General features: G+C 35.9%; 5 protein-coding genes across 7 annotated transcripts in view; 4 read left to right on the forward strand and 1 right to left on the reverse strand.

Annotated features, from left to right (window-relative positions):
* LOC6054100 (protein NLRC5) overlaps positions 1-4,326 on the forward strand; it is a 7,225-nt gene extending 2,899 nt beyond the window's left edge. The window contains exons 2-3 of the mRNA XM_001870036.2: positions 3,702-3,837; positions 3,908-4,326. Of these exons, the coding sequence (XP_001870071.2) occupies positions 3,702-3,837; positions 3,908-4,175 (404 nt within the window). The 3' untranslated portion in view covers positions 4,176-4,326. The remainder of the gene's footprint in view (positions 1-3,701; positions 3,838-3,907) is intronic.
* Positions 4,327-8,815: 4,489 nt separating this feature from the next.
* LOC6054099 (dnaJ homolog subfamily C member 3) lies at positions 8,816-16,156 on the forward strand. Its single transcript, XM_038263829.1, has 3 exons — positions 8,816-9,094; positions 14,289-14,402; positions 14,475-16,156. The coding sequence occupies exons 1-3, from the start codon at positions 9,001-9,003 to the stop codon at positions 15,758-15,760; spliced, it is 1,494 nt and encodes a 497-aa protein (XP_038119757.1). The 5' UTR covers positions 8,816-9,000; the 3' UTR covers positions 15,761-16,156.
* A 16,419-nt stretch (positions 16,157-32,575) lies between these two features.
* Positions 32,576-33,837, forward strand: LOC6040426 (60S ribosomal protein L35a). Of its 2 annotated transcripts, none has more exons than XM_038265006.1 (3): positions 32,576-32,683; positions 33,161-33,667; positions 33,737-33,837. In XM_038265006.1, exons 1-3 carry the CDS (start codon positions 32,591-32,593, stop codon positions 33,758-33,760), a joined length of 624 nt encoding a protein of 207 aa, XP_038120934.1. In that variant the 5' UTR covers positions 32,576-32,590; the 3' UTR covers positions 33,761-33,837. The 2 variants fall into 2 exon arrangements, with proteins under 2 accessions (XP_038120934.1, XP_038120935.1); XM_038265007.1 differs by having other exon boundaries at positions 32,586-32,683; positions 33,157-33,667.
* Positions 33,838-43,903: 10,066 nt separating this feature from the next.
* Positions 43,904-186,474, forward strand: LOC6053341. The gene is made up of 5 exons (XM_038259851.1): positions 43,904-44,369; positions 56,851-57,858; positions 132,511-134,011; positions 183,918-184,219; positions 184,316-186,474. Exons 3-5 carry the CDS (start codon positions 133,381-133,383, stop codon positions 185,822-185,824), a joined length of 2,442 nt encoding a protein of 813 aa, XP_038115779.1. The 5' UTR covers positions 43,904-44,369; positions 56,851-57,858; positions 132,511-133,380; the 3' UTR covers positions 185,825-186,474.
* Positions 186,475-211,020: 24,546 nt separating this feature from the next.
* Positions 211,021-212,132, reverse strand: LOC6052404 (carbonic anhydrase 2). Of its 2 annotated transcripts, none has more exons than XM_038264109.1 (3): positions 212,069-212,132; positions 211,817-212,005; positions 211,021-211,715 (listed from the first exon to the last, which is right to left on the reverse strand). In XM_038264109.1, the coding sequence occupies exons 1-3, from the start codon at positions 212,127-212,129 to the stop codon at positions 211,192-211,194; spliced, it is 774 nt and encodes a 257-aa protein (XP_038120037.1). In that variant the 5' UTR covers positions 212,130-212,132; the 3' UTR covers positions 211,021-211,191. The 2 variants fall into 2 exon arrangements, with proteins under 2 accessions (XP_038120037.1, XP_001868681.2); XM_001868646.2 differs by having other exon boundaries at positions 211,021-211,754.
* Between the last annotated feature and the right edge of the window lie 76,226 nt (positions 212,133-288,358).

Raw genomic sequence — 288,358 nt, forward strand, 5'->3', positions numbered from 1 at the left:
CAACTGTACCTGGTTCATTTCGAGAAAGGATCAACAACGCCGTCTGAGCTGAAAGCAGTTCGGGCAATTTTCAACATCATCGTGTCTTGGGAACGTTATCGTCCAGTGCACCGTGACGTGACGCAATGTTCGAACTGCTTGCAGTTTGGACATGGTGGAAGGAACTGATTCATCAAGAGTCGTTGTGCAACCTGCGGAGGTGAGCACAAAACTCAAGCTTGCGAAACAATCAACGAGAACATCGAAGCGAAATGCTTCAATTGCGGCGGCGACCATTCGACCAAGAATCGAAGCTGCCCAAAACGTGCTGAGTTTGTAAAAATTCGGCAGCAAGCGACGACGAGGCACCAACCAAATCGTCGCAGAACACCACCAACTTTCACGGACGTGGATTTTCCTGCTTTGGCGTCGCCAGGAGCGGGATCTGTTCGAGTGGTTCCAAATCTGCAGCCATTGCCGTTGAATCAGCGGCAAAAAGTTGCAGAGAATACAACACCTCCAGGCTTCAGTCAGCAACCGAGGGAAAACCAACCAACATCAACGGGTGAAGGCAGCAGTGACCTGTTTTCACCACAGGAACTTTTGAACATTTTCATCGAGATGACAACAACACTGCGTGGTTGCAAAACTCGTGCGGAACAAGTAAGAACGCTTGGAGGATTTATCTTAAAATACAGTTCGTAGTTTACTCGTTCTAATGATTTTGAATATTTCAATGAATTTTCTTTTTTAGTTTTAAGTTAGGATTTGTTGTTAAAGTGATTTTTTTTTCTTTTTTACCCAAATGTATTCGATTCAATGCAATAATGTAAAACAATTTGAAGTAAATAAAATAAATTTGATCAGTTAATAATAAAACGAAAAATACCACAAAGATGAAGAGCATTAGGCCATACCACTTAGCATGTAAAACAAATGTAATTATTATAAGAATATTCAATAAAGACATATATAATTTCAAAATTTCAAACATCAATTTTCCTGTTTTTAAACCTTTGCATGGCAATTTCTCAGCAAGTAAGGGTCGTATCAACAAAGTTCAAAAAGCAAAATATAGAGAATTTTCTCAGCTTTTCAAAAATATGAAGTGGGCAAATATGGGCACTGATTTAAAAAATCAATAACTGCAACTATTTTCAAAACAAGTTACCTAAAAATGGCTATAACTTGAAAACGGTGCACTTTATAAAAATTTCCCTAGAGTACTTTTTGATTGCAAAATCTATTTTACATCGAAAAATGAAGTTAAAAAAATTTTGCGATCAATATTTCGATTTTTCAAAAAAATCAGTATTGATTTATAAAATCATAACTCGGTCAAAGATTTTTTGCCCGCTCTGAAAATTTCTGAAAAGTTGGCATCTGATGTCCCCTAAAACATATCAGAAAAAACAGTGTTTTTTGCAAATCAAGTTTTAGTGGCAAAAAGTGAAATTAAAAATCACCAAAAATTTGTTTAGCGTGTATCATTTTTTTCAGTGTAGTCTTTATCCGTACCTACAACTTTGCCGAAGACACCAAACTGATAAAAAAAATCCTTTGAAAGAAACAGATTTCATTTTTGTATGGACAGCTGCCAAATTTGTTTGGAAAATTATATGGACAAACTAATGATGCAAAATGGCTTCTTTGGGCATACCGAAGGCACCAAAAAAGTGTACAAGGGATTAAAAAATAAAAAAAAATCGAATGACCGAAATATCAGAGAATTGCTCTTCTGCGACCCTATATTGTTAAATTTGAAAAGTTGCAATTTTTCAATATTTTATAACCACCGATATTTTGCATATAAAAATTCTAAATCACTCTAGAATAGTGTTGGGATCATAATCGAGCTGGACAATAAAAAATATGACAACAATAAAAAATCCTGATTTGATAATCTGCAGATTCGATTATCCAAAGTGAAATTTTCCCAAGGCCTTTGGATAATCGAGTCTGGACTAGACTAGTTTTCCAATATTTTGATAGCGTTTGCTAAATTTTAGGAGAATTGCTCAAAATCCGTACATTTTGCCAGCGTTTAAGCTGTAGCGTGTGAGAGACAGTTCGACTCCATTTTTTTAAGTATAGATGTCAGTAAACGTTTCAGTTTTTAGTCAAGGTATGATAGATTTGAGTTCCTGAACACGATTTAATTGAATTTTGATCAGTCGTGTGGTGTCCGTCGGATTGATCAGTGTGAATCGTTTTGGGAATTCATGGAAGAAAGGATTCGCTTCGTCGTGTTTTTAAGTTGTATTTTTGATGACGAGTCGGTTGTTCGCCGTCCGGTTTTAGCAAATTCTTTGCTAAATTTGTTATAAAAAAAGTCGTGCGCTGTGTAGCAGCACTATTTGAGATTGTCGTGATATTAATGTATGAATTACACGTCGCCGAATAAAACTTCAATAAAATATAATTACATTTCGTTTTGAAAGTCCTTCTCATAGCAACTTGCTCCGGCACGCCGGCGGTATGAAGTTAAAAATACGCGATTAAATAAGTCCTTCTCATAACGTCGCAGCTCGTGAGTTGACATTATAATCAGTCAAAAAAAAACAAGAACAAGATATTTATTTTAAACCTAATCTAATCTAATCTAATCTAATCAGACCCTAGCGCAGCCAATCTTTCGAAGGGATCCTGGAGAGTGCCTTAGGTTAGATGACGCCTAGCACTCTTCTTGTCATTTATTGACATTTGTAGTGCGCCATTGCATCGAAATGCATTGAAACATCACAAGCGTTGAAGCGGCCAGGCCTACTGCGTAAAGCCGTATCGCAGAGATGACTCGTAATTGGGTTGAGTTTGAGCACAGAGTGTTCGAACAACAACACAATTCTGAATCGACAGGGGAGGAAGAAGCGTGGGGACACACCACCATACGCTCCGAGATTTTGGTTGTATTCGTTGGGAGCACCATGCTAAGAAGGTTTGGTACTCCGGGACCCTCTGGGATGGGACATTGTATTTCCACGAATGCCCTGGACATTATTTGCCGTGGTTATAGCGCCACAACTCGCTCTCTGTAACAGTATTCCTAATTCCAGTCCACGCTCACCAAGTCGTCACGGACGGAGGATCGAACCCCGCCACGAGCGACTTAGATTTTTCGTTCATATTCATCATTTCACGGCCGCTCCCCAAGATATTTATTTTAAACCTAAAGTGAAAAAAAAATATGTGAAAATGTGTTGTAGTAAAAATGCTAGTGATCATCGTGGATTTATTTAAACACAGCATTTCGTGAAAAGGGGAAGTAAATATGTTCTGTAAGCAGATAAACTAGAAATTGTGATTTTATAATCCAATAAAAAGCCTGAAAAGAGGGTCCACTATTGAAAAGGGGTCCACTAATGTTATCAAGTTCAATTCGTTTTTTTTCTAGTCTGGAAAATTATTTTTTACTTATTTTTGACCGAATTTTGGTCTTTGCAAAAGATGAACATTATGAAAAATGAGTTAAATTTATAAAATTTTTGTAAAATTTTATGATCTCCAAAAAAAATTCCAACATTTTTTTAAGAAGCGTAATTGGGATTTCTGTAGTGGTTCGCAGGAAGTTATACTTCTTTTTAAAAATATAAATCCCTGAATTAAAAAGAAATAAGGCAGTTCGGATATTTTTTCAGCAGATTTATCAAAAATCTAGAATATCTAAATTAAAAAGGGGAATATCGCACAATACTAAAAGTTTGACATTTTTTGTTTAATTTCAGCTGCCGAAAGCATCCTCTTTCTGGTCCACCTGGTTCGTCGACGGCCTATCGAACGGTTAGACCTACGCCTCAATCCCATCGGCAATCCTGGCGCAATAATTATACTCACGATGATGTTCTATCTGCCACTGAAAGAGTTAGTTGTTTGATTAAATTCAAACATCTCATAAAGCGTTTTTAAGAGATTTTTTCTAATTTTCCCCTAGACTGAACCTCAGCTGCTGTTCGATCGACGAGGAAATCGAAGAGTACCTGCTGATGATGCTGCGGTTCAACAAGAGTGTAAAGTTCCTGGACTTGTCCTCGAACAAGCTCGGTCCAGCGATGGGTGCCGGCCTGGTGGAACGGATCAAGGAGAACAAAACGCTGCAACGCTTCGACCTGCGCAACACCGAAATTTCGGCGGACTTTCGCGCACTCATCGATGAAACGGTGATGGAAAATCGCGAAAAACACAGCCTGAGTGATTGGTGAGGGTGATCTGGGACGGTTTCTAGCGTGATGGACAGGTGCGGTGGATAAGTGTGTTTAAATGTTGTCAACTGTCGCAAGGGAAATATACAGTATGTAAAAAAAGTATTTACACCCCTTGGGCACTATGCACATATTGTGATGAAACATCTAAACAATTTAATGTTGACAGAAACCTAGTACTACGTTTTGTTCAGAAACTCATGCCAGACATTTTACTACAAAAAGCTCATGAAAATATGATTTCTATAAAAAGTTATATAACAAATACTATTACGAAAATAAAAAAGGTGCAAAAAAAGTTTGTACACCTTTCGAAAAATTAACATAAATAATGTTATTTGTTGACAAATCACCATAAATCCAGTCTCCCAACTCCAAATAGGCATCCTTGACTGATTAAAAAGTAATTTGGATTGAATATAAAGTTTACTAACTACTTAGTATAAAAGTTTATATAACTCTGGAAATTCTATATAAAACTTATCTAAACTTAATTTTGCAAACTTTTAATTCAACTAAATGTCAATATATTACCATAGAATTGCTAAATAAACATTTTGGAGTGGGTATAACACCGTTTTGGGGATATTTGTATCGATAGAATAGATTTTTCGTTGGAATTTCCTACCAACCCGGAATTACGTCGTAGGAAAATCCGCCGGCATCCGAACCGGTCCACGATTCACAAGTCAACCTATGTGGAATCGGAAAGGGCATAAAATTTCCGATCTTTTGATACCCATACATCTAGGTTTTCTTTAAAACCTACGTTTTTAAATACCAGGGCAAAAAGTAAGTTTGATCCACGAGAACAAAAATTACGAAATTCCATACATTTTTGGCAAATTGCTCAATCGAAACCATAACAACGTTTTTGCCTAGGTATTTAAAAACGTGGGTTTTATAGAAAACCTAGATGTATGGGTATCAAAAGATCGGAAATTTTATGCCCTTTCTGATGCCTCATAGGTTGACTTGTGAATTGTGGACCGGTTCAGATGCCGGCGGATTTTCCGACGACGTAATTCCGGGTTGGTAGGAAATTCCTACGAAAAATCTATTCTATCGATACAAATATCCCCAAAACGGTGTTATACCCACTCCAAAATGTTTATTTAGCAATTCTATGGTAATATATTGACATTTAGTTGAATTAAAAGTTTGCAAAATTAAGTTTAGATAAGTTTTATATAGAATTTCCAGAGTTATATAAACTTTTATACTAAGTAGTTAGTAAACTTTATATTCAATCCAAATTACTTTTTAATCAGTCAAGGATGCCTATTTGGAGTTGGGAGACTGGATTTATGGTGATTTGTCAACAAATAACATTATTTATGTTAATTTTTCGAAAGGTGTACAAACTTTTCTGCACCTTTTTTATTTTCGTAATAGTATTTGTTATATAACTTTTTATAGAAATCATATTTTCATGAGCTTTTTGTAGCAAAATGTCTGGCATGAGTTTCTGAACAAAACGTAGTACTAGGTTTCTGTCAACATTAAATTGTTTAGATGTTTCATCACAATATGTGCATAGTGCCCAAGGGGTGTAAATACTTTTTTTACATACTGTACTAGTTTTTTTGTTCTACTGGTGTGTCGAGGTTAAATACCAACTAAAAAAGTGTACAAAATCTGAATAAAATGAATTTTTACATTGATGATATTTCAGTTTAGTAATTTTATTTTTTATTTATGTTACACAGTACCTTTTAAAAAGAACATCTTTTTCAATATCTTAATTATTTTCTTTCCCATGTTCGGGTGTGTAAAATTTATTTCATATTATGAGTTTTATTTTAAAAAAAATCATAATTAACACATAACACATACCGATTTTTTGCATGTTTGAGATTGATAAGGGTATTACTAGATTTTTATGAAAAAATATTATATTTCCTTAACCAAACATTAAACAGTTGCATGAAAACAAAACATGTTTTAAACTCAAAATTGAAATTGAGAAACACTTTTTATGAGTTTGAAACGATATTATAATATAATTAAAATAATTTTATAATTTTTATTTTGTATGAAATGATCAAGGAATCACCAATATTATAGATGTCTTATCCAATATTTTTAAAACATTTTACAAATACTTTGATTTTTGTTTAAATAGTTTGGAATGGAAGCTTCTGTTTTATTTGTGCTGTTTAATAATATTTTATTTCTGTGTAAACCAAAAAAAAAGTCTGTGACGGTGTTTTCAAAATTCAGAGTTTAAACACACGAATTTTACTCCTACATTTAAATACATTTTCAACAGCTAAACTTTTTTTTCGTTATTTCATAAAAATTTCATACTCATGAGAGTATGACTTTTGATGCTTGGAACAGTAATTTGTAGTACATTTTTGATTTTAAATCATCTTTTGGATCCATGTTCCCGGTTCATTTTTGCTTACAAAAATATAAAATTTATTCATAAAAATCCGATAATAAAATTAAAAATCAAACCTTCAAAAAATCGATTGTATCAGCTAAATCAGAGCAGACACGTGATATTTTTACACAAAAATTATGTAATTATCTTTTAATTCTTGTAAAAAAATTTTTTATACGGTATTATGGTTTTCATTTCAGAATAAATCCCATATATTCAAAAACATGGTTAAACTTAATTCCAAAAATGTTCAGCCTTCTACAAAGTTGTTTCTAGCCTTATTTTGCATATTTTTATGAGTAAATGACACATAAAAAACATTATTTGACAAGTTTCCAGAATAGTTATTATAAAGTTTACAATAAATAATACAGGAATTTAGAACAAAAAACTTAAAAATTTGATATCTCAGAAATTTCCCGATGAAACATTTCGTTCTTAGAAGCATTGGTAAGCTGAGAAAATTTCCTATAAGACACATTTGACAGTAGCTATGACAATTTTTCTTGAAATGTTTGTTCTAGAAAACACGCCGTGTGTCATTTTAGGACCCAATTTTCCACTAGGAGAAGATGATAAAAGTCTCAAAAAATAAATATTTATGTTTATGAAACACAAGAAACAAAAACTTCAAATTTCAGCAGAACAATTTTCATATAAATGTGAAAACTTTTGATTCGTGTTATGTGTTCAGTTTAAAATGCAAAATAGATCGATTTTTTTATTAACAATGGTAGTGTTACAGAATTTTAACCAAAATTTAAATTTTTTATCAATTTTACCTAAAATTTATATGCATTTGTTGGCCTACCAGTTGGAAAATATTCTTAAAAATAAATTGAGATCCTATCAATGTCAACACGTTAGGGCGTTTGTGATTTCAAGAAGAGTTATAGTTGTGTAGTTCCTTTTACGATCAATTTGATAAAATTTAATGGAAATCCTTTCAAAGCTCTATTTTATATTCATGACAGATATCGTATATTTGCCAGGTTAAGAATTTGATCATATTTCCATCCAATTTCAATTCAATTGGTGTTTATTAGAATTTAACAGTTCTGCTCCAGGATGATACATTTGCAATTCAGAGATTTGGAGAACCTTTCAACTGAGATCAATTCATAAGCCTTTACAGGGAGGGTACATGTTTCTAAGTTTAGATGTTGCTAGCTGCGTGCTCTTTTAGGGAAAATAAATTTTGAGAAAAAACCCTAGATCAACAACAAATTACAAATTAAACAACAAATTACAAATTAAAAATTAGATCTATGTTCCATCCAATTTATTGTTTCGCACAACGTTATAAATTTATTTTTCAAATTTGTTGATTTTGTTCAATTATTTATAACTTTTTATTGCAGTTGTAAGTCCAAATGTTTACGTTACGTAACAACAAATTACTTACCGTGTAATCAAATCTGGAAGAGTCTGTTTGGCGGATTTTCGGATATTCATTTTCCACTAACATTTCGTTACGACTGCATTGAGATTTCACTGCAACCAACACCGATATTTCACAACATTACAACTATGAATTTGCTTTTCCTAATTTTTTACGAAATTGGTTTGATTTTTTGAGTTGTCCTAAAATAAAAATAAACTAGGTGCTCTAGATTTTTTTCATTCGTTTATACACGCGATGCAAGAGAAAAAAATAATCTTGAAAGAAAAAACACCTAACTAAAATTTAATTGGGTCCTAAAATGAAGCTTATTTTGCTGATATTATTGTTTAAAGCGATAAAGCTTATTTTTCTGAGTACAATGACCCTTTGTACGACCACAAATAGTTTAAAATGGATTTTTAAATCAATTTTGAAAAATTAACCTCGCGGTCCTTCTTGACAGAAAAGCTCCTACTTGACAGCTCGTTCCAAGGGGACCATAGTTGATCCATCGAAAAAAATGTTGTCTTGTCAAAAAAATTTTTGCATTAAAATGAAAAAAAGTGATCAGAAATGGTTTTTAATCGTGTTTTTTACCGTTGTACATAAAAATTGACATAGGGCTTTAGTACCCAATTGAAAACAAAACAAGTTAAAATTCACACTCTGAATACCGTCCTTGCCGCCAAAAAGTGTGTCCACCAATCTACTACTTCCCCAAAACAGAGCCGCGACGTCCTCGGGCCCATGCAGCAAAGCCTCTCCAGCTGTCAAACGCGCCAACCAATCAGCGTCGACCACATCTGGGAGGTTGTCAAAACTGCTCGAACGCAAGAACAACACGTCAGTTTGGGTTTTGCATTGCAGCTTCAGAAGTAAATTTTGGTGCAGAACAGCCCAACAACTCAAACTCGGAACGACGGAACAGGACAGGTCTCCGGAGTATGTCGGTGTAGAATCTGTTCTATTCGAAGTGAAGCGAAGAAGAAATAGGTGCTGTGTTGCTTGACGTGAAGAAAAGCAAACCACGACGGGTGGAAAATCTCGCGAAAATGCTGCTGAATCTGTACGAAATGTCGCAGCTCAGCGACAGCCGCAAATTGACCACGGTCCTGCTGTTTCTATTATTAGACCTGTGCTTCAAACGTAAGTCCCGCTGCAGGAAGAAAACTAATATCTAAGTCTATACTAGTGTGAAGGATTAGCCATCAAATCATTTCCCCTTAAAGAGAAAGAGGTTTCGCAATTTTAATTGAAATTTCCTCAATCATCCCAAAAAGATAAGCGCGTCCAAAAATCACAAAGACCATCATAAGTTTACCGCAACAACATCCAAACTCTGACGTGTCCCCTCTTGGTCGGTCGGCCGAATAGCGGGTCAGGTCTCTGTTTTGTTATCTCTCACTTTCGTGGAGGAATATGTGCGAAAGATTGGTGCATTTGGAACGATTTTTTGCAGTATATCTATAAAAATGATGATTGATTTCTTATAAAACTAAACAAAATCGTCTAAAATTTCAAAAAATGTGACCATTCGTAATGAATTTGTGTTTAACGCGTCGAAAGTTGCTTGTTTTTGCGTTTCTTACAAGTGTCCTTACAAAGTGTGTACAAAGTACACGTACGCGACTGGGTTAAAACATCAATGAAACTGAAATGATATATTTCTTCAGAACTTCTTACCAGTTATAATTGGTAAAAGTGTTTTGAGTGAAAGAGCCAAATAATTTGTAAGAAATTAATTTATATTTTGAGACGATGCTTTTTAACACAAAATTACAAAAGAAATCGAAAAACATAAATTAACTTTTAAGTTTATTTTTTTTCGTATTTTTTGATTGAATGAAACTTTTTCCATATGATTGTCCAAAGAAGCCATTTTGCATCAGTATTTTTTTCCATACTAGATTCCATACAATTTTGCTTGTTGCATACAAAATGACGATTCTATGACAATTTCCGGAATTCCATTTCCCGGAATGGACGTTTTCGGAATGGACATTATCCGGAATGGACGTTAAAAGTATAAACAAATCAGAAATTCCAAAATTCAAAAAATCAAAAGGATTCAAAATTTAAAAATTCTAAATTAAAAAAAAAAAATCATTTTTTTTTTAGATTTTTAAAGATTTTTTAATTTGCTTTAATTTGTTGCTTCTTTTAAATTTTGGTTTTTTCTTTCTGATTTTTTTTTGTTTTCTTAATTTATTGATTGTTAGACTTTTATTGATTAGGTCTTATGAACAAATGTTAACATTTAGTGTGTCTCTCTCATCTTATGTCAGTGTCCATCGGAGTTAGCGGGATACACGAAATGTTTACATTTGATTATAGGACGTTTTAAAAAGCCTAGATGTTGATTTGTAAATTTATATTTTCTTCAATTTTATGAACTATTTCAAGCTCTTAAATAATTTTTAATATTTTTGATTTTATCTTTTTTATTTTTTCATGTATTTTTAATTTTTGTAATTATTTAGCTTGTTAAATCCTTTTTTTTATTTTAAAAACAATAACTTTTTATCATTTTTTTGTAGTTTTTTTTTTAATTTTTGAAAATTCTGAAATTTATGAAATTTCAATTTTTCTAAATTTTTAAAATTCATGAAATTTTATGCAGGCCAAGGGTGAAATGATACCTTTTCGGTTGACACCCGGTGAGGAATATCCTGGAAGGAGCGGAACTACACCCGTAGTGCTGTTAGCTGACCTAGACCTTGGTCAAAACAGCTGCTCTGGTTCCTTGCAAGTTACCCATTTTCTTACCTCCACGTTGGCTTGGTTTCGTCATCATGATGACAACACGTGACCTTGCTGGTGGCCTGTGGAAACGAACTCGTAAACCTTTGACCAGCGAGGGTCAGAGTAGAGACGGCCAAAAGAAAGGGATGCGCAATGTGGGAAGGGAAGATTGTAGACGGTATTGTTTTGATTCACAGCATGTTGAGTTAACTGTTGTGGATGTACCTGATACATCGCAATACGGGGTTTCTCTTCTTTCCACTTTCAGCTACTATCTATCTTCTATTTCTTTATTATGTATAACTGATTTTCTAATTCTGCTTCTGTTTACTATCCACCATTTTATTTTGATTGCATGATCTTTCGTTTCTCTTATTTTCTTATACTAATGCATCTTTTTGTTTTGTTTTGTTTTTGTTTGTTTCCATTTTCATGTCGTGTCTGGGCCTGCGGTTGGAGAACGATTGCACCACGACAACCACTTTGGAGTGATATTATCACACTGGAGACAACAGCAACAACATAAGAAACCCTGATGTCACTCAGGTTCACGAAAGTAACTGTATCGATATTTTATAGTGTTTATATTTTACTAACATCCCTTTCTTTGCAGAGCATGGACTACATCATAAAGCGGCAATGTGGGAAAGGGAAGTAATTTGTGATTGTAGAAGGTATTGTTTTGATCCACAGCATGTTGAACGAACTGTTGTGGATGTACCTAGAACATCGCAACTCGGAGTATCTCTTCTTCTTATCTCCAACTACTTTAGTCCTGTTTCACTTATCTGTCAAGTCTCCTCTACTTTATTTGCCAGTTTTAACTGCTATGTTTTCCCTAACATCCCCAATCGGCTCCTGAAGTTGTCATTAATGCTATCTAAGCTTATATGATATTATTTATCCTTTATCAGATAGCTTTTTTCATAAATTATTGCCTATATTTTTAATCTACTTCATACAGCTTTTACTCTTCTTTCCTTCAACATACACTTATTCTTTCAGTATCGAACTTTATGTAGTTTGCTTTCCTTTATTGTCTATTGTTTTAATCTACGCCCTTTTCTTCAAACAAGTAAGGTTTGAGTCCTTACTCAATATATTGAATGATCAAAGTCACACACGTAACATTATTGTACTTTTGGTAAACTTTTTAATAACATGCTTAGGTTCAAAACATTGTAACAAAACACCGCGACAGAAGAAATAGCAACAGATAAACACGACTCAACACTAGGAAAGATTTCAGGAGAAAACAGTACACAGTAAATAACAATTAGTTTTTGAATTCAAACTAAAATAAAACAGTTTTTGCTTTAATGAAAGTTGATAGGCACACTATAAATGGTTAGGCGCTTATACTTACATCAAACCCTACGTAATGTACCATCCCCGGCCGAGTTAAAATGCGTAACCGGAAAAGAAGGTGTGCATGCCTGGCACGAACACTCAAAGCGTGTTCTAGCGTGCTGCTCGTACTGACTCAGAGCAAGGGTGAGATGTAGGTGTAAGGGCAGTGCGTGTTCGTCGGGAACCTGGTGCATAAGATCGGTCAAGGCCCGTTCTTACACTGAAAATTGCGAATTGCGAATTTTTAAAATTCATGAAATTTTATAAATATTTATTCATTGATTTTTTTTTAAATTTGGAGCTTTTAAAATTGAAAAATAAATTTATTAAATTTCTATTTTTTTTCTGATGTTGCATAATTCCTTTTGTAGCGGTAGCATACAGGCTGAATACCGGGTAGCAAAGTGAAATTCCGAAGATCTGAGAGCATATTTGCAAATTGGTTGACGTCGGGCGAAATTATATTTGATTCGATGTTTGCCCCCAGCGCTGGAGATGCACTTAGACCCGTATTTTTTGGTTTGGTGACTGCGGTGATCCTATCCGAAATAGGGTGGTAAAAAAAGTGTTTTTTTTTTAAATCATATCGGTTGAAACAAAATTAGCTTACCACGTTTAAAAAGAATGATGAGAAATACTATGACATTTTCAAACATCATAGCTGAGTACACTTACAGATCGAATAGAAAATTTGAAAATATACTTTTTGCTTTTTATGATTTTCCAATATTTCGAGGATTTTGTTCGATCTATTAATATGACACATTTCATAATTTTTTTTCCAATTCTTCTACAAAACTTTTCATGTTTGTAAACAAACGAGGCCCCGAATTTATCAATTAAAAAAAATTTCAAGTCATTTTCGTTTGCAAATTTGAAATTGGATTTTGCATCTATGGGAGCGTTCTTTTATTCCGTAACGCAAAATTTTGGATTTATAACCCCCCTCCCCCTCCTTCGTAACAAATCTTAACAGATGAGCGATCCCCCCTACCCCCTAGTAATGCGTAACACAAGGACTTTTTGCAAATTTTTATGGATGCTTATATGAAAATTTTGCGTTACGTAACATAATTTTTCATCACTCCCCCTCCCCAAATTTTCGTAACAGACGCCGACACCCCTCTCTCCCCTAACTGCGTTACGTAGTAAAAGAACGCTCCCTATGATTTTTAAAGTTTGGCTTAAATACAATATTTTCTTTTTTTTCAAAAATCTCAATTAAAAAAATATTTTTCGTTACCAGATTTTGCAACATCCTAATCTCTTGGGCAAAAAAACAACTTTGCCGAAGACACCAAATCGATCAGAAAATCTATTTTCAAGATACTGATTTTCGAATATTCACATACCCATTCTATATGATTAGGAACCTTGTATGGAAAAAGTAACAAGCCTTTGGTTTAAGTCTAATTGTATTTTTGCCTTCCTCACCTTACTGAGGAAAGGCTATAAAATCACTCGAAAACTGAACTTCTCAAATAGACCTCCTAGACCCACCTTCATGTATACTTATCGACTCAGAATCAAATTCTGAGCAAATGTCTGTGTGAGTGGTGGGATGTTGATCAAAATTTTTTCGATTATCTTGACATTGGCTGAACCGATTTTGTCCGTTTTGGCGTCATTCGATCCGTCTTGGGGTCCCATAAGTCGCTATTAAAAACTATGCGGTTTAGTTAAGTACTTCAAAAGTTATGCTAAAAAAACGATTTTAACAAAAGTCCGGAAGATTGTAAAAAGGGTGGTTTTTGTAAGTTATACATTTTTAGAAAGGTATTCGAAAGACCTTTCCAACGCGACCAATACATTGAAGATCTGACAATCCTATCAAAAGTTATTAGCACTCAAGTGTTATTTATGTACTTTTTGGAAGCCGGATCTCAGATATCATTATGAAAGCGTTGGATCTATTATGCGACCTGTCGTTGGATGGGTAATCAAAAGATCTTTCCAACGCGCTCGAAACATTGTAAATCTGACAACCCTATGAAAAGTTATAAGTACTTAAGTGTTATTTATACACTTTTTGGAGGCCAGATCTCAGATAATTTGATGAAAACGTTGTCTAAATATATCATGCGACTTATCTTTGGATGTGTGATTAAATGACCTTTCCAACGAATGTAAGGAAGGCACCAACCACCTAAGGGTGGATTAAGTAACGGTTTTTAATATATATTTATTGAATTATACTTTAAATCGTACTAATATTGTTTCTAATTGCGATTCTTCTTTATCCTTACAGGGGCAGAATCGGCCACCTCTCAGGCGGATATCGACCGCCATCTGGAGATGGGACGGGATCTGCTGGCACGGGGACAGCTCTCGGATGCCCTGACACATTACCATGCCGCCGTGGGTAAGTTTAATAATCTGCGAACAACTGATAATCGAGTTCTAACGTTCGCGTAACCACTTCCTTCCACAACAGAGGGCGACCCGAACAACTACCTGACGTACTTTAAGCGCGGAACGGTGTACCTGGCCCTCGGCAAGTCCAAGTTCGCCATCAACGACTTTTCCCGCGTGCTCGAGCTGAAGCCGGACTTTATTGCGGCCCGAGCGCAACGAGGTCAGGTTTACCTCAAGATGGGTGACTTCGATAACGCCGAGGTGGACCTGGTGAACGTGCTGCGGATGGATCCGAACAATCACGACGTGAACTTCCAGTACGCCCGGATCGACCCGGCCCGGGATCAGTGGGCGCTCTGCTTGGACGTGATGCAACGGGGTGACTTTGGCACGGCAATTGCGCTGTTGACCCAGCTGTTGGAGATTTGTCCGTGGTCGGTGGAGATTCGGGAAGCGAGGGCACAATCGTACATTCGGATTGGCGATCGGTTGGCCGCTGTCAATGACTTCCGGTCGGTGAATCGCCTTTCGCACGATAGCACGGATGGTTATTACACGCTGTCGAAGATCCTGTACGACCTGGGAGATTCGGGATCGGCGCTGAAGGAGATTCGCGAGTGCTTAAAGTTGGACCCAGAGCACAAAGATTGCTTCCCGTTCTACAAAAAGATCAAGAAGGTCGACAAGGTGCTGATGGATGCGGAATCATCGCTGGAAGAGCAACGGTACGCCGATTGTACGCAATATGCCGAAAAGCTCATCAAGCTGGAACCGGACGTTCCGATGATGGTGTACAACGGCAAACAGGTGCTCTGCTCTTGCCTCGTCAAGGACGAACAGTACACGGCGGCCGTCGGACGGTGTCGAGAAGCGTTGGACCTTTACCAGGATCCGGAAGTGATGTGTGACCGGGCGGAAGCCCTGATCGGGGCCGAGATGTACGACGACGCCATCCACCAGTACCGCGAGGCGTTGGAAATCAACGACAGCCTTCAGCGGGCCAAGGATGGCATCGAACGGGCCCAGCGAATGCAGAAGCAAGCCGAACGGAGAGATTACTACAAAATTCTCAACGTGAAGCGATCCGCGACCAAGCAGGAAGTGGTGAAAGCCTATCGGAAGGCCGCCCAAAAATGGCACCCGGATAACTTCCAGGGCGACGAAAAGAAGATGGCCGAAAAGAAGTTCATCGACATTGCCGCCGCCAAGGAAGTCCTCACCGACCCGGAGAAGAGGCGGCAGTTTGACGCCGGCGAGGATCCGCTCGATCCGGAAGGCGGCCGCAACAACGGCTTCGGCGGTGGCAATCCCTTCCATCACTTCCAGCACGGGTCACCGTTCCAGTTCAAGTTTCACTTCACGTAGATCCTCATCATCTTTACGTTGCTCTCCCCTTTGGGACGGACCGTGCAGTGCCAGCTTTAATTTATTTCCCCCCAACTTTTTTTTGCGTCTGAACTTTCGTTCTTTCCTGTTGAATTTAGCAATCAAACCAATTCCTTTTTTATAAAAAAAAAATAATATAAAAAAATACCTCGGTATAGGTTAGCAATGGATGGAGTGAAATTTGAGACACGCGGGAAACGCAAAAACACCACGCCTTTTGGAGCAAAAATTTCAAATTCGAAACAAAAAACGAACCGATTGTTTCCTTACTTTCTCGTTTTGCCCCACCATCAGGTTTGAAGAACTGATTAAGTAGGAGTAAAGTAAACTAGTGTAAATAAACGCTTGATCACAATTAATGATTAGTAAAAAAAACTGCTTTGCTTCTTTTTTACCATATCCGAATTCATAACCGATAAAAAGTTTGAAATCAGTAAGTTAGGACTTGTTTTAAGAAGGTACAAAAATTTTTATTTAATGTTTAACAATAAAAACAACGAGGCCAAAAATATGAAAACAAAAAAGAAATAAGTTAACAATGGTGGAAAATACTGTTAGAAATAACAAATAAAGTTTCAATCAAATTTATTTATTAAAACATGCCCGTACAGAATACATTTTCAATGAACTGAAATATGTCTATCCTAAACAAATTTTAATATCGTCCTATAAAAGATTTGACTTAGAATCATAGCTTTCGAAAAGTGTTTAAAGTTTAAAACATGGTGTGCTAAAAATCAGTAAGACTTTTCGTAATAAAAATCTCAAGTTTAAAATCACTCCTGTAAATTCAACTCAATATTGAGTATTCATCACGTTATGCATTTTTTCGTGTCAAGTACCGGACATTTTTAGAGTGTGTAAAACTGCTCGTTTTTTGCTCGATTTTTTGCTTCAAGCCATACACAGTGGGTTTGATTGGGATAAATTCGAATAAAAAAACAGGAACAAAAACTGCGCCCCGGACATGATCAACGGTCGTGAAAGCCTGGAAAATGAGGGAATATGGCAAAATCCGCAAAATATCGCCAAAATCCGCAAAAGTCGAAAATGTGTGATTTTTTGTTTTCAAGCATGTAGGGAATGAGGGTTGCAGGATTGAATATATTGTGGTTTCGGAAATAAATCGAAATATCAGCGCGAGTCTCTTTCATCTTGCGAAACTATTTTATGTTGTTTCTTTTCTGAGTGTATCTCAAATGTCACTCTCGAAACCAAATCAAAATTTCGCCGCGGCACCAAACTGAAATGTCGCGAGTAGAGTAGCGAAGCGACTAGCGCCAAGACCATCATGGATCACAGAACCGACCACAAGATCTGCCAGAATTTGCTTTATGGATTTGGATTAGATGGTCCATGCCATGAAATCCAGTCTGAAAAAGGATTATGACGGCACTTTCGGGATTCACAAGGGACCAAATTGACGGTGAATTTTGAGGCCAGATAGCAACCTATTCCAAGATCCAGACAAAGACTTTTGATATTCTGCGTCTCCTTTCGAGTCTGGGAATCAACTGAAAATCATTACATAACCCTACTAAAACGGTTCGTGTGGAAGTTTGAGCTCCTAATTCATCGGAACAGAGATTCTAATCAGTAATTTAAATTGTTTTGTCTCATTTATCCGCAAGTCAGCGTAGAATCCCCAATTTATATTTCAACAACCCAAACAATGCCAAGCAATCAAACAAAACAAGTTAACACACTGTTTCAAAAACGCCTAAACATGTTTGACAGATATTTCGCGACAGAAAATCGTCGCGAGAGTTGAATTCGCTCAATTCGGTTTAGTGCCGCGGCGACAATATGACACATTCTCCAGCAATGTACACCTGAGGATGAAATTTTGAAAAGCGTGTATGAGCTATTTGGATATTTTTCCTCGATTCTAGACTACTTGAAGCTTCAAAAATCATGGTTTTCATTAATTGATCATTTGAATATCATTTTGTACAAGTTGGTTAAGTTATGCATCAATTCGTGATAAAATCATCGTTTTAAAACATTTTTCTAGAAACTCCTGGTTTTCAGCGAAATAAAATCCAAAAATTAGTCTTTTGATTGCATTTTGTTGGTTTATAGATGTACTAAATGGAAATTTCATGGATTTGCATTTTATCTTAAGTTATGTATTTTTTCGAACTAGTGTAAGTTTACCATTTTATTGCGTTGCAACGTCACGAAAAAGGTACAGTTGTTTATGCCAACAAAAAACTAAATATTCAATCATTTTGATATTTCGGATGCTCTTTGTATTTGGAAAGAGCTTTCAAATGCAACCTAGAGCGACTAAATTGGTTGTCTAGATCCAAAGTTACAACAGGTTTAAGTTTGCGTTGCAACGTCACGAAATTTTAAATCATGTTGGTCACATGGCAAAAAAAGTGTATGCGTAGTTGATTGTTGAAGATAAAGGGCTACTAAATATTATATATTTTTTATATAATGTTTCTGAGCTTATTTACAGAAGAATTGTACATGGGTCATTCACAAATTCCGTCACTTAAGTTTGTATGCAACTCGAAAAAAGAAGGTATTTTATGAAACTTGTTGAACAAATCAAAATAGACCGATGTTCACAAGGGGGAAAAATTCTAAAACTTTCAAAAAAGTAATCACGTGGTTACTGGATGGCCCTTTTATGATAAACTGATTTACGTGAGGGTTCATTCTAATACAACGCAACCGATTTTTTTTTATTCCAAACCCTTATGTTGGCCAAATTACAGTGAAATTCACTAAATAATAAAAATCAAGTGATTCTATTGTTTTTTTTTACAAATTTTTGTCACTTTGTTGTTGGACGATCCCTTACATAAATAAGTTGTATGCAAAGTTTAGTTTTTCGAAATTAAAAATGTTATGTTGCGCAGATAAACACTGTTACTATTTCCTCAAATTTTATTTAAAAAGCATAAAAGTCAACAAAATAAGTTACGTTGTTTGCAGATCACCCCTTAGGGGCCATCAACAAACGATATGGGCACTTTATTTATAAATTTCAGCCCTCCTGAAAACTTGAAGCTCCTTACTGTCGTGATCGGAGCTCTTGATTTCGCAACTTTCGTTGGGTTTCGGATGGAAATAAAACGCGTCTTTCCGTGCCGAAACAAACTACAAGACTGATTTATTTCTCTCACACAAACGTTTAACAACTCTCTCTTTCTCTCACTACACGCTACTCGTATTTAGAACAAATTTCTTAAAATTTATCCTTTCTAGCATACGAGCCTCTACTGTTACCCACTCTCAATCCCTACATTCTCCTCCTCATCTACTCTTAAATTAATACCGTAATCTGGGGTGGATCGGGACTACAGTCTGAATAGGGACAGCAGTTTTAGAGCACTTAAAGCTTTCAAATTTGGAAATGGGTGTACACATTTTGTTGGCCTGAGTCTGTTCTAATCGAAACCATCCAGAAAAATCAAAACATTGTGCTCCAACATGGTTAAAACTGATGTCCCAATTCGCCCCAAGTGTCCCGATTGACCCCAGTTTACGGTAGTTACTAATACACAAACAACCAAATAATTATAATCTCTCCTGTAAATTACGGCACTGAATATGCTTGAAATGATATTTTCATTATTTTTTTTTTTGGCAGGAAAGCCCGTCCGCATAAAACCTGCATCTTTTCAAAATCGTTATAATCCTTACATCATTTATACGCACTCATCAACAATATTTATAATACGTTATCCTCCAGCGCCAAATGTTGAGCTTTCATCCACACCGTGATCCTTGTTGTGTCAGTTTGTTGAAGAACCATCATCTTTTGATATCATTTGTCTCCTTTCATGTAAGTTTCCGGTCCTGAGGGCTAGCTGTAAAATAAACTATTTTTTTGTATTATCTGAGTTTAATCCATGTTTTTCATCAAAATTCATAATGTTTTCATCAAAATTCAAACTAAAATTTATAAATTCAACTACTAAAATTTCTATTTTGACTAACATAACTCAAACTTATGAAATATCGTTTAACTAGCACAACAAATCAAAAGCGTATCGTTCTTTCAAAAATAAAATCAGAATTTTCCAACCTTGTTCCCATTACCCACATTTTAAATCTCACATTTAATTCTGCAATCAAAACCTAAACATAATTCTACTTCAATATTCAGATTCCAACTTTCTCCTTTTATCTATGCTTCTTACTTAAATAACATTGTTCATGTCTGCAATACTATTTGTCCGGATTGTCTCTACGACAATTATAATTATTTTCACTTGATCTAAGTTTTTTTCACATTACCTCTATTTCAAACAAGTCATGCAAAACCTCAAATCTTATATTACAAACTAAACTTCTAACATAAAACCTTGTTCAGATTACCCATATTTAAAAACCCACAATAAATTGATCAATTATAAATTTTACTTCAATAAAAAATACTAAAACATTCCATATTCAGTTTATCTAAGCTTAATCCATGTTTTTTCATGTTTAAAAAATTCATCAAAATTCAAACTAAATTTTATGAATTCAACTAATAAAATTTCTATTTCGACTAACATAACTCAAACTTATGAAATTTTGTTTAACTAGCACAACAAATTAAAAGATTAGAAATCAAGTTAGTGCTGGCAAGCATATTATTCTTTCAAAAAAATCAGAATTTTTCAACCTTATCCACATTTTAAATCTCACATTTAATTCTGCATTCAAAACCTAAACAAAATTCTACTTAAACATTCAGATTCCAACTTTCTCCACTTAATCCAAGCTTCTCACTTAAATAACATTGTTCATGTCTGCAGTACAATTTGTCTGTATTTTCTGCACGACAATAATAAATCTTTTAATTGATCTAAGTTTTCACATTACTTCTGTTTCAAACAAGTCATGTAAATCACAAGTTATATATTACAAACTAAACTTCTAAACTTTCAACATTCAATTAAAGTAATCAAAGTAAACCGTGTTCAGATTACCCATTATTAAAATCTTACAATAAATTGTGCAATTAAAATTTTACTTCAATAAAAAATACTAAAACATTCCACATTCAGATTCCAACTTTCTCCTCTTAATCCAAGCTTCTCACTTAAATATAATTGTTCATGTCTGCAGTAAAATTTGTCTGGATTGTCTGTACGACAATTATGATTATATTCACTTGATATAAATTTTTTCATATTACCTCTATTTTAAACAAGTGAAGCAAATACTCAAATCATCTATTACAAACTAAACTTCTAAACTTTCAACATTCAATCAAAGTGAACATTATTTTATTATCAGAACAAAATGAAAATTCATTGACAATTTCAAAATTTTCCCACCTTGTCACAGTAACCATATTTAAAATCTCACATTGAATTGTACAATCAAAACATCAAAAATTCTACTTCAATAAAAACATTCTAAAACATTAAGTATTCAGATTCCAACTTTCTCCTCGTTAATCTAAGTTTCTCACTTTAATAGCATTGTTCATGTCTGCAGACCTACAATCGTAGGTTCAAATTATATCCAACATATCAAAGTTAAAAAATATTTTACATAATGTACGACAATAATAAATCTCTTTACTTAATTTAATTTGTGTTTCACGTTATTTCTGTTTCCAACAAATCATGCAAAATTTCAAATTATATATTACAATCCAAGTTTCAAAACTTTCAACTTTCAATAAAAATTAAAATTATTTTGTTATCAGAAAAAAATAAAATTCGTTAACAATATTCCTACATTTTTCACATTACTCATATTTTAAATCTCACATTAAATTGTGCAATTTAAACTTCAAAAATTCTGCTTCAATTATAAAAAATGATAAAACATCCAAGATTCAGAATATGCTCCAGTTTTCATAATGTTTTTCGAAATTTAACCAATATCTTTTATTATATTAAACCTAAATACCAAGTTCTTAAAAAACAAACTAGCAAAATAACTAACAATTTTCTTATATACTTCAAATTATATTTAATGAAATAAAGTTCTAGGCTTCTTTTTCAATCATCAAAGGTTATTCAAACTTACTTTTTTTGTTTTCTCTACTTTATTCATGTTTTCCCATTATTAAAATTAAAAAATCTCTCATTATATTTTACAAGCCTATCTTTTTTAGTCAATCACCAATGGAGCACTTCCATTCGAGCATTTTTTTTTTGCTTTTTTTTACAAAGTATTCCTTATGGGAGAACTGTCATTTCTACCTGTCTAAAATATAATACAGCAACTGGTATTATATTTTAACAGTCGATTAGTTCTTCCCTTAAAAAAAACCTACAAAAAAGAATAGCTTTTTCCATGATAATAAAATGTTGACCCTTTTTGAACCTATTCAATCATAGAAAATGAACTCCCCAAACACACCGATGAAGAGTCTACAAATGAGAAAATCAAGGTCACCAATTCCGGTTTAAAATATGAATTCCACTTGAGAACTAATTTTCATTAACGTGAAGCATAATTTTAATTCCTCTTTGGAAACCACCATAATCATCATCCTCTCGGGAAAACATTTGTCCTCTCAGGAAATCATCGTTCTCTCGGGAAGTCATCATCATCCTCTCAGGAAGCATCATCATAATCATCCTCTCGGGGAAAACATTTGTCCTCTCAGGGAAATCATCATCCTCTCAGGGAAGTATCATCCTCTCAGGAAATCATCATCATAATCATATTCATTATCCTCTCGTGGAAAACATTTGTCCTCCCAGGGAAATCATCATCCTCTCGGGGAATTATCATCCTCTCAGGGAAATCATCATCCTCTCGGGAAATCATTATCCTCTCAGGGAAGTTTCATCCTCTCAGGGAAATCATCATCATAATCATATTCATTATCCTCTCGGGAAAACATTTGTCCTCCCAGGAAATCATCATCCTCTCGGGAAATTATCATCCTCTCAGGAAATCATCATCCTCTCGGGGAAATCATCATCCTCTCAGGAAGTTTCATCCTCCTTTCATTCTTATAAGAAACCCACTGACAGGAGTTAGGAACCAGACGGCAAGGTTTCATAAAATGTTCAAGATGGTGGCCTTGTTGCTTCTCTCGGAGAATACTTCTTCACACCCGCTCCAATCAACAAACATATGCTCAGTCCCGGGATGCCTCCCTCGGGGAGGACACCTTGACAAAAGAAGCACACCATTCGATAATGGGAACAAACGCTGGAAGTCACTGTGAAAGTTACAAGATGGCGGCCTCGATGCTTTTCTCGGGAAGAACGCCTTCGCACTCACACCCACCATCACACACATGCTGGTCAACAAATATTAAATATTTTCAGGAAGATGGCCGCTGTCACGTCGAGTGTCACGTGCCATTCCGAAAACCTGCCAAAGCACATCAAAAGTACGCAGCTGGATCTTCACTGCAAAACATCAACCCAACTCGGAAAAAAAGGGCCAACCGGCAACGAACGGACAAAAGACAACGATCTAGCTGCAACCGCCACACACACACGTCCAAAATTTCTGCCAGTAGAAATCAAAGCCAGTGATGGCGTCTTTTTCCGCAGCAGAACTTCCACTAAAAATGTCCATTTTCATCTGCAGTCTCGCCGAACAATTAAACTAAAATCACTTTTTCTTCCGAATTCGCGTAGGTGATACCAATCCGCGCCATTGTCGTGATCGGAGCTCTTGATTTCGCAACTTTCGTTGGGTTTCGGATGGAAATAAAACGCGTCTTTCCGTGCCGAAACAAACTACAAGACTAATTTATTTCTCTCACACAAACGTTTAACAACTCTCTCTTTCTCTCACTACACGCTACTCGTATTTAGAACAAATTTCTTAAAATTTATCCTTTCTAGCATACGAGCCTCTACTGTTACCCACTCTCAATCCCTACACTTACCTCCCTTCTAAAACTTCCACGTGTTTTGTGAATTGCTCAAAACTATTAAAATATTAAGGGAGCGTTCTTGCATTACGTAACAAAACATTTATATTTTTAGACCCCCTCCACCCCCTGGTAATACATTTCCGATGCATTTTTTTGGTTTAAATCATCGAATCCCTCCTCCCCCTTGATATAACGCCGTCACGTAATGCATGGACGTCCCATTACATGGATAGAGGAGGGGAGGGAGGGTGTCCTTCGTGATAATGGAATAATACAAATATTTATTTTTACTTTGAAAGCCCTTTGAAAAACATCGTAAATCGTACTACTACTGTGTGGTATAGAAAGAGGGGGGGGGGGGGTCTAACATGGGCGGGCCAATCAATTCACATGTCCTTGTACTGTCTAACAATGTCTTATAATAAAATTTTAACCTACAGTTGCTCAAACTAACAAAAACTATGATTTATTTTGAAACTAAAATTTCGTGACGTTGCAACGCAACGAAAAACCCTGTTTTCAAAAACAGAGCGTTGCAACGTCACGAAATGTAAGTGGTCTTTAAAAATCGGGATTTGATTTTTTCGAAAAACTTATGATTGCATTCGATTTGTTGGCCAATTTTACATTAAAAATGGAAGAAGAACTCAAAATTTGCCGTTTAACAGAGCAGAGTTAATGGCGAAACATGAATTGGGTCAGGATTGTGAAAAAGTCACGCGTTGCAACGTCACGCTACATATTCCTCTGTCAAAAACAGAATATTTGCTTAAAATAATGTTTCAACACTGTTTCTTATAGTAAATTTAATGCCCTTTCCGAATCTGTAATCACATATATACCTTTTTTATGTATTTTTTGAGTTACAGCCGAAATACTGAAAAAAGAAAAGTCAAACCGTTGCAACGTCACGGCGGAATGTGTCATATATATCCCTATAGGGGAAATATGCCTAATAAGCGGTCGTGTTTGAATAATGCTGGATAATCTGGATTGTTCCCTGAAATTCACTAAAACCAAGTGCATCAACGAGTAGAGCAACTTTTTGTGAACATTTCTGTTTATTTTCACTTTTATTAAAAGTTATGCTATTCCTTTTACAAGCATTTAAAAAAAATATTTTAAAAATGCATTCTAATCAGTCGAGTGCATTGGGCCACCAAAATGATGAGAAATGGTCTCGCAAAATAGAAATTATGATCAAAAGTGCATTAAATTTCTTGAGTTTTTTTTGATAAGGTCCTATAAACAAATGTAAACATTGAGTGTATCCCGCTTACTCCGATGGACTTTGACATAAGGTGTGAAAGGGATACACTCAATGTTTACATTTGCTTATAGGACCTTATCAAAAAAAAGTCAAGATTTGATCTTTTTGGCCAGTAAGTGGCATACATTTGCGTGCATACTCGAGGCGGTGCTGTTGCTGGTAATTTTATAGCCTAAATAGTATTTTTGGAGCTTTAATCGAGCATCAAACTCTCAATATGACGAAGATAGGTGTTTGACTAGAAAGAGTATTGTTCCGAATCGAGCCCTTCAAAATTAGTGGACTGTATTTTGGGGGGGATTTTCACAGCTCGTCCAGAGCGCACTTGGGGAGGTCAACGGCCTCAGTTCTTCAAGTCACGGATCGAAAAAGAACACGGCTTGTTACGCGCACAGAACGTTTATTCGCGAAGATCGGGCGGAGTACAAATCACGCGGGGGGGTTCCACGAAACGAGCCGTTTGGGTGTTGGCTGAATACTTAATGTTTATTTACTTTTGATCATACATCAGACCTATCTTCCACCGTCGGGCTCTCCGGTACGGCTCTCTTCTCTCTACTTTCCTCTCACGGTTCATCTTGCTATAAAATAGCATCTTAGGGTAAAAGGCGCACTGTTACACTTAGCTTCATTTCCAAACAAGTATATTTCCCCTAATACATTATTGAGGCGGTGCTGTTGCTGGTAAGTTTATAGCCTAAATAGTATTTTTGGAGCTTTAATCGAGCATCAAACTCTCAATATGACGAAGATAGGTGTTTGACCAGAAAGGGTATATTTCCCCTAATACATTATTGACCGAGCCTTTATTAGAATTGCCTAATCATTAATATATTAGAGCAAAGAGTGCAAAAATATGTTGTTGTTTATTTTATTAACGTGACTTTAACCTAAACAAAAATATGAGCGCTTCATTATTATTGCCAAGATTTTGACAGATAGCGGCACGTGTGAATAGCAATTAATTTAATTTAATTTAATTCGAAAAACACAGTAAAGTTGATTCATTTCTAAACATTTCTAAAAGAGATTGACAAAATACACAGAGTAAATCTCGGAGTAAATTCAACTCTAAATTTTGAGTTATTTCAATGGAGCATTTCCATTCGAGCAGTTTTTGCTTTTTTCTACAATGTATTTCTTATGGAGCGAACTGTCAAAAACTGCTCGACTGCGGGTGCTCCATTGGGCCCTAAAATGAAGCTAAGATTGCTGATATTATTGTTTACGGTGATAAAGTTTATTTTTCTGAGTACAATGACCCATTGTACGACCACAAAGAGTTTAAAATGGATTTTTAAATTTATTTTGAAAAATTGCCCTCGCAGTCCTTCTTGACAGAAAAGGTCCTACTTGACAGCTCGTTCCAAGGGGACTTTAGTTGCTCCATCGGAAAAATGTTGTCTTGTCCATTTTTGACAAAGAACTTTGTCCTAAGGGCTCTATTCTGGTGAGGTGTCAATCCAGAAAACCGAAAAATGTCGCGCGTTACGAAAATGTTGCATGCTTGGTACTGGGGAAGAGGTCTGCGATGCAACAAGGCACTGTTGCGTGGAATTTTCCACACGGTTGAAACAAAAAGCGAATGATGAGGTTTGGGATAACCGGCACAAAAAGGCGGGGCATCCGTCACCATTTCGAGCCAATATAAACCCCGCTCGATCAGCCCAAGAAAATCATTCTATCGCTGGACGCCGAGAAGTGAACAACAACCTGGACCTGGAAGCAGATGGCCTGGAGGCCCAGAAGCAGTTGGCCTAAAAGCAGCTGGCCTGGAGCAAGGAGCAGCCCAAGCGGAGGCAGGCCAGCCGGAATATTCTGGCCACAAGACACGGAGTGGCCAGAACCCTCAGGGGTGTTCCGATGGAAGGCCATACGAGACGGGACAATATGGGTATCAAACTTCTTGGATTTTGATACTGGTGATGAACATGACCATTTTGACAGTGTTGGCCACAACCTGGAGTGGCCGGTGCCCTCAGGGAGGTTCTCCCGGGAGGACATTAACAGAACCATACGATTTTGGGCAATATGGGTATCAAAATTCATGTTTTTCAATACTGGTAATGAAAATGGTCATTTTGACAGTATTGGCCACAACCTGGAGTGGCCGGTGTCCTCAGGGAGGTTCTCCCGGGAGGACATTTACCGAACCATACGATTTTGGGCAATATTGGTATCAAAATTCATGTTTTTCAATACTGGTAATGAAAAATACCATTTTATAACAAAACAGCGATCGATTGACCGTTGACACTTGCAAGCGAAAATTGTTAATATTCGTTAATTTTTTTTAATTGAAAATTTTGGGGGAAATATTTAAATTAATTTAAATGCCAAGCGTCAAAAGCTTTAAAAATGCACAAAAAGCAGTGCATGAATCATTTGAAACCATAACTCTTTCGTGAATTTTTCGTTGGCGCTGAAAAGCGCCATTTTGTTAAATTGCAGCAGAAGTTGATTTTTGTGGCCATCTTCTCGAGCGTCCATCCAAGTAGGCCTTGTTTTCTCCTTCGACGTCGTTTTGGCAGCAATTTCACGCACACGCTGGCGTGTTTCTTCTTCTCGGAGCTCGCTTTTGATTTCCTCCAGTCGTTGATTTTTTTTCCGCTGCTGCTGCTGCTGCTGCTACGATGTTGTCGGTTCGAACGATGACGATGGAATGAAAATCGTTGGCAAAAATGCTGCCTTCACGACTCCACGGCAAAACAAAACAGCCAATCAGAGAGCGGAAAGATTTTTTGCGTGGGTCAAAGCACGCGCTTGCTTGTTCAAGGCTTACTGCGATCGATTGACCGTTTACACTTGCAAGCGAAAATTGTTAATATTTGTTAATTTTTTTTTTAAATGAAAATTTTGGGGGAAATATTTAAATTAATTTAAACGCCAAGCGTCAAAAGCTTTAAAAATGCACAAAAAGCAGTGCATGAATCATTTGAAACCATAACTCTTTCGTGAATTTTTCGTTGGCGCTGAAAAGCGCCATTTTGTTAAATTGCAGCAGAAGTTGATTTTTGTGGCCATCTTCTCGAGCGTCCATCCAAGTAGGCCTTGTTTTTCTCCTTCGACGTCGTTTTGGCAGCAATTTCACGCACACGCTGGCGTGTTTCTTCTTCTCGGAGCTCGCTTTTGATTTCCTCCAGTCGTTGATTTTTTTTCCGCTGCTGCTGCTGCTGCTGCTACGATGTTGTCGGTTCGAACGATGACGATGGAATGAAAATCGTTGGCAAAAATGCTGCCTTCACGACTCCACGGCAAAACAAAACAGCCAATCAGAGAGCGGAAAGATTTTTTGCGTGGGTCAAAGCACGCGCTTGCTTGTTCAAGGCCAACTGCGATCGATTGACCGTTGACACTTGCAAGCGAAAATTGTTAATATTCGTTAATTTTTTTTAAATGAAAATTTTGGGGGAAATATTTAAATTAATTTAAACGCCAGGGGTCAAAAGCTTTAAAAATGCACAAAAAGCAGTGCATGAATCATTTGAAACCATAACTCTTTCGTGAATTTTTCGTTGGCGCTGAAAAGCGCCATTTTGTTAAATTGCAGCAGAAGTTGATTTGTGTGGCCATCTTCTCGAGCGTCCATCCAAGTAGGCCTTGTTTTTCTCCTTCGACGTCGTTTTGGCAGCAATTTCACGCACACGCTGGCGTGTTTCTTCTTCTCGGAGCTCGCTTTTGATTTCCTCCAGTCGTTGATTTTTTTTCCGCTGCTGCTGCTGCTGCTGCTACGATGTTGTCGGTTCGAACGATGACGATGGAATGAAAATCGTTGGCAAAAATGCTGCCTTCACGACTCCACGGCAAAACAAAACAGCCAATCAGAGAACGGAAAGATTTTTTGCGTGGGTCAAAGCACGCGCTTGCTTGTTCAAGGCCAACTGCGTGTTAATATTCGTTAATTTTTTTTTAAATGAAAATTTTGGGGGAAATATTTAAATTAATTTAAACGCCAAGCGTCAAAAGCTTTAAAAATGCACAAAAAGCAGTGCATGAATCATTTGAAACCATAACTCTTTCGTGAATTTTTCGTTGGCGCTGAAAAGCGCCATTTTGTTAAATTGCAGCAGAAGTTGATTTTTGTGGCCATCTTCTCGAGCGTCCATCCAAGTAGGCCTTGTTTTCTCCTTCGACGTCGTTTTGGCAGCAATTTCACGCACACGCTGGCGTGTTTCTTCTTCTCGGAGCTCGCTTTTGATTTCCTCCAGTCGTTGATTTTTTTTCCGCTGCTGCTGCTGCTGCTGCTACGATGTTGTCGGTTCGAACGATGACGATGGAATGAAAATCGTTGGCAAAAATGCTGCCTTCACGACTCCACGGCAAAACAAAACAGCCAATCAGAGAGCGGAAAGATTTTTTGCGTGGGTCAAAGCACGCGCTTGCTTGTTCAAGGCCAACTGCGATCGATTGACCGTTGACACTTGCAAGCGAAAATTGTTAATATTCGTTAATTTTTTTTAAATGAAAATTTTGGGGGAAATATTTAAATTAATTTAAACGCCAGGGGTCAAAAGCTTTAAAAATGCACAAAAAGCAGTGCATGAATCATTTGAAACCATAACTCTTTCGTGAATTTTTCGTTGGCGCTGAAAAGCGCCATTTTGTTAAATTGCAGCAGAAGTTGATTTTGTGGCCATCTTCTCGAGCGTCCATCCAAGTAGGCCTTGTTTTTCTCCTTCGACGTCGTTTTGGCAGCAATTTCACGCACACGCTGGCGTGTTTCTTCTTCTCGGAGCTCGCTTTTGATTTCCTCCAGTCGTTGATTTTTTTTCCGCTGCTGCTGCTGCTGCTGCTACGATGTTGTCGGTTCGAACGATGACGATGGAATGAAAATCGTTGGCAAAAATGCTGCCTTCACGACTCCACGGCAAAACAAAACAGCCAATCAGAGAGCGGAAAGATTTTTTGCGTGGGTCAAAGCACGCGCTTGCTTGTTCAAGGCTTACTGCGATCGATTGACCGTTTACACTTGCAAGCGAAAATTGTTAATATTTGTTAATTTTTTTTTTAAATGAAAATTTTGGGGGAAATATTTAAATTAATTTAAACGCCAAGCGTCAAAAGCTTTAAAATGCACAAAAAGCAGTGCATGAATCATTTGAAACCATAACTCTTTCGTGAATTTTTCGTTGGCGCTGAAAAGCGCCATTTTGTTAAATTGCAGCAGAAGTTGATTTTTGTGGCCATCTTCTCGAGCGTCCATCCAAGTAGGCCTTGTTTTTCTCCTTCGACGTCGTTTTGGCAGCAATTTCACGCACATGCTGGCGTGTTTCTTCTTCTCGGAGCTCGCTTTTGATTTCCTCCAGTCGTTGATTTTTTTTCCGCTGCTGCTGCTGCTGCTACGATGTTGTCGGTTCGAACGATGACGATGGAATGAAAATCGTTGGCAAAATGCTGCCTTCACGACTCCACGGCAAAACAAAACAGCCAATCAGAGAGCGGAAAGATTTTTTGCGTGGGTCAAAGCACGCGCTTGCTTGTTCAAGGCCAACTGCGATCGATTGACCGTTGACACTTGCAAGCGAAAATTGTTAATATTCGTTAATTTTTTTAAATGAAAATTTTGGGGAAATATTTAAATTAATTTAAACGCCAGGGGTCAAAGCTTTAAAAATGCACAAAAAGCAGTGCATGAATCATTTGAAACCATAACTCTTTCGTGAATTTTTCGTTGGCGCTGAAAAGCGCCATTTTGTTAAATTGCAGCAGAAGTTGATTTTTGTGGCCATCTTCTCGAGCGTCCATCCAAGTAGGCCTTGTTTTTCTCCTTCGACGTCGTTTTGGCAGCAATTTCACGCACACGCTGGCGTGTTTCTTCTTCTCGGAGCTCGCTCTTGATTTCCTCCAGTCGTTGATTTTTTTCCGCTGCTGCTGCTGCTGCTACGATGTTGTCGGTTCGAACGATGACGATGGAATGAAAATCGTTGGCAAAAATGCTGCCTTAACGACTTCCCATTCCCACCAGTGCATCAAAAAGCGAATGACGTAGGAATGGGATAACCGGCGCAAAGGGGCGGGACATCCGTCTCCATTCTAAGCCAATATAAGCCCGCTTGGTCAACCCTGGGAAATCATTCTATCGTTGGACGCCGAGGAGTAAACAACAACCTGGACCTGGAAGCAGATGGCCTGGAGGCCCAGAAGCAGTTGGCCGAATATTATGGCCACAAGACCCGGAGTGGCCAGATTCCTCAGGGGTGTTCCGATGGAAGGCCATACGAGACTTCTTGGATTTTGATACTGGTGATGAAAATGGCCAATTTGACAGTATTGGCCACAACCTGGAGTGGCCGGTGCCCTCAGGGAGGTTCTCCCGGTAGGACATTTACCGAACCATACGATTTTGGGCAATATTGGTATCAAATTTCATGGTTTTTGATATTGGTAATGAAAATGGCAATTTAGAAAAAGTTGGCCAAAAGCTGCAGTGGGCGGTGCCCTAAAGGAAAGTTTTCCCGGGAAGACATCTTTTGAACCAACGAGTTTTGGCAATATGGGTATCACAACTCATGGTTTACAATACTGGCCATTTCGTAAAAGGTGGCAACAATCTGGAGAGCCCGCTACCTCACGATTGTTCCGATTGGGGGACAAACATCGAATTATAGAGATATCATGGTTTTTTTAATACGGAGCTTAAAGAGAAATTAAACGAAAATATAAATCCAATAATGTTTTGATTTTATCTGACGCATAATTCAACAAAATTGCTTAATTTTAAAAGCTTTTCTGCTAAGTTCTTTGTCATACTGGTCATGTGTAACATAACCACCTGCACCTTTTTTTGCATTAAAATGAAAAAAGTGATCAGAAATTGTTTTTAACCGTGTTTTTTACCGTTGTACATAAAAATTGACATAGGGCTTTAGTACCCAATTTTTATGTACAACGGTAAAAAACACGATTAAAAACCATTTCTGATCACTTTTTTTCATTTTAATGCAAAAAAAAATGGACAAGACAACATTTTTTCGATGGATCAACTATGGTCCCCTTGAAACAAGCTGTCAAATAGGAGCTTTTCTGTCAAGAAGGATCGCGAGGTTAATTATTCAAAATTGATTTAAAAATCCATTTTAAACCGAGTTTTAAACTCTTTGTGGTCGTACAAAGGGTCATTGTACTCAGAAAAAAAGCTTTATCGCTGTAAACAATAATATCAGCAATCTAAGCTTAATTTTAGGACCTAATTCAACAGCAACAGCATAAACATATATTTTGTCAGGTAAAACTACCAAATCTTAACTGCCAGTAAAATGGGAAAAAAATGGAGCAGTGTTGCTAGTACCTGCACGAAATCAGCTGCATTTCAGCTAATGCTAGAGCAGTTGATTTAGAGCTGATTTGCTCTCACATTAGCTGTTTTACAGCAGATTAGCTGTGGAATGCTGGTTTACAGCCTATTAATGATTTCTTTTAGTGCTGGATTGGGTTATTTAAAAAAAAATGTTAACTTAAAACAACAAAATATTTTGTTTAAAAATAAAACATGCCTCATTTTTCTGCGTGGGTGAAGCCAACCAAGGCTTTTCAAAAAGTTTAACTCAATGTTTCACGCACACACTCTCACATTTAATTTCTTGATTTTTGGATTAAACAAAAAATACGAAAAAAGATATTTCCCCGAAACCACTGAAAAAATCATCACCGTTTACTGTCGCCCATGCAGCAAAATTAACATGTTCAAACAACGCAGTACTAGAATATCAATCGCTCGCGCGCGGCGGAAATGCCCGTGACAGTTCGTACTCCTTTGCCGTCTCTTTCGTGTGATCTCTCTTTTTCCGGCATCGTGTATGCTAGTGGACACATTTCATCCAAGGTACTGCGGGAAAAATCGCTAAAATGGCTCTAAATTGGTGCAATTTCGCGGTGCAAGTTGTTTTCGATTGTGCGGAATGGTGACGCGTGTGGCTGGAAATAAATTTGTTGCCGGTTTCGGCGGAAATTAGTGAAACTTTGCCTGAAAACTGATCGTTGTTGACGGTCGACTTGTAAACTGGAACGGTGCTTCTGAGGAGAACTGTCAAAATCTGTTGTCGGTCGGAAGTTGGACAAGTTTTTGAGGGTGAAACTGTGGGACTTGGAATGTGATTTGTGAGCTAAATTAGTTAGTTTTGTTGAGAAATTAATGCGTTTAAAACATATTTCTTCAAAAAGTTTAAAATGAGTACAAAAATGCGATTGTTGACATTTTCCAGCTGCATAACCTCCAAACATCGAAAACAACTTCCAAAGTGCTTGCCTGAAATTCGTCGGAATGTTCCTAACATTTTTCGTTCCCCCCCTTTCCAGCTAGAACGCAATGGCCGATACAGCGAAGAAGGCTGCCCCTAAGAAGGCTGGTGGCAAGGCCGCCGCCAAGAGCGCCGCTGCTCCGGTGGTCGCCAAGGGCGTCAAGAAGTCCCAAACCAAGGAGGCCATCCTGGCCCGTACCCACAAGCCGAAGGGACAGCGCACGGCCAAGGCCGCCCTGCCCTACCAGAAGAAGAGCTACGGCCGTCTCTGGGCTAAGGCCGTCTTCACCGGGTACAAGCGTGGCCTGCGGAACCAGCACGAGAACCACGCCATCCTGAAGGTCGAGGGTTGCCGCAACCGCAAGAACGCCCTGTTCTACATCGGCAAGCGGTGCGTGTACGTGTACCGTGGCAAGGCCAAGCTGAGCGCGCCCGGCCTCGCTGAGAAGAAGACCAACATCCGCGCCATCTGGGGCAAGATCACCCGCTCGCACGGTAACAGCGGCAGCGTGAGGGCTCGCTTCCGCACCAACCTGCCCGGCCACGCCATGGGACACCGCATCCGGATTGTGAGTTTTGTTGTTGATGAGACTTGATCGATTTATAACGATTTTTGTTTTCTCTCTTAATTTTTTCAGATGCTGTACCCATCCCGTGTTTAAGCCTAAGCTAAACTTACTGTGTAAATTTACAACAAACCACAATAAAAAGCGAGGATATTCCTACTAAAAACAGCAACTTGTTCATGTGTGTGTGTACTGAAATGTAATTAATGTGGAATTTGAGAAAAACCTTACGGCTGCAAATGTGGAACTCATTTCGTGAGTATTACTTTCGAAGGAGAGTTATTCAGAAGTTTTAGAAGAAACAGTACCGTGACTTAATCTAGCTTAAATTAGTGAAATAATCTATGTTCCGGTACTGTAACATTCTCTCGATAGTGATAGTGGGAATTATTTAACAACGATTCCCGTGCTCTCTCTTGTTCTAACTAGATACGAAACCCAGCAAGCTTAGTACAAGAAATTACACCGGCCTCGATAAGTTACTCAGTTTAGTCTGATAAAATAGGTGTGTTCCCCCTAAATGTTATGATAAAAGGTTTTGGGGTTTTCACCAAGGTTGTTAATAGATGAAATTATCGTCGATGATATCTTGCTTACTTTTTAAAAATGTCTCATCATCATAGGAAACCCATGGCGCATTGGTTGCTTTGAAAAAGTAATCTAGTTATAAGCGTCTAACGATAACGATAATGGCTATCGTTAACGTCGGAACGATAATGATACAGTCCAGACTCGATTATCCGAAGCCTCGATTATCCAAAGTTCGATTTCCAAGGTTTGTATTAAATTTCGGATAACCAAATCACGACCAAAACAAAAAAAAAATGCGAATTTTTAATTTTCTTGCGTTTAACATAAAATTCGAGTTCTGCCACTCCATTTTAATCGATTCTTAATATTTGACATTGGAAATAACAATTAACTCATTTTTAGTATTTTTTTAAAGCTTAAGCTTTGCAATGAAAAATAAGACAAGTCATTCGATTATCGAGTCTGGACTGTAATCTATCGTTATCGTTATTTTGATGATTCTATCAGCAATAATCATATCGACGATAACGGACGATGGCATTTTTTTTTAAATTGACTTAATCTAGCCTATCATGTTAAATTTTCAATGCAGTCACTAAGAATATATATTGTTATAATGTAGTAAGTCTCAAAGTATAAATCTAGCTTTTTTTTCAAATCGCGCATTGGTTGTTTTGAAAAAGTAATCTTGAAATACTATAAAAAAATCAAAAAGTACCGTATCTAACTTTGAAAATACTGAATATTTCATAAATTCTAATATGGGTATCAAATGAAGCGAAATGTTGTATGCATTTCCACTTTAGGCCGATGCAAATATTTTTCAAAGCTTTTGTCTCACGGCTCTGGCCGGTGTCGAGGGGGGGAATAAAAAATATAAATATTGAAATAACAAGCCATAATTTCTACATTTGCATGGAAAAAGTGTTTCAAAATGCATTTTACACTAGTTCAGTTGACAGAACAATATGTTTTCAAAAAATTTCAAAATTTTAATTTAAGTGCAATCAGCTGAAATCAATTCAATTTAATTTTTTGTTTTCGTCAAATTTTACTTTTTTTTTAAATTAATGATTGCAAAACAGCTGAACTAGTGTAAAATACAGTTTAAAAAACTTTTTCCATGCAAATGTTGAAACTATGGCAATATATATATTTTGTTGCTTCCCCTCGACCCCGGCCAGAGCCGAGGGACAAAAGTTTTGAAAAATATTTGCATCGGCCTTATTGGTCATACTTAAATTTTCACCAAATACCGTTTTTTTTAAATACTTGAATTCGCAATTTATTCAAGTATTTTTGCAAAATTTGTTTCTACAAATTATTGTTTTTTTTCGAAAACACTAAAGTTTTTATAATTTGCAATATTAGTATCAAACGAAGCAAAATTTTGCATGTTTTTCCACTTAATTATAGTTTAATTTTAAAAAATACCTAAATTTTCACAAAATTAGAGTTGAAAAAGAGTCGCACGATTGAAAAGTTGTTTTTTTTTGTCAGCTTCGTTTCGGGCGCGTTTTCTTTTCGTTTATATTCATTGATCGTAATAATTATTAGTATTAAATCATCAAACTATCGGTTTTATGAAGAGTAAAGCGTCTTTTATTTACTATTTTAGAAATTTGCTCGCGTTATCTAAATTGTACAACCCCCTCAAATCTCACGTGATACTTTGTCGGAGAAGCAGTCGATTGGGCGGTCTCTATCACTGAAGTATCGGACTAACATTCCCATCCACTTCCCCGTGACCCTACCACTGGTCGTGGCCGGGGCCGGTATTGATCAGCATCATATGGGCCTTTGAGAAGTTGCGAAGCGAGGAAAGATAGCGCCCACTCATTTTCCACGGCTCGTGGATGTAACTTCAGGAGGTCCTGGTAAATAACGGAGTAGCAACTGCGGGTGGGCACCTATGCTTATGCTTAATACCTAAATTTTCACAAAATTTCATACATTTAAAATACCGTGTTTTCATTAAAACATGACAATTTTTGAAAATAAGCTGTATTTTGATATAATTTGAGTATTATACAAAATAAATACATAATTAAACCGGCTCCGTGGCTTAATGGTTACGGCTTCTGTCTCACAAGCAGAAGGTTCAGGGATCAAATCCCGGTCGGTACCTTTGAAATTTGGAATCAGGAATTTGAACTTTGAATATGAACAAAAACGAAAATGAATCAGGCGGGATTCGAACTCACGCCTTAGGATTGGTGGTTCTATGTTTAGGCGGGGCCGAACAATGCCCAGCGACCTCGGAATTGGACCACAAGGAGCTCTGTCATTGTGAAACGCGAGGGCTATCACCACCTAATACCCGGGACTGAGATAAGTTGTATCAGCATTCAGCATATACAAAGTCTGATACAAATTATACTTTCCCATAATATCGCTACCGGCTAGCGGGTATTGGATTGGACCACACACACACATATATAAAATAAATACATAATTTCGCTTTGTTTAATATCCATAAAGCAAATTTTGAAAATTTGATATTTTCGAAAAATCTGGTATCTTGGGAAAATTTTAGTATTGTACAAAAAAAATCTATAATAAAGGGACCATCCATAAACCTACTTTAATTTTTTGTTCGTTTTTATCTCAGCAACTGATTGATTTTGAAAGTCAAGTCCAAAAACAACAAATATAGAGAATTCTATCAGCTTTTAGAAAAAGAATTTTCAGAAAAGAACAAAATCAAAATATTAGAGGTCGTGATGGTTGTAACGACCTATTGCAAACTAACACGAGAAATGATGGATTTTATTAAATAAATTGTAAAGTACTTTTCGATTGCAAATTCGACTTAACATTAAAAACTAAAAAAAGAGTTAATTTTTTATCAAAAAACTCATTCAAAAAATGACTTGGTAGAAGAATTGTTGTCCATACTTTTCTATGGCTCAAAAGTTTTAGAACAAAAAAATCTTTTTCAAAAATATTTTTTTTCTAAGGAAAATAAATAGTATGTATTCATAAAAAATATCATGAAATTGATAACAAGCAACAAGACATGTACCGTTTTGAAAATAGGCGTTTAAGGGTAATTTCAAGTTAGACATATATTTTTTTTTGATTTAATAGATAATTTCTATGTATTTCTCCTTCTAAACTCTTTAAGACCTCTGAAATGTTGCAGACCTGTTCAAATGTTAGGGTTGATTTATTTTCTTTTTTTTAATTATTTGAAAGATTGGGAAATCTCATAAACGTTTTATCTGGAACATTATTAAACATATTTCTATGGCAAAATTGATTTCACCGGATTTCACTTTAACATTACTTTTACACTACGCATTGACTTTTTTAAATTAAATTTTCTTTAAAAATCCCGGGTCAAAAAATAATGATAATTTTCAAGGAGAAAAACTAGAAGAAGCGATCGGTTACTTTAATCAAGTTGGGCACTTCTAGTTATTTTTTACAAATGTTCAGTTTTGAGACCACACATCGGAAAAAAGTAAAATCTTAGGGAAAAAATAAATAAAAACAGTTCTATGTTTAAATTATATGCCACGACTTAAACATCGAAAAATATTTAAAATGGTCATAACAAACTTGATAAAAAGTCAATTGGCTTGTGTTGGATATATGTTTTAATTTTAACTACATTTTAAAATTCTATGAAATTAGTTTTTTTTTTAAATAGACAAACATCAAACTCGTCTCCATCGATTCCTTAACAAGCCCCTTCAAATTGCATATACTCTCTGTTTGGAATGTGCCACTTTTTTTAACGTGCTCAGAATCTGATTAAATTTCACGTGCATGGGCCAAACGTCGCCTCCAGAGTCGTCAGCTGATGGTGCACTATCGTACAGCTAATGAGAGTCCTAAACAATAGGACAATTTGCTTATTTTTAGCTCCACTCTAGTGCGATTGGGGCGCTTGCAAATGTGGGGAATAATTTTTCTCCCCCTCCATCTGCGAACTCTCGATGACCTCTCTCTGTGGCCGCTGATTTGATTGATGGTTCCATTAGGGGGCACTTGTGACTTAAACTCACAAATGATTTGAGGTAGTTGATTTGTTGAGTTATTTAGCTTTGATGAACTTTTTTTGACTTTGATTTTGAAAATCTTTAAATTTAGATATTTTGTGTAGCTCTTGACTTAATGTGACCTCCAATTTCTCTATTTTATACAATTGGGTCCTAAAATGAAGCTCAGATTGCTGATATTATTGTTTACAGTGATAAAGCTTATTTTTCTGAGTACAATGACCCTTTGTACGACCATAAAGAGTTTAAAATGGATTTTTAAATCAATTTTGAAAAATTAACCTCGCGGTCCTTCTTGACAGAAAAGCTCCTACTTGACAGCTCGTTCCAAGGGGACCATAGTTGATCCATCGAAAAAATGCTGTCTTGTAAATTTTTTTTTTGCATTAAAATGAAAAAAAAAGTGATCAGAAATGGTTTTTAATCGTGTTTTTTACCATTGTACATAAATATTGACATAGGGCTTTAGTACCCAAATTGGGGGGTTTCAAATGTAGCTAAATTTGCAGGGGTTTTTCGCAATGCTGAAGTTGTATTTTTTTTGCAAAATTCTTATATTTTCACAAAACACTTGAAATATTACAATATACCATATTGCTATGAAAAGCTTTTTATTAAATTTAACTGCATCAAGGTCAGATCGTATTACGCCATTCAAAATAAGTAAATTTAAAAACTTGAAACCAGAAAAAAGTTCTCAGAATGTCATTTGGTAATTTCATAATTTCAAATCATTGTCACTTGGTTTCAATTTCTTCCAAATGTTGAAATTTCGTCACCATAGGTAATCAAGGAAGCAATAGAGGGATGGCTCACGTTGCCACTAGACCACGTGACTTAACTTTGTATCGAATTGCTCTCAGATAGCCATCAACCAACGACGGCGATTTCGCGACGGTTCAAGCAATAAGTCGGATCACTTAATTGACCGTTCAAGTCGTTACAGGAATGAACAATACATCGTCTCTAATGCACATTGCAAGCAACAAAAAAGCTTTGCAGGTAATGTTTGAAAATGAAAGATTTGCTCTTAAAAATGGCACAGTACATTTTTGACGAATGTCCAGGACAGGAAAATTGAAATTTTCCGCAAGGTTTTCCCACTGAAATGGAATGTTTGCGGAAAATGACAAATCTGCTGCAAGACAGAATGCGATAAAACGTGTCACAGAGGAAAGTTAAAGGTCCATCCCCCACCCTACAACGAGGTGTTGCAACGAGACACGGTAGAGATCGTCGTAAATCACCCAGAACAATGCAAGATTCGGTAAGTTATCATCAGAGAAGTAAAAAAACAGAACAAGAAAAGTGCAAAAGGCAATAGGGGAATGGAAATAATTGGTTTTTTTTCTGCAAAGAGTGTGTTATTATCGTGTCTCCTGGATATACAAACACAGCTGGCTTTGCACCTACTACTGCTGCACCCACCCTCTCTAAGATATCAGCTGAGAAGAGAAAAAAAAGAGATTCATATACTTCACTGTACGCCAACGGTATTCAGTTCATAAATTATTGATTGGATGACCGTCGAGGAATGGCGCTAAGTAAACGCCGCAAAGTGAGGATGCTGGAATGTTGCCTTTTTACTATTTTTAACTGTATAAAATATGCGGATTTTCTGTGTTCTTGTTCTTAGTTAATATTGCAACAGGTTTTCCATTGACACCTGTTGCAAAGTTTTCAAGCTTTTTTAAAGCATAATTTGCAAAATTTAATTTAGATTGAAAAAACTAATCGTTCATTGTTTTGATCTAATACATCCCTGTTTTTTCAAGTGATAACGCTCTTTATCACTCCTATCGCATCTCGTCTGAGCAGTATTACCACAGACAAACGAGAAACTCTTTCAAATCGCTCATCAACAATTTAACTGCCACTTTGAATGAATAGAAACTCACTATGGCGATTTTAAAATCACCACAGCTCATTTAGAAAGCCTTTGATGTGCCTGAAACTGTATGCACGCACAATATCACAAAATTTTCTGTTACGACAATTTTCCATTAAAGCTGTACGGGTTTGTCTAATGTTACATGTTTATTAGGAAAAAAAATGTAAACACTTTATAGATTCATATTAAGACCAAAGTTGAGGTCAAATTGCAGTAAGTCATCTTCAACTGAGGTAAAGGAATCAAAAAAAAAAAGGATTCATCTTTATTCTGTAAAAAGCTGCAAACTTATTCTGGACATTTGTAAAATATTTTTCTAATTTTTTTTTATTTAAAACGACAAAAAAAAATCAAAATAGTTTTATTTTTTAAACATTAAAATTCCAACACATCGTTAGTTAAAAAATTGGGGCTAATTAGATGGAACATTTTCTACAAAACTTAAACCTTACATTCAAACCTTTTAGGCTGTAACTCGACAACTAGCCCGATCAAAAAAGGCCAAATTGATTTATTTTTTGATAATTTTAACCAAAAACTTGAAAACGGTGCACTTAAGCAATAATTTTGAGTCATTTTCGATTGCAACTTGCATGTAAAAATGCATGACCACGAATTTGATTTTTTTTCCGATATCTTCAGAACTTTCAAAATATCATCTCTCTGGTATCAGATTCTACATAATCTTAAATTCAAACGCATAAGATGCTTCTAAAATTCTCCTAAAACACTTCAATGTTTAGAAATAACAAAATATGTATTTCGGGAATTTATTTTTTAGTAATTTAGGCTGGTACAAATTTTATTTCTCCCCCCTCTTCAAAATTGGCCCGAAAAAGCAGGGGTCAAAAACAATATTTTTTCATGAAACTTCAAAATTTCAATGAAAATTTAAGTGGAATCAGTTGAAATTTATTTAAAATGCGTTTAGAATCACTTTTAGTACGTTTGGGTTTATTTAAAAATCATTTGAATTTTTGAAAATTGTCGATGTTTATTATGGCATTTTTTTTTGTTTTCGTAAATTCTTACATTTGTTGAAAACTAATGATTGCAAAACAACTGAACTAGTGTAAAATGCACTTAAGACACATTTTCCATGCAAATGTTGAAACCATGGCTTTTTATTTCAATATTTATATTTTTTTATTTTTTTGTCCCCCTCGACCCCGGCCCTGGCCGATGGACAAAAAACTCAGCCTTAGGCCACTGCAAATATTTTTTGATATTTTGGTCCTTTGAGTCAAGGGCTGATTCAGAGAACTTTTGGTTTTGGAAGAAACACCCTAGTAGAGCCGCCGAGCATTTTTCACAAGTTTAAAAAAATTAAGCACTACATATTTCATAACCCTTCTAACAGAGCAATGAAATCTGATGTATTTTGACCAATTCTGACTATAGTTTTCATCAATTAGGGGAAATATACCCATTTTTATCACTCTAAGCCGTTCGACCAATTCTCATCACTTTTGCCGTTTTTCGCTATTAAATATTTAGACTGAGAATAGTTTCCAAACTTTAAAAATAATTTTATTTCAAGTCAAGCAAAAGAAATTCTTTATTTTGTTTTTAATGATGTTGTAGCGAATAGAGATAAATTGTTTAATTGTTGGGTGCAATACATCGAAAACGCACTATGTGAAATATGTGGAAAGAGAGATACAAATCTTCATAGGATTAAGGATTGTGAAAAATCAGACATAATCTGGAATTGGGTAGGAGATGCAGTTAAAAACAAATTGAAATTCAAATTACAACCGACAAAAATTTTCTTAACGAAAATTTTAGAAAAGGATTACAAAAGTAAGACAGCACTTTTTGTAGTAGCAGAAGCAATCCATTATCAGATGAGACACTATGAAAATCCATCCCTTTTTTGCTTTCAACAAAGGTTAAGAGTTCTTAGATGGAATAATAGGACAGCTTTTAAAAATACTTTTCAAAATTGTATTAACTTTTTCTAAATTGGTAGTTTAGTTAGTAGAAAACATTATTATATACACAACTTGTTAATTGTATTCTCTATTAAAAGCAAAAACCGTAAATAAAGAAAAGCTTAAAACATAAAAAAATCAACATTTTCAGATGTATCAACAATGGAGAGTCGCTAGCTCACTTTCATTTGAGCTATTTATTATTTTGGAACAGTCCAAAACACTTTATGAAAGCTGTTATTCATGATCAAAGTGCTGATAGGCCGATAATAGAAATAGGCTGAAAAAGGGTATAGTTCCACTAATTGCTAAACAATAAAAAATAAAAAATATAAAAACTGAAATTACCTGTCATAACTTCAACATTTAAATGAAAAAAAGTGTTTTAAAATGCATTATTCACCTGTCCATTCGATTTGCAATCATTAGTTTTCATAATAGCTAGGTAGGAGAAATTCTCGTAAGTTTGGCAGGTTAAGCGCTCACTCCTAACTCCATCCAATTTTCTGATATTCACTATTTAAACAACTTATTTTGTAAATCTATTTATAGAAACTTGCTTGCTCACTTCCTATTGAATTATTTATCACTCGATTCAGTTGAAAACGCGTTTTGCGAAAATAAAGTTTTTTGCTGTGTTTGCTGGAATTTAATAAAATTTTTAAACGAGCCCAAACATGTTATACAGTCCAGACTCGTTTATCCGAAGTTTCGATTGTCCAAAGTTTGATTATCCGAAGGTTTTGTGTGGGGGAATTGGGGGACTGCGGATAATCGAATCACGAACAAAAATTTTTTTCGCATTTTTTCTTGTTCTTGTTTTAAACATCAATTCGAGTTCTTCGACTCAATTTTAATCAAATTTGAATAGTTGATTGGCTATTGAATAATTAAATGCATTTTTTCAATATTTCGTAACTGCCATATTGGCCGTCATCTCGGATTTAAAATTTTAAATCACTTTAGCGTTTACCCCCTTATTTGGACCAATTTTTAAGGGGATTTTTCATAGCGGCGAGTTGGCCGTGCGGGTTGGGGCGCGGACCTAGTAAACTGGATATGATATTTTTTGGGATTGCGTGTTTTTTTTGCATTGCGTCTGCCAGAGGAAAATTTACAAAATATCAGTAGTAAAATTTATTATTTTTTCCGATATAAAAGATGTATCCGTATCCAGATGTTAACATGTTTTTTTACTGTGAAATATAGGGCAATTTTCGGATAGATATAAACTTAACAAATTTCGGGTAAGAAACCAGGCGCTCCATGCATTAATTTTGGGTTACCCAGCGCTTCCATTAAATGTCATGATTCAAAATAAGATCAAAAATTCATCATTTAATGGAGACGCTTGGTTTCTTTGAATTAATCCATGGAGGCTTGGTGTCTAAAACTTTAGTAATATTACCGAAAATTTGTTGTGTTAATTTCTGACCAAAAATTACCATAAAATCATTTTCGTCGAGATTGTGTTTAATTACTATCAATGAGTCACTCTATCAGCCCATCTTGTCTCTCCGGCGACCATCATCGTAGTCATCACCATCATCGTCAACGCTTCACTGCACACATAAAACACCTGGAAAGTATTATACTGCGCGTGTGTGTTTGTGTGTCCGTGGCCCCGTCCAGCACCGACACCGACTGAGAGAGGAGAGACAACGGCGACGAGAGCGCGAGAGGGATCGTCAAGCCGGTGGGTCGGTGGGGCAGGCAGGAGGAAGAGACCTCCCAGCAAAGCAAAGCAATCATTCAAATTCCGAAACGGCATCTCAGCTCAGTGCCTGCTGCGTGCTGCTGGTGTTTGTTTTGTTGCAAGTGTGCGTGTTAGTGGCGGTGCTGGTGGCGTTCGTCGTCGTCGCAGTTGTCCGTTGTTTTTGACTCGGTGTGCTTTCAGTCTCATTCGAACTTTCCTACCGAGCGGACGTGTGACGGCGGAACGAAAACGACCGCGGGCTTTTTTCTCCTCATCTCTTGTTTTATTCATTGTTGATAGTGTGTATGTACGTTGAATTAGTGCATTATCGTTACTGTTTATTATTCTTTATTAATCCGGTTCTAATCTACACGGTGTGTGGCTGCGTTTAAAATTCAGTGGATTAAGCCAGAAACTTATTCTTTCTTACGAAATCTCACCTGTGTGTACGGGATACCTGTGTGCACATCTTGCGTACACGCACAAGTGTGTGTGTGTGGCGGGGGAACGAAGACACGAAGAAATTCGTCGGCTCTCTCCGACCGTCTCTGAAAGTCGCTCGGAGGGGAGCCTGAAAACATAAACATAAGCCAGCATAAAGGCTGAGCCGAAAATACGTGCGCGCTGAAGCAGAAGGAAAGCATAAGTAAGTGTATTTGTATGTGTGTTGGTGTTTAATAGCTCAGCTTAGCGCGCAATGTGATGGGCGGGCAGTGTTGTGAAGAGTTTTGAAGTTGATCGATGCGGAATGTCAACCGATTAAGGTCCGATGGTGATTGATTTAGGAATGATTGATTTATAATTCAAAAAGCATTATTCTTAGTTTGTTTTTTCGAAGAAACTGTGCTAAAAGGTAAACTTTATACAGAAAACCTATTGTTGAAATCCAACCCCGACAACTTTGTTTACTAGACGGACTACCACCTTAATATGCAGCTGACAGAGCTTTGATCGCTTTATTTGAACAAGATTAGAAAAAGTGGGGAATTTGGTTATGGCATGAAAAAGTTTGTCAAGATAGAACTCATTTAAATATTTTATTTTTTAAATTTTATGAAAACTATTTTGTTTCTTAAACAAATATTAACATATTTACGATCAGTTATAAGAAAAATTATCCATCCATAAATTTTACTAAATTGAAGTTATTAAGGGATGGTATCATATCTTGGGTCAACGACTGTAAATAAAGTTTTGGCTATATAGTCCAGAAACAGTCAATCGTAATGAAAAAAAAAACCCAAAAACCTTTTTTTGATAGATGCATTCTAAATCAAGAATGTAATGTTTTTTTTCTCTGATACAATCATGGTTGATAAACGGCTGACTGTCTATGAAACCTTCTACAGCCTTTATAAATGTAAATAATTGAAAGTTTTGCAGCCTTTTTGATGCTTCTTACTCTTATAAATATTCACACTTTTCAATAGTTCGAATGGATAAAGGTTGGACACATTTAAATCATTATAGAAGTTTGTTAAATTTAAATTGTGGCAAGTTTTGAACTTGTGCTTTTATGATGTAATATTACGCCAATTAGGGTGGCGCCAATTAAAGTGTCATTAATCAAAAAAGTTAAACTAACAACTTTTTTTTTGTGATTTTTTTTTGTTTTGAAAAAGTTAATAGATCTTTACTGCCCATGATCGCATAAATGTCCCATATGCATTTTCATCTTTTTTGAGTTATTGATGCAGTTTGGTTCAAAATCGTGTGCTCTTTCAGAAGAGCCTATAACATCCAGTACTTTGTTCTAGAAATCAGGAGGAAATCCAGATTTTTCGTGAAAACTTAACACGTAGCCTTATGTGTGGGACAAACTTCCCTTGCGTTTTTCTCAGTTTGCTGTTGTTGCATATGGGACATATATGTGAACATGGGCAGTTTACAAGATTTAAGACCACGAAGCAAACGTTTTTTCGTTTTTTATCAGTTGAAAAGCTGAAAGCTTCATTATGCAACTTATTTTAGTTCTTTTATTACTTAAGGGGTTACATACATGTAGAAAATCTCAAAATGTCATATTAAGGAAAAATGTTAATTCCACTAAAAAGATGATTTCCAATCACTCCTGAAAGTTTCATGAAGTTATTTCGTGACTGAACTGAGTAACAAACGATTTAACTTTGAAAATTTGGCATGCGCAAAGCGAACTGTCAAACCTTTTGAGCGTTTTTCTCTAAACACAGAGTTGATTTACGGGTGCCACAATATTTCAAGATGGGATGGACCGAATTAGCTGAAATTTGTGATGAAGACTCTCAAGACATATTCCGTGTGTATGACGAAGCCCGATTTTTGAATTTTGCTTTTTAAAAAAATACAACAATCAAAAACTGACGATTTTTAATATGAAAAACTTAAAAATATTTTTAAATTTTTATTTAATAAACTTTTTGAAAATCGGCCTTCGTCATGCACACGGAACCGGTTTAGCGAGTCTTCAACAAAATTTTGAGCCGATTTGGTCGAAGCAGTGTTGAGATATCGTGGCACCGGTTTTTTGAAACTGCTTACTTCAAATAGTTATCGGAGGCGTGTTACGCTCCACACAATTTTTTTAACCTCCTTCTCGTGAAAAACTGTCATTCAAAAAAAAAAAAAAGAAAAACTTTTTTGTATGGAGCGTGGTAATTTTTTTGTATTTCATTTCTCATCAACAAAAAAAAAACAAATTCGGCAACTCGTTGTGTGTAAATTTAGTTTCTTTGTCCTGATTCTCTATTTTTTTTGGGAAATTTTGAAAGGGGAAAGTATTCAGAAAAAGATCGAGATCGAAGTTTTTTTTCTCAAAAATAAGTCGAAGTAGATAGAAGACTGTAATATTTGATAAAGCAGCACTTTGACTTCTGACCATAAGTGATATCAACGACGAGCAACTAATGCCCAACTACTTCTTAGTTAGTAAACTGGTATTGCCACAAATTAGCTGCAGCGCAGTTGTTCTTCCCTATTCGATCGAGCGGTAGATACCATAAAAATCACCCAACCACAAGAAACCAGTGAAACCTGATCGTCACTGACTTAATGTTGCTTTGATAGTATGTGTGCGCCGCAGCATACTCATGTGGGTGTGGGGGAGGCCAGACCCAACCAGCCCAGCTTTAAAAAGAGCGGAAGTCTCTCGCCCTCTGCTCTCTCTCTGTTTCTTTGTCTTTTCCAACTAAGGTTGCTTGTGTTTGTTACCGAATCAGTGTAGAATGAAGGAACACGATCCATGTTGAAATGCGCCGGTATTGGTTTTGGTTTATGTTGCGCCTAGCTGGCTCGCGAGAGCAGGTTTTGGAGTTGTTATTTTATGTTTTTTTCTTGTTTCTTGCGCTTTTTTTTTCAATGAACCTAAATTCCACAGTGGTTCTCTCTGTCCAACGGCACACCGTCGCATCGCTCAGCTGTATTCGTGTGCAACGGCCTAATGGTATGCGAAAGGTGCACGCAAAGAGAGAAAGAGATCTCGATTCCAACTAGTTTGGAAACGCGACTTAAGAAATAAAGAAAGAAGAAAAAAAAAAAACAACAGAATCAACTTGTATGGAAGGAAAGAAAGAAAAAAGCAGAAAGATTCGATTTGCTACGCGACCAAATGGTGGAAATTTGAGAGTTTTGTATGTTTTGAAAAAAAAAGAAGCTTGGAATTTAAACCGGACAGTTTGCACTTTCGCACAGTCTCGGAAGTAGACACAGGTGACTTTGGCTTGGATGGATATTAACTTGTTGAAGACCATCGGGTTGTTGCTGGTGGTGACAGCAGGTTAATGTGTCAATGAACTTTAAGTTGGCTAAGCAGAGCCCGGACCAGTTGCTGGAAATGGGTTAAGTCGTGATAAATGCGTGATTGGCAAGGACCAGAACAAGGTCAGGTTCGTCGCTTGTTTAGTATAATGTCAAATTTAAAGTTATTAAAAAAAAACAACTTAAAAAGGAAATTACAGTCCAGACTCGATAATTCGAAGCCTCGATTATCCGAAGGTTTGAAGATTCGATTATCCAAAGTCAAATTTGCCAAGGCAATCGGATAATCGAGTCTGGACTGTACTGCTATTTTGCAAATCGATGGTCGAGGAGGGGTAAAAAATAGAAAATTAACAAATGTAAATAACAAGCCAGAGTTTTCTAGTTCAGAGTTTTTTTTTGAAAAGGTCCTAAAAACATATGAAACACAATAGCCTATAGGAACTTTTTCTTTTTATCATATTCGAGTTCAGTTCACCAAAATAATCAATATTCAGTAGTATATTGCTTGTTACATAACTAAAGGCATTTTCTCAATATTTCATCAACAAAACAACTAGAGTTTCTTCATCGCTGGGAATTCAATCGAAATAATCAGAATAGGAGTGCAGGCCATCCCAGATATTTTTGGTTTTTTTGACGCCCCAAAACGTAAAACTAGATTATTTAGTAAAAAAAGGTGCAGGTGGTTATGTTACACATGACCAGTATGACAAAGAACTTAGCAGAAAAGCTTTTAAAATTAAGCAATTTTGTTGAATTATGCGTCAGATAAAATCAAAACATTATTGGATTTATATTTTCGTTTAATTTCTCTTTAAGCTCCGTATTAAAAAAACCATGATATCTCTATAATTCGATGTTTGTCCCCCAATCGGAACAATCGTGAGGTAGCGGGCTCTCCAGATTGTTGCCACCTTTTTACGAAATGGCCAGTATTGTAAACCATGAGTTGTGATACCCATATTGCCAAAACTCGTTGGTTCAAAAGATGTCTTCCCGGGAAAACTTTCCTTTAGGGCACCGCCCACTGCAGCTTTTGGCCAACTTTTTCTAAATTGCCATTTTCATTACCAATATCAAAAACCATGAAATTTGATACCAATATTGCCCAAAATCGTATGGTTCGGTAAATGTCCTACCGGGAGAACCTCCCTGAGGGCACCGGCCACTCCAGGTTGTGGCCAATACTGTCAAATTGGCCATTTTCATCACCAGTATCAAAATCCAAGAAGTCTCGTATGGCCTTCCATCGGAACACCCCTGAGGAATCTGGCCACTCCGGGTCTTGTGGCCATAATATTCGGCCAACTGCTTCTGGGCCTCCAGGCCATCTGCTTCCAGGTCCAGGTTGTTGTTTACTCCTCGGCGTCCAACGATAGAATGATTTCCCAGGGTTGACCAAGCGGGCTTATATTGGCTTAGAATGGAGACGGATGTCCCGCCCCTTTGCGCCGGTTATCCCATTCCTACGTCATTCGCTTTTTGATGCACTGGTGGGAATGGGAAGTCGTTAAGGCAGCATTTTTGCCAACGATTTTCATTCCATCGTCATCGTTCGAACCGACAACATCGTAGCAGCAGCAGCAGCAGCGGAAAAAAATCAACGACTGGAGGAAATCAAGAGCGAGCTCCGAGAAGAAGAAACACGCCAGCGTGTGCGTGAAATTGCTGCCAAAACGACGTCGAAGGAGAAAAACAAGGCCTACTTGGATGGACGCTCGAGAAGATGGCCACAAAAATCAACTTCTGCTGCAATTTAACAAAATGGCGCTTTTCAGCGCCAACGAAAAATTCACGAAAGAGTTATGGTTTCAAATGATTCATGCACTGCTTTTTGTGCATTTTTAAAGCTTTTGACCCCTGGCGTTTAAATTAATTTAAATATTTCCCCCAAAATTTTCATTTAAAAAAAAAATTAACAAATATTAACAATTTTCGCTTGCAAGTGTAAACGGTCAATCGATCGCAGTAAGCCTTGAACAAGCAAGCGCGTGCTTTGACCCACGCAAAAAATCTTTCCGCTCTCTGATTGGCTGTTTTGTTTTGCCGTGGAGTCGTGAAGGCAGCATTTTTGCCAACGATTTTCATTCCATCGTCATCGTTCGAACCGACAACATCGTAGCAGCAGCAGCAGCAGCAGCGGAAAAAAAATCAACGACTGGAGGAAATCAAAAGCGAGCTCCGAGAAGAAGAAACACGCCAGCGTGTGCGTGAAATTGCTGCCAAAACGACGTCGAAGGAGAAAAACAAGGCCTACTTGGATGGACGCTCGAGAAGATGGCCACAAAAATCAACTTCTGCTGCAATTTAACAAAATGGCGCTTTTCAGCGCCAACGAAAAATTCACGAAAGAGTTATGGTTTCAAATGATTCATGCACTGCTTTTTGTGCATTTTTAAAGCTTTTGACCCCTGGCGTTTAAATTAATTTAAATATTTCCCCCAAAATTTTCATTTAAAAAAAATTAACGAATATTAACAATTTTCGCTTGCAAGTGTCAACGGTCAATCGATCGCAGTTGGCCTTGAACAAGCAAGCGCGTGCTTTGACCCACGCAAAAAATCTTTCCGCTCTCTGATTGGCTGTTTTGTTTTGCCGTGGAGTCGTGAAGGCAGCATTTTTGCCAACGATTTTCATTCCATCGTCATCGTTCGAACCGACAACATCGTAGCAGCAGCAGCAGCAGCAGCGGAAAAAAAATCAACGACTGGAGGAAATCAAAAGCGAGCTCCGAGAAGAAGAAACACGCCAGCGTGTGCGTGAAATTGCTGCCAAAACGACGTCGAAGGAGAAAACAAGGCCTACTTGGATGGACGCTCGAGAAGATGGCCACAAAATCAACTTCTGCTGCAATTTAACAAAATGGCGCTTTTCAGCGCCAACGAAAAATTCACGAAAGAGTTATGGTTTCAAATGATTCATGCACTGCTTTTTGTGCATTTTTAAAGCTTTTGACGCTTGGCGTTTAAATTAATTTAAATATTTCCCCCAAAATTTACATTTAAAAAAAAATTAACGAATATTAACACGCAGTTGGCCTTGAACAAGCAAGCGCGTGCTTTGACCCACGCAAAAAATCTTTCCGTTCTCTGATTGGCTGTTTTGTTTTGCCGTGGAGTCGTGAAGGCAGCATTTTTGCCAACGATTTTCATTCCATCGTCATCGTTCGAACCGACAACATCGTAGCAGCAGCAGCAGCAGCGGAAAAAAAATCAACGACTGGAGGAAATCAAAAGCGAGCTCCGAGAAGAAGAAACACGCCAGCGTGTGCGTGAAATTGCTGCCAAAACGACGTCGAAGGAGAAAAACAAGGCCTACTTGGATGGACGCTCGAGAAGATGGCCACAAAAATCAACTTCTGCTGCAATTTAACAAAATGGCGCTTTTCAGCGCCAACGAAAAATTCACGAAAGAGTTATGGTTTCAAATGATTCATGCACTGCTTTTTGTGCATTTTTAAAGCTTTTGACCCCTGGCGTTTAAATTAATTTAAATATTTCCCCCAAAATTTTCATTTAAAAAAAATTAACGAATATTAACAATTTTCGCTTGCAAGTGTCAACGGTCAATCGATCGCAGTTGGCCTTGAACAAGCAAGCGCGTGCTTTGACCCACGCAAAAAATCTTTCCGCTCTCTGATTGGCTGTTTTGTTTTGCCGTGGAGTCGTGAAGGCAGCATTTTGCCAACGATTTTCATTCCATCGTCATCGTTCGAACCGACAACATCGTAGCAGCAGCAGCAGCAGCGGAAAAAAAATCAACGACTGGAGGAAATCAAAAGCGAGCTCCGAGAAGAAGAAACACGCCAGCGTGTGCGTGAAATTGCTGCCAAAACGACGTCGAAGGAGAAAAACAAGGCCTACTTGGATGGACGCTCGAGAAGATGGCCACAAAAATCAACTTCTGCTGCAATTTAACAAAATGGCGCTTTTCAGCGCCAACGAAAAATTCACGAAAGAGTTATGGTTTCAAATGATTCATGCACTGCTTTTTGTGCATTTTTAAAGCTTTTGACGCTTGGCGTTTAAATTAATTTAAATATTTCCCCCAAAATTTTCATTTAAAAAAAAAATTAACAAATATTAACAATTTTCGCTTGCAAGTGTAAACGGTCAATCGATCGCAGTAAGCCTTGAACAAGCAAGCGCGTGCTTTGACCCACGCAAAAAATCTTTCCGCTCTCTGATTGGCTGTTTTGTTTTGCCGTGGAGTCGTGAAGGCAGCATTTTTGCCAACGATTTTCATTCCATCGTCATCGTTCGAACCGACAACATCGTAGCAGCAGCAGCAGCAGCAGCGGAAAAAAAATCAACGACTGGAGGAAATCAAAAGCGAGCTCCGAGAAGAAGAAACACGCCAGCGTGTGCGTGAAATTGCTGCCAAAACGACGTCGAAGGAGAAAACAAGGCCTACTTGGATGGACGCTCGAGAAGATGGCCACAAAAATCAACTTCTGCTGCAATTTAACAAAATGGCGCTTTTCAGCGCCAACGAAAAATTCACGAAAGAGTTATGGTTTCAAATGATTCATGCACTGCTTTTTGTGCATTTTTAAAGCTTTTGACGCTTGGCATTTAAATTAATTTAAATATTTCCCCCAAAATTTTCAATTAAAAAAAATTAACGAATATTAACAATTTTCGCTTGCAAGTGTCAACGGTCAATCGATCGCTGTTTTGTTATAAAATGGTATTTTTCATTACCAGTATTTAAAACATGAATTTTGATACCCATATTGCCAAAAATCGTATGGTTCGGTAAATGTCCTCCCGGTAGAACTTCCCTGAGGGCACCGGCCACTCCAGGTTGTGGCCAATACTGTCAAAATGGCCATTTTCATTACCAGTATTGAAAAACATGAATTTTGATACCAATATTGCCCAAAATCGTATGGTTCGGTAAATGTCCTCCCGGGAGAACCTCCCTGAGGACACCGGCCACTCCAGGTTGTGGCCAATACTGTCAAAATGACCATTTTCATTACCAGTATTGAAAAACATGAATTTTGATACCCATATTGCCCAAAATCGTATGGTTCTGTTAATGTCCTCCCGGGAGAACCTCCCTGAGGGCACCGGCCACTCCAGGTTGTGGCCAACACTGTCAAAATGGTCATGTTCATCACCAGTATCAAAATCCAAGAAGTTTGATACCCATATTGTCCCGTCTCGTATGGCCTTCCATCGGAACACCCCTGAGGGTTCTGGCCACTCCGTGTCTTGTGGCCAGAATATTCCGGCTGGCCTGCCTCCGCTTGGGCTGCTCCTTGCTCCAGGCCAGCTGCTTTTAGGCCAACTGCTTCTGGGCCTCCAGGCCATCTGCTTCCAGGTCCAGGTTGTTGTTCACTTCTCGGCGTCCAGCGATAGAATGATTTTCTTGGGCTGATCGAGCGGGGTTTATATTGGCTCGAAATGGTGACGGATGCCCCGCCTTTTTGTGCCGGTTATCCCAAACCTCATCATTCGCTTTTTGTTTCAACCGTGTGGAAAATTCCACGCAACAGTGCCTTGTTGCATCGCAGACCTCTTCCCCAGTACCAAGCATGCAACATTTTCGTAACGCGCGACATTTTTCGGTTTTCTGGATTGACACCTCACCAGAATAGAGCCCTTAGGACAAAGTTCTTTGTCAAAATAAGCCTGTTACAAATTTTATGTGAAATGATTGGTCGTTTAAATAGGAGACACACTCGTTGAAAAATTTCGTAATATATTTTTCAATGCATTTATTTTTTTTTAAACTTGTAAAAGTATAAGAGTCCGATTTGGTTGAAAATGTCAAATCAAATAGTGAGTAATTGATTGGTCTAGTTTATTAAATGAACTAAGAAATATTTACTAATTTATATGTTACATTCAGTTATTTATATTTTGCCCGCTTATGCTTTGGAAACTTTAGATTTTTATTGGCTTGATCAGAAAATGTTGAAATTTCTATGTAAATTTATGTTTATAATCAAAGTTATTTTACAAAACATGTCTTCAAAATTCAAATTCAAATGCCAAGTCTGTTAGCAAGGTACCATCCATAAACCACGTGGACATTTTTTTTTAAATCGCAGACCCCCCCCGTCTTCCCTCTCTCCTCAATCGTCCAAGGAACAGGATGGTGAAAAAAGATATAAATTAACAAGCCTTACCCGGCAAACTTCGTCTTGCCCTTTTTTTGGTTTCCTGACGTTTCTTGTTTGTTTGCTTAGTCAGCCTCCTGTGATTGAAATTTGATTTTACGCAACTTTTCCCATACAATCTGCAGATTTACCGGAATCGGTTCCAGAGTGGCCAAAGTTGTAACTTTTTGGCGTAAGAACCTTCCTTGGACTTATACGAACCCAACGCTACAAAGAGCACCTCGATCCGACGTTCCGTGTTGAATTGATTCGCGTTCGAACAAAACCATCGAAATTTTTTATATATATAGAATTTTTTATATATATAGAAGATGAATGGGTAAAAATCACGTTTTAAATTTTAAACTGCAAAGAAAAAATATCGGAAGGTATTTCTGCCGTTTTACGGCGATATGATGTATGCGCCATTTTGGACATTTTCAATTTTATTGTACAGTCTGATAAAGAATCTTAAAAGCTACCTCCTGACGAAAGAATTTTTCAAAAAACTGTTTTGGGGCCCATTTTATTAAGCAAACAAACAATGATGTATACGCCAATTTTACTCATCATGATGTATGTATACATTGAGAATTGATAGAAGTCAAATTCAATACTGTTCGAATGTTGATTTGAGGTTTTTGGGACCAAATCAAGACTGGCCAATATTTTAATACATTATTTCGATTTAATTCTTGAGGGGACGTCCATTAGGCGTCATCCATAAAGTACGTCACGTTCTGAGGGAAGAGAGGGGTTTTGAGCAAGCGTGACATTGCGTGTTAAAAGCATAGGGAAATCGTGACAAAGGGGGGTGGAGTAAATTTTGGCTGATTTTAATGTGACGTATTTAATGGATGACACCTTATCCACATCCACGTAGACACTTTTTTGAAAATTCTAGACCCACCCACCTCCCTTGCGGACAATTGTTCATGCAAAAAATGTGTTTATGGAGCGTAGACAATCGCTAAGGGAGCGTTCTTTTATTACGTAACGCAAAAAATCGGATTTAAGACCCCCTCCCCCCTCGTAACAAAATTTCCATACAAATTTTAAAAATTTTGTATGGAGCGTAACACGGCCTCCGACCCCCCTCCCCCAACTGCGTTACGTAATAAAAGAACGCTCCCTAATACCCTCCCCCCCTTAAAGTATCCACGTGGACAATGCATTACGGGATCCGCTCAGCTGTCAAAATAGCTGGCACAAAAAATAAAGCCCGCTTTGATCGAGCAATGTATACATACATCATTGGGAAGTAAAATTAGTGATTTTTTATTGCTATTTTTTCGGCCAAATGATGTTTGTGGTTTAAAATCGTAGAGAATAGGAAAAAACAAGAAATTTTGTAGGGGCCACATTTTTATTGTACTTTTTAACAGTTTCTACAGAGCAGACCTTAAATTAGTCATTTTAAATTGAAAAAATTAACAAAAACAGAAAATCGTGTCACAGCGAAATCACCCCAATGGCGTATACATCATATCGCCGTAAAACGGCAGTTTGAGGGTTGTTATTTTTTTTTAAATGAATTCCTTGGACAACTTCGGATAAAATGCAACCACAAAAAAGTCTCTAATAGTTGAAAAGTTACGAGAAAAAGAATAAAAAGTTTTGAGAAAATCGTCAAAAAGAGGGCGGTGCCAAAGAAAGAGGGATGGTCCAAACGGCACCAAACTTGAGATTTCTGTTAATTATCGATAGATCGGTGAAATCGGTGAAGGTCGAGTCCAAAAGTGTACTCAGTTGACCTGGGATGACCCGAATACAAAAGGACAACTTTTGGCTTGGTTGAAAATAAGGGTGGTTCACGATTAGGGTGATTCATTTTATTTTGCAAAAAGTGTTGTTAGAAGTACTTTTAAAGCTCAACAAACATTTTCGTATTTGAAGAAATGACTTTGGACTTGTTGGTCAAAAGTTACAGCCATTTTAAGTTAAATATATGCAGTTTTAAATCTCAAATATTTCCAAAAAGCGCAAACCATTTTAAATGCAACAGTTTGTGAATATCGAAAGGTGAAAAATGCCAGTACATTTAGGGGTGTATTTATTGATTTTTTTTATTATTTAACTATTGATCATTGAACAATATACCAAAACGTCTATTTTTTAAGTATAAAAAAATGCCTTGATTGTCGAAACCTTTTCTCAAGAAACCTTAATCCGTAAATTCAATTGAGATTTATCAGTGAATAAACATGTTACATTTTTTCATTTTGCGTGTTTGTTTCACATTAAAGTTGATGTTGAAACTGATACAACTAATACATTTGGGTAATTCTCTGCCAACTCAGACAGCCGTTTTACCGACTCCTCTTCGATTTGTTTTTTGTCCCTTACAAATCCGAGGTCCATTTTTTGAAAATAAAAAGAAAAACACAAATAGTTTCAAAAGTTCTGTAATTTTTCGTTACTCAACAGTAGAAATGTTTAGGTCATGTCATTTTATGGAAAATTTAATGTACCTTTCGAATCTGCAATAACCAAGAAGGGTCATATTTTCATTTTGAACATTTTTTTTTTCATTTTACAATATCGTAGGGTAGACAATTTCAAAAAAAATATATAAACATAAGGGCGCTTTGCACAAGATTTTTAAATTGTTTTAATTTAACCCTCTACTGCCCAATTTTTTTTCGAATTTTCAAGTTTTCCCGTTTTAGGAGGTCATTTTGAGCAACTTTTGTTCTACGAAAAATTCTACTTCTCTTGTTTTATGGTTTTCTTGTTTTATTTTTAGTATTTTAATTTGCAATTATCTTGTTTAGTTAATGTTTGTTTTTGGTAGTAGTTGGCCTATTCTACTATTTCCTATCATTACATTTTTTTCATATTTTTTAAGTCAATTTTTCATTTTTTTGCTTGTTTTTCACATTTTCTGCTATAGAATGGCACCATTATAATTTAAATTGTAAAAAAATGCATAGAAGCATAGTCTGGGACACTAAAAAAAAATACTAACAATATCTAGAATGTTAGTAAAAAACACAGGCAAAGTTGACCCCTAAAAATATGACTTTTTTTTAAACATTGGCAAAGTCACATAAAACAAGTGAAACTTCCAACCCTTAAAATTTTCAATGCATTTTTTAGGTCAAAACTAGGCTGAAAATTGATTTTTGCGATTTTTTAGATCGAAGCCCGTCTAGGCGCGGTTGGGTTGTAGAGGGTTAAGTCACTTTGTCCAATTTTCTGAAAAGATTCACGAATTCAAAACAAGAGTATTGACAAAATCGACACTTTAACTTATGAAATCTTTTGATTTTTCCACTTCCAGATGCTGCCGAAACTACACCCACTACAAAACTTGACAGAAATATAAACCTGACCACCGCGGCTTCGCCTTGACCTTTCTTCGGACGCATCCGAAGAAATTGCACCCTTCAAGTGAGAGAAGAGAATATCCCGCACCGAACACCCAAAAAAAAAAAAAAAAAACCAAGACTTGTCGACGCACTTTGCCCTGCTGGCAACAGCGAATCCAGTGGTGGTGTACAAGTGACTTATGACTCCTGGCTCCGAAGCTCGAAACTTCTGCTGATCGTTCACGCTCGGGCGATTCCCCGCAGGCCAACAACTTTCATTTTGAACCTTCCAAGTCGGTTCTAGGTAGTGATTACCGTTCCGGTTGGACCGCGCACAGTAAAAGTGAAAATCGATTGCTCCTCCCTCCTATTCCATCAAGAGTTGATCGACTCCTCTAATTACAGCACCCCCGCGTGTGAGCACTTTAGGCACTCAGCAAATACATATTGAATATTTGATTGTGGCGGATTTCGAGTGAAGCGCCGAATCACGCGAATGAAAAGTGAGTGATAAAAATTTTGCAACTAATTGATCGTTTTCCCCGCGTGCGCGCATTTGTGTACCAAGCTAAAAAAAAGGGAAAATTTTCGACGGTGAATTCGCGTAAAAAAAGGCCCGCAATTAAACTCGCGAGTAACGGGCGAAGAAAGAGCCATCACAACAGAAAAGAGAGGAATAATTGAAGAAAAAAACAAGTGAAATAAAGAAAAAAAAAAACAAAAAATAAGAAAAAAAAAACACGAAAGTGAAATAAGTGCAAAAAGAAGAGAAAAAAGTCGAAACATTTGGCTTGCCAATGTGAGTGAGAAGAATTCAAAGCTGTGGAAGCTCAACCTCGGTTATCACTGTTATCTCGGACTGTATTTTTTTGTTGCTCTGTGGATTGTAGTCGAATCAGCGCACACGCACGCGAGAGACAGAGACAGCACCGGAGACGATCAACGAGACGTGAACTTTTACGTGAACTCATTGCAAACAGGTAATTAATTATATATACTCTTTTTGTTTTTAAAAGCAGAAATCGCTTTTGCGATGTTGCATCCGAAAAGAAGCCTATTATTAGCATGACTAATAATACTCCCCCTCGCCAGCTTATTGAATGTTACCCCGGTTTGGGGGGAGGGGTAGGAAGCCGTCTTCTTCAACTTTAACTCTTCTTTTTACGTTGTTGTCGGGGGTGGAAGAGCCAAGCCTAGTGAAATGCCGCCGTCGTCGACGTCGTTTCCCGAGCTCTAATGAATGCGAAGAGGTTCGAACTTGTGCGCATCGCGGGGTTAATGTTTTGCTTTGAGAAATACGCAGAAAACGAGAGAAAGAGAGAGGGTAATGCAATTTGAACGGTGGTTTAAGGGTTGAGATAAGTGCGAGTTTGCGTAACGTGTCAAAATATAATGGGATAATGGGAGCGTAATGCGTTGCTGAGCAAAAAGGTGCGATTTTTTGTGGCATTCGGGGCACTTTTAGAGCGCTAAAAAACAAACATTTTTATTATCTGACAAGTCAATTTGGACTTAAGGGTCAAAAGTTACAGCAATTTTAAGGTAAAAAAGATGCAAATTTAAAACTTAAATATCTCGAAAAGGCGCAAGCCAAATTTTAAGCGCCAGGTTGCATTTGAAAGAGGAGATCCAGCACTACAAACGCTGAAAAAATCTCAAGGGTGTTTTTCTTTAAACTCGAGATATCTTCATTTGAAAAAGTCCAATTTTCAAGGGAAAACCTTATGGGACCACCCTAACGAATTTCGAAAATTGTCCAAATATATGTTTTTCCATGTAATTTTGCCCGCTGAATCTGAATCTGCCCTCAGAATTGACCCAAAGTGTCGAAAAATCGATTTTTGGTCATATTTTGGGTTTCCATGTAAAATTATCATTTACCTGAAGTTAGTATGGAACTTCCAAAAAATTACTATGGGGTATTTTCACTATTTAACACTTCTAAGAGAAAGTTTCTCAAAACCCTATAATTTTTTCCTAATTAATTAATTCTAGTGCTTTGCGATGTTCTACAAAGTTGTTCCCCGGATCAAAACCCATAAGAAATCTCTAATTTGAGAAAATTTCATCGGGTATAGGAAAACTTTCTCGGAGAAGAATTAAAAAGTGAAAAATAAATAAGCCACTCTAATGTACACTTACAAAGCCAACTCGATAAAATAGTAAAATAAATCTTCACAACCACGATCTGTCAAAATTATACATGTTCAAAAACTTTTATGTACTTACTTATTATTAACACAATATCACAAATGTGACACAATTTGTAAAATTTGTACTGGCCTTACTTATTTATTCTATTTTTATGACAATAATATATATTCTGGGAAAACTTGGACCAAAGCCAGCGTTTAAGTGAATACACTTTTTTTTTCAAACAAATATTTCTGTAGGGTTTTTACGCTTTTTTTTCAGAAATACCAGTTCTTTAAAAAAGAATTTTCGTTTTCAAAATTTGTAATTTTTGCATTCTTTTCAACATGACATGAACATTCCATTTTTTTTTTGGTTTTTTGCATTCTTTCATGTAAATATAATTAGCATAACTTTAAAAACAAAAAGGTTTTTAAAAATAACTTCTATGAGTTTCTGCATTCTTTGAAGCATGCGTAGTTTAAGAAATGTTTTTTTTTAATTTGTTTTTGAGTGTTTTTGAGCAAGAGTAATTCCTTAAAAATAAGCAGCTTAAAGAATGTTTCGTTTATTTTTATTGAGTTTTTGCTTATTTTTGAACAAGTGCAGTTCTTGAACAATGCTTAAAATAGATTTCTTTCTTAAAACTCACGGTTTTTGCATTCATTTGAACATAGCATTTCTACATGTTTTAAAGAGTAATTTTTCTTACATATTGGCAGTATCAGCAGTTCTTTGCAAAATAATTAGAATTTCAAAATAAAACTGCAGTTTTTGCATTCAATTCAACATGAACATTTCTTAGAATTAGTTTGATGTAAAAAAACTAACTTAATCCACCTATGTGGTTGGTGCCTTCCTCACTCTTTTCCAACAATGGGTGATATGTGATATGATGGGTTTGCACACAAATTTCGTCTAATTTCGTTAAGTTCCGGAAACCCAAAAACGCACATATCACTCAAGGGCTCATAAGTGGTATCATAAGTGGTCATAGCTTGAGACAGGGTTGCCAGATCTTCAATGTTTTAGACTCGTTGGAAAGGTCTTTCGATTACCTTCCCAAGTAACATTTTTTCCAGGAGTTCTACAAAAGCTCTTCAAGATAGCTACAGCATAGCAGTTTGGACCGCGGTAGGATAGAATTCTCTTCAAAACTTCTTCAGGAGTTTGGAAGAGTACTTGAAGAGAGTTTTATCCTACCGCGGTCCAAACTGCTATGCTGTAGCTATCTTGAAGAGCTCTTGTAGAACTCCTGGAAAAAAATGTTACTTGGGCTTACCAACGATGGGTCGGATGATGGATCCGGACATTGTTTACATACATTTAAGTGAGATCCGGCTACAAAAAAAGTACATAAATATCACTTAAGTGGTTATAACTCAAGACAGGGTTGCCAGATCTTCAATGTTTTGCACTCGTTGAAAAGGTCTTTCAATTACCTAACTAACGATGTATAGCATGATGATGTTTGGTTCAGTTTACTGCCATTTATTTAACTTCCAAAAATATGCGAAAACACATTTTTATACATAACTTTTGAACTACTTATCGAAACTTCAAACAATTCAATAGCACCGTATGGGACCCTAAACCAAGTCGAATGCGACTGGTTTGGTCAAAATCGGTTCAGCCAGTGCTGAGAAAACTGAGTGACATTATTGGTCACATACACACACACATACACACACACATACCCACACACATACACACACACATACACACAGACATTTGTTCAGTTTTCGATTTTGAGTCGATATGTATACATCAAGGTGGGTTTTCGAGCTTTAAATAAAAAGTTCAATTTTAGAGCAGGATTATAGCCTTACCTCAGTGAGGAAGGCAAAAGGTTCTTCGAGAAGTTTTTTTTTATTTGAGTTCTGATTTCTTTAAAACATGACTAGCATTTTCGAAAATACTTTTGTGAGTTTTTAGAGAAAAGCAGTTAACATTTCTTGCAAAAAAAAGTGATGTTAGTCAAAAATAAATCCATAGCTTTTCCAATATTTTTTTTTAAAGCAAAAATGCAACTTTCGGTTAATGTCTTTTTGGCGAAAACGCCCATCGTCTCCGATTTTCAAAAACTTCATAAAATATGTTTTAATCGAAAAAAATTACCTTTTTTGAAAATGATGCATTTTTTGAACAAATTGTAAAGTCACTTTAATTTTTATTTGAAATTTTTTTTCGATTTTTTTTCCATGGATCATTTATATCAAATATTTCACATTTCCGATACCTGATATTGCACTATCCTAAAACCTTGAGCAAAAGATGCCTTAAAAATATTGAAAAATGGCGAAAATAATAAAACAAATTTTGGAAATTCAAGTTAAGTGATTAAAAACAAAGAAATAAAAAAATCGGGAAATTTTATCTTGTGTTTTTAAAGTCCTAATCATAACCTAAAATTTTGCTGAAGACACTAAATCTATTAGAAAATTCCTTCTCAAGATACACCTATTTTAACATGCCAATTTCTTATGGCCAAAGGGTGGTCAAAATTTTTTTTTTAAAAACCATCCTGGCTCAATTTCATAGGCAAAATTAAATATCTGTGCCAATTTTGAGCAAAATCGGTTAAGGTTTAGGGGACGCTATAGAACGTTTAGCTTGGTGAAAAAACTTTTCATACAAAAATCTCAAACGTCATCTCTAATAACTTTTCAGGATCAACTCGGATCGCTGCACTCTTGAACAAAATTGTAAAGCGCTAAATTCCACATCAGAAACACACACACACCGAAAAAAAATCATGGTAATATTACATCTGGGAAGGGGTACATCTTTTCTGTCAGAAAAAATGTGTAATTTTACCTCTGAAAATGTGTAATTTTACCACTTTTCTGTTGTAATGTCGCTTTTTCAGTCTAAATTGAGGTAAAATTACATCATAAAAGTGGAAATATTCAATCTTCCAAAATTACACTATCCAAATTTACACAATTTTTACTGTGACATTATCACCACCTTCGAAGGCCTTCCAAGAAAAAATCTTTAATTGTGATTTTTTCTATACATTTTTCCAAAATTCCCATACAAGCTTCAACTCTCAGTAGCGACCCCTACACCTTAACCGATTGGGCTCAAAATTGGCTAAGATGCTTAATTTGCCCACGGAATCGAACCATGGAGTGTGCCCTACACAGCAAAAAAAAAGGGTAAATTTGGAAGGTGTAATTTTAGAAGGTTGAATATTACCTCTTTTATGATGTAATTTTACCTCAATTTAGACTGAAAATGCGACATTACACCAGAATTAGTGGTAAAAAACATTTGCAGAGGTAAAATTACACACTTTTTCTGACATAAAAGATGTACCCCTTTCCAGATGTAATATTACTATGAATTTTTTTTCTATTTGGGTAATTCTCTACCAACTCACACGAAATCGGGAAAAGTTGCCCCGACCCCTCTTCAATTTGCGTGAAACTTTGTCCTAAGGGGTAACTTTTGTCCCGATCCATTTAGTCGTGACGGAGGGGCGGTACGACCCCTTCCATTTTGAACATGCGAAAAAGAGGTGTTTTTCAATAATTTGCAGTCTGAAACGGTGATGAGATAGAAATTTGGTGTCAAAGGGACTTTTGTGTAAAATTAGACGCCCGATTTGATGGCGTACTCAGAATTCCAAAAAAACGTATTTTTCATCGAAAAAAACACTAAAAAAGTTTTAAAAATTCTCCCATTTTCCGTTACTCGACTGTAAAAATTTTTGGAACATGTCATTTTATGGGAAATTTAATGTACTTTTCGAATCTACATCGACCCAGAAGGGTCATTTTTTCATCTAGAACAAAATTTTTCTTTTTAAAATTTCGTGTTTTTTCTAACTTTGCAGGGTTATTTTTAAGAGTGTAACAATGTTCTACAAAGTTGTAGAGCAGACAATTACAAAAATTTTTATATATAGACATAAGGGGTTTGCTTATAAACATCACGAGTTATCGCGATTTTACGAAATTTTTTTTTGAAAAAGTTACTTTTTGCGTTTCTCTTTGTTTCGTGGTCCGTGTCTGTCGCGGGTGACCATGAACGGCCATGATCGATGACGACCAACTTTTTCAAAACTTTTTTTTCGTAAAATCGCGATAACTCGTGATGTTTATAAGCAAACCCCTTATGTCTATATATCAAAATTTTTGTAATTGTCTGCTCTACAACTTTGTAGAACATTGTTACACTCTAAAAAATACCCCGGCAAAGTTAGAAAAAACACGAAATTTTAAAATGAAAAATTTTGTTCGAAATGAAAAAATGACCCTTCTGGGTCAATGTAGATTCGAAAAGTACATTAAATTTCCCATAATATGACATGTTCCAAAAATTTTTACAGTCGAGTAACGGAAAATCGGATAATTTTTAAAACTTTTTTAAGTGTTTTTTTCGATGAAAAATACGTTTTTTCGGAAATCTGAGTACACCATCAAATCGGGCGTCTAATTTTACATAAAAGTCCCTTTGACACCAAATTTCTATCTCATCACCGTTTCAGGCTGCAAATTATTGAAAAACACCTCTTTTTTCGCATGTTCAAATATGGAAGGGGTCGTACCGCCCCTCCGTCACGAGATATCAAAAAACGGACCTCGGATTCGTGATCAGGGACAAAAGTTACCCCTTAGGACAAAGTTTCACGCAAATCGAAGAGGGGTCGGGGCAACTGCTGTGTGAGTTGGCGGAGAATTACCCATTTAGGATTTTCTAAAATGTCCCATTTTTATTGTCACCCTAATGACAAACCCTCAAAATTTTAAAGAGACTTGTAATAAAAAATCAATTATGTAATGACATCATTTGACAAAGGGAATGTATGGACAATGTTTCGCTCAAAAATAATGATCCAATGACCCATTTCAGAATGACCTAACTTCTCTCGGTCTTTTTTCGAAGTCATAGAGTAGTGTCCGGTTTCCGATCCCGTCAGGCACAGAGGGATCGGTGATTATTTAGTTAAAGGTTTAGTTAATTTACATAAAATTTGCCAAATATATGCTCGAAACTGTTCTTTGAAGATAAAAAGCGGTTCATTTTCCAAATAGCTTCCCTTACCTTTCAAGATAAGTGCACCATTTACCGCAACCGCTAAATTTACACTTAAATAAGGCATTCAAAGCTCGTCGTCCCCGCAATTTTGCACGCTTTTTCATGAGCCAGAACAATCGCCACGTAACACAAATCTTGGCAAATTAGCAGCTCCGAAGTGTGCGCTGATGTGGCTGTGGTCCAACTAACTGACCCAACTCCATTACCATAAATCCAAATTGCCCGATGGCCATCAGGCGGGCTTCATGTGTGCAACCCGACCTGTTTTAGCACTCCGATGATAACGGACCAGCCCGGCCCGGTACAATATGCCTCGGCCATCACACACCTGTCTTGTGGTGCTATGGTTATGACTCTTTTTCAATTATCATAAATTTTCAATAAATTCATTCTCGGCGAGTGGTTCGCAAAACAAAAACAAAAACGAAAAAAACCGAGCTCAGGTTGATGCGCAATAGCTGTGTTATGTTTATCGCATAGACACAGCGCAGTTCTGTATGCAATACAGGGTAGATTAACAGTTGTTTCGATGTTCAGCAGACCGAAGAGGGAGTTGAAAGCGTTCTGCACAGACTTTGTTTACCTCCTAGCAATGTTAAGTGTGTGGTCTCTTCGCTGGGCGAAGAGGTGTACTTAGGTGCAGCTTAAAGGTGTAGACATTCAATAAGCCTTGTTCCAATTAATTTGAAGAAGAAAAGAACAAGAGCGCTATGTAGATTATCAAAATAAAAGCTTAAAATGTGTACACCCAAAACAGGTTGTCATTGCTAGTTTTTTGACTGCCATCATTCCCCTTTACCACTGTTCTACAGTCACATGGTCAGTGAGTAGTAGTTACAGCAAATGCTACATGTCATAGTTTGCCATAAATTCTTTGTTTGGGTGTACCCACGACGCGCAGTCCACAGTCCAGCTGTTTTCACTATTCGCGAAGAATTAATAGCGTGCACGAAGATTCCAGCTTTTGACGTCGAGGCCGCGAAGACCTGGAAGCACCATGCAACGATTACCGCGGTGTACCGCTACGGTGTGGTCTATGGAGAGTTCCCGTCCAGACGATTCGTAGCTTGAATTATACCGTTTCATGGGGGGCCTGGTTTTGCCAGTTATTCTTTTTGGGTTTTGACTAGAGAAAACTCCATTTTCTTGACAAAAATGGCATGTTTCTTTGAGTTAGTTTTCGATTTTTGGCCTGGTAAAATCCAACCATCGCGGCCAGACACCCCAAAACGATCACAGTTTCACAGTCGTTAATTTCTATGTCATGTGCCACTTGTTACGCTCTGCCTAACCACTCTCGATTGACGAATTTCGTTTTCATCGTCATCGTCGTCATTTTCTGTTCTCTTTTCTCTAACCACACCTGGGCCGAGGTAGGTTTCAATGTTGTGCATTTTTGCACGGAATGCCGCTAATTGTGTGTACACTAGGGTGACAAAAAAAATGATTTAAGTGAATCCCTCTGGCTCGATTCCTTAGGCAAAATTTAGCATTTTGAGCCAAATCGGTTAAGGTTTAGGTGTCGCTGTAAAACGATGATGAAAAAAAATCTTTTCATCCAAAATCAACTCCGATCGCCTTGCACTCTTTGACAAAATTGCAGAGCTTTAAATTTTACATTAGAATCTCACACTTGACGAAATTTCGAAATAAATAACACCGGAAAAATTAGATTTTTTTGCTTTTTCCATATTTTTTTTCAAAAATTTCCATACAGACTTCAACGGTGTATAGCGTCAAATTTGGCACAGATGATCAGTTTTGCCTAAGGAATCGAGCCAAGGAGTATCTCCGAGGATTTCGTTGTCACCCAAAACTGAAAGGATTTCAAAACCGAGGTACTGCATGAACATTTGATGTTTGAACTTAATGAACATTTCGCGATTTAAAAATAAAAACAAAATATTAAAAAGCGCAAGATGGTTTTCCAGTTTTTACGTTAGGAGCCATCCATAATCTACGGAATATTTATTTTTAGGTTTGTCAGACCCCATCTTATCATTTGTAGAACATTGTCCATATAAACCCGGGCAGACGGTAATAACAAAATTCATGCCATTTCCATAACAAATACTGTTAAAATAACAGAAAATGTTTTGGAATCTTCTTGAAAATTCCATTTTTGAATTAGAGTTTAAGAACAGTTTATTTTATTATAACAAAAAAATTTATTGGTCTGATATTGGTTGAAAGCCAAAACAACTTTGTAAAAACATTTTTTGTTATGGAAGAATACCTCCAACTGTTATTGGGATGATCGGATTAGTTGTTAAAATAATAAAAAATAATAACAAAGATTTGTTCGAAGAATAACTAAAAATGTGACTAGTCTGTTATTACAATAACAATCAAATAACAAAAAATTGATAACGACAAATAACAAATCTTGTTATAAATAACATAAAATGTTATTGGCCTAGTATTTTCAGAAATAAAAAAATGTTTTTCCCAAGTTATTGCCGTCTGCTCGAGAAGGGCTTGGATAGTCTGATGATTTTCCTCAAACAAATTTGGAAAAATTTGTGTGGGCATTTTCATCCGCGAAAAAAAAAGAAGACGTCAATTACGGGATTAAATGTTGGTGTCTTCGATAAATTTGTAAAGATTGGCATGTCAAACAATTGTCTTGAAGAAATCATGAACCATCCTATTTTTCAAACAAGCTAAAAGTTGCTCCTAACAATTTGCAAAAAAAAAATCAAGAACCATTTTTAAGATGCAAAATCAAATTTGCAATCGAAAATAACTTTACATCTCTTTTTGATAAAGTTAACAGTTTTCAAGTTTTTTTTTCAGGATTTTTTTAAATGTTTAGTTTTTTACTTTAAAAAAAATCTTAATAAAGGAAAAACATCGTCGCAAAAAATAAAAATAAAAAAAAATCTTAAAAAGGCTGAGACAATTTCGTACCATTTATCATTTTTTTGGCATTCTTACAATTCCAAACAAATTCCCCCTTTTTCTCGAGCTTGGGAGTTTAGGTGTTGAATGGACTGCTGGATATATGGAGCTAATTGAGCAATTTTCAGCTCAATTCTTAAAATTAATTTCGAACTTTTAGAATGAAGAGTAATATTTTGAAGTGGCTAAACACGACATTTTCAAATGATATAAAAAAATTTTGAACTTATTTGAATTATTTTATAGAAAAGTGCACAAAATTTCGCCAAAGTTTGATTTTTTAACATTGAAAATCGAACCAATAGTTTCCGAGATATCGTGAGTTGACAATTGAGGGCTAATAAGGTGGCACTTGAAAATGATTTTTTCACAGAAAAAAACATAGACTTTAAGATAAAACTCTAGGAAAAATGCGAAATTGTAGAGGTTTACTCATATATTACAAACCGTAATCTGTAGAAATGCTACAAAAAAGAAGCAAGAACATCAAATGTACAGGAGATTTTACTTGCGTGTACAACGAAGATAACGACGATGCAAAATACCCACAATTAGCATTATTTTCGTTGTTATTGCTGTTATGTGTAAGCAATGTCGTCAACTGCGTGACCATTTGGCGCGGTATGTTTGTGGAATAATACAGCCATTTTTGCTCTCCTATGAACGACGATGTTGTGTTCCAAATTTTGAATCACTTCGTTTTGCCGTCAGACCGTAGGGTAAAGGACCAAACGCTAGAGTAGTGTAGAAAATTAAATATTTGTGTCGAATTGGAACCTATTGGATTGTGTATTTAGCATTAAAATTATTTGTCAAAGACAAAAGCTTTGTTTTTTAACTAAACATACTGTCGCTCGACAATGATTGATAATACCTTGAGATTTTTGACGATTTTTATGTTAAATTTTCCGTGGAATAAATTGGAATCAAAATATCTATCTCATGAGAATGAATATATCTCCAATATTGCATTTGCACCTTACAACTGCATATTTGATAGTTAAGCCAAAATTAGGTCCACTTCCCCTCCAATTTTCGCCATGCTTGATGAATTCGACCCGGGCAGCCCCACACCGAGCCTATGTCTCCCGTCGGTGTCCCAACGAAAGAGTGACTTTCGATCTTCCGCTCCCCCGATGATGGTCACACTTTCAGAGTTGAGGAAAACACAACAAAGCCAAAGTAAGTCAACCCAGATGATGATGGCTGCCTGTCACGGGGCGGTGTTGTGGTTTGAGGCTCTCTTTTGAAAAGAGTCACAGGAAAAGGAGACTTTTTGCACTGAAAAAAATATAAATTTTAATTCAGTTGCAAAATTTGATTCTATTAAAAAATTGAATTATTTTTTTTGTGATTTGGTGACTAGTGCCAATTTTTTTTTTGATTAAATAAAACTTTTTCTTACCGTGATCTCTTACAAATTGTCTCTTCAATTTCAAAAACCAAACCGGTTGCGGAACCGGTTTGCTGAGCCTCCAAGTCATGACGTCAACCTGTCGAAAATAAGGCTCACGAAACCCTCACGAAATCGACAGCCAACCCAAATTGGAACCCACCGAATCGAACCCAGCCACTTGACGCTCTTTCTACGCGCTGACCCAGAACTCGGCGGTGTCGTTCACCACCAACCTCCTGGCTGGCCGGTGAAACTGAACACCTTGATTAAGGTTCTTGGCATCTGTCGGAAGACGACAACGACGGACTCTCTTTCCGCCGCTGCCAGGTAATGGGCCCAGACGGTGGGTTTCCTCTTTGTGTGTAATTTTATTTTATAACAGTTGTCATCTTTGTCTTTGGTGAAGGGTTAGGATGTCCGAATTATATAACTAAATTTTTTTTTTCGAAATACACAATGAAAAATGCAGCATTTGATTAAATTCAAAGAAGTTCAAGGAAAATAATAATAAAAAAGTCACCCTAGTTCATGAACTCCTTCTATGTACTTTCCAGTCTACAAGACCAATCTCTCTTACTTTTTTACAACCTTTGTAATCTATCACCTGAGCAACCGCTCACCACGGTCCAACGAATACCCTTGTGGAGGGAACAACTGAACCAAATCAACACCCTAGTTCTAGCGAGATTCGTTTCCGTTTCCTGTCCCTGCTGTCTGATGTCTTGTAGAAACAGGTGAAACTTGTTCCACTTGAATGAGGGAGTCCACCAAAAACGGTCAACCGCACTAAAGTACCCCAAAACCTAACTCAAAAGGGGATCCTTCTGCGAAATCTAAACAGCAGAGTCGTCATCTGCCACGTGGAGTCATCAACTGCCCTGTTATGACTGAGTGACGTAAACATCAAATTGAGATAATAGCTTATATGAGATGATCAAATCGACGTCGTTGTGCTATCTTGTCGCACCCACCATTTTGACGTTCCGAGAAAAACGCGTTTTAAAGTTTGACCTTGAATAAACAAAAACTAGAGCACGCAATGTAAACAAATACAAACAGGTTTTGTTTGGTTGACCATTATGTGCATTGTCCCGAAGTTTGGTTGGATTTGGTTGCCGGAGTCCCGAGTAAAAATTACAAGTGTTTACGGTAGTCGGGAATGTACGTGTGTCAAACGCGTTCTGACCTGAAATCCCTTTGGCCAGTTGTCGCACTGACTTACATCAATTTTAGGGTGTGTCAAGATAGCACGACAAGATTGAAACTTCTTTCACATGAAGCGTGACAAAAATGCACGGTTTTCGTTGAATATCTCAGGATCTCAGGATTGGAAACAAATTTTGGGAATCTGTGAAGGTCAAAAGGTGAGGCATTGGCAGCTGCACAAAATGGCGTTCTTAACTCAATTTGACCCAAAATTGTCGTGCGACAAGATAGCACTACAGCGACGAAATGCAATAGCCGGTTCTAGCAGAGGTGGGTGAAATAAGCCGGTTCTGTAAGAATCCTGCTACAATAAACTGACAGTCCACTCTGCTAGAATTCTGTTAGAATCCTGTAAGCTTGAACTGTCAGACTTTTCTAGATAATATCCTCATATAATTCTAGCAGATTTCACTTTGCTAGAATATTCCGGCAAAATTCTTTCAGAATTTGGACAGGCCTGGTAGAATAATTCTAGCAGAACTAACTCTGCCAGAATTTCTCGTAACCGGAAAGTTCTTTCTTGTCAATGTTAATGATTGTAGTACATTCGATCGTCTCCGAGCTGTATTACACTCAATAAAGCGGCCAGGCCTACTGCGTTGCATTAACCGGAGAGATGATTCCTTGAACGGTTCACATTTCACAGAATCTGCAGGGGAGGAAGGATGCGTGGACATACCGTACCAAACGCTCCGGGTTAGTTATGATGTACCGGAACATGTCTAAACACTGTGTTGTAAAGTGTCGCTTACGTCATCACAGTGGTCGGAAACGCAAATTTAGCAGGAATAATTTATTTCCGCTTCAGGGATGCATTTTCGAGCTTCGGTGTCTAAGAAGCATTTGTTAAGAATAAAATTCTACATCTTTTGGTCAAAACGATATTAGGGTGGTCCAACAATTTCTAATATTTTCAAAAACTATCTTCGCTTCTAGATGAGATAGAGGTGTACTTTCTTCAACAGTATTGTAGTACTAGCCATTTCAAACAACTTTGTCGAAGACACCAAATCTCTATCTCTTAATCTGATCATTCTACAGCATTTTATATTAAAAGCAGTAGGGTGGCCCATCAAAAAAGTGTTTTTATTACGTATCTTTTTTGTATTATTTTTGGCAATTTTGGTGTCTTCGGAACATATTTAGAACATAAAAATACGCGTCTTTTGGAATGTCAACAAAGTCGCTAGGTCATTTTGGTAAAAAGTTACAGCGTTTTTAAAGTTTTTAATAGGCCTTTTTCAAATGTTTGTATCTTTTCGAGGGGGACACAAAAAAATACGCTCTGTGGTGCATCTGAAAGCTCAAAATTTCTTCTTTAATATGAATATAACATCTCAAAAGGGTTTTTCTTAAACCCAAGTTACAGCGATTTAAAAATGGTCATTTTATGAGATTTTGTACCATGCTCTATGAGAAAATTTACATGAATGTCGCATTAATCAATATCAAAACTGATCTTTGTGAGCTCAAATGCAGGCAAAATTGGTTTGTGGACAAACGTGGTCGAACCTGGTTGTTTTGGCAACTAGGGTGGTCTTAGATGACCTAGGGTGGTTCATATTCGTTCACTCTTATAAGATATGATTTTCGCATAGAAAGAAAGATAAAAAAAACATTTAAACAAAATTAAAATACATAACCTGTTTCAAATAATAAAGCAGCTGAGGATATGATATCTGATTAGGGTGGCTCAAATTAATTGAAAATAAAAAGATTAGAGATTTTATTATTTCTCTACGTTTTTGTAAATCGACTTTTATTTGTATTTTTTTAATAGGATAAAACTTTCCATGCATTTTCTTTCACAAAAGGAGTCACTTTGTATAATTAGGATGCCAATACGAGGATCCTTTTCCAATTTATATCTTTTTACCTAAAAATGCAAATAATGATAACGGTGCATTTAATCAAAAAAAAATAGTACCAGGTTTTACATCAAAACCTGAACACTAGCCTAAAAGATGTTTCCTAACAAATATAACAAATTTACAGAAATAAAATAAGAGTATTGGAAAATCAACTTCTAATATCAATTTCTAAATTGTGCATTTTCCCTGAAACTATTTTGAAGGGTTCAAATCATAACCTACAACTTTTTCAAGACGCTAAATCGATAAGAAAATGTATCATGTTTACGAATATTCACATTCCCATTTTGTATTGGCAAAATTGTATGAAGCTTTGTATGGAACAGCTAATGATGCAAAATGGCACCCTTTAACACTGTAAATGCATGGAAAGTTTTATCCTATTAAAAAAATACAAATAAAAGTCGATTTACGAAAACGTAGGGAAATAATAATACAGTATGTAAAAAAAGTATTTACACCCCTTGGGCACTATGCACATTTTGTGATGAAACATGTAAACAATTTAATGTTGACATAAACCTAGTACTACGTTTTGTTCAGAAACTCATGCCGAACATTTTGCTGCAAAAAGCTCATGAAAAGATGTTTTCTATAAAAGTTATATAACAAATACTATTACAAAAATAAAAAAGGTGCAAAAAAAGTTTGTACACCTTTCGAAAAATTAACATAAATAAAGTTATTTGTTGACAAATCACCATAAATCCAGTCTCCCAACTCCAGATAGGCATCCTTGACTGATTAAAATAATTTGGATTGAATATAAAGTTTACTAATTACTTAGTATAAAAGTTTATATAACTCTGAAATTCTATATAAAACTTATCTAAACTTAATTTTGCAAACTTTCAATTTAACTAAATGTCAATATATTACCATAGAATTGCTAAATAAACATTTTGGAGTGGGTATAACACCGTTTTGGAATCTTTGTATCGCTAGAATAGGTTTTTCGTTGGAATTTCGTACCAACCCGGAATTACGTCGTCGGAAAATCCACCGGCATTCGAACCGGTCCACAATTAACAAGTCAACCTATGTGGCATCGGAAAGGGCATAAAATTTCCGATCTTTTGATACCAGACATCTAGGTTTTCTATAAAACCCACGTTTTTAAATACCTAGGCAAAAACGTTGTTATGGTTTCGTTTGAGCAATCTGCCAAAATGTATGGAATTTCGTAATTTTTGTTTTCGTGGATCAAACTTACTTTTTGCCCAGGTATTTAAAAACGTGGGTTTTATAGAAAACCTAGATGTATGGGTATCAAAAGATCGGAAATTTTATGCCCTTTCCGATGCCACATAGGTTAACTTGTGAATTGTGGACCGGTTCGATGCCGGCGGATTTTCGACGACGTAATTCCGGGTTGGTACGAAATTCCAACGAAAATCTATTCTAGCGATACAAAGACCCCAAAACGGTGTTATACCCACTCCAAAATGTTTATTTAGCAATTCTATGGTAATATATTGACATTTAGTTAAATTGAAAGTTTGCAAAATTAAGTTTAGATAAGTTTTATATAGAATTTCCAGAGTTATATAAACTTTTATACTAAGTAATTAGTAAACTTTATATTCAATCCAAATTATTTTTTTAATCAGTCAAGGATGCCTATCTGGAGTTGGGAGACTGGATTTATGGTGATTTGTCAACAAATAACTTTATTTATGTTAATTTTTCGAAAGGTGTACAAACTTTTTTTGCACCTTTTTTATTTTTGTAATAGTATTTGTTATATAACTTTTATAGAAAACTTTTCATGAGCTTTTGCAGCAAAATGTTCGGCATGAGTTTCTGAACAAAACGTAGTACTAGGTGTATGTCAACATTAAATTGTTTACATGTTTCATCACAAAATGTGCATAGTGCCCAAGGGGTGTAAATACTTTTTTTACATACTGTATGTTAAAATACATTTTCTAACGAATAAAATCTTTAATCTTTAATCTTTTTATTTTCTAATTAATTTGAGCCACCCTAATCTGATATCATACCCTCAGCTGCTTTACTATTTAAAACAGGTTATGTATTTTATTTATTTTTCTTTATTTTTCTTTCTATTCGAATCAAAAAAAATCATTCTTATAAGAGTGAACGAATATGAACCACCCTAGGTCATCTAAGACCACCCTAGTTGCCATAACAACGAGGTTCGACCACGTTTGTCCACAAACCAATTTTTCCTGCATTTGAGCTCATAATGCTCAGTTTTGATACTGATTAATGCGACATTCATGTAAATTTTCTCATAGAGCATGGTACAAAATCTCATAAAATGACCATTTTAAATCGCTGTAACTTGGGTTTAAGAAAAACCCTTTTGAGATGTTATATTCATATTAAAGAAGAAGTTTTGAGCTTTCAGATGCACCGCAGAGCGTATTTTTTTGTGTCCCCCTCAAAAAGATACAAACATTTGAAAAAGGCCTATTAAAAACTTTAAAAACGCTGTAACTTTTTACCAAAACGACCTAGCGACTTCGTTGACATTCCAAAAGACGCGTATTTTTATGCTCTAAATATGTTCCCAAGACACCAAAATTGCAAAAATAATACAAAAAGATACGTAATAAAAACACTTTTTGATGGGCCACCCTACTGCTTTTAATATAAAATGCTGTAGAATGATCAGATTAAGAGATAGAGATTTGGTGTCTTCGACAAAGTTGTTTGAAATGGCTAGTACTACAATACTGTTGAAGAAAGTACACCTCTATCTCATCTAGAAGCGAAGATAGTTTTTGAAAATATTAGAAATTGTTGGACCACCCTAATATCGTTTTGACCAAAAGATGTAGAATTTTATTCTTAACAAATGCTTCTTAGACACCGAAGCTCGAAAATGCATCCCTGAAGCGGAAATAAATTATTCCTGCTAAATTTTCGTTTCCGACCACTGTGCGTCACTCGGTAGTATCAGGGCAGTTCACGTGTTGGCGGGGGTTAAGAGATATACAAACAATTTCGTTTGCCCCATCATGCGTGTTAAGCCCTTCTCTTACGACTGATCCGGAGGGTTCTGTTTCCGCTCGCGGGAGACTCATCTTCCAGCGAATGAAGCGATCCAATAACATCTTCAAACAGGCCCCCGGATTTGGGGCCATCAAATGAAGGCATTTTTTTTCGTTGCTTCCGCGAGCAGAACACGATACGGTTATACGAGCGAAGGATATTGCTGCCGTGAGCGATAAAAATATATATGTATTATTAGATATTGATTTAATCAGAAAGAACCCGCGCCGTTGAGTAGGGTTTAATTGGGTGATTCAGCTCTTCGATGGCCGTGGAATGGCCCAGAAGTGGGCTGTTGGCTGTTTTATTCAATTGCATTGGCGAAGAAATGAAAATATATGACGATGTTATGTATTTTTTAAAGGAATCTCGATCTTGAGTATACCGGAAAACAAGAAATGCATTGAACGCATATTTTATCTGAAACTAACCTCAAAGCTTGCTAACTTCCCTCTGTGTGATATTGACGTTAGGAAAATAACATGCAGTTGCAACACCTTCCACCAGATCTTAATATGATGCGCGCAATTATTTTTTCGCGATAATCTCCCATTGTTAGTTGCAGCAGGTACAAACGCCCCGTATGTGGGTGGTGTTCCGTACCCACGCCGCCGTCATGCAATTATAACTCAGAAGAAGGAAGCATTAGAATTGCATCGCTCGTCGTCGTTGCCACTGATAACGCTGAAATATTTGTTCTAGAAGTTGTATGTGGCGTGCAACCGTAACCTATATGTAAACTTGTACGACGCCTATCGAATGCAATTTTAATTTGAGAGGGGGGTCATTCATGAACGGCTCTTTTAAACAGGAATATTCAGCTTAGTAACTTTTTAATTTCAGAATTTTCAGCTATCAAAGTGCCGGAAACTAGCTGAAATCACGATTTGTGACGCACTTTATGAACGACCCCCCCTCTGACTGTTTTGAGTATACGTCGCCTCGTTATACCTTGAGCCCCGCCGGATGGCCTTTTGGAAACTCTAACGCCTCGCGCGCACTCTGTATTTATACTTCAAACAGACGAGGAAGTGCCCTCCATGCGGGTACAAGTTCGAGGTGGTCTGGTTCAACGCTGATGCTCTGGGACGGGGGAGGGCGCGCTTCGCGCTTCTAAGGTGCAAGTTCATGAGCACTATCTGTGTGCGTTCGAGATCGAGATTTTTCGTTTTACGACCAGCGACTTTAATGAGTGCGTTTTGCTGAGTGATCTTAGACGAGTTGTGGGTTGGTTTGAGGTGCGTGGGATGACCATCGTCTGGAAGATGGTTTTTGGAGAGGAAGGTAAAGAGTAAACTTGCCAGCAAGTTATGAATAAGCTCCACCTTGGACCTGGGATGACCAGGATAAAATCACCCAAAATTAACGTTTAATTATTGCAACGTTTTTGCAAGCAAATAGTTTCGTTAACAGCAATTATTCATTTAACAAAATATTTAAACCATCGCCGATTGAGATCAATTATTATCATCAAATTTATTTTCCACAAGTATTGTTGCAAAATATTCTTGACCCATAAGTCTATCAAAATTTACCAATTAGAACAAATAATAAAGTAAAAAATCCATCAATTGTTTTGAACATATTTCTAAATAAAAACAAAAAAAGGATACAAATATTAAATTGTAGTGCGAGGTGAAAATTTTTGTTGAAGGGAAACGTATCAACACCTCACTTACGAGGTAAATATTGATTTTTTGGTTGTTGTAAGCCAGACCAGACGTAAATTTAGTATAATTCTAAAGATAAATTAATTGATCTACAACTTTGTTGCATTACCAAACGCGTAACGGCTTTGTCCTGAAAAGTTAATCAATTTCAACCTCTAGTATTAAAGGATCAATAACTCGAATCAGCTCAAAATTTGCACAGAGGCTTGAAAAATCCCATCATAAGCTTCTACGCTTGTGCGTAAGTTCAAATAAATTTCTTGATAATGAAAGAAGAAATAACACCAAATAAGAAACTTACAGATATTCGCATAAGATTTTGTTCAAGGTAGTTACTAGGGGTGACTATGATTTAAGAACTTTTGAACTGTAAGTCGTGATACAAAAAAATAAAAATTAAGAATTTCTGGTGGTCGAGAAAATTTTACATAAGTTTTACTTTTAACATTGAAAATCTGGTCATATCATCGATGAAAATTGAAGGTCAAATGGTTAGTAACTAAAAAAACTCAAAATCAAATTATTCGTTCTACCGCATTGCCTTGGCGTTCTCGATTGCGAGATTCCTACTCGAAACTAGGTGTTCGAAGGCTTGATTGTTGAGGCAATTGCAAACCTCTTTTTACACCTTATCTTCCATCCACCCCGGGATTCAAACTGACGACCTTTGGATTGTTAGTCCAACTGCCTACCAGCGACTCCACCGGGACAGGACCCAGGGACTCCTTCACCTGGACTGAGCTATCGACCTAACCTCTAGGTTAGACCGGGGCCAACATTTACTTCCCCATCCGACGGAAGGCGTGATAAGACAATTTTCGTTTCGAAAAATGCCACCGGAACCTTCTGAGATCGAAACCAGGCCGACTGGGTGAGAGGCAACCACGCTTACCCCCACACCATGGGTCCCGGCAGATAACAGCGACCATATGTGTCCTTAGATGGTAGAAATTAGAGGATTTTGATAAAAAACAGATATTCCACAAAATAACCAAAATTTGGGAGCCAAACTTTGACAGTTTTTAATTTTATTTTATCAGAATAATTCAAAGACGCAACATTTGCTACCCAAAAAACATAGTTCATCGCTGAAATTTGACAGCTATCGCAGTTTTAGTGAAAAAAAAATATTTTTTTCCCGTTTTCGTCATTTTCCTATTTTTCTGGGTTGCTGGGAGTAATATTTTTTTTGAAAAATAAAATAACAGCCAACTAAGACTGAGGAACAACAGCAAAATACAGTTACCAGTATACCCAAAACTCCAAAAATAACAAGAAAACAAACCGTTTTTGTAAGTAACCAACAGTAATTTTCCACCTAAAACAAGCTCTAATAGTAAAAAAACAAAAATATTTCTTAAGAATCCTTGAAAAAGGCATTTGCCGAAACGTCGGAAAATGAAACAATACATTGTTTTCACTGCTATATGACTGAAAGCCGAAAAACCACAACCCAAAATTTGAAAAAAGTGTTTTTTTTTAAATTGACGAAAATGACTATTTTTGGGACCACCCTAGCACGACGTAGCATATTCTAATGGTAAAAAAAAATACAGGTTTAATTATTTTGGCCCAGACAAATTTTTAATCCAATCGGAGAACATTTTATTCGGTTTATGCTCTTTTCAAATGGAATTGCTGTATAGAAAAACTCAATTTGTTGGATAACCCTAAATCGTCTTGTCTTATCCCTTATCTCACAAAAACATGGTCCAATTATTTGACTAAGTAACCAAATTTGAAAACAAAAATCGAAGCACTTTTAATTTGGATCCTGGTAATCTCGAGACTGATCATAATATTTATATCAAAATTTACAAACGGACAGCTTTGACTTTTTCTTAGAAAAGAATCTTTAAATAGCAATAGATGTTAAATTTCCTCTGTAATAGTCCAAGCCAACTCAAAAACAACATCTTCCACAACAAAAGTTACCCTTCCTATTACTCCACAATTTTCTTGGCAGTCGATAAAGCCTATTAGTAAGCATGCCTAATGTAAACGAACCGTAATTTCTCATTAATTCTCACCTTAGTCAGTCTAATTAAGAAGGTACGCGCTTCCCTGCGTGGGGGTCCTTAATTTCCGACAAACCAACAAGAAAAGTTTACGCGAGAGCCGGATGAAAGCCCGGCCCCAAAATAAATTGAGCGAAAATGTATTCAAGCTTGTTTTTCCCTTTTTTCGCTTTTCTTCGGAAAACTTTACGCGCAAACCTGCCCCGCGGAAATGGCCAAAGCAATTCGAGCATTCTAAAGATTATCCCTTTTTTGTTTGTGTTGAGGATTTTAACAGCCGCCGCGGCGCTTCAAGCTCCATATGCCTCCTCCTCCTTTGCCAGAGGGGGGAAAAAAGCTCAAAGCTTTTCAGGGCATGAATAACATGACGGTCGGTGGTTAGGCGCCTTTCGCCCTACCCCTCTTCATTCAAACCCACGCTCAAATTCATTGAAAGACTGAACGGTGGTTGAGGAATTGAGGTTTGAGGAGAGTGAAATACGAGAAAAAAAGGCATGAAAATAAAACGGCGTGTAAAACGCGGCTTGAATTCCACCAGAAATCCACCGTATTAGGCACAAACATTGGCGAGCCGGTTACTGGTGTGAAGCTTATTGCTTTCATCCACCTTTCGACTTACATCAGACGGCCGCGCGCTCGTTTGATTGATTGATCTTTTTTTGTTGGTGTGCCTGTCTGCAGGTCGATTTAGCTCTGGTTTTGTGGGTTCGATGGGGTTTGTGTTTATCTGCTGCTGCGGCTGCTGTTTTTCATTTATTCGCGATTGATTTTTTTTCGCGCCTCTTTTCGGTAAATACCTTTTCCAAAGGGGCTGTAGGGTTATGTGATCCGTAAAATAAGGCAATCCTTTCGGTGATTACGTTGCTGCTGGAGAATCATTTTTGAGTGATTTTAAAAGAAATATTTAGTCTTATTTTTGTTCGATTTCGTTATGCTAGTCGTGCTTAATTTTGATGAAAAATAGATCATTACTTTTAAATGCTCCGTAATTTAATTTGACGAACATCTTTTAATCATCATGTGCCGGGTTGACTCTTTATAAAGTCCCTGAAGAAATATTTGTCCTTAAACAAATTGTTTATTTAAAAAAATATAAAATCGTGAAATAATTTATTGTAAAATTGCTCTTCAGTATATTTAAACATTGTTTTTTTTATTTTTTTTTAATTCAAGCATTTTTTCATCATTACACAAAACTTGTGATAGAATGCAATGCAAGAAAATGCAATACAGTTTGAGCTATTTCATTTTTAAACCTCCAAAAGAGTTACTAAAATAAAGATGAGCAAGCTAAAAATAGTAGTTTATGCAACAAGTTACAAAAAAACATATTTTTCAGCACGATTCGTATTTTTATCCAACGAGGTTCACCGTGTTGGATGAATAAGACAAGTGTTGAGAATATATTTTGGGAACTGGACCAATTTTGAGCCAAATCGGTTAACGCTATTGGAAGTTTGTATGAGAAAACCCGCAAAAATGTAAGGAAAGCTATAAAAAATCCACCAAAACGTGGCGTTAAATGTGTCGGATCGATGTCAAGTGTGAGTTTCTTATGTAAAATTTTATGACAAACAACTTTGTCGAAGACCGCAAATCCTAAATCCGTTAATCATGACGAGTTATTAACGATGAAAAGAAAAAGTTTTTGTATGAAAAGACCAACTTTAACGATCTATAATGACCCTTAAACCTTAACCGGTCTCGCTCAAAATTTTCAAGGTTACTTATTTTTGCTTAATGTAGTTTCTCGACGGAATTGCTAAAAATATTGTTTTGATTATGAATAAAGTTATTTTAATCAATTTGGTTTAAAAATAAAATTTGTTGAGCATTTTGCAATGTTTTATAATTTCCTGGAACAATCAATAAAAAATGTAAAAAAAATTGCGTCTTTCAATTACGAAAATGTTGGTACCCAAACATGTATAGGCCATCGCTGAGATTTTCATGCTATTGCAGTTTTAGTAAAAAATGCAGATTTTTACCCGTTTTCGTCATTTACCCATTTTACGCGCGACGCGTCGAAAAACCTAGTTTTTATGTTCAAAAAATCATATTTCCGAATTGTGTTAATGGATATTCGCAATTTTTGGATATGTTATGTCAAATATTACAAGAAATCAGGGAAAAATATTTTCTATATGAGCTCTTTGGACCTTCAAATTAGCAAATGAGATTTTCATAGGACTTTTTTAAATATTCAGCTAGCTTTTTCGAGCCTCCACATATTTTTCCTGAAAAGCCCAACTAATAACCTATCTTTTGAACGCGCTCTAAAATTGATTCAGCCGTCCCGGATGATTTTTTAAAAAATGTGCTTTTTGCGAAAATCGATGCAAAATGCTATTTTTTGGACCACCCTATTTTGGATAGGAGCACCCTAATCGCTAAACAAAAACATATCTCGAGTTTTTTTTGTAAAGGTCCTATAAACAAAATTTTCACTTTTTGCTTTTTGGGTGTTTTTGAATACCCCTGACTCAAGGCGGTTCTAAAAACACCCAAAAAGCAAAAATCAAAAATTTTGTTTATAGGACCTTTTCAAAAAAAACTCGAGATATAGGTCTAATTATTTGGGTCAAAGAACTTCCACTCCAAATTTGAGGCAAATCGGAGCACTTTTGATTTGGAGACTTCCTGTTTGACGTGGAATGGCTGTCTAGACGTATCGAAAATTTGCTGATGAAAATTCGGTAAAATTGTGTATATTGTGTCTGATTTTTGAGTACCGTGAAATTGCCGTGAAATACCTATGTTTTGACATTGGCATTGGATTGGATTTATGTGTGTATTACGCGTTTTTATGTTTTAATTTTTACATAAAAGTAAGAAATATTAGTTAAAAACAGGACCAAAGTTGACCCTTGAAAAATATTGGCAAAGTCACACGAAACAAGTAAAATCATCAAATTCAAGATTTCTTCAAATTTAAGAATTTTCATTTCCAATGCTTTGATGCGAAGATTTTTTAATGCTGTGCTTGATATTTTAATATATTAATCTCTCTAACTGTTTTAGTGACATCTTTTAGCTACAATCTTTGGAAAGAACTTTATTACAACTTTAATTATAAATCATCCCAAGCAATTTGACCCTTCGTGACCCTGTCCAAACAACAATCCAAACATTCGCAGAAGAAAATAAAAAACTAAAACAACACAACAAACACCCCTCTCTCGCAGTCACACACAAAAACACGTGTACGCCAACCCCATCTTGCACGTGGTCACCACCGTCGTCCGAACCCGTAGTGGAATTGGAAAGGAGTTAGTCGTCGTCGTCGCCGCGTGTTTGTTGTGTGTTATTCGCCTTTCGTTTTCATTTTTCGGGGCTACGTTTCTTGTTTTTGCGCCTCCGGGAGGTGGTGGTGGTGTGTCTCTTAGCTCAGGTACACAGTGCAAAGTTGACGATATTTTTGCTACTTTAAATTGAAAACAAAGCTTTGCCAGTTTTTCAGAAAATCATTTTTATAAATGGCCAGCCCCACTGCGTGAAGTTAACCGCGAAGATAATTCGTTGAAATGGTTTGAATTTAAGTACGAATGTTGACAAACAACCACAATTCTGTATTCAAATTATCAAGTTATTTTTAGAATAAAAAAAAAATCATTTTTTGCTGTGCAGTGCCGGTTGTCGTCATCCCGGGAGCTTTTCGTGGCATTTCTTTAAGAAAGATTGTTGTTGTTGTGTTAGACTTTTTTTTCGTGCTGTTTCTTTTTTTTCTTGAGACCGAATGACGTTACTCTGTAGCAGACCGGTTTTCCGTTTTGCACCTTGTCGATGTCGACTGTGTTTTTAGAAGTCGAGCCCGGAGCCATTTGGGGCGCTGAAATTTGAGAAGTGAAGGAGGAGGAATTTTTGTTTGAATTTAAGCATTTTTTGCTGCTGTTGAGATGAAACTTATTTGTATTTTGATGGCAAATTGCAGAAAAATGTTGCTCACAAGCATACATTAAAGTGAATTGAATTGTTAGTTTTAAAATGTGGAAAGCTCAACTAAATTTATTACTCTCAGTTCAACGAAAACGATAACAATCGTTATAATTTATTGCGAACGGCGAAATTTCACATGTATCCACACAACTTTAGTTTCCAAACCACAACTCACAAGTTTCACTGGAAATTCTTTTGTCCATCAAGTCGGTTGACTCGTACAATTTTCTCACATTTTTCGCACAAACAAAAAAAGAGGAACGCGAACCAAGTCCATTATATTGCATAGTGCGCTACTACGTACAACATAACGCCAGCAATAATGTATGTTTCAACTTTCATCATATTTCTATGCACTCACAAGAGAGGGGCTGTACTAGCCCTCCCCACCGCCTCCACGAAGTTCACCCCTTGAAATTGCAGACAGTTTACTCTATCAGAAAAGGTGGTTGTTCCTATTTTTGACCTAACTTTTTGAAATTTCTATTGATTTTTAGAATTATTCTTATTTTTTTTTATTTTTAGATTTTGTCAAAAATCGCTCCTTCACCCTGTTACTATTATTAATTTTTCAGTTTGTCCATAAGACCATTAGCTGTCCAACGGCTGGTCAGATTTGATATAACACATTACCACGATCGTTTATGGTAAAGTTTTACTTTTGCTGCTATTGTTGCTAGTTGTTAAATGTTTTTGCACAATCTGAAAGACAACCAGCAAAATAGATAAATTCAACCGAGCAACATGCAATATGAGTGTGGATTCTCTCCGCCATAAATTTGCCGCAAATAGTGAAAATTAAAACGTTAAATTTGTTTTTTTTTCTGGCTTTTCTGCTGTCCGAAAGTTACATCTAATGCCACTGGTGATTGATCGTGACGGTGGCTTTTAGCATTATTCATCATGAAATGTGCTGGCTGAAGTGCTGCAGAAAATTAAAGTGAGGTGTTTCGATTTTTTTGTTCGTGTTGGTTAGAGACACACGATTATCGATGTAACTTTGGGGAGCATATTTAGCGGGCTTTTGGTGAAAGGGGCAGCCTTTAAAAGTGAAGCAAACCTTACATTTTTATTAAACCGTACGATAGTTTATAAATAAGTTATTATTTTTTGCTGTTAAAGATGATTGATTATTAGGGCTAACTTGTGAAGCAAGGTTTTGAACAAGAAGTCCCATATTTTGGGCACATTTTAGAAAAAAATCTGCCTTTTTTTAATGTTTGCTTTTTGACGTTCAATTAAGCCTAGAGCGTCCAATTTCCCGTCCCGGGATTTCCCGTAAAAAAATATGTCTCGTTTCCCGGGAAATTTGTAAATTTCTCATTACAATTAAGGCCAAATTTTAAAGAACAATTTCATAAAGAATAAAAAATAATTGGATAAAGAATATAGAATATTTAAAAACCTTGCCGACAAAGAAAAAAATAGATTGTTTACGTTTGTGTTTACCATTATCAAATAAGATGTAAATTGAATTTTTACCATTAAATATTTCAAATAGGTTTTTGCAAAAAGAATAACTTCAATTTGTTCAATATCTTGTATTCAAGAAATTACAATTTGAACTAAAAGAATTATGGAGTGCAACAATGGGTGTTAGAAGGTTAAATATGAAAAAATGGAAGGGTGATAGTGGAAAGATATTAATGAGAAGTTAGATTTTTAAGGAAAAACTAAAAATGTGTCAAACCAAACTCTCTTAAACTGGTAAAAAAGGCAAGTTTTAAAGAAATTTTATGATTTTGGAGTATGGATTCATTTTACTTACTGTCCAAACACTTTGATGAAAAAATACTTCTCAACCAAATATACTAAAGATCATTTTTTGATTTATTGTACGATTGGAGCTTATAAAATTAGAAAAAATATACATTACAAGCCTTACCCGACAAACTTCGTTCTGCCTTTTTTCGTTTGTTGACGTTTTCAACTTTTTTGCCTTTTCAGCCTCCTGTGATCAAAATTTGATTTTACGTAACTTTTCCCATACAATCTGCAGATTTTCCGGATTCGGTTCCAGAGTGGCCAAAGTTGTTACTTTTTGGCGTAAGAACCTCCCTTGGGCTTATACGAACCCAACGCAACAAAAAGCACCTCGATCCGACGCTCCGTATTGAACTGATTCGCGTTCGAACAAAACCGTCGAAATTTTTTATATATATAGATGGGACCGTGGTGTAGGGGCAAGCGTGGTTGCCTCTCACCCAGTCGGCCTGGGTTCGATCCCAGAAGGTCCCGGTGGCAAATTTTGAGACGAGATTTGTCTGATCACGCCTTCCGTCTGACAGGGAAGTAAATGTTGGTCCCGGTCCAACCTAGAGTTGTTAGGTCGTTAGCTCAGTCCAGGTGTAGGAGTCGTCTCCCTGGGTCCTGCCTCGGTGAAGTCGCTGGTAGGCAGTTGGACTAACAATCCAAAGGTCATCAGTTCGAATCCCGAGGTGGATGGAAGCTTAGGTGTAAAAAGAGGTTTGCAATTGCCTCAACAATCAAGCCTTCGAACACCTAGTTTCGAGTAGGAATCTCGCAATCGAGAACGCCAAGGCAATGCTGTAGAGCGAATAATTTGATTTTGATTTTTGATACATTTTCTTGTAGTTGTATGAATATTTACTTGCAGTCATGATATTAGTTGAACTTCACACTTATTTCAACCATTAAAGTAGCTGTCCCTGTAGGTTTTTTTGTTAGAAACTTTTCCTACTTTTGATTGGCCCTTAAGAATAACCAATTGTGGCCATGGAGAAACATTATCAAAACATAGCTGAAAGGACCTCCAAATCTCTATTAGGTTTAATTGTAACAAATTGTGAACTGATTATTTACTGAATAAAAACTAAATTGAATTGAAAAAGTTGCTGTCCTATACAATTTGGATGCAAAATAATAATTAGAACCAAGATCAGAACAATTTGCAAAGAACTCCCGAGATTCCCGGGAAATTGGTTGAAAATTTCCCGTTTCCCGGGAAATTGGTAACCCTAGGAAATTGGACGCTCTAATTTAAGCCATTTTTAACCAAAATCAAGGAATTAATAGCTTAATGGGAAGTGAGCAAGCAGTTAAAAATGGCAAATTTTATGGATGAAGATAATTTTATGCCAAACATACGAAAATTTCCCCATATTTTGATCATACAATTTCATGCACAGCTGAAATTGATAGAAAAAATTCTCAAACAAATGAATTTTGCATTTCAGAAATTAACCCTTCCCCCCCATCAAATTCTCCTTAAAATCAGAGGGCATAAACAAAATTATAAATATATTATTTTTAAATAAATTACAAATTTACGCTGGTGCAAATTAAAAATATATAATTTGAATAAAAATTGTTTTTTTTTGTCAGGGAATTTTTAAAAGAAATAAGTTCCATTGTTTAATCCGTTAGCTGGTTAATTTTTTGTCCACTCCCCTTTCAAATTTTCCCCAAAAAAATCAGGTGACAGAACAATATTTTTTTGTAAAAAATGGAATTTTCAAAGAATAACTAAGGCGTCCAATTTTCCAGAGTTTTGGATTTTCCGGATTTTATAAATCCCGGGAATTCCCAGGATCCTGTCCTAATTCGGCAAATTAAACTTTTTGAAAATTTTGAATTCGGGTTTTGCTTGAAATATGAAATTTAGTTTTATAAAAATAAATAAATAAAAATATTGTACCTTAATAGTTTAAAAATACGGGGAGTTATGATTTTTGAAGGAAAATCCTATTCTTCGAAGATTTTAATTTTTGGAACTACTCTTACTTGCCTAGGACCACTCTAATCACCAAATAAATAAAATACGTGTGCAACTATTTTGGCCAAAGAGTTTCGGAATAAAATCCATTCGGGACGTTCCATGAATAGCTGAACTCTCTGAATCTCATAAAGAATAAAACTGCAATATCATGTGCAATATTATTATATTTCTTTGAAAACACTGGAATAGTCATCTAAATACTAATTGAAATTAATTTGCAATGTTTATGTACCAGTATATTATCTTAGAGTTGTTTTAGATTTTTTTTAAATGTCAAACGATGGATATTTGAGTGGTGGAAATGACAGATCTCCCATAAGGAATACATTGTAGAAAACTAACTTAATCCACCTATGTGGTTGGTGCCTTCCTCACTTTTTACCAACATTTGGTGATATGATGGGTTTGGACACAAATTCCATCTATTTCTCAAAAATAAAAAATAAAATAAAATACATAAATGTTACTTAAGCGGTCATAACTTGAGACTGAGCGTTGCCAGACCTTAAATGTTTTGGACTCGTGGGAAAGACTCATTACCTAACCAACGATGGGTCGGATGATGGATCCGGACATGGTCCGAAAAATCTGGGGGCAAAAAAAATATTTTTTCAAAAAAATATCAAAATTTCAATGGAAAGAGAGAACAATCTAAAATGCCTTTTTCTGCATTGATAATCATATTAAACATGTTTGGACTCGTTTAAAAACAATTTTGAACTTTTATAAAATTACACCGCAAAAACTTTTTTTTTCTCCTAAAAATAAAATTTTCGTCAGTACTTTTGGAAATCGATGATTGCAGAACAACTGGACAGGTGTATGATGCATTTTAAAACACTTTTTTCATTCAAATGTTGACACCGTGGCCTGTAATTTAAATTTTTAACTTTTTTATGTTTTGCCCCCCCCCCCTCTCCTTCACTTTGATTAGAGTCGAAGGACATAAACTTCAAAAAATATTTGCAACGGCCTTAAGTGGTCATATCGCAATACATGGTTTCCAGATCTTCAATGTTTTGGACTCATTGGAAAGGTCTTTTGATTACCTAACCAACGATGGGTCAGATGATGCATCTGGACATAGTTTACATACATTTGTTTGAGATCCGGCATCAAAAAAGTTCATAAATATCGCTTAAGTGGTCATATCTCGAGACAGGGTTGCTCGATCTTCAATGTTTTGGATCCATTGGAAAGGTCTTTTGATTACCTAACCAACGATGGGTCGGATGATAGATCCGGACATAGTTTTCATATAGATAAGTGAGATCCGGCTTCAAAAAAGTGCATAAATATCACTTAAGTGGACATATCTCGAGACAGGGTTGCCAGATCTTCAATGTTTTGGACTCATTGGAAAGGTCTTTTGATTACCTAACCAACGATGGGTCAGATGATGCATCCGGACATAGTTTACATACATTTGTTTGAGATCCGGCTTCAAAAAAGTGCATAAATATCACTTAAGTGGACATATCTCGAGACAGGGTTGCCAGATCTTCAATGTTTTGGACTCATTGGAAAGGTCTTTTGATTACCTAACCAACGATGGGTCGGATGATAGATCCGGACATAGTTTTCATATAGATAAGTGAGATCCGGCTTCAAAAAAGTGCATAAATATCACTTAAGTGGACATATCTCGAGACAGGGTTGCCAGATCTTCAATGTTTTGGACTCATTGGAAAGGTCTTTTGATTACCTAACCAACGATGGGTCGGATGATAGATCCGGACATAGTTTTCATATAGATAAGTGAGATCCGGCATCAAAATTCTAGCACCCGAGTCGCAACTCTGACACTTTTTTATACGTAACTTTTGAACTACTTATCGGATCTTCAAACAATTTAATAGTGCAGTATGGGGCACCAAACCGGATCGAATGCAACTTGTTTGACTCAAATCGGATCAGCCAGTGCCGAGAAAACTTGGCAAGAATTTCGAGCACCAAGGGGAATACGCACACACATACACACACACACACACAGACATTTGTTCAGTTTTCGATTCTGAGTCGATAGGTATACATGAATATAGGTCTATGAGCTGTTTTTCAAAAGTTCATTTTTCGAGCAGGATTATAGCCTTACCTCAGTGAGGAAGGCAAAAAAGCAAAAACTGTTCGTATGGAAGTGCTCCATTTACAGATTTGTAATTGCAGTTGTATTTGATACAATAATGAAGAATATGCGTCCTGTTCAACACTCATTCAAATACAAATATATCAAATTGTGCCACATTCAAGGTCCACAAAAACTGCGGGTCCCGAGTTGAACAGTAACCCTGAAAGTTTGCCACAACGTTATGCAAACCTTCGGAAACCCGCGTAACAACCATACTATAGAAAACAAAACACACAACAATCTCTCTACCCACGCACATCTTCACCTCGCGATCCAGCTCGCGCCGGGTGCCAATGACCGCCAAAAATTCCAACACCTTCCTGCTCGATTCCGGCAGAGGCAAGGTGACATTGAAATATCTGCGGGCTGCCGAAAAAGCTTCGACTTTGACACAAACCACCAAACCTCGAAATAAGGCAGTATTGTGCGCCAAGTTATGGGTTTTCCCCCAAATCGAGAGGAGTCCCCGCGGTCGTATAATGTTTAAATTTGAGCCGGTTTCCTGTTTTTGCTTTGCCGGGTTGGTTCTCTTTTGTCACGATTGTCTCTTTGTTAGTTTTTTGTATGACAAGTGGCAAAGTGCACTCAACTTCTTGTTGCAATTTTTAGAATTTTTAAACAGTTGTTGCGTCAAGCCAGCACAACGCCGACGATTCGTTCTGTCTTCCGAGCGTGTTGTGTTCAAGTTTGCGCGGATGACGTTCGTTATGGCAGCTCGTTAGAGATGTACCGCCGTATCGACAAACGAGAAATCTTTCTCGGTTGGACGCCCCCGCAAATGAACCCCAAGCCCAAAGCTGAGTGCGGTTTGACGGCCAGACAGTCGGACAGACAGACAGCTATATGGGAGCCCCGCGAGGAATGCAAAACAAAATTGTATAACACACGAATCGACCAGGCCAACCATTTTGTCCGCAAAGAGGTTGCTTGATTTGATTGGCAATTTGTGGGCCAAATGGCGCAGTTGCAGCCATTTTGTGTACCGCAGCAACTAAGTCACTGTGACCAACTTGGTACAAAACGCATAATAATTATACCTTCGCAGAAACGTGGAACGTGCCACATGTTGTACAACAGCCCAAAAATGGTCGAGCAAGCTGGGCGGTCAAGTATTATGAAGCAGAACACATGATATTCATACACAAACAATTTATTCAGTCATTGCAGTTTTACTCCATAGTAGTAGTAACGTAGTAGCCCTAAGTCATTAAGTCGTTCAGCGCGTAGATAACCATATAAGAGCGCGCTCCTGGCTGCACGTCGTTCTTGCCAAGGTTTTTTTTCAGTAACTTTACTCAACACTGATTTGTCGGTGGAGGTGGCGATAACTATTGCTACTAAACCACTCGAAAGAACTGGAAGATTTTCAAACGCCGATTGAGTTTTATTACTTTTGAGTGATTTTTTTTTCCTGGTTCGAATTGGCCCGAAACGAAGCTAATCGTAATCGATTCATCGATCTAGGTCTATGAGCACTATTTGCTGGGTTTTTTCTTTCTTAGTACATCAAGTTACGAAGGGAAAAGAAGCTTAATGAAGTGTGCCAACGACATGGCTAGTACAAATGCATTTGACAACCTAATTTGTGCTGAGTTGCAACTCCGAGGTTGACATAACAAGAATAGTAAAGTTCGAATCAAAAATGATTGCCTTTGTTGTAGAATAGAAAATAAAAATAGAAAATGAATAATACTTTAAAAGTTGCATATGCATATTTGAAGTTAGTAATTCCCAAAAACGTGTGCCACGATATCTCATATGCATGACAAAGACCAATTTTCAGAAAGTTCATTTCAAAAATGAGTTTACCTTAATTTCAAAATCGGGCTTATGCACATTGGATAGCTCTTGAGAGACTCCGCCTTGATTTTTTTTTATATAATCATAGAATCCTGTTAATGAATATTCACCATTTCTGAATATGCTACCAAACATCAATGTCCATTAATTTACCTTAAAGAGACTAAAACTTGAAAACTGTGCACTTTTTTCAAACATTTTGTCAAGTGCTTTCGATCTGAAAATAACAATAAATGATCGATAAATTATGGACATGCTTTAGAGATTTTGAAAATAAACCTTTTTCCTCAAAAAATCATACAAAATGGCTCGTTTGTCCGAAGTATGAGCCCAATTTTATAAATTTTATTATACATAATCGGAAATAACATTTTAAAATGGCTGTATCTCGAGCCTTCTGAAACTTGGCCCAGAGATGCTTGACAGTCATATGAAGCAAAATTCATAATTATCTCGAAATGCATATTCTTTAAAGTGCTGAAATAGTATAGATTGCTTTGGTCTTCTTATTGAAAATCGGTAGTAACATCCTAAAAGGGCTTTATCTTGAAATCTACATCAGCGAATGTTTTCATTTTTTGCTCAGAGGTATAAGGAATCGATAGACACCAATATCTCGGATTGCATTTTTTTTTCATTATAACGGTATTTTGAGAACCGTGCTATGACCAAAGATGCTATTTTGTGTCATTGGTTCACCCATACAAGTCTACATACAATTTTGGCAGCTGACCATACAAAAATGGTACGTAAATATTCGAAAATCTACAACTTTTGAATGATTTTTTTTTATCAATTTGGTGTCTTCGGCAAAGTTGTAGGTATTGTTGAGGAATAGCCAGGAAAAATAGGACCAACATTTAAAAAGGGTGCAATATTGAATGTTTGGCCCTTTAAAAATGTTAGTCTTGATTAAAAAAATAAAAAAATGTTTTCGAAAAGATCGGAAAATTTCACGAGTGTTTCATATTTTAACATTGCAAATCGGACATTAGTTGCTGAGATATCGACATATGAAAATGGAGGGTTGTTTGGGTGAGACTTAGAAAACTTAAATTTTTCTGTTTCTTTTTTATAAACCGCTGTATCTCAGCAACCAGAGGTCCAATCTTGAATGTTTCTTAAACAATTTTATAGCAAATTTTCTGAACTTAGAAAAAAAAAAACGATTTTCAGCAATGGTCACTCATGGTCACTGTTTTTAAAAATCGAAAAACTGCAAATATTTCGCTGAAATTCAACTTTCGGTGGCTATATCATGAAAACTGGGCCCTAAATAAAAAATCTGTAAAGTACTTTTCGATTGCAAATTCAGATTTACATTAAAAATTTGTTCAAAAAAAACATTATGTATGAAATTTAAATTTAGATCTAAAATTCATAACTCAGCGGAAGAATTTTTGACCATGCTTCACTATGGCTCAAAAATTGCGGTGTTTTAATTCTCTAAAACATTTAAAAAAAATCGAAAAACAAAAATACTCATTTTGGGAAATTGAGTTGTTGTGAAAATAAAGTTAGTTAAAAAATCGGCAAATATTTTTTTCCGTGTTCCTATTTTTTCTGGTTATTCCTCAACAATATCTACAACTTTGCCGAAGACACCAAATTGATCGGAAAATTCATTTAAAAATTTCAGTTTTTCGAACGTACCATTTTTGTATGGATAGCTGCCAAAATTGTATGGAGAGTTGTGTTGGTGAACTAACGACACGAAATAGATTCTTTGCTCTTAGAAATGGCCCCCACAATGTTTGAGCCAAACAAAAAAAAAAACAAAAATTTATAATGATCGAAATCGGCCGATTTCGTAGATAATTGCTCAGCTGTTATTTTAGTGAAAGAGATACAATATTTGTATGCATTACTTTTGTGCCCTTTTGAAATGTTTTGCTACAGAGCAATTCCAGCTCAAATCAGGATTTTTTCTGGTACTTTTATACCCGACCCTCTCCATTTTCAATGAAACTTTGTAGACCGTCCAATTTGCTACAAGTTTGTCTTTGACCACTTTTTGATACGACGCAACGGCTTCGAGATACAGTAATTTTTAAATTTCAAAATATAAAAATATTTAAATACCTTACGCCCTTCTTAAATGTTATTTTCGAGTACTATTGGCTCCATATACACCAGGGGTGACCAAAGTATGGCCCGCGGGCCAAACGTGGCCCGCGAGGTGATTATTTGTGGCCCGCGGACCCATTTTGAAAGATCATGTAGAATGGCCCTTTGACCCACCTGTAAATTGATTTATAATTCTTAAAATTTAGGTTTAGTTAAAGCTTTTTCCATGCTATGACCAAAAGTTAAAATGTGATTGAAAATTGATATTTCGTAAAAAAATGTCATCAAAGGTTTTTGGAAATGAGTTATAAAACATTCAAAATTGACTAAAGTAGGAAACTGTAAAAATAGCATAAGTAGGTGTTCCATAGAAATTTAAAAGTTTTAACGTACGAATCTCTTAGGGGCTGGACCTAAAATTTATTTTGCTCTTAGAAAAATTCCATCTCGGGATTCGAATTCATGAAATTTGGATTATGAATCCAATTTACTAAAATCATATTCAGGCAGTCACAAAATTATTTATATTTTACAAGCTCTTCCCGGCAAACTTCGTTCTGCCCTTTTTTGGTTTCCTGACGTTTCTTGCATTTTTGATAATTCAGCCTCCTGTGATCAAAATTTGATTTTACGTAACTTTTCCCATACAATCGGCAGATTTTCCGGAATCGGTTCCAGAGTGGCCAAAGTTGTAACTTTTTGGCGTAAGAACCTTCCTTGGGCTTATACGAACCCAACGCAACAAAAAGCACCTCGATCCGACTTTCCGTTATCAACTGATGCGCGTTCGAACAAAACCATCGAATTTTTTTATATATATAGAAGATTGAAATCATTGTTTATTTATTTATTTATTCGTCAAACATACGTAGACTACATGATCAAATTGCAAATTGCAATCAGAGGAATACTTGTTGATAAATCTTTTTGTAGCAATTCATCATTATAGTTGCACCATGTTTAAATCAAAAATTATACAATTTTACAAAGTTAGTGTCACCCCTTCTAAAAATATATTGTTTATTTAATATTAAAATTTCAAGGAAAATCCGTGCATCGAATTAATTTTTTTTTAATATTCATTATATTTGTGAAATAACGATTGTCTTCAGCCAAAAAATGTTCATCCACCCTTTAATATTTTTGAGGCATGCAAATTGCAATGCAAATCTTTTGGATATTTTGTTTTGAATTTTTTTGGTATTGTTGATTTTAATAAAATTTAACCATTTTTTTGACAAAACTGCTGAAAAATTTAATTCTTTGTCCTCGAAAATGTTAAAAAATAAATGAAACTGAAAAAAAATCGGCTGATGAAATTTAATGTAGTTTTCAAAGTTGTATATTGTAAAAAACGTAATTTAAATTTCCAAACAAAACATTTTTTTCACATTTGGCCCGCAAGCTCATGTGAGCTCCAAATTTGGCCCGCCATTCAAAAACTTTGAGCACCCCTGATATACACAAAAATGGCTTATATAGGCCTAGGATAACATGTCTACAAAGTTTCATTGAAATCGGAGAGGGTCGGGTACAAAAGTACCAGAAAAATTCCTGATTTGAGCTGGAATTGCTCTACAATATTCGTAAAAAATACTCATCTTTTTGTTTTTTCTTCAAATCCTATTAAGAAAGGGATTCTTCATGAAATTCATAATTTTTCGTAAAAAAATGGTAATGATCTATGCAAAATAAAACTTCCTCAAAACAAAGCTGCTTACGACCTTCAAAGATTGTTTGATTACAAATTGCAGTCAACTCATGTGCTCAATCCAATCAAGACAAATAAAACAACCTCCAACACGTTCCAACTTTACCATCAGCTGTGTGCTGCTCACAAACACACACACCCCGACACTATCAGATCCATTCCATTTTATTGTCTGGCTTTAATGTTTTTGGCACACAGGAAGCACCCAACTTCTCGAGAAACCGGTTTTTGGGGAACTTTATGTTGTTCTTCTTGTTGTTGTTTTAGGTAGTTTGTTTATTTTTTGTCTGGTGGGTCTTCAAAAGTGACAATTAAAGCATTGCATTGTTGTATTTGTGTCGTTTTATTTTAGTCTCTTAGGCACAATTTGCTGTAATCAATTCGGTGGATCAGCTCGTCATTAAAGACATGTTTCATGAAAGGAAGTATTTTTGGGTGATTGAATTTGGTTTTTTTTGTTCTAAGATACAAGTTTGCTTGAAACTTTTAAGGTGGTTTAATGATTTTTGTTGGTTTAACCGATAAATAAAAACCTTTTCGCCAACTCTGCAAAACACCATTAATTGGCACACGATCAACCTAGTTTAAACATTGTTGGTGAATGTCGAAAATGGCATTGCCAAAAAAGAAGTTTACTTTTGGTTCGACGACGACGTACGTGGTGCGTGAAAATGTTTAAAACATTTACCCACTTGGGCAAAAGCTACCGTAACTTGGAGTTTTATCGGGTCATCAGAGTTGTATTTGACAGTTTAAAAAAGAAAACTCGAGTTTAATGAATTGATGAAAAGTCACCGAAAATAATAAAAATAATAAAACAGAGCTATGAGAAAATAAACTGAGTAAATTTAAACAATAATAAGCAAAAAGAAAAAACTTGCAGATTTTGACTGTCCTCGACTGCCAGATTGATTCAAGCTGTGCGAATTTGTACAGCTTGCGGCCTGCATCATTCCGGTGGTATTGGTCAGATTACGAGATGTTCCGAGAGAATGTGGGCCTTCTGATTATTGTACCGATACATGAGTCAGGCGCGGTGTTTCGCAGAATTCTGTGACCGCCACGACCAACGAGTTTTTTGTTTTATTATTGTGTGTTTGTTTGTGGTGCCTCGGTAGGTGTGAGTAATGCGGTGCATACCTTCAGGTATGATATCCGTTGCAAATAGAGGAGAAGAATATAACAACAACAGTACTCACGTACTCAAACCGCCATGCACAAAGACACACACGTTATTGTGTCACGACAGTTTGTTACGGTTTTATGGCACGTTAGTGAATGCTTTGCTGGTTAGTCAAGTTATAAATAATTATAAGCGCAGAACAAGTGGTTTGGCTGTGACTTTGTATTTGTGTGTATGTTATCGTATCATGTGTTGGTTAGTTGTTATGTTGTTACAAAGTAAGTTGGATTACGACAACTGTTGCTTTTGATGTTTCATTGTCATAAGTAGAACTTTTGAAGGTTATTTTGTAACTTTTTCCTTCAGTAGATTTACTAGATCCGCAAACTCTGTTCCCTACTTTGAATTAATCAGCTATTGAAAGGTAGTCCACATCTCAGCTTAGGATGTTAACTTCACACAAGTAATACTTGAAATGAAATTAAATGAATAAGTAGAGTTATTTAGAAGTTTAATTGCACCCAAAAAAACAAAGTTTAAAATATTAACATGTTTTCTTCTTCTTTTTTCCAGGTAATTGCCTTCCCATATACGGTCTTAATAACTCGCAGTCGTGGTAAGTTCGTGTAGTTATTTCTAAATCAAAAGTGCTACTAGTTCGCTCAATTATCGTAAATGTTTCGTCAATGCGTGCCATTTTTGCCAAGGCCAACCATCTACTAATCGTCCAATTAGTATAGTCTGTAAATGTCAACCACGTAACTCAATCCCATAGTCGAACCTTTTCTGTCGACACCCAAAACCAACTTTCGGCAACAGCCGACTTCGATGTCGCACATTTCACATGGCCCACTGCACGCGGCCACATTCCCAGGCTGAGCAGCGGACCTTCTTCTTTCAAATACGCGAGAGCTGATTTGTGCATTATGCAACTCTGCAACTACACAAGGGTCGATTTTTCGGGGGTTAACGTAACAAACTTGCGATGATCGGTGCTAATGAGAGGCGCCCCCTTAAAGTGGGTCACTTTTGCGCGCACGATTTTTTTGTGTGTGACATCTGCCATTGCGTGATAGACAAATCTTTCTCGTTTTCTGGTATTTCCAAAACAAGAAGTACAAAAGATCTTGTTTATGTGCTTTTCCGAGCGCATGCTTTGATTTGTTGCCCCAGATAGGCTCGAAATTAGCTGGAACATAATCGGCCCGGTTTGATGGCCTCAAGAGTGTGTGTGTGTTGTTGTTTCTTTTCCGCTCAAAAGAGTCGAGCAATCGTAACCAAATAATTAAGGAGAACGCGCGCGCTCGCTTCGGTTTTAGACCAGAGATAATACCACTTTTCCTATGCTGCAGCATTCATGGTGGTGAAGTGGATGTGATATAACGACTGGTGGTTTACTTTGAAACCCCTTCTGTCTTTCGCTGAAGAGTTGGATTTGGATTTGGAAACGGCGGCTAACGACGGCCAGTTTTGGGAAAAGATCGTCCAAACCTCGTGGAATTCGAATTGGACGTGTTGTCATAAATTCTGAGTGCCCTTTTACGGGCCCTCGTGAGACAGACATTCCGAGGGAGTTTAGATAACTGTCCCGGGCTGGGAAGCGCGCCAAGTCAAGTCTCAATCCACCGCAATCGGATGCTCCAGTTGAACGGTGCGGTTTTGATTGAGTGCAGAATGGAGGCCTCTCGACGGTAATTGATTTAATTTTGTTATCGGTTGATGCTTCCCAGATCTCCCAGCGCCATTGATTGAATCACTGAACTCCACGAACCCCCCTTAGTTCAAATGTGTTCACCAGAACTGCATTGCGTTCACCCGATATTAAATCATTTCCCATCCCCCAGATACCTAATCCGCCTTTTCCCACCGGATTTCATTAGATCAAATTGCACATTAGCTTTGCCAATCCAGTTCTCATCGTGTGCCGTGCCCACACAACCGCACACAGATCTGTGTTGAGTACCTGCATCACTTAATACCACCACCGGTAATGATTGCGATGCACTTTGTTGGAATGGGCTTTTGAAAAATTCACGCATGATTGAGGGCCTCCGCCGCCGTCAGTTGAAGCGTGGTAAAATATGCACACGACCGCATTTTGGCTCAGGAGCGCCGTTGCTGAAGTGACCTGCGGCATTGTGGTTATTTTGCTGCTTGAGTGAGGTCACCGCTTTTTCTGTATTTAACATTGGTTCCATATTTTAAAACAACTAGACAGTAACAAGTCATGATAATATTAATCTGAAGATGGTACATCATTTATGTCAGACAAAATTGTATTTTATCGAAGAATATTTGTAGTATGAACTCTTTTACGTGTAATCCAACTTGTTCAACCTTAATTGACATAATATTATATCAACTTAAAATTTGTGTTTGTAAAATATACACAATATGTTCTGAAATATGCGGTACTATCTTTTGTTCAATAACTACACTGCAAATTATGGGTTGTCATTTCAGTAAAATAAATAACTGAATGCGATTCAGTAATCATCAAATTTGCTGAAATTCGGTAATAAACAAAACCATTACTGAAAAATCAGTAACTGCATCTGTCAAACTGAAATGTCACTTCTGACTTATTGTTTGGATACGGCCGAGAGATAATCCTCTTTCAAATGTGTTGTTTTTCAAATTTTGTATTGTGATCTTTAGAAACAAAGGTAAGAAAAATGTTAATAACAAATGGCTCGATGCTTACCACCTGTTTTTTAGGTTTGGACGATTGATGAAATAAATGAATTAATAAAAGTATTTCAATGACAACCAAAATCAAATTTTGATAACTGAAATACCACCAATGATTGCTGAATTTTCAGCAAATGATCTGTCAAACTGCCTCAAGAAAATTACTGAATTTTCAGCAAAAAAAATTTGACGTTTCTGTTGCTGAAATTTCAGTTGTTTTGACAATCATTTACTGAAATTTCAGTAATCACAAATATGACAAATATCAGTTAACTGAGATTTCAGTAAAATGTAAATTACTGAATCGTTTACTGAAATTTTAGTAGATGAAAATTTAGTAAAACTTTACTGAATTTCAGCAAAAAAAAAATTGGTGTGTAATTCTGAACATTTGGTCACAAAAAGCTGACGAAGTAATGATTTCTACAACAAAGTTTCATAACAAATACTTGAAAATCCTTAAAGCATGCCAAAAACAGTTTGTATACCTTTGGAAATATTAACCCAAAGTAGTTATTTGTTAATAATTTGTCCAAATTTTTATGCCTGTTGCAGATTTTGATTATATATTTTTCCTGTGTGTATACAAAAAAACCCGAAAAACTGGAATTTTTCAACATAAATTCTGGGAAATCCCGGGAAATATTAAAAAACATTGAAAACTGTTCTAATCCTGATCCTGGTTTACACTTTACAAACAAATATCGGACAGTAGCTTCAATTCAACTTAAATGTAAGAATCGTTGAATGGCTTGACTGTCCATTAAAAATCATTCTTCTTCAAGAAAATAGATATATATTTATTTATTTTATGAGCTGAACATCAAAAAAAAAAAAGTCTCAAGTATTTTTTTGCTGAAAAACACAATTTTGTAACCAAACGTTTGGAGATTGAGTAAAATGAATCAGTAAAATTTATTTGAAACTTGCCTCTGTGACCAGGTTTAGTAAATGTGATCATGATTAAAATTGACAAAAACAGTTGAAATGGAAAAAAATCATGCAATCTTCATCATCTCGGTACGAGAATCAAACTCAAGACCTCTGGATTGGAAATTCAGCACGTGGCTAGTCGAAACTCATACCCTACTAGTCAGTATTCCCAGTAAGCATATTTGCTCTTTTAATGGATCTGACTTTGCCGAGCCAGATAAGAATCACCTTCCGCTTACAAGGTGAACCCCATAACGTCCGAGCATTATTATTTGTTCTTTGCTCAACAGTGTCCAAGAACATGTCTTAATTCTCCAACTTCTCTTGTTTTTTACTTGAAATACATTACGAAGCAGCTATTTTATAATATTTATTTTTTTATTTTGTAAACCTAACGTTGTTTCCAGCATAAAAAAAAGACTTCTGTTTTAAAAATATAACTTCATAATTAGGACCAAGCGCCCAAAAAAAAACTAAACTTTAATTTTCGAAAACTATCAAATTGAACTAATTCTTATTGCAAAATCCTTTTTTAAATATTTAATGATAACAATACAATTTTCATGCAATTACGTTACGCCAGGAATAAAAAATTAAAAAAATCCTAATTCTGGTCTTGACGGGAAGGGGTTCAATTATTTAAAAACCTTACCCAAAAGTTTTTTTTCTATAAAATCGTAATTTCTGTTGCCAAAAAATAAGCAATAGCTATTTCCGATTTTGAATGATTCGAGCTTTATGATTATTTCAAAAAAAAACCTTGACATAAAATTTTCAGAAGAGTAGATAAGTTAAAAAAACAGTAAATTGAATTGGATTTAAATCAAATTAAGTTATTTTATTTTGTAATTCTTTTTTCAATACATTTTCAAAACATTTTTGCGGAAAAGTTTGAGAAAATGTATAATTTATCTTAAATTTCGAGAATTACCGGGAAGTTAATAAAATTCCCGGATATGGAAAATATTTTTCACGGGAAATCCCGAGAATTTCCGGGATTTTTCAACCGGGGACGGGAAATTGGACGCTCTAGTCTGGGCTAAATATGAGCGCTCTAGGTCAACGGGAAGTGGGTCAAAGCGGAACACAATTTTTAAATGATAAAAATCGTCAAAAATTTCAAAAAAGTTTATTTGGAAGTTTTATAAGATTTCAAAGTTTAAATAAAAAACTGATTTTTGAATTCATTTTGAAAGTTTGTTTACACTTTTTTCGCAACAACCAGCAAAACAAAAAAAAACAGCCCAAAACATTGTACGAAAAGTGAAAACTGTGTCAGCGGTTGCTGGCCCTATTCGATCACCGAGCCAAAAGTAAAAGAGAGAAATCACACCCATTTTCGGGTGACAAGTGCCAATCATTGAGTTATAGCTGTGGCTGTGGCCAGCTGGTAACAATCAAAGAGCAGCGGGAATCAGCTCGGTAATCGTTGAACTGCTTATTTAATGACCTATATTTGATTAAAAAAATTAACAGTCGTATTATTTATGACTTTTCAGATTTTTTTTCCTATTAGGCTGGTACAAATATTTTTAAAAGTTTTTGTCACCCCCCCCTTCAAAATTGGCCCGAAAAATCAGGGGGCAAAAAAAATATTTTTACAATAAACTTCAAAATTTCAATTAAAATTTAAGTGCAACCAGCTGAAATCAAATTAAAATACATTCTCCTGCGTTTAAAATCATTTTAAGCATGTTTGGGTTTATTAAAAAATCTTAAGATTTTTTGAAAATTTTCGATGCAAAATCTTTTTTTTCGATACAATTTTTGTTTTTGTCAGATCTTAGATTTTTTGAAAACTAATGATTGCAAAACAACTGAACTAGTGTAAAATGCATTTTAAAACACTTTTTTCATTTAAATGTGAAGACTATGGCTTGTTATTCAAATTTTCATATTTTTTATTTTTTTGCCCCCCCCCTTGACCTCGGCCAGGGCCGAGGGACAAAAACTTTTTTAAATATTTGCATCGGCCTTAGTTGATAAATTACCAAAAAGTTTCTTTTTAAGAAAAAATCTTTCGATTACTGTACTGACCCGATGGTTAGACATCTTTTAAACTGTCAATATTTTCAATGACGTTCATTATAGTAGATTTTTATAAACGGACGATGCAAAACCCTTTGGGTCCCCATACTGCGCATCATTATTGATCCGATAATGTCGTAATTTGACGTGACAGCGCTGTCCAGTGTTGAGAAAATCGGAAGCAACTCCGGACCATTCCGGTCTTACCCTTCGTCGAAACAATCTCTCACACACACCCATTGAAATGGTTCGCTGCATCTGAAAGTGAAGCCCATCATGGGAGGGTCATGTCATATTATACGGGCAGGTGTATCCGGTTCAATCGCAGTTTAGCAGGCCTGAGGTTGACAACCATTATTGTAGCGCTGTGACCGGATCTTCCCTTGGGTGGGGAAATCTAACATAACCTCGAATAATGAGCAATGGCATAACGCAGAGTTGTGATGGAATGTCAACTTTTTCTTTGAATGTGTTAGAATCTCTGGTAGATTTACATTTTTTTCCTATACGGTTAGTTTAATAACCGATCCAGGAAAATTCCGATTAGCGAATCTGTTCTGTACTTCAAGGTAAACCCCAAAAATGATTGTAAAGAAGTGTTCTTTTCAACAATTCTACGAATGTCGGTTCCGGTGGAGGTCGAAGAAGGGCCCGCACCAGAACCTGCTGACCATCCTCACGACTCTTGATTGCCCAATTACGATTGCGGAGAAGAGTGCATGCATACTCTCTGGGGGCATCACAATGAACCCCCGCCTGATCCGGCCTTGGCTTATGAATATGGTCACGAGATGGCCGATAGGTGTTCGTTCTCCCCGTCCATTAGATTGGCCGATCAAGCTCGTGGACACCCGCGGGAGGAACTTGGCGATTAGTTTGTAGTCTGCCGTGTGGTCACGAGAGCCATTCACTGACCTTTTCGTACCCCTCGAGAGTGGTACCTCCTTTATAGTAATAGAGGACACACACATGATCGGCGTAAAACGTTTTTTAACTGCCTCGAACCAAGACTCTGGGTGCTCGATCTGCTGCAGATTGCAACAAATAATAAACCCGAGTGACAACAACAACAGCAAGAGCTCAATAAATACATAATTGAAAGTTTTCTCACGGAATAAAATATGTTTAAAAGCGTCCTACGGACGCCGGGCTGCCAGCCCGATCGAAATCGGTAGATTTGAGCTTCGTACACTGTACCACTCGTACCACTGAGAATGGGAATAAGAATGTTCCAGTGCTGCTGGAGTTGGGCAATTCTCGCAGTTTTTGCACATGATGTTATGGCTCGGTCAGGAATGTTCATTCTGAGTTGAGGTCCATGCTCAGAGGTGCCCCCTCATTAGGATGTGGAGTTGACCCTTGGGCTTTTCTTTCTGCAGCCAGTCGAGGATCTGCGAGTTTGTCTAGTCGTGTCTTATCGATCAATGCTGGTGGAGCTACCTGAGCGACTCAACTCGGCGTTGTTAGAATTTAGAACCGGTTTTGAAGGCCCGTGGGAAAAAACGGCGAGCTTAGCAGCGAGCTCATGTTCTGTGGAAACGGAGCTTGATGCTGCAGCGGCTGCACAGCGGCTTGCAGTTCTTCACTTTCAGTTTTTTTGTGGTGATTGATGATCACATAAGTGCTTAGCGATCATATATTGCGTGTAGATGCTTGAAATCGGAACGTAAACAATCGAAGAGGTTAGGAAATTTGACAGCTGACAGCGGGATTTTCATGTCCCTCTTTTTCGTTATTCAGAAACCCATCAAAACAAACCACTGACAGTTGTCAGCTTGATTTTCTGTCTTGTTTTGATGCGTTTCTGGATAAGGGAAAAAATGGAAAAAGAAAAACCAAGTTGTCAAATATCCTAACCTCTTCGATTGTTTACACTAAGAAAATCTGACAGGTTCCAGTGGTTTGTTGTGATCGTTGCCTTTATTTTCTTTCACACCGGAAAAAACACAAAATTGCTTTTAAGATGGTTGAAAATTACATCTTAGAAAAGATATACGAAAGCTTTTCTTCTGAAATGATACCCATAAAATGAATTGATCTAGCAACACTGTCCTGCTATATACAGACTTAAATTAAATTTTTCATTTTATGCCTAAAAGAACTTAGGATGAAATGGCTTTCCAAACATTGTTGCTAGGATATTGGAATAAGGGAAAAGCAGAGAAAATGAAAAACCAAGTTGTCAAATTTTCTAACCTCTTCAATTGTTTACACACAAAAAATCTGACAGGTTCCAGTGGATTGATGTGATAGTTTTCTTTGACACATGAAAAAACACATAAAATTGCTTTTAACATGGTTGAAAATTACATCTTTGAAAAGGTATACGATTTTTTTCTTAAATAATACCAATAAATTGATTGATCAAAAATTCTAAGTGTCAATATAGGTATTCGGTGCCCTCTCCCCGTGCCATACCTTCACACTTAGGAGACCCGGCAGGCGGAGTCTTGTCGCAAAAAGAACGATACACGCCTGTGGATCCGTTGACAAAACCGCAAGGTTTAAGAGGGCCATATTATAAGGTGTTACGTCGATTCCGTTTTTTTAAATGAATTGATCTGGCAACACTGTCTTGATATATACAGAATTAAGCTAATTATTAATGTTAATGCCTAAAAGAACTTAGGATGAAATGGCTTTCCAAACATTGTTGTTAGGATATTGGAAAAATCTTGCGAAAAGTTTTGAAGATTGATGGTCTGGCAACACTGTCCTGTGTTATTGTGAGTAATGTGTTATGACCTTGAAAAGTTCAATTTTCAAGGCCGAATGTTGGAAATGCATTTGGGACTAATATTCTCTATATCGTTGACCTTTGTGTCACACGCTATCTGGGCTTTCTGGCAACACTGCTCTATGTATTTCAATAACATTTTGAAGAGTAGTTTTTTTCTGGAGACTTTCAATGTTCAGCCTAATGTTAACGAAGTAACGTGAACTCAACCTTTTGATAAGATCAAACTTTCAAATAAATGTAAATATTGTTCAAAGTGACCTCCGTGGCCATTCCACGCTGATTGTCCACCGAAATGTACAACTCACTCCCAACTAATCATCCTGGACGCGAGCTACCCTCGAATATTTACATCTCACAGTGACTTATGCCAATCAGCAAAAAATCGAAAACTGCTGATCGAGTCTCAGCCATCTCCCGCGAAGATGATGCTGCGTGAAGAAACTTTTTCGGAGACGCGACTAGGTCAGCTCTGCCAACAGACTCGGGGAACCGGCTCTCGCTTCGGTGCAGCAGGTTCCGCGGGTATGCCTCTATCACTTCTTGTGCGGTCAGCACGATGACCACAGCTTTTTTCATCGATCGATACCGCAGAGGTATGGTGGAAAAAAGTGGCCTGTTGAACAGCCCAGCAGGGTGGTCCTCCTGCTCGGAGTGAGAAGGGGTGTCCCGCGTAGAGAAACGTATCAATAAATTTGACTTTTTAAACGCTCGGAGGAGTCACTTGGTTAATTGGATTTCACAGCTGGGTCGACGCCCTTTAACTGGGTTGGGGGAAACGTTGGAAATTTGCTTAGTTAGTGGGGCTATCAAAATGCTGCATTTTTTTTAATATTAAATTCAAATGACGCTTTTAACTCAGAATTACAAAAAAAGAAATTCCCCTGGAAATTCCCAAAGTCAACGACTTACCGATTTTCTTTTTTGACAAATAGGGAGGAGAGGTTTTTGCAGAGCATGATCATGCAAAGAATTCGACCTCGATTCTTGGTTTGGGCTATGTTCTGATTAGTGTCTCGATTCTTCCTTAATTGTACTTCAGAATTCCTGACAGATGGCAGATACTTCCTCTTTCCTCGGTTGAGTGTACGAAACAGCAAATCCGAAACCTGAAATCGTGTTTAACAAACAAAGATTCAGCAGGTGGTTCGGGCGTTAAATAACCACTAATTTTAGCCACCAGCTCACTCAAGTAAAGTAAAGGGACTGACAATTCCTTGTCATGCGCAATCATTTGTTGCACAGTTAATGTTTTATTGTGCCAGCCAGCCATTAAGTTTCGGGAGAAGGATTGTGGTCTTTTTTTTGTTACAATGCCGTAATGATACGCTGATTGGGTGGTTAAGTGATGGAAATTAAGTAAACACATCAGCACAAAGTAAGGAACCTGCCTGGAAGATATTCGGACGCAAACTTGGAACCGGTTTGGAAGTGAACAAAAACAAACCGGTTTGAGATTAACAAATTGACACGATTGTGAATTCACGGGGCATAGTGGAATGAACTTTTTAACTATTCATATTGTTTCTTAAGGCAATACAAATTTGAATGAGATTATGAGTGTTGTTACAACATTTCGTCACTGTCTTGCTCTGTTGCAATGCCTCACCTTTTGACCTTCACAGATCCTCTAAATTTGATTTTAATCCTGAGATATTAAATCAAAAACAGAAAAAAAAAACTCCGTACATTGTTGTCACTCTTCACATGAAAGAAGTTTCAATCTTGTCGTGCTATCTTGACACACCATACAAATTGATGTAAGGGCGACAATTGGTTAAAGTGATTTCAGCTCAGAACGCGTTTGACACACGTACATGCCCGACTACCATAAACATTTGTAATTCTAACTCGGGACTCCGGCAACCAAATTCAACCAAACTTCAGGACAATGGAATGGTCAACCAAACAAAACGGGTTTGTTATTGTTTACATTGCGTTCTCCAGTTTTTGTTTATTTAAGATCAAACATTAAAAAGCGTTTTTCTCAAAACATCAAAAAGTGACGTGTGACAAGATATCACGACAGCGTCGATTTGTGAGTCTGCTATTTTGCTATTTTAGGGTTTGCAATCAAGCGTGAAAATTGTCAATAATTTGTTTAACATAAAAACTCAATTTATAGAAGAGTTAAATATCAGTTGAACTCTTTTTATCTTGAGATCCTGGTAACCCTGTCATGAAATAGCGTAACCTAACTGGACTTTACTGTTGGAACCATTCTAGAGCAAGGGTAGATAACAAGTGAAATGCAACATTATGGTATTCCTGAACACTTTAAATTTGTCTTAAGGATTATGCAAGAGCATCATTTGGTATTATTGCTAAATTTGTCACTGAGGTTATTAAATTTATGTATTTTTTTTTTACATTCCTCTGAAATTATAAGACAATTTTGACCAATTTTGACTAGGTTATTAATTTTGCGCTAAAAAAATGTCTAAAAGCGAATGTTTTCATTGAAAACCGGGAATTTCAAAGTTATTTTTTTTAATATTGGCGTAACCCTTAAGGAAAAGACTTGAAATTGTGACACATTTGCTTCTACACATTTGGTTATTTTTGTGGTTTTAGGGGAAAGTGGGGCAAGTGTAACAAGCTAAGGAAATGTATTTTATAATCCAATAAAACCTTTGAAAATCAGTTGGATTTTTGTATAATCATCTTATTCCAGGACTTGACTAAGACTTTGATAGAACAAGTTTTAAAAAATCCTGTTTTTTAATGTAAAAAACTGATTTAAAAATTTTTGATTTTCCGTACGTTCTACTCAACTAGTGGGGCAAGACGAACATACCGTTGGGGCAAGAGGAACAATGCATGAAACAACATGTTAATTTGCTAACTATTGAACTGTTATTACTTAGATACATCAGATTAGAATGTTTTTGAAACGTTTCTTTCATTTTTAGATTAAATGATAATAGTTTAAAAATTGATCGTTTTACAAAAAAAAATTATTACTTAGATGATAAATTGTGAATTTTCATAATATCGCTATATTTTGAATGGACAATTTTGTTTAACAATTGTTTATCAGTTTTTATGCACTTTTATGTATTTATTTCCCAATAAAAAATGCTGTTGCAGCAATTCGTATTTTTTCCATACTAAAAATCCATATGGTACACTTGCCCCACCTGAACAAGATTTTTTGAAAGCTCTCAACAAAAATAACCAAGAGTTAAATCATACTTTATAATAGGTGCAAGTCCTTGGTAGGGACACTACTAGGAAAAATAGCATTTTGATAAAATGAGCCTTAAAATAAACCCTAAGCCTTATTTTGTACTTTCCAAATATTATAAGAAAACAAAGATTTTGAAAAAATCTTCATTAAATTTTATGCCCCGAGGCGTTTACGTCGTTTTGGCGGTTATGGTTTAGTAGAATCAGCTAATTGCATTGCTAGCAACAATTCCTCATACTGGAAATAATCAAAATTGCAAAAATTACGGCCGAACGAACGATTGTTCCTCTTGCCCCATATGGTCGTCTTGCCCCACCTTCCCCTATATTGTTTTATCAAATTCCGCTGAAACTATGGGAAAATTCTTACCAATTTAGACAAGGTCATTAATTTTACGGGTATTTTTCATACATTTCGACAGCAGTATTTTTTTTAAATACTGAAAATTTTACAATACTACGTAGTTTTGATACAGTACCTTAATTTTTTTCTTCTACAGTCTGGGTATCAAATGAAGGAGAATGTGTTAAACATTTCGAAAGTTATAGATTTTTTCATGAAAATACCCATATTTTTTTTAAAACTTTGTATCTTCGAAAAAACATGGTAAGTGAGTTTAAGTTGATCGGGAATTTTACATACATTTCAATAGTAATTACATATTTTTTGAAAATACTCAAAATTTTCACAAAACTTTGTAATTTGGATCAATTTAATTTTATTCTTTAAAAAATATGTAAAATTTCGCGTTCATAAATAACAATATTGTAAAAACAGTTTTTTGTGAAAGTGTCGAGTAATTTAAAAAAATGCATTACTACCATCGAAATATATGAACAATTTCCGATCATTAAAAAAATAAATTAAAAAAAAACACGATACTAATACAGTAGAAAAAAAATACAAAATTTCAAGTATTTTTTCAAAAATACTTTGTTTTTTTTTTTAAATTTTTAGTTATTTCGAAAACTGTTTTCATTACAATCGAAATTTATGAAAAATACCAGATCAAATACGCGTTCTCTGCACCCTTGGTTACTAAAAAGTGAAATGATATCCGGAACTTTTGCGAGGCTTGTTTTTGATTAGGAGTGAGAAAGGCAGCACCAACATGGTGGACTAAATTAGTTTTTCTTTCTTGATATGCATAAGGAGTCACATGGGAAATAGCAAGAGCGATGTTGGCATGGCTGAGGTCCACTGGCCTAATTTTGTTATCACTACGTACTGTCATAAACATCTGTAAGCATTCACTTTACTCACATAGTAGATGTTTAACCTTGTCGCAAATTGACCAAATGTACCTTCAGTGCATCAAGAGCATGTCGTAAGATAACAAAATAGCATTCCTCTGTTTTTATTTATTGAGATAGAGTACAAATTGTGACACGGTAAGGTTTGGACACTAATGATAGACTCATCAACTTGCAGAAATCTAAAAACAAAATAAATACCTACAGTTGACTCTCTGACTGTCGATCTTATCGATATAAATATTGCTCCAGTTGTCAATAAATTTTTCAGTCCCAAGGAGCATGCTTTGATTTTTCGTTCTATAATTTGATACCTCCCGCTCTCGACGGTCCCTTCAATATCGACAACGATAAAGTCCACTGTAGCTTAGTTTTGTCCATGTATTGATATTATTGCCACCACAATTTTCTAGAATTAAGCATTCTCGAGCATTCGCAAACGGCACTCTACTGACCCCATTAATCCCAACTATATCCACAAATCCATCTATTTCCCGGTGTAGAGTAGAACACCTTGCCGCCAGCAGCGGGTAACGCCTTCCTTAACCCCCAAAACAAACGCGGAAGCTCATCAAGCCAGTTCACCAACCAGGATCCGGCCGGTGTGTGCTTGTTTACGGCTCGTCTGACATTCATTAGGAGTTAACGACCACCAGCGCCGCGCCATCACGTTCCGTTCAACTCTGGGACGGACGGACGGCCGCGTGGTGAATCTTTGATAAATGGTCACAATCTCCGATTGTTCGACCGAAAAATCGGTATCGTACTGCAGTGAAACTTCGATAATTGTCCATGTTTGATTTTGCAAATTTTCACACAAACGTCAAAAATTCAAACAAAAATGTGTCGAATCATCATGGCTTTGCTGTATTATCGTCAAATGACAATAAAAAAGGTAACAACCCGGATAAAAAATTACCATTTGATTACCATTGGATCATACAATGACACTTTGAGAAATGGTAACTATTTGTGAAATCGTTTTTTCAATTTCCCAAAATTAAAATTTAACTATATTAAACTATTTGTGAACTGTTTGATTTAAGGTTACTTTTTGCCAAATAGTACTTAAACCATTTATTTACCATACAACAAACAGTTTTTTGACGAAAATAGTACTGAGTTTTTTAAGGTTACCATTGCTAACCACCCTTATGCCAGATGGTTAAACCATTTGTGAGATAGTAAAAATTCATGCCAACCATATAAATACCATTTTTAAAATAGTAGTCAAACATTTTTGGAAATGGTAGTAACAATATAGTTTAAAGTTCAATTACCATATGAAAAAAAGTTTTTATATAGTACTTTTTTATGCGGGAACAGGGCAACGAAAGGTTCGGGTTCGTCCTTGACGTTTGTACTGCCGCCAAGATGAATGTTTGCACGAATGGCGCGTCCAAGTTGCCTGTTTGCTGCTTGCTTGAATTGCCGATGTAAAGGTATGCAAATACCTAGGAATTGTTGGTACAGGTATGACGCTGTGAAGCGGGGTGTCGCGACGCCGGCAATTAAAAACAAGGTACTTAAACGTGTTAAGGACAATAATTACACACCTGACGGTGGGCAGGAGTCACTGTGATAAATGGGACGTTTCAGCGGTTTTAAGAGTTTCTACAGCTGATTTTTACATATTTTTTGAAGTTTTATTTTAGATATTCATATATTCAATCCACATTCTCATATTTTAATCTCATGTATTAGTATATTATTTCGATAATTCTATCGGCGATAGTCTTATTTTTAAAATCTTTCTAAAATCGACTAAAATCAACCAAATTATGATAAAATTTCAATGCATTCATTAAAGGTATGAACAAGATTGTCCGTCAGGTCTGGACGCAAACGCAAAATTTTGCGCCTGTCATCATAGCCTGCCAGTCATCGACCATTGAACAAAGCAACCCCTGTAGATTGTTCGACTGACAGTTGATGGAAAAATCGAACTGGCACAGCGTTCTGCGTTCACCACTGCGTCGAACGGACAATCTTGTTCATAGCTTAAGAACATATTTTTTAAAAATGCAGTAAGTTCCAAAGCATAAATACCGTAAAACGGGGTGACTTTGATAGGTTTGCGATTTTTCCGCAAAATGAAGAGTACAATTTAAATACGTACGGAATGGTTTATAATCATACTGACCGTGGTAGAGAAGTGTTCAAAGTACCTCAAGAAGAACTTTTCATAAAATTTTGAAAAGTTTAAAAAGTTAGTTAACTATAGTTAAGAAAATGTTGATGAAAGTCATTATTTTAAACTTCTCAAAGTGTAATGATTTTCTCAATGAACATAACTTTGAATTGGGAATCGGAATGCATTTTCGGATTCTTTGGACAATTTTCCATTAGGAGAAGGTTAAATAAGTTTGTAAATAATAAATAATATGTGTTTTTGAAACACAAATAAAAAAATTCTCAAAATTTATAGGCAATTTCAGCTGAACAAATTTCGTGTAAAATGTAAAAACTTGTGATTCGTGCTTTGAATTCAGTATGAAATGCAATTTAAATCGAAAGTGTTATAAACATAACTAGTTTTAACAAATTTCTGGCAAAATTCCGACTTTTTACCTAAAATTTATATGTATTTTGTTGAAAAGCTTATAAACTTAGTTAACTAAATATAAACATGGATTTTTTTTCTTAAGCTGTATCAGCTACTTTGTGATGGTACATTTAACGTACAAATTAAGTTTGAACATCTTAAATATGATTTTAATAAGAAAAACTATGACTATCAAAGTCACCCCGGAATTTAAACTTAGAATTTTTAACGTAACTATTTTTCTAAACACTATTGAAAAAACTTTTTTCCAAAATAGTGCATGGACTTGATGTGGCGTAAAAAAAATAATAATCATGAGAAAACCCTTTCCTGTTGGAAAATATTCCAAAAACAAATTGAAATCCTATCAAAGTCACCCCGGTTTACGGTACTGAAAATTGTTCACAAAATATCTTATTTTATCAAAAGTTCTTAAATTTTCTAAATTTGTAATATGGGTATCAAACGAAGCGAAAATTTGTATGCTTTTTCATTTAATTAGAGTTTTTTTAAATACTAAAATTTTCATAAAATACCGTATTTAAAAAAAAAAATACTCAAATTTGCAAGATGGGTATCAAAGGAAGCGAAATTTTGTATGCTTTTTCACTTCACTAGAGTTTTTTGCAAATGCTGAAATTTTCACAAAATACCGTATTTTTTCGAAAGTACTCAAATTTTCAATACTTGCAATATGGGTATCAAACGAAGCGAAATTGAAAAAATACGGTGTTGTTGAAACTTACAACACCTTCAAAAAACGCATCTTAATAAAAGCATTGAAAATTGAACACATTTTAAATTATCGTCGATAATATTATCGACTAACAACCTTGGAAAATACTAGGACCTAATATATAAAGTATGAGATTTAAAAAAAAACCCACGATTTTCTTTAATATAAAATGGTTGATCCTTACTTAAGCTTCGTAGAAATTAATTTTAAAAAAATTAAGAAAAAAAAAGTCTGAGAGCTTCAAACTTATGATTTGGCTCTTTTGAAAAGTAAGTCTTGATTTTGAAATTCTGAGAATAAATTTTTCATTAAGATGTGAAAATTTTACACACGTTTTGACTTTTTTTTACATTGCAAATCCGATGAAATGTTTTCAACATCACCGATTGAGAAAAATGGGATGCATTTAAAATAAAATTTTATTCTTTATTTTCATTTTTGCAATACCTCAGCTACCAAAGGTTGGATAATAAAGGTTTTGAAAAGAGAATTTCGAATTTGAAAATAATCCACTTTTCAAAAAAAGTAACCTGAAAATAAATTAAACTCAAAAACGGCACTTCTAAAACACTTTTTAATTAATTTTAATAAAATTTTGAATGAAATGATGAAATTTTTGTCGCATAGTTTTCAACCAATAGATTCTATTTTTGTCCACGTTCATCGACATTTATTTGAGTTTTCCCACCAGATTCGCACATGATTCATCGATGCCTACCCGGGGGACCAATAATCTGGGTCAGGCACGTAATTGATCCTTGGAAATTGGGCCTTATGTAACGGCTTGTAATGGTTGGATGCCACGTGACCAGCCCACGCGATCGTGTGCAGAGATTCTTCTTCCACGTCGAGAATAGCCGGACGGGAAGCTCGACAGTAACATTTGATAAGGGCGTGTTCGTGAATGCTTTGTTATAAGTGCTTTTTTTAATTGAAAGATTCGGAAAACTAGCTTTTGAACATGTGATAATCAATTGTTTGAGCCTTTTTAAACGATTCTTCAACATATCAAGGAAAATTGTCTCCAAAAGAAAACTTTCCCAAACCACGCGATGCAGTCCCCTAACTGTTGCAGTAGCGTGGTATTCCACCCCCCCATCAACAGCAAGAGACTCCAGCTGACAATACACTGAGTTGCGTTACTGTTGCAGAGGTTGCCCTGTTGTGTCGTTTTGGGACCAGGTCGGATTACTTAATTTTATTGGCGGTTGGTTTTTTTTTGTCTCTGTCTCTGGTTTGGTTGTCACAGATTACGATCCAAAACAATCTCTCTAATGGGGCAAACTCACGCAAATGTGACGCGCGGGTCGTGCATGCTTTTGCTAGGTTACGTGCAAGAGGGTGCTTTTATGGATGGTTAGGTTTTTTTGCGAAATTTGGCGAGATGTTGAAATAGTATTGCGATCAGGGACAGTGAAAGTGAGGTTTATGAAAACGCTGTTTTGTAACGCTTTGTTTTTGCCAATAACTATTGAAACGAAAGAAAAAAAACTATTAAGTTGTAAGAAATGTTACCACATTAGGACAAGATTTTAACAGTTTCTTCTCTTTTTACTTTCAGGTATTGCTGCAAAAAAATTGATATTTGACACGTTGAGTAAGTTTAATACAGTGGATTTCATCATTTGAATCTTCACTCAAATCATAATGGTATTTCTTGATAATAAAAAAAGTATATTTTTACCTAATGACAAGTTTTAACCAAATCAGGATTAGCAACCTTCTATTATGAATGTTTAAAAAATAAATAAGTAAAATAAATAAATTAATATTTTTGATGATTTTTGATAAGCTCAAATTTTCCAAAACATTTGGCTTTTTAGGTTGCTGAACCAAAAGGCCTATGTCTGAAAATATAATATTTAGTGGACCCAGCGCCGTACCTAGGGGTTGGCGCAGTTGGCGACCGCCAAGGGCGCCAGCCCTTGGGGGGCGCCGAAAACGATGATTGAACAAATTTATCATGTTATTATAAAATCCTAGAAAGGTATTCAGAACAAAAGGGGCGCCAAATTTTAAAGTAGGACTACAAAATAACTCGATAATCTGGATCGGAATATTACAAATATTATTTTATGTTAAACACTTGGGGCGCCAAAATCAACTATTTCAATAATTCTACCAGAATTAAATTTAAAATTAAATTCACTAAATTCATTTATTAAAGGGGGCGCCCAAGTGGCAAAAAGTTCAGGAGTTTTATAAAAATTCTTTGAAATAGCTAGAGATTTTATATTACAACTACAGTATATAAAATTCAATTTAAATTTCACCATTTTTTCCAGCATCAGGAACCATCAAGCTTATTTTATGTTTTGAAGTTGTTTTTTTTATATAATCAGCTCTTCAATTGAAATTTACACATTTCTATTGAAAATCTGAAATAAAAAAATAAGATATTTCAAGTTTAAAGGAAATGGCATTTGAGATATTTTTATCGTTTTAAATGCAAACTTGTGCGTTGAGATTGGCCTACGTTTTCGAAATACTGAAGTGTTTAAATTGAATATTTCTAACACAAAAAATGCTTTGACTTTTGTTAAATTTCTAGCAAAATATTATTTTTTCAACATAAAAATGTTGGATTTTTAAGAGCGCATAAATTGCTCTAAATATATTATATTCCTGAATTGATATATTTAAAAAAAACTTGTTTGCTATGCTGCTTGTATTCAATTGCTTGTAGCAAGAGTGAAAAAGTAAAATTTGGGTGTCTTCGACAAAGTTGCATGGATTGGCATGCCCACCAACTTTTAGTCGTAAAAGTAAAATATTATACAATTTCTTGAAAATTTTGATTTGCAGAAACACCATTATCGCGGACCCATTAGAATTCAAACCAAAGCAAAATTCCAACTCCAAAAACAGCAATATTTTTTGGGAAAACACAAAGTTCCACTTAATTTTGCTACTAGGGACAATAATTTGAAGAATGTTTGTAACATTTTCCTTGGAAATTTTTGTTTTGTTAAGTTTTATGGAATGGATAAAGTTGCTTATCTTTCACATACATTTTTTATTTATTTCATGGATTCCATGTGTTGGGCTATCCAGTTCGCCTAAATTTTCACATTTACACAAACGGTTCTAAAAGTTTTGAGTGTAGAGGGTGACTATTCTCGAGATTTTCAATTTCCCGGGAATCGAGAGTTGAATTTGGATATTTCCCGGGAATTCCCGGGACCCGGTAGTGTAACTATGCCAATAGTGACAGTGATGTATAAAGAAAAGTTATAAATGTGTTTCTTTTCAATGAATTCAGTTACGATTTATTCATACTTATTTAATGAAACGTTAATTAGTAGCCTCATTATTTTTGGGAACTATGATCTACCTCTTGATTTTTTTTCTGAATCTGCAAAACAACTTGTTGTATGAACTTGTTATTAGATTTTTGTGAAATAAAAAATTAGCTAATATATAATTTTCCAGTATCGGGATTTTTACAATATGATAAATAGCGACTCAAAACAACAATTTAAAGATGTTTTTTTTTTCTTTTTTAAGGTCCATTGTAAATATTAATTGAAGAAATAGTAATCAGGAAAACCAGAATGTTCACATTTGGCGGGCTTTACAAAGATTTCCAGGGTTTTTTTTGCCTTCCTCACCTCAATGAGGAAGGGCTATAAAATCACTCGAAAAATGAACTTCTTTATTAGATCTCGTAGACCCACCTTCAAGTATACCTATCGACTCAAAATCAAATTCTGAACAAATGTCTGTGCGTGTGTATGTCTGTAAGTCCGTGCACCGAAAAATATGCACACGATTATCTCCGGATTGGCTGAACCGATTTCGACCGTTTTGGTCTCATTCTATCTGTCTTGGGGTCCTACAAGACCCTAGTTAATATTATGAAGTTTAGTAAAGTACTTCAAAAGTTATGCTAAAAACACGATTTCGAATATAATCCGGAAGATTGTATTTAGGATGGTTTTTGTAAGAAAACCCGTCATGCTATCCAATGAGCCCAAAACGTTGAAGATCTGACAACCCTATCAAAAGTTATAACCACTTATTTGTTATTTGTACATTTTTTTGGCCGGATCTCAGATAAATGGATAAAACTAAGTCTTATTTATACTCTTTTTTGTGCCTCTGTAGTGTATTAACTTAATGAATGTAAGGAAGGCACTACCCACCTAAAGGTGGATTAAGCATCGTTTTTCTTCTAAAATATAATTTAATATTGAGGTTTAAGCGAAACACAAAATTACTCCATGACATCAAAAAAGGAAATTACCTTGATACAGCGAAATTAAATTAATAATAATTTAAAAAAATAGAATATAAGGATTGCCATGCTTGAAAGAGGATATGGAAATTATACTAATCTTGAAAAGGATTTTCCCTCTTAGAAATAATAAACAAAAATATAAAAAAAATTAGACTTTCTTCTTGTGGCTAACTGCTAAGTATGCTTTAAGGTAAATTTTGGGGTCCACATTATTATAAGTTCACCCAATTATAGTTATTGGAAAGTTAAAATTTACACTTTCTGAATTAGAAGATAAGAGAAGCATTGGTTCATTCGAACTTGAAAATCTTACATTGAACATCCAATGTTCTAAACAATTTCGATTTTTCATTTTTTTTTTCTGATTAGTTTATATAATTTTGCTTCGACCAAATTTCCCGGGAATCGAGAGGTCCAAAAATGGTCAATTTCCCGGGAATTCCCGCTCTTCACCCTCTATTTGAGTGTAATGGTTTTTATACAAAATTTTAAGAAACTTGATGTCGAAAAATAAACACAAAAAAATGTCAATGTGTTAAAAAGGTAAAAACTAATTGCCTTTGTTTGAAGCTATGAATTTTCAAAAAACAAATTTTAGGAATTTTATATCAATCAAAAAACACAGTCACAGAGAAGAGAAATATTGTTTTCAAAAATAAATTGAAAAAAATAGGAAAAAACAAGTTTCAAAAGGATTCCATTTTCTAATCAGTTGAACTATTTTTTCAAGAATTTAGGAAAATTGTTTGTTGATACCATGAAATTTAAGCTAGGTCAGATCAAATTCTGCTTAAGAAGTTAAAACAACACTCTGCTATTTTCAGTCAACATTAATCCTAAAGCAACTTTTCGTTACAACCTATCTGTATTGGAAACCAATAGTATATCTTTTAATCGATTGAAATGGTTTTAAAATAATAAAACATTCATTTGAATATTCTTCAAAGAATTAAACTGTGGTTGATTTTTTTTAGCTGTTATATTTATTTCATCAATTACCACTATATTATTAAAACTCTTTAAAGCAATCGCTGAAAATTCAAGTAAACATATCAAAATGATGAAAAATTTAAAGGGGCGCCAAATTGATGCTTCGCCAAGGGCGCCGTGGACCCAGGGTACGGCTCTGAGTGGACCTTATTGTCATTGCAATATCTGTGATCCGACCATAAAAATCCAGCATCCGATTCTGAACGTTGACACTTTTTTATACATAACTTCTGGATTACTTATTGGATTTTCATTCCTTTTTAAATATTTCGTTCCCGCCATTAGGCCATTGATTATTCTATTTGAACTTTTCGTCTCTCGGTAAGCAAAAAATTTAAAATTTAATGTTTTATTTGCATATATTGTTCAAGCAAGTTACAGTGAAATGCTTGTGAAAAATCTTAGTATGACCCCTTCATCTTCTTTTGTCAATCTTCAAGTCTGTGTTTGAAACACGGAAAATATGTTTTGCAAAGAGAAGAGAGAATTTCATTCAAGTTTTATTTCTTTTTTTAAATTGACAATCAGATGATAAAACTACTTAAAATTTTGTCAATTGAAAAATAGGAATCATTTCTATTCTTTGCAAGCCCCATACCACATCAACCAAATGTCGGAAGTCAGAAGAAAATTGTAGATACCTCTTGAAAAGAAAACTGTGGTGGAAATGATCAGACACTATTATTTTAAAAACACGCTTATTTAAAAAATATATAAAAAAACAAAATTTCAATGGAACTAGAAAATAAAATGGAAACCATTTATTTATTTCTTGCGTGGATTACCTATTTTAGTATGGTTGAACCTGTTAAAAAATATTTGGATTTTTTTGTGAAATTTCAAAACTTAGTTTGACGTGGTTTGTGAGTAACCTAAAATCAACGTTTAGAAAAACCAATAACTTTGCCAAGTCGGATAAATGCGACGAGTGCTGAAAAATAGAGATTTGCAACGAGTAGAGCGTCCAATTTCCCGGGGTTACAAATTTCGCGGGAAACGGGAAATTTTCAATCAATTTCCCGGGAATTCCCGGGAAATTTTAAATTTATTGAAAAATTGTTCTTATCTTGGTTCTGATTAATATTTTGCATAAAAAATGTATAGGACAGCGACTTTAATGGATAAAATAAGTGTGAAGATCAGTTAACAGCTTGACTGCATGTAAAACTTCATACAATATCAACAAAATGTTAATATTTTTCTAATTTTATAAGCTCAATCGCAAAAAAAAAAAAAAAAATAAAATATTTAAGATTATCTCAGGTATATTTTGATGAGAAGTATTTTTTTAACAAAGTGTTTGGACAGTGAGTAAAATGGATCCATACTCCACAAAAAAATATTTAAGCTTGTCTCTGTGATCAGTTTTAAAGAGTGTGGATTGACACATAAATTTGAAATGAAAAAAAAAAAAAAACATGCAGAAATTATGTTTTTATGACAAATAACTTTTCTAAAACAAATCATACTAGTTTCTGCTTTTGAACAAACTGGCAAAGCTTTTTAGTTTTTCCTTAAGGTCGTAGAAAGTGTTCTGAATCTAGATTTGAATGTTTTTCTAAAACAAACATGGCTGCCAAATGGCCGATCGGGAATGATACCTTCTAGAGCCTACTTAAAAAAACTTAATTTTTTCAAATATTTGGAGCAAATTTCAAAAATATTTTGCATTTTTTGGACACCTCTTAAACCAGGCCTGCCCAACCTTTTCGGCTCAATTTTCACATTATTGGTCGTCAAAATTACAATTGTTAATTTTGTCATGGTTTCTTTGATGGAATCGGTTCTCAGATGACCAGTGAACATAACTTTGATAAAGTTTGAAAAAATATTTTTGCAGGTCGTTTTTATGTTTTTAGCACTGAAATGGGTGCTGAAAAGTTGAACTTTTCAGCACTTGTTTCGAAAAGTAACACTTTTCAACATTGTTTTGATTTAAACTATTTATAAATACATGAAAATTTAACTTAAAATTTCACTCAATGGGTGTTTTTCGGAATTGCAAAAAATGTTGTATGGAACTCGTTGCAAAACTTGATTTTTTCAGCACTCTTCGTATTTATCCAACTCGGTGAACCTCGTTGGATAAATGTACGACTCGTTCTGAAAAAATCCTCTTTTTGCAACTTGTTGCATAAACTATTATTTTCAAACTTTTGGAAAAGTTATGTTCACTGGTCATCTGAGAAGCGATTCCATCAAAGAAACCATGAAAAAATTAACAATTGTAATTTTGACGATCAAAAATATGAAAATTGAGCCGAAAAGGTTGGGCAGGCCTGTCTTAAATAATACAAAGTGTTGTTTCAATAAATTGATACATGATTTTCAGGTTTATATTTGACTTCGGTTGAATGTTTTTCACAGCACAAAAACATGATTTTAATTTTACGATAAATAAACAAAATTTCGCAATCATACTTGAATTTTTCTTTTTTAATCATTTAACACTCATTGTTGCACCAATCCTCCAAAATTTTTTCACTTCAAATTGTAATTTCTTGAATACTAGGTATTAATCGAATTGAAGTCAATCTTCTAGCACAAACCGATTTGAAATATTTAACGATACCAATCCTATTTTTACCCCATTTGATCATGCCCGAGCAGACGGAAATAACTTGGGAATAATATTTTTTGATATTTGAAAATACTAGGCCAATAACATTTAATGTAATTTATAACAAGATTTGTAATTCGTCGTTATGATTTTTTTGTTATTGGATCCCGGGCAGAAAGTTGCATCTTGGAAAAATCTACCCATGTTCGTAAAAACACGAACAAGTCAAGTTCACCCCAGGGTATGGTTAAGAGATAACCGAACATGGCCACGAACATAAATTGTTCGAGGCGTATCTGCGAAAAATCTTGTTGAGTTTATTTGACCAACAATGCCACATCAAGTTGAGTTTATAGTAGCAAACAACTGAAATCTTCCAAAATCATATCAAGTTCATAAAGTTGATTTTGATCCCAAAAATAATTTTATTGGTTTTTAATGCACCCGCCACTATCCAGACCCCCTTCTTTCTCTTCACAAATATGAGTAATATTGCAGGAATATACGCACTTACATCAAAACAAGATTTTTCAAAGTTGAAAAATTATTTTACTTTAAAAACTCATTAAAAAATTGTGGAGAAAGCGTTGAATTGCCAAAATGTCACAATAATTTTCCAAATCACGAAAAATCCAAAGTCTCTATATTCCATTTTTTTTAAATTAAAAATAAAAGTCTATGAAAATATTCCTAAAATTGCAAAAGTCCAAAAATCCACAGTAAAATTTCAAAAAGCCTGGTAATGTTTCTTATCAAAATAATTTTTCAAAATGTTGAAAAATATTCAACTGGCTGAGAGCAAAAACTTCGCAAAGTCCTGAAAATCTAATAAATTCTACCAACAATCTTGTCGTGATACGGATCCCGTAAATTTTCTAAGTGCCGGAACGATTTTTGTAGGAGGTATATCAATAATTATTAAAAACCGACTTTCGAATTTCAAAATTTCAATGAAGACGTTTTGTTAGGGACATTATTTTAGGAACAAACTGATGTTTTTGTAAAAATCGGACGAAAATTTCCTTTAATTTCGACGATTTTTCCGAAATTTTGGTTTAAAGCAAAAATAAACATCAAAATAATTTATCATGTTTCCAAACTCCCAAAAAATTTCTAAGTCCCAAATTTTTTTATTCATTTTCCTGCTCTCGAAAAATTTCTAAGTGTTGAAAATATTTTACTGGCCAAAAGCCAAAATTTTGCTAAGTCCTGAAAATCTAATAAATTCTACCAACAATCTTGTCGTGATACGGATCCCGTAAATTTTCTAAGTGCCGGAACGATTTTTGTAGGGGGTATATCAATAATTATTAAAAACCGACTTTCGAATTTCAAAATTTCAATGAAGACGTTTTGTTAGGGACATTATTTTAGGAACAAACTGATGTTTTTGTAAAAATCGGACGAAATTTTTTTGTAATTTCGACGATTTTTCCGAAATTTTGGTTCAAAGCAAAATAAACATCATAATAATTTATCATGTTTCCAAACTCCCAAAAATTTTCTAAGTCCCAAATTTTTTTTTCATTTTCCTGCTCTCGAAAAATTTCTAAGTGTTGAAAATATTTTACTGGCCAAAAGCCAAAATTTTGCTAAGTCCAAAAAATCAAATAAATTCTACCAAAAATCTTGTCGTGATACGGATCCCGTAAATTTTCTAAGTGCCGGAACGATTTTTGTAGGGGGTATATCAATAATTATTAAAAACCGACTTTTGAATTTCAAAATTTCAATGAAGACGTTTTGTTAGGGACATTATTTTAGGAACAAACTGATGTTTTTGTAAAAATCGGACAAAAATTTCCTGTAATTTCGTCGATTTTTCCGAAATTTTGGTTCAAAGCAAAAATAAACATCAAAATAATTTATCATGTTTCCAACCTCCCGAAAATTTTCTAAGTCCCAAAAAAATGCTTTTTCTGTAAAAAGTAAAGAATTAAAAAATATACGCAAAAATTTCAAAGTCCAGCATAAATAAAATCAAACTTTAAAATATCAGCTCATGAAAATTATTCTAAGTGTCGGAAATTGAAAATTACGTAGTGACTGCAAATTTTGCTAAGTCCAGTATAAATTTGAAATAAAGTCAAAATAATCATTTCATGATGTTCGGGTAAAATTTTGGAAAAAATAAAATTTTCGAAATTTTTGCTAAGTCCAAAAAAACTACCACTAACAGCTCAATATCAACTGTAGATAATGCAGTATGATCATGGAATATACTTTCCATGATACGCAGTCGGTTTCAAAAGTCGTCATAACTCGAGGAGTTTACAGCAAGATGCGAATAAACAAGCCAAGATATTTCGAAGTTATCGCCACCAACTCACTTTCCGCCCGGGATTGTTATTGAAATAACAGACTAATAACATTTTTAGGTATTCTTCGAACAAATCTTTGTTATTATTTTTTGTTATTTTAACAACTAATCCGATCATCCCAATAACAGTTGGAGTTATTCTTCCATAACAAAAAATGTTATTCTCAAGTTGTTCTGGCTTTCAACCAAGGGTCCTGATTTTCGGTTCAATGAACAGAAACCACTCACTCATCGCCTATCCAGTCGTCGCCTATTCTAACCCGCTAGCATTCATGAGCGAATGAGTCTCGCAAGCAGCCAGCGAGTGGCCCGAACTGTTCACTCAGCGAACAAATACATCGTGAAAATTTTTGCCTACTCCGTCGCTTGACTACACTCACACACTACCATGCTCAGCGAAGAGCCATTCTCACAAAATGCCAGCGCGGCAGTCTTTTTGTCTTCACGCCCTCAGTCTGCCATCAATTAGATTTTTTCTTGGTGGAAGTTTCTTTGAATGGTGTCTATAATGTTATAAAATCAAAATAAATGCACAATTTAATTGATAACATTGATTTTAGGCAACCCAAATCAATGAGTATAACGCAGCGCATTAGAGAAAAAATGTTTTCAGTTCAGAGTGATCGGGGCCGGTCGGCCTGCCTGAGCCGTTCGGAGACTGAGCCGATCAGAGAGAGAAGGAGAGTAGAAGCGAGAGTGTTCGGGAGCGAATGGTGAGAAAGTGACAAACAGTAGGAATTCATCAGGGCAGTATCGCGTCGCCTGCTATTTGTGCTCGCGAATGGAGTGGTTGATTTTGAACAATCAGGACCCTTGCTTTCAACTAATACCAGACCGATAACAAATTTTGTTATGATAACATAAACTGTTATTAAACCCTTATGCAAACATGGATTTTTCAGGAAGATTCCATAACACTTTCTGTTATTTTAACAGAATTTGTTATTGAAATGGCATGAATTTTGTTATTACCGTCTGCCCGGGTGGTGAGGGCGGTAAAGGGGTTGTTCTTTTCAAAAATTACCTAAATTGTAAAAGTTTATTTTCATCCAGCGAGATCTTTTTCTAGTTGCTTCAGAAATTATTATTATTATCAGAAATAAATCATGATATCAAAATTTCTGATAATCTGATTAATTATATATAAATTAAATTTTAATTTTAATTGAACAAAATCTTGTTGAGCTTCATTAATTTTTTTTCAGATCATTTTAAAAAATATGGTTCTAAAAAGTTAAGAAAATGTATACTTCCGCTTGAATTTCGGGAATTTCCCGGGAACTTTACAAATTTCCCGAGAAACGGGAATTTTTTTTTGACCAAACACCAAACACTTTAATGTCAACTAAGCAAAACCAGGGTTACCGTTTTTTTTTTCGAATCAAATTAACCTTTAACCATTAAAAATAATACCTTTTTACGCTTAAATTGACTTTGCTTAAGTTGACTTTGTCAAACTTTTCGTTCCAGTCGATTAGTTCAAATCAATGTCTCACTTCAAAGTCACTCTCACAGAACATCCGCAATGAGTTAGTGAGGGGTGCCCTGTTGATTTGAAAACACTTGCAAAACAACAAATAAACAAACAAAAAGTACTAAAACCCGAGTTTCGTAATCACATGATCACATCTACAAACTTCTTCCAGGATTGATTAGTCGGGACGGGGTGACGGTTTTGCACGTTTTGCTGCACGACGCTCGGTGGGGAAGTTTGCGCAGAAACTTGCTTTTCGGTGGGATGTCCGCAGATTACGTAAAGGTGCAGCACTCGAATCCCTCGAGTGCTGACTCGAGTTGTGTGTGTTGTGAAATACCCGCTTTGAGAACGTCTGGGACGTTGCGACTTTCGAGCAAGATGATCAGTGTCAACAGAGGTCAGGCTCGCTACCGGTCTCCCCGGCGCAATGAATAAACATTTGTGGAGGTATACTTCGTTGACGGTGAATTTACTGTCAATTAAGCTACACGTGACTCTGAGACCAAGAATTGTACAAATGTTTTCGCGGATTCTAAATGTCTAAACGTCCCGGTAGTTGGGGAGAAAACATGCACCCTTCGGAGGTTACGTGACCGACGGCGTGTGGAACGTCCACGTGGTTATCGTGTCCTTGATCCCTGTCGCTATCACGTTCTGCGGGATTCGCAACTCCCTCTAATGCGCCAACAGGTCGTACGTGTGCGCAACCCGTAGCCAAGATCAAGCGCGAGCCCGCCAGCTCGCGAGGAAATGCATTCGGCATTCGTGTGACAAATTGCCTAGCCGTGTGGCCATTATCTCCAATGAGAATCGCAATTTATTCAAATCGGGCTTCCGTAAATCGTTTGCGGGCAGCGAGCACCCTGATTACACTTTTGACCGAACGGATAAGCTGAGTTTTGTTTTTTACTCTGAAGTCTACCGCGCAGATGAGGGTGCACGCGCGAAAGTTCTTCAAACACTTCGCGTGAACATCCCATAAAGTACGGCGTCGACCGACGTCGACGGAGAGTTGTCTCAGCCGGTTGCAATTTACATGGTCATTAGTGACAATTGCTACCTCATTGTCCTATTCGAGAGTCGTGCGGTACTTTGAGCTGCAGGGTGGCGACACGTTTTCTGATTTTTGTAAATCACAGTCTTGTATGATCACAGTGATTGTTGAAAGGTTTTTGACTAAGTTCAAAACCTTGAATTGTCCATTGTTAGATCTTGGGATCGACATTCGCTGCAACACCTTGATTATTAGTGAACTTTTTTCGGGAATGAACGTGAGAGTGAAATTTTCTCGTTCTTGCTTTATTCTCTCAGCCCTATCGCTGTCATTCTTTACTCCCATTATGAGAGCTTTTTTCTCTCACATGATTGCCGGCTACTTTGGGTGTAAGTAGCCACCCTGCCAGCTACAGTGTCAGCCGTCGCAGACGGTGTACTGCCTTTGAAGAGGAGCCCTTTTTCGGGTAAATATACGTCTTAGCTTGAACCCCTCCTCCTTAAGTACACACAAGAGTCACAAGGCAGCGTGAGCCTTACGTAATGACAGCTCACCAGAGTACAGTACTGGTGAAACACACACGGATTAGCATACGTTGAATCTCTCCCCTCTTTGCCGGTCGTGACAAAGTTATCAGATCGTTTTGATTCGGTAATTCCTACCCTGCCTGCACAAAAATTACCCTTCTTTGGCGGCAGCCGTAACTCTACGGCTTTACAGTGTAACCCCAACTTCAATCTCCCATCGCCCGCAAAAGTAGCAACAAGTCGCGAAGGTCGCGCTTGGTTTCGCCAAAAACATTCACGCGAATCAAAGGTGACCTCAGGTCTTCAAATATTGTTCAAACAAACCACCTGTTCGATACCTGACTTGACGTGGGTAAGTTCCGCTCGACACAGGCGGAATTTTAATCAAGATTGTCGCCAAACGCGTGACCGGTTCTGCGTGTTAGTGTTTTGAATTCTTGACGTCTACAGTTCTAATGGGAAGGTAGTTCTAGTATCCAAGCTAATTGGCATGATGATCGGTGCCGGTGGCAATTGACTACCGATGACACCTGTGATAAGCCGGCGATGGCTTCTTCCGTTGTCGGTCCGGAAACGTAAGCGTTGAAGTTGTCGTTGAGGGGTGACCTTGACCGGGACGCTTCGATTGGAGACGAAGCAAGTTGGTGTTGTAACCGAAACGAATATAAATTATTTGAAAAAATCCTAATTGTCAATTCAGATTCGCAAAGGAAATTGGTTTAACACAATTGTTCAAGATTATTGAATCACACACACAGGTTACAAACGCAAACTCACGCGCTTTGCTGAGAGGTAACGATTAATTATTGGTTAATGTGCTAAGCAAGGGGAAAGGAACAAGTTGAACGAGATTATAGGCTACAAGTCATTGTATAGCGCATTCAGTCTTTATTTTATATTAAAAACTTACAAAATATAACGCAATTTTTGAAATCCGTGCCGTGCCGATCGACACAAAAGTACATGCTGTCTTTTTTAACCTCTCATGCTCTCTTTCTTGTCCAAAAAATAAATAAATACAAATTAAGAACAAAAAAACAAAACACACACAACGACACAAAAACCTCAAATCCACACAAAGACCACAAAACCACAAAACACAAAACAACACAAAAAAAAAACAAAAAAAAACAACATAGAAACATAAAAAAAACAAATAAACAAAACCTCAAAAAACACAAAAATACAACAACACAAAAACACAAAAAAAAACACAAAAACACAAAAAGACAAAAAGACAATGAGATAAAAAGACAAAAAGACCTAAAGACAAAAAGACAAAAAGACAAAAAGACAAAAAGACAAAAAGACAAAAAGACAAAAAGACAAAAAGACAAAAAGACAAAAAGACAAAAAGACAAAAAGACAAAAGACAAAAGACAAAAAGACAAAAAGACAAAAAGACAAAAAGACAAAAAGACAAAAAGACAAAAAGACAAAAAGACAAAAAGACAAAAAGACAAAAAGACAAAAAGACAAAAAGACAAAAAGACAAAAAGACAAAAAGACAAAAAGACAAAAGACAAAAGACAAAAAGACAAAAGACAAAAAGACAAAAAGACAAAAAGACAAAAGACAAAAAGACAAAAAGACAAAAAGACAAAAGACAAAAAGACAAAAAGACAAAAGACAAAAGACAAAAAGACAAAAGACAAAAAGACAAAAAGACAAAAGACAAAAAGACAAAAAGACAAAAAGACAAAAGACAAAAAGACAAAAAGACAAAAAGACAAAAAGACAAAAAGACAAAGACAAAAAGACAAAGACAAAAAGACAAAAAGACAAAAAGACAAAAGACAAAAAGACAAAAAGACAAAAAGACAAAAAGACAAAAGACAAAAAGACAAAAAGACAAAAAGACAAAAAGACAAAAGACAAAAAGACAAAAAGACAAAAGACAAAAAGACAAAAAGACAAAGACAAAAACAAAAAGACAAAAAGACAAAAGACAAAAAGACAAAAGACAAAAAGACAAAAGACAAAAGACAAAAAGACAAAGACAAGACAAAAAGACAAAAAGACAAAAAGACAAAAAGACAAAAGACAAAAAGACAAAGACAAAAGACAAAAAGACAAAAAGACAAAAAGACAAAAAGACAAAGACAAAAAGACAAAAGACAAAAGACAAAAAGACAAAAAGACAAAGACAAAAAGACAAAAAGACAAAAAGACAAAAAGACAAAAAGACAAAAGACAAAAAGACAAAAAGACAAAAAGACAAAAGACAAAAAGACAAAAAGACAAAAAGACAAAAAGACAAAAAGACAAAGACAAAGACAAAAAGACAAAAGACAAAAGACAAAAAGACAAAAAGACAAAAGACAAAAGACAAAAAGACAAAAAGACAAAAAGACAAAAGACAAAAAGACAAAAAGACAAAAAGACAAAGACAAAAAGACAAAAGACAAAAAGACAAAAAGACAAAAAGACAAAAGACAAAAAGACAAAAAGACAAAAGACAAAAAGACAAAAAGACAAAAAAGAAAAAGACAAAAAGACAAAAAGACAAAAAGACAAAAAGACAAAAGACAAAAAGACAAAAAGACAAAAAGACAAAAAGACAAAAGACAAAAAGACAAAAGACAAAAGACAAAAAGACAAAAGACAAAAAGACAAAAAGACAAAAAGACAAAAAGACAAAAAGACAAAAAGACAAAAGACAAAAAGACAAAAAGACAAAAAGACAAAAAGACAAAAAGACAAAAAGACAAAAAGACAAAAAGACAAAAGACAAAAAGACAAAAGACAAAAAGACAAAAGACAAAAAGACAAAAAGAAAAAGACAAAGACAAAAAGACAAAGACAAAAAGACAAAAGACAAAAAGACAAAAAGACAAAAAGACAAAAAGACAAAAAGACAAAAAGACAAAAAGACAAAAAGACAAAAAGACAAAAAGACAAAAAGACAAAAAGACAAAAAGACAAAAAGACAAAAAGACAAAAACACAACTATTGCACAACTATTAAAAATAATTATTCCAGTTTACAAAACATATTTTATCAAAAGTTATTCTTCAAAAAAAAACCGTTTTTTTTTGCTAATTTCTATTTTTTTCGGAAGTTCATCCCAACAACACGTCACCTTTCCACCCCAGTCTCCTCTAGCCGCGAATCCTTCAGGGCATCGTTTCATCACACACGACGGCGACCAATATATTGCAATAATGGCACTCGACAACGACTCGTTTGACAAGCACTTGGGATTAGCATTTAATTGAGTGCCGCCGGATGCTTTTCAAACGGCGTTCTTAAGTGTTTAGCATTATTTTGCTCATGTAACCAATGACGGCTAAATGATTTCCAGGTAGAACGTATAGAGGTTAGATACAGCAAATTAATAAATAAAAATTACGCAATCGACAAATTCAATAATCATATAAATATTTGAAATTTGTTTTTCAATTTCAGAAGTTTATGGACACAACTCAATAAAACAATAAAAAATAAGTTTTCTGTTAAAACAACAAAAAATTAACTTTTCTGCAAGCATCAATGATTCATTCAGCGTCGCTTCCTTCTTTCTCATCACAACATAGCATTTTTTTCCTCTCTGCTCTCTTTCACCGCGATGAAATACAAAGTGCGCAACAGTGAACAAGTACTATGCTTTGTGTAGCATAACAGTTATTGCTGCTCATCGCGAGGGGGTGGAAAAGCTTGATGAAACGGGGGTAAAGCATAAGCAACAAGTAGCAACATAAGAGCAGAAAAAAAACAAAAATGCCACAATCTTACCGGTGCAAATCAACTCTACAGTCGGGAAGAATGTGCAGGTAATTTTACGTTTGAGGCATTTATACTTATTTAAAGAATGAAATATGCTGCGTGGAAAGCATAATTAACCAACTAGATTCAATAAGGGTCAACAAGCTTAAAGTAGTTTTAATGTAATCATATTAAAACTATGTAAATTTACATCTTTTTCTTTGTAATTTCAATTTTAAAATTATTTTCTGTTTAAATTGCATAAGAAGAGTTTTTGAGGAAAAATCACACATTTTTGCATAAATGCTACCAATTTTAAACCTTAGAATTTCGACGCTTGCCAAATTGATACCTTTATACTGTAAATTTTAGATTGGATTCTATGTAAAATTACGTTTTCTCAAACTTTTCAATATCTTATTAGTCACTACTTCTGATTGTTACATAATTTACCACATTCTAATTTATGTTTCTAGCCCACTTCAAACTAAAAATCACACGCCAGCAAAGAAAACAAATCAAGAGGTAAAACTGCATCGATAACTCAAAGACCAGCGGAAGAATGTCGGGCGAAACTCTTTCTCGCAAGAGCTGCCAGCTCAAGTCAGCAGCCCTAAACATTGCGCAACATTTCCGGCTGACTTGAGCCATTGTGCCGAGGGTACCCAGTGCAACACATTTATCAGAAAGCAATTTTAATTAGAAATTCCATTCATGCTCCTGCAACTTTCCGCCGCTGACTTTGCGCGATTCTTCGTTTGGGGCCCCTTTCATCGCGCTGGTTTTGATTGCATACAATTTGGAGTGACTTTCTCAGCCCCGTATCGAGGCACAATTATTACAAAATTCTCAAGCTTCGAAGCTTTTCGAGCACCCCTCGTCGTCCCACAGAGTTCAACTATAGGAGGAAGAAATGGGAGGTTGACATCGCAGTATATCTTCAAGTAACCCAACAATTTCACCAATCAGTCATTCCGAACACATTCCTTCCCGATGTTGTCGCGCGAATGGCCAAAGAAAAGGACGGAATCGGTTGACAACAAGGCAGTAATCGCAATCGTTTGCAGGCAGTGATTGACATTTATTTGATGTACAATCCGCATCCGACTCGGTGAAACGCGATGAAAGCACTGCCTGGTGATACAAAAAAAGGTGAACTATACAGGCGGTGCACGCCAGGAAAGGTTCAATGGTTACAGGATGCAGTTTTGATCGGGATTATTGCGAAACAAACTTGCATTTTTAAGTTTATGTGATGAGATTACATTACATTTTTCGAAACTGTTGTTTTGAAATATTACTACTCTTTATTGATGAGATTTTTCATCCTGTATTTCGAAGACACAAATCATCACAAATTGTGAACATTGTTAATAACATTAATGTTAACAGACATAGATTAGAAATAGACATAAAACTTGGATATTCGATAGCAGAAAATGTATATTTTTTTGTTTAAAAAAAGTGGAGTCTATTGGACTAAAACTGTTTTGCATCATTGCACAGTGGTCTAGATCGCAAAATCAAGTGGAAAATAGATTTTCTGAAAAATAGTGCTGTTCTGGAGTGTTGGTGTCTTCAGGAGAGTTGTTGCTAGGATACTTTTCGATTGATTAAAAATTCGGGTTTTCGATTGGGTAAAAATTTGGCACACGATTAGGGTGCTTTCGATGTTTTTGGGATTTTTTTCGTCTTCTAAAAAGTTGTTGAACTTTGTCCAAAACACCAAGATTTTATCTCGTAATCTACGACCAAATTTAAAGAAAGCATCTGATCAAACCATCAAATATCGGTTTTTTTGACGTAGCAATTCAAAGTTCAGTTTTTGAGAATAGTAGGGGAGAGTGGGGAGACTTGATCCCCGGGACACTTGATCCCAAGCCTGTATCTCGTCAGCATGTGGGTAAAACAATTAGCTTTGTTCTAGAAAGTTGTCCGAAATTGACTAAAACTCATTGTAGAAAACAAAGAAAAAAATTAAAAAATGTTTAGATTCAGTTACACACATTTTTCTAAAAAATGTTGCAAAAAACTTCCAAGAGATCTTTTTTCTTTTTTTTGATATGTATAGAAAACACTCAAAAATTATTCAAAAAAATATTTTTTATACATGAATTGTTTGATAAACATATAAACAAAACCCGCATAAAAAAGTACCATATAAAAACTTTTTTTCATATGGTAATTGAACTTTAAACTATATTGTTACTACCATTTCCAAAAATGTTTGACTACTATTTTAAAAATGGTATTTATATGGTTGGCATGAATTTTCACTATCTCACAAATGGTTTAACCATCTGGCATAAGGGTGGTTAGCAATGGTAACCTTAAAAAACTCAGTACTATTTTCGTCAAAAAACTGTTTGTTGTATGGTAAATAAATGGTTTAAGTACTATTTGGCAAAAAGTAACCTTAAATCAAACAGTTCACAAATAGTTTAATATAGTTAAATTTTAATTTTGGGAAATTGAAAAACGATTTCACAAATAGTTACCATTTCTCAAAGTGTCATTGTATGATCCAATATGGTAATCAAATGGTAATTTTTTATCCGGGAAATTACCAGCTTTTGTAAACATACTCAATTTTGGTCTAAAAAAGAAAATTTTAAGTTTTTAAATATTTTGCATGCTTAACTTGTTATATTTTGAACACAAAGGCACAGGTTTAATGTAAAATTGCTGTGAATTGCAGAAAATTAAAAGTTTGGATGAAAAAGAAACATTTTGCTTAAAATTTCTTCAACATGTTGAAAGGGGGATCAAATTACCCCCAACATTTTGAAAATGTCGGCTTAAAATATTTTTTTAAAACGCTTGGCATGATTCGAAGAGTTTATCTGATGAAATACCCTTATAAGCCAAACATAGTTGAATGTTTAAGCTTTCAATTTATGCAAAAAGTTCATAGTTTTGTGAGAAATTGACAGAGTTATGCACGATACAAAAAAGGGGATCAAGTCTCCCTGCTCTCCCCTAATGTTGGGAGCAAACAACTGCTGAATCAATTCAAGAAGACGAAAAATAGTTTTTTCAAAATAAATTTGGACTTAAGTGTCAAAAGTTATTTTGAAGGGAAAAGTCTATGGGTTTACCAAAACGAAATTCGAAAATTGTCTAATTTAATGTTTTTCCATTTTTCTTTGATACATTTGCACGCTGAATCTGTCTTTGCCCTCAGAATTGAGCCTTAGTGTCAAAATGACAATTTTTGGTCCCATAGAGTGTTTATGTGATTATTCGTTTCTTTCCCAACTAAAGTTTGCCTCCGTGAGTGAGCTTAAAAAACAAAACGATGCCAAAAAGTATTACTTTTCGAAACATGTGTTGAAAAGTTGAACTGTTATTTTGGTGACGATAAGTGGGCCATTTCCTCACTATAGAGTGACAGAAAAAGTATTTATTTTGAAAACGGAATTGTACGATAAATACGACGAGTGCTAAAAAACATTTAAGTTTTGCAACTCAAGTTGCATACCACATTTTTGCAATTTCAGAAAAACATCATTTGATAGATAGTGCGGTGAGACCCACTTCACCGAAAGGTGCAATCTTCCGCGGAAAGACCAGCTGGGAGAAAACGCCCAGCAGCACAAAGCGCGCGTCAAGTGCGCGAACTGTGGTGGAAACCACACGGCGAATTTCCGTGGCTGTGCCGCGCGGAAAAAGTACCTCGAGGAGCAGGACAAGAAGAAGAAAGCGCCAGCGTCCCGCCAACCTCCAAAGACTTCGAGCACGAACGCTGCAGCAGCTGGCGGCGGAGCGGTTCCATCGACCAACCCAGCGTTCCTCCCGGTTGGGGAGGTTCTTACGCTAGAGTAGCCGCTTCTGGGAGCGGTACTTCACCGGGACAAGCAGACGTTACCGGAGATGATCTCTTCACGCTTCCCGAGTTTTCGCTCTTGCTGGAGAGATGCTCACGCGCTTTCGTGCCTGCCGGAACAAGGCAGAACAATTCCAAGCTCTGAGTGAGCTTATGATGAAGTATATCTACAACGGATAAGCTGCCTTGTGCAGCGAAGTTTTTCAACGTCAAAAGACAAAACAAACTGTGATCTAGTTTTAAGCTTTTCTATCTCTATCCTTTTCCTTAGCAAATTTAGAAGGTTTTTTTAAAATAATTTTTCCTTCTGTTGGCAAATCCATTGTTAGAATATCCAATTACATCAAAATGAACTATAGTATAAATCATAGTTGAAAGGTACTCCAAAACTCTATTAGGTTATAAGAATTACGAAATTGTGAATTGATTATTTACTAATAAAAACTAATTGAATTGAATTGAATCATTTGATAGATTTTTTGATAACCGGAGCGGGTTTTTTTAATCTTTATATTACTGCACTGCAATTTATCTTCCGCACATATTTTGTACAAATTTATTTGATTCAAAGTTCTTTATAAGTATTCACAGGTTCAAATTTCTTTATGCATAGTTTTGCAAACAAAAAATATTAAAAAGACTGGACTGCAAAAAAACAAAACCGTTTCTTTATTTATCAACTTGCTTTGCTACTATAAAACAGTTTCGATTTCAATTACAGCATAGAACGAGCAAACTTTAACCATGAAACCAAAAAAAAACTTTATCTTTACCACGTTTCGTTGCCAAACGACTTGCCAGGGTGCCATAAAGAAAAGTTTTCGCACCCGCAAAGAAAAAAAAACCGACCAAGGCTATTTTCCAGTATGATTTCCCAACCAAAAAATTTCATTCGACTCGTTTTAACCTTATACAGAGAGATATCTCCCAAACATATAATTGATTGGTCATTCGTCCTCTCCGGCGGCGACCAATAAAGCGATAAAGCCATTGCGACCCAACTTCTTTGCACTTTTTTTTTCCTTTACAGTACAGCTCAAAGTATATCGATTTCGAATGCCCCACAATGTCCACATACTAACGTACGGATTTTCTTCTTTGTCCCCGCACACAGATTGGAGCTCCTCTACCAACCCCCGAACCAACCAACAACAACTACACCACATTAATCCGGACACCTGAACAACAACAAAAAAGAGAGAACCTGAACAACACGGCGTCAAAACACCTCTTACGGGGACAGATTTCCAGCGAGTCGCTGCTCGTCAGTATCTTTCTACAGACTCACCAGAACGGACCGAACTCTCGTCTAATCCCGCACACATCACAAGCATACAGGCAGTCGGGCAGTTAGTCAATTAAGAAGGCCAAATTGACGCTTGGTGGCGTCAGAGCAATAGTAGCTGTGGGGCGCTAAGAACACCAATCGAGTTCAAGGCTTCGGCAAACTCGACTCTCGTACCCCTTAAGGGTCTAACCGTGAAGAGTTGCAGCAGCAGCAAGGTGCCGCGAGTGTCAGATTGATCGTCTAGTGCATAGTGTGTTGAGTTCGCGCGGTACACGCGTAATTAAATCTAGAGCTGCTGAAATTTTCATTTTTTTTTTGCATTCGAAAAGGCCTTAGGCGAGTGTGTGTGTGTGGTTCGAGTCTTGAGCAATAACCGAGAGCATGGTGGAGGCTCGCGTTACGTAAAGCGGCAACGGCAAGAAGAAATAAAGTTGAAAACTGCTAATTTCCGTTAGATAATTTTCCGTTCCAAGCGCGCAGTGTGAGCCTCTGAGGAAACCCCCTCGGCTTTGGCTAGTGCAAAATGTGAGAGCTTGACGGTGGTCGTCAGTGCACAATCCGGTAACTGCAGTGCAACGCTGTAGTGAAGTTAGTGAAGAACCATGCCCGAATCTGTCGCGTCTGGAAAATCCAATTGAGAAGCAATTTCCGGGCGCTCTCTCTCGTGAATCTCGTGGAAAGGGAGAACGCGGTGACATGACTTCCAACGGAGGTCCACCGCCGGAGGCGGCCGGCCGCGACGAGGTGGACTTTGTCCTCAAGGTACAGCCCACCGAGCCGGAGGCGTGCCTCGGCTGCACCAAGAACCAAAAGCTGGACAAGTTTAACATTTTCGCACTCAGGCGCCGACCAAAGAGTGACCCCGGAACGGGGACCATCGCGAAGCACGCCCAACAGCGGGCGGCCGCCGAAGTGCCCGCCCCCGCCGATCCCGCCAAGAAGAAAAAGTCGCGCTTTGTGAAGAGCGCCTCGATTGCGCGCATCTTCGGCAACAACTACAATACCAAAAAGTTCGAGCAGCAGCAGGAGGAGGGCTCAGGTGCGCTGTTGAAGTTGCAGCAGCAGTTCCGGCGGGGCTTCCTGGGTGCGGAGCGGTTCCAGAAGAAGGATACCGCCGCCGCGAGTGCCTCGGCCGAGCAGCAGGAGCCGAAGATTGGGGACGCGTGCTACGTGAACGACAGTGAGAGTGGCCCGCGGGCAATCAGGTCGATTACGCGGGGGTTGGGACGGTTGCTGCGGCGGAACTCGCACAGCATCGAGATTAGCAGGCCCGATCCGGAGTATAAGGTTTCGTACCTGGGGAACGTGCTGACGGGGTGGGCGAAAGGTGAGTTTATTTGTTCAGAATTTTAAGGCGAATTTATCGGGATCGGTCAAAATTTTTTTCTATATTTCTTACTGTGAAATTGGTGCATATTCGAGTTCAAATGAATCCATCCAAAACATTTTTGGTTTTATGTAGACCATAAAGCCTATTTAAGTTGTATGAGGGTTTGCAGAACCATCATAAAACCTGTAAGTTTAAAAATGTTTTCACATATTCAACAGGGAATAAATGCATGCTAGAAAAAAGTAGGATAACATTTGAAAAAAGCTGATTTGCGTATTCCCTGGCCAAAAATCCAACATTATTTTTTTAATTGCATCTAAAAAGGCCAACTATTGTGTTTGCCAAATGTTTCAGCTGTAAAAATTCATAACCACCATTTATTTCAGTTTTGAATAAACACTGGAACGCCCAACGCCTGTCCAGCTTACACGGACGCCCAAGCCTCCCAAAAAAGGTGGAACGGTAACTTCAACTCGCTGGTTCTCTGGCATAACTCAACCAATCGGGACGATTCTTGTTTCCAGTGATTTGTAAGAATGTCTAGATGATCCTAAAATTTTGCAGAATTGTACAAATATGTGATGTATGCGACAAAAAACATCGTTTCACCTTTTTTTTTAAACGACTGCCTCTGCGGATTTTTTAGCGATATTTTTATACACGCGAAAAAAAAAGTTGGAACGAGTTTTTCGATCGCAAAAATTACAGATTTGATCAAATTAAGTTCTGGAATCATCCAGACATCCTAACAAATCACTGGAAAGAAGAATCATTTTGATTGTTTGAGTTATGCCCGAGAACTATTGAGTTGAAGTTACCGTTCCAACTTTTTTTAGAGCCTTGGGCGTAGGAATGTTAATTTAATAAGTAATCATTTTCTTTCTTGTTGGTGCTGGCATGATTCTCCTCGAATTCCGGAAATGGATTTGATTTGTATTTTTTTTTCATTTTGCTCAAACTTTGTGGGGGCGTTCCCTATGACTAAGGCTACCAACTCTTGCTGAGCCAAAATCCGTAAACTTTACCGATATGACACCATGGTATAACAAAAACTGTCAAGGAATTGTTTAGATAAGTTTGGAATTTGGGAATTAAAAAATATTTTAGTTAAACGTTTAAAAGTTTACGAAATGTCAAGTTTGCTTTTACGAATAATATCGTTGTTAGTGTTTTCACGAAAACATTTCTAGAGTTTTTATTGGAAAGGTCCTATAAATTCAAGCACAACACAAGGTTTTCACAAGCCAAAATTTGATCTTTTATTTAATAAATATGTTTTGTAAGGAATTTGAAAAGAGCAATCATTGACAATCAATTTTGAACTGAGGAAAACCCGGAAATTATGCAAACGGAATCGACGTAACACCTTATAATGTGGCCCTCTTAAATCTTGCGGTTTCGTCAACGGATCCACAGGCGTGTATCGTTCTTTTTGCGACAAGACTCCGCCTCCCGGGTCTCCTAAGTGTGAAGGTATGGCACGGGGAGAGGGCACCGAATACCTATATTACACTTAGATATTTTTTGCACCCGCCTCGGGATTCGAACCGGCGATCTTTGGATCTTTGGCCCAATTAAAAAAGCAATGAAATTTTTAAAAAGTTGTTAAAATTCCGTACAAATCCGTATTATGTGAAAAATTCCGTACAAAAATTCCGGCCCATTTAAAATCCGCGGAGAAGGTCGAAAATCCGTACGATAAGGAAAAAATCCGTACAGTTGGTAGCCTTACCTATGACCAAAGAAGCAATTTTGTTTCATTGGCTCACCCATTCAAGTCTCCATACAGCATCAAAAAATGGTACGTTAATATTCGGAAATCTGTATCTTTTAAAGCAATTTTCTGATAGATTTGGTGTCTTCGACAAAGCTGTAGGACTATTTAGAAATAAAAAAAAAAATAAAAAAAAAATTTTTTTGATCAATTCGAAAAAAGTATATTGAAAATTTTGGAATGAAGGCTAACATTTCAAAAGGGCATTGTGTTGATTTTTTGAACCTATGGAAATGTATGTCTTGATTTCAAAATAAATTAAAATTTATTTATTTTCCAAAACGATGGACAGGAGCCCCCAAAAACTATTCTAATTACGTTTATTGTTCCTTGAATAAAAAAAATCTAAAAATCTTTAAATGCATAAAATCTCAAATTTATGGTTTTAGGTTTTATGCATTTTGAAAATCATCAGAGTACTTTTTGGGGGCTCATTTTTGTAATGGTTAAAATTTGTTTCTTTTAAAATAAAAATGAGTCTTTTTGCAAAGAACCTTTTTTTAATTATAAAAATTTAATAATTATTGTGAATTATAAAAAAGAGTTACCGAATACTAAAGAAACTTCTCGACTAGTCGAGAACAGAACACTGATGAAGTCTGCAAGTAGTAGACGAAATACGTATCTGTCAAGATATAAAAAATATATAGCGGAATTAAAAGGAACAACTCGTCTCTTTGTATTCACAGTAATGCATTCTGCTAAAACGCTCAACCAAACCACAACGGTATTATGTGAAAATTTGAGTATTTTACCAAAAAACTCTATATAATAACTAATAAAGTGAAAATGCATACCAAATTTCGCTTCATTTGATACGAACATTGCAAATTATAATAATTTGAGTATATTCGAAAATAATACGGTTTTTTTGTAGGTTACAATCGAAACTTCCGGGATAAATGGTTACGCCCTAATGAATAAATTTGATTTAGAGTTTCTCTTATAAAAATCGCTTTCTATTTTTTTTCTCGAGCAGTTCATACAATTCTTTAAAATTAATTATTTGAACATTGTTGATTTGATCCGTGGGTAATGAATGAAAACTGAGTGTTTTTCAATCACAATCACCGCCTTAGGAAAATCAAATATTTAAATATTTTTTTTAAAGACTGCTAAAATTGTATGGAAATGTGAAGAAAAAAATAATTAAATTTTCATGCAAAAAGTTCGATTGAAATCGCATTCCTCCCGCAAATGTTCATTTATTTAGGTGTTTCTGGTGGCAGCTCAATTTCTCATTTCAAATCAAATATTCACATCGCATTCCCTTTTCTCCACCACGCGTTCACTGCAACCAAATTCCATTCCTTATAAAATGGTGGCGCTGCGAGCTGTTTGCTACCTGCCCGATATCGCAAACCTCAAATCAGTGATCCATTTTTGAATACCAACTCCACGTTGAGTCATCATTACGCTCCACAAATCAACACAGCCGAAGAAAGAAAGGTGGTGTGCTGCCCCTAAAGTACAATTAAAATTCCACAGCTTAGAGGGGCACGATCCTGAATGAAAGTCTTTTGAACGGCGACGCGATGACAATCTCCGCGTGGTGATTAGTTTTGTGGTGCGCTCCACTTGTTGAATACGCCCTTCGTCACTTTCTTCTCGTGACTGTCTACTTAGTGGTGTCATTAGGTTGATAATTCTCCACTATCGGCGCCTCGCGTTACACTTTACAGCACAAAAGACTCTCTTTTGTAAAGGTTCTACCTTGTGGCATAAAGGGCCTCGGGGTGGAGCGACTTGATGCGCTGGGAAGTGGAACAATTAGGTCGTCCTCCGCCCTCCCTCAACAATGCCAAGTCAACACCTCATCTATTCAGTAAAACTAACCAACCTCTCCTGCCCCTCTCGCACAACTCCGTACCATAATTGATTTCGTCAATTCATCGTCACGTCGTCGTTCTCTGTGTCGCGAGACCTGAAGACCGCTTCATGGCGTTCTAATCAATTACCGGCGTGTCGTGGTCGTCGTCGGAACGATGAAACACAGCTTATCTGGCAACACTGTCACCGAGCAATGCACCACTTACGGTCCGATCTCGGGCCAGGTTGGCTGCACTTGTCGTAGGTACACATCCGGTTGATTACCAACCACCAGTCAGCTAACTGTGAACTGTCCTGAATTAACCGTGCGCGCGGCCTGGTGATGGGTACGTCACGCTCCAGTCCTGAATGGAACCGGGTTCGCGCGGGGACTAATCGACATCGGTACCACCAAACATCGGCACGATACGCGCGACGACAACCGCTCCAACGGTGAAGATGGCGAGCATTAATTATCTTAATTGAAATTGACATTCTAATCTTTCCGGCATGTGCTCGTTAGAAGTCTATCTGGTACCGACGACTCCGACGACGACGAGCTGTGAGCAGAGTACGGCACGCCTACTCCACGTGTGGTGCACCCCTGTGGCATGACTGGAGCACAACCGCAGAACAATAGACTTGTGGCCAAGGGTCAGGGTTGTAGCGATATCTCGTTGCAGGTCACCTCGGGGCGCAAAAGCCATCCGAAGCCGATTTACTCGAAGTGAATGTTTCACCTTGGTAGGTATTTTGTTAACGTGCACAGCAGACAGTTGATGTCGTTCTACAGTTTGTAATTAAGTCTGTGTGATGTTTGCAAATGTTAGGTCGTGCCTTTCTCAATTACGGCATGACCGTGCGGCGTTCGCAGGCTACATTCTGACGCATTCCACGATGCTTAGCACCACGTTGAGTCATTAAAGTATCCATCTAAGACACTTTTGTAATGGAATGAACTTTTTAACGATTTACACAGCATTTGCTGTGAGATTTTTTTTTAAGGCGATGATCTGTAGCAATCAATTGGAGGAATGAAATACAGTCGACTTTCTGGTTGTCAATATCGAAGGAATCATCGAAAGAGAGAATTATTAGTCTACTTAACTATGCAAAACTCCCTTTAAAGCTTCGTCTCGAAAAAAAAATCGTCAACCACAAAGTCAACTGCATCAAAGATTTTTGTTTATTTCTAAAAGAAAATTTGATTTTCCTAAGGCGGTGATTGTGATTGAAAAACACTCAGTTTTCATTCATTACCCACGGCTGAAATCAACAATGTTCAAATAATTAATTATAAAGAATTGTATGAACTGCTCGAGAAAAAAATTAGAAAATGATTTTTCTAAGAGAAATTCTAAATCAATTTCATTCATTAGGGCGTAACCATTTATCCCAGAAGTTTCGATTGTAACCTACAAAAAACCGTATTATTTTCGAATATACTGAAATTATTATATTTTGCAATGTTCGTATCAAATGAAGTGAAATTTGGTATGCATTTTCACTTTATTAGAGTTTTTTGGTAAAATACTAAAATTTTTAATAAGATTGATCAAAATGCATGTTTAAAAAATATATGGACATTTGTTTGTACAATTTTTGCATGATTTGGATAATTTTTTAAATTCGTGGTTCAATCGAGAAAGTTAATAATTTGTGGAGGTTTTGTTTTGATTTTTATTTGATTTTGTTGAATATTATTATTATTAGTTTTATTAAAGACACTTTGCCATTGCAATGGTTTGTTGAATATTGTAGTGTCAGAAGCCACCATCGATAGATTAAAAAAAAAACTGATGATTCTATCATTAAAAAAAACATTAAACAACTTTTTTAAATAGTTCACTGGGTTACCTGTTGTAATACCTCCGTTAGGTTGATAAACTCACAGCTTTAAACTCCAAAGAGTTTTTAGATTATTGAGAACATTAAAACATGTTCGGCAATATCTTCGATTCTGTCGCAACTCCATCACCTGTCGACCCCCGGCAAGCAAAAAGTCCCATCCGTCCAAATCTGACCGTCATTAGGCACGGATTACCCAAGGTGTCCCCAAGCTGCCAAAGTCCTTCACGGCGCGACAAACACCAACCAACAATGAGTTATGCCATCCTCTGTGTGTCGGATTGGTGACACACACTAGTCGTCGTCCACATGCTGGTGACAGCAAACTAGCCAGCCGACACTTGTGGAAACCTGGCCAGGGTCATCGCTGCAGGCTGATTAATAAGTGGCGCGGTGTTTCTTCGCGCTGATCGCTAAACGCTCGGATGGTCAGGTTGTGGCGAAACAGTGCCGAGACCTTTCGGACCACGGTGAAACAAAACAACAACAAAAAATCTAAGCAAAATCAACAAATCGATCTGGGACATGTGTTTTTTTTTGTGTGTCACCAAAAGCGCACGGTTGACGAATTCAGCAACAGCTGGAGCTTGGACAATGTGTACAGAAGGGGAGCGTAACCTGTTTTCGACCCAAACTTTTTTTTTAATATTTTTACAATGAAACAACAATTGGACTAGATTTGGGTCGAGAATAGGTCGAAAATAGGTACAACCCCCCGTTTTCACTGCAGCCGCTCTCCGCACGGCAGAAGCGGCATTCATGAATAACAAACACGTGAATTGATTGTATGCGTGGAACATCGCAGCAGTGGGACGGCCGCCCCGGTTTAATAGAGTTCAATGAGATTCAACGTGCACGTGAGTGGGCTGAACAATTAGTGGGCCAGGGAGCATCACACAGTTTCGCTGAAGATTGCTCTATTGAAATCTATTGCAGTTTATGACCTGCGACAACTAGATAAGCGTTCTTAGAACCAGACAAACAATATGACAATATGAACACTTTTCTGATGTGTTTGAATGTTTCTGGTTAATCCAATAAGATTCTTGAATTAGGACCTGTTTGTCTGGTTGGTTCGAGCAAGTTGAAATAAATGGAAAATGTGAAGTTCAATTATTAGAACAACCAGAGATTTGTTCGAAAATTAACTTAATTTTTTTATCAAAAAAAGTAATATAACAAAATCCAACACCAAAGAAAAAAAAAGTTTGTATTTGTGAGATATGATTTTGCAACTTTAAAAATGATTTTAATATTTAATAATTCTCTACGTTTTCGCAAATCGGCTTTACTTTGTATTCTTTTGATTAGAATGAAATGTTTGTTTGAAATCATTAGTTTTTTTTTTCTGTTTTTCTGATCGATTTGGTGTATTCGGCAAAGCTGTAGGGTATGATTGCAACTTTTCAGAAAAATAGGTACCCACATAAAAATTAGCTTGTTTTTATATTGGACTTTTCAGTATTAAAAGTTAAATTCCATAAATAAGCACTTTTAAATAACAATAGGCATCACGCGCTAAAGTTTAGGATTTTCAAAATCTGGTACTGGAGCTATATTTTTTTAAAATAATTGTGGTTTTTGGAAAAAAATCTTAAATATTGGAGAAAAAACACACATTTATTTTTTATATATTGCACCGTTTCCAAGTTAGAGGCATTTTGGAAGAAATATAAGAAAATTGTTCATTTTTATTATTTTAAATTATAAATTCTGGATAAAATAAAAGCACACCCGCAAAAAAAAAAATGCAAGAGCTGAGTTTTTTTTGCCATTTCCCTCTATTGATTTTCGGTTTGATTTTTGATGTGATCTTCGACTAAAACTTTTGTATTTTTTTTTTGTTTTTTGTTTCAATATAAATAAGGCTGTTCCCAATATTTTCAAAGTTTATATTGGCTCAAAAAATCAGAAGGCGAAAAAAATATTTTTTTAAAAAATCTCCAAAATTTTAATGAAATTTGAGGTGCAATCAAATGGAAATTATTTAAAATGCATTTTCCAGCGTTGGATTATCAAGGCATGATTGAGAAAAATAAAATAGTTTGAAGTCTAGTGAAATGTCGTTGCAAAACACGTCGAAAAAAATATTTTTTTCGTCAAAACATATATTTTTTGAATACTAATGATTGCAAAACATCTGTATTGATGAATAATGCATTTTACAACACTTTTTTCATTGAAAAGATGAAACCATGGCAAGCATTTCAAATTTTTATTTTTTTGCCCCCCCTTCGACTTTTGCCATAAACTTTGAAAAATATTTGCAAAGGCCTAAATTGTAGTTTTCAAAATCAAGCCCAGCATTTGAAAATGTCCCAAATAAGTGTTTTCCGCTCTTTTAAAAAGTTATCCGTGATTATAAAATTTCGAAAATATTTTTAATTTCACCAAAAATTTTGCTTTTTAGCATTACAAATCGAACCAATAGTTTCTAAGACATCGCGAGATGGAAAAAGGACTAATTACATTACACTATTAAAAACTAAATTTTCACAGCAACCAGCAGTCCGATGAACAAAGCCAACATCAACAAATAGGAAAATTTTATTAAATTTTCTCAGTCTTTCGATTTTTTTTACAATTTTACAATAATTCATAACCATAGTATCACATTTTGCATCATTCTTAGTTCGCACAAAATGCTTTTTTGTCTCCTAAAACAAAAAAAAAATATCAAGAAAACAAAAATTAATAAAAATTGTGAATGATAAAAGTTTTTTTAAATGAATTTCACACCTGCCCAGTTGTTATTTTGCAATATATCTAAGGAACGGAACGAAGATATTTTTTTCGGAATCTTGCAAAAAAATCAAAAAAAAAAAAAAGACTTCAATTTCCATTAAAATTTTGTTGGTTTTTGAAAAAATATTTCCCCCCCTCCTTCGATTTTTCGCGCCGTTTTTGACATAAACTTTGAAAAGTATTTGCAACGGTCTTAGGGGAACTATACCCTTTCTCAGCCTATTTCTATTTTCGGCCTATCAGCACTTTGATCATGAATTACAGCTTTCATAAAGTGTTTTTGACTGTTACAAAGTAATCAATAGCTCAAATAAAAGTGAGCAAGTAACTATCCATAGTTGATACACCTGAAAACGTTGCTTTAATAGCGGAAAACAGCAAAAGTGATGAGAATTGGTCGAACGGCTTAGAGTGATTTAAAAGGGTATATTTCCCCTATCTAAATTCCAGCAAAATAAAAAAATAACATTTTTGGTTAAAAACACTTATAATGTTTTCAAATAAATTATAATTTACTTATAATTTTATTTTAAGTAAATTTTAATGTTTGAAGATCAAATTGTATGGCAAAAAATTATGGCCTTGAAAAAATTGGACAAAATTCTCCCTTCATTTGAGCTATTTGTAACTAAATTATAAAATAAACATTTTTTTTATGGACATTTATAAAATTGTTGAACATTTTATCATCTTTCTTGGAGGCATATCAATAATTTAAAGAAATATAATAAACTTAATGTCAAACTTACTTTTAACCTTTTTAAACTTTTGTTCTTTTTAGTATCACACAATTTTATACACGTTGTAACAGTGTTTCGTGTGTGTTTCTAAGTAGTTGCGTAAAATTTGTATGTGGTTCCGAAATTAAAAATTAGTTTAAAGCTTAAAAATGCTCATTTTGTTTTGATTTTGTAAACTTTTTTTTTCTAAAATCAAGTTCAAAGCGAATTTTCACGACGAAATTTTGCATTTACGGAGCTTTGCCTATTCTCTTCAATATGTACTTGGCCATAAACTGTACATCTGGAACATCACCCAGATTCCATTTATTAAACCTAATTCAGTGCACCAGCCAATTAGTCCCAGTCGCGAGATATATTTGTAAAGTTTTTCTTTTATCTGCCAGGTCCGATCTCTACACCAACGACGCCATTTCCCAACGAAACCCCTATACGTCGCTACCCAAACAACAACACAAAAAATCTGTGTCAATCTGATAGCTCATTTAGCCCCAACACCTGGCCTGGGCTGGTCGAACAAAAAAAAAAACGTTGCATTTATTCATCTCCAATTGGGGCCCCAACTGGGCCATCATCGGCAGCTGCTCTCGGATACATCAATCATCGAGGACCAGGTGGAGACCTACACCAGAGCGCCAGCGCTAATCGTTACTTAACATTTTCGTCCGCCACTAAAGCCTCTGACTTGGGCGAATCTTCTGATGATCCGCAATTTTTCGCGCACGGTTTAGGTCAATCGATTTTTAATGCCTCGTGTGCTACATACTCGCGGCTTTGTTGCAACGTAGTGGAGTTGAAGTCGTCAGGCGGTCAGCATCGCTCGGCTTACGTAATCGACGCGTACTTTGGGATGTTTGTTCAGCAATCGTTGAGAAAGCAAATATTGGAACAGGTCATTACGAACCGCATTCTCGGAGTGGACGTCTTCGCGAGCAGTCGATCCGAACAGTTGCTCCCCGGCTAGAGAGTTTTTTTTCCTATTGTTTGGCTGCAAAGCCACCAAACTATTGTTTTCGCGGAATCTATTCAAGGTCAGAGTAGAGTAAAAATGGAAACCGGAGTTCGAAAGAACACCATGAAACTGTGCTTCGAAGCCGGAACAAGGAACCCAGCCCACCTGGAAGTACTGAAGTTTATTGTGGACTCCCTGAAGCTGAGTGCAGCAGATTTGCACTCGGTGTATAAGGACGAGAACGACGGGAACTTCTATCTGAAGTTTATGGACGAGGTGATTTTCGCCAGATTCGTCAACGAGCTCGACGAACACTACCGTTTCCGGCACAACGACGGTGCGGAGTCTTTTGTGCAACTGGTTCCAGCAAGCAGGATCTTCCGGTACGTACGGATTTTCAATCTTCCTCCGGAAATTGAAGATCAAGCGATCGCCAGCGCTCTCCGCCAATACGGAACAATACGCCAACACGTGCGGGAAAGGTACCCGCTGGATTACAAGTTCAGCGTGTTCAGCGGTGTACGGGGCGTACACATGGAGGTCTCAAAGGAAATTCCTGCGAACCTCTTTGTCGGCCATTTCAGAGCTCGTATTTACTACGATGGCCTGAAAAATCGGTGCTTCCATTGTAAGGAAGAGGGCACTTGAAATCGAGCTGTCCCAAACTGGCAACAGGCTCGTCGGGAAGCGGCGGTTCACGAACCTACAGTTCCGTGACCGCCCGTGGGACTCCCGCTCCATCGCCGGTTCTGCTGGTTCCGGAGTTTCGTCCAGAGATGCAGGTTCTCAACAAGAAGCAAGCTACAGACAGCAACAACGTCAAGGAAACAGTGGAAGCGGAAGCGACGATCACCGATCCGGTGGTAGTTCCAGCGGCCATTCCGGTGGCCCCTCCACTGGCAAGTCCGGTGGCCCCTCCACTGGCAAGTCCGGTGGCCCCTCCACCTGGATGTCCGGTGGCCCCCCCAACGGCCATTCCGGCGGCCCTTCCGCCGGCCAGCCCCGCGAAGGATGACGTGCCAGCTGGGCCAAGCAAGTCTCCGGCGGAGATTATGGCTGTGCTGCAACGCATGGCCCAAGAAGCAGAGGAATCGATGGACACCAGCAACCCTAAGCTAGCGGTCAAGAGATCAGCAAATTCGTCAACGGATGGTGAAGAGAACGGCGGGGAAGACGGCTTCAAGCCGGTGATCCCGAAAGGTAAGCGATCAAAAAGTCAAAAAGAAGACGCCGTTGAGTACCATCGAAACACGCGCTACCGCCAAGGGCAGCGTGTGAAAGCAACATAACCTTACTTTTTTCAAACCACGTGGGATCGGGCATGGGCTTGGGTTCGGGTTTGGGTTCGGGCTGGGGTTCGGGCTGGGGTTGGGTTGGGATACGTAAGGACAGTTTTGAAGTAGCAGAGTAGTTTAGTTGTTTGGGTGAAGAAATGGTTTTTGTTAGACGTATTTGTTCCATCAACATCAACGCTATTAGTTGCACTGCCAAAAAGTCTCTTTTAAAAGATTTTATACTCAACACAGATGTCGACATAATACTACTACAGGAAGTGGCCTTCGAAAGTTTCGGGTTTTTGTACTCTCACATTGCTATCGTGAATTCGAATGTAAATGGTGTTGGTACAGCCGTTCTCGTCAGACGGGGTATCCCGTTCAGTGAAGTTTTGCTCAGCCCGTGTGGACGTATCACCTCTGTGTGTGTTGATAATTTTAATATTATAAATGTATACGCAGCTTCGGGATCAAATCGGAAACAGGAGAGAGACATTCTCTTCTCTTCAGATATTGTACCTCATTTGTCAACCAATCATATCAACATCGTAGCGGGTGATTTTAACTGTATTTTGCTCGAATCAGATTCGAATAGTAATATTAAAAATTTTAGTAAGGGATTAGAATCGCTTGTTAAATCTCTTAAATTGCTCGATATTGAAAAAGAAAAAAACCATAATGTGAACTTTACTTTCGTAAGAGGAATTTCTAAATCTCGTCTGGATAGATTTTACGCTCCCAAAGATTTTTCAGACAAGGTACAAACAGTATTAACTCTGGCTGTTCCTTTTTCTGATCACCATGCTGTGCTGGTCAAATATGAAGCCCCTGCTGGCACTCCAGTGGCTATTCGAGGCAGGGGGTTTTGGAAAATTAATCCGCTTCTTATTAACAACGATGGCATTACTAGCAAAATTATTTCAATTTTCCAAGATTTACGCAAACGTCAAGCATATTCGCAAAGTTTTGACAAGTGGTGGAACCTTGTAGCCAAAACCAAAATTAAGCAAATATACAAATCTGAAAGCTTCAACATCAATCAGCAAATCCATCGCGAAAAGAACTTCTATTACACGTGTCTTAAAGAAATCATCCAAGAACAAGCAAAAGGTAACAATATTTATGATCAAATGACTTTTATAAAATCAAAACTACTAGAAATTGAACATGAACGATTAAAAAATTATTCACTTAAAGTTTCACCAGCATCTATATCATCCGATGAAACAATTTCCTTATTTCAAATATCATCCAGTATTACGAAACAGTACTCTTCAAGTCAATTGCAGCTTCGAACTCCAGAAGGAATAACATCAAATTATCTCATTTTAAAGCCATTTATTAAAGATTATTTTTCAACTTTATTTTCCCAAAACCAACCCTCAGACCATCTTAATCAAAACATCACAATTTTAAATAACATCCGTTCGCCGTTGAGTCGAGAAGACTCAGAGGCGCTTATAAGACCAATAGAAAAGAAGAACTACGTTTAGTAGTTAAACAATCAACAAAAAGAAAAGTCCTGGACCAGACGGTATTACATACGAATTTTATGAACACTTTTTGAACAAATTTCAGATGATTTACTTATCCTTTTTAATAGTTATTTAATTGATAATATTTGTCCAGACAAAAGTTTTTCAGAAGGTATAATTACACTTGTTCCCAAAAAAGGCGATCAAGAAGATATATCTAACAAAAGGCCAATAAGTATGCTTAATTGTGATTATAAATTGTTTACTAAAGTTTTAGCCAATCGCTTACATCCTCTCTTGCAAAAAATCATTGGACCTGGCCAAACCGCTTGCCACCCTGAAAAATCGTGTTTGTATAATCTTCAATTACTCAGGAATATTTGTTTACGAGCAGAGCAGACTAAACGCTTCAAAGGACTTCTTCTAAGTTTAGATTTAGAGAAGGCATTTGATAATGTCAATCATAATTTTCTATGGTTGGTATTGGAAAAGTATGGATTTCACGTAAAGTTTATTAATTGTTTAAAAAATTTATATAAGAATGCATCGTCAAAAGTTTTATTTAATGGATATCTTACCGATTCCATTCGAATTCTAAATTCTGTTCGTCAGGGATGTCCTCTTAGCATGGCACTTTTTGTAATATATGTTGAACCATTGATCAGATTGATTTATGACAGTGTTCAAGGCTGTTTCGTAGCGAATACTTTTGTAAAAGTAATCGCTTACGCAGACGACCTGAATATTTTCATCCTCAACGATCACGAGTTCGATACTGTGCTGGAGCTCATAAACTATTTTAGTATTTATTCTAAAATAAGGTTAAATGTCGGGAAATCTCAATATATGAGGTTTAACGCCTGTCGCTCCAGTCCTCACATGTTAGAGGAAAAGAGGTTTTGCGAATCCTTGGAGTAAACTTTTATCAGAAATTTTCTGAAACAGTAGATACAAATTATGACTTTGTTATTAGAAACGTTAAAAACACCCTCTCTTTGCACACCAGACGAAAGCTTAATATTTTTCAAAAAGTTTCAATTGTTAATACCTTTATACTATCAAAAATTTGGTATTTGGCTCAGGTTTTCCCCCCAACGAATAAGCATATAGCAGAACTGAAAAAAAGTTGTGGGTGGTTTATTTGAAATTCTATTTTTAAAGTTAATCGTGACCAGTTGTATCTTCCTATTGAGAAGGGAGGTCTTTCTCTTGTGGATCCCGAAACAAAAATGCAAGCGCTATTTATTAAAAATATAATTTTCGCGGATTTAAACAAACCGGACACAGCAGATCGTTTTATGTTAGCACTGTCTCATAGTAAAACACTCACAAGAAATGCACGAGAATGGCTGAACCTCGCGGCGGATATATTAAATTTAGTCCATTTGAATAGTTGCAAAATCATTTATGAATATTTGCTTCAAAAAAAGAAAATTGTACCTAAAGTAGAGTATGAAAACCCGGAGCTTTTGTGGGAGCACATTTGGGAAAATATCAGTAAGAACTTTATTAGTTCTCATGCCAAAGAAACGCTTTTTTGGTGTACAACAACATAATCCCAAACAGATCCAAAATGTTCAGGCTGAAGATAAAGGTGTAAGCGACAACCTTTGTGAAGTTTGCAAAACTGTGGATTCAACAGAACATAGAATTAAATATTGTAGTCAGTCAAAGCTAGTATGGAAGTGGGTAGTAGAAGTAGTATCGAAACGTTTGAAGTTAAATTTAGAAGATCCAGAAGACATCTTAGAAATGAGTATTGTAACATCGCAAAGACACAAGGCTTGTTTATGGTTAGTGGCAGAGGCAATGCGTTTTAATTTGAGCAATTTGAAGAGTGGAACAGTAGCGAAATTTCAGGAACATATTAGACAGTTAAGATGGAATTATAAAATGTTGTTTGAGAAGATTTGACGACGACGATGGGAAGCTGCGGCTGCTCACAGTTCATCACCATCAGCGCGACCGAGTTCAGAGCGAAAACAGCTGACAACGGTGAGGAAGTCCGCGGATCTCCGCGGAAGATGCGCGCGATAATGAAAATTAAATTACCGAACAAACAATGGAGTCGTCGCGGATCACAGAGCCGGAGCTTGGGTGACACCTTAATGGTGGAAATTAAGTTTGATGATGGGGAGCGCCATGAGCGCCTTTGTTGTGATGCTGATTATGTTGGTGATGGGGAATCAAGTCGTGCGATGCTGCAGCATCCAGCGTCTGTCATTACTGTGGTCCGAACAATGCTGGGCAAAAGTGTGCTTAATCGGCATGTAAGGATTATGCAAGTAATTTTGACGTGGTGCAATCTACATACAAACAAAGCTCTGTACACCCAAATCAAAGACCGAGGTGGCTGGTTATCACAGAAGGTTTAGGAGTTTGAAAGTCCTACCCAGTTATCTGGTCTTTGAAGAGCTGAAAAAATCGTAGATTTTGCAGATAATTTTCCATCTTCACTTCCACCGATCGAGTAATCAAGCACCCTGATTAACCCACCACTAGCCACGTGATCGCAGCACACTTCAGGAATGTAAAACGTAATTCGATCTTCCTCCATCGCAGGCAACAACAAAAAAAATGAGATCAACAAGTCCGCTGCACCCACCTCGTACGTACTTACGTACAGGAGATCATTGCCGAGGAGGTGTGGCACTTACATGCACCCTCTTCTCATACCAACTACATGTTCAGGGCTGCTGGCCACTGAACATCTTGACAAGCCCACGCGACGACCGATCGGCGCAGTATCGCGAGGCGAAGGCACGCGATGACCAACTTTAGCGCTTTTCCTGTTTCCTAGCGCTAGTTGTCGTTCCGAGAGATGCGGCGGGTGCAGTTCGCTGGAAAGTTGCGATTTGCTAAACGAAATGTGCGTTGTTTAATTTCAGGGCTGTGACGGTAGATCTCATGATTTGCCGACTAAAATGCTTAAATTTACAGAATGAGCTGCTCCTTTTTTGGGCCTACTCTTAATTTTTCACCTACACCGATAGAAATCTTATGAGAAAATATGGGAAATCACTGTTAATAATTTTGGAAATATGATTTGTTTTCGTAATCAGCGACATTTTGTCAAATTAGAATTTTTATTTTCTGCAAAGAACGAAAAAATGCCATAGATTTTGGAAACAACTTTAAGTCTTGAAAATTTGCCTACATACATTTTACGGATCCTAGTTAAGATATTCAGTTTAACTAATAATTAGATTTAGTGAATTTTCACGATTTCGCGCACAGCGTGAAATTCCGGAAATTTGAAAATTTCCGTGAAATTTATCAATTTTCTCAAATCAATTCTTTGAAATAACAACATAATAAGTTTTGCATCCATAAAGTCTTTTGAAGTAAATTTTATAAGTTTTTAATTGAAATGCATTTACTGAGAAGTGAATACTTAAATAATGTTAACAAAAATCAGTCAAATTAAAAAAAACATATTCTTGGAATCATCGAGTTGTCACTAAGATGATATCATTAATCATTTGATCGCAGTTTTTCTTATAACAACAAGTTTTAATTTTCACAAATTTTGGATTTTCACCCAATACTTGATAAAATTGACTAAACAAATATATTATGATATGTTTTAGAAAAAATGTTTTTTTTTTAATTGAATTTATTTATTTTTAGATATTATTTGAAAGCAAACATTCATGTAAATGTAACATTCAGTAGAAACAGTCTCACCCCTGAGTCCATATGTTATTGATCAGAGGGACAGGCAATAATAATATAGAATAAAAAAATAGTTCCATTAGAGTAGAGAAAAATATTGAAAAAAGGGATTGCTATTTAGAGTATCAATAATAGTTTATCAGTTTTTTTTAGGAAAGTAACTTAATTTAGCAATATTTTCATTCGGTGTAATATTATTTTGACTACTATTTTATTTGAAAATAATAATTTTACGAGAAATCTAAAGTTTCAACCTTGGTTTATTCAAGATTAATTGAAGCTATTCATTTGATTTGATGGTTTGATGTATAAAATCACCTTTTAAGAACATTTCAGATTTTTTCTGAGCCCTGTTTATTTTTCACAATATTTGATAATTTTGGGTGGATGGTTTCCGTGGAAGTTAAAAAAAATTCCAACTTACTTTTTTCTGTTCCGTTTGATAACATTTTGAAAATTTCGTTACAATTAGTTTGTTTGCAGTTTGCAATTTTTATTGATTTATTGCAATTTTTAACCGTGAAAAATCACTAACCCTACTAATAATTATCCAAAAGTTTGTTTGAATCTTGGTCAGTTAATATTCATGAATAACACGATTTAAAAATTATGTTAAATATATTTCTATATTACTCGGATCTAATAAATAAAGCCACAGTTCTCTTTAAACTGTAAATCTAAATGTGCAAAAAATCGAAGTTGAGCTGATGTTCATCCTTTTTTAACATTTCAATTAATAAGATGGACTGCAAATATTATTCTGAGAGACCATTAGGTTCAAAAACATTTTATTTACGCAAATTCGGCGAATCGTTATGATATCTAAAGTGGAAAATAAAGGTATCGCTTGATTTTTGTTTCTTGAATTGTTTATTTTATGCCAATATGTTTCTAAGCAGTTTGCTGTTTGATTTCAATAGTCTGATAAACACATTTTTTAAAGAGGAATTTGTTCTGTAATCCAGTTTTGTGTAGACTAGTGGTCACCAAACCGCGGCCCGCGGGCAGGTTTTGAAATTACTATGGAATCCAGCCCACTTAGGAAAAAGTTTTCTTATATCTAGATTACTTTTTCAAAACAATCATGGCGCCTTGGGTTATTAAATTTAATCAAAATGGGAAATCTAAATTTAATTTTAATGCCTTAATTTATAAGGATTTGGGAAGTTTTAAATATCCGTGATATCATATACAATAAGATTTATAAAACGTTAAATGTTTTTAATGAATTGTAAAACTTAGATTCTAAATATAATTGTGTAACTTTTTTTTATTAGCTTGAGAATCACAATGTGTAAAATGCGGGTAATATAGGGAAATATATCAAAAAGTCCAAAAATCATAAAAAAACGATGCTAAAAGTTAAAAGTTTTGAATATGAGTCATTTATAGGAATCAAAAGAAAACATAATTTTTTAGAAATTTTTTTCACTGGAAAAACAAAGAAGCGGTTAAGAAGTTTCATGAAATTTAAAACAATCTGAACGTGATAGATTTTTAAATCCTAATTCAAAATTATGTTTTTAATAAACAAAATGTTTGAACCAACATTATTTGGATTGGAAACTAGCAAATTATTCTAATAGGACTTTTTTAATTTTTCGCTAAAATTTCGTTTCGAAAATAATCATTGTTACTCAGAGATGTAATTAATTGTGGTTTGTATGGTTTGATTGTAAATTGAGCAATATAATCAAATTGAAAAAATATCAAAATAAAAAGAGATCTGATTAAAAATCAACCACTTAAAAAAAAAACAAAAAACAAAAATAAAATAAAAATATTTAAATAACAAGCCATAGTTTAAACATATGCATGGAAAAAGTGTTTTAAAATGCATTTTACACTGGTTTAGTTGTTTTGGAATCATTAGTTTTTTTTTTAAAAATGTAAGATTTTTCAAAAAATCTAAAGATTTTTAAATCAACCCAAACATGCTAAAAATGATTCTAAACGCAGGGGAATGCATTTTAAATTGATTTCAGCTGATTGCACTTCAAAATCCATTGAAATTTTGATGTTTTTTGAAAAAATATATTTTTTTTTGTTCCCTGATTTTTCGGCCAACTTCGAAGGGGGCCCCACCACAACACAACTTTAAATAAAATTCGTACCAGCCTTAAAATACCCTAGTGTTTGAATATTTTAGGACATTTTCATATGTTGCGGTTGATTTTTCAAACAATAAAAGAATCGAATATTATAGGAAATGTCATTTTATTCAGATTATTGTAAACAAAAAAGTTTATTTTTTTTGTTTTCATATTTTTCCATTGCCCTGACCATTACATACAACTTTGAAAAATACACCAACCGATCTTAAAATCCTTTCTCAAGAAACATAAAAAATCAAATCTTTGTGTACTTCCGATAAGAATCCGTCATTTGTCGAAAAGAATGGCAGTACAATTCTGGAAGTTAGCATCTGTCTGAAACAGATAAAAATAACACAAAATGTTTGAAATCTTACCGATTTTCCAGAGAACCTCTCTCCCCATTGATCTTCAGTGCTACAAGGATGAAAGGAATTTTCCTGTGCTCAGATAAGCTGCTCGTAGCGTAGGAAAAAGTAGATCAATTGAACTAGTTCAAATCGATTTATTCTGGTCTTGCCTGGTAGGTTTGGAGGGAAAACTGCTTGCAGGTCATCTGGGGGGTTGTCGTCGTCGTTCAAAGCGAGAATGTTAATGGGACCTGCTGCGGGTTGATCTTCGGCGCGAGATCAACGGGGGGCTCATTAAACTCTTGCAAATTTGGGTGAACGGCCTCTGCGCGCGACCCGGTCCAAGATTTAATTAAGATTACCACAGTGGCTTGGCGCCGTCGCCGCCACCCGGGCTAGCCCGGAACTTCTCTGTTCCCGGCGAAACGAACGAAATCCGTTATACCCGGGTTCGGGCGCGCGAGGGGCACGTGGCTTTTGTGGTTTATCCGATTGTTGATGGGTAGGCCGCGCACACCGTTAATGGGTACATAGATTCAAATCGGCGCGCTCTAACATATGAATGGGAACTTTAGCTCAGACATCGCGCGAGCCGTGTGCATATGCGATGTACGTAAATCTCTTGATGGGCTCTTTTACGGGCTGTTTGGTGTGTGTGTGTGTGTGTGTGTGTGTGTGTGTGTGTGTGTGTGTGTGTGTGTGTGTGTGTGTGTGTGTGTGTGTGTGTGTGTGTGGTTTCTTTTCGGTTTTGTGGGTCGAAAAGTGGCGAAGGTCAGCGTCGGTGTTTTGTGGGTCAAATGGTTGTTATTTCCTGTGAATTAAAGTGATATCGGGGCAGGTTGATTGTTGGTCAATCAGTTGGGTTTCCTTGTGGTTTATGGGAGATCTATTGAATCGTGGGCTCAGCATTGAAGACTTTCGATTTAAAGTAAATGGACCAAATACGAAATGTAAACAAACAGTGTATCCTGCTCACGTCAGTTCTGGAGTTTTTTTTTGAATAGGTCCAATAAACCAAATTTCCAGTTTTTGCTTTTTGGGTGTTTTTGAAACCGCCTTTAGTCAGGGGTATTAAAAAACACCCAAAAAGCAAAAACTGAAAATTTGGTTTATTGGACCTTTAAAAAAATAAAAACTCCAGAGTTGCTGTTTAGATTAGGATCGAGCAAGATAGACTGTTTGTTTCCAACTTTTTTTTTCAACACATTGAGCTTGATTTTGACAAATCCAACAATCGATGAGTTGATTTTCGATCTAATTAATGGTTTGTTTGGAATATCTCAAAGATGGACTATTTCAATTATGCTTGATGGGCTTTCTGAAAAAATACACTGATAGAAAAAAACAACTGCACTGCTATGAGATTTTTTTGATTTTTATGTCAAATTTAAAGGCAAGCCCGCGATTCTTATTTTTGTTCAAATTTTTGTGGTAATAGTGCTGCAAAAGGCCTCGCGAAAAAGCAAGATGAGGCAACTTTCCTTGAAAAATACAGAAATAATTTACTAAAACTGTTCTTTAGAAAATTGTAAAAAAGCCCAAATCGCCGTTTTACAAGCATTTGGAAAATTGATTCTCGTTAGGCGTCATCCATAAAGTATGTCACGCTCTAGGGGAGGAGGGGGGGGGGGTCTGAGCAAGTGTGACATTGCGTGTTGTAAGTATAGGAAAAGCGTGACAAAGGGGGGGGAGGGGGGGGGGTAAATTTTGGCTGATTTTAGCGTGACGTATTTTATGGATGAAGCCTTATTGGTTTTTGAAGATTTTGACGTTCAGAGTATTTTTCAAAAAAACAGTTTCGCCATCCTGCACTTTTTGTGAGGCTTTTTGCACCTTCTTAGAATAATTCTACAAACATTTTGAACGAAAAAAAAAAATCGTAGGCTCACCTTGAAATTTTAACTTTAAAACATAAAAATCACTTTTAAATCAAGTTAAGTTAAAATCCTCAACAAGATTTGAATTCGCTTGAACTGAGATTATCAGGTCTTTTTACGTTTTTTTTAAATAACTAATTTCAAATTGTGTTTATTTGTATATTTTTCTCTGAATCATGATTTTTTTTTTTCAAATAGGGTATGTTTGTCATATTATGCAATTAGGGTTAGGTTTTTAACATTTTAAATGTTTTTAAACTTATTAACATAATGTTTAAATTGCACTTTGCATGCAATTGCACTTTGTACAGCATTTGCATTTGCACTTTGCACAGTTTAAAAGTTTTTTGTTCACCTATTTTAATTGCGATGCTGGATATAATCTAAAACGATTGCGTTAAGTGCAAACTCATCAAATTTAATTAAAATCCAAACAAATAATTTCCATTCAGGAGCTCTGAAAGAAACATTAATCACTTTCCCAGCTGGAAGCTAAATGAGGAAGCGTTACGACAGGTCAATAATGGTTAAAAATAAACCAGTTTGATGAGAAATGCATCAAAAACAATCGGAAAAAACAGTCACATTGACGATTTCCTAAAGTAGAGTAAACATCCATTTTTATGGCAAAAGGTTACAAAAATCTAAAATTTGTGAAAAGCACAAACAATTCCATAAACAATTTGTTGGCATAAAAAGACGTACAAAAAGTCAAAAACAAAAACCTTTAACCCTATCATCAACAATGTCCAAAGATGCACGGGCTGCCCTCCTGGTCGTCAACTATTGCAAGTTGACGTTGTCGTGCTATCTTGTCACACGTCGACTTTTTGACGTTCCGAGAAAAACGCGTTTCAATGTTTGACCTTGAAAAAAACAACAACAAGAGCAAGCAATGTAAACAATAACAAATACGTTTTGTTTGGTTGACCAAACTTACAAATGATTACCGTAGTCGGGCATGTACGTGTGTCAAACGCGTTTTGACCTGAAATCCCTTTGGCCAGTTGTCGCTCTTACGCCAATTTTCAAGGTGTGTCAAGATAGCACGACAGGATTGAATTTTTTTTTCATATGAAAAGTGACAAAAATGCACGTAGTTTTTTTTCGGTTTTTATCGAATATCTCAGGATTAAAATTGAATTTTGGGGATCTGTGAAGGTCAACAGGTGAGGCATAGAGAGCTGCACAAAATGGCATTCTTAACTCAATTTGGCCCAAAATGCACGTGCGACAAGGTAGAACGACAACGACGAAGTGTAATCGTAAAAAAAATCTGCATGAGGATGATTGCGGCATGCATTCGCGATGGCCGGCAATAATTACGGACAAAAGTCTGTGATTGTTGGTGCAATCATATGGAAATTTTTCCCATTAAAAGATGGGTGTGTTTTTTTTCATGCGACTAGAAATGACGGAAATTTCCATCATTATTAGGCTCGTTTAGGAATGGAACTCGGCACGTGTTTTGATTTGTTGCTAAAGTGAAATGTTTTCTTTGGAAGTTATTTATGAGACTAGTCCATAAATTCAAATAAATAAAATAGTTGAGTTGTTCACAATAACTTTAATCGAGCATGTCGAGTAGTTTTGATGGATGCTAACTGTTCTACAAGCTCGTCAATTTGCAAACTGCCCCACATTGCGCAGAATTCCTCAACGTAAAGAAGGAAGTCATAAAGTTAGCAACACTTTACCAAGTAGTGAAATGTGGTGGCCGTTTTATTAAAACATAACACGAAACTAGTCGCACACGGTTGCAAACTAGCCTCAGTATCGGTACGTGCCGATCGTACTTGACTCCGCTGCTACTACATACTAGCTACCAGGGAGTAGTTAGTGTCTAATTTAAACCGCTACCGACGTTGAACCATCAAACGGTCCTATAAGCGGTGCATTTTTTTATTTCACAGCTTTTTGATTTAAGCATTAATTTTATGGCCCACCGGAAACGTTTGAGCGGTTTGATGGCCACACTAGATTTTTTAGAAAGTGAAAGATACCTTAAAACAAAAAAACAAAAACATTCCGGCACATTCCAGAAGTTGACCGATTACCTGTAAACGTATACTACACCTTGAGAGTTATTGCTATATTGTTCCGATTGCAGTGCACAACTGCCCGCTGGCTTCGTGTTTATTAATTGGGATATCACTTTTCACTTTTCATTACAGGTAAATGACAGGGGCTTCTTCTCTCGAGCTGTATTTCACTACTGTGGTGCGGTGAGTTGTCGGGGTGTAATCGATAATATGGAGCGGCTGCAAGTTATGGCAGGACCATCGGGGCAAGTGAAAACGAACGGTTTGATAAGGGTCGTAAATGTTGGTACAATTGTTTGATTTTTGATCCATTTCCAAATCAAGTTATATTTTTCCGCAAATTAGATTTTATCTTTAATCAATCATATAAGACATATTTTTCAACTTTTATTTTATAAAATACAGATGGACATCAAACAATGTCAGAAAGAATGATTATATTATCATGGCTCAAATTTTTTATTATGATTATTTTCAAAATTGTAAAATAGCTCACAAAAAAGGTAATGCTGTGCAAGTATTTATTCCCGAGCAGACGGAAATAACTTGGGAAGGTCAGTTTTTGATATTGTGAGAAGATCGAAATATGTTATTGGGATGATCGGATTAGTTGTTAAAATAACAAAAATCAATAACAAACATTTGTTCGAAGAATAACTTAAACTGTTATTATGTTGTTATTGCAATAACAAACCAATAACACAGAAGGAATCATGAAGGAATAACAAGATTTGTTCTTTGTGCGGAGAGGTGGAGCAGCATAATAACAAAAAATGTTATTGAACTGGTATGTCTCCATAACAAAAAAAGTTATTGTTTTGGTTTATTTGTAATTTGCAAATAAACCTGCAGTTGCCATAACTCCTCTGTACTAGTCAGGGCTGCAGAGTCGGGTACCTCCAAGCGACTTTGAATCCATACTTTGAAGACAACTCCGACACTGGATGCAGGATATGACGTCAACGACGACTTTAGCTCTCCAAAAATACCCGACTTCACAGATTCCGACTTCAAGTAAAAGTTGCTGAAAATTAGATGAATCCGATGCAGTCTCCGAGGTCACACTCCAGCTCGAACTTCAACGTCAGCTCCAACTTCCTGGCTCTGTGAAAATAATAACAGTTTTTGTTATTCACACTTCAAAAATTCTCAATAAATAAATCAATTCCGTTAGGGAATATAACAAAATAAAAAAATAAAAAGAACTCTCAAAAGTTAATTTATCGGATTAATTTTAGCTTGAAACCCCATTTCATGGTGAAATAATGACCCTGATGAAATTGGTCAAAATTATTTCATAGTTCTAGCCAATTTTAGTAAAATCCCTTAGGGGGTATATCAAATAATTAAAAAAATCAACTTTCAAAATTTCAACTTTTTAGAATAATTTTAGCTTAAGGATCCCATTTCATGGCCAAAATAATGACCCCGACGAAATTGGTCAAAATTATCCCATAGTTCTAGCCAATTTTAGCAAAGTCCCTTAGGGGGTATATCAAATAATTAAAAAAATCAACTTCCAAAATTTCAACTTTTTAGAATAATTCTAGCTTAAGGACCCCATTTCATGGCCAAAATATTGACCCCGACGAAATTAGACAAAATTATCCCAAGTTCTAAACATATTTAACAAAAGAAAAAATAATAACAGATTGTGTTATGGACACTTAGAAACTTTTCCATTTGTGCGATTTGTGGTAATTTTATTTCTAAGTCAGTATACCGAACGAATACCAAATTTTGTTATTAGGAGAGTTTTTGAAATGTATAACATTTCCTCTAATTGGCGTGTTATTAAACATTTTCAATATAATATCACTTCAATACCAAATTTTGTTATTTTATCAGAAACTGTTATTATTTTTTCTTCTTGAAGTTGAACTTCAGGTTAAAATAATAACACTTTTTGTTATTTTAACAGGATTTGTTATTGAAATATTATTAATTTTGTTATTACCGTCTGTCCGGGTTGATTTGACCTATTCTTATAAGTAAATAACTGCTGGTTAAAACAGAAGTTAATAAATTAATTAACAACAACAAAATTATTATTTTTATTGAAGGCCGAGATTTTACATTTAAACCTTCTCTCTGTTTAAACTATAATTTTGAATATAAAAAAGCAACTTTTGTGAAATTTTCAGTTTTTCGATTATCTAATTTGATGAAAAAACGTATAAAACGTTGGAAATTTCGTAGAGGTTAGCTAACAAGCGATAGGGCCAATACAAATTAATTTTCAAGGTGTTGTCCCCCTCTCCTATTCAAAATTTCCCCAAAAATTAAGGGAGCAAAAACAAATTCATTGAAAAACTTATAAAATGGTTTTTGAACTCTAAATTGAATAACGTTTATTTATACATTTTAAATCATATAATAATATTTTAGTATTTTTACAAACTTTAAATTTCGGGACAACAAATACCAAACGTGAATGTTCAGAAAAAAATCATTAATTTCTTTGATATTTTGCAAATTTTGTATACAGTGTTAAGAAATCTGTAATGATTTATAAAGCAATGTGTGATACTTCTTGCTTCGAACTTTGGAAATTTTGTTTTTTTTTCATTGTTAAAAAAATGCCAAAGATTTTGTTTCAAATGTATGAACACAGTAAATGCTTTGCTGGAACAACTTTGTTTGGATTTTTTCCTCGACAGTGTAAAATACCTCGTCTGTAAAATAAGAGTTGATTTCATGTTTATGACTACTTCATGTACTTCAATAATCATGAAATCAACTCTTATTTTACAGTCGAGGTATTTTACACTGTCGAGGAAAAAATCCAAACAAAGTTGTTCCAGCAAAGCATTTACTGTGCTCAAACATTTGAAACAAAATCTTTGGCATATTTTTAACAATGGAAAATAAAACAAAATTTCAAATGTTCGAAGCAAGAAGTATCACACAATGCTTTATAAATCATTACAGATTTCCCAACACTGTATACAAAATTTGCAAAATATCAATGAATTCATTATGTTTTTCTGAACATTCACGTTTGGTATTTGTCGTCTCAAAATTCAAAATTTGTAAAAATAAAAAAAGTGTTGAAAAAAGTACGCTTATAATCTTCAATTGATGGTAAGATGGAAATATTAAGTGTCTTTTTGTTTTATAAATATATTATAAAATAAATAATTAACATACGTTAACAGTTTCCCGATATGCCGACAGTTGCACCATTTCAGTTAAAATTTATCTTATTCCGTGATTAATAGCTTTTTAGATCATTTATTGTATGTTTTTTTGTTTCGAATCATATAGTTTCTCCGAATAATTTCAATATATTTCCACTAAAGAAATATACATTATTTTTAGAAGAGCTTAGACTCCATATGTATGTAACATATTTTTGCCCTTACAAAACAAAAAATGTGTTACTTTTATTTCCAATAGGCCGATGCAAATATTTTTCAAAGTTTTTGTCCCTCGGCTTTGGCCGGGTCGAGGTAGGGGGCAAAAAAAAAATACAAATATTGAAATAACAAGGCATGGTTTCAACATTTGCATGGAAAAAGTGTTTGAAAATGCATTTTACACTAGTTCAGTTGTTTTGCAATGATTAGTTTTCAAAAAATGTAAGATTTGATGAAAACAAAAATATGTGTGTGTGTGTGTGTGTGTGTGTGTGTGTGTGTGTGTGTGTGTGTGTGTGTGTGGTCCAATCCATTACCCGCTGGCCGACAGTGAAATGATGGGAAAGTATAATTTGTATCAGACTTGGTTATTTTTCTTTTGATTTATTGTACGAAAAAAATCGATGAAATTACTGACTGTGTTCGAAAAACGAATTAAAAGTTTTTCTTTACCTTTGAAATTTGTTTAACCAAAAATGCTTTTAAACTGAAGATTTTTTTTAAGTTTTGTTTAAACTTATCATGTAAAGTTGGTTTTATTCCTCTTTTGTGAAAATTGTTGAAAGATTTTGAATATGATGAATCAAGCATGTTTCTCAGAATTAAAACTTTTTTATTGTAAATCTCTTTTCGAGGTACTTTGAATGCTTCTTTACCAATGTCAGAATAGATTCAAGTAAAAAAAAGTAAATCTTTCCCTGTTCCTGAGGGGAACACCCTTGAAGAGTATCGGGGTCGGCATTTACAAAGCGGATTCAGTGACAGATTATTAATCAACTTAATGTTAACATGTTAAGGTTAATGTTAACATTCCATAGGTTGACTGCCGCTTACGAGGCTGAAGCGTTACCACTGGGCTACGTGGCTCGGTCAGATTCAAGCCTCCTATCAAATTCACCCAGTTTATGATGTTTGGCATATTTTTAAAACTTTCAATTTGTTTTGTGTTTTTTTATATAAATCCAGAAATTTAATTTTGCTTGATTTCAGATTTCTGCTACAAAATCTAGTCATTAGATTTCATGTTGGAACATATCTAATGCGCTTCAAAATTTTAATTTTTAATGAATTCTTTTCATGAACTTGAAGTTTGTACTTTGCTTTGATTTGTAAAAAGACCAACATATTTTTTATTAAAGCCATTTCTATTTCTCAGCTTACTAGTCTCTTTATTGCCAAAATTTACAATTTCAAATATGCTTTTATGATGTTGCTTTTTGGAGTCACTGTCCCTATTATCATAATTCAAAACATTGCAGAAAACGCTCTCAAACGATCCTAATCCAACACTGGCACATATCTGGCCTTTTTTAATATCCCCATGGTCACACACTACCTGCCCGGGACCGGTATGTGAATCCAAACTAACTGGCACAAACAACTTTTCACCGTGACCGAAAGCGCATCGCCACTCGGCAAACTGCTTGCTGCTCAATTATAATATTGCTGTTTTTGCACATCAGGACGGAGAGCGAAACTTCAAAATATGTATATGTGCGATAAACATAACCGCCGAAACCAGTTTCTTCGCCCATGACTAATAAAGCTCGCCGGGGTGTCATGTGTTGCTAAACTTGAAGCTTATGGATAGAAAAGTTGCCAGAATCTGGGTTCATGGCGATTTGGCAAATTTATGCGCGAAATTTTTGACAATAAACTTTGGAGTTATATACGCAGTTTGAGTTGATTTTAAATTCATACCTTGAAGAATAAAATACAACTCATTTAATGTTATGTTTAGACGTCTGAGCTAAATTTAAAAATAAAGTTTTGAAATTGATGTCAGTAAACGCTTCAGTTTCCATAAGGTATGATAGATTTAAGCTCCCTGAACATTCCTCATTGCACCCAAATTTGCAATTTTATTTATTGGCAAAGAATTTACTAAAATTCAATTCTGTCGATAGCAGCGTGTTTAGGGAGTCCGAATCTATCATACCTAGAAGAAACTGAAGCGTTTACTGACATCAACCTTAAAATATCGAGTTATGTTATTTATTATAAACTAAAATTTTGTTTGGTTTAGCCCAGTTTTGTGCAATGGGAAGCCTACACAAATTTATATGCTTCCCAAATAGCCAGCCTCGGGCTTTTGTGCATCGTACCTAAACAAAATTGGCGTGTGACTCATCGATTGGTGGCTCATATATGGTCACGATTCTCGACAGAGATGGATGATGATGATGCTGATGAGTGCCCTCCGGTGGTTTGTGATCAAGGGAATGATGCTAAATGGGCTTCTAGTCATCTTTTGAATGAAATTTTGCAATATTTCAACAAGCAAGTTTTATTTGAAGTTTAGTTACAATTTTCATAATATTTTGAAATGTTGGAAATTTTATGATTAATTAAACCTGCTAATCAAAGGTTTACACATGTGTGACCACCTTACGTTGTCGGAATCATATGCTAGGACTGATTAGGTGACGTTTCAATTTATAAATAGCTAGAGTGCAAATCAATTCACAAAACAGTGTGAATAATTTGCTCAAAAGCCTACCAACCGACGACTAGGACGTATTATTAAATCTGTTTCGATTCACGAGTAAACTCAACATCGTGATTTCCGCATGGCAGCCCGAGAATAACTTTCCTAGACTGCACCCAAATGAGGAATGTTGTTTTTTTGGCAAGATTGAAGGAGCTATTACAGTACCGCAAACAAACAAACAAACTCGCACTTTTTCGTGTTTGACAGTTCGCCAAACTCGCAAATTTGTTTGCGCCAAACTCGCGAACAAGGTAAATTGTATGCAGGCTGACGTTTGTACAAACAAATCCAGGTAAACAAACAAAGCAGGCAAACTGGCAAACTGTCAAAAAAGGCGAGTTTGTTTGCCGTAGTGTAATAGCTCCTTGACAATACCTCTGAAATGGAAGTCCAGAATACCACTATGCCAAGCTCGCTGCGTACACTCATGAAGCTGCGTCACATCGGATGCCAGAGGTCTTTCGTTTGGGTGCACTCACTAATTGGTACTCACGGCACGAAATTTTCCATATGCCATCCTCGCTCAAAGTTATTGGATGGTCACTGAACTTCGAACTCAATAAGTTTTTAAGTATTTCTGCAAACTATAAAATTATCGATTGGCGAACCTAATTTAAATTCACGTAAATCAACCGCGCACTCGGTTGCCTCATCGACATGAGAACTTTCAAGAAGAACCTTCGTCGAATCTGCATACCGTAAAGCCCATTACGAACAGGTGCCGCTCGTATGCAAATCCTTGAACCGCGCGTGGTGGTTTGCACCGCATCGATGGGTTAATATTACCTTTTTCTTTATATTTTTTTTTGCATTGGCAAATCCGCCCACACATAATGAGCGCGCCTCCGCCTGAGCCCTTAATTGCCGGTTGGTGGGAATGTTTCGAAACTTGGACGGCCGCGATTGGCACCAGCCAGCGCCGCGGTGAGACCGGTTGCGTAAAGGTAATCATCAATAAATGTGGCGAAATATAATTATCAGCGATGGAATAATCATCATCAAAAGAAATTCTCTGGACGTTCATCAAGAGAAAAAATCCGAAAGGAGCATGCTCTCCTCTCTCGCGCACGAAAGATCGGTAAAAAGAATCTAAAAAAATCATCATCTTGATTATTCGGCGGATCATCTTTTTCAATACTACACTTGCAAGTGTAACGTCACACGTCGAAAAATGACCTGTCACATTTTGTAGATGGGCAATGTGTGTAAACAAAGTGAAATAAATATTATTAAGAAGTGCTGACAAGGAAATTCACAAAAAATCATCAACAGATTGATTTTCTTGGAGAACTTCGGGAGCGATTTTCTTTTGCGTGATTTGCCTCCTCTCTCTTTCGCGGGTGAAGAAAGTTCGCAAGCGAAATTGATTTTTTTGTGATTATTCCATCCCTGATAATTATGCACGTGGAGTTTGGTGCAAGATTTGACGTTAGAAGGTTGACTTTGGGATTGCAACTAAAACTTTATGGATTGAAGAACACGATTTTTACAATCCAGCATGACTAAGTCTTATAGAACAGTTTAAATAAGTGTCCTGTTTCAGCAAATGCATGATTTGTTGCATACATAATAGCATAACTGTCCCATAAGCATTTCCAAGCATTTTTGAGTTAATGAGAAAAGAGCAACAAAAAATCACAAGAGTTTCATATTTTTACACTGAAAATCGAACCAATAGTTCCGAGTTGAAATAGTGTTTTAAAATGCATTTTACACTAGTTCAGTTGTTTTGCAGTCATCAGTTTAAAAAAATGTAAGATTTGACGAAAACAAAAAAAAAATAGCGAAAAAAAACTTTTTGTGGTACACCGAAAATTTTCAAAAAAATAAAGGATTTTTGAATAACCCCCATCATGCTAAAATTGATTTTCAACGCAGGGGAATGCGTTTTAAATTGATTTCAGAAGATTGCACTTTAATTTTCATTGAAATTTTGAAGTTATTTGAGAAACTTATTTTCATGCCCCCTTATTTAAAAATAAATAAATAAAAGAAAAAAATCTTTCTCCGTGTAGCATTTTCTCACGGTCGTGGATAGGCCTTGAGGTGCCCAATTGGTGTGGAAAAGTTCAATTCATATAAAAATTTAGGCTGACAATTTGTAATCTCCAATCACTTCTCCAACATCAAAAATACATTCCAGCTAAATTTTTATCATGTTGGTAAAATATTATTTTTCTTGAAAAAAGTTTCTATTTTCATTATATGATCATCCCTAGTACTGGGTCGATGCCGCCAACATGCGACCACGTGCTCCATTTGTTTGTCAACAAAACTGCAGCTGGATGGTGAGACGAAGTGAGGGGGGAGAGGTTTTGACATTTGTTATCCCAAATTTCAAGATTAGTTAGGGGAAATCGTCATATGGAGAGTTTAATGCTCGATTAAAGCTCCAAAAATATAAACTTACCAGCAACAGCACCGCCTCGAGTAAGCACGCAAGTTTATGCCATTTACTGGCCAAAAAGATCAAATTTAATGCACTTTTGATCATAATTTCTATTTTGCGAGACCATTTCTCATCATTTTGATGGCACGCACATCCACACGCAAGATCAGAGGTTAACTGCTTAACGAAAGTCGCCATCAATATCTTTTCACTTGCGCTAACGATTTCAAAGCGCTTAAGATATAAAACTGCTTCCAACTACCGGCAACATGTTTTTTTGCACATTAATTAGTCACTCACTTGAAAAATAATCCCGAAAAATGTAAATAATTAGCAAGCGTTTCAATTTTGACCACCCATTCCAATCGAAGGCTGAAGAAAACCGAGCGAGGAACGAAGGCAAATAAAGAACAAAGGGTGGCCACCAACACCACCAACATACTGGTGCAGCGCCTGTTGGAGTGAGCAAGTGCTGCCAGGAAACTTTCGCTATAAATGCTACTTTTCGTGAGTGTTCGCTTAAAATTTCATCAATTTTGGCAGCACTAAGCAGACCCAAAAGAGCGCTGGAAGAAAAAAAGAACTAAGCTGAAAATAGAAAAATGGGCGTGGCCCAATGCACTCGACTGATAAGAATGCATTTTTGAAATATTTTTTTTAAATGCGTGTAAAAGGAATAGCATAACTTTTAATAAAAGTGAAAATAAACAGAAATGTTCACAAAAAGTTGCTCTACTCGTTGGTGTACTTGTTTTTAGTGAATTTCAAGGAACAATCCAGATTATCCAGCATCATGCAAACACGACCGCTTATTAGGCTTAAAATGGGCATATTTCCCCTATACATTTTTTTATGTCGAAGTCGGAGTCGATAATTTGTTGAAAGCAGGAGTCGGAGTCGACTAGAGTTGACAGGTCGAAGACGGAGCCGGTTGGAGCTGAAAGTCAAAGCCAGAGTCGGATTCGGAAAAAACATAAATATAGGTCACCCTAGTGCTGCATTTTTATTGTGTTTTAAACTTGATTCAATTAAAGTCCGACATTCAGGTTTTGTCTCTAGGTACCCCTAAGACCGCTTTAGATACCCTCATTAGAACAAGTACCCCAGGTTGAACACCACTCATCTAGGGCAAGTCTATTCCAGTATCCACGTTCTGAGTACATTTCCATTCGAGGATCCTCTGTCTCAGTAGTGGTCTCACTCCCTAACAACAAGGCCAAGGTCACACCCGCCCTGCTGCTATGCCATGGAAAGTTTTGATTACTAGCACCCACCGTGTTCTAGCCGAAAACCTGAACTTGTAGAACCCGGTGATGATACCGGATCGTCCAAAAAACCGGTTTCACCACGTTTTCCATCCGGACCCGGTAAGATGAGCACGAGGGAGGAGATACAAGTAAAGATAATGACGATGACGGGCCAACCTGGGCGAACGGACGGATAATTCACGGCTGTGTTGTGGTCAGCAGGTTTTGGTCTGGCTAATGGGTCTCGATGCGAAGAGTCATGTTAGTTGGGTGCGGGATTCAAAGTTGGGATAGGTAACGCAGGGTATTGTGTGGTAATTAGTTGGGAATTATTATAAAGTCACTAGTTTTGGAGAAGCTGGATTTGGAACATCCGTGAAGGAAACTTCAGCGACTGACCAAACACGATGATCAGAGCCGTAACTTGAGTCCACGGCGCCCTTGGCGAAGCATCAATTTGGCGCCCCTCCCAAATTTACAAGCATTTTGATAAGAAATTTTCAATGAATGCTTCAATATGAGTTTGGATTTTATAATTGCAATTGGAGAACTTAATATGGTTAAATTCAGAAACACCGTTATTTTATGTTTAATTTTTCAAATAATATAAGAGAAGATGAATCGAAAATTTATTACGGGAATTAAGTTGGCTGAATATTTTCTCAGATTTCATAAAGTCGATAATGATAGCGGGGTTTAGTTTTTTTTCAAATTTATTTTTCAGATAACTGCACAGAATATTTAATTCAATTTTACTCAATCATGATAAATTTTGCTATAACTTGTTAGCTAATTTTATATTTTTAAGCCTGCATAATTTGATCTGATCTAGTATTAATTTGATTGTATAATCAAAGAACATTCCCTGATCCGTAAAATAATTAACTGATTTGGCTTTGGATTTTATTTCGTTAATTACAACGAAAAACGTTACTTAATCCACCCTTAGGTGGTTGGTGCCTTCCTCACATTTAGAGGGTAATGCTATCCAAAATAGATACAAAAGGGCGGACCTTTCAGTGTTCTATCAACTTGATTCATTATTCATACCGTCAGATTGGGTATAGTCAGATCTTCATAATTCAGGGCTCTTATGTGCTTATAACTTTTGATAGGGTTGTCAGATCTGCAATCTATTAAACTCGTTGGAAAGGTTTTTTGATTACCTATCCAACGACCTGTCGCATGATAGATCCGGACAACGTTTTCAACAATATATATGAGATCCGGCCTGAAAAAAGTTCATAAATAACACTTAAGTGCGTATAACTTTTGATAGGGTTGTCAGATCTGCAATCTTTTGAACTCGTTGCAAAGGGCTTTTAATTACCTATCCAACGACAGGTCGCATGATAAATCCGGACAACGTTTTCATCGAAATATATCAGATCCGGCCTCTAAAAGGTTCATAAATAACACTTAAATGCTTATAACTTTTGACAGGGTTGTCAGATCTTCAATGTCTTGGACGCGTTGGAAAGTTCTTTTGATTACCTATCCAACGATAGGTCGCATGAGAGATCCGGACAACGTTTTCATCGAAATATTCGAGATCCGGCCTCCAAAAAGTGCATAAATAACACTTAAGTGCTTATAACTTTTGATAGGGTTGTCAGATCTTAAATGTTTTTGACGCATTGGAAAGGTCTTTTTATTACCTTTCTAAAAATGTATACGTGTTTTCTTACAAAAACCACCCTTTTTACAATCTTCCGGACTCTTGTTAAAATCGTTTTTTTAGCATAACTTTTGAAGTACTTTACTAAACTTCATAATTTTCAATAGGGACTTATGGGACCCCAAGAAAAATCGAATGAGACCAAAACGGTCCAAATCGGTTAAGCCAGTGCTGAGATAATCGAGTGCATATTTTTTGGTGCACAGACCCACATCCCCCCTTCGGACGCCTAGAAATGAGTAGAAACTTGCAACAGAGCCCACAAAAGACCCGGGGGTAGTAAAAGTGGATTGCTTTGCTTTTTTTGTGCTCTATTGTTCTATCTAGACAGCAATCCCAGTAAGCTTAGTTCAAAAGAGAACACCGGCATCGAAATAGAATTTTTCAACATGTAGCGGCAAAACATTTTTTTTTCGAAATCAATTTTGGCCTTTGCACATATTTTTTGAAGTTTATGTCCCTCGACTCTTACCAAAAAAAAGGTAACAAATTTAAATTACAGGCCACGGTTTCATCATTTGAATGCAAAAAGTCCAGTTGTTTCGCAATCACATGTTTCCAAAATTTTTAAGTATTGACAAATTTTTAATTGTTAGAAAAAAAGTTTAAAAAAATATAAAGATAAGAAATTTTTATTCGCTTTGAGGAATTTGTCCATCAATATTTGAGAATCTATTTCATAATTTTATTTTTTAATTATGTTTTGCTTTGATTTTTATTTTCATCAGTATTTATATGTTTATTTTTTATTCGTAAAATTTAATTTTATGTTCTAGACCAGCGATTCTCAACCTTCTTTTAGGCTGGTACCCCCTACCATGTAAATCAAGTAGGCCCGGTACCCCCGTTGAGAATCGCTGTTCTAGACAAACATTTTTGGCGCAAAACTATACAAATGTTTTCAAACCTTGGTAAAATATAATTTTTCAGTTTTTAGCTGAATATTTTTATTGTTTTTCATTACCAAAGTTTTTTAGACAATTTAAAAAGTAAACAACACCGGTTATGCTAAAACTGAAAAAGTGATTTTCTCTGAAAAAATTTTTTTCTTGAACAAATAATGTTGGTCTTATTGGTGAAAATTGAAAATTTACAGCAGTTTTCCAATTTTAAAACTGTAGTATTTTGAAAGAGAGTATGCAAATTTCAATGTACGAAGTTGATTATAAAAAAGGGAAATTGAGCTGAAAATATTTCAAATGCCATTTTTTTAACTCGAGCAGCGATGGAATAATCATCATCAAAAGAAAATCATTGGACGTTCATCAAGAGAAAAAATCCAAAGGGAGCATGGCTCTCCTCTCTCACGCACGAAAGATCGGTAAAAGAAATCTAAAAAAATCATCATCTTGATTATTCGGCGGAACATCTTTTTCACTGCTACACTTGCAAGAGTTACGTCACACGTCGAAAAATGACCTGCCACATTTTGTAGATGGGCAATGTGTGTAAACAAAGTGAAATAAACATTTTTAAGTTGTGCTGACAAGGAAGTTTACAAAAAATCATCCGCAGATTGATTTTCTTGGAGAATTTCGGGAGCGATTTTCTTTTGCGTGATTTGCCTCCTCTCTCTTTCGCGGGTGAAGAAAGTTCGCTAGCGAAATTGATTTTTTTGCGATTATTCCATCCCTGAACTCGAGAAAGTAAAAAATTCAGAAGAAAGGTATATGTTTTGATGTAAAAATAATTCCTATTTCAAAGAAGCTCAAAGTATGACCATAATTTTTCACAATTTGGCTGATTGTGATTCACAGCCAAATCAACGTGAAAATAACATATAGTTGGACATTTTTTTAGTCTGGATGGTATGACTTTAATTTCATTATACAACGGTCCAAACTTTAACGTGTATTTATTTTGAGAAGCTCTTTTAGAACTCCTTTAAGTTTCTGCCACTTGAGCGCCCCTTCTTATACGAAAAAATAAATTTAGCATTAAGTTTGAATTTTCAAAAACTTCAGTAGAAATATTCATACAATTGACTTTGGCGCCCCAAATTATTTTTTTTATATTTTAAACCAAATTATCTAGTTAATAGACTTACAATGTTATAATTCGGCGCCCTTGCTGTTTCAAATATCTAATGAGGATGTTATAGCTGACATGAAAATTTTGTGCAATCAACGATTTCGGCGCCCCCCAAGGGCTGGCGCCCTTGGCGGTCGCCAACCGCGCCAACCCCTAGGTACGGCGCTGACGATGATCATCGATAATTTTGCTTAAATTGAATGAATTGAATCGAAAAGCTGATTTGTTTCAACCCTGAGACACCTTCACCAACGTTGGATTCTTAGGGTCACGCAAACTGCAGACAAAGCTCGCCAACAAATCTCCCAGCCACCAGTCAGTGTCGCGGCCAGGGCCACTTGGACAATTGGTGACTATTTGCTTCACGGTCACGGACCGCACAATTTCAACGGGGGACGGGTACTAAACGAAGCAACAGCGAAAAAAAAAGAAATCTCCAAAAATAGACTTCTGATTGACAATTATTTCGTTTAAATATGGCATACAAATATTAGACAGGTCATGGCGGCAAATGGCTTGCGGCTATGTTGGTCTTCTAGTGGTGGGGTAAGTGTCCCTATTTTGGGCACTATTTTTAAGGCAAAGTGCGACTAATGTTGTCTGTGATAGTTTGTACCTCGATGAAAGCAGCAAACTATTTCACGTTCAACTGAACCTGTTTTTATTGGTTGGAGTTTGCAACCATTATTGTTTTTGATACACAGTAAAAAATCTTAATAAGATTTGAATTAAATTAAATCCAATAAAAACTTTGTTTTCTTCTTAAAAAGGAAATCTAAAATTTTCAACTGTGCATCACACGTCTCGCTTGACTAGACAAAGTCCAAAATAGACGTCACGCCAGCAATGAAAGATGCAAATCAACCCACTTTTGTTGGCCGTGTTAAATATATACGTTTTATTTTGTCCCGTGTCTTCGGCTATCATTTCGTCGTCGTCGTTCTGCAATTGAAATCAGTACACAAATTATTATTTATGTCCCCGTCCCGTCCCGCTCTCGGAATGGTTAATGAGGCAAAAGACATTTCTCCACGTGGCACAGCTTGTCATTCCGCCAGCAAGTGCGCGACACTATTGTGTGCCAAAAGACGACAGAAATTATTCATGGCAAAGTAAAAAGGGGAAGATAATTAAAAAGAAACAAAACCGAAACGTGCTTGGGGGAAGGAAATGGGTTCAGCAGGTGGATTTGGACGGAGATTGCAAGTTGTCCTCAATTTTGTTTATAAAATAACAAAAATATTTTGATCGATATCATTCCAAAAACATCCTGTGACAAAAATCACGTGCACCTGTTGAAAGATTGTGTACTCAAAGAATTTACAAAATTTACACCGCTAAATATAACGGAGTGGCTTGACAAAGCACAGTCTAAATTGTTGTTAGCAACAAGGTGTTATTTTCCGTAATGGAATTCGGTCTGATGGATGAAATCGAATATGACCGACAAACGACAACAAATATTCCAAATCTTTAAATTTATTAAGCTATTGTTTTTCATATGTTTATAGGACCTTTGCGAGAAAAAAAAATCTAGATATCATGTTGAACCGTTAATGGCCTATCTACAATCACTTAGCTTAGAACATCTAAGTAAAGTAGTTACTTAGGAAAGTACGCAACTTACGGCCGTCATCCACAATCAACTTAGAAATTTTGCTGGGCTGATATACGTTGCTATGCAGTTGTTTGTTTACCTTTGATATTGAAACGTCAACTTACCGTAGATTTTGAAATTTTTCAAACCATACGTCAGTTTCTAATTTGATTACTTTTCCATTGTAGAAGCTCGGCTTCATTTCCATTGATTCAAATTCCTAAGCTAAGTGAAATTTTCTAAGCTAAGTGATTGTAGATAGGCCATAAGGCTTGTTTCAAGAGTTGTTTGAACTACTGGGGTTCCATTAGGGTGACAATAAAAATGTAATATATTTTGGAAAATTTCAGGAGATACTCCCTGACTCGATTCTTCAGGCATAAATAAGTAACTGTGCCAATTTTGAGCCAAATCGGTTAACGTTTAGAGGTCGCTATTGATCATTGAAGTTTGTATGGGAAAATTCGCAACTCGGAGCGTTTTGCACCCTTCGACAAAGTTGTAGGGAATGGAATTTCCTACAAGAATTTCACACTTGGACAATTTTGGGTCAGACCTACGCCACCTGCCGGCTAAATTCTTAAGCGATGTTTTTCCTCATACATTTTTGCGAATTTTCCCATACAAAATTCAACGATTTATAGGGACCCTTAAACCTTAACCGATTTGGCTTAATATTGGCACAGTTACTTATGTTAGCCTTAGGAATCGAGTCAAGGGGTATCCCCGATTTTTTTTATTGTTTTTAAGCCGATGGGAGGGAATGAAAAAATAAAAATATTGAAATAACAAGCCATAGTTTTAACATTTGCATGAAAAAAGTGTTTTAAAATGAATTTTACACTAGTTCAGTTGATTTGCAGTCATTAGTTTTCAAAAAATCTAAAATTTGACGAAAACAAAAATGTTAGTGAAAAAATAACATTTTGCGATAATAAATCAAACATTTTCATAAATTCAAAATATTTTTTAACCAACCTAAATGCTAAAAATGATTCTAAATGCATGGGAATGCATTTTAAATTGATATCAGCTGATTGCAATTCAATTTCCATTGAAATTTTAAAGTTTTTTGAAAAAATATGTTTTTCCCCTTTGATTTTTCGGGCCAACTTTGAAGAAGGGAGACAAAAATCTATATATATAAAAAATTTCGACGGTTTTGTTCGAACACGAATCAGTTCAATACGGAGCGTCGGATCGAAGTGCTTTTTGTTGCGTTGGATTCGTATAAGCCCAAGGAAGGTTCTTACGCTAACTAATTGACACTTTGACCACTTTGGAACCGGTTCCCGAGAATCGGCAAATTTTATGGAGAAAGTTACATAAAATCATAATTTGATCAAAGGAGGCTGAATAAGCAAAAAATCAAAAAACGTCAACAAACGAAAAAAAGGCAGAACGAAGTTTGTTCGGGTAAGGCTTGTTTTAAATAAAATTAGTTCCAGCCTTATTGACTTTTATTCGTTTTTTCCCAATATGGCTTTAAAGCTTTATAAGTTTTACTAAAATTTCGAAGTAAGTTTTAACATAAAAACCTCTTTTAGTAAGAAATTTTATCTACTCAATGCCAATTTTTTGAAGATATTTTACCCAACCGTGTTTGACAGACGATTTTATTTTGACATTGCTATGAATTTTTGAACAAAATATTTTGTTTTGAAAATGTCAAAAATGTTAAAAAAATTGATATCAGATTTAAAGTTGCTATCAAAAATACTTGTGATATTCTGATAAAATGCATTGTTTTCAAGTTTTCAACTATTTTCCATTATTTATTTTTAATTTAAGAAAAAGTATATCCGTTATCTCCCTGAAAAAGTCACATGGTTGAGAAATTTCTTAAGTTTTTGTATTTTGAACATTTTTGATCCATTCTTCCATTCTTTAGTTGCTGGCTGAAGCCACGACTAATATTAAAAGATTATAAACTGTATTCTTCGATAATTTTAGTTAAAGTCTTCACATTAAAATTTTGAAAATATTTAATGCAAAAATGTGGGAAAATTTCACTACATTCTTGTTTGCCGTTATCAGGGATGAAATTGGGTCTGGGGGTGAGATTGGGTCATACAAAAATGCTGAAATTTGTATGACCAATCTCACCCTCAGAATCAAATAAAAAAATCAAACCATCCACATTAACGACCCCCGGGTCTTTTGTGGTCTCTATTGCAAGTTTCTGCTCGAACCTAGGAGTCCGAAGGCTTGAATGGGGAGAGCACCCAAACCTCTTTCTACTCCAAGGAATTTTCCACCCCAGTGTTTGAACTGACGACCTTTGGATTGCGAGTCCAACCGCCGCCAGCGATTCCACCGGAGTAGGCTTGGTTTGGTGTGTTGTTTGTACTTGTGGCATGGAGATGACTCCTACACCTGGAATGACTTAACGGCCTAACAACCAAGGCCGGGACCGACATTTTACTTCCTCATCCGATGGAAGATTGGAGCAGATGGGAATCGAACCCAGAAACATCCGCTTACAAAGCGGACAGCGTAACCATTCGGCCACGCACTGCTCTCAGATCCAATGTCAAATAAAAAAAAGTTTTAAAGTTGAAATTACGAGCCATGATTTCAACATTTAAGTGAAAAAAGTGTTTTAAAATGCATTATAAACCTGTCCAGTTGTTTTGCTATCATTAGTTTCCAAGAAAAAAAAAAGTTTTGGCGATGCTGTACATCGGAATTTTATAAAATTTAAACACATTTTTAAAAGACCTCAAACAAGCTAAATATGATTATCAATGCAGAAAAATGCATTTTAGATTGTTTTCAGTTGATTCGACTTCCATTGTTATTAAAAGTCTTTTGAAAAAAAAAATTTTGCCCCCTGTTTTTTCGGACCAATTTTGCAGGGGGCGCGACATAAACTTTGAAAATTATTTGCACCTGCCTAAGTGGTGAGAGTTGGCACTATTCACAAATTTAAAACAAAAAATTGCAGAAAAAATCTTAAATCTCAAAAATAGTGCACTTTATGAAAAAAATCTTTGCAAAAATCAAGGGTGCAAATTCATTTTTGTCATCTGAATTTGATTTTCAAAAAAAGCTGACTGTACTTTCAATACTTTCTTTTAATAGTTTTTTTTAAACAATGTTTGGCCAATGCAAATTCTCCCGTCATTTACTTCACTTTGCATTAATGTCCCATGGAAATTGAAAGAACTTAAATGAAAAATATTTTTGATGAAAAATATATTTTATTCTAGGCAATCATAACTAACAACTTCGTTAAAAATGTGTGATCAGATAATTCCATCTCACGAAATTTACAGATTTTCGAAAACATTCGCAGCAATAGTGTATGAAGAGCCTTTAATTTGTATGCAGAGAGCAATGTTGAAATTTTTTTCTTCAAATGAAAAGTCGATTTGCAAAAACGAAGAGAATTACATATTTTGCTGAAAAATTTTTTTTGGTAATTTTGGTCTGAAATCAGTTTTTTTTTAAATATTTTGTTTGGGATATTTATTTCTTAGATTACATTTAATTAAAGTAAGTTAAAATCATAAACAATTAACAAATACCCAAATTGAAATATCAAACAAAATACGATCCATCAATTAGTGGCATTTTGCATCCACAAATCACGTAAGTTGATTGACACCATCGCCGCATTCGTTCAACCCTAATGTGGCCAAATGGCATGGTGGGAAAGTTACGTGACGCACTTTTCATCGCGGAGATTTCCCACCAACAGTGGCGCCCTCACCCCATCACACTTAAGCGACCTCGGAACCGATCGCTCATACGTAATTATGATACCGTTTTTTTTTTCGCTATCTTTTCCAGTGTGTTATTGTTGATTTTGGCTCGCTTCTGCTTCTGCTTGTTTGCCTTTACTCAATTTTCTATTTGTGCGCCGGTTTTTTTTTCTTCCTTTTGACGCAGAGCCAAACTCTATTATAAATAGACCCACCTTCTTCGATCATTATCCGAGTCCAAAATTTTTCTCACTTTCGCCTTTTATCGAAATTAACAGCTCCATCAAGCCCCGCTACAAGTTCAATGAGCTTCTTCGCCTTTGGTTTATTGTGTGGGGGGTGACTTTAAAACAATAGTAATAATTGCCCTCCTCGATGAGAGATGCTGCCAAATCAACGGATGTATTTCGCTTTTTAAAACTCGCTTCGAGAGATGTAGGGGAAGGTGAAGCACCTGCTGCTGCTGCCGTACAGAGATCATCGAGAAGCACTTAAGGCAACTGTACAGCTCCTAGCCGCACTCTTGGCGAAGGCGGAATAGGCGTTGAGGTACTTACTAGAAAATGAGCTTTGGAGGCACGTGTGTGTGTGGGGGCTGCTGTGCGTGAGTGTCATTGAAGAGAGACGTCTTCACCGTGAGAAAACGATGGATTGGTTATGGTAGTTGGGGTTTACACAATATACTTCAAGGTTTGTCGGACTTTTTTGGTTTGTTTTCTGTTATCTGTTTGATTCAATTCAAATGCATTTTCAAGTTTTTACTAGGATTAAAAAAAAATGTTTAAAACAAATACGTGTCAAATGTAGCAACTTTTACACATGAAACTGATTTAAAGAGAAAAAAATCTTAGCCTGATTTCGCTGATTACTAAAATATTACGTTGAGAACGCTGAACCCTTATAAAAATGTCGTCCAAATTTCCAGTTTTACCAGTTCTACAAGCCATTCAAGCAGCAACAACCACCTAATCAGCTAACAATGACAGTGTGGCGCTTCAATCCGGTTCGCTAAAATGCTGCTCCAGCACACACGTGGGCAAGCCACACATAAGACCGGATAAATTTTAATTTGTAATGGAGTTTGGGGGGGCAGCAGGTATTCAATGTGCTATTAGCATTAAATCGCAATTTTCCCTTTCATCTCGGTGCGAGCCGCCGCCGTGTGGCTTTCAGCAGATTTACCAGGTGGATCTAAAGTGGAATTTGAAAAGAGGATTTTGATTTTAAAAAAAAATGGGAAGGGTTTAGAATTTTGGGATTAGCTGGAGCACGTGTCAGTCGGTTCGTAAAATTCTAATCGGATATGTCTTGTTTCAGAAATATACAAAATTGCTTAATATTGACTAGCTAGTTCGCCTAAAATACATTTTTTAACCAATTTTTGATCTTTGGGATCTTGGATCTTTTGAGCATTGGAAAGAAGAACTCTTAAAATGTAAGGAAATTCTAAAGTTGAAATTGTGACTTGTTCAATGTGACTTTGTCAATGTTTTTAAAAAAGTATTTTTTTCTGGGTTCAACTTTGGCTGTGTTTCTTACTAACGTTTTCTCTATATTATTTGAAAATTTATATGCAGTTATTTTTGTATTGTACCAGACTATGCCTCCAAGCATTTTGATACAAATTAAATGATAGTGGTATCGTTCTATAGTAGAAAATGTGGAAAACAAGCAAAAAATTGAAAAAGTGGCTGTTAGAACAAAAAACAAACTTGATAGGCAAAAGATAGTAAAAGGATGTAGTAGAGTAAGCCAAATACTATCAGAAACAAACATAAACTAAACCAGATTAATTCAAAATAAAATACAAAAATGAAACAAGAAAAATATTAAACAAGACAAGTGAAGTTTTTCATAGAACCCAAATTGCTCAATACCTCTTGAACACGAGAAAAATATATTTTTTTAAATGTGGGGGAGATTTGGCCATAGTTGTGGGGAATAAGGATGTAAAAGAAAAAACCGTGTATGTTTAAATTATGTTTAATTTTTTATGAGCTAATTAATCATCAATTTTTTTTTTCAATAAGGCCGTTGCAAATATTTTTCAAAGTTTATATCGCACCCTCCCTCTACCCCTTCAATCAGGGGAAAACATTTTTTTTTCGAAATGTTTTTTCAAAATGTTAATGAAAATTAAAATTTAATCAGCCGAAAACCAGTTAAAATGCATTTTCCTGCGTTTATTATCATATTTAGCATGTTTGAACTCCTTTGAAGATATTTTAAATTTTCATGAAATACCAATGTACAGTCCCACGAAAAGTTTTTTTCTAGAAAAAAAAATTCCGTCAATACATCGATATTTTGAAAACTAATGATTGGAAAGCAACTGGGCGCATGTAAAATGCATTAAAAAACCTTTTTTTCATCCAGATGTGAAAATCTATGCTTGTAGTTTCTATTTTTATATTTTTTTAAATTTTAATAATTTCTGTGAGTTCTGTGAAGATACATTCGCTCAAACTTGACCAGCTTTTAGAAAAAAAAAACATTTTATATATTTTTTGTATGTATACGGTAATTTGAGATCATTTTTGAAAGCATTCAGAAATTTTGGTTAGGATTTGCTAGCAGTTGAAATTGTTTTTTTAATCCAAAATAAAATTCGAAGTTTTTGTAATCGCCAATTCGACGTTGTAGTGCTATCTTGTCGCACCTCGCTTTTTGACGTTCCGAGAAAAACGCATTTTAATGATTGACTTTGAATTCACAAAAATTAGAGCACGCAATGTAAACAACAACAAATACCATTTTTTTGGTTGTCCCGAGTTATAATTACAAATGTTTACGGTATTCGGGCATGTACGTGTGTCAAACGCGTTCTGAGCTGAAATATTTTTGAGCAGTTGTCGCACTTGCAGCAATTTTCAGGGTGTGTCAAGATAGCACGACAAGATTGAATCTTCTTTCATATGAAAAGTGACAACAATGCACGGAGGATTTTCGGTTTGTATTGAATATCTCAGGATTGAAATCGAATTTTGGGGACATGTGAAGGTCTAAAGAATTGAGAGCAGCACAAAATGGCGTTCTTAACAAAAATTGGCTCAAAATGCAAGTGTGTCAAGATAGCACGACAACGACGAATTGTCGATAAACTCGATTACTACGAGATTTGCGATCTTTCCATACGAGTAACATTCCGTCAACCTTTGAAAAAGTTGTTCTGACGTAAGTGTTTGCTCGCAGAATTCCTGGGATGCTTGCAAGATTGTCCAACCGTACGATTATTTGCTCACCTCTGACGCGGGTAAACCGGTTAGCTAATAAAGGTGCGATATTGCGATGCTCATTCAGTTGTTGCCAAATGTTGTCAAGGTATTATAGTTACAATTTCGAAACACCTTTTTTTGTATGGTGAGAATGTTTTTGTTTTAACGAAATCTGAAGGAATTCATATCATCATGTTAAAAAGAGTTCAATTTACGAAACAATCACATTCCAATCCACGTTGAAATAATTTGACGCTCAACCACTAATCGCCTCTCATAACGAAGCTATTAATTGCGTGAATGAATTGCCCACCAAACCACCAAAGCATTGTTCACACCCAATTAATAAGTGGGCCCATTAAGTGTGGCCATCGATCATCGATCGTCGCACTGGATACCCCCCAAAAAAACCCCAACCACGGGATCTCGAAAAGCAAAAGTCAACGGCTTTCACTCACGTCTTTTGGGGGACCGATTAACTTAATTTCACCCCCGCGTCGGTCGTCACCTATATGAACGATGATGATGGCTCGACGGTCAGCAACGTGATTTTCAAAACAACAAACACACAAAAAGTGGACCACTTGCGTCAAGCGCGCAAAATAAACGCGTCTAATCATTCCGGCAGTTTTGTTGCTGACGGTGTGGACTTATGTTTGGAGTATGGCGCGTGCCTTTCGGGTGGTTGTTTTTACCCCCCTGCTCGGGAGAGAGTGTGTGTACGTCAAAAATGCAAACGCCACGCACGGGGAACCTATATTAATAGGGTTAGGTAACTGGGGCGGTTTGTGGGCACGTAGACTATACCGTATACTGTAAAGTATACATTAGTATAAAAGTTGTGCCCAATATATTTTTTTTATTTAATGTCTGATTTCACAAAGGAAATAAAACATAGAATTTTATTTCAAACAGTTAAGTTTAAAAAATATATAAATATTTCTTGCAATTACATTTTAAATCTTAAAGGCCTGATCAGTTAAATAACTCATTTAAAAACAAAAACTTTTTGCAATGTTTTACTGATTTTAATCAAATCTTTTCTAAATTACACAATTTACATTTTTGATTGCGTATGTACGGAAAATACGTTAAACTTTTTAAATACCGTAAAACAGTGTGACTATGATAGGTTTGAGATTTTTACGCAAAATGAAGAGTACAAATTAAATCCGTACGGAATGGTTTGGAAACATACTTACCGTGGTAGAGAAGTGTTCAAAGTAGTTCTAGAAAAAGTTTTCATAAAATTTTGAAAAGTTTAAAAAGTTGGTTAACTTTAATTTAGAAAATGTTGATGAATTGCATTATTTTAATATTTTCAATGTGTCAAGATTTTCTCAATGAAAGTTATTACGAATTGGAAAACAGAATGCATTTTCGGATTCTTTGGACAATTTTTAAGTAGGAGCAGGTAGGGGAAATATGCCCATTTTAATCACTCCAAGCCGTTCGACCAATTCTAATCACTTTTGCCGTTTTCCGCTATTAAATCAACATTTTCAGATGTTTCAACAATCGAGAGTTGCTTGCTCACTTTTATGTGAGTTATTTATTACTTTGGAACAGTCGAAAACACTTTATGAAAGCTGTAATTCATGATCAAAGTGCTGATAGGCCGATAATAGAAATAGGCTGAAAAAGGGTATGGTTCCCCATGTTAGGCACCGCGAGCGTATCGCAATTTTAGAATAAGCAAATTTCACACACTGATGTAATGTTGGGAAGAATAGAGTTGGGTTTTTGGATGTGATTTAGCTTTTGTCTCGCCTTTATTTTGCACCGCACTTGTCTTGAGCTTACGGAGTGTCGCCTCCCAGTTTAAACCGGAACAAAATGGCCCCTAACAATGAGTTTGTAAAAAATAAATATTCTTTTTTTTTAATTATAGTTTTTACAAAATATCCAAATTTAAATGTACTTTCAGTAGAAAAAATCATATAAAATCTGAAAACGTTTGATTCGTGCTTCGAAGTAAGTTTAAAATGCTATATGAAGCTATAATTCTATGAACAAAACTAGTTTTAACAAATTTCAGGTAAAACTCTGACATTTTAACAATTTTACCTAAAATTTACATGTAATTTGATAAAAACAGTTTATAAATTTTGTTTACTTAATAAACCATTGATATATTTTTTTTTCTTCTAAAACTTTACTAGTAGCAACTTAAGTGATTGCCGTAAAAATAAAATTTTAACACCTTTAATCTGATTTTAACAAGATAAACTATGACTTTAGAATTCCGGGGTGACTTTGATACCCCGGAATTCTATATAAGAATTTTAAACGCAACTATTTTTTTTAAACACAATAAAAAAAACTTTTTAAATAAAATTAGGGCATGGACTTTTGTGGCCTATCACATGTTTGTTGTTTAAAAAATAACAATTTTGAGAAGAACCATACCATTTGGAAATTTTGCCACAAATGAATTGAAATGTCATTGCATTGATTTTTTTTATTTCATGAATTATTAAGTATTTTGTAAGCTACATCCCGTAGTATTATACTTTTTGCAAAATAGTCATTCAAATAAAACAAAACAAAAATAAAGATATTGATCTTAAATTTATCAATTTTTCAATTAATAAAATTTTGGGTTTTGAAATTGTTTCGATTTAGCTTTTGCTTTCATAAACTTCAGACATCAGAAAAATCATTCATTTAACAAACAATCAATTCAAAAAAAATCAAATTTTAACTTCTAGCAATTGTTGTGAAACATTTACTTTTCCTATCATTAACGAATTGGTGCAAAGTTCCTTCCACAATTCGCCACATTTTCATACTTTTTCTTGAAATTAAATTTTTGTTGTGAAAACTGAAAAATCGATTTCTCATAAAAATTTGATAAAATTTCTGAATATATGGGTACTAATACAAGTCCAATGACTCGAACTAGTCGAGTTATTCAACCTTTTCCAACTATTTTCCATGGTTCTGGTCTTTACTACCCCTTTTTTTCTTATTCTTATCAATACGTATTATGTTTTTATACAGAATTTTTGAGTTTTCTCATACATTATTAATTTTTTTTATTGTTTTCATGTTAAAAACAATGAAATACTAATAATAATTGCTGAAAATAAAGCTAGCGCTATCCCTTTGCATATAACGCCACGGGTATTTTACTTTAGATGCAAATCACCATTAAACGAAATTTTCATTTTTTTTGCGTTTTTGAAACCATTTCGAGACAGGAGCATTCAAAAAGACCCAAAAAGCAAATATGGACAATTTTGTTTATTGGACCTTCTAAAAAAACTGAAATGGTGAAATGGCCTATTTATCATCACTAGGGTTAGTGAAATTTCACGATTTCGCGGACAGCGTGAAATCCGCGAAATTTGGCTTTTTCCGCGAAATCCCGTGAAATTTTATGTTTGTGTAAAATTGTTACGGTTTTTCTCAAAATAATTTATCAGGCTCGAAAAGGAATAAAAATAATCTTATCAACTACTGTAGAATTAAGCAAGTGAATACCCTGGTTTATTTACTATTACAGGGTGGGTGGTTTTTGACAATTTCGTGGATGGGGTGAAATTCGTGAAATTTATCAATTTTCTTAAACATTTTTTTTAAATAAACTACTTAATAAATATTTCATCCAAAAAGACTATTCAATTAAATTTTATTAGTTTTCAATTAAAAAGCTTGAAAATATATGTATGTCAAGTTGATATGAACCATTAGAAAAAAAACGTTCAGATTGTTGAGTTTTTTTAGAAACTAACTAAATTTAGTAATATATTCATTCGCTGTTCTAAAAATTTTACTGCTATATATAGTTTTGAAAGAAATCAAATGAATCAAGATTTGTTTTATTCAAAATAAAATGAAGAGTATTCATTTTATTTTGAATAAAAAGTCTGGAATCACACTTTAAAAAAATATCAAATTTGTTTTTGCCTGTTTACTTTTAACGATATTTTTTTAATTGGGTGGATGATTCCCGAGAAAGTTAAAAATACTACTTTTTTGTTTTCTCATTTAGAATAAAAATTTCGATTTAGTTGAAAATTATATAATATTTGCAAATTGATTTTAAATTTAGTTTTTGAAAAGTGAGCTAAAATCCTTAAAAAATTTGTTTAATGGGCTAAATGTCGCAGAAAATTCAATCAATTTTACTCATTTTGACTGGACAAGATTGTTAAATCTTGCTTTGATATGAAATGCAATAAAATGTAAAATGATATAATAGAAGCAAATCGGCGAAAAAATGTAAGATTTATTAGTCGAATATTAAAAAGTAGTTCTAAAAATGAGAATACGCGTGCCCTACCTTTTTTTAATATGTATAGAGCCCATCCATAAACCAGGAGGATTTTTTTTTGAAAATCAGAAGATTTTTTTGTGTCGCATTCAAATTTAGTGAAATTTTTTTTTTAGTTTATTGAAGAATAATATATAATTAAGCATAAAAAATAGTTTCTGTGATTTGAACAAAGGATTTTCAGAGTTATTTTAACATTTTTCAAGTTCCGCGAAATTTGCGTGAAATTTGGTGTTTTAAAATTGAGGTCCTCGTGAAATTTGCAATTTTCGAGCGTGAAAAATCACTAAGCCTAATCATCACCAAAAACAACAGTGCTGAAAAGTTCATTCTAGAATTCGTTTGAATGCTGAAAAGTTCATTCTAGAATTCGTTTGAATGCTGAAAAGTTCATTCTAGAATTCGTTTGAATGCTGAAAAGTTCATTTTTCAGCAGTTATATCGAAAAATAATATAAGACCCTGTTTTGGTGTTTGAGTTGGCTAGATACACGGACATCAAACTAAAGCGGGGAAACAAAAGTTTTTCCAAAATCCTGTTTAAAATAATATGTTTTATAAATTTGAACCGAATGAAATTGTTCAAAAGTTTTCATTACTCATTTAGTTCATAAATTGAAAAATAATAAAAAAAGAATTTTAACCTTCATCTTTCCGGTACGAGAATTAAACTCACGACCACTGGATTTGAAATCCAGTACGCCGTTAATCAATACCCATCCCCAGCTTGGCAGTCTTCCAAGTGAGCATTTTTATTCTTTGAAGGGAAACTGACTTTGAATAGAATTGATACCATATTTGTAATTCCATTTGAAAACTACTTCACATGCAATAACGTTTATTTTTCCTTTTTAAATCAATTTTGAACAAGTTCGATTTTCTTCTGAAAACCTGTGCAAAACAAAAGCAGACGCACTTTGTGGTTGACCCTCGTCGTTGTATGATCAATAGCAGAGACTCGCCCCGCCAAAAATGAACGGTCGTTGCGACCGTCTCGTGCACTGACTCTGTTTGTTCGTTTACGTGATTTTACTCCATCAATCACGGAAATACGGTACCTACCGTACACGTTCGGGGGTGGACCAATTGATTGGTTTGGTTCCTCCGCCAAACGGGGGGAAAATTAATGGAAAACAAAGAAACAAAAGGAAAAACGGTTTGGAGACGACACCCCAAATCGATTACACCCTCGCCAACAAGTGACGCAATTTCGGATAAACAAATGGCTGATGATTACTTTCTTTCCTTCTCTTTCAGGTGAAGGATGCGTGGAGAAACCACTCGCGACATTGTGGCGAAATTACACCCAAAACAGCAAACCGGACGTGATGATGAAGCTGTGCCTGTGTCCTTCCGGCCTGAAGGCGACGACGCGGCAGCACGGCCTCACCGAGTACTGGTCCCACCGGATAACGTACTGCACCGCGCCAAAGAACTACCCGCGGGTCTTCTGTTGGATCTACCGGCACGAGGGCCGCAAGCTGAAGCACGAGTTCCGATGCCACGCCGTCATCTGCACCAAAGAGTCCGTCGCGCAGGACATTAGCACGGTGCTGAAGGTGGGTGATTTAAAAGACAAAAAGACAAAAAGACAAAAAGACAAAAAGACAAAAAGACAAAAAGACACAAATCTAATTCTCTCTCTCTCATTTTAGGAAAACCTCACCAAAGCCCTGCAGGAGTTCAAGCGGGACAAGCTGAACCGCCAGAACGCCCGCCTCAGTCTGGCCAACAGCGTGTACGACAACCCGAGCATGCCCCGCCGCAAGATCATGCTGAGCGTCGGCTCGAACAACTACCGGCCACCGCTCGAGCGCTCCAAGTCCGCCCCCAAGCTGATGGCGATCGAGGAGATGATTGGCGAGGAGGAGGAGGACGACGAACGACCGGCTGTTACGGTTGCACCGTCGCGCGTTGCGAAGACCGAAGAGTTCCGTGCGTGCTGCCGCGAGGACGCGCTGTTCCCGTCGACGACGCTGGGCCGGCGGAGATGCCGCCGGGGGCACTCAATTCGGCGCGGCCGGTTGCGGAACTCGTTCAAGTCGCCGAAGGCTGTGGAAGCGAAGGTACCGCTGAAGAACGAGAACGTGGTGCAGGACAGTCCGATGACCAAGTCGGTGGACTCGATACTGGACACGATCAAGCAGGAGGAGGAGGACGAGGGGGAGGTTGTTGGGGAAGGAGAGGGGGATGTGAAGGTTGGTCGGCACTCGGACTCGTCCGAGGATGACTTTGAGGCGTTCTTGCTCAACTACAATTACAATTCCAAAGAACCGCTGTCGACGGAGTTGATTTCGTACCTGGATACGAAGCTGAGTCCGAAGGTGGTGGCGAGTATGCACGATCTGAGCAATAGTCAGCGGTCGGAAGAGGGCGAACCTAGCAGAAGGTTGGAACCGTCGCGGTACGCGTTGAGTTTAGACGACCTGGATAATTACGAGGAAGACGAGCACGACCACGAAAACACCGAAGACGAGGTGTTCTTCAACCAGGATGAAGTGCTGGAAATGCTTCGCAGTGCAGCGGAGTCCGCCAACAACTTCATCGCCGGCGAAAAATCCGACCTGATGAGTCTCCTCCAAGAAGCGCCCAGCGGCGAAGACGACACCGCTCCTCCATCGCTGCTCTGCGTAACGAACAAAATCAACGGCAACTCCGACAGCGACGAAGGTTCCATCTCCAGCGGGTGTGAAACGTCCAGTACAGTTACCACCAACACGGACGAATCCGCCGCAGTTCTCATCAAACCGTGTTCCGTGCTCGAACGGGTACGCTCCTTCGAGCAGCTCGCCGAACATCAGGTCATCCACGAACCGCTCGGCGAAAAGACTCCGCTCGGCAGCAAGCTGAACTCCGAGCAGCTCTTCAAGCGCAGCATCACATTCCCGGCGCCCGGCGTCAAAACGAGCTTCCTCCTCCCCGTAACGACCTCCACCATCGTCCACCACGAGGCCGAATCGCCAAACTCCACCCGACCAAACTCCTCCAACTCTGGTGGCGGTCCGTCGAGCCGTCGGCTCAAATCGACGGTGGCCGCCATCAACACCGAGCTCATCAACCACCTGCAGGCGATCGACTCCGACTCGGACCTCAGTGACGAGTCCGGCTACGTCGAGTTCCAGGAGCATCACGGCGCTGCGACCGCCAAGTCCGTCAAGGCTTGAGCACGTGGCGGGTGAGCTGCTCCAGTACGGTTCCGGGTACAAAAGATCTAGTGATTTAGCTTTACCACACTAATAAATTCACTAAATTGTTTCTTTTTTTATGTTGTTGATTTTTGTTAGGCGCAGAAATGCTCGCATCACAGCAAAGAATTACTATTCTTAGGACACAAAATCACACAAACACACACAGCAAAAATCCAGGCAAAATATTGTTTAGCGTACTAACTATTAGCGATGACAATGAGGACGTGAAAACACACACAGACACATACCAAATAATTTATTGTACTAACAGTATGGTTTAAATCGTTAGTCGTTAGGTTGCGCTAGTTAGACGAAACAAGATTATTGAAAGGCAAATCTAGAGATCCTTGGAAGGGAGTTATGATATTTGTAGCATCCAAGTGACGAAAGTTTGCACATCACAACAAAAACACATAGACAAAAGCGGGGGGTAAAGTTAATATATAAAAAGGAAACCAGAACTAGAATAACTCTTTGTAAAAGTCCGACAGGTACCTATCAAACCCTACATAAATGCAGCAGTATAAACTGTTGATGAATCTCCGTTGAAACAAACACACCGCGTTGCGCTCGTACAATTTGTTTTATAAAACAAAACCGAACAGAAAACCCTTACCCAAGCAAAAGAACCAAAACACTGATGTTGACAAAAAGAAAAGAAGAAGTATAATCCGGAACAAAAGAAGAATTATATAAAAGTATAAGCATACAAAACAATCAGAAGGACTTAAATTTGTAAACTGTGAAATTATTCTAACAGAAGAGATGAATTATATACATACTTAGTGACACAGGCACACATACACGCAAAAAACGTGCATAAATATAGACGGCTATATTTATTTGAAGATGATATTATTGAATGTTTCAAACCTTAAGAGCCATATTTTCGCTAGGGGGCACGGCTTTGTTCTAGAGGTCGTATTGATGAGCTCCGATTTTGATGAAACTTGCAGCGTTTGTTGGTCTCTATAAAAGATAATCTCATGCCAAATATGAGCCCTCTACGATGCGGGGAAGTGAGGTAAAATATCAATTCAAAATTTTACAAAAATGTTCCAAATAAATAGGCCAAATTTTTAAAATGCTCATAACTCAAGTTTGGCAATACGTAAACCTGCTCGCTTGGTTTCATTCGAAAGGTTTTCACATGCACTACAACTTCGACTTTTAATCACATCTGTCGGATTCTTACTTTCAGAGATATTTATTAATTACTGGAAAGTCGTGATTTTTTTCAAAACTGTCGTATCTTTCTCAAAAACGTAGATACCACCATACCCTATGTGGCGAAATTGAGGCATGGCTTGTACTCTAAGTCTACAATAATAACTTTTTGGTACCTCCGATTGTGGTGAAAAAATCAATAATTCTTTGAAAATCCATTTTTTTAAATTAAATGTTACAATTCCATCAAACCCAAAACAATGATTCGATATGAAATTGTTTTTGTTGAGTCTCAATTTCATCACTGAATATGTTTTATACGCTGGAGATGTTAAATATGGCATAATTTGACATATCTTTCAGCTTTTTATGCAAAACTTATTCCAATCTGTATTGAAAAAAAAAAGCTTGTGAATACAAGCTGAAACTATTTCAAAAACTATTATCTTTATTGCTGTTGTTACATTGAATTTCATAACCAATTCATGACTTTTTGGAGATATTTTAATAAAGGATAGGGTGAGAAAATAAAAATGAGTAAAATTAAATTGAAAATGGATGTGAATGTCATTTCTCATTATGAAAAAACGGCTCGCAAAGATGATCACAAAATGAACGCCAAAAAACAGATGAAACTAAAAAAAATCAAACTATCTAAACGTTTATATCCGATGCAGGATGTGGTGTATAAACTTTCAGCAGATATTTTTGTTGAAAATCAACCATTAGCATTGGTGACAACACAAGTTTTAATGAATCCAGTATTTTATATTATAGCAAAGGTTGGTGTATTAGTAATTAGAAAACTCAACGCTTTAACCCCAATATAAAGCAGTACATGTTGGAATTATTTAGTCTTGGGGAATTAACAGGTAAAAAATTCACTGCTGCTGAAGAAAAGAGATTGTTGAGACATTTTTGAAAAGAATGATTGCAAATCAACTGAACGCGTATACAATACATTTTTTTACTATTTTTTCATTGGAATTTTTAAATTCTGACATGTAATTTCACTATTTATATATATTTTTTTTAATTTTGTTGCCTCCCCTCGACCATAGCCAGAGTCAAATTGTTGGATTATCACGTCCAAAACGTTACCATTGATTGAAAGATAAAATTACGCCATTACATAAATTGTTCATGTCACCATTTTCAAAATATAAAAAAAAAAAACTCTAAAATTTCAATGAAAACACAACAACTTTTACCTAAATACCTTATTTCAAATACCTAAAACAATGAAATCAGCCAAACTGATTGACAACTTTCATTTTCTGTTTTCTATTATTTTTAAATACCAAAATTTTCCAAAAAAATAACAAAACTTCAAAAACAAAAAATCAAGTGATAGATGAATTTTTAGAATTTCAAATTATAATATCGTAATTTAATTTTTTAATAATAATAAATTTTATTCGTTTGGCCCGCAAGCTCATTTGAGCTTGAAATTTAGCCCGGCATCCAAAAACTTTGAGCACCCCTGTCCTAAAATAATAGTTTTTTGCATGAAAACTGATGTTTTGCGCAAAGTCTTGTATCAAAATATGCCATATTTAACATCTCCAGCGTATAAAACATATTCAGTGATGAAATTGAGACTCAACAAAAACAATTTCATATCGAATCATTGTTTTGGGTTTGATGGAATTGTAACATTTAATTTAAAAAAATGGATTTTCAAAGAATTATTGATTTTTTCACCACAATCGGAGGTACCAAAAAGTTATTATTGTAGACTTAGAGTACAAGCCATGCCTCAATTTCGCCACATAGGGTATGGTGGTATCTACGTTTTTGAGAAAGATACGACAGTTTTGAAAAAAATCACGACTTTCCAGTAATTAATAAATATCTCTGAAAGTAAGAATCCGACAGATGTGATTAAAAGTCGAAGTTGTAGTGCATGTGAAAACCTTTCGAATGAAACCAAGCGAGCAGGTTTACGTATTGCCAAACTTGAGTTATGAGCATTTTAAAAATTTGGCCTATTTATTTGGAACATTTTTGTAAAATTTTGAATTGATATTTTACCTCACTTCCCCGCATCGTAGAGGGCTCATATTTGGCATGAGATTATCTTTTATAGAGACCAACAAACGCTGCAAGTTTCATCAAAATCGGAGCTCATCGATGCGAGCAGCGTGCCCCCTAGCGAAAATCTGGCTCTTAAGAAAATCTTTGAAAATAAAAACTATTGGAAGAATTTGTCTTGTGTCTTTTTTTTTGTATCACGTTTCCTGCTGAAGAAATGCTGGCCCTATCGATTTCTATTTTTTTCCTATTAATATTTCAATTATAGTGGTTTCCAAAGATTTATTGCCTAAACAAACAGGAACGTGAGCGGAGAATCCCCGCGTCCCTTTCTGCCATGTAGATTCAGAACAGTGTTGTTGTTTGAACATTCATTCATGTTCAAACTCAATCCAATTCAACGAATCATCTTTGCGGTTAATTTTACGCAGTTGGCCTGGCCGCTTTAGCGTTTGTGATGTTTCAATGCATTTGAATGCCAAACTAACATTGGTCCATTTACATTGCTTTGCTAGATATGATTGCTTAACCCCATCTACGGATAAAGTTCTTGAACTTGTCTAGGAGGTCGCTTTTAAAAAAAATGTTCTGCAAATAACTTTACTTTTCTTGTTTCAATTTTCTTGTGGGCTTTCATATCATCAAAAGGGAAGGTGAGGCAAGAGGATCAATCCGTTGACATCGAGTCGGTGAGCTGGTCACAATTCGATGTATAAATCGCAGACTTGTAGAAGAATGACTAACGTTCTATGGAACAGCATCTAATTCCAGCGTGCCTCTAATGTTGCCATATCAGAACTTTAACATTCAATTACAGCTCATCAAAAGCGTTTTCAACTGAAATCGAGTGATAAATAGCTCAATAAGAAGTGAGCAAGCAAGTTTTTATTAAATTTTTTGCAAAATTAGTTGTATAAATAGTGAAAATGAGCAAATTGGACGGAATTAGGAGCGAGTGCTTAACCTGCCAAACATACGAGAATTTCCCCTATTTACTGCTTGGAAAATTTGCAATTTTTTTTTTTCCCAAAAACAGGCGTCTCTCCGCTAAAACTCATAAAATATAAAATAATATCATTTCTGGACTAATTCTGGACTAGTTCATCACGTTACATTACAATGTCACGTGTTGGCGTTATATTGAATAGTTGACCCATTTGAAATGCTAGACATGATTTCAAAATTTGAAAAATCTGGAGCAACATTTAAAAAGGGCGCATAAGCATTTTGACAGCAGCAACTATTTTCCAAAATTCCAAGACAACGAGTATGTAACTATTTAGCAAATCCCGAAGTGTTGAGAGGTAACTGGGGAGGCAAGCCGAAATTAAATCTGAATTATTCGCTCTACAGCATTGCCTTGGCGTTCTCGATTGCGAGATTCCTACTCGAAACTAGGTGTCCGAAGGTTTGATTGTTGAGGCAATTGCAAACATCTTTTTACACCTTAGCTTCCATCCACCCCGGGATTCGAAATGCCGACCTTTGGATTGTAAGTCCAACTGCCTACCAGCGACTCTACTGAGACAGGACCCAGGGAGACGACTCCTACACCTGGACTGAGCTATCGACATAACCTCTAGGTTAGACCGGGGCCAACATGTCCTTCCCCTTCCGATGGAAGGCGTGATCAGACAAATTTCTGCAGCGTGAGAATTGGGTCCTAAAATTAAGCTTAAATTCGAGATATTATTGTTCACAACGATAAAGCTGCTTATTTTTCTGAGTACAATGACACTTTGTACGACAAAGGATTTAAAATAACTTGACAGAAAAGGCCCTACTTGACCATTCGTTTCAAGGGGACCATAGTTGATCCATAGCACAATGTTGTATTCTAATTTTTTTTTGCATTAAAATGAAAAAAAAGTTATCAGAAATGGTTTTTAATCGTGTTTTTTCTCGTTGTTCATAAAAATTGACACAAAGCTTTAGGACCAAAAATAATTGCAGCAAATGCACATCCGCCATTTTCTCGTGTTGATCCAGAAATATTCTATTTTGAAAGGATCAGAAAATTTCACAAATGTTTCATTTTTAAATATTGAAAATAGCTGTTAGAATCCTGATAAGAAATTATTTTCTCTCTAATTCGTTTGTTGGAATGAGGAGGGATTTTTATAAGAAAATGACTGCATACTGATTTTAATAATACAGTCGACTCTCTGGCTGTCGATCTTCTCGAAATCAATAATGATGGATTAATTTTTCTATCATTTTATACCTCCCGCTCTCGGCAGTACCTTCAATATCGACACAGAGAGCGTTCACTGTCCAACAATAAGCATGTTAGTAAATGTAACACTTTAAAATTACACAGCGTCAGTTTATTCTATAAATCTTCGCATACTTTTTCAAATGATTTAATGTACACAGGAAACCCATGAAGCATTGGAACAATTTTCACCTTTTGCGAGTTTTACTGTTTCTCGATTTCTTTTTTATGTCTCGCCCCTTGGGTCAAGAGAACCGTTCTGATCTTAGGCTTAATAATATTAAGTTATAACGTCATGATTCGAAATCCGGACACTTAGTAGCATATCATTTTTGTTATAGCTGGCAAAAAATCATGTAATAAGCTGGAAATGTAGAAATATCATCAGGACGAGTATAAATAGTCAGTTTCAAGAAAATGCATGCAAAATATGTCTTTTCTAACAATTTTTCATCAGAATTTTAAAATTAAGATGACTTGTTGTGCTTCGAATCCCGGACACTGATAAAAGCTGATTCGAAATCCGGACACTTTTGCTTCGAATTCCGGACACTCGATTTTACTTATGAATCGCTCAGATTTGGACTGAAATGTTAGTGAATGGCATTCTTTAGGTCTCAAATAAGCTGTTAACATCAAAAAAATCGATAGTTTATTTAAAAAATTGCTAGAATTTAAGGTAATCGAAACCATAAATTTCTGCTTTGCCTTCTCGGTGCTTCGAACGCCTATGAAATATTTCAAGTGAAATGTTTCGCATTTTTGGTAAACTTATAATTTTATTATATTCAGTTGTTTTGGCATTAACTACAGCGTTCAAACAAACTTTAAATGAAAGTTGATGTTGGAATTCATCATATGACACAGTTTTGACATTCATAATGCGAACTTATATCCAAATAATTGATAAAACAAGATGAAGTGTCCGGGTTTCGAAGCGTCCGGGAATTCGAATAATGACGTTATTCTTTCACCGGTATTTGAAAACAAAATCAAGATTTTAATTCTACATTAGAGCAAGTATAACAGATATTGATTCCAAGCGTTTGTATCATCATTTCTTGCATCAAACCATAATCCTAGTGCGCTATAAAAGTCGATATAGCTTTATGGCATTTTCCTACACGACGCTAAAGCTTATTTATGTTAAGAGCGTAAAAGCTCATGTTTGGAAGAACATGGAGGCGCATGGCAGTTTTGAGGCGTTCGTCACCGTTGATATTGTAGTGAGTGATTTCTAGCCATAAACTTTTTGTTTTCAAATAGTGCCTTGAATCGTAGGATCTTTTTCCCAAGGCTATAAATTTTGAAGCATCAATTAATGAATTAAAAATGAAGTGCAATCATCTGAAAATGATTTTAAATGCATTTACTAACATAGTTCTCAAAATCTTCAACATTTCGATTAATTTTTTTTAAATTATTTGTTTGATTGTTCATTGTTTTTTATAACTTCATAAATTCTCGAAAAATAGGACACACTATTATAAAAATGTAATCCCTGTTTGCCAAATTCAAGATTAAAAAAAAAACTTTAGTCACTCCACTGTATCATGCATTTTCAATAAAACATTAGATGCCTCAATAACAAGCTTTGCTAGCCATATTTTAAATTCTTTTTTTGCAATTCCGTCGTGAAACTACTTACTTTTCCTGTCATTCTTCAACGACGAAATAGCCTACTTTTCTGTACCAAAAATAACAGAATCGAATAGCAACACTTTTCAAAATAAATGCTGAAAAGGGTGCTGAAAAGTAGAACTTTTTAGCACTTGTTTCGAAAAGTAACACTTTTCAACATTTTTTTTTATTTAAATGATTTATTGACAAAATACATGAACATTTGACTTAAAATTTTACTCAATGGGTGTTTTTCGGAATTGCAAAAAAATGTCGTTGCAAAACTTGATTTTTTCAGCACTCTTCGTATTTATCCTACTCGGTGAACCTCGTTGGATAAATGTACGACTCGTGCTGAAAAAATCATCTTTTTGCAACTTGTTGCATAAACTACTATTTTAAGCATTTGCAGAGTTTCTATAAAACAAGCCTTACGCGACAAACTTCGTTCTGCCTTTTTTCGTTTGTTGACGTATAGCTTGTATGCTGGTTCCCATACATTTTGCTGATGCTTCGGAATCGGTTCAAGAGTGGCCAAAGTTGCCACTTTTTGGCGTAAGAACCTTCCTTGGGCTTATACGAACCCAACGCAACAAAGAGCACCTCGATCCTACGCTCCGTATTGAACTGATTCGCGTTCGAACAAAACCATCGAAATTTTTTAACATATATAGATATACAAGATATAGATTTTACATAGGTAATTTTCAATCAAATCTAGTTTGCCTTGAACAGTCTCTCCGTGTTTTCTTCTTCTGAAATTTCTTCTCAAGATATACCTACCTAATACATAGTTGATTTATTTGTCATGTAATTTTTGTATTGACCGCTTCCAACATTATTTGAATATAGGTACGTAAAAATAATTTATAAGTGCAAAATTGATTTTTTGACATTAAAGTTTCGTTAAAGAAAGAATAAAATAATTTTAGTTGCCCAAAAGTTGAAACATTGCAAAAAATCTTCCCTTCGATTATTCGAAAGCAATAACTCAAAACTGTCTTTCAGTTTGTTAAGAAATGATTAATTTATATTAGTACAGTTAATCAATCACCGTCCCGTCCCCCCTAAACTGCCTCGTTGATTTTTTTGTGGCAGCTTATTATGCTAAATTAACTAATTCAATTCACTTCGGTACCGTTTCGGATGGCTTTAATCTCCCACACAATCATCGGGAATGCCCCTATGCAGTGAACGTGATCATGGCTAGTTGGCTTCCCCTTTAACCACTAGGGGGTCATTCGTTAATTGCGTAGATTTATGAGTAACTCACCATTTTGCATGTTACTGCGTGTCAATCAATGTAAAAAAAATCAATTTACCTTAACAAAAATAGTTTCTACGTTACATACGACCACCCCCCTCACCTAGTTGTGGCAAGTAATTCTGCCACGATTAATTAATTTTATATTAATGCGAACACTCTCCGGCAGTGGCGCTTCCTACAGAGGAGGAGCTCCATCGTCATCATCGTCATCATTGTCTTGGAGCAGTTCATAGGCACACTCTTCCGTCGCTCACTCACGAATGAAGGCCCCCTCGGTGTGGTGGCAATTAAAGATCTGGAGCGTGTAGAAAAAAAAAAGAGTTGGCTTGGGCTCTGCCATAGAGTTGGAGTCACACTTTTGGGAGGTAAAAATGGGTGCTTAAATTTTGTGCAGTATGATTGGATGTGATTTACAATGGATTTTTTGTATTATTTTGTAAAATTTACTAGCATAAAGCACTGAAAAGTGTTATGTAGCATTCCATTCGGGAATCTTATTTATCCTGTTGAAATGACGTACAAGAAGAGTGGTGAGACAGGATCCATTTTTTTGTATCACGCATAGCTCCCTCAATTTATCACAAAACATTGAACAAGTAAGTTGGTTGGCGTAAGTTGGAAGCTTAAACATTCCAGCAAGTAGGCTGGTAGTTCTATAAGTCCGCCTAAACGCATAAAAAATAATTTTAAACCGGCATTTTCAAAATGTTACGGGTGATCCCCTTGATTTTTTTTAAATAAATCTTTATCAAATTGATTCTGATAGAATAGTGATTATCTGTAAGTTACTACAGTATGTAAAAAAAGTATTTACACCCCTTGGGCACTATGCACATTTTGTGATGAAACATGTAAAAAATTTAAAGTTTGACAGGAACCTAGTACTACGTTTTGTTCAGAAACTCATGCCAAACATTTTGCTACAAAAGCTCATGAAAAGATGATTTCTATAAAAGTTATATAACAAATACTATTACGAAAATAAAAAGGTGCAAAAAAGTATGTACACCTTTCGAAAAATTAACATAAATAATGTTATTTGTTGACAAATCACCATAAATCCAGTCTCCCAACTCCAAATAGGCATCCTTGACTGATTAAAAAATAATTTGGATTGAATATAAAGTTTACTAACTACTTAGTATAAAAGTTCATATAACTCTGGAAATTCTATATAAAACTTATCTAAACTTAATTTTGCAAACTTTTAATTCAAATAAATGTCAATATATTACCATAGAATTGCTAAATAAACATTTTGGAGTGGGTATAACACCGTTTTGGGGTATTTGTATCGATAGAATAGATTTTCGTTGGAATTTCGTACCAACCCGGAATTACGTCGTCGGAAAATCCGCCGGCATCTGAACCGGTCCTCAATTCACAAGTCAACCTATGTGGCATCAGAAGGGCATAAAATTTCCGATCTTTTGATACCCATACATCCAGGTTTTCTATAAAACCCACGTTTTTAAATACCTAAGCAAAAACGTTGTTATGGTTTCGTTTGAGCAACCTGCCAAAAATGTATGGAATTTCGTAATTTTTGTTCTCGTGGATCAAACTTACTTTTTGCCCAGTTATTTAAAAACGTAGGTTTTAAAGAAAACCTAGATGTATGGGTATCAAAAGATCGGAAATTTTATGCCCTTTCCGATTCCACATAGGTTGACTTGTGAATCGTGGACCGGTTCGGATGCCGGCGGATTTTCCTACGACATAATTCCGGGTTGGTACGAAATTCCAACGAAAAATCTATTCTATCGATACAAATACCCCCAAAACGGTGTTATACCCACTCCAAAATGTTTATTTAGCAATTCTATGGTAATATATTGACATTTAGTTGAATTAAAAGTTTGCAAAATTAAGTTTAGATAAGTTTTATATAGAATTTCCAGAGTTATATAAACTTTTATACTAAGTAGTTAGTAAACTTTATATTCAATCCAAATTATTTTTTTAATCAGTCAAGGATGTCTATTTGGAGTTGGGAGACTGGATTTATGGTGATTTGTCAACAAATAACATTATTTATGTTAATTTTTCGAAAGGTATACAAACTTTTTTGCACCTTTTTATTTTCGTAATAGTATTTGTTATATTTTATAGAAATCATCTTTTCATGAGCTTTTGTAGCAAAATGTTTGGCATGAGTTTCTGAACAAAACGTAGTACTAGGTTCCTGTCAAACTTTAAATTTTTTACATGTTTCATCACAAAATGTGCATAGTGCCCAAGGGGTGTAAATACTTTTTTTACATACTGTACCATTTTTTCATTGAATTTGTATGAATTGTTCCAAAACTTAACGAGTTCTATATGAAACATATTGAAAAGGTTTAAATATTTATATTAGATCAAAATTGCCCATCATAATATAAACTAATTATTTTTGATAACAAAACAATTTGGTAAACATTTGTTCAAACTGCAGTACTATGTGAAAGGATACCACTTACGAAAAAAATGTTTTCAGTGACTGTATAAATGATCAAGTCTCCCTGCACACTTTTCTAAACATGTTTAAAGTTTTTTTTAAGTCCTTTAAGCTATAGTGTTTCATATGTTTATAGGACCTATTAAAAAAATAGATGTTCAATTTAATATTATATGCTTAAAAGCTTTGAAGTGGATAAGTTTACCATAAAGCAATATATTTCGAAAAATTTAAATTGTTTTCTACAAAAGAATGGAAAAATATCCTTTGGAGGCCTTTATAAAAAATTCTGGGAACCAATCAAGGGTTTTCCAACATCAAGGATTACTGACCAGTCTGAATTGAAATACCCTAGCAAAATTCAAATAAATTGGAACGTTACATTGATTAAAAAAACCCGATTTAATATCACCAGATGTGAAATAGAGCCTTTCTTACAAAATGATGAAACTCCGAGAAATATATTGGTGCAATTATTTTTTCAAAAACATAATGATACCATCCAGTGAGAATTTTACCTAAAGCTTCGAATCTTTTAAGGCTAAACCTCAAATGCCATTTTTTTTAATTTCAGAAGTACATTATTTGTCGCAAGACATTTAAATTTAATTAAGAAAAACATATTGGATTGACATTATTAGAAAAAAAATAAAGGGTACTCAGTCTATAATGTTAGTCTATGATTAACTTAAAAAAATATGTATCGCTATTGCACTTTGTCGATCAATTATGAGAAGCCAGAAAGAACACTTTCACGCGCAGCGTAAAACGCGCAAGCGTAAAAGCGCTGGCGTTAAAGCTTCGACTTGACGATGTCGAGCTTTCGAGCGAGAACGAGCCGGGACTTCAAATTTGATGTTCAGTATATGATTTTGTATAAATCCAAAAATTTAATAGGAAAAAATAGGGTAAAAATAAGACGAAAAACACTAAAATCGCTATATCTCTGGAAATACATTTTGGAAAAGCTTCAAATTTTGGGCCCAAACAGTTTATGGCGCATGTTTTCGAATGGCTTTTTGTTTGAAACTGAATTCTTTAAATTTGTTAGTGTTATCTGTAAAATAGTCCAGAAAATACCTCAAAAAATGGCTTTGACCACATTTACTGGTCGAAAATTGTGAATCGAAAAATAAAATGTTCGTCTCCGACCCCACGGCTACAGATCTGGCTTTTAAAAATTGTGGGTTTTACGAGCGGTTTTCCAGTGATGGAAGACACAATTTTTTAAGAGCGGATACAGACATCGCTCATGTATTTCAGAAAAAGAGCTCTCAAAAATCAGTCTTTGAGTTCCGGGTTTCGGGCCAAAATTCAATCGAAAGAGCGCATCTAAACCTTCAATTTAGTAATAGGATTTTTTCCCGGGACGAATCCTCGCCGTGTACAATTTTTTTTTGATTTCTTAAAAAAGCGTTTTTCCAAAAGCAAACCTTAAACCTTTCTTTTGTAAGAAAGGCAAAAAGAGTTGTCTTAACTTAAGTTGTCATAATTTCAGACAGGGTTGCCAAATCTTCCAAAAATTTAACTTTTTTAGAAGGCCTTTCGATTATCTATCCAACAATAAGTCAAATGATGGATCTGAACATACTAGTTAGCGTGATCCGTCTTCAAAAAAGTACTTGAATATCACTTAAGTGGTAGTATCCTGAGACAGGGTTGCCAGATCATTATTTTTATCAAATCTGTAGGAAAGATATTTTAATTCCTTTGAAGATGGTTCTCCGAGCTTTTTGTGAGAAATACTGCTCCATATTCTTTGATATCAATAATTAATATATTGATTTTTTAAAGTGAATGTCGCTTGACTCTGGCCAAAGTAGAGGAGGATTTTTGTTAATATGAATTATGGTCCCTATTTCTTACCTTAAAATGGTAGAAAAATTATTTCCAACATTTTGGTGTGAAATTTACTGCAATTTTTTTATTAATCTATGAGAAATTTGTCAATTAAGAAACTGTTTCGCGAAAAAAAATCAAAATTTGGGGAAACATGGTTAAATGGTATTTTTAAAACTCTCAAAGTGTCATGTTTTTCTTAATGGATATAATTTCGGTTCTGAAAACGGACTGCATCATTGAATTATTTTGGACAATGTTCGCTAAAAATATTTTGAATTCTTTTTTAAGTTATAAGTTTTAATTGTTATTGAAAAAGATTTCAATAATATCTTCAAATTTATAAAAAAATTCAGTAGAACAATTTAAATAGCAAATTTGGAAAATTGTTGATTTTTACTATGAAATTGGTTTTGTTGACAACAAAAATTTTATATTTTGCTAAAAAAATCAATTTCTATTGAAATTCTCATCATATTTTGAAGATTTAATTTATTTAACCTTCAATGTATATACTTTTCATACAAAATTTCTAAACTCAGTTAAAAATATTAAATATTTATTTGTTTTCAATTTAAATTTTCATAATAGTCTTATCAATGGTAAATTATGCGTATTGAATTTAAAAAGCAAAGCAATTCTCTACGAAATCGGTCTTTTTTCTTCAACTTTAATTTTTGTGTTTTTTAATCTGACTGAAACTTTTTTGGTGCCTTCGGTATGACCAAAGAAGCCATTTTGCATCATTAGTTTGTCCATATAATTTTCCATACAAATTTGGCAGCTGTCCATACAAAAATGATGCATGAAAATTCAAAAATCTGTATCTTTTGAAGAAATTTTTGATCGATTTGGTGTCTTCGGCCAAGTTGTAGGTATGGATATGGACTACACTGGAAAAAAATGATACACGGTAAAAAAAATGTGGTGATTTTTTTATTCAACTTTTTGTCACTAAAACTTGATTTGCAAAAAAACACTATTTTTAATTTTTTTTTAATTTTTTTGATATGTTTTAGAGGACATAAAATGCCAACTTTTCAGACATTTCCAGGTTGTGCAAATAAGAGATATTGCAATTCAAAGGTTTAAAAACAGGAAAATGTTTTTCAAGTCTTACCCAAACAGCCCACCATTTTTTAATGTCGATATCACAGCAACTAATGGTCCGATTTTCAATGTTAATATATGAAACATGTGTGAAATTTTCCGATCTTTTCGAAAACAATATTTTCAAAATTTTCAAATCAAGACTGACATTTCAAAAGGGCCTAACATTCAATATTACGTCCTCACTAATGTTCTTTTTGATTGCAAATCTGATTTGAAAAATTTTTGCGACCGATATTTCGATTTTTTTTTAAAAATAAGTAGTGATTAAAAAAATCATAACTCGTTCAAAGATTATTTGCACAACCTGGAAATTTCTGAAAAGTTGGCATTTTATGTCCTCTAAAACATATCAAAAAATAAAAAAAATTAAAAATAGTGTTTTTTTGCAAATCAAATTTTAGTGATAAAAAGTTAAATAAAAAATCACCAATTTTTTTTTACCGTGCATCATTTTTTCCAGTATAGTCCATATCCATACCTACAACTTTGCCGAAGACACCAAATCGATCAAAAAATTCCTTCAAAAGATACGAAAAAACGAAGTTGGCTTTATAGCTGTCGGCCACTATTGCTAGTACCAACCACTAGTGTCTTCCTTTTTTAACTACAAGGACTTCGCCGCCCTGGGCTCCTAAGTGTTTGAGTACGGAACGGAGCGACGGCGCCGGATACCCATATTTACACAAAGAATTTTAGAGCGCCCGCCGCGGGATTCGAACCAGCAACCTCTGGATTGTGAGCCAGTGAGCGGTCCGATTGATCCACACGGGCGGGACAAAAGATACAGATTTTTGAATTTTCATACATCATTTTTGTATGGAGAGCTGCCAAATTTGTATGGAAAATTATATGGACAAACTAATGATGCAAAATGGCTTCTTTGGGCATACCGAAGGAACCAAAAAAGTTTCATGAGTAGGATAAAAAAATACAAAAAAATCGAATGACCGAAATCCTAGAGAACTGCTCAGCACAATTATAGCTGAAATTAGTATGAAACACAGTGACTTCTAAGGCCACCCCAGTTTTAAAAATTACAATTTTCTACGAAACCATTTTTTAAAGCGCTATTGAAAATAAAACATTGTTTGTTAAAAGTAAACGGACATTGTGTGGCCAACCCCAGTCCTGGTTAAAAAATATATATCATAAGGAAAGATTTACCGTTCGAAATATATTTAAAAAAATAAATTGAAATCCTGTCAAATTAAAAACAATTACTTTCCTCAACAATCAATGATTTAAATACTATTAGTAATGCACATCTATCAGAGGGCTTCATAACTTTCACTCGCAAGGTCATAAAAAGAGTTCCTAGGCCATTTCATGATGGCAGTAAATGATTTCATTAAATCTGTTGAGTTACAATAGTTCAAACAATTGCTTGCCAAACGTGTGGTCAGGTCCCAACTGGTCGTCATAGTCAAGACGACACACATCACTGGACTACATTTCCACTTGCAATGACCACGACCGCGGTGGGTAACGGTCAACCACACGGCCCTGGCTGAGACCTACAGGACTGCTTGTGGCTGCCACCATCTTACTAGGGCGCTCCGGTCAAAAACGCACTAATCAAGTTTACAACAAAACAACCGAAAGCTCGTGACCAGAATCTCATTATCGAACACCGCCTCACAACCCCTCTTGGTTGGATGCACTTCCATGTCGACCTCGTGTGATGATCCCGTTCCGTGGTCCAAAAGAGGGCCACCGGTGGGGCACTCCCTTGGCATTGCATTGCCAAGTGCACGACGAAAATTAAAGGCAAGACAAATAACCCAAATTGAATCTTTAATAAATTACCAACGGTTTTTGGGGGAGGTGCAGGTCGTAAATAAAAATCAGTCAATAAATGAGTTATGAATTAAAATTATCATTGCTCCTATACAAATCTTTATACAATTTCGGCAGCTATCCATATAAAAAACTATTGAAATATTCAAAAATCAGTATTTCAAGAATGGCTTCGTTATTGTTCGAATGATCGGTTTCAAATTTATAAAATTTATTAAAAATTTATTCGTCCGCTTTGTCTTAATTATATATTTTGGATCAAGCCTAACAAAACTTCCAAAACTATAGAAAAACTAAATTTACGTCAATGATACTGTTAACGTTTATCTTGATCTACCGCTTGGAATTCTTGTTACGTGCCGTAGTTGCGCTGTTACCAAAAATAAGCCCAAATCGCAAAAAAAAATCGCTTATTCTTGACCACATGCCGAATTGATGATTCGAGCAGGCGCAGCAGCTCTAACCTGTCTCAACACGTTTTTGAGGCACCCAAAACAACCGCTCAAATCCCTCGTTTTTTTCGGTCAGAATCTGTGTTTGTATGTGCGTTGTACCTACTACACACCCATAAAACTACTACTCAGACTACTCAGCTCACCTTAAAACTACACGCGGTACGGGCCACTCGGAATCGGCGGGTTCCGTCCCAGAGAGCTTAACGCGCTTGCGCTAAAAAAGATTCGTGGATTTACCGTTAGGTTTCGGCTTTATGGCCGTCCGCAGTCCACACTGGCCGGGGCCTAAATCAATTCACTTTCTTTTCAAATTTAGGTGAATCATCGCGGCTGGCCTGCAAACAGTACAAAAGAGCAGCACCGATGGGGGGCAGCTCCTTAACCCTCGGAGTGCCATTTTGAATTATTTTAAATTTCTTAAAATAATTTGTTTGTTTATCGTTTTTTTAATTTCAATACTTTTTTTTCTCAAAACTCCTATTTAGATTCATAGTAGCAAGTGTTTAGAGGTAAAACAAAGCACAAAATCGGCCGATATTATTACTTTTTTTTTTACTGAATCTTTCCAGAGGACTTTCCCATGACCGAAGAAGCCATTTGAAAATATTGGTTTGCCCCTACAAGTCGCCATACAATTTTGAGCAGCTATCTATACTAAAATGGTATGTAAATATTCAAAAATCTGTAAATTGAGAAATAATCTTCTGATCGATTTGGTTTCTTCGGCAAAGTTGCAGGTATGGATATGGACTACACTGAAAAATATGATACACGGTAAAAAAATGGTGATTTTTAATTTCACTTTGTGTGAATAAAACTTGATTTGCAAAAAAACACTATTTTTATTTTTTTTATTTTCTGATTTGTTTTAGAGGACATCAAATGCCAACTTTTCAGAAATTTCCAGAGTAGGCAAAAATTGTTTGACCTAGTATGAATTTTTGAATCAATACTGATTTTTTTCAAAAAATCAAAATATTGGTCGCAAAAAGTTTTCAACTTCATTTTTCGATGTAAAATCAAATTTGCAATCAAAAAGTACTTTAGTGAAATTTTGATAAATTGCACCGTATTGAAGTTATATCCATTTTAAGGTAACTTTTTTGAAAATAGTAGCAGTTATTCATTTTTTTAAATAGTGCCCATGTTTGCCCACTTTTGAAAAAAGTATTTTTGAAGAGCTGAGAAAATTCTCTATATTTTGCTTATTCGGACTTTGTTGATACGACCTTTAGTTGCTGAGATATTGCAATGCAAAGGTTTAAAAACAGGAAAATTGATGTTTTCTAAGCCTCACCCAAACAACACCCAATTTTCTGATGTCGATATCTCAGCAACTAATGATCCGATTTACAATGTTAAACTATGAAACATTCGTGAAATTTTCCGATCTTTTCGAAAACAATATTTTCAAAAAATTTAAATCAAGATCAACCTTTCAAAAGGGCGTAATATTGAATGTTTGGCCCCTTTAAAATGTTACTCTAGACTTAAATTTTTTTAAATTTTTTTTTTCGAAAAGATCAGATGATTTCACGAATGTTTCATATTGTTTATATATATTTTTATGCAGAACAGCACAGTTTTTTTTAAATTCACTTCAGAATCTTTTGGAGAAAAATCATGTATTTTTCGTTTAATAATATTGTTCTCGTTTCTAAAAATATTTTATACAAGGGTTGAGTAAAATCGACTAAGAAACGTAGAAGATTGGTCTTTTCGTTCCTGAGTTATTAGCCATTCAAATATGACGAAAGAATAAAATTAAAGTGGTTCGATTTTCAGTGTAGTGAAATTTTCTGAACTCTTCGAAAAACACATTTTGATAATTTTAAAATCAAGACCTAAATTTATAAAAATGTAAAAAAATATATTAAAATCTGTACACAGAAAAAGATAGTGGAATTTTGGAAAGTTGATAATTTGGTATTACTCTTTTTGAGATATTTTACCTTAAAAATGTGTAAAAATGTGAACCTGTCGAAAATTCACCAGAAACTGATGAAATTTGACCAGTTTCTGATATTACACATTTTTTCGACACAAAATCGATGAATGTTGCCATTGTAAAGTTAAGTTTCAAAAGGCCTTTATAAACATTTTTCAAAGTTTATGTCGTTTCTCGCAAAACATATTTTTGTACTTTAAACTTTAAAATTTTAATTATAATATACTTGTTTCAAACATTTCAAATTGCATTTTCTTCCCTTGAACATATTTTAGCATATTTTGAACAACTCGAAAAATATTTAGATTTTTGTAAAACTTAAATGTACTTAAATGTTATACTGTTATTTCATGAAAGTATATCACTGAAACCTTTCGATTGATATTTAAATATTTCGTATTCGTAACTAAAAAAGCTTGTAAATTCAGCTTTTCCAGATGACAGTGAAAAAAAAAACAGAGTTTCTTTTTAACATTTGACTAACAACACTAATTTGACTATTATCCAAAGTACAAGTTATGTGAAATTAATAATTGTTTGCAAATGATAGTCTTGGGAAATGTTTCTCTCCCCCCAGTAAGTGCCAAGTAATGAAATTATTATGAAGATTTTGAAAATTACTAGAAAACATTTGAATCGCTGAATGAAATTCCTAATCAGGAACCAAAATTACCTCTTAAAGCAAACTTCCAGGGAAATATAAGATGGATCAGGGCAACAGCTGTGTGAGTTGGCGGAGAATTACCCCCATACAAATAAAATCTTTGCTTTAAGGAACGGGGAAATCGCCGTTGAAAATTTTTTAACGCAAAACTTCTATTAAAAGAACAATTTACACTTTTGTTTTATTACTACCTGATTTTTCAAGACTCACAATTAATAAAGGTTTGTTTTACATATTTCAAACATTCCAACTTTATATTATTTAAATTCTGTTTTTTCTTATTCGGCGAGTGTTCGCCGAACCCCAAAAGATTTACATTATTGTGTTTCCAAATCTCTGTGTTTTCAATCGGATTTTTAAGTTACTTCTTCAATTCGCCACTCAGGAACGCTTGCGGTTTTTTTTTACAACATGGCCAGCAGAGGGTTAAAATCACTGCTGCTCGCTTTGCCAACCAGCCTCTTCGCCAGCATAAATTCGATTTCAGCGAGGGCCTAGTTTTTCTTTTGACGGTCGAAAATTCAACGCCAGGTGACCTTAATTTTCCCGACACCGCTCAATGATTATGGCCATTTAAAAATAGTTCACCCAATGCCTCCGATCGGCCAGCCGAGGTCTCGGACGAAGGCGAACTCTATGGTCTTTCTACCGGTCCGAGGCGTTGATGATGATGATGCGCACGGTTCGTAATGGCTGGCTGACCGACTCACACAGTGTTGTGATGGATCTTCGAGGTCTCAAGATCGTGGCCACGGACCGGGTGGATTGGGGTTCGATTGGGTGGTGGACTTGATCTTGGTGCAGTTTTTTTTTGAGGCCAAAGCCGTAGCGACTCGTGGATCTTCGATGGTGGCGGCGGATGTGGAAGATTGATTTCGTAATTTATGAAAAATTGTACGCGCGCTATTGAGAATGATTCAATTTCCGACGGGGTGTGGGTTGGGGGAGGGGAAATTATCGGACGGAACGCTTTAGTTTTTCACCTGTTTTTGAGTTGTGGCAATTATTGAAGAAATTTGGTTGATCTTAATAGAAGAATTGAGAGTAGTTTATACCATTTCAGGTTTGAAACCATTTTTTTTTCGAAGGGACTGAAGCCACGTAATTAGGACCTTTAGGAAAAACGTTTTCAAAATTTACAAAATTTACTGATGTCCTGTCACGAAAAGTAGTTAACCATTGTAAAATCTACTTAGAGCGTCCAATTTCCCGGGGTTACAAAATTCCCGGGAAACGGGAAATTTTCAACAAATTTCCCGGGAAATCCCGGGAATTCCCGGGAAATTTTAAATTTACCGAAAATTGTTCTGATCCTGGTTTTGATTAATATTTTGCAACAAAATTGTTTAGAAAAGCAACTATAATGTTCAAAATAAGTGTTAGGTTCAATTAATGCCTTGGCTGCTTGTAAAAAACATATAACTTCAAGAAAATATGAAAAATTTCTTTAAGCTGTCTTTCAATTCGTTCAAAATATCAAAAATAATTATTAGTATTTTGTTTTGATAAGGATTAGCTAGGTATTATTTTTTAATCACAGTGTTTGGAAAGTGAGTAAAATGAATCCATGCTTTAAAACGATAAAATTGCTTTTGAATACGTCTCTGTGACCAGTTTGAGAGAATATGATAAAGAATAATATTGATAATTTAGTTGAAATGAAAAAAAAATCATGCAGCAAATGTGTTTTTCATGGCAAATCATTGAAATGGAAAAAAAATAGAAAATATGTTTTTCATGACAAATATTTTATCCAGAACAAATCTTACTGGTTTGAGCTCATGAATAAATAGATAAGCATAAACCCACCTAAAAAATGTGCTATTCACTTGAAATACCATTTTTATGTAATCACAACTCAAAGTTTTCAAATGTTTGGAGCGAGTATTCGATATACATTTGCATTTTATGGGCACTTTTTATGTATTACGATGTAGTTTTTTTTAATGATTGTTTAATGATTCGGCCTAATAAATGACCTAGGTTTTAAGAATTTTCATATCAAAAAAGTAGTTTAGTAGTTTCATATTTAAACCTCTTACGTCCTTGGTAGCTTTAGTGCTCTATAAATTTTCAACTTTTAACTGTAATTTCTCGAACACTTTTAAGAAAATTAACATTTAATGATACCCATTCAATTTTCTATCAATTTGGTCGTGGTAAACATAACGTAAAAAACAACTCAATTTTGATCTTTGCAGGAAGAAGTACCTCATTTTCAAATAATATAACAACAATTTTTGTTTAAAAGCATACCAAATTATAATAGTTTATTTTCATTCCATAATATCGTAATTTTCGTTTTCCAACAAATAAACAAGGTCTATTCCCAGTTGTGAATGCTTCAGAAATTAATACCATTTGAAATAAATCTTGACATGGAATTTTCAGACGAACTGATAAGTTCAATAATAGCAGTAAATTGAATTTAATGAAAAAAATTGAGTTCTTTCATAGTTCTTTCATTATTTTGTTGTAAGTTTAAACAAATGTACCAAAAAATTAAGAAAATGTATACTTCCCCTTAAATTTCGGGAATTCCCGGGAAATTTAGAAATTTCCCGGGAAACGGGAATTATTTATTTTCGGGAAATCCAGGGAATTCCCGGGAAATTTTTTCCCGGGACGGGAAATTGGACGCTCTAAATCTACTCAAACCCCCGAGGGACTCATTTTCAGAAATGTAATTTATCATAATTTTAATGTTCACTTTTTTGTCGAACGCACCCAAGCGCAAGCAACTGCACTCATCACAGAGATCGCGATCTTCGGCCAGATGAGGAAGAGGCTGCTGCTCTTGGCCACGGCCAAAAACGAGGTCAACCCAGCCTGCCGTTCCGGGTTGGGCCACGAAATGTACCTGTGCAAGGGGAGCGAACGGAAATTTATCGCTTTTTCGGAACCGAATTTCATAAATAACAATAAGCATTTCATAATTTGTTGTCGAACTGCTCGTGATAAAGGGAAAACAACAAATTGTTCAACCAAGTGCTCCCTTCCCCTCAGGGTGTCTCTCAAGATGGTGAATCATGGAGTTGAAGTTTGGGGATGTCTGGGGAAGATCTCGGGAAGATGAAGGTACACAAAAGCTTGGAAATAGCCGCCGGGGTCGAAGTGATCCATTTTGAGGTCAAAGGTTCGGGTCGGGTCCGGGCGGGATTGATGCTGGCTGATGCGATGCTTCCCCACGATGAAGATGCTTGATGAGTGTGGCATTTAAGCGGTGTTGCGTTGTTGAAAATGGAAAGTTTATAAGTCGCTGAAAATTAGGTCAATTGTTTGGTGGAGTCGGATAGTTTTTTATGACTACGACTCCATCTTCAACTCCGATACAAAGTTCGATGGTAACATTTCAAAAGGCATCATGTACATTTTGACACTTTCTGGGTTATTGCATATTCTGAAAGTACTCCTAATAAGCTACCTCTCCACCGAAAATGAGCAAAAGTTACTTCAGTAAAGTCTGTTTAATCATGATTTTAAATAAAGTAACATAAACAAAATCTCTGCCATCAGCCGTCCCTGTTTATATAGCCCTGTCAATCTGTCAAACAAAAGACTACATGAACCTCGTGACGAAAAAAAAGCAACATGAACAAAGCGCCATGTACATTCGGCGAAGAAAAACGAATCATAACAAAGCGTCCCCCTCAATGACAGCAGGGTGATATAGACGTTGGTGATTTCAAAAGAAGTTATGTTTGTTTTTCTCAAATAAAATTACGGAACTAATGTTTTATTGAATTTGGATGATCAAGTATCAATAAAAGCAACGTTTTTCATCGTTTTGTTATCATTAGAACATCTTATTTTGCTTTTATAACGTCATGATTCGAATTCCCGGACGCTTCGAAACCCGGACACTTCATCTTGTTTTATCCATTATTCGGATATGAGTTCGCATTATGAATGTCAAAACCAGGGCTGTGGAGTCGGAGTCGGAGTCGGAGCCGGAGTCGGTGGAGTCGGGTCCTTTTCGGGACCTGGAGTCGGAGTCGGAGTCGGAGTCGTCAAAACTCGAATAGCTGGAGTCGGAGTCGGAGTCGGAGCTGGCTAAATTTTATGAGCTGGAGTCGGAGTCGGAGCCGGAGTCGTAAATTTCTGATAGACCCGGAGTCGGAGCTGGAGTCGGAGTTATCAATATATTTTATAAAATTTATGAACTTATTTATTGTTTAATATTTGTTATAATTCAGGTTAATAACCCATTTATTAAAATTTATTTATTGAATCGCGTGCACTGCGTTGACATTTTTTTTAATCAATTTATTTTTTGGATCAAGATAATTATCAGATGTCATGTTGTTTTCGAAGCATATTCATTGTGATTGGAAAGCTCTTATTGTGTTATTTCACTAAGATCACAGCATGATAATCTGTTAATCCTCTCTTGTCAATGTTTGTATACACTAAACTATAGTTTCATAACTCATACAATAGTAAACAATAATTGTGGCTGTGTAGTCAAAAAATTAAAACATATTTAAATAATAATTTACTGTCTCTATTTGCTTGTATTTACAGTATTTAAAAAATAAGTATTTACACCCCTTGGGCCCTATGCGCATTTTGTGGTGAAACATGTAAACAATTCAAAGTTTGACAAAAATCTAGTACTACGTTTTATTCAGAAACTCATGCCGAACATTTTGCTACAAAAAGCTCATGAAGAGATAATTTCTATAAAAAAGTTCTTAAACAAATACTATTACAAAAATAAAAAAAGTTGCTAAAAAAATTTGTACACCTTTCGAAAATTAACATAAAGTTATTTTTTGACAAATCACCATAAATCCAGCCCCCAACTCCAAATTGGCATCTTTGACCGATATAAAATAATTTAGATTGAATATAAAGTTTACTAACTACGTAGTATAAAAGTTTATATAACTCTGGAAATTCTATATAAAACTTATCTAAACTTAATTTTGCAAACTTTTGAAACAACTAAATGTCAATATATTACCATAGAATTGCTAAGATTTTAAGTAGATCCTTTTTTTATAGGAAAATAAAAGTTCACTATCGGTACAAACGAAAAAAAATATATTTAAAAAACATTTGTAAAATTGACATTATAACTCTACTAAAAAATTATCAACTATTATACTGCCCCTGATCGCATAAATGTCCCATATGCATTTCCATCGTTTTTGAGTTATTGATGCAGTTTGGTTCAAAATCGTGTGCTCTTTCAAAAGAGCCTATAACATCCAGTACTTTTTTCTAGAAATCAGAAATTAGAATTATCTCATTATTTATATGTTTAAAGTGTGTACTGGGCTGCATCACACAATTTCCATGTACGTCCTCTGAAATAAATTCAAAAGAGCTTTAAAAAATAGTGACTTTGAAAATTGTCTATTTCAAAACCAGGATAGTTACTTTGTTTCTTCAAAATTTTAGCCTGAAATTATACAAATTGATTTTATATGTCAATTCGATCATGAAGGCTAACATTCTTTTAATATTTCATTGAAAAAAGTACAATTAAAATTTAGTTAGCTAGCATATAAATTAAAAAAAAAATGAAAGTAAATTTAAAGTAATTAAATAAATGTTCCAATTTTTCTAACAACAAAATTAAAATTTATTTTGAAAATTGTTGTGCTGAAAATGCGTTTAAATCTGAAGATATTTATGATTTTTGTTTACATAATGCTGAAAACATGTAACATAGAACAACGAACACTTAGGTATCTACCAAGCTTAGTATGGTTCCATACCATTCTGTTTGTATAAATAATTCGTACACCCCGAACATAAATGTCACCCCGGTTTACAGTATTCGCGCAAGTGTGAACTGAAATGTAAATGATGTGTTAATTAAATTATTAAAATATTTTAAATAAATATTATGTGTCGAAGTCGGAGTCGGAGCCGGAGTCATCAATTTGTGGAAAGCCGGAGCCGGAGTCGGAGTCGGCTTAACTCAGAAAGCCGGAGTCGGAGTCGGAGTCGGAGTCGCTTGGAATATGACCCGACTCCGCAGCCCTGGTTAAAACTGTGTTATTTGATGAATTCCAACATCAACTTTCATTAAAAGTTTGTTTGAACGCTGTAGTTAATTCCAAAATAATTAAATACAATAAAATTATAAGTTTACCAAAAATGCGAAACATTTCACTTGAAATATTTCATAGGCGTTCGAAGCACCGGGAAGGAAAAGCAGAAATTTATGGTTTTCATTTCCTCAAATTCTAGCAAATTTTTATATAAACTATCGATTGTTTTGATGTTAACAGCTTATTTGAGACCTAAAGAAAGCCATTCACTAACATTTCAGTCCAAATTTGTGCGATTCATAAGTAAAATCGAGTGTCCGGAAATCGAAGCAAAAGTGTCCGGATTTCGAATCAGCCTTTATCAGTGTCCGGGATTCGAAGCACAACAAGTCATTTTAATTTTCAAATTCTGATGAAAAATTGTTAGAAAAGACATATTTTGCATGCATTCTCTTAAAACTGACTGTTAATACTACATCCTGATGATATTTCTACATTTCCAACTTATTATATGATTTTTTGCCAGCTATAACAAAAATAATATGCCACTAAGTGTCCGGATTTCGAATCATGACGTTATTAAAATGGGAATTGAAATGGATGCTCAACATTCAAATGCGTTTTTCTCAAAACGCATGGTTTGTACATGATGCTTTTTGAAATGTTGGCGTCGAGTTGTTTGAAGTCAACTCCTGACTTCTTAGCCCTGATGTTGTAATTCATTTTATTGTTTGAAAACATGTTCAAACTTGATAAAATTGTACATTGCAACCCTTTATTCAATGATACAACGTTATCTCCCGCTCGTTCAGCATCTGTATCGGCCTGTAGTTATCCCTCATGTAGCCGAACTTCCCCCGCAACGACTGAAACAGCTTCAGCTGCTTGTTGGTGATCAGTAGCGGTTCCCTGTGGACAATCCACGAGACCGTTTCGTAGCACGGTGGCGTCGTCAGACTGCCGTCGTAGGAAAAGTACGGCCTGAGGTCACTTCCTACCAGATTCGCGATGTTCATGTACTGGGGATGGACAAAGGTGTAGCTGGATCCCGTTTTCTTGATGCTCTGCAACGAGTCTATCCAGCGTTGATTCTTCGCTTTGGTACTGTTGGCGAAGAAGTACCCGAGCACGGCGAGTCCGTTCTCCTGAAACTGAGCTTCGTCCAACGTTTTGTAGTCCTGATTGTAGAACACCAAGTGCATCTCCATGGGGTGCCGCTGATGGTCCTCTGAGTGCTCACAGCCCCAGTGGAAGTGAAGTCCGGCGAATTTGAACTCTCCTTCCAGCGGACCACCTCGCAGGACTAGTTGCTTCGACGGAGGGTAAGTTAGGGCGAAGGCGACTTTAGAATTTGAGAAAATGATAGGAACTTTTAAAATTAGACGCCTTCAACTCAACACTCACCAGTGATTCCGTTATTTTTCACCGTAACCTTGGTGGGATTCACCGCCGCGTTGACCAGCTGCAACCGCTTTTGCTCGGTGACGTTCTTCGCGATCGAGGTGTCCAAATCGATGGGACTCTGCCGTTGCCCGTCGCAGTACTTGCTGATCATGCCCCATTGCTCTACGCCCAGGCCGTACGTGAAGTACACTGTAAGTTAGTTTTAAGGTTACTTTTTCATTAATCCAAATATAACTTCTGAAAAATATTTACGTCCATCAGCCCAAGCTGAGCAGAAAAGGCTTGAAATCACAGTCAACACTAGCCAGATCATGTTTTGAACTACGCAAGTTGTCAACATTGTACTATAAATTAAGTTCTGAGATAGTCGTGTACAACGGAAGTGGACGATTTGTTGATGCACCGATTGCAACGCATTGAATAAAAGCTGCAAATGGATCTCCTGCGGTTGATCTCAGTTTGAAAAGGTCATTCTGAAAACAAACCCAAGTGAAGTGATAAAGGCTATTTTGAGCTACATACGAACTTTGAAAAAAAAATTAAGCAGTTTAAATTCAAACGTCGCCGAACTTCCGAAACTTGTTCCGCCGCATTGCTCAAAGCTCCCCACAACCGATTGATATCTCAACTCAGCTGTTTCCATTTGAGAGAGAGAAAAAAAAACACAAATCAAATTATAAACTCAATTGACTGCGCGCTGCCACACTTGCATCACACATCCTATGGCCATAACGATCCGGCTTGTAATTATTATTGGTCGAGCTTGGAGGTTCATATACTAAAGCGAACCAAAGTCGTCGTACAAAAGGTGCCCCTCCACCAGAGAAGGAAAAACCAAACGGGTTGAAAAATAAAAGAAACGCTATAGGAAAATCAATCAACAATAGCAGGAAAATTATAACACTTCAAGCTGCATTTGCCGCGCAGTGACTGTTTGACTGTTCTTGGCGAGGAAACGGTTTGTTACGAGTCATACAAAAAAAACCAAAACGTCATTTAACGTAAAATGTAACAAAACATATTGATTAAAATTGACTGCTTTCAACAAAAATATAAGTTTATGGCACTCGTTTGTCCACTCGATTTATTCAGCATTCTTAGTATTTAATCAACTCAGCAGTTGGATAAATGTACAACTCGAGTTGAACAAATCTTTTTGGGACCATCCACAAACCACGTGGACACTTTTTTTTGGAAATATCAACCCTCCTCCCCCTCGTGGACAATTGTTCATACAAAAAAAACTTTTTTTATGGAGTGTGAACAATCGCCTTACCCCCCCCCCCCCAAGTGTCCACGTGGTTTATGGATGGTCCCTAAGTGGGACATTTTCAAGAATTGGGCTAGATTTTTAAATTATTATATTATTTTTACAGAAAAAAAGCACGAAATTCCGGAAAAGTTTCGATTTTTTACATTGCAAATCAAACCAACGATTTCCGATACATCGTGAGTTGAAAAAATTAGGGCTGACAACAATTAAATTAGACTATAAAACTATACAAATTTGATTGATTTTACATCTGAATAATATTTTTGACATTCTGTTTGACAATATTTACAACAAGCTTTTTCTAAATCAACCAGCAATATTTTAATTAGATTTTTAGTTTTTCTTAACATTCTTGCAAACTAGTGAAAAAAGTTGATTTTTTAAAATAAAAAAAATTGCTTTAGGAGCATTCAGGAAGGCTAAACAAAAAAAAAACAATAAAATAAATCGATAATCCAAAATTACAATAATTTAATCATCACAAATGACTGGTCGTCGATATGGCTTTATCTGTTCAACACATTTAGGGGAGCTGGGGTAAGAAACCAGGCGGGGTAAGACGGCCACCCCACTGTTTCAATAAGTATACTAATGAATATTACTAAAATGTTTAGCAATACTGTTCCTCATGCTAAATAATGCATATGGAGTCACCTTTGCCAGAAATATTGTTTAGTAAAAAAAAAGTATAAAAATAGCCCAAAATAAACAAAAAAAAAATTTAACTTGAAACTGGATGTTATTTTTTATGAATTACAACTAATGCATTTTTGTTAGATAACAATATGTTTTCCTGTCTTCAAATATTTTTTCATGTTACATTGAAGTTTTCCCTAGATTATGTCTCTCGAAAAAGTTTAAAAAAATGCGGTGAGCTATTTGCAAAAAATGTTTTAAAAAATAATTTATTTGGGGGCAAGACGTCCACCTCCTCCGGGGGTAGGACGGCCACCCGTAATTTGTAAATTTTATTTGATATAGGTTATATTTTTACGGGTTTTTGACTGTTAAGACATATTTGTAGATAAGGATTTTTTTAATAAAAATCGCTAATTTAATATTGTTTACATAATTTTGATTTACTTATTCTAATCGAAATACACCAATTAAATATTTTGCATTAAATTGTGTTTGTTTTGTACTCTCAAAAAAATGAGTTCGCGTAAACGTGAACAGAGTTCATGCCACCGGGAACCAGGAAGAAAACTGTTCATCTTTTATAGTGCATTGCACCACTCATTTTTTTGAGTGTAGTAAAAATTCACAGTTTTTCATAAAATGTGGTGGCAATAGAATGAAATTCACTGAGCCAAAATATGAAATTTTTTAAACAGCATTTTTCTTCACATTTGAAACTTGATTTTTTCAACCGAAATAGTTATGATGTTCAGAGAAGTCTGTTCAACCAATCATGTAGGTATTTGGGTGGATTTAGCAAAGTTATTAAGTTAACTTATAGCACTGACCGTCTTACCCTACATGGGTGGCCGTTTTAACACGCGTATTTCATATATATACGATTTCAATTATTTTTTTTTATTGCTAAAAAGTATTGAAAATTGGATTTTATACCTACTAATTTATGTCATTTCTATAATGAACTACAAGTAGAATAATATGTACGTAATTTGAGATCAAAATGATCTGTTGTGTAAATTTTATTAGACTTCTCCCTTAGGGTGGCCATCTTACTCCCATCTCCCCTATGCTATTATCAAATTGTTAAAGTATGTTTAAAGAAAACGAGAGGAATAGTTGGAAATTTTAACAGACTTGAATTTTGATGAATCTGCCCAAATGGCTTTATAAAATAATAAAACATACCGACATTGAAATAGAGGTGCAAATAAAATAATGTATTAAAATAAGAAAATGCTTGATAATCATCAAAATTCGTACACAAACCCAGCTGGATAAAAATTTGCGTCGAGGGTCAAACATCCGTATGGTAAGGACAAAATTTGAACTTATACATGATAATTTTACAAACATTTAAAATAATTTATGATTGATTTAAATTTACTTAATATTTTTTGCCTCCTGATTTTTTCGTACCAATTTTGAACGAGTGGGGGCATAAACTTTGAAAAATATTTGCACTTAATTAAATATAATAATCAAACAATTTTAGGTTGTGAAGAATAATCTATAACAAAATTAAACAAGTCAAGATTATTGTTTATCCGAGATATATTCTGAATGTTAATAAATCACAATTCAGCTAGGTGGATCGACCAAGTTTTATTGTGTTTGATGGAGTGATTTTATATGTAGTGCAAATATGGTGGCAAAGTTTAGCAAGATGGCGGCGCGCCTTCTCTCCCTCACCACCCCTCTCGTTTTTCCTCTCCGTGGAAAATCGCCCCATTTGTGCGGCGGCAATAGAATTAGATTGCGGAATCGCTTCTTGATTTATGGGGCCGTTTTACAAAACTGCAACTAATCAGCGCGAGCGCGAATTGACTCTCCAAGAGTGAGTATGAGTTGGTGGTGTCGGGCTTCGATTGGCTTCTCAAGTTCAACTGTTTGGGAAATAGTTGGTTTTTTGTTGGTGGCTGGTGGTGGAGGAAATGTGTAACTATTTCATAACCAAATTGCTAATGTTCTTAAAAGTTGGACTGACCAACAAAATTGACAAGTCGTTTATGCTTTCAGCGTAAGTGGTTGTTCATGGTTCTCTAGTTTTGTAAACAATTTGACGATTCATTTGGCGTGAAATTGAATCAAAACGGTTGGTTTCGATGACAGGTTGGTTTGTCAAGAATTTGTGTACAAATATGATATACTTCGACACCGATCGTGGTTACTGACTTACAGCCAGATTCATGAAATTAGCTCGCTTGTTCTGTATGAACTTCTAAAATTTTGGAATAATTTTGAGAAGAAAATATTACAGGTGTCTTACTAAGTCATTGAAAGTAAAATTAATTAGCTTGTAGAAATTTTTAACAATCTTGTTTACGTAACATTTTGCACATGTCCAGCGATCATGAAGCTGTTTTTTTTTAAAGATAACGGCATCTCTTTGTGCAGGATCCACCTTGCGATAATAAAACGGTCCGCACTTCCGGAACATTACCCAACATCCCGTACACGTGCAACCGATAATTGCAACCCAGGTCCAAGTTATGAATGAAAATCATACATGCAAAATTACGCGCGCCCCAAAATTACTATCCATTCATCCATTCATCGATCTCCATTCATGGGCAGCCTCCCGAAACGCACTCACACACACACACACACACACACACACACACACACACACACACACACACACACACACACACACACACACACACACACACACACACACACACACACACACACACACACACACACACACACACACACACACACACACACACACACACACACACACACACACACACACACACACACACACACACACACACACACACACACACACACACACACACACACACACACACACACACACACACACACACACACACACACCAGATGACGAATGACCTCGTTTGCATTTTTTGTCGGTTGCTGCCAAATGTCCCCAGCCTGCCTGCGCGCGACGTGTCCTGGTGGAGGAACCAGCTGCTGCGCCAATAATTACCGACCGTCCTCGAAGCCACTCTCAATGGAACACCCATTCAGCGTGCATCGTACATATCCCAAATTGATGGCGCGCCCAGGCAAGCGCAGCCAGGTCAGGCAGCTTGCATTCAAGTGCAAATTTTGTCAACAGGCAGCAGCGCGGAGGCGAAGTACCAAACCAGGGTGAAATGATGGGATGTTGGGGTAAACTAAACTGCCCATGTTCGCATAAACGTTCCATATCGTTGTGATTGTGCTATATTGATGCATGTTGATTTTGGGTCAAATTGAGTTAAGAACGCCATTTCGTGCAGCTTTAAATGCCTCATCTTTTGACCTTTACAGATCCCCAAAATTCGATTTCAGACCTGAGATATTCGACAAAAGCCAATAAATTCCGAGCATTGTTATCACTCTTTATATGGAAGAAGGTTTGGTCTGATCGTGCTATCTTGACACACCATGAAACTTGCTGTAAGTGCGACAACTGGCCGAAGGGAATTTAGTCAGAAGCAATTTGACACACGTGCTTGCCCGACTACTAAAATTCAACCAAACTTCGTGACACTACACAGAACGGCCAGCCAAACAGAACGCGTTTGTTATTGTTTACATTGCGTGCTCCGTTTTTTTGTTTATTCAAGGTCAAACACTAAATCGCTTTTTTCTCGGGACCGTAAACCGGGGTGACTTTGATAGGATTTCAATTTGATTTTGGAATATTTTCCAACAGGTAAGGTTATTCTGAAGATTATTATTTTTAAAACATGTACTGGGGTAGGCCACACAAAGTCCATGCACTATTTTGGAAAAAAGTTTTTTCAATAGTGTTTAGAAAAATAGTTACGTTAAAAATTCTTAGTTTAAATTCCGAGGTGACTTTGATAGTTTTTCTTGTTAAAATCATATTTAAGATATTCAAATTTTATTTGTACGTTAAATATATCATCACTTAAGTAGTTGATAAAGTTTTTAGGAAAAAAATCAATGTTTATATTTAGTTAACTAAGTTTATATACTTTTTAACAAAATACATATAAATTTTAGGTAAAATTGTTAAAAAATCGGAATTTTGCCCGAAATTTGTTGAAACTAGTTTTGTTCATAAAATTATCGATTTATATTGCATTTTATACTGAATTCAAAGCACGAATCACAAGTTTTCACATTTTACATGAAATTTGTTCAACTAAAATTGCCTATAAATTTGGAGATTTTTTTTAATTGTGTTTCAAAAACACATATTATTTATTATTTACAAACTTTTTTAACCTTCTCCTAGTGGAAAATTGTCCAAAGAATCCGAAAATGCATTCCGTTTTCCGATTAAAAATCATGTTCATTGAGAAAATCATAACACTTTGAGAAGTTTAAAATAATGACTTTCATCAACATTTTCTTAACTATAGTTAACTAACTTTTTAAACTTGTCAAAATTTTATGAAAAGTTCTTATTGAGGTACTTTGAACACATCTCTACCACGGTCAGTATGATTCTAAACAACTCCGTACGTATTTTAATTGTACTCATCATTTTGCGGAAAAATCGCAAACCTATCAAAGTCACCCCGGCTATCAAAGTCACCACGTTTTACGGGACTTCAAAAAGCGACGATTGACAAGTAAGCACGATAACGTCTATGTGCAATGTACTGGATTTCTTGGTTTTTCTAAAAGAGCACACGATTTTAACCCAATTTTGAACCAATCAATAACTCAAAAGTGTTAAAAATTCTTATATTAAATCGTCATCAGAAGTGAGATTGGGCCTGTGGGTGAGATTGAGTCACACAAATTTACTATAATGACCAAGACAGAAAAAAACTAAAAATAAATCTAGTTCTACAACGAGTTGCATACAACATTGTTTCTGCATGTAACATGTTTTGCAATTTTAAAAACACTTTTGAAAAGTTTTTTTTCAATGATTTGTTTGGTACCCCACTTGAGTTTATCTTCCATGTGTTTGGCCAACTAAAAAATACAAAACAGTGTGGATAAGTATTACTTTTCGATACAAGTGCTTTAAAAATAAACTTTCCACTACTTGAGTGCTATAAAGAACTTTTTGCAATTCCGTCGTGAAACTACTTACTTTTCCTGTCATTCTTGAACGACGAAATAGCCTACTTTTCTGTACCAAAAATAACAGAATCGAATAGCAACACTTTTCAAAATAAATGCTGAAAAGTTCTACTTTTCAGCACTGAAATGGGTGCTGAAAAGTTGAACTTTTCAGCACTTGTTTCGAAAAGTAACACTTTTCAACATTGTTTTGATTTAAACGATTTATTAACAAATACATGAAAATTTGACTTAAAATTTCACTCAATGGGTGTTTTTCGGAATTGCAAAAAATGTTGTATGGAACTCGTTGCAAAACTTGATTTTTTTCAGCACTCGTCGTATTTATCCAACTCGATGAACCTCGTTAGATAAATGTACGACTCGTGCTGAAAAAATCCTCTTTTTGCAACTTGTTGCATAAACTACTATTTCAGCACTGTTATTTTTGGTAATGATATGTAGGCCATTTCGAAATTATAGAGAGGCAAGAAAAGTTTGTTTTTTAAACGGAATTGATAATTTCTTTGCGATATATTCAATAGAGTTATTTACGTGCGCATGTATTGCGTGTACGTACACGAAAAAAAAGTGAGGTTAAATTTTGTCCGGCCAGCAAAGTCAAATGGTGCGCTAGTGTGTGTACGCGAAACGTCATAAAGCTCTATACCAAACCTTGTCAAAATCACGTCGGAGTCTATATATATAGTCTATATGAAAATGCAGCCCCAGGAACCAGCAGCAGTATTAGAGTAGTAGTAGCAAGCGATGTAATTAGCAGCACTCAAACATAATTGAAAAAAATCCCCAAAAGCATAATTAGGAAATTGAATGATTTTTTATGGTTGATATTTTTTTTTTGTTATCCATCATTCATATTATTATCATTCATAAATGGCGTCCATACTAATAAATTAAAAAAAAAAACTAGTAGTTTAAGTATCGTAAAGCGACATTACTCACAAATAAAGGATTGGATTAAATTAAGAAAAAAAAAACCTTCGAGCGAACCTATTGATCGTATTTTATGAAAAGCCTGTTAAACATTCTTGTCTGCCACGATATTTTCTTGAACGGTTATAAAAACGTATGCCTAACTCCCTCCTAAATCTTAAAGGCAGAATGTTGTTAAACGGTTCTAACGACGTTATCCAACCCGGTTCAGAATCTTATAGTCAAGAGTTCTTATGACATGTTCAACAAACGTTCTCTATGCAAGTAGGACGTGCGCTGGTAAAACTTAATTTAACCACGCACATTTCTAACAGGTTAAGAGATGTTCAACAACAGAAAAACGTGCGCTTTTTCCAGCGTTCAAGAGTTCTCAGGGACGTTGGGAAAACATAGTAAATGAGTTCCACAACAAGTTCGGAAATCTTTTGGCGAACAAAGTGTGCTACTTGGGATTGCATGCATTTAATTCTTCAAAAACAACACTGTGATTTAACTACACTGCTGAAATATTAAGCCTTTTGTTTGACACTTATTATTTTGTAGTTAATTGAATAGATTAAGTCAAAATGTTGCAGTTGTATCTGGGAATTCCCAGGATCCCGGGAAATTTTTGAATCAGTCATAAAATCAATATTTTCATTTAATTTGTTACACAGCTAAAAAAGTAGTAATCCAGCTACGTGTAAAAGGCCTGGGTGTAAAAAAAATTGCATTATTTTATGAAAATCTATGTAATATTACACCCTGAAACCTACTTGACCGAAATGTTTAGCTGTTATATGCACGGAGAGACCGTGCCCAGAAATTTTAACAATTAAAATTGTTGATTTTACTTTCGTTAATTTTAACAAAAACGTACTTGTCACTGCCAATTTTCAGTTAAATTAACCAAAATTAAGTAATAATTTAATAACCTGTTTGTTGAAAATGCTAAAGGCAAAAAGCTAACAGATTTCCCGAACTCGAATGAACGTGCTCGACTGTTAGCTTTGGTTTTAGGAAAATCAAAAAAATTGTTGGTTGAATATAATTTACATTTGGTTGAATATTTAAAAGATAAACTTAGGTTTGTTTACGTCTGTCATTTGAAGTCAGGATTCGAACGAGAGCAGTCGATTTGTTGAGTTTGTGTTGTTAATTATGAAGTGAGAGGATGTGAAAGGTGAAAATTACACTATTTAGCTGATGTTGAAGTGGCAAATCAAAGTGTTGCAACTGGGGAGGTGGAATTGGTGAGTAGGTTTGTGGATGATTTCTTTGTAGGTGATAAACTATGAAAAGCAAGAGGACGACCTTCGCCATACGAACCTCTGATGCGCGTGAGTTGAACACGTTATAAGAATGTTTGAAGGAAAGAGAGGGCAGTAGAAGGGAGATGCGGGCCAGCTCTTCACGAATAGAGCAGCCCGGGCAAATTTAACAAAATGTTGGTTAATCCAAGTAAGTATGGGTTATTGGGTTAATTTGTGCACAATAATTTATCTAATGTGATTCTTATTAGAAAACTGGATCATTAAAAAGCTTCATGCTTACGACGGATAAAATCTTAATGAACCATTCTTTTTTCAGAATCATCAGTTATAAAATACATAGAAATGCGTACACATGACAACATAAAAAATAGAGATGAAGTAAAATATAAAAAAATAGAAATATATAAAATATATAAAAGAAGATAATTATTATCTTGAAAGTTTTGTTGCAATACGTCTGCTCAATAAACTGGTAAGTAAAACTCTAAATATTTTTTTTCAGGAATCGGAGTACGTTGAATAAATTGAATCAAATGCAATGAAAGTTTGTTGCCAAAATTAAGTGTTGAATTAATGCAAGCTTGGTAAGTAGCATTATTGATATTTCTTCTTTCCTCAATATAATTACATTTATTTACGTTCCTTTTTTCAGTTTATAGCCGAAATTAAGAATTTTGTATTAAATTACTAATAAATTTCACATGTCTATTTGCAGCAAAAGGTTCACTTTGGTGAAAATTCTGTGTCCCAGCACAAGATAAATAACTACTCCTGAGACCGTTGTAGATGATGATGACTTATCGGATGATTTCACAGTGATGGTAAGTGAATAAAACACTTAATTTTAAACAACATAATAAAAATATAAGCTTAAAACTTTGTGAAAATTTTGCTCGTTTTCTATTTTTAAAGGCTTCACGAGAAATTAAACATCTTTTTAAATATGTTTAACAAATTTCGTAATACAACATTTTATTATTTTTTAGTTTAATGCAACGTAATTTTTTAAAACATTAATCAAACTTTTCATGTTTTATAACAACAGTTATAAAAAAGCTTTTCAACAGTAATTTAACAACTTCATGCAAAAAAAACAAATTAGTACAAAACGTTAAATTTTTAGGCAGAATAAATGCGAATATAAAAACACTCAGCATTAATTTGTGAGGCAATATTACAAAATTTACTGCAAATTCAATAAAAAATATTGCTAACAACTGCTAGTTATTGACTACATGTACACATATTTTTCTGTATTCAAGTAAGACATTAGTTAAAATATAGCTAGAAATTCGGCCCAGCCTGTATCGTTAGATAATTAAAAAAAATATATATCAACACTTACATAAATTATGTCTAATTAAGAAATGTTTTGTTATAAACCACTAATAATTTGCTGCATGCAAAAATATTTCGGTTGATACAACGAAAAATTGTTGAAAAATAGTTGAAAAATATGTCCCAGCCAGTTTTTAACAGAATATTCCACAATATTTCAGCTGAAAACAAGAAATTTTTAGTTAATTTTCTGAAAAAATATTCTAGCAGTCGACTGCTAGAATTTTTCGGCCATTTAACCAACAAAAATGGCAATTCCAACTATTTTTTAGTTAATTTTAGTTACTGGTGGTCAGCAATTTCTGGTTAACAAAATCAACAATCGATTGTTGAAAAAAAGCTGTGTAAAAAATTAACCCATACTTTTAGTTAAATTAACCAAGATTTTCTTAGATTTGCCCCGGCCGGTCTCTCCGTGTGCGTTTATCCTTTCCATTCTTCATCGGTCTGATGGCCGAGTGGGCTAAGGCGCCAGTCCTTACTGTTAGTGCTGGGTTTGAATCCCGTCGGTTGCAACTTTTTTTTGTGTTTGCAAAACATGTAAATGCAGTGTGTAATATTAAGTGTTTACTTTGACGAAGGTGATGTGCATGCTTTTGAATGCGATTTTACCATCAGATTTTTTGCTGTGTATTTTTTCAAGCTTATCATCGTAAAATCGCGATAACTCGTGATGATTATAAGCAAACCCCTTATGTTTACATATCAAATTTTTTGTAAATGTCTGCTCTAGAACTTTGTAGAACATTATTATACTCTAAAAAATAACTCTGCAAAGTTACAAAAAAACATGAAATTTTTGCTCTAAATGAAAAAAATTTCCCTTCCGGGGAATGCATTTAAAATTGATGTCAGCTGATTACAGTTAAATATCATAGAATTTTTTAAGTTCCTGAAATTTTGTTGCCCCTTGATTTTTCAGGACGATTTTTTATATATGAATATTTGTACCAGCCTTACTATGTATTCTACTTCTATTTACAACAGAACAAAACCCGAATTTCCAGACAACAAAAAAATATTTTTTTCAATTTCGGGAATTCCCAGTTTTGGAAAAAAAAACCCGGGAATTTTGACCCGGGAATTCCCGGAATGAACGCACTATGAGACAAATCTAAACTAACTACATTTTTTATCGATTGTTTCTTTTCAGAAGAGAATTGAACACACAATTGTTTTGTTTCTCAAAACTAGGAATTAACAAATTGTTAACTTAGAAGTTGCAAAATGTAATAATTTCCAATTATCTTTTTTGTGCATTTTGCCTTCCTCACTGAGGTAAGGCTATAATCCTGCTCTAAAAATGAACTTTGTATAAAAACGTCGTAGACCCACCTTCATGTATACATATCGACTCAGAATCGAAAACTGAACGAATGTCTGTGTGTATGTGTGTGTGTATGTATGTATGTGACCAACAAACTAGCTCATGTTTCTCTGCACTGGTTGAACCGATTTGACCCGAACCTGTTGCATTCGGCTTGGTTTAGGGTCCCAGGAGTTTTATACAGATTGAAGTTTCGATAAGGAGTTCAAAAGTTATGTATAAAAATGTGTTTTCACATATATCCGGATCTCACTTAAATGTATGTAAACTATGTCCGGATCCACCATCCGACCCATCATTGGTTAGGTTATCGAAAGACCTTTCCAACGAGTCTAAAATATTGAAGATCTGGCAACCCTGTATCGAGATATGGCCCCTTGAGTGATATTTATGTACTTTTTGGAAGCCGGATCTCACTTAAATGTATGTAAACTATGTCCGGATCCACTATCCGACCCATCATTGGTTAGGTTATCAAAAGACCTTTCCAACGAGTCCAAAACATTGAAGATCTGGCAACCCTGTCTCGAGATATGGCTCCTTAAGTGATATTTATATACTTTTTGAAAGCCGGATCTCACTTAAATGTATGTAAACTATGTCCGGATCCACTATTCGACCCATCGTTGGTTAGGTTATCAAAAGACCTTTCCAACGAGTCTCAAACATTGAAGATCTGGCAACCCTGTCTCGAGATATGGCCACTTAAGTGATATTTATGTACTTTTTTATTCCAGATCTAAAAAATAGATGAAATTTGTGTACAGCCATTGTTAGTTATGAGTGAGGAAGGCTCCAACCACATAGGTGGATTAAGTTAGTTTTTTTCTTCTAATTTTGTTCAAAATGTTGAACTATACTTGAATAGAGGAGACACTATTTTTTGTTTCATCTCACATATTTCTTCAGTATTTTGTTTTTTTAAACAACATTGTCCAATTTACCCCATCTCCCCCACCACGGTAAACATGTGCAGCTTTGTTGCCATTTGGGGACAAAACAACAAAAATGCCGCTGTCTGTCCTGGCGTCCGGAGGCACACTTCCCTCGAGATGTGTGTCTCTCTGCTTCATTCACGACCGGACAACATCCCAAAAAACAACTGGGAACTGCGGCCGAATAGCCGATGGCTAATTAGCATTTTAATATTTTACTACTTTGTGCGTGTTGCATCTTCTTAAGGTCTTACTGCTTGTTTGGTTGGCCTCGCCCGGTCTCGCAATAAAGTGCAATATACATTTTTGCATTTTTGAACACTCAACAAGCTGGCATGTAACGGATCTTCCTGAATGGAAGCTCACGCGATGTCATTTGATGGCATTTTGGCAAAACAAATGGCCCGTACTTTGCCATTGAAGATGCAGTCAAGGCTGTGATTGCGTTGCGTTGCAAGGGCAATTGGTTGTGCCCAATTGAGTAATTATGAGGGGGAAAGAGTGTGGAAGTCTTTGAAGAGGTTATTTGCAAGGTTTTCAGATAGAGAATTTGGCAAAGACATTGAGAGGTTAATGTTCAGAATCATCTCGAACCTTGAATATAAACAAAGGCATCTTTTTAACACTTCTGTCTTTTATCATACTTTTGTGTTAAGTCTAGAATCACTTTTTTGTAAATTTACGATAAATTCCATGCCAACTCATCAAAAATCTAAAAATATTTTTTTAAACTGTGGATCAAAACATGTTTTAATATTGTTACCCATAACATTTTACCTATTTTTCAAGTTGGGCGTCATCCATAAAGTATGTCACGCAAAAATCGGCCAAAATTAACCCCCCTCCTCCCTATGTCACACTTTTTCACGCAAAATTGAGCCCCCCCTCAAAAAGTACGTCACATTTTGCCAAACCCCCTGTCGATGGGATTTTTTATAGTTTTTGTTTCTTTAAACTCTCATAATTTTGGTATTTTTGCCAATCTTAATATGACAAAAAAAAGTTATCTAATTATATTTTTTTAGAATAACCATTGCGATATAAAAAAAACAATTTTGTATCTTTTAAAAATTAGCAAACCTGGTATAACATTCAAGTATTAAAAATCGTGAAAACTGTTTTTCACAGCTTTGTATCTAATAAGTTCAAACCATTTATAGCAGTTTTCTTATGAACACCCTGCTTTCAAAGCATTTATTTTTATCGAGCAAGAATTTGCAAAATATTGAAGTTCCAGCTGAATAAAAAAATGTGACTATTTGATCAATTATAATGTGATATTGCGGACTAAGACATTGGACGGTTTTTGGGTAAACTGGCGGTTTTACACCAAGAACCCGACGGACGTAGCGCAATGCCACCGTTGCCAGAAATTCGGCCACGGCTCGCGGAACTGCAACCTCCGGCCCCGCTGCGTGAAGTGCGGTGAATCACACCTCTCCGAGGCGTGCGCACTGCCACGAAAGGCGGACTTGGGGGACAAGGCAGAACAAACCAAGCCGCGCGTAAAGTGCGCGAACTGTGACGGCAACCATACCGGCAATTACCGCGGATGCGTCGCGCGCAAGGCCTACCTCGAGGAGCAGGAAAAGAGGAAGAAGAAAGCCCACCCTCCTCATCGAAGTACGAGCGCAGCCGTTCCTGCAGCTGGACAGCCTACGGTTCCAGCGGACAACCCAGCGATCCCTCCTGGATGGGGGCGTTCGTTTGCCAGCGTGGTCGCTGCCGGTAGCGGCGATGCGGCCCAGCAAGGAGTCACCGGGGAAGATCTCTTTACCCTGCCGGAGTTCTTTGCTCTCGCGGGGGAGATGATGACGCGGTTTCGGAGCTGCCGTAACAAGGCGGAGCAATTTCTGGCCCTCGGGGAGCTGATGATCAAGCACATCTATAACTGATTATTTTTGTCTGTGATCTAGTTTTAAGCTTTCTCTTTATCTATCCTTTTCCCATTGCACTTTCTGTAAGTTTTTTGAAAACTTTTTCTTACTCTTGTCTATTCCATAGTTATAAGTAATAATTTTTCGATTGAATTACGATGTAAAACACAGCTGAAAGGAACACCAAAACTCTGTTATATACCTAAATGAACTCATTGTAACTTGGATTATTCACAAATAAAACCGAATTGAATTGAATAATGTGATACTTCTAAATAATAGTAAGCAAACAATGTTAGAAAAAGAGGATTTAATTTAATTGTGTATATTTCAAATTCATATTATGCAATCATAAAAAAACCTAGCGTGACATCACAGTCCCTCAAACCCCCCCCCCCCTGCCCCCATCGTCACATCTTGTCACGCCTACGGTACTCCCCCCTCCCCCCCTAAGAGCGTACGTACTTTATGGATGACGCCTTGTCAATAACCATCATGAAAATCTCTTCAAATTTCCAGCTAAGTTTCAATCTTCTCCCAATCGATTTCTTCCCGCCAAAATTGGTGTCACCGCGTGAGAGAAAGATAACCAAATGCTGCTTCCGATTTCCGATCAAGGCCAATCAGCGCATTGATGAATCTCCCCGATTGACACAGCATCAAAGGGGTAAACCTCAATTTCTCATCTGCCTACATCTGCTCAACACTCAGTGCCGCGCGCTTTGAGCTTTTAATGAAAAGGAACGAAACATTAGGCCGCCACCGCCTCAGCCGCTCCACTTCCGGTGAGCTTGGTTACCTCAATCAAACTGGCTCAACTCCCAGTGGGAAGGGGGGGCATCCCCCTCTAATCGGGAAGTTCCATGTGGAACATGGCGCGAGAAAAAGGCATTATGGGTAATCAAAGCGATGTAGGCAGGAAAATGCTCACGAATTACTAAGGGGTTGCTGGAAGAAGCACACAGATTTGAATGTTTTGGACAAAATGTGGAAAAAATAAGGTGTAATCAGTCTATAGTTTTATGGAAAGTTTTTTGGTACTTTTTTAATAATTAAAAACTTTAATATTCTTGAACTTGAATATAAAACGAATAATAAATCAACATAGTCTTTTTTTTTAATGCCGAAAACTGAGGCAAATCGAGACTGCAGTCTGACATTCGTTTTTAGACCACATAAAAGCTTGAAATTTAGAAAACGATGCACTATTTTTGTTGTTCTGTGTCTGTTCGGATAGAACTCCGAAACTTATTAAAATTATAAGAACATCATATTTATTCAAATTCGTTTCTTTCAAACAATTCATCTTTGGGTGCATCTTTCACTCTCAAACCTGACAGGTTGTGATTTATGAATGAACTAGTTTTTCACTCGTAATTTCATTAAACTCGAGCATTGCCGAGTCATTACAGATCGAGAGGGGGGCCAGCCAGGCTAGGCATTAAGCAATCTGCATCGCCAGGTGGAGGAGGAGGAGGCCTCCACAGCTGGAAGAATTGGCCCATATTTTCGATGGGGGGTGGAGAAGTGGGAACGAGAGCATCACCTGTTGCGCGTGCTCGATCAAAGTGGCAGCGAATCGGTGGCAATTATTTTGCATATTGGCGCAATTTGTCCCAGAAATCAAAAGTGGGATGTGTTTTGAGGTGGAAATTTAGATTTGGGGAAATTGTGGCGTTCAAGGTGGGGCGAGCTGGTATCGTGACACCATTGTTGGGAAATTCCAAATTGTGATGATTTTTTTTGGTTAGAGCTAGAAATAATTTTTTTTTTTTTTGCAAAATAGAGACAAAAAAAAAATTGCATGAATTGCTAAAATTATCATCATCATATGGGTCACTCCACCTCAATCGTACACAAAATATTCAAAATCGAAATATTTTTTTTCTGTTCAAGTAAAAAATGGACGAGGTTGGGTAGAGTATCAAAATAACAATAATGCCGATTTTCATCCAAATCCAATCCCCCTCCTTTTTGCATCACCCGTAAATTTAACCATTTCCGTGAATTTTGTAAAAAAAAATCATTTCCAAAATATAATTTTAAATCTCTGGAACCACAAGTAGAATAAGGTGATCCAAGACACATAATATTGACGACGTAAAATGAAATGACGCTATAATTTTTTTGAAAAAAATTCCAATGTGGGTTGCGCAAAAAATAAAAATGACTTTTTAAATCGAAAATAACTTTTCCAGCTTGATACGTTAATCGATATTATTACACGAAAATGATCAAGTATTACAAAATAAAGGCTAAATTTAAGAAAGCTGAAATATAAAGGTGTAAAAGGCAAATCGAGAAAATTTGATGAAAAAAAATAAGACCAATGAAAAAATTAAGCGAAAAAACGACTAAATAAGCCATAAAAATAACATGTACAAAAAATGCTAATCAGACAATGATGACAAAATCAACAAAACATATAAAAATAGCAACATGATGGCTAAACTAAAGAAATTTTATGAGGAAAATAATAACAAAACTAAGGCAAAATAAAAAGTCAAAATATTTACGACAAAGCAGATAAAATAAAAACAAAGAAAAGCTAGTTGAAAGTAGTATGAGCAAGACAGAAGCAAAACTATCACAACCACAATATATGAAAAACAATGACAAACTAATGGCATACTGATGGTAAAAAAAGAGGAAACATAAGAGAAAAATAAGGCATATAAAAGAAAATATTGAAAAAGTGAGGGAAAATAATAAGAGCCATTCCAACAGGTATATGTTCAATTAAATTTCCCGTAACTGAAAACAGGATATATTTTTCAGTGTAGTTAGTTTAATGCTAGTAACCTGGATAATAAATTAGCTTATTTACATCAACGATAAATAAAACGAGTGAAATTTAAAAGCTATCCAAGGCAAACCGGAAATTGGACGAGCTATCCGGTAAAAATATTTTTACAATTCCGTCGTGAAACTACTGACTTTTCCTGTCATTCTTGAACGATGAAAAAACCTGCTTTTCTGAAGCCTACTTTTCTGAACCAAAAATAACAAAATCGAATAGTAACACTTTTCAAAATAAATGCTGAACAGTTCTAATTTTCAGCACTGAATTGGATGCTGAAAAGTTGAACTTTTCAGCACTTGTTTCGAAAAGTAATACATTTCAACATTTTTTTTATTTAAACGGTTAATTGACAAAATACATGAACATTTGACTTATAATTCCATTCAAAGGGAGTTTCTCCGAATTGCAAAAAATGTTGTATGGAACACACTACAAAACTTGATTTAAAAAAAAATGTACGACTCGTGCTGAATAAATCTTAATAAACTATTATTTCGGGACTGAAAAATCAAGTCTCTCAAGTTTTTATAAAGAACTTGCCAAAAACCACAAAAGAAAGACAAAAACTCAGTTTTTTTAATATTTTTATTTTTCAAGCCAATATATCTTTAAATGGATTGGACTTAGGACAATGGTCAGTATGGAAATATTTATGTTAAATTGTCTGGAAAATCGATTCCCGCGATCGGTTTTTGAAAATTTGACGAGAAAATCAATTTTTGTTATTGATTTTTGTACCATTAGCTATACTGCCCATGTTCGCATAAATGTCCCATACACGGAGAGACCGGCCAGGGCAAATGTAAGAAAATCTTGGTTAATTTAACTAAAAGTATGGGTTATTTTTTTACACAGCTTTTTTTCAACAATCGATTGTTGATTATGTTAACCTGAAATTGCTGACCACCTGTAACTAAAAGTAGCTAAAAAAATAGTTGGAATTGCCATTTTTGTTGGTTAAATGGCCGAAAAAAATTCTAGCAGTTGACTGCTAGAATATTTTTTTCAGAAAATTAACTATTTTTTTTTTGTTTTCAGCTGAAATATTGTGAAATATTCCATAAAAAACAGGCTGGACCATATTTTTCAACAATTTTTAACAATTTTTTTTCGTTGTATCAACCGAACTATTTTTGCATGCAGCAAATTATTAGTGGTTTTTAACAAAACATTCCTTAATTTAACATAATTTATGTTTGTTTCTATATATCTTTTCTTTAATTATTTAACGATACAAGCTGGGCCGAATTTCTAGCTATATTTTTAACTAATGTCTTACTTGAACACAGACTAATATTCGTACATGAAGTCACTAATTAGCTGTTGTTAGCAATATTTTTATTGAATTCGCAGTCAATTCTTTAATAATGTCTCACAAATTAATGCTGGGTGTTTTTATATTCGCATTTATTCTGCCTAAAATTTTAACTTTTTGTAGTAATTTGTTTTTTTTTTGCATGAAGTTATTAAATTACTGTTAAAAAGCATAAAAACAAAACTTTTTTTTTAACTGTTTTTATAAAACATGTAAAGTTTAATTAAAGTTTAAAAAAATTATAATAATGAAAGGATTTTACAAATTTTGTGAAACATATTTAAAAAAAGATGTTGAATTTCTTGTGAATTCCTTAAAAATAGAAACCGAGCAAAATTTTCACCAAGTTTTATGCTTATAAGCTTGCATTAATTTTACAATTACTTTTGGCAACACACTTTCACTGCATTTCATTCAATTTATTCAACGTACTCCGATTCCTAAAAAAATATATTTTGAGTTTAACTTAGCAGTTCATTGAGCAGTCGTATTGCAACAAAACTTTCTAATCTAATTGCAACAAAACTTTCAAGATAATAATTATCTTCTTTTATATTTTTATTTTTCGATGTTTTACTTCATCTCTATGTTTTGTTGTTGTCATGTGTACGCATTTCTATGTATTTTATAATTGATGATTCTGAAAAAAAAGAATGATTCATTAAGATTTTATCCGTCGTAAGCACGAAGATTTTTAATGATTCAGTTTTCTAATAAGAATCACATAAAATAAATTATTGTGCAAAAATTAACCCAAACTTACTTGGATTAACCAACATTTTGTTAAATTTGACCGGGCTGCTCTATCCGTTAAGAGTTGGCCCGCATCTCCCTTCTACTGCCCTCTCTTTCCATTAAACATTCTTATAATGTGTTCAACTCACTCGCATTAGAGGTCCTCATGGCGAAGGTCGCCCTCTTGCTCTTCATAGCTTATCACCTGCAAATAAATCATCAACAAACCTACTCACCAATTCCCTAGTTGCAACACTTCGATTTGCCTCTTCAATATTATCTAAATAATGTTATTTTCACCTTTCACATCCTCTCACTTCATAATTAACAACACAAACTCAACAAATCGACCGCTCTCGTTCGAATCCTGACTTCAAATGACAGACGAACATAAACCCAAGTTCATCTTTTAAATATTCAACCAATTGTCAATTATATTCAACCAACAAAATGTTTGATTTTCCTTAAACCAAAGCTAACATTCGAGCACGTTCATTCGAGTTCAAAAAATCTGTTAGCGTTTTGCCTTTAGCATTTTCAACAAACGGGTTATTAAATTAATATTGAATTTTGGTTATTTTAACTGAAAATTGGCAGTAACAAGTACGTTTTTGTTAAAATTCACGAAAGTAAATTCAACAATTTTAATTGTTAAAATTGCTGGGCACGGTCTCTCCGTGTAAAAGTACACTCAACCCTGGTGGTTAGTAACTTTTTTGTTTGACACTTTTTTGTTTGTACCCCGTTGTTTGACAAAGTCAAACTAGAAAATCAAACTAAACTGTCACTTTTAACACGGGACACACACTTACTATAAAACGAATCGTTTGGTAGTGTGTGTGAGCTCCCTGTAAAGAGGGTGTCTAACAAAAAAAGTGAACCCGTTGGTTTGACAACATTTTTTTTTTATCTTTTTATCTATTTTTCCCGTGATTAGGAGGTCATTCTGAGCAACTTTTGTTCTACGAAATACTTTACTTCTCTTGTGTTGTTTATTAATTTTTATTGTCATTTATTCATTTTTTTTAACATTCGTTCATCTCGTTGTTAGCTTAGACCTAATCCAATCTCCAATCATTACGTTTTGCCTTTTTGGTGTTTTTCATATTTTTTCAGTAGCCTTTTTGGCAAATTTTCATGAGACAAGTAAAATAATCGAACATTTCTCCACATAATTTCAGTTTTCTCAGTTCTGTTTTTTTTAAATAACCCTTCTAGACCTCGACTAGAGTTGAGCGATATAAGCTTAAAAAAATATTTGCAGTGGCCTATAGGCAAACCAAAAAAAAAAACTGTTTTTAGAACATCCAATTAGTCAAATGAGCATTATCTCTCACTTCAAACACTAATGTTGCCCGGCCAGATTTGTCCCTGCGGCAATGTTCGATCATAAAATTGAAACATACAAAAATAAGACACACACATACACGCACGTGATTCTGCCCGATTTGGAACCTCAAAGACGGGGGAAGCTTGTCTACAGCCAAATTATAGCTATAGCTCACGGGTTGCGAATTTCACCACCTTCTGGCTCTTCCTCCGAGCGGTGGCCCATTTGCAGTTGACGGGCGTACTCACTTACATACTTGTCACCCGACGGCAGGGTTCAGTCGGTCAACGAGCTGGTTAGCATGTCTGATGACGAGGTGCTGCTTTTTTTAGGGGGAGGTGTCCTATAGTTGACGTTGTAGATTTGGAATCAAAATTATATTCATTGAATTGTCATAGTAGCTAAGTTAAGTTGGACCGAAACAAATATATTGAAGAAAATTAGATACTTCCGTAATCTTGAATTGTTGTTCATGATTTTAGAACCACGAAGGAATTAATTCTCCATAGTCTTGAACTGATTCCATCGTGGTTCTCAATCTTATGAACTACAATTCGTGATTACGGATTTTTTTTGTTTCTGTAAATTTAAAAATGTAATTTTAAAACTAAAGATTTTGCACATATTTATTCTATTAACACCTCCTTTACAAAAAAAAAATAAATGAAAAAGCCCAAAAGAACCAAGCATCATAAAATCTCAACCTTAAATTTGCCAAAAGAAACACAAAAATGTAATTAAATGTTTGTCTCCCAGCAACGGGTGACGTCGATGTTGACGGAAAGACAACGGCAAAAGTGGGGTCCCACACCACCGCGTGGTTAATGATCGGCCTTCGTTTCCTACCCGCAACGGGTACAGTTGGCCCAAAGTCCCCGGAGGAGTCCACGTCCAGCCCAAAAACACAGGCTGGCCAAACTGGAAGTTGGTCACCATCAGCAACGTCAAAAGGCGGCGATGCGTACCCGGAGGCGATTCGGTGCGTGTGAGTTGTGGTGGTGCGTGTTCAAAGTCGTGTGTTCCAAATTTTGGGTCGGCTGGAGTCTCCGAAAGAACCGACAGGAATGTGCAATGACCACCAGAGCCAGACAACAATACCGAAGGGAACCAGAAATGACGACCCGCACACGCAAGGTGGCTCTGCGAAAGGACGCGGGTTGGGGAATTTAGGGTTGGTCGAAGTTTTTCTAGATTTGAACCCTGCGTTTGCTGAAAATCACAACATATTTATTATAAATTTCCAGATACAACAATTTAATTGATTGTTTTCATCAAAAATAGTTTCTAATGATTTAATTTTATTTAAACAGCAATTCCATTTGAAAAGAGCCTGAACCGAAAAAAAGTTCTCCGATCGAGCACAACAATTGTCTGGGGGTTCTTTTGCCAAAATAATTAGACCCGTATTTTTTGGTGGTCCCAAAACTGGCCATTTTCGTCATTTTTAGCAAAAACCAAAAATTATAGCTCCACGTCATTTTAACCGATTTAAGTTGTCTTGGAGGCAAATGAAAGGTGATTAGTTGGTTTTTCTAGGAAAAATAGTCTAAAGACCGAAAAATCAAGCCCAACATTTGAAAAGGTCGAATGAATCTTTAAAATGCCGTTTTGACGGTGTCTAGAGCCTAAGCCTGAAAAATATTTTTTTGCAGTTCCGTCGCGAAACAACTTACTTTTCCTGTCATTCTTGAGCGACGAAATAGCCTACTTTTCTGTACCAAAAATAACAGAATCGTATAGCAACACTTTTCAAAATAACTGAAATGGGTGCTGAAAAGTTGAACTTATCAGCAGGGAACGAACTTAGCCACCCAGTTTTGAAAAAAGTCAAGGGTGCTGTGCTTTAGTTGTCACCTGCCCTCAGTTTTTTTCGGTGCTTATTATAGGCACCTCAGCTTGAAAGTGCTTATTTTTCCACTGATTTTTAAAAAATATTCATCCCCAAAACCCATTTAGACAATAGCGAAATCGGTTTCCTCACGAAAACTGATGTGCGATGAAGAATCTGTGCTTTTTTAAAATGTTGGCAAAGGTGAATAAACATTTTGTCTATTCTCAGACAAAAATGCCTTCCCCTGCGTCTCCGAACCGTTCCAAAGTGATTTTTGTGCACTATTTTGTTCAGGGAAATATGAAGAAATATTTTCATACTAACGGAGATTTCTGCAGGTAAAGTATCTAAATTGCGCAAATTCAGAAATTACATTTTGAAGGTAAAAAAAATAATCAAAATGGAGAAAACAGAACCAGATTTCAAGCGTGTCATTTTCCCCATAATTTCACTTTTTCGATTCCTTCTTTAAAACTCTTTACAATACTTAAAAACATGGCAGAATTAAGACACCAGATTTTCATTTTAGCACCAAGCACCGCACTCGATTTTTTTAAAGTGCGGTGCTTATCAAAGTTACCTTACTACAAGTGCGGGTTCTTATTTCCCTTCCCTGCTTATCAGCACTTGTTTTGAAAAGTAACACTTTTCAAAAAAATTTTGATTTAAACGATTTATCGACAAAATACTTGAAAATTTGACTTGAAATTTCACTCAATGGGTTTTTCGGAATTGCCAAAAAAGTTGTATGGAACTCGGTGCAAAACTTATTTTTTTCAGCACTCGTCGTATTTATCCAACTCGGTGAACCTCGTTGGATAAATGTACGACTCGTGCTGAAAAAATCCTCTTTTTGCAACTTGTTTTATAAACTACTATTATCACAATTTTACGTAACATACTCAAAAATGTGATTTTCGGCGCGCCGAGCGCAAAATTGAGAAAATGACGAAAACGAGAAAATATTTTTTTTTCACTAAAACTGCGGTTACATAAAAAATTTTGCGATGACCTAAACATGTTTGGATTTCAAAATTTTCGTGATTAAAAGACGTATAACTTCTGGTATTTTTTTCTCTATGCTTAAAAATTTGAATGAAAACAGAAGTCTAGTCAGTTGAAAACAACCAAAAATGCATTTTTCTATATTAATTATCATATTTAGCATGTTTGGGCTCGTTTAAAGATGTTTTGATTTTTTTTTTATGAAAAGCCAATGTTCAGCACCGCAAAAAATTGTTTGGTTAATGCTTTTTTTAAGGTGTATAATGCATTTTTAAACACTTGTTTAATTTTAATGTGGAAACCATGGCTTGTTATTTTAATTTTTATATTTATTTTTTCATAATAAAGTTTGGTATGATTTTTTTTCAAAACATATAAAGGTGTTTTTTTTTTTGCTATTCCGTTGTGCAAATACTTACTTTTCCTGGAATTCTTTAACGATTAAAAAGCCTACTTTTTTGTATCGAAAATAACAGGATCGAATTCGAATACATTTCAAAATAACTGCTGAAAAGATCTTATTTTCAGCACTGAAATGAATGCTGAAAAGTTGAAATTTTCAGCACTTCGATAGCGGTGTGCTCTAATGTTCTAACTGAAAATTGGGCCAAAATGAGTTAATGATGCCATCTTTTAGTTAATTGAATTCCCTTCAAAACGCTTCTATCAGATCTGAAAAATTCGTTTTCTACGCGGAGATATCGCCCTGCAACCATTTGTACTAACTGACATTTTCGAACGCATCATGGATGTGCTCTCTTATTTTCAATCATGGCTTGACCTTTTGAAAACACGCATATCCATAAAAGATACGATTACACTATAATATTATAGTAAATCGCCAGGTGTCCTTACTAGTTTGAGCAATATTATGGAGCACTATTTTGGAGCTATTTGCACAAGTGTGCACATTTGGATGTGAGAAGGAATTATCAGTTAGGTGAAGTGTGTCAAAATGGTTTAGAGGCGTAGTTTTTTTTTTGGTTTGGACGACCCATTGATTAGAATTATGTAGTGTATTTAGGTTCTGTAGGTTAGTTTGAAATGTTGTTACGTAGTTTTTTTTTTGCATGGACGACCCCTTCAGTTGAGCTAAGAATGCACAACGACTTGAAGATTAATTCAAACTGGACTTTTGGGTTGGGCTAAGTGGGCAATGGGTTGGGGAAAAATTATGTTACGTCATTTTTTTTTTGCATTACCCCTACACCACGGTTCCCGGACTTGTTTATTTATTTGTTTTATTTTTGATTTTTTTAAATGATACAATTAACAATGTAAATTCCGTGTCTCCCTCAGAAAAATCAAATCTGGCTAAAAGATAAGGCATCCCTGGTGTATAAGAATGGCATTTGTTAAAATCTATTGTAATTTGGTTACAAAATAATAGAGATATTTCACGCTTAGTCGATTCCTTTAAGAAAAAGGTCTATGACATCTCATTATTGCTTTAACAAAGTTTGGCCAAATATTTACTACAAAATAACAAAAAAAACCTAATTTATGGTACTTATTAAGATAAGATTTGTAAATGCTGTTTGCTAATTGGACCAATAAAATCATGAACCATTTTTTTGATCCAGTCGATTGATTTTCAAGTTTTGAAAAAAAATCCCAAATTGAAATTTATTTTTCCCTGGATTTTTGTGAATTTTCTGGGAATTCCAAAATATCTAGATATAAATTTCCTAGCATTAACTCATCCTAGCTTTGAAAATGTAGATATTGGAGCATTTAATTGAACGGTAAAATTCAATTGATCAACTGTTCGCGTAATAAATAATATGATTTGTTTTTCGAAAAATGAAAATTATACCGTTTGCATTAAAACATACAAAAAAAGACTTAGGATATTTTGGGAACATGCTCAATTTTTGTCCAGAAATTCCTGTTTTGGTAATTTTTCAACCCCGCGAAATTGTAAGCTTTAATTCAAGTGCAATCCACTTCAAATGAATTCTAGTTGTTTCCCAACTTTGCTGTTCGATTTCTCAATCACAGCACATTCTAAAAGTCTTAAAATTTGTATTTTTTAAATTACAAAAATCTTTATTATTTCGATTCCTCTGTGCTCTCTTTGTTAACCAGATAGCGAAACCAGCAAGCTTAGTACAATAGAGCACAGAGAAATCGATTTGTTCGGGTCTATAAATGTTTCAAGTAATTTAGAAATCGCTTTCATCTGATTTTTTATAAAACTTCTATGAATTATGAATATTCTCTTGAAGATTCATTTACCCCATACACAATTTATTTCAATTTTATGTCTTCAAAATTGTCATTATGAAGTATTTACAAAAAAAAATATTTTTATTGATCCAAAACTTGTGCTATTTTTAAAACATTTTATTTCGCTGATTTTTTTTAATTTTTTTGATTTTGAATTTCGAGGTATTTTTACCTCTGGAAGAAAGAAAAAGTTTTTGAGGCATTTCTGCAAAATTACTGAATTAAGATATCCCAAATGCAAAACTGCAAGACCAACCCTATCGCAATCATTTGTTTCAATTCTTAAATAACGCATCAATTTTGGAACATATTCACGCAGGCCGCAAGCTTTTTTGTACCGTAAACTTGGGCAAATCTGGATACAAATGTATAAAAATGTACATAAGTTTATGATACAAAGTTGTTAGTTTTAATAATAATTAGTTTGTAAAATTTAGTATTAACTCAGTATTAACGTCTGAATTCACCCCATGCTATGAACCGTAGAACTTGTTTTGACTGCGCCCCGATGATGTCGTCCCCGGTGAACTCCGCAAAACAGGCCGGGCCGCAGCTATATCGCGGCGTTGATAACGGATCGTTCCATGACCTGGTGCCCGGCCACAAGGGCTTCTCATTCTGGGTGGACAAGCGATACAGCAGCAGCAGCGATTGGGTCTCCTCTTCCGAAGGTAAAATAAGGCAAGCACCCCCCAAAAAAGTGAAACATAATTATAGGCCGCGGGGCATGTTTAAAGCGGACCCGGGCCAACCTGCCTTCGTCGTTCGTCCGTATCTTCCTTTTATCTCGGCAATGGGCACAGTTTTGATTTATTCCTTATTTGCATTTTAATTTCCAGCTGTCGAACGAGTTTGAGGAAAGAGCCCCGACGAAGGGTCGGTGGAGTGTCCTGGGAGTGTGTGTGTGTGTGTGTGTGTGGACCTCGAAAAATGTGAACCACTTCTGGGGGCCACTGGCCTGAAGATGCATATCGGCGTTCGTCGGAATCTGTGCGTGTTATTTTGTTTTGCTTCTTGTGTTGAGTTGGTTCTTTAGTTTGGGGTAGCGTGGGTTTTATAAAAGAAATGATTAAATTTGTTTAAAATTTTCGTTTTCTAAATAATTATACTATTGTATGTGATAACTTTTCAGTTATCAAATGAGTGCCATAATGACAATATGTGTTCGCAACATCTAACAATTTAGCCAAAACTCATGTCTGACACCCCAAAATCCACCACCTCAGCCGCGTCTTTCCGTCACTTTTGGGTGGCTGGTCGCCCGTTGAGGTTCAACGGTATTTCTTGCTTGTGCTGTTTTTTCTTCTCTCCCTCTTTTCCAAGTTTTATTTTCTTTTTCATTTTTTGTTGTCGTTGCTGATCCGCCATCATCAGGGGTGTGTTGCGACGAGAGGGGAGATTTCGTCAACAAGACGACAAACTCGCCCCCAGCAGCAGCAGCCAAGAGTGCTGGCACGGGGGGCAGTGGCATTGGCTTTGACTCTGACTTTGAAAACTGGCTTAATTGAGTGGAGCCGATATTTTTTGGTCATTATCATTTCTTGTTTGGTGGTGCCGAGTTTTGTGGAAGTTGCCGCAGCCGCCGGTGTGCGTGTTAATATTAACAGGTCAAACTTGTACACCTTACTGTAAATCGTGTTTTTCGGGTGGAAAACAATAAGAAGATGGAGTTGGAAAGGTTTATCAATCTAGGTTAAAGGATTAACGATCGTGTCAGTCCTGCATACTATTTTTTGTATGCTTATTTAGAAATATTTTTGCTCATGAAAATCATGTAAAATTGAAACTGAATTAAACAACTCTATAGTTTTTTTTAAAGGTCCAATTCAGTCATCCTAAATATTCGGAACGCCACATATTCGAGCACTTTTGTGATAATTTGTCAATAGCATGCCAAATGCATATTTTATACTGATTCTATTCTGTTGAACTTTTTTTTGACATTCTCTTGCTATTTCACTAGTAACAGTAGTACTTTTTAAACAAAAACCTGCATTTCATGACAATTTTATGCAGAGCAGCCTGTTCCATAATTGTGGGATGTTATTATATCTCCCACAATTGTGAATCACCTGAATTTAACTGATATTTTCACTTAAAAAAGTTATCAGGCCATTCACAAACATAAATAAGCTTCAGTTTCATTGTTATCTGGGTGTGAAGTCATTTATTTTTGTAAACAATATAACTTCTGAAGAGAATCAAAGCTTGCTAACATCCGTAAGAAAAAAGTGTTCCGGATTTATGGATTTCAAGCGTTAACGTTTTTCTTCAAAAACTAAACATAAAATGTAAATAAATAATTTACTAAATTTGCTGTTAAAAATAAATTTTGAGATTTGTTTTTTTACTATGATCATGGCCAAGTTTTGCCGAGACGGGGGTACTAATACATACATGGGTAATTCTCTGCCAACTCACACAGCAGTTGCCCCGACCCCTCTTCAATTTGCGTCAAACTTTGTCCTAAGGGGTAACTTTTGTTCCTGATATCCGTTTTTTGATATTCCGTGACGGAGGGGCGGTGCGACCCCTTCAATTTTTGAACATGCGAAAAAAGAGGTGTTTTCAATAATTTGCAGCCTGAAACGGTGATGAGATAGAAATTTGGTGACAAAGGGACTTTTATGTTAAATTAGACGCCCGATTTGATGGCGTACTCAGAATTTCGAAAAAACGTATTTTTCATCGAAAAAACACTAACAAAGTTTTAAAAACTCTCCCATTTTCCGTTACTCAACTGTAAATTTTTTTGGAACATGTCATTTTAAGGGAAATTTAATGTACTTTTCGAATCTACATTGACCCAGAAGGGTCATTTTTTCATTTAGAACAAAAAATAAACATTTTAAAATTTCGTGTTTTTTTCTAACTTTGCAGGGTTACTTTTTAGAGTGTAATAATGTTCTACAAAGTTGTAGAGCAGACAATTACAAAAATTTTGATATGTAAACATCACGAGTTATCGCGATTTTACGAAAAAAAATCCTATTTTCTAGATTTTTCAGTGAAAAACAAGGGTTGAACCAAGAGGCCCTAGAGTTATTTTCATGTATTTATTTTTATGTATTTATTTTTATCATTTAAAAAAATATTTTAATGGATGGGCAAACATAGGCACTATGGTTTTCGAGCCGAAAATATTAGTATTTATAAAAAAAAGCTTTAAAGCGGCTGTAACTCAGAATCGGTGCACTTTATCAAAAATTCTCAAAAGTTCTTTTCGATTGCAAAGTCGAATTTACATTTAAAAAAATGTATTTTTGTTGCAATATGGATTTTTTCAAAAACATCCTTTTTCACAAATTTATAACTGGGTCAAATATTTTTTGCCATTGCTGAGTGAGCCATACCTTCAAAAATTGCATTTTTCGTCCCCTAATACATATCCAAAAAAAAAGTGTTTTAAAGTAATTTAGTTTTTAATGACACAAAGTTATTAAGAGGCAGTATTTGTAAATATTGCTCGGTTTGTTCTAGAGGTCGTATCGAGGTGCTCCGATTTGGATGAAACTTTCAGCGTTTGTTTGTCTATACATGAGATGAACTCATGCCAAATATGAGCCCTCTACGACAAAGGGAAGTGGGGTAAAACGGGCTTTGAAGTTTGAGGTCCAAAAAACCTTAAAAATCTTAAAATTGCTCGCATTTCCGTAAAACTTCATCAATTCCAACTCTCTTAAATGCATTCGAATGGTCTTTTGAAGCCCTTCAAAATGTGCTATAGACATCCAGGATTGGTTCGACTTTTTCTCTTAGCTTTTGCAAATTACTGTCAAAAATGGATTTTTTTAAAACCTTAATATCTTTTTGCAACAGTCTCCAACACCCATACTCCCATAGGTCAAAAGATAGGTAATTACATGGATTATAAGCCTACGGTGTTAACTTTTTGGCCAATCGCAGTTTTTCTCATAGTTTTTCGATTTTTCTAGAACAATCATTTTATAACGTTAGTTTTTGCCCTGTAGGCCGCCATAGCGGCACTTTTTGGTCTCAATTTTGTCATATTCGGAATCCTCAGACAATTTCACGTAAATTAGAAGTATTGGAGTTGTAAATTTGATTGGAAAAAATGCCATTTAGAATCAATTAAAATATTTTTTAAGAATTTGTTGGATAGGGGTAAAACAGGTTTTCGCCTACTTGATACAGCATTTGACATATTGATCATAGGGTAAATAAAATCAATTTCTTTTTCAAAAATGTTTTATTGAATTATTTTTTAAATCAAAATTACAACTCCAATACTTCTAATTTACGTGAAATTGTATGAGGATTCCGAATATGACAAAATTGAGACCAAAAAGTGCCGCTATGGCGGCCTACAGGGCAAAAACTAACGTTGTAAAATGATTGTTCTAGAAAAATCGAAAAACTATGAGAAAAACTGCGATTGGCCAAAAAGTTAACACCGTAGGCTTATAATCCATGTAATTACCTATCTTTTGACCTATGGGAGTATGGGTGTTGGAGACTGTTGCAAGAAGATATTAAGGTTTTAAAAAAATCCATTTTTGACAGTAATTTGCAAAAGCTAAGAGAAAAAGTCGAACCAATCCTGGATGTCTATAGCACATTTTGAAGTGCTTTAAAGGACCTTTCGAATGCATCTAAGAGTGTTGGAATTGATGAAGTTTTACGGAAATGCGAGCAATTTTAAGATTTTTTAGGTTTTTTGGACCTCAAACTTCAAAGCCCGTTTTACCCCACTTCCCTTTGTCGTAGAGGGCTCATATTTGGCATGAGTTCATCTCATGTATAGACAAACAAACGCTGAAAGTTTCATCCAAATCGGAGCACCTCGATACGACCTGTTACACATTGGTGAAAAACTCGCTCTTAAAAATACCAGCAATTTTTTTCAACGTGAATATTTTTTACACTAAATCCTTACTAATACTTACAACATTACTGAAGACACCAAATCAACCAAAAAATTTCTTCCCGAGATAAAGTTTTTTGAATGTTTACATGTCATTTTTGTATGGACAGCTGTCAAATTTGTATGGATAGCTCTATGGACGAACTGATGACAAAAAATGTCTTCTTTGGTCACACAGAAGGTACCCACAAAATTTCGGGCAAATTAAAAAATTCGGAAATAAAATTTAAAAACATTGGCTGTTTTTGTAGAGAATTGCAAATGATTTTTTGATCATTGGCCGATCTGTAAACTGTTCCGAATAGAGGGTGACGGGCGGGAATTCCCGGTACAATTTTTCCAGGAAATTGTCATACTTATAAATATGGAAGCAAATATACAAATAAACCAATCAGCGACATTAAATGAGTTAAATTTACTAGGGCGAATTGGGACAACTGTTTTAGCCTTGTTTCTGCCCAATTTGATATGGATATGGATATTTTTGATTGATTTCGGATAGAACAGACACAGATTAACAAAAATAGTGCATCGGTTTCCGAATTTCAAACTTTGAAGTGCTCTTTAACTTGCTGTCCCTACTCAGACTAGAGTCCCGATTTGCCTCAGATGACTGTACTAAGTTTTATTCGTTTTTCTGATAGTTCGCATGATTTTGAAAACTGCAATACTAACTCAAAATTAACAAAATTACATAAATGCCGGTTTTACTAACAGTTGCAGCATAGTACTCAAATAAAATAATAGATTAACACTGGAACGCCCAACGCATGTCCAACTTACACGGACGCCCAAGCCTCCCAAAAAAGGTGGAACGGTAACTTCAACTCGCTGGTTCTCGGGCATTACTCAACCAATCGGGAAGATTCTTGTTTCCAGTGATTTATAAGAATGTCTAGATGATCCTAAAATTTTGCAGAACTTGATTTGAACAAATCTGTAATTTCTGCGACCGAAAACATCGTTCCACCTTTTTTAAAACGACTACCTCCGCGAAATTTTTGGCGAATTTTTTTTTACACGCGAAAAAAAAAGTTGGAACGATGTTTTTGATTGCAAAAATTACAGATTTGATCAAATTAAGTTCTGCAAAGTTCTAGAATCATCAAGACATCCTAACAAATCACTAGAAAGAAGAATCATCTTGATTGGTTGAGTTATGCCCGAGAACCATTGAGTTGAAATTACCGTTCCAACTTTTTTGGAGCCTTGGGCGTTGGAATGTTAAGTTATTTTTCCCTATTTTGATGCCAAGTTATTTTGTTTTACGCATCAACACTTTCATTAAATTATTATTCTAGTAAAACCTGGATATTTGTTTTTAATATTTGTTTTATATGTTTTGATTACTAATTTTCTAGCTGTTATTCAAGTTTCAGTAAGAGACAAAAGTCAACAAACAAGTTGATGTCTACTACGACCAACACATAAAGATTAATCAAACTCAGGAAAAATCATTCAGTTAAAATTTATAAGCGAAAAAAATCTGTTCGGTTTTGGGTTCCAACGAGCCATTTATTTGAACTTGTACTGGCAGATTTGGAAAACTTTTTCAACAAGCATAAAGCATTACACAAAGTAATTGAAATCACAATATAAAAGTAATGTTATGTTCAATAAGTGTTACTTGTTGTTATTAAATCTATACATGTTTTGAATTTGTTTTATTTCTATCTTATCAAGAAAGCGTCCATAATCAACGCCACGCTTATGGCAGAAAGGTACACATTTCTCTCAAATATGAGTCTGATTGGTTTAATCTACGATTTGTGTGAGCCATTTTATCATTATTCCCCGTGTCTCATTGATAACTACTCTATGCTACCCAAGAACTCTTGAGCTGCTAATTTCTTGATGCGCCAAGTTTTTATTGTTAAAAAATGCTTTTTTTAATATACGGCAAATTCAAAATATTTGTTTGAACTTTAAATCCCACAGCGTCCTTGATTTTAGTCAAATTAATGATTTGTCATTTAAAATTTTCTCTAAAATATTGATAAAAGTTTTTATTGGCATGATTGACAGTAAAAAGAAGAAAAAAAGCTTCGGGTTCGTTGCTCTTACATATTACCAAGTCCCCAAGAAGTCTTGGGTCGGTCAATCTTGTGGCTCCATGACAGACGGAACAAAGGTCCGTGCGAAATCCGGGGGATGACGAATTGTCCGCGGCACTTTCTTCACCCATTTGTCCCCCTTGGTGTCATGTGTGTGTGAGAGTGTTTCAGGCTTTATGCTGACTGTTTTGGCGTGAGCCTCCGCGCGATCCGATTTCGTGGCTTTCAGCTTCAGTCAACGGCTTTTGATCTTGAAATTTAGGTTAATGATAGTTTTTTTTATTGCTGTTGCTATTCTGTTACTTAGTGGCTCGATTTGGTTGTCTTAAAAGATTCAATGTTGCTACAAACAATCATGAGTGTTATTTTACTCAAAATTAAAACCTGCAGTAGAAGAAAAGAGTCATATTTGTGGCAATCCGCAACAATAAAAAGCAATAAGAGTTAAATCCATTATCTGGCGTTGCATAAAATTAGCATGGCGAACAGGGCTTGGCTTGGTTCGTTCTGTTTGTTCCTCATGCATCGTGTTTTTTTTAAGACAATTCAGTCAGCAAGTCAGTCAGTCAGTGGGTCGTGCACCAGGCAGCACCTTTGGGTCCGTGCCCGCGTGGCCCAAAGACCTTTCCGGGAAGACCATGTTTGAAGGAGGAAGAAAAGTACCAAATAACTGCGTCTTTTGTGGACGGCTTCATTTTTGGAGAAATCTGGTTGCCAGGATTTAAAAAAATATAAAAAATATGTAATATTTTTTGTTCCGATTTTAAACACTTTGACAAATCATGGATAACTTTGCAAAATAGCTTAGACAACAATTAATTTTGAAATGCATGTGCAATAGATTTGCGGCAAAAAAACTCAAACTCCTTGGCAACACTTCCGCATAACTTCCCGATTTCTAAATGTGAAATGTCAGAACCTCGCTTGTCCGACCAGGTCCCTACACCCATTCAGACACCGGCAACCGATGCCGCGCCGGTGTAGTCTGTGGCACATCTTTATTGTCCTGGGCAGTGCAATGTACACAGCATCGGACAATACGTTTGCTACCTGGCTTTCCAGAGGACTCCTGCGCCAATGGCTTCCCTAACCCTCAACTGTTACTTTATTTAGACATTTGAATTTTTCACACTTTGAGAGAATGAATATGGAAGTTGCAGGTAATATTAGAAAAATGCCCAACTAAACGCATGAAATACCAACCAAGGACAGTAGAGGGTTAACTTGCACCTCGCGGTCAGTTTAATTTTCGCATAAAACGCCCGGTGACGCGCGAGGGGTGAATCTGTGCCACGCAGGTTGCGAACCGCGGTGCAGTGGAGAAATCCGAAAAGGGGCGGCTTACCGGCAAAAGCGGTGGCCAAGGGTCGGCTACTAAAAATCAACTTTATGATAACGACTCCGGTGTGGTTGGGCGTGCAATAAACTCCTGGTGGCCAACAGGACCCGGGACCCATGCGTGATTGGTTATTTATTTTCATCTTTATGCACGCGGCGCAGCATTAAATTTGTCGCTAATTTTACACTATGTTTGGTGGAGGGGAGGGGGGGAACCTTCTTGATGGAGAAATTTTCGCGAAGAAAGCGATTATAATGGTGCGCAGGTAAGGAGGATGGCTTACCGAAAAGGTTGCCATAAATGTTGAACTCTTTGCAGTTTTGCGGTAGGACAAAGTTTTCTTCAGTAAACAATTTTGATGTTCGAACTTTGTGGCCAGTACCTGATTGGATTCTGTTGCTTTACTATTCGTATGAATTTAATTTTCTACTAGGAAGACACAAAATTGACTATTTGGCGGGCATTCAGGATGATGTTCCGGTGAGCCCAAATTCCAAATATGACCTTTATTGGACGCAACAGGAAATGGCACTTTGCATTTGAATTTTAAATGGAATTTAACCCGAGTTAAGATACTAAACTCTGGGACTCTGGGAGACTTTTTCACTAACAATTCGTTACTTTTTGGACAACTGAACTCAACGCATTGACGAGAAAAAACCTCTCCCAATAATAACTAGATCTTTCGTCACTCCCGTAAAATTACTTTTTTTTCTCAAAAATGTATTTTTTTAAGCACTTTGGCCATTAATGTGTTTATTTTCAACATCACTGGCGTGTAAGCCAGATCCTTGTGCAATTTTTGGTATATTTTATTAAAGTTTTCTTCCACGGTATCAAAGTATCAACATATCGATGCCTCTGTGCTCACTTAGGGGAATGTGGAGCAATTGTAACAAGCTAAGGAAATGCATGTTATAACCCACTAAAACGTTAAAAAATCAGTCGGATTTTTTTATAATCATCTTATTCCAGGTCTTGACTAAGACTTTGATAGAACAAGTTTTATAAAAATCCTGTTTTTTAATGTAAAAAAAAATGATTTTAAAATTTTTGATTTTCCGTACGTTCTAATCAACTAGTGGAGCAAGACGAACAACCCGTTGGGGTAAGAGGAACAATGCATGAAACAACATGTTAATTTGCTAACAATTGAACTGTTATTGCTTAGATACATCAGATTAGAATGTATTTGAAACGTTTCTTTCATTTTTAGATTAAATAACAATAGTTTACTAAAAAATTGATCGTTTTTACGAAAAAAATATTAGTTAGAAGATAAATAGTACATTTTCATAATATCGCTATATTTAGAATGGACATTTTTTTTAAACAGTTGTTTATCAGTTTCTTTGTACTTTAATGTATTTTTTTCCCAATATAATACGTGGTTGCAGCAATTCGTATTTTTTTCCATACTAAACATCCATTTGGTACACTTGCCCCACCTTAAAAAGATTTTTTAAAAGCTCTCAACAAAAAAAAATCAAGAGTTAAATCATACTTTATAATAGGTGCAAGTCATTGGTAGGAACACTAGTGATCTAGAAAAAATAGCATTTTGATAAAATGAGCCTTAAAATAAACCCTAAGCCTTATTTTGTACTTTACAAATATTATAAGAAAACAAATGTTTTGAAAAAATCTTCATTAAGAGCGAGTTTTTCACCGATGTGAAACAGGTCGTATCGAGGTGCTCCGATTTGGATGAAACTTTCAGCGTTTGTTTGTGTATGCATGAGATGAACTCATGCCAAATATGAGCCCTCTACGACAAAGGGAAGTGGGGTAAAACGGGCATTGAAGTTTGTGGTCCAAAACACATGAAAAATCTTAAAATTGCTCGCATTTCCGTAAAACTTCATCAATTCCAACTCTCTTAGATGCATTCGAAAGGTCTTTTGAAGCCCTTCAAAATGTGCTATAGACATCCAGGATTGGTTTAACTTTTCTCATAGCTTTTGCAAATTACTGTTAAAAATGGATTTTTAAAACCTTAATAACTTTGGCAACAGCCTCCAACACCCATACTCCCATAGGTCAAAAGTTAGGGAATTTCATGGACTATAAGCCTACGGTATTAACTTTTTGGCCAATCGCAGTTTTTCTCATAGTTTTTCGATTTTTCTAGAACAAACATTTTACAACGTTAGTTTTTGCCCTGTAGGCCTCCATAGCGGCACTTTTTGGTCTCAATTTTGACATATTCGGAATCCTCAGAAAATTTTACATTAGGTTGAGGTGTTGGAATTTTGAATTTGATTGGAAAAAATGGCATTTAGAATTAATTAAAATATTATTTAGAATTTTGTCGGATTAGGGGTAAACAAGTTTTCGCCTACTTGATACAGCATTTGACGTATTGATCATAGGGTAAATAAGATCTATTTATTTTTTCAAAAATGTTTTATTTAATTATTTTTTAAATCAAAATTACAACTCCAATACTTCTAACTTACGTGAAATTGACCGAGGATTCCGAATATGACAAAATTGAGACCAAAAAGTGCCGTCTTCTTGGCCTACAGGGCAAAAACTAACGTTGTAAAATGTTTGTTCTAGAAAAATCGTAAAACTATGAGAAAAACTGCGATTAGCCAAAAAGTTAATACCGTATGCTTATAGTCCATGAAATTACCTATCTTTTGACCTATAGGAGTATGGGTGTTGGTGGCTGTTGCAAAAAGATATTAAGGTTTTAAAAAAAATCGTTTTTAACAGTAATTTGCAAAAGCTATGAGAAAAAGTTAAACCGATCCTGGATGTCTATAGCACATTTTGAAGGGCTTCGAAAGACCATTTGAATGCATCTTAGAGAGTTAGAATTGATGAAGTTTTACGGAAATGTGAGTAATTTTAAGATTTTTCATGTGTTTTGGACCACAAACTTCAATGCCCGTTTTACCCCACTTCCCTTTGTCGTAGAGGGCTCATATTTGGCATGAGTTCATCTCATGCATAGACAAACAAACGCTGAAAGTTTCATCCAAATCGGAGCACCTCGATACGACCTCTAGAACAAACCGAGCAGAATCTACAAATACTGCCTCTTAAATCTTATGAACCCCGACTCAAACGACTTTGATTATTCGTTCATGTTCAGAGTTTCAAGATTTATATTTCCTATACTTTCTCGTTGGGAGCAGATGGGAATCGAACCCTGGACCATTCGCTTACAAAGCGAACACCGTAACCAGTCAGCCACGGACGCTCCTATATGAAGCAAAATTAGGCATTATCTTGAAATGCATATTCTTTAAAATGATTGTTTTGGGTTTCTTATTGAAAATCGGTTGAAACATCATAAAAGGGCTGTATCTCGAAAACTACATCAGTGAATGTTTTCATTTTTGCTCAGAGGTGCCTTATGGTGTAAGGAATCGATAGACACCAAAATCTCGGATTGCATTTTAATCCATTATAACTGTATTTTGAGCACCGTGGCTCATTTTGCTTGCAAGTTGTCTGCATTTTGAAAACATTTTCAAAAATTGAGTTGTTCCGTAACTTAAATGTTGTAATTCTAATAGCTGAATAATTTTCGAATCGACAGGTGCTAAAACTGTGCCATTTAAAGACATTCCCGGAATGGAATTCCGAAGACGATATTAAACGTCATTAATGGAACTGCTGTGAAATTTCCCAATCTTTCTAATTAAAGTATGTATGGTCTGGTCAATATTTCAAAATCAAGCCTTCCTTTTCAAGAGGGCATCAAAATTCAGTATGTCGCAAATTTAAATGAACCCCCTAACCAAAATTGGACAACTTTTGAAACTTGAGGTGAGGTCAAATTTTAAGCCTCTACAACAAATTCTTGAAAAATTAATGCTTGAATTAATTCCACGTAACATTTTCTCAAAAATGAGTCCTGGATCTACCCTATTAAGCTGGTGGATACAACGGTTTGGAAGAGATAGTTTATCACAATTTTCGAGAAAAATTGTAACTTGGAGCCAAAAAGGAGAGATCCGATTTGGATGAATCTTGCTGGTTTTAATGGTCTCAACAGCCTCACCAAATTTTAAGTTGATCAGAAAATGTTGACAGTTTCTTATTTTGCTGTATGTGTACGATTAAGTTGGAAAGACCGATTGACAAATATTGTGCACTCTGAAAAAAAAAAACATAAAAAAAGTTTGACTAATACAATAAAGCACCCATGCATCTATACACCCAAAACTGGGCATCGGCATACGAGAGGATAAAGAGCACGGTTTGGTAGTAAAATGGTACTGTGTGCGGACGGAGAGGATAAATCCCGAAATTACCGAGAGTACTTTACTCATGGGTTCATTTTCCAAAAAAGTTCATCTATCAAAAAAAAAGTACCGGTACCGAGACTCGAACCCAAGACCTTCGGCTTATTGAACCGTGCCTTTGCCGTATGGGCCAAAATGGTTCGGTGACTAAGGGGCGGTCATTTGTCCATATAAGCCACTCAATAGGATGAACTGTTGCAATGAACGAATGAACACACGAGAGGTCTTTACTCACGCAAAATAGTACTTTCCTCACGTTTTTTTTTCGGGAGGACTATCCCCTCGATCTTTAACTATGGGTGTACACAGTAGCCGTTGTTGTTTCGCCTAATTAAACATTAGAACACCAACAAAGACACCCAAAATCGACGACCCCATCTCAATTAGCCGTTTCTTTCGAGCCCGAAATCAGCTTTTATTTGCACCAAATGGCCCGATCAATTAGACCTGGTCTTTTCGAACGGGGTTCGTGGTGATCGATGCCACCGCAATGCTAGACCCTGCTCTAGACTTGGTTTCGGTAGATTGGAAGTGCTTCATGGTCCGTGTCGAGAGCCTCGCGTATAGCGGACACCGCCACACCTGACACACAAGGTGTGTTTGGTCGTGTGGCTCCGCGCAAGAAATGAAGAAATAACGATCATAATTATTCCTAATTTTGTAAAACTTCACACCGCGGCGATGGTATAGCGCATTCGATGGATGGGCGTCGATTTACAGTTGTTTGTGCACTTTTCCGTTTCTTCCGAAAAATGTTACCCTTGACTGGCATCACTTTCCAGAACTTTGCATTGTTCCGGAATTTTCATTTTAATTTTTGTTATTGTAAACTTTAATTAGGAAGTTAAATGATATATTGTTTAATACTTTACTCATCTTTATGATTTGATTCATTTAAAATGTAATGGATTACAAATCGCGATTTTTTTCAGCACTCGTTGTATATTTCGAGCTCGGATAGCTTTCGTTAGATAAATGAAAGAATCTTGCTGAAAAAATCTATATTTTGACAGTTATAAATATGGCCAAAATTTAAAACAAACAAAAGTCGTAGCCATAAAATTCTCGTTCATCCTCTAGATTAAAATTTGGCTTTAGTTGACTCGTTAAGGGTTAACGAAACTCCCCTAGACATTTCCCAAAAGCCCAAACCACGGTCTGTCTTCGTTACTGCTGGGCTTTATTGGAATTAATCTTGATTTAAAATCTGTGATCAGCAGTTCTGTTATACGCTGCTAGCCAAGCACAATCCGCGGAACTCTTCAAATTGGACCGCGTGGAAGAACCAGCAGCACGTGTGCAGCGAATTGGCTCGCGTGTGCGCGCCGCCGTCCGCCCGGTTTGCTGAAGGACAATTGACGATTTTAAACCGCAGCAGCGGAGCAATGATTAGATTTTACTAAAGTCTTTTTGAATTCTCAGCTGGTTAGCACAGTTGTGTTATGCATTTTACACTAGTGCAAATTTAGCTAAGATTAAATTGTATAAAAAGACATAGTTTTTTTGCCCAAACTGATGATTTTCGGTTGCACCAAGTTTATTGTAAAAACGCAGGGAATGAAGGGGGTGACAAAAACTTTTAAAAATATTTGTACCAGCCTTAAAAAAATTTAATATGGGAAAATTTTGACCAATTTTGACAAAATAATTAATTTTGCGCTAGAATGATGTCTCAAAGCGAATGCTTTCATTGAAAACTTCAAGCACAAGTCGTTCGTCAATGACAAATGTACACTATATTCTTGATTTACACAACGAAATGGGGGTGTGTAAATCGAGAATATAAATTGAGAATATGACTTAAATTAAGAATATTTGGAATTTTGTAATTATTCGGAGAATTTTCAAAATGTATTAAAATGGTAGACTAGTTTGCTGATGTGTTGGGATATTCTGGGACATCCAAGGACTTCCTGGAGTTAAGATCTGTGGGTCAACCGACGTAAAATGCAAGAGGTCGACGTTTTTGACCTTAGGAAATACCCGCAGAGCTTCAGTAAGTATGATAGACTTCTTTGCTGTTATGTGAACATCCCGTTCCAGAAAGTCCGTGTTACAGCCGTAGACCCTCGTGTTATACTTCAATGGAGTTCTTGGATGACCTAAGACAGCTTTATACATTAGCATTGTAGTCAACCGTACTCACTAAAGCTATGCGGGTATGTCCCGTAGTCAATAACCGTTGACCACTTGCTCGTTACGGCGGTTGACCCACAGATCTTAACTCCAGGTAGTACTTGGATGTCCCATAACATCCCAACACATCAGCAAACTAGTCTATCATACTCACTGAAGCTATGCGGATATGTTCCAGGGTCAAAAACCGTCGACCTCTGGCTAGTTACGGCGGTAGACCCACAGATCTTAACTCCAGGGAGTCCTTGGATGTCCCAGAACATCCCAACACATCAGAAAAGTAGTCTACCATACTCAATGAAGCTATGTGGGTATGTCCCGGGGTCAAAATCCGTCGACCTCTTGCTTGTTACGGTGGTAGACCCACCGGTCTTGACTCCAGGGAGTTCTTGGATGACCCAGATCATCCCAATAAGTTGTTACAACAACGATCTGTAGCCTACTACACTCACTGAAGCATTCTGGGTAGGATCCGTTGTCAAAATCTTGAAATTTCGACTTGTTTCTTTGGTAAGCCTGTTGCACAACATTTCCGGAAGTTTCGGATGGACTAGAAAATCCCAGGTGTTCCAAAACCATGATAAAATGTTTTTATAACAGTACTTAACAAAATACAATTGATAAATTTTGAAAATTCTCCGGAAAATTACGAAACCCCAAACATTCTTAATTACAGTCATGGATATTCTCATTTTAAGTCATGACTTAAAAAAAAGTTGCGTAAATCGAGAATTGTTTAAAACAAGGTGACTTAAAAAAGAATATGGTGTATTCGATTTGGTGAAGAATATCACTAAGAACAACATGGAATCATCAGGTGAGTTGATAAGGCAGTTGCATATGGATCATTTCCGTTTTTTCACTAACTGCAACTGCTGCACTAAAAAATGGCATGAAAATACCAAGTTTTGAGATTCAAACAATGTTCAAAAATCCAGAAGACCTCAACTTGGTATTGAAATGGTTTTATTTTATGGTATTATTTTACCCTTGGAATAACATGGTTTGGTATTGATGTGCCCTTCCATAAACAAGACTTTGGAATGATTTCATGGTATTTTACCATCTAGGGGAAATATACCATTTCTAATCAAACACCTATCTTCGTCATATGAAAAGTTTGATGATCGATTTAAGCTCCAAAAATACTATTTAGGCTATAAACTTACCAGCAATAGCACCACCTCAAGTGAGCACGCAAATTTATGCCATTTACTGGCCAAAAAGATCAAATTTGATGGACTTTTGATCATAATTTTTATTTTGCGAGACCATTTCTCATTATTTTGGTGGCACACACATCCACACGCATGATGAGAGCTTAACTGCTTAACGAAAGTCGCCGTCAATATCTTTTCAACTGCACTAACGTTTTCAAAGCGCTTAAGATATAAAATTGCTTCCAACTACCGGAAACATGTACTTTTGCACATCGGTTAGTCACTCGTTTGAAAAATAATCCCGAAACATGTAAATAATTAGCAAGCGCCATTAGAAAAACAAACGCGCCGAGTCTTTTGACGTTTGAATTTTGACGACCCATTCCAATCTAAGGCTAAAGAAACCCGAGCGAGAAGCGAAGGCAAATAAAGAACAAAGGGTGGCCACCAACACCACCAGCAGCGCCTGTTGGAGTGAGCCAGTGCTGCCAGGAATTTTTCTCTATAAATGCTACTTTTCGTGAGTGTTCGCTAAAAATTTCATCGATTTTGGCAGCACTAAGCAGACCCAAAAGAACGCTGGAAGAAAAAAAGAACTAAGCTGAAAATAGGAATATGGGCGTGGCCCAATGCACTCGACTGATTAGAATGCATTTGGGAATTTTTTTTTAAATGTTTGTAAAAGGAATAGAATAACTTTTAATAAAAGTGAAAATAAACAGAAATGTTAACAAAAAGTTGCTCTACTCGTTGGTGTACTTGGTTTTAGTAACATTCCAGATTATCCAGCATCATTCAAACACGACCGCTTATTAGGCTTAAAATGGGTATATTTCCCCTATTACAGGGCAACCAAGGGCACATTTTGGTCCCTGTTATTTGCCCAAGTAATACAAAAATTTGGTATTCCCGTGTTATTTACCCCTGCTCGGGACACGAGCTCGACGTTCTTCCTTCAGAGTTCATTCCACCCACGAGCCTTCACTAATCGCTCACACTTGACCAAGGACCAATCAAATTTCACCACCCATTAGATCGCGTGCAAAGTGCATCACTTTGTTCGGTTCACTGGTGGTCAAATTCAAGGTTCTGCCAAGTGACCGTATGGTATTTCCTTCGATTAGCCAATCTATAGCTACGCCACCACCCGATCCGCTGACCGTGAGCATGAACTTCTCTCCTCCGACCAACCAGCCTGCCTTTGTTTACGATCCAACAAATCTCGAACGCCGTCCCAGGTCTCGCTTTGAAGATCTGACCGAATAGCCAGCGAAGATTGATTTATTGATGCACGCCCTTTTCGGGGCCCCCTCCAGGACTATCTGGGTCACTTCGTTACACAGCAAACAAAATTCCCGGGGGAACCTGCCGACCCTCCGAACGCTCTCCGTGGGGTCCATCAACCTGGCCCTAAATTCACGTAACCCTGGGTGGTGGTGCACTCTCCGGTGTGTTGCAAATATTTTGCGCTGTTTGTTTTGAGAATTCCCTCGGACCCCACGCCGGCAGGGCCAAAAAGTCACGCAAATTGAAGCTAAGACAAATTGAACAAGGTGTAAATTGCCCAAAACAGAACCGGCACTGACTGTCTCACCTGCTGCGCGGGCAGATCGAGAAGGCGAAGCAGGTACCGAAAAAAGATGACCTCCCGCGGAGGGTAGGTAGGAGGGTGAAGAAAGGATCGAGAGATATTGCTCAATTTGAAAGGGAGACACGTTTTTTTTTTTCCTTTCGAAGAAATGCGTAACGAAGCTTCCGTGAACCGCAATTTCTGGGGATTCCGGGAGCTGAGTGACCGCAAATAGCTGGGATGACCTTGGAAGACATTGATAGATGCCGGGGGCTGAGGTTTGGTCAATATTTAAACAATATTTACAGCCGGCAAACCGAATTGATGTCCTTCGGATGGATGGGTTTGAACAGGTAACTCGTGGTGAAGCAGAAGTCTCTGAAGTATAAAGGATCCTTTGTGGCATTTCGTGTTTGTGGTCAATTGATGCGCTTTTCGGTAAATATTTATGCGACTGAAGAATGTATGGGAATGTATAGATTTTGGAAAGATTGCATTAGATATTTCTGCATTTTTTTAAAGATATTTTTGTTACACCTTATAATGTGGCCCTCTTAAACCTTGCGGTTTTGTCAATGGATCCACAGGCGTGTATCGTTCTTTTTGCGACAAGACTCCGCCTCCCAGGTCTCCTAAGTGTGAAGGTATGGCACGGGGAGAAGGCACCGAATACCTATATTAACGCTTAGAATTTTTGTGTCTTCACTCCTAACCAAATATAGATGTTAAGAAAAGATCAGGAGTAAATTACATTAATTTCATTCTAATCAAGAAATTTCAAGACCACGTGGTTTATGGATGGTCCCTGTCCCTGTCTGTATGAGTCTGGAGGTTTCGAAATTTCTGGGCACATCTTCAAAAGTCTGGCATCTCTGGTAGGTTCTGAGGTGAAGCAGAAATTACAACCAACAGACCAAAATGTCACCCATCTCTATGACGGTATTGAAAGCCCAGCATTTTTAAACAGGTTAATTCAAACCAGATCTTTGAAATGTATTTGGGTCATTCCATTTAAAGCAGAACAGCACTTGAAAATTGCCATCTCCGATTCTGCTCAAATTTGGCAGAGCTGTTGAGACTATCAAAACATGCAAAAATCCCGAATTTCATCCAAATCGGACCACCCCCTCCATTTTTGTACCCTCCCAAAAAATCGACTTTTTGGCGATTTTTGAGCAAAACCCCTTTCTTCAAACGACGATAACTCAGGAACCACAAATCTTAGAGGGTCGGTCTTAGACTCAATTTTGAAAAAAATTGGACGTAGAATCCATTTCCGTGATAAAAATTTAGATTAAAATGTGTTTTCTACCTGTATTGCACAATTGAAAACTTTAAATGGCCGTATCTCAAAACAGCCCAATTTATTTTTCAAATTTGACCTCACCATCGTATTTCCCGGCCAATTTTACATAAGAATCACTTATCGACAGAAAGGAATATGTTTCGTTCCAGAGATATCGAATTTTAAAGTTTTGAGTATTTGAGATTACCTAAATTAGCTACACTCGCCGCATCTGCTAGAAGCACTCAGTTGTGCTGAGCAATAATTACTACCTGGTGTTCTGAATTATTTTTATACGATTTTGAGATAATCAATACCTTGAACAATCTATTTTTAATTTAAGAATTATTTATTGGGTAATTTTTAATGCACTGTTTTTACTGATATCAGTGTCATTGAACCAAATTAAGTAAAATGTGAACTTTTAATATTTATTTGCAAATGCTACGGTGTTTTTACAATACAATTTTATCATTTTTATATTATTTTCATATTTTTCCTAATTCCTAATTTCGCGAGAACAAATGTACCTAGATGAAATAATTCTCATGAGGTGCCATGTGCGGTAGCGAAATAGTGCCATTCAGCAAAAACTCCTAAATCTGCCTTACGGTTTGAAAGATTGATCATATTAAACCGATTTTTATATTGTGAGCCAGTTTCATCTGAATAATTGATGATTTTTTTTCAATTCTGATACATTTAATTTCAAAAACAAAACCATATACTTCTGATACATGTGGACAGCAGCTGTATCGTCTTCCAAGATTTCGAAATGATTGACAAACAAAAAAAAATCAAAAACAAGAAATCAACACAACTGATAAATCTTTGTGATTTTCTAACATTTTTCAGTTTTATCCAGAAATCCTCCTCCTTAACACCTAAACCTTCAAGCTCGAGAAAAAGGGGGAATTTCCATACAAATTCCTCCTTTTTCTCGAGCTTTTTATTCAGTGTTAATTCATAATTTTTAACACGATAATGTATCGTACACTTTTTCTTAAGAACTGTTACTTACAAGATCAATTGCAATTTCCTGCTAGCTCTGTGTGCATTCCATTCTGCCCTGTATTGCGTGTCGTTCTTGCTCTGTCCAGTGGGCTAATTTGCTAATGATTATTTGGGATTAAATTTTATTTCAATAAATAACCAGGTAGCAGTTTTTGATCAGCGCGCCCGAGTGCTTCTAGCAGATGCGGCGATTAAAGCTAATTTAGGTAATCTCAAATACTCTAAACTTAAAAAATCGATATCTCTGGAACAAAACATATTCCTTTCTGTCGATAGGTGATTCTTATGTAAAATTGGCCGGGGAATACGATGGTGAGGTCAAATTTGAAAAATAAATTGGGCTGTTTTGAGATACGACCATTTAAAGTTTCAATTGTGCAATACAGGTAGAAAACACATTTTAATCTAAATTTTTATCACGGAAATGGATTCTACGTCCAATTTCCTTCAAAATTGAGTCTAAGACCGACCCACTAAGATTTGTGGTTATCGTCGTTTGAAGAAAGGGGTTTTGCTCAAAAATCGCCAAAAAGTCGTTTTTTTGGGAGGGTACAAAAATGGAGGGGGTGGTCCGATTTGGATGAAATTCGGGATTTTTGCTCTGCCAAATTTGAGCAGAATCGGAGATGGTAATTTTCAAATTTGCATTTTTTCTTGCACACTTCAGGTGGAATGACCCATTTACAACAGACATTAGAACAAAAACTGCCAAAAGGACATTGAAAATCTGACCGATTCTTAGCACTTGTATACCATGCAGTCAATTTTTCAAGTTGAACTTCGGATGGATCTGATAATTTTACCATATAAAACAAATTTTCACACCGTTGATCCTTTTCTAAAAATATCTGTGAGCTGAAGTTGTAAACTTTATGAATTTTGGAAATTTAACAATTTCAGAAACAATTTCATAAAATATCTCAAATAATTGGTTGGATTGAATTTATTGAATCGTTATAGTAAATTGACTCATTTATAAGCCCTCTTATTGGTACAATCAGATTCTGTAAGTATCAAATTAAATAGGATTAGGCGTAATCCCGTCACGAAAAATTACAATGGTTTGGTTTGCAGATAAAACTGAAGCAACACGGGAAAGGGGGAAAAGCATTTTGAGAGTTGAACTATTTAGCTGATTCTCAAGCTTTGTGTAACTTTTTCACTAAATTTGAAGTGTAAAACAAGAGCTCCTTTACTGGGAGTTTTGTTAAAAAGTTGTCTTGAAATCTGTTAAAAAAATCCAGTGGTTAAAATGCTTATGCGCCATTTTCAAATGATGCTAGAGAAATATAAAATTGATATTTCCATATAATTTGATGATTTTTCACACACAAACTTTAAAGGTTTAGGGGAGGTATTTCCGGCCAGATTTAGTTGAAATTTTGAGTTTAGCCTAGTGTATATCTTTCATTTCAAAGGGTACCACAGGATAATACCCGGATATAGACTACTTTAATGATTATAATTGACGGGACACCTTGAAAATTAAAAAAAATGCCTTATAAATATTATTCGTAAAAAGGTTATAAAGTGGCCACATCGGCCCAAAAAGGTCTAAAAATTATGATTGAACTGTAATATGCAATATACAGTATGTAAAAAAAGTATTTACACCCCATGGGCACTATGCACATTTTGTGATGAAACATGTAAAAAAATTAAAGTTTGACAGGAACCTAGTACTACGTTTTATTCAGAAACTCATGCCAAACATTTTGCTACAAAAAGCTCATGAAAAGATGATTTCTATAAAAAGTTATATAACAAATACTATTACGAAAATAAAAAAGGTGCAAAAAAAGTTTGTACACCTTTCGAAAAATTAACATAAATAATGTTATTTGTTGACAAATCACCATAAATCCAGTCTCCCAACTCCAAATAGGCATCCTTGACTGATTAAAAAAATAATTTGGATTGAATATAAAGTTTACTAACTACTTAGTATAAAAGTTTATATAACTCTGGAAATTCTATATAAAACTTATCTAAACTTAATTTTGCAAACTTTTAATTCAACTAAATGTCAATATATTACCATAGAATTGCTAAATAAACATTTTGGAGTGGGTATAACACCGTTTTGGGGGTATTTGTATCGATAGAATAGATTTTTCGTTGGAATTTCGTACCAACCCGGAATTACGTCGTAGGAAAATCCGCCGGCATCCGAACCGGTCCACGATTCACAAGTCAACCTATGTGGAATCGGAAAAGGCATAAAATTTCCGATCTTTTGATACCCATACATCTAGGTTTTCTTTAAAACCTACATTTTTAAATACCTGGGCAAAAAGTAAGTTTGATCCACGATAACAAAAATTACGAAATTCCATACATTTTTGGCAGGTTGCTCAAACGAAACCATAACAACGTTTTTGCTTAGGTATTTAAAAACGTGGGTTTTATAGAAAACCTGGATGTATGGGTATCAAAAGATCGGAAATTTTATGCCCTTTCTGATGCCACATAGGTTGACTTGTGAATTGAGGACCGGTTCAGATGCCGGCAGATTTTCCGACGACGTAATTCCGGGTTGGTACGAAATTCCAACGAAAAATCTATTCTATCGATACAAATACCCCCAAAACGGTGTTATACCCACTCCAAAATGTTCATTTAGCCATTATATGGTAATATATTGACATTTAGTTGAATTAAAAGTTTGCAAAATTAAGTTTAGATAAGTTTTATATAGAATTTCCAGAGTTATATAAACTTTTATACTAAGTAGTTAGTAAACTTTATATTCAATCCAAATTATTTTTTTAATCAGTCAAGGATGCCTATTTGGAGTTGGGAGACTGGATTTATGGTGATTTGTCAACAAATAACATTATTTATGTTAATTTTTCGAAAGGTGTACAAACTTTTTGCACCTTTTTATTTTCGTAATAGTATTTGTTATATAACTTTTATAGAAATCATCTTTTCATGAGCTTTTTGTAGCAAAATGTTTGGCATGAGTTTCTGAACAAAACGTAGTACTAGGTTCCTGTCAAACTTTAAATTTTTTACATGTTTTATCACAAAATGTGCATAGTGCCCAAGGGGTGTAAATACTTTTTTTACATACTGTAGGTTGGCAATTGTCCACGCTGCATACAAAAAAGATTTTACAGTGGACTCTCTGGCTGTCGATCTTCTCGAGCCTTTGTTGTAAAATTTAGAAGAATTTAAATAAAATTAGCACTCAAAACATTAATCATAGCCGAATTTTGCATAAAAAGCTGATTTTGAAGAGATAATACCATTGCTAGATCTCGTGACGGGAAAACGCGAGCAAAAACATCTTTTGAGAAACATCTGCGTTGTCCAGTGACGAAAAGAAGTATCTGTCAAATCAACAAACCTGACGAAATCGCTCGAACTAGGAGGCATAATGTTCGTTTTTCAATTTCGAAACAACTGGAACAGTGTTCTTCACTTTTGTGTATGAAAATCAAAATGGTCAAATTTTACGATATTTTTTAACATTGTTGACTGAAACTTTATGTTTTTTTTATTTTTCTAGAGAGATCATATAGAAAAGTGGCTTGCCAGATTTTTCCTAATTTCCCTGACAGATTTTTCTTGTTCAGACCTGGTAAACCTGCTTGTAACAATCACGAGTAATTGCGATTTAAGAAAACAAAGTTATCAAAAAGTTACTTATTGAAAATTGTACCAAGTATTATGGCGGGCGTCATTAATTATAGTTCACGCGCGTTCATATGGCCGCAGAAGAATGGTCGCATGACAGCCGCAGATAATTTTTTTGGCTGTTGTCAAAGGTTGCCTTGAGTTTCCGAGTGAGGTTGACAGCCAAATCAACACTGAATTTTAGTTCAACCTGCTGATTTTTACACCGCGGTAGTTCGGTGGTTGTAACCTCCTGTCAGTCACTGCGAAGGAGAAATGTGATTTTATATATATTTAAAACAAGTTATCAAATGAATATGTTCAAATCTCGAGTTTTTTTTGAAAAGGTCCTATAAGCAAAATTTTGATTTTTTGCTTATTGGGTGTTTTTAGAACCGCCTTGAGTCAAGGGTATTCAAAAACACCCAAAAAGCAAAAAATCAAAATTTTGTTTATTGGACCTTTTCAAAAAAAACTCGAGAAATATTCAAGCTCACCCTGATTCAAACTAATTCCCACTAAGCATCCCTGCTGAGTCCAGCTACAACCTCACCGGTCCACTTATCGCTTACCATACCGGTCAGATTCGCTCATCATTCTTACTCAATCTTGTGAAAACTGCTCAATCATGTACAAAAAAAACTACACAACTTTTCAAGAAGTTGTGACCACGTGTGACATCACCCAAACGAAGGGGGGTTCGTCTCTTGCGCCAATTGATGTCACCCTCGGGTTCGTTCGTTCGTTTTTTACATATTTACCGTTAAAATACTTTGCATATTTCGTACACGCCGGCGTGGTTCGGATTCTTCGCAGCACCAGTCACAACACCACACGTTGCTGGGTTGGGGGTTTTGTGTTTAATTGTTTTTGTGCATAGAAGTCGATCGTTCGTCACAGACTGGCCGGTTTTGGTGAATGACAACAATTGACGGATTACAAAACTGAGTGTAAGCCACGTAAGGGACAAATTACACCTGAAACGATGTTCAGTTTGACGAGGGTTTCTTCAAATAACTCAATTTTACTTTATTCTTATAGAGACGTCCAATCAAACCACCGATCAAAACTACAAATAACTCCATAACCTGTTTACAATTATCACAGATTATGGCTCGTTTCAAGCAGAAGAAATGTGCGTCGAAAGAAATCATTCCACCATCGGGAGATACCGAGAGAGAGAAGTTGCTCCAATTTCAATTTTACTACTGCTTGGACTAATAAAAATTCCAATCCAGCTCTCTGGTGACACCCGGTTCCGTCATTGGCCATCGACGGGGATCGGATCGGTAGCAGCCGGGGCCGGTCAAGCCTGTTCACCTGGGGCCTCTCCATGTCTGAGGGACAGCAGACCTTCGCGCGATGGCATGTTCCCGGGCCGAGAAACCATAAAACCATCTCGAGAGTTGATTTGTTGAAAAGCGAGACCGGCTACGACGGGGAACCTATTAAGGGAGAAGCTGCTGCGTCTGGTCGGACTTTGGCGGCGAATCCAGAGCAGATCCGGTTTCTATACACGGGGGTCGTCAGCCAGAAGGGGTTGACCTACTTCCGGCTACTAGTCGAGCTGGTTTCTTTCTGCTTGGTTGCGCCTTTTGGGGCTCGTAAACAGAATCCGAATCCGATCGCGGATGACATCTTGGGAGCTACCAGCGGAACGAAAAAGAAAAACTGTTTATTGTTACGATGACACTAATAGGTACTCGATTAGAGTGATGGCATGATGAGAGAATCGTGTTTATGATTTCTTTTGTTAAACCCTTTTTTTTAATTAAAATTTAAAACATATTTTAATGGAATACATATATCTCAGATCGTTTCTAAAAAATATGTGTTCAAATTCGTGGGTGCTCCAAATATGTGTTTAGGATTACTGTAAATAAGCAAAGCATAAAAAAAATATGAAAAACTTTCAGTTTCAATTTGTGTTTTTATTAGAATTTAATTTCTGAAAAGTTGGCATTTGATATCCTCTAAAACAGCGATTCTCAACCTTCTTCTAGGCTGGTACCCCCTGCCATGTAAATCAAGTAGGCACGGTACCCCCGTTGAGAATCGCTGCTCTAAAACACATAAAAATCGGTTTTTTGCAAAACAAGTTTCAGTGACAAAAAGTAAAATTAAAAATCACCATTTTTTTACCGTGTATCTTTTTTTAAGTGTAGTCCATATCCATACCTACATATTTGCCTAAGATACCAAATCGATCAACTTTCAGTTTCAATTTGTGTTTTTATTAGAATTTAGCAGTTCTGTTCCAGGATGTCACATTTGCAATTCAGAGATTTGGGGAACCTTTCAACTGAGATCAATTCATACGCCTTTGCAGGGAGGGTACGGGCCAAACATTCAATATTACGCTCTTTTGAAATGTTAGTCTTGATTTAATTTTTTTTAATATTGTTTTCGAAAAGATCGGAAAATTTCACGAATGTTTCATATTTTAACTTTGTAAATCGGACCATAAGTTGCCGAGATATTGACATTAGAACTTTATCAAAATTCACTTAAGTACTTTTTGATTGCAAATACGATTTTACATCGAAAAATGAAGTTGAAAAATTTTTGCGACCAATATTTCGATTTTTTGAAAAAATCTGTATTGATTCAAAAAATCATAACTCGGTCAAAATTTTTTACCCATTCTGGAAATTTCTGAAAAGTTGGCATTTTTTACCGTGTATCTTTTTTTAAGTGTAGTCCATATCCATACCTACATATTTGCCGAAGATACCAAATCGATCCAAAAATTCCTTCAAAAGATACAGATTTTTGAATTTTCACATATCATTTTTGTATGGACAGCTGCCAAATTTGTACGGAAAATTTTATGAACGAACTAATGATGCAAAATGGCTTCTTTGGGCATACCGAAGGCACCAAAAAAGTTTCAGCAGGATTAAAAAATACAAAAAAAACGAATGACCGAAATCTCAGAGAATTGCTTTTTAGATTTTGCTAGCTGAGTGCCCTTTTATTGGATAACAAATGCCATCTTTTGAGCTTGGTTGAATTGGTCAAATAAATTTGGCTGTGTTGCCAATTTAAAAAAAAAACAACATTATTTTTGAAAAACAAAGAAAAAAGTCGAAAAAAAATTAAGCTTTCTTTTTAGATGTTAAATCCAATATGCATTGTAATAGTAGTTTATGCAACAAGTTGCAAAAAGAGGATTTTTTCAGCACGAGTCGTACATTTATCCAACGAGGTTCACCGAGTTGGATAAATACGTTGAGTGCTGAAAAAATCAAGTTTTGCAACGAGTTCCATACAACATTTTTTGCAATTCCGAAAAACACCCATTGAGTGAAATTTTAAGTCAAATTTTCTTGTATTTTGTCAATAAATCGTTTAAATCAAAAAAATGTTGAAAAGTGTTACTTTTCGGAACAAGTGCTGAAAAGTTCAACTTTTCAGCACCCATTTCAGTGCTGAAAAGTAGAACTTTTCAGCATTTATTTTGAAAAGTGTTGCTATTCGATTCTTTTATTTTTGGTACAGAAAAGTAGGCTATTTCGTCGTTCAAGAATAACAGGAAAAATAAGTTGTTTCACGACGGAATTGCAAAATAGTAGTTTATGCAACAAGTTGCAAAAAGAGGATTTTTTCAGCACGAGTCGTACATTTATCCAACGAGGTTCACCGAGTTATTGTGTAGACTAAAGTGTAGATTATCACCAATTAATAGTATTGAGCTAATTATTGTCGCTCTGGCAATAAATCGAACTGAGCGATTTCCACTCTGGTCGCATTTTTTCTCTCCGCCTTTTTCTGTCAAGCTTAATTCGGTATTACTCGATCAGTGTGTAAGCCAAGTTTGTTGTGCTTCCTCCATCTTGTTTTGATTGACGACAATTTATGTCGGTGGGTGCACAAAACTTTTTTTAGTTATTTAATATAGAAAAAAATAAAATATGTACTATTTTTACTTGGAGAAATGGCCAACATCATCATCCAAACCTACGACGACAACACGCAAGGACTGGTAATATTTAGTTTGACAGCAGATGCGGAGAGAAAAAGTGCGGCGAGGGTGGAATTAACTCTCTACTGCTCAAATATTTTTTCGAATTTTTTATTTTTCCCGTGTTTAGGAGGAAATTTTGAGCAACTTTTGTTCTACAGAAAACTTCACTTCTCTTGTTTAATGTTTTCCTTGTTTTATTTTTAAGTATTTTAATTTGCATTTATCTTGTTTAGTTAATCTTTGTTTTTGGTAGTATTTGGCCTATATTTTTCACATTTTCGGCTATAGAATGATACCATTATCATTTAAATTGTGAAAAAATGCGTAGAGGCGTAGTCTGGGACACTACAAAAATTACTGCATACTCATTTTTACTTCAAATATAGGAAATGTTAGTAAAAAACACAGCCAAAGTTGACCCCTAAAAAAATGACTTTTTTAAAAACATTGGCAAAGTCACATAAAACAAGTTTAACTTCCAACCCATGAATATTCTAAAATTTAAAGAGTTCTTCTTTCCAATGCTTTTTAAAGATCGAAAATTGGTTTAAAAATGGATTTTTGGCGATTTTTCAGATCGAAGCCCGTCTAAAATCGGGGTTAGGTTGTAGAGGGTTAACAAATGATTGAGAAACTACTTTTTCCAGGTTTTCGATAATTAAAAAAACATACAGAACCAATTATAATTTTTTTTCTAGGCATTTTTTTAACAGGTAGGAACTTTTTAACCTACATATACATTTTGAAATTGGGTTCACAGATAAATACAAATCGTAATAAATTAGGAATTTGTTTTTCATAAATTTAGCAATAGCAATTGGTTATATGTGTAAGTTGAACACATTCAAACAGGTCTTGCTTCTCCAAACTTCACGGGAAAATAGATCAGCTCCCGCAACCGCAGCGCCTAATTAGAGTTCAATTGCCGTGCACTGCTCAATGAACCCATTCAGCTGGGCCGAGTGTGGCAATTCCGTCCCAAGTGGCGCCTTAGTAGGTCACCGTGCCTCGCATTCGGGTTCCGTGATTAATGTCAACTCGGCCACATGTCGGTGCTGGAGCTGCGCGGAATGAATTTGTTGCCAGCCCGAAATACTCAGCGACTCCAGAGCGAGCACGGCTCAAGCAGCGCTTGAACTTGACTTTGGCGTTGGACCTGGAACGGTGGAACACGGTGGAAACAGTACGGTGTACGAAACAAGAGACACGGCGAATCAGCATGCCCCACAGGCAGGGTCTTGACGAATTTCGGTGGAGGCAGTTTCGAAGAAAGGAGTTGGCGTGTCCGCGGGCAAATAACGTGGAAGAAAATATTATAAATAATTCATGGATGTTTTATTTTTTCTTCTTTTTTGTAATTCACCTGAGGCGTGTGCTCGAACAGCGATACGAGTTTATTTGGAGTTTTGGTTTCGTGATTTTCAGGTGGTTGTATAAATAAAGTGAAGTGATTAAAATTAAAATCAAATTAGCTCAATTGGGCCACTCGTTATTACTTTACTTTTTGAATTATTTTTATTACACTTATAACATATTTCTGTTTACTTTTTTGACAAAGCACTTAGAACAAGCCTTGTCTGCGGAGTCAATTTAAATTTTAGCAATGCAAGCTGTCTGGCGTGACCGTTTAATTACTTTTATAAAAAAAAATCAGCCTAAGGTTTTTCAAGAAGTCTCAAACACTTAGTCTTTCCTTAAAATACATTTTTAAATTAAACTGCATTCTTAAAAAGTGGTCTAAACGTAATTTCTACAGTTTTATAGAATAGGTCCTATAAACATAGAGCAATTCCAGCTCAAATCAGGAATTTTTCTGGTACTTTTGTACCCGACCCTCTCCGATTTCAATGAAACTTTGTGTATGGAGCCAATAGTACTCGAAAATAACATTTGAGAAGGGCGTAAGGTATTTAAATGTTTTTGTATTAAGCAATTTAAAAATCACTGTATCTCGAAGCCGTTGCATCGTATCGAAAAGTGGTCAAAGACAAACTTGTAGGAAATTGGACGGGCTTTCTGAAAAAAATACACTGAAACAAAAATACACGCCACTTCTATGAGATTTTTTGATTTTTAAGTTTAAAAATTAATTTTCAAGGTGATGTCACGATTTTTTTCGATCAAAATTTTTGAGGAAATAGCCTAAGATGTTACAAAAAGACTGACGAAAAATGCAGGATGGTATGTCTCTCCTAAAAAATACAAAAATCATTTACAGAAACTGTTTTTTTTTAAGTGGTCTAAACGTCAAAAACCGATAGTGGGAATCGATTTCCCAGTCAATTGTACATAAAAATCTCCATATTGACCATTGTCCTATGTCCAATTCTTGTGGGTTTTTGGTGGTTTTTGGCAATTTCTATATGACAGACTTGATTTTTCAGTCTCGTAAATATTTTTACCGGAAAGCTCGTCCGATTTCCCATAAGTTTGCCTTTGAAAGTTTTTCAATTTGACTCGATTTAATATTTACTATCCCGGTTTCTAACACACTGAAAAAAATATTCTATTTTCAGTTATGAGCAATGTAATTAAACTTATGTAAGTCCATACATCCAATTGAAATGCTGTCAAAGGCAAACTTATGGGAAATTGGACGAAAAATAAAAAAAATCAAACCATCCACATTAACGACCCCCGGGTCTTTTGTGGTCTCATTGCAAGTTTCTGCTCGAACCTAGGAGTCCGAAGGCTTGAATGGGGAGAGCACCCAAACCTCTTTCTACTCCAAGGAACCTTCCACCCCAGTGTTTGAACTGACGACCTTTGGATTGCGAGTCCAACCGCCGCCAGCGATTCCACCGGAGTAGGCTTGGTTTGGTGTGTTGTTTGTACTGATGGCACCTGGAATGACTTAACGGCCTAACAACCAAGGCCGGGACCGACATTTTACTTCCTCATCCGATGGAAGGTTGCAGCAGATGGGAATCGAACCCAGAATCATCCGCTTACAAAGCGAACAGCGTAACCATTCGGCCACGCACTGCCACTGCCAAATTGGACGAGCTTTCCGGTAAAAATATTTACGAGACTGAAAAATCAAGTCTGTCGTATAGAAATTGCCAAAAACCACCAAAAACCCCATTTTTTTCAACATTTTTATTTCTAAAACCGCTGTATCTTCACAAGGATTGGACATAGGACAATGGTCTATATGGAGACTTTTATGTAAAATACCTCAAATGTAAGGCTACCAACTGTACGGATTTTTTCCTTACCGTACGGATTTTCGACCTTCTCCGCGGATTTTCAACTGGCCGGAATTTTTGTACGGAATTTTTCGCATAATACGGATTTGTACGGAATTTTAACAACTTTTCAAAAATTTCATTGCTTTTTTGATTGGGCCAAAGCTTTCTCTAATTAAATATTTTTATTTAACTGTCAGTTTGATTTTAAAGAGATAACTTGCATAATTTTCCGGGTTTTCCTCAGTTCAAACTTGATTGTCAATGATTGTTCTTTTCAAAATCCTTACAAAAAATATTTATTAAATAAAAGATCAAATTTTGGCTTGTGAAAACCTTGTGTTGTCTTGTATTTATAGGACCTTTTTAATATCAGATCAAATTTTGGCTTTTGTAAACCTTGTGTTGGGCTTGTATTTATAGGATCTCTAGAAATGTTTTCGTGAAAACACTAACAGCGATATTATTCGTAAAAGGAAACTTGACATTTCGTAAACTTTTAAACGTTTAACAAAAATATTTTTAATTCCCAAATTCCAAACTTATCTAAATAATTTCTTGACAGTTTTTGTTATACCATGGTGTCATATCGGTAAAGTACACTCAACCCCCGGTGGTTGGTCACTTTTTCGTTTGACACTTTTTTAGTTTGTACCCCGTTGGTTGGTCAAAGTCAAACTAAAAAGTGACGAACTGTCACTTTTTACACGGCGCTCACGCACACTATCAAAACAAACGTTTGGTAGTATGTATGAACTCCGTCTAAAAGGGGTGTTAAACTAAAAAGTGACCCCATTCGCTTGACAACAGTTGGTGTCAAACCATCGGGATTTGAGTGTATACGGATTTTGGCTCAGCAAGAGTTGGTAGCCTTACTCAAATGTTATTTTCGAGTACTATTGGCTCCATATACACAAAAATGGCTTATATAGGCCTAGGATAACATGTCTACAAAGTTTCATTGAAATCGGAGAGGGTCGGGTACAAAAGTACCAGAAAAATTTCCGATTTGAGCTGGAATTGCTCCATATGAAACACAATAGCTTTTAGGACATTCTCAAAAAAAAAAAAAAAATGCTTCAGAGTTGGACATAAATCGAACATAAAAGTATCCATATTGATTAGGCCGTCCCAAAAAAATAAAAAGTTGTCAAATCTTCGGTGCTCACCCCTAGAATGATAGATTAGGATGTCAGGAACAATGTTTTCATACAACAAAAAATTCCCAAAAATGGTTTACAACTCGCGCGAGGAGCTTGAATGAAAAAAGTGCATATTTCGAGTATTTTTCAGAAATGCGCGTACAAATCATACTAAAATCATTCAAATTTGGTCGCCGTGGGCTTCAAGTTATAGTTTAATGTCCCCTGAACAAATGCCTGTACAGACATGGTCCATAAAAGCTTGTGTTTGAGCATGGCAAGGCGTTTTTTTTGCAGCCAAAACTAATGCATTCAGCTTATAGGAAATTTTACAGAGATCATTTTGCTATTTTTAACATTCGATTTATGTCCACGCAAAGCCGAGATATTTGCATTTTAGTAAACAAAAAGTGACGAATTTTCAAAATTCTTGGTATATAAGCGTTTTTAGCATAAAATATTGGCTACTATGATTACAAACGGGAAGGCATATATTTTGGATATTTTTATTTTGCTCGCTCAAAAACGATATTTCTCGATTAAATTTTCAAAAAGCCCTATCTGCATAAGAAACCCATGAGGGATAGGTTGTTTTGAAAATTTAATCTAGATCTGATAATAATATTTCATGAAAAACTTGAGATTTTCTCACATGGCATGATGTTATCATAAATGTTCTGGTGAAAATAAGGCAAGAACTGATTTAATTACAAAATTAATCCCCCCACCATAAACAAATCCAGACAAATATTTAAGGCCTGGAGGCAAATTTTTGTATCTTTAATGCTACGGGATCTGCAAAAGAATTTACAACGAATTTGAACAATTCTTAGAATCATTTTTTTGCAACATTGGGTCCGTTACTTCAACTATTTTTGAAGAAAACAACAACTTTGCTTGTTTCTGAGTATTCTTTTTTTTCTTTTAGATTTTTTTGCCTTTTTTCTTTTTTTTTCTTTTAAAAATCTCCGATTCATTTTTTTAACTTTAATTTTTTAAAGGGTTAAATGGATGAAAATAAACATTTTTATGCATGCTTATATCGTGAAATTGTCTCAGGAACACAAAAATGATAAAAATATCACCAGAAAATGGGATCTAAGGGGTCCCGAATAAAAAATTTCAACCAAAAAATTCACTAAAAGTAAAAGTATCTATTTTATGAGTTAAACTGCCTAACCCAAAGCGTTTTCAGTCTCTGATGCTAGTCCTAGATGTCCACTACAAGCTCCAGGTCGAATCGAGTTGATATCAGTATGGAACACTTTTTTATTTGAGTTTGAAAATTTTGCTTTTCTCACTAAATTACCAATAAATCGCTTTAGATATAACCAATTAAGATACTTCACCATGCATTTTGTTGAATTTTTCAAGCCTTTTCAGATGTATTTTGAATTTTTAAATTTAGTTAAGGTTTGCCCAAGTTACATCCTTTTTAATATTTTTAATAAAACTTTCTATCCCGATTTACCCCACTTCCCGTTCACCTAGAGTGCTCATATTTTGGACGGATGCTAGTTTTATATGTAGGTTATTCTCTACCAACTCACACGAAATCGGGAAAAGTTGCCCCGAGCCCTCTTCGATTTGCGTCAAACTTTGTCCTAAGGGGTAACTTTTGTCCCAGATTACGAATCCGAGGGCCGTTTTTGGATATCTCGTGACGGTGGGGCGGTACGACCCCTTCCATTTTTGAACATGCGAAAAAAACGGTGTTTTCAATAATTTGCAGCCTGAAACGGTGATGAGATAGAAATTTGATGTCAAAGGGACTTTTATGTAAAATTGGACGCCCGATTTGATGGCGTACTCAGAATTCTGAAAAACGTATTTTTCATCGAAAAAAACACTTAAAAAGTTTTAAAAGCTCTGCCATTTTCCGTTACTCAACTGTTAATTTTTTGAAACATGTCATTTTATGGAAAATTTAATTTACTTTTCGAATCTACATTAATCCAGAAGAGTCATTTTTTCATTTGAAACAAAATTTTTTATTTTAAAATTTCGTGTTTTTTCCAACTTTGCTGGGTTATTTTTAAGAGTGTAATAATGTTCTACAAAGTTGTAGAGCAGACAATTACATTTTTTTTATTTATAGACATAAGGGGTTTGCTTATAAACATCACGAGTTATCGCGATTTTACGAAAAAAAGTTTTGAAAAAGTTGGTCGTCGTTGATCATGGCCGTTCATGATCACCCGCGATAACTGATGATAATTATAAGCAAACCCCTTATGTTTATACATCAATTTTTTTGTAATTGTCTGCTCTACAACTTTGTTGAACATTGTAAATAACACTCTTAAAAATAACCCTGCAAAGTTGGAAAAAACACGAAATTTTAAAATAAAAAAATTTGTTCCAAATGAAAAAATGACTCTTCTGGATTAATGTAGATTCGAAAAGTAAATTAAATTTTCCATAAAATGACATGTTTCAAAAAATTAACAGTTGAGTAACGGAAAATGGCAGAGCTTTTAAAACTTTTTAAGTGTTTTTTTCGATGAAAAATACGTTTTTCAGAATTCTGAGTACGCCATCAAATCGGGCGTCCAATTTTACATAAAAGTCCCTTCGACACCAAATTTCTATCTCATCACCGTTTCAGGCTGCAAATTATTGAAAAACACCTTTTTTTCGCATGTTCAAAAATTAAAGGGGTCGTACCGCCCCTCCGTCACGAGATATCAAAAAACGGACCTCGGATTAGTGATCAGGGACAAAAGTTACCCCTTAGGATAAAGTTTGACGCAAATCGAAGAGGGGTCGGGGCAACTGGAGTGTGAGTTGGCGGAGAATTACCCATGTACAAACAATCCCTGAAAATTTCAGGCAGATTGGTGAGGTCCAAAAGACGTCCCATACAAAGGGGTAGGCTGTTCGTGGACTCGCTCTTAAAATAAACATTTCAAAATTGTCATTTTCATTGAAAAAGTTGTACCAATTGGTTGAAGACTTTTGAGAACATATCGTTTTTCGGGTTTCTTATCTTCTTTTGATCGAAACTTTAAAAAATATTCTGGGGCCACAGTATATATTTTTACAATTCAAGAGTAGCATATAAGTTACTGGTATATAAATCAAACACTGTCCAATTCAACAAACCACTTTCATTTGAGCTATCAGTACGTAAAAAATAACACCTTTTCATGAAAAAATAACTTTCCGTTTCGTTGTTTTTGTGCCACTTCATTTGCCCTCTCCGCCTTGCGTGTAGGAGGTTTGCCCCGTTAACTCGGACGATGACAAATGTCCAGCGTCCAGAAAAAAAGTAATAAGTATAGAAGAAGCAGCGGCAAAAAAATCCCGAAAATAACACGTTAATCAAACTTGAGATAGCTCAGACAAACAGACAAACGAGACGGACAGAGATTCGCCCTTCAAGCCCAAAAGTCAAACCTCGCGCGAGCGCGCAAAAGCCAAGATCGTGGGAAGCGAAAGCATTTCTTTCCGCGTGCTTTTGTCTCTCTCTTGCTCCTTCGCGCTCTCTTCTTTTCGGCGCTGGCTGGTTTAACATTTTAGCACTGTTCTTTTGTGACTGCGCGGGCATTCGCGAATTTAGGTCAACACTCTGAGGTAAGTTTACGATTTTCAGCTTCCTCTTCCTCTTTTTCTGTTTCTCTTGTTCGTTTGTACTTGGTCATCGTTCTCGCGGACTGATGGAGTTGGAGCGAGAGACATCATCGGACTTTTTTTTAGGTCCGTCCAAGATGATGAAATCGAAAATGATTCAGTGAAAACTGTAAGGAACAAAAAGGCCTGGCCTTGAAACAGATTCCGGAGTGATAAGTAGAAATCCTAACGGTTCGCGGTGACGACGACGAAGTTACGCGGGGAACTTCTGCAGGTATTCAAGCGAAAGTTATTAAAAAATCACTATTATTATGAAATAATATTGTAAGCAATATTTTTTAAAGCTTAAATTTTTTTTGGTCGAAAAGTTCAATATGTTAAACAAACTTTTGTGACCAAAATATTACAGTCAAGGCCTCGGTCAAATTTCACTTCGGATAATCAAAACTTCGGCTAATCTAAACACGAAAATCCAAGATGGCGGCTGAAATGGCAGTCACTAAATATTAAAAAAAATCAAAACGTGAGTTTTATAGAAAACCTAGATGTATGAGTTTTCGGAAATTTGATGCCCTTTCCGCAGCCACATAGGTTGACTTGTGAAACGTGGACCGGTTCGGATGCCGGCGGATTTTCCTACGACGTAATTCCGGGTAGGTACGAAATTCCAACGAAAAATCTATTCTATCGATACAAAGACCCCCAAAACGGTTTTTTACCCACTCGAAAATGTTTATTTAGCAATTCTATGGTAATATATTGACATTAAGTTGAATTTAAAGTTTCCAAAATTAAGTTTTGATAAGTTTTATATAGAATTTCCAGAGTTGGATAAACTTTTATACTAAGTAGTTAGTAAACTTTATATTCAATAAACATTATTTTTTTAATCAGTCAAGGATCCCTTTCTGGAGTTGGGAGACTGGATTGATGGTGATTTGTCAACAAATAACTTTATTTATGTTCATTTTTCGAAAGGTGTACAAACTTTTTTTGCACCTTTTTTGATTTTTGTAGTAGTATTTGTTATATAACTTTTTATAGAAATCTTCTTTTCTTGAGCTTTATGTAGCAAAATGTTCGGCATGAGTTTCTGAACAAAACGTAATACCGTAAACTGGGGTGACTTTGATAGCCCGGGTGACTTTGATAGGTTTTTCAAATGCCCGTCAAATTAATATCTAAACATTTTTGAGAATTTTGAGTATGTAAGCATTAAGGGATAGCATATTATCGAACATATATGCAAAGATGTGACTGTTACATTGGATGTATCAAAATTAGTTGCCAAATAAAAAATGTCAGCCCTGGCTATCATAGTCACCCCAGTTTACGGTGCTAGGTTTCTATAATTATAAATTGTTTAATGTTTCATCACAATTTTTTTTACATACTGTATATTCTATGATTTATTTCTGATGAAATCAAAAACCCGATTTTGGATATTATATTCATCAAATTTATAAAATCTGACAACAAACTGTTGAGAAATATTCTAGCAAAACCTAAATAACTGAAAAAAAATCAGTGTGTATTCGAGTCTCCCTTAATTACTAACTTAAGATTTAATGGTAACGATTCGGATGTTAGAAAATAATCTCCACCAAATCACACGAAATCGGAAAAAGTTGAACCGTCCCCTCTTCGATGTCCGCGAATTATTGCTTTAAGAGGTAATTTTTTGCTTCCATTTCCCGTGTCTCATCGATCTGTTACTTTTTAGAATGTATCAATGTTCTACAAAGCAAAGTTGTAGAACAGACAAAACCGAAAATTTGGATTTACATACATGAGGGGTTTGCACGTATTTAAAAAAAATCAGAATTTTTTGATTTTTTTTTAATTAATAATTTTGAGCATTTTTGACAAGTTTTTCGTATGTTTCACGGTTATGAAATCCAATATGGTAATTTAATAGGCAATCAATACCACGATTTTTTTTTATAAATTATTTCATTATCCGCATTATCTTTGGAACCCCTTGAATAATTCAAACTTCGGATAATCAAGTCTGAACAAACTAAAAACATATTCTGACGTTTTTGTTATTTTCGAAACATTTTGGAAAAAAATAAATTTAATAAAAATGTTTATAAATTTACGTTAAAGCTCAAAAAACAACAAAAAACACTTGTACAAGTATAAAAATAATTAATGATTTCGAAGTGAATTTCAACATCATTTACCGCAATTACATTAACCTTCAAACACAATCCACACCACCACGTGATTCACGTGAGAACGCAAAGCCCAAAACCCACCCACCCAATCAACCTTGATATTGATCACTCTGTCTGTCTGGCCGACCAGGCTGGGAGGCTCTCTGGGTCATTCACGAGTTCCATCCAACAAAACAACCAAATTGGTTTTATCGTTTGCCGATTATTAGCTCCGTCAGTCAGTCAGTTGGTTGGTCCGAAACCGCGAACATTTTCACGTCGAATAATTGCTGAACTATTCTTCTTTGCTTCTTCTTATGTTTCCTTTTGGTCTATGTTGTTCATCTAAATTAGTGCATTCATTGGATTGATTTATGAACCTCGTGGCCACCACCCCCACCTTGGTTCGATCAGGTGTGTGGGGTAGAAAGGTGGGGGGTGGATGCAGATTGGGTGTCTATTTGGGGGTCTCTGCAATTACTTGGCAATTTGACTTGACTGGAGGCAGTGATGGGAAGTTATAAAAGAAATGTTTTCTACAACAGTTAAATAAAATTATAAGAAATTTGCTTTAAGCTTCAGTTTGTGGTATTTATTTTACTCTGAATTAACGATAATATTTAATTAAATTTTGATTCAATTAATTATTTCGTTTGTTGTGATATGAACATTAATTCAATTTTAATTTGTTAAAATTGACATCCGTCGAAATTACCTGAAATATCTAGTACAAAAAAAAAGCCTTTATTTTTCTAAAAAATGTGAAAATAATGTTGTGTGATTAGAAAATACAAAAAAAAAGTTACGTTCAGCAGGTCACCTTATAATTGAAAAAAATTATCAAAATTTAAATTATTTATTCTAAATAGGAAACATTTTTTCAATCCCTGCCTGGCGCGTCCACCACACAGAGTATCAGGCCACATCCGACAGCGGGTCTCCGTCCGTCAGTCTGGCCAGGGTCTGAGGCGTGAATTTGCCCCGATGTTTTACATTGGCCACAAACAATCTGGGGCTGGCCGGCCCGAGTGAATGAGAGCGAGGCCGCCAATCGGGGTGGGGTGGCCGTGAAACGAGCGAAGAAGCATCACTACCACGGAGGAAGTAAAGAAAAGCTCGCCTCAAAGCTTTGAGCTTGGAATTTGATCGGCCTCCCCCTCTCACTCCCCCCCTTTAGTGAGTTGTGAGGAAAAGCGCAGTGGAAAATTGCATCGCCGCAGGCATCAGGCTGCTGCTCGGATGTAGGTCAAATTCACCGCGAGCACTGCATGCTTCGGTGCAATTGTTTGCCAGCACCACGTGGCCACCATGACTTTTTTTACCCGACGCTTTGCTATCCATAGCGATGACGACGTGATCCGTCAAGCGGACAAGTGTCGTGGTGGTTCCTTCTTGGGGATCACAAGTGGGGTGGCCAAATTGAGAATATTGCACATTTGTTTAACATTCAAGCTTAAAATTATTTCAACTTCAGTTTCTGAAAATCAAGCGACTCCGACTTCAAAAACACCCAACTCTACCGAATTCTAATTTGATTTGATCATTCCTCCAATAAAATTCCGGTCAAATTTTGCTAGCACTTGCAAATTAGCTAAATGATTAAATCGATTTTTTGCAAAATTTATAAATAATCTACATATCTGTACTGTACAGATTTCTGGAAAAAGCTTCATCCCGATTGGTTGAGTTTTGGCCAAGAACCAACGAGTTGAAGTTAAGGAAAGGGAAAAGTTAATGATAACCTTATTGTGGTTAGATAGATTGCACAGTGGTCCAGATCGCAAAATTAAGTGGAAAATGGATTTTCCGAAAAATGGTGACGTTTTGGAGCTTTGGTGTCTTCAGAAGAGTTGTTGCAAATGGAAAGGGGCAACTTTTGGTTTGGTTTAAAATTAGGGTGGTTCACGATTAGGGTGATTTTGAAAATCTAACTTTTCAGGAATATTTTTGGGGAATTTTTATGTCTTCTAAAAAGTTGTTGGGCTGGCCAATTCAAGCAACTTTGTCCAAGACACCAAAATTTTATCTCGTAATCTACGACTTCTATGACCAAATTTATAGAAAGCATCTGAGCAAACCTTCAAAAATCAGTTTTTTGAACGTGGCAATTCAGGGTTAACTTTTAGAGAAAAGTGATATTCGGAGCACTTTTAGAGCTCTACAAAACGAACATTTTCATTTTTTGACATGTCAATTTGGACTTAAGGGTCAAAAGCTACAGCCATTTTAAGGTAAAAAAGATGCAAATTTAAAACTTAAATATCTCGAAATGGCGCAAGCCAAATTGCAAGCACTAGGTTGCATTTGAAAGAGGAGATCTAGCACTACAAACGCTGAAAAAATCTCAGGGTGTTTTCTTTAAATTTGAGATATCTTCATTTGAAAAGTCTAATTTTCAAGGGAAAACCATATGGGACCACCCTAACGAAATTCGAAAACTGTCCAAATATATGTTTTTCCATGTAATTTTGCCCGCTGAATCTGAATCTGTCCTCAGAATTGAGCCAAAATGTCAACAAATCGATTTTTGGTCATATTTTGGGTTTAAATGATAATTTTACATGGAAACCCAAAATATGACCAAAAATCGATTTGTTGACATTTTGGCTCAATTCTGAGGACAGATTCAGATTTAGCGGGCAAAATTACATGGAAAAACATATATTTGGACAGTTTTCGAATTTCGTTAGGGTGGTCCCATATGGTTTTCCCTTGAAAATTAGACTTTTTCAAATGAAGATATCTCAAATTTAAAGAAAAACACCCTGAGATTTTTTAGTGCTAGATCTTTCAAATGCAACCTAGTTTGGCTTGCGCCATTTCGAGATATTTAAGTTTTAAATTTGCATCTTTACCTTAAAATGGCTGTAGCTTTTGACCCTTAAGTCCAAATTGACATGTCAAAAATGAAAATGTTCGTTTTGTAGAGCTCTAAAAGTGCTCATCATCTAAAAGTTAACCTGAATTGCCACGTTCAAACTGATTTTTGAAGGCTTGCTCTATAAATCTGGTCATAGAAGGCGTAGATTACGAGATAAAATTTTGGTGTCTTCGACAAAGTTGCTTGAATTGGCCAGCCCAACAACTTTTAGAAGATAAAAATTCCAAAAATATTCCTGATAAGTTAGATTTTCAAAATCACCCTAATCGTGAACCACCCTAATTTTAAACCAAACCAAAAGTTGCCCCTTTCCATTTGCAACAACTCTTCTGAAGACACCAAAGCTCCAAAACGTCACCATTTTTCGGAAAATCCATTTTCCACTTAATTTTACGATCTGGACCACTGTGGATTGGTTAGACAGAAGTATTGTTATCGTTATCAAACCACGTTAACTTTATCGGAAATTACTGACAGTAATTTATTTAAATTAACAATAGATAGTGTAGCAAGTACTCAACAATGTGTGTGTGTGTGTGTGGTCCAATCCAATACCCGCTAACCGGTAGCGAAATTATGGGAAAGTATAATTTGTATCAGACTGTGTACATGCCGAATGCTGATACAGCTTATCTCAGACCCGGGTATTAGGTGGTGATAGCCCTCGCGCTGCTTCCAACGACCCATTTCAGAATGACAGAGCTCCTTGCGGTCCAATTTCGAGGTCGCTGGGCATTGTTCGGCCCCGACTAAACATAGAAGCAAGCATCTGAAGGAAACTCGATCTATATTTAGACTTCCAATCCCCTCAGGCAAATCAGGGATCAGCGCGTATTTAATAATATGAGAAGAAGAGATAACATGTTTCAACACTACGGATCAATTCACTGCTAGAGTGTAAACTTTCTGATGGCCGACTGCTTAGCGTCCAAGACCACCACCAATCCAAAGGTGTGAGTTCGAATCCCACCTGATTCATTTTAGTTTTTATTCATATTCAAATTCCTGATTCCAAATTTCAAAGGTACCGACCGGGATTTGATCCCTGAACCCTCTGCTTGGGAGACAGAAGCCGTAACCATTAAGCCACGGAGTCGGATGAATGGGACGTGGTTCTCTGTATGGCTTTTTGCGAGATGAGAGCAGAGGACAACAATCATCTCAACGTTTCCACTTTACCCGGGCTGACGACCGGCAGTTCCAATTTACGATGATTTCCCTTCATATGTTAAAAACCACTTATGATTTTGGCACATATTCCGTTTGTCAGCGTTTCCTGTCATTACTGGCGGGAAAAATCTACGTGGAATCAGCTGTGCAGACCTCATGTGTGACAGGAATGCAGGTTGAGCGACTCCCACGGGATAGCAAGTACTCAACAATTTGCCCAAAATACCGTTTTTTAATACTATGATTTTCATAACTTGAGTTACAGAATTTGCTTCTCGAAAAATAGATCGACGCCACCAATATCGTCAACACATCCAAAAACAGCCTTCAAAACTGTGAATAATGCAAAGCTTAATTTACCTCGTCGTGATTAAACCAAGTAGCTCGGATAATGATCGATCAGCAAAACCTCAGTACCTCAGGTTTGGGGACTCTAGAAAACTGAGAAATTGACCCTCTAAAAAATGGAGCTTTCGTAACTTTTGCAATATGAGTAAAATATTATTATTTTTACAGAAAACCTATTAAAAAAATACTAATATTTTCTAAAATTGCAATACGGACATCAAACGACGTGAAATTAACGCAAAATTTATAAATGAATTCTTAAATCAAAAAACGGAACTTTTTGTAAACTTTAGTAAATTAAATAACAAATAGAAACATGCTTTGACGGTAATTCGTGACTAGAGGGTGATGATTCTCGAGATTTTTGCGTTCCTAAAAAATATAAAAATGCCAGTGTTTTACTTGATTAACAATTGATTTTTGGTGCCTTTACGAATCGTAGAGGGTGACGATTCTCGAGATTTTGAATTTCCCGGGAATCAAGAGATGAATTTTTAAATTTCCCGGGTATTCCCGGGACCCGGGAGTTAATTTTGTTTGGCAAAATAATTGATTTGCTGACAGAAATTCAAAACTACTAAAACAAATATATAACATTTGTATACATTTAATATCATTAAGTAATAGTTATTCAACACAATGAAAGTGTATTATCGACATTTGAATTACTTTGTGGAAAACTATCTACGAGTTGAATTTTTTTTCCCAAATCTGCTTGTATAAGTTCAATTCAATGGCTTGTTGGGACTCAAACTCTACCGAATTTAGTTTTTTTTCAATTCTGAATTCTCACAGTTTTCCTGAGTTTAAAGAATTTGTCTGGGTAGATATATTTTTGAATAGGTCCTGTAAGCATATGAAACAGAATAGTTTATTGGAACTTTTCAAAAAAAACTCTAGACATCAACTTTTCATTTGATTTTTTTAACTTAAACAAAAGTTTAAACATCAATTTACAAGATCATGATTATTGCTATTAGACAATAAGAATTTTAAGCAACATTTCAAAGTAGTGTTTTCGTTTCAACTGTTATTAAGCAGTGAAGGAATATATTTACAGTTACAGGCTTTGCGAAAAATCGTAAAAAATGCCATACAAAATTGCGTGACCAGACAAATCTCGTCTTGAAAAATGCCACCGATTCGTCTGGGATCGAACCCAGGTCGACTGGGTGAGAGGCAACCACGCTACACCCCTACACCACGATCCCGGCTAAAAATGACATAGTTTTACTCGTTTTACTTAAATAATTATTGATTTTGGTACATTTTCGATACATGCCTCCAAATTTGAAAATTATCTTGAAGAAAAGAAGTCTACTTATTTCAAATACCTTAAATTTTAATTTCTGAGCTGAGACTGCCAGTTTTATTTTATAAGGTAAATATGAGCTTCCCAACTTAAGTGGTCGCGTCATCAATTTCAAATGTTGGATTTTTTTCAATTTTCACTTTCTGAATTTGCAAATCAAAATAGCATTGATAGAATTGAACTCAAAAATGGCTTTATGTTTGTCTTTTATGTATGGAATTTAACTCTTCGTTTGTCGCTGATTGGCCTTTTAATATTTTGCCTCAATATTTATAAGTAGCAAAATTCCCGGGGGTCTCTACCAAATTTCCCGGGAATCAAAAGGCTCAAAAATGGCCAAATTCCCGGGAATTTTTTCCCGGGAATTCCCGCTCGTCACCCTCTGTTTACGAACATGAAGATTACTTGCCTCCAAATTTTGAAATAACATTGAAAAAAGAAATTTTATTAATTTTATCTACCTTAGTTTTTTTTTAAACTGTGCTTGCTAGTTTTCTTGTATTCTTTGGTTTTTTTTGCTTCAATATTTATATGTATCAAAATTCCTGGAAGTCTCAACCAAATTTTGCGAGAATCGAGAGCCTATATAATTGCAAATTTCCCGTGAAATGTGTCCCTGGAATTCCGGCTCGTCATCCTCTATTTGTGACGATCAATAAAACGCGATTTTCTTGGAATACTTGATTTGGAATTAAATTAGAATTTTCATTTATGGGCCAATAATTTGAATATTTTCAAAAATATATTTCCAAATAGATATATATGTTTAGGACTCATCGGAAAGGTCTTTCGATTATCTAACCAACGATGGGTTTGATGATGGATCCGGACATAGTTTACATCCATCTAAATGAGATCCGGATATTCCGGACTAGTTTGACCAAAATCGGTTAGGCCAGTGCTGAGAAAACTAAGTTACCTTTTTGGTCACATACACACAGACATTTGTTCAGTCTTCGATTTTGAGTCGATAGGTATACATGAAGGTGGGTCTACGACGTTTCTGAAAAAACTTAATTTTCCGAGCAGGATTATAGCCTTACCTCAGGTGAGGAAGGCAGAACACAATAATAAATCCAAAAAAAAAAAAACTGTCACTTAAAAAAATCTTTCGATTTTTTTTTGTTTGAAGCTTTTTTAGAAACACATTGATATTTAAACTGATTAGTTTTTCAAGGCATCAGGGATGGAATAATCGCAAAAAAATCATTTTCGTTTGATGAACGTCCAAAGATTTTCTTTTGATGATGATTATTCCATCGCTGTAAGGCATAAATGAAATTTGAGATATTCACTTATTTTCCTTACGAAATTAAAAAAAAACTTCAAATTGGAAGGCCTACTGTGCTCTAACGCAATATATTGTAGAAAATGGATGAATTAGTAAAACATTTGCCAAGCAACCAACAGGACTTTCCAACTTAAAAACGTGATATCTCTAAACTTATTTAACTTACCCTGAGGTATTCATTGAGTTGAGTGTAAAAAAAACTCTCAGCAATCGAATGCAATTGTCAGTTTTCCCGTCAGGTCCAAAGGGTTAAAAATACATTTTGATGCTTCATACGTAAAATTTTCATATTTGGCAAAACTGCTCTCAAATTTTGAGTACGCCATTGGATTTTATGTCGAAATTTTTTAAAATTTGTTTGTTTTCTACTAGGAAAATGTATTTTAAATTTGTGCCTCGAGCGCGGATTGGACCAAAAGTCACCAAACTTGGGCTTTTTTGTTTTTGATGTAAAAACAATCCCCATGCCTAATATCAGCAGATTTTGTGAAGGTCGATGCCGGACGCGTGGTCACTTGGGAAGGAATAACCCTTATTTTATTGATAAAAAAAGTGTCGTTTAAAGTTTTAATAACTTACTATTTTTGGTATTTTTATATTTGAATTCCCTTTCAAATTAAATTATAAAACCTATTTTTAAATAAAAACATCAACTGCACTTTTGCTATGAAAAAGACATCCCTAACTGTCTCATACATTGTTTGCCACCGTGTTATGCTTTCTGCAAGCTCACGAGACAAAATCGTACCTAAAATACATGCTGGCTGGTTTGCGTTTTATTGCATAGCAATTTCTTTTTCCTCTTCTTAACCACTGTTTATTGTACTGTTCGGCTTTGCACATTTGCCAAAGTACGCAACGCTGCTTTAGAGACGTTGTTGACTCTTAGAGTTAGAAAAAGTACACTGTGAAAAAGTTTGATTCATATTTTATTAAATTTTTTGAGGGAAATTCAACATTGAACAAAAGGATAATTTCTTAAGAAAGTTTATATAAATCAATTTGCAACCTTACTTTAAGATTGTTTAACTCTATTTTAAATTGTTGCTAAGTTTTTTTTAAGTTTTCAAAGAAAGATTTTTTTACATCTTTTTTCATCGTATTTTTTGAACCAGGGACCAGGGGAGGGAGTACTTTCTCTTTATGATTTAATTACACTCATGAGCCCGCTCTAAGTGCTTGCCAACATTGTCACACATTCGAGAGCAAAGAGCAGCAAGAGAGGAAACGACGACGACGGCGATTGGGAGGCACTCAGCGAATCGATTGATGTTTGCAGCTCTCGTCGTCGTCGTCGTGGATCGTGGAGAACTTTAACAATGTTGTGTTTACTTGGCGGGAAAGTGGGTCAAAGTGAGTCTTGTTTGGTTTCGCGCTCAGTTCAGCTGGTTGTCCCGGTCCTGTCTATCTCTAGCCGATTCGCTATCGAGCAGGTCCGGGACCGTGGAGTCTAGCTGGTTTTGGTATAAAAACTAGCAATGAGAGTGCTTTTTTAAAAAAAAACTTTTGTTTTGGAAGTTACCTGAAGGCTAAATGCTAATAAAACTGATCAAAGCTGCACATTATCAAGAAATTATACAAGGAAAGGCGTTCCATTAAAAAAAAATGAGCTAGTCGGAATAGTTAAAATGTTGATAATTTTGAAATATTTATTTTGAAAAAAATATTAACTTTGAAAAAATCTTCAAATTACCAAGGAAATTGTAGTTTGAATCGATAGCTTTGAAACTACAAAAAAATGAATCAATTTTGCTAAAGAAACAAACAAAATAACTGTTCATGCTGCAACCAAAGTTGCGTGCCCAAAATTGACCTTTTCCCTCGGGGTCCATCGGAGCACGCACCAGCAGCTTCCGCCCCGTGGCCAATCTCCTCATTCCTAAATACACACACCGCACTCCAAATTTTTTTTTTTTTTTTTTTTTCATAACTTATTTTTATTAGGTCCTTTTAGGTGCTACGACCAGGTTAGGACCGAGGGTCAATGGTACAAAAATAATAAAAGAGAAAAAAAAAAACGTAACTGTAGTAGATGATCATTTTCCCGCGCCATGCGTCAACAAGTGTGCGATCACATCGATCTGTTCCTCGGGTGTCTTGCACTGCCTCAAGCGTACTCGGTATTCTCGGTAAATGGCCCACAGCTCCGACTCGCTGTACAGCTTCCGTTCGCCTTGTTGCTCCTTCGGGGTTGCACCGGCGCCGGCGCCAGTATCTTCTCGACTTCTTCCTGCGGGACGAGGATGTTTTTCTTCCGTCCCGACGGACGGCACCGCTCCAGGTAGCGGAGGAAAATCCGCCGCGGTGAACGCGGCTCCTGCCGGAGTCTGTTTCTCCTTCTTCCATGCTGGCGGCTTCGGCTTGGACGCCTGCTGCCTCGACTGGATGAACTGCGCACGTTTGGGACAGCTGCGGTCCAGACCCTCGTGGGATCCAGAGCAGTTGACACACTTCTTGGCTTGCGTTTCTTCTGCTTTGCACTTTTCCGTGCTGTGGGCACCCCACAGCTGCTGCACCTTGGCTTGAGATGGCAGTTACTGGTTCCGTGACCGAACTGCAAGCAGTTCTTGCACTGGGTCACGTGCGGTTCTTTGTTCCGGTAGGCCACCCACCGGACGACGACTGGTCCCACTTTCTTTACCTTGCTACTCAACTCCTTCAAACTGGTGTGCCCCTTGGGGAAGAGCACGATGAAAGGCGTCTCATCGATGGCGGGAAGCTGCTGCTTCCGCCTGATGGCGTGTACTGCCAAGACGTCCAGCTGATGTTCCGTCTTGAGCAGCTCCTTGATGTAATCTGGTTCCGCGTTCGGGAGACCTCGCATTACTACCCGGTGCGGTCTCGCACTGCGCTTTCCATGCGTGTAGAACTGCACCTTGTTCTTCTTCAGGTGGGCTTGCACCGTGTCGAAGTCGTCGCTCGAGAAGCACGTAATTTTGGTGCCGTACCGCGTCAGTTTGTGTTCCGGCTGGACATCACATGTCGACATCACCTTCGCAAGGCGGGCGAAGCTCGTTTCTTTCACCACCAGCGGCGGCTGCTTCTTTTCCCCGGCCGACTTGCCGGGTGCTGGAACCACGGGGGTGGTTTTTTCTGCTGCTGGGTTCGCATTGTTGTTGTTGTTGCTCTTCTCCGCTAGCGGGCTGAACTTGTTGTTGCTGAGCAGTTTCTCCACTTCCTGGCCATCGCCGACGTTGATCTCCTCGTTAGCCTTCCTGCGCCGAACCTTGATCACGGGACGAAATTCGCCCCGTCCTCTCCTCCTCCTTCGGAGTTTTCCACCTCCATGCCCGTCGCCGCCTGCGTTTTGGGTTGGAACCCGTCCGGTTTCTCCCACACACTTTTCTTCATGGCCGCGTTCCAGTAGAACGGCCTTCCATCCTCGGTTCTATGCTCCGTCCACTCACTCTCCGCCGTCGCGGCCGCCGCCATGGCCGTCGGCGAAAGTTAAAAAAAAAACACCGTCAAAAACGCGCTCAAAAGACACACGTCTGTTCTGAGCAAGCTGTCAAACTAGAAGGCGCACTCCAAATTGCCCGTGCCAAAGTCCGAAGAAAGGTCTTTTGCTCTCGAAGCAACCATGCGCCGGTCCTCATCAAAGGTCCCCCGAAAGCGATCTTCCCACTGACATGTTTTGGATCAAGTTCAAATCAACATAATTATGACAGGTTGTGAAACATGACGAAGGGGGCCGAGCCGATAGATAATTTGGCCGAACAAATCGTTCTGCCTGGGGGCACAGTGGGTTAAATTTTGGGCAAAATTTGTTACACAATACCATTTGTTAAAATATTTAACAGACAGATTCAAATTTTGACCATCAAAATATCCCACTGTTCATAGACCATCATCTCCTGGAGAGACCCCCAGTGTGCCGTGGTCAACGGGTCTCGTGCGTCACTTTGCGAAGTGTGCCCTCGGGGGAGACAGCACCCAAAACTGCCCCTAAATTGGGCCAAAAGTTTACTGCCTTTTCTTGACCGCCCGGTTGGCTTCGGGGGTTTAAAGACCGCGGATCGCGAAAAAAAAGATCTACCTGACGATCCTTCGAGGGGACAAGTTGATTTTGGGGTTCTGCCGTAGCGGAGCCCAAAATTCTGCCTCCAACCGTGACGAATCACGGATGACCCCAAAAGTTTGGGTTGGTCGAAAAAGGTGCCCCGAGGGTGTTTATTAGAAATGGGTCTTAATTTATGATGAAGTGATGGAGGAAATGGGAGTTTTGATGAAGTTCCAGAAGAAGGTACGAAGCATATACGAATAGTATTAAAAATTAAAAAATAAATTTAATGTTTAAAAAAAAATTCAGATAAATCTCAATAAATAATTCTTCACTTCAAAAAAAATCTCGGAACATTAAAAAAAGCATCTATTGAATATCCTTCCCTGATTTGCTCATCGATTCTCGTAGGCAAGCTTCACCTTAACATTGACACAGACATTGAGAGGCATCGGCCCCAATGAAAGAGAGGCGAACCAAAAACATTGAACAGCAAAGTCAACCATTCCGCAAACAACGCACACACATACACATACACACACACACCCAGTCTGAGCACAACATCCAAGAAGCGATGCGAAAACAAAACGTGTAATGCTCATTTCTATGCGTATTGTCGGATCCCCCACCCCTCTTTTCTCCCTCTCACCCTCTCACCAGCGCACCAACTCTCCCACGTGGCTTACGCTGCTGGCTTCAATGTCGCTGAGCGCGTCGTCGTCGTCATCGGATCTCCATTTGGTCGTGTCGGCCCAATTTGTGCTTTCTTCTTTCTCTCTCTTTCCGTGGTATGGTTGTTCTCTTAATACTTTTCTGTGACTTTTCTGTGACTGAGTATTTGGTTGAATATACTCTTATGATCACGCACTTTGGCAAACAAAAAACGGAGCGTCTCCATTACACTAATGAATGAATCAATTTAATTAAGTGCATGATTCTTATTTATTGGAAGTCGCGAAATGTATGGCTGAACTATTATTGTCAAGAGTTTAAGTGTACCTGTTTCAAATATTTCGTTCCGTTTTTCTTTTAATTTTTAATATTCTTTTACATGATATTTACAGTTGACTTTCAGAAGAGTAAAACTTCTTTTCAATTTTGGTTTGTATTTATCGTTGATTGTCATAAATGATAGGTTTTAAGCTAGTTTTTACCTTTAAATCAAAAGACTAATAAAAAGTTTAAGTCTACTACGAAAAATATGAATCGCAAAAAACACAATATAGTTTTGAGTCCCAACAGGAGAATCGTCACCATCTTCTGATGAGTAATTTTCTACAAAATAGCCTTTTTCGAATTTTCATTATACTATGAATCAGGTCATCCATACCGACAAAGTTGTCGGTATCGATGAGGACTACACAAAAAAAAACGACAAACGGAAAATTATATGTGTCATCTTTTTTACCTTACTATTTTTTTTTTGAAAAAAAAATTAACTTTATTTTTAAAATGTAAAATAATAAAGTACTTCAAATAATTTTGAAAAAAGTTTATCGTATTAAAATAGCCTGGCTATGCACAGAAGAAAATGCCAATTGTGAATGTGAAATAAAACTTAAGTTATATCGAATCTTTAACCCTCTACAACCTAACCCCGCCTTTAGACGGGCTTCGATTTAAAAAAATCGCCGAAAATCCATTTTTCAACCAATTTTTAATCTTTAAAAAGCATTGGAAAGAAGAACTCTTAAAATTTTAGAAAATTTATGGGTTGGAAGTTTTACTTGTTTAATGTGACTTTGCCAATGTTTTAAATAAAATGTAATTTTTTTAGTGGTCAACTTTGGCTGTGTTTGTTACTAACATTTCCTATATTTTAAGTAAAAAGAAGTATGCAGTAATTTTTGTGGTGTCCCAGACTATGCCTTTACGCATTTTTTTGAAATTTAAATGATTCTATAGCAGAAAATGTGAAAAAAGCAAAAAATTTAAAAAGTGACTGTAAAAACGTAAAAAAATAGATAGGCTAAATGTAATTATATTACGTGGTAGAATAGGCCAAACACTACCAAAAACAAACATAAACTAAACAAGATAAATGCAAATCAAAATGCTAAAAATAAAACAAGAAAAACATAAAACAAGAGAAGTAAAGTTTTTCGTAGAACAAAAGTGGCTCAAAATGACCTCCTAAACACGGGAAAAATAAAAAAAAAACGAAAAAAATTTGGGCAGTAGAGGGTTAAGAATAATAGTCGTAAAGGGCTAAAACCACTTCAGCATTTTTTAAAATTTAAGCTGGCAGATTTGTTTGATAAAATGATATGGAAAAAACTGATGACCCAAAATAACTTCTTTTGGCACCTAAAAAGTCTCAGTCAATTGCTGTGATATTTTTTT

The sequence above is a fragment of the Culex quinquefasciatus genome, chromosome 3 (genome assembly GCF_015732765.1).
Source record: "Culex quinquefasciatus strain JHB chromosome 3, VPISU_Cqui_1.0_pri_paternal, whole genome shotgun sequence".
Taxonomy (NCBI): Eukaryota; Metazoa; Arthropoda; class Insecta; order Diptera; family Culicidae; genus Culex; species Culex quinquefasciatus.

Coding starts and splice junctions, on each gene's coding strand:
- LOC6054099 (XM_038263829.1), top strand. CDS start 9,001: ATGCTGCTGAATCTGTACGAAATGTCGCAGCTCAGCGACAGCCGCAAA. Junction 9,095..14,288: donor ATTAGACCTGTGCTTCAAAC/GTAAGTCCCGCT, acceptor TTATCCTTACAG/GGGCAGAATCGGCCACCTCT. Junction 14,403..14,474: donor ACATTACCATGCCGCCGTGG/GTAAGTTTAATA, acceptor CTTCCACAACAG/AGGGCGACCCGAACAACTAC.
- LOC6040426 (XM_038265006.1), top strand. CDS start 32,591: ATGCCCGTGACAGTTCGTACTCCTTTGCCGTCTCTTTCGTGTGATCTC. Junction 32,684..33,160: donor GTGGACACATTTCATCCAAG/GTACTGCGGGAA, acceptor CTTTCCAGCTAG/AACGCAATGGCCGATACAGC. Junction 33,668..33,736: donor TGGGACACCGCATCCGGATT/GTGAGTTTTGTT, acceptor TAATTTTTTCAG/ATGCTGTACCCATCCCGTGT.
- LOC6053341 (XM_038259851.1), top strand. CDS start 133,381: ATGACTTCCAACGGAGGTCCACCGCCGGAGGCGGCCGGCCGCGACGAG. Junction 134,012..183,917: donor GCTGACGGGGTGGGCGAAAG/GTGAGTTTATTT, acceptor CTTCTCTTTCAG/GTGAAGGATGCGTGGAGAAA. Junction 184,220..184,315: donor ACATTAGCACGGTGCTGAAG/GTGGGTGATTTA, acceptor CTCTCATTTTAG/GAAAACCTCACCAAAGCCCT.
- LOC6052404 (XM_001868646.2), bottom strand. CDS start 212,129: ATGATCTGGCTAGTGTTGACTGTGATTTCAAGCCTTTTCTGCTCAGCT. Junction 212,006..212,068: donor CTCAGCTTGGGCTGATGGAC/GTAAATATTTTT, acceptor ACTAACTTACAG/TGTACTTCACGTACGGCCTG. Junction 211,755..211,816: donor GAAAAATAACGGAATCACTG/GTGAGTGTTGAG, acceptor CAAATTCTAAAG/TCGCCTTCGCCCTAACTTAC.